Source organism: Plectropomus leopardus, chromosome 4 (genome assembly GCF_008729295.1).
Source record: "Plectropomus leopardus isolate mb chromosome 4, YSFRI_Pleo_2.0, whole genome shotgun sequence".
Lineage (NCBI taxonomy): Eukaryota > Metazoa > Chordata > Actinopteri > Perciformes > Serranidae > Plectropomus > Plectropomus leopardus.
Genome location: NC_056466.1, coordinates 26,979,964 through 27,256,631, shown reverse-complemented (window position 1 = coordinate 27,256,631; position 276,668 = coordinate 26,979,964). Strand labels below are relative to the sequence as shown.

Here is a 276,668-nt window from a genome sequence, read left to right as displayed (position 1 = left end):
TTAACCTTTTGGGATAAAATTGTACTTACAGTCAAGTCAGAATTATAAATTAAAAAAGTCATAACTTTGACTTGTCAGTTTTGTCACATGTAACTCATCGGCTCTGTGTTTCATGTGTGTCTGGAGCATTTGAAGCAAAGATGTTCTTGGTTTGCAGATCACTGGTGTAATATGGGAGTAATCATGACAACAAAGAAAACACAGTGATAATGTGAATCCTGATGGTAATTTCAGTGTCTTTTTGTGAAAGCTAAAATGAAGACACAGGTTTAGAAACTGATGTTACTTAAGTGTTGCCTAAAATAACATTAGTTGTGTGTTTGATGTTGTTAGCATTAGCCTGCTAGTCTAAAGCAATAGCCTATAAAAAGTTTAATTAACTTTCCTTCGCTCATCTAATCAATTAATGGACCAATCATTTTATCTCTAAAGACGAACACACTGTATAACGTGTTGAATGTCTTGATTGCACCTGTTATTCATTGATCTGACTTCTTTGTAGTAGAAAGTGAGATTTGCACGGGAAAATAGACATCGCTAAAATGTCTATTCATTAACAGTTGGTTAGTCTTCTATTGCAGTTGTTTTTTGCAGTGTTTCAGGCTGACACCAGCAGTTTCCAAACAGCTGATGGAAAATCATCCATTTCCCCATGTTACCACATAAGTCAGATAAACCTCTGACTGCATCTGCATTGACAGGCCTGTTGGAGTAATATCTGTGGCCCTCTCAGACTGTCTATAGTTGTTTGCATTGTGGGATCACCACAACATAGTCCAACGAGGATGTATTACACATTAAGCCTGCAATGAAAGCATTATGTCAGTGCAATAAAATGTTTATACCTGTGTTTTGCTGTGATAAAATGTAAATAAGTGCATGAAGGGATTATCTTTTGTAGAAATGTATTTTTCCTGAACTTTAGAAGTAACAGTATTTATGTTTTTAGAAGTCAGGTGTTTTACAATACAGGATGCTGCAACTGGAAACTTTACCATTGGGAAAGAAACCAAGGGAAGATGACTCAATTGTCCAAGAAAAAAGAAGGAGATCTCACTCTGTTCCTGTTTCTGAGTACCATTAACGTGATATGGTAAGTACTAAAGAGTAATGATAAAGTTGAAGTCAGTTGCTGGAGACTCCCATTTTTTCATTTTCTCTTAAAACACCTGACATGACATTTGGCAGCCTCGTAGTTTGACTTTGACTGAAAATTGTTGTAAAGATTAAATTTATTGTGCATCTCTGTTGAGCGGAAGCCTTTTCAACGGCTGATCAGTCCTGTCTTGATCCATGTCTCTCTTATGCCGCCTGCTGATCAAACCAGAAGCGCATTTCTCTGCATTTCTCCACGCTGGTCAGCAGCGGTTCTCTTTCTCTGCTCCTTTCTTTTCACACTGAGAGCTCTGTCTCTGCTTGCCTCTGTGTCTCTGAGTGTTTATCTGTGTCCCTGAGTGCATGAGTGTGTACATCTCTATAAGAGTGTCTGTCAGTGTGTCTGCTTGTCTCGCTACCTCTTTAAAGACACAATTAACAATCATTGTGGAAGCACTGGATGCATATAAAGTATCTGATGTTTACTATGTTTAAGTATCAATAGTAATTTTATGAATTAAATGTACTTAAGTAGGCCTATTGGAAGAAAAAGCACAAGCCAATGCTGTTAATTAAAAAAGCAAGCAGTTTGAGAATTATTACATCTATTTCTTTGTAAAATACAACACCTTATTAATGGAGCGTAAATGACACTTTTACAAAAACAAGGTCTTTTTTTACAGCCTAAAGGTTTTAAATAACAAAATCCAGTTTTTCCTTCTCTCCCATTTCCTTCAGTCCCTTTGTAGTAAGTAACTAAAATACTTAGTGGAAATGTAGTGGTGTAAAAGTATATATTTTATTTAGGAACCAGCTGCATCACCGTGTGGTACGGCAGTGCTACTGCTGTGGACCGCAAACGCCTGCAGAGAGTGGTGAAGACTGCTGAGAAGATCATCAGGACTCCACTGCCCTCTCTGCAGAGCATCTACCACCGCAGAGTCCACAGCAGAGCGGCCTCCATCCTAAAGGACCCCACCCACCCCCAGCACGGTCTGTTCACACTTCTACCCTCAGGCCGGAGGTACACAAGTGTGAAATGCAGGACCACTAGACTAAAGAACTCTTTCTTTCCCGCTGCAATCAGACTCCTAAACTGCTGACAGGAGTTCACACAGCAACTACCTCACACACACAACCTCATAACTGTACCAGACAGTTTACTATTCCGTTTGCACATGCACAATTGCACTGTTTGAATTTGCACTGTACTGTTTTATTTGCACTGTTCTTTCTATTGGAAATTTCTAAATTTCTGTTTCATATTTCTTTTATATTTGCTACACATTAGGCATTCTGTGGACAGCAAAGTAAGAATTTCATTGTACAGGGAAACATGTTTCCATACTGTGCATATGACAATAAACACTTTGAATCTTGAATCTAGGAAATGTACTTGAAACTTGACTGAAATATTAAAACTCAAGTCATGTATAGATACTTCCAAAAAATACTTGTAACAAAGCATTATTACTTCGTTAACATACACCACTGCTGGATAATCAGGCCCAATTTCCGACCCCCTACCCCCTGCTCGCACGAGGATCAGCCAAAAACTGCAGCAGATCACCATCCCGTGCCTCTTGGTCCTCGAGCAAATGAGCTCGAGCAGAGCTGAGAGTCACGTGGTGTCCGTCACATGACCTGAGCGAGAGGAAAAGAGCTGGAGACAACAGCGGCAGAGCAGCTCGGCCCGGCTGCTGTTTCAGTACAGCTGTGTGCTGTGAGACCTCTTATCAGATAATACAGTAAATTTAGCTACTGAATAACCCGACTCTTAGCTGTATGCTTGACCTATTTATTGTTTTTTTAAACGGATAACCACATGGCTGCGACGGGACACGAGGACTGCTCAGGTGACGTGCCGACATTTAACTTTTTAATTTAACTCAGCCGTTGGTCAGTTTACTCATTTGTCTTCTCACAAGCAAGTTGTTATTTTGTTTGCTAATACACGGGTTTGTTTCTGTCCGGAAATTAGGCTTGTTTTAGAGCTGCGTTGTGGTGTCTCAAATATTGTTGTTGTTGTCAAGACGTTTCCCAACAATGAGAGCACTTCAGCCGTAATTGTATTTCTGCTCTGTCATCTTCTGGGCAGCTGAGGTACAGTTGTCATTTTCACCAAGTGTGTTTTTTCCAAACCGTCAACATCAGGTTTGCTGGGATGTTTCCATGACTGTAATCCTTGTTGACAAGTGGGATTTTCCCTCTCTGCTTCTCCGCAAGTCGTTTCTCAACACACAGAGCAACATTTAGGCAGAGATGTAACACAACAATACAACAACAGACATGTTGTCAGACATGGCCTACTTTTAGATTATCACACAGCAGTGAAACCAGGAGTGAAATCAAGTATTTAGTAGTTCATTTCTCTTAAAATCCTTGTGCTTAAAAAACAATAAAAACGAGTAATGATAATAATAGTAAACGAGTTTTGTATTTTTCTGGTTAGGGATTTGTTGATTAATGTATAAGTTGGTTGACAGAAAATTCTTATTTTGACAATCAGTGACTCGTTTTTTGCCAAATGTTCACTATAACATTTTTCAATGAATGTGTTTGCAATTAATAAAACTCCCTGTGCACAGCCAGTGAGACTGCCCACCGCTTCACCCTGACTTTATTCAGAGCAAGCAACACGCTTCACCTGTAGCTTCTTTAGGCTGGCTTTATAAAATTGCATGAGTATTCACAGGTGTATGAGTCACATGACTAATTACTAACATCTTTTTTTCAGTTTTTAATAGCGTATCAATATCTTATTTTCTAAAGTGAGCATAATTTTAAAAAACACAATATTTACAAAACACAAACAAACAGCAATCATTTCATGACTTGACTGGTACGCATTGCTCCCTTTGAATAAAGTCAAAGTAAAGTTCTTCAATGTGCGGTGCTCAATATTGTTTTTCACTTAATATGCTTATATTTTAAATTGTCTGGTCAAACGAAACAAGACATTCAACCACAAGACCCTAGGTTCTTCTAGGTTCTCACTATTTTGTGACATTTTTAGACTAAGTAATTGTTGTTTATTCTGAGAATAATTGACACAAAACTGTTTTGTGACATTTTTAGACTAAATAATTACAGTTTATTCTGAGAATAATTGACACATAACTATTTTGTAATTTTTTTTAAACAAATGGATGGCTGTTTCATCTAAAAATAATTTACAGATTACTATTTTATGTAATTTTTGTAGACTAAATAATGGCAGTTTAATCTTAAAATAACTGGCAGATTAGTATTTTGTGACATTTTTAGACTAAATAATAGCCAATTATTCCGAGAATAATTGACAGATATCTATTTTGTGACAACTCTTAGACGACATGATGGCTGTTAAATCTTAAAATAGCTGACAGATTACTACTTTATGTAATTTTTGTAGACTAAACAATGGCATTACAATCTTAAAATAACTGACAGATTACTATTTTGTGGCATTTTTAGACAAACTGATGGCTGTTTCCTCTTAAAATAATTGACATATTAATCAAACCGTCCCCCACATGTATTGTAAACGACAGGTCCAGAGTGCACCTTTAAATTGAATAATCCGCTTTAATATCAGCAGTGGTTTTAGGGCTGCGTTGTTATATGTCTTGCCCCAGTTTGAGAGGTTGCAGTGACTGTTGGGTGTGGTAAGACACAGATGCTGTGCCACTACCCTCAGCCCACCTTTCAGCAAATCTACTCCATTTTAACAGCCTGACTCCTTCATGCATAAAAATAGCTCCAGCCCTGTTTCATAAGCTCCCCTCACGCTTGGTTGAGTCTGCAGTGTTTTTTCAAAGACTGTTGATGTCGGTTGGGTGACGTTTGGCTCCACAGATTATAGTGTTTCTTTGTCCTATGAAGGGTTTTTGAACTGAGTGTTAAGGTTCATTCTTGACCTTGAAATCAGTAGTTTGACGAGAGAGAGCTTACCTCGTGAAGCATTCTCCAGATTTTTTAACAATATAAGATGCTATTGAAAGCTCTTAAATAAAAGCTAGTACGTAGACCATGACTTTTTAAGTTTGTATTCTCCAGGTCTGCTTTAAGGTGCCATGAGACCCAAATAAAGGCCTTTTTTCTTTAGTATCACACACTGTATGTGTTCAGAAAGCTTCAAGTTAAAGAGTCAGTTCACCCAAATCGTAAATTGTTTTCTGACAACTCCTGGTAGTATCTAGCCATGCTTATGCAGAGTTCTTGAGATGTCTGTTTTTACGATTCTTTCTGAACAACTTTTTAACAAGAATTACAAACTTCACGCCACAAAACACTTACGTTTGTGCTGCCCTTTTCTGGAGTTATTGGGACTATTTGTAGCTGAGTTTTTTTTAATTTTTTTTAAATGTGCTTTTTGTCCTTGCTTACTTCCATGGTACTGTGGTGGCAACAAACTTGTTCAGAGGTGCATATCTCAAAATCTCAGCAGTGCTGGCACTTAAAAGCAAAATTATCTCCACTGAGTACTGTCATTAGGGGTAATTTGGGTAAACAGTCCATTTAAAGCCACATTATCAGGCCTTTTCTTCTTCCTCTGATAACAAATCTCAGACACTGCTGAAAGAGGGATGCATTTGAGCTCCCTAAAAGTATCATGTCCTGCCTACAAATAACCCAGAACATGGTTATCAGTGTGCCACCTTTTTAATTTAAGGTGTTTCCTTTATCTCAGGTGTTAGTGGAAGTTTGGGACTCTCACCCTGTGGGTGGCCTGTCACTGCGGACTGCCAGACTCGATCTCAGTGCAGATACCAAGTTGTTGACAGATTCTCAGTGACAGTAAGGATTTAGATTGACAGACTTGTAGCTACTTCAGTGTCTCTGCCAACACTCCACAGGCGACCGTGAACCGGAAGAGTCAGATATTTTCTCAGATTTAGTCATCTTAAGTCAAATCTGGTGGCACGGTCAATGACCTGCACCCACTTTTGTTTGTCCGATTGCTATCTGCCGTGACGATCGACACACTCCTCCAATCAAAGATATGTGTGAACTTGTGCCTATTGTCTGCCTGAAATGTGAGGTGGTTGGATTCCTTCACTGAGGCACGCAACCCCTGTCAGAGCCAGGGCAGGTTGTAGCAGAACTTATTAAAATGCCGTCACGCCGACTTAATTTTTGTTGAAGCCCAGTGCTCATCTGGATGCTGTCGATATCATGTTAACAGCTAGCAGTTCTCACAGGTTAATGACAGGTGTTGGATGATATAGGAAATGATCCCTTTAAATGTGGGTCTGGTTTACAGCAGGAAACCACGTGTGGTTTCAAAAAGTCTCACTTTACAACTAAGGTCAGTCATGCACTGTAAACATTTCAGTCAGACTTAGCTTTAGAGCTGCAATGATTCATTGTTGAATAGTTATCAACTATTAAATTAATCGGTTTGAATGTTTTTTTTAGTAAAAACTGTGCAAAAAAAATCTCATATTACAGCTTCATAGAAGTGAATATTATCTGGTTTCTTTACTCCTCCACAAAAGTAAACTGAATGTCTTTGGATAGTGGACAAATCAAGACATTTTGAGGACGCCACCTTGAGCTTTGGGAAACACCGATCGACATTTTTCACCAATTTCTGACCAAACATGATAAACCAAACAACTAATTCATTTGAAAAATGATCGATAGATTAATCGACATTGAAAATAATCATTAGTTGTAGCCCTACCTAGCTTACAGCCACTGAGCAATAATTAAGGTCAAGACTTAAAGCCTATAAAGGTGTGACCAGCTAAAAAAATCAGTTGCCTCCTAATTCTTTAAAGACCTTAAAAACGTTGAGATGGACAGTTACTGTTATGCCTTATTAAAGGCCCATACTGTAGTTTTGCCACACAAATAAACTAAGGTGGACTCCACCAGTTTCACACATAAAATCAGTTTACAGGTGTAGGGGGGCACGAGATATGTTAAAAAAAATAAATAAATAAAAAAGTTGTGTATAACCTTTTGTGGCTCCAGAGGGAGCTGCACAAAACCCATTAAATGGCCTTACGTATTTCGTGATGCAGAAATACTAAGTTAGCTTGATAAATGCTTTGAGCAAAATCCAGCCCATTTTTCCAACAACAAAATGCAGATTGCACCTATAAGTATCAGAAAACATAAATCACTTAGATGGACTTTGTTTTTTTTTTGTTTTTTTGATTGCGGTGCCACAGAATAATGCGTGACAAGTTTTTGGAATTACGCCAGTCCTGAACGTTGTCTTGTTTTGCTGAACTTTCATCTTGTTTCCAAACTAATGCTGACTAATATTGAGCACCAGCAGTTTATGTGTCCTGTTTCACTTCTCGCTCCCATTAGGAGAGCTCTGCTAAGCTGGTGCTTCACTCTGCTGACTTATTGTGTCTGCTGCGTCTGAATTTATCTGAACTCAGCAGTTTATCTGACCGTGCACACGTTGACTATGACGACCCAGCAAGTCACTTCCTGGATGCAGACTGACTGAACAAACTTGAGTGTCCCCATTCTTCTGTCTTTTTTTTTTTTCTTTAAAGCAGCCAGGTCCAGAAAGCTAACAGCATGTGATAAGTATTAAGCACGATTAGCCCCTTTCAGATCTGTTGCTTGCTTGTGATGTGGTCGGTTCCTACAAAGACATGACACGTCAACCAGCTTAGTGTCCGGCCATAAATGTTCTCCTCTGTTCAGTGATATACGATATTTTTTTTTACACTGTTTAGGTTTTGTTTTATTTAATCAGCTAGTGACTCATTGGCTCTTTTTCAAGAGACCTAAGACCAAGAAACTTTATTGTCACACAAACACACAACTAATATAAAAAAAAACACAGCAATGAGGCCAGATGGCCAATAAAGAAGAAGATAAAGAAGATTTTAAAAATCAGTCAGTTTTCAGGTCATTCTGTTTTAAAGCTACATGGCTGCAACCAGATCTGCCAAAGTTACTGCGTACATTAAAAGCGTAAGCATGCAGGAGGCCATGATTTCTGGAAAGAGACATTGCTGTTCAAAGTTATTGTTATTATTTATTTAATTATTTATTTTATTTTATTTTATTTGGTGTTTTGAGCACCACAAACCAAATGCTGTCTGGTTCCATTATGTTTGAGAAAAGGCAGACATCTCCACTGCTGATATCTCCAACACTCAGCAACTCACACCAAAACAGTCTAGACTGATAAATATCACTAACGGTAAGAGGGAAAAAAATATTTGGCCTACTTTTAATTTGAGGTTAAATCAGTTGTTAGTTATGCACAATGGTTGTGCATATGAGAAAATAAATAAAATAGTTGCACCTTTGCAGCACTGCAGAAATTTTCTGACCACCCACCTAGTTTTCCTGATGTTGTTTATTTGTCTCTTTTTGCTGGTTGGTGCAGATGGTTGAGATAAAAAAAAATGTTTCATGTTGTGAATGTATTACCTGACTAAAGTTTATAGAAATATGATATTTCCAATAAGTTTAGGGATGAAATTCAACACTTTCTTAATCACAATGTTAAATTTACACCATCAGATTATACTGAAGCATTTCTGGTACGAAGCAAATGAGCCGATATTTTGATAGAAAATGGAGCGGATAGCAGTTTCACCACCAATGCCACCAGATACTGTTATTCACTGGATTAAGGATACTTTGACAATAGAATATTTTATTTGCCTTTATTTTGCTTCTCAGGAAGAAGAAAGTAGTGTGTCAAAGGTTGTTAATATTACGTCAAAGCCCTTGTCATTGCACGCACAGAACATTATTGGTGAAATCACAAAAATGCAGTAGAGTTATTACATGCAACTTCATACATACACTCCTAAATTTCTGTATACGAGTCAAACCCAGTTAGGCCAGACCTCTTGATATGTGTCTTAGCTCTCGTTGTACATAAACATGCCAGGAATCCGTTGACTTCTCTAGTAGTCGTCTAGCACACAGACGTCTGCAGTAACTAGCAGACGCACTACAGACTCTTTGGAAAAATAGATTTCTACACTTATGGTAAGACTTGTAGTTGCACCTTCACATCAGTTTCTTTTCTGTTTTTAATGGGCATGAAAGGAAGAAGAAATTATGCTTCCGCTCCAGTTTTAATAAGAGAAGAAGTGCAGCAGTTTTTACAGAAGTCATTAAGACTGTAAATACAAGTGTGTAAAAATCTAATATGTTCTATTTGTGTGCGCTGTACTTATTACAGACAACTTTAGGCAACCTTTGTTTCCATTATTCCTTTAGAGTTACGTCACATGTGTAGCCTCATTAAGCACATGTTGAAAATGCCAGAGGGGAGAGATAGAGAGAGAGAGAGGAGTAAATCCATACACACAAAGAGAAGGTGTCAGACTGAGGAGAAAGTCTGTTCAAGCTTTAGGCATGTGTGGTGCTGACAGTTGGTTTTTCATGAAATGACGAGACTTTGGCTCAAGTACTTGGAATACGAGATCAATACGTATGATTGGTGCTTTCCCTCTTAACCAGTATATGTACAAATAGGGACTTTTGTTCTGGTGCACGCCTCCTAGTTTTGTGTAAACGTTTTATTGCCATGGATATTTAGTCTGTCTTTGGCTTGACGTTCTTTGCGTGTCAGTGTTATTCAAGCCTCATACACTGAGGCACACTTTAGGCAGCTTCACGAACATGAAATAAACAAGACTAAAGCCACGCTAGCAACTCTGTGAGATTTTATTTAAGCACAGCAGTGGTTTGCATTAAATGCTCGCAGCAGCATGCTAATATACTCACAGTTTAGTGTAAGGATGCACCAATCTGCCTATTTCAGTCTGGATACTGATACCTGGGCTTTGGGTATCTGCCAATACCGAGTACTGATGCGATGCCAGTGTTATATTAATAAGCTGTATGCTTCAGTGTGTGGAAGTGACTGGGATCATTCCTTAATGTGTAAGGCTACGTCAGACTTGACTTAAACATTGCTTTTCTAACTTGAAAAAATAAAAACATAGATATAAATAAACATAGGCTTAAATGTACTGAATTCTGTTTTCTTATCGCAGTGATAAATCGTGCGCAAACAAGTTGGCAATAACAAAAAATCATCAGAATAAACAGGAATTATGATTTGAGGACAAACCTAGTTATTGCGGCAACAAAGGGTCAGAAATGAAACAGGAATTAATAATGTGAGTATAAAACACTACAACTGTGTGAAATGAGGACACAGTTGAAACATTTAATCATGATTTAAGTTAAAAACTAGTGCAAACAGATGTGATCAATACTAAATATTCAACATGAATGGGAATCCAGATTCCATGTAAAAGTTTGGGGCAAGCGGGAATTTAAAATACCAATTAAAATGAAATAATATAGCAGCTGAAAATGAATGTAAAGTAATAATAAACATAGAATTTAATTAAATAGATCGGCTCAGTGATGCCCCATCAAGCTATTTGAGTCACTATCAGCTCGATTAGTATCAGGTTGGGACATCCGTCAGTTAGCGTGTGAGCGTGCTAACATTTCGTTTTGAGTTTTGGTTGTTGAGGCCATCATCCACTAACTAAACTGATTATGTGATGCATCACTATCAGGGTGGCTAACCACCTCGGCTAAACAATTCCTTCTGGAAAAAAAAACTAAGAGGTGTAGCTTTAGTCACACAAATCTGACACACCTAATAAATACCAGCTCTGATGAAGTGAAACAATTGAGGCAATGTCAGTCAGGATGATGAGTGAAGACAATAAAGCTCATTCAGAAGAATCGTCCGGTTGATCATTTTTATAAAATAATGCACGTTGTGGTTTTAGAGAATCAGACTGAGACATGTAGTAGCATGAAGTTTCTAAATTATCTCAAACTTACATTTGGCATTTCTGTACTGGTTGCTTATCAACATACACTAAACACCAATACCAGTAAATATGTGTCAAACTAGTGTTTTCACTGATCTGTCAGCTTGTGCTTCAGTTGTGTTTCAGTCCTGATCAAAGATCAAAGTGTTTTTTGTTATGTTGGTTGAGATTAAGTTCTGAGAAAACTAAATGTTACTTTTATCTTTTAGAGCAAGAAGGCCTGCCCAGCTCAGTGACTCGCTACGGATCCACAGACAGCAGCGGGGAGCATGATCATCAGAGTAACTGTCATGGCAACAACCATAGCAACCATCGGTTTCCCACGGCAACGGCAGGTCACTGGAGCGGGGCTGATCTAGAAGAAGAGGCCATTCGCAGGAAGTTGAAATACTTCTTCATGAGCCCTTGTGATAAATATCATGCCAAAGGCCGCAAGCCGTACAAGCTGATCCTGCAGCTGCTGAAGATCATTATTGTCACTGCTCAGGTTCGTCAGATGAAATCCCGCATTGCTCTTTTTTTCCTAAGTACGTCTTTGTGTGTATACTGTTTATCAATCTGCTCTCAGTCTTTTCTCACCTACATTGGTTTTATCTTTTGGTTTTAAGTGAACATATAAGGTTGATGTTCTGACTCAGATAGTGTGAACTTGAACTAACGGTCCGATATTATTTGATATTTCTAGGTTTTAACTCTTTCACAGAGACTCAGACATGTGAGTGCTGTTTCCTGAGAAATATTTGTTGTCCCTCCGTCTAGGTTCAGTTTGATCATTTTTTTCCCAATTTTCAGTGCATCCATTTATTGTCAAATTGTCCCACATGCATAGAGCCTTTTTCTCCAGCACGAACTCCGACATTTTCATCATCATCTTGCCAGTTAAACAAAATATAAAGCTGCCAGTATCTGCAGATATTGACCTTAAAACAAAATATCAACCAATATGCTAATTTCTGCTGATATCACAAATCAGCATGAACATGTACAAAAGGTCAACCCTTAGTTAAAGTATTTTTCTAAAACTTGCGCAATGGATGGATATTACATATGTTGAAATGTGTTGTATTTTATGTCTCCATCTGCTTGAGGGCAATCATGACAAGAATATGCATAAAAGGATGTTATTTCCACTACAGAGGAGACTAGATAATTATTATAAAGTGGGGGGAAAAAAAGTGGATATATTGAAATGGGTTACAGGAAAAAATGACACCGGCATCGATAAAAATGTACGAATCTTTAGTGATCACTTAAAATATTTTGAAAAAATTTAAGGTAGTAAAAAAGAGGTATTTCACCATTTACCTAGGTCAAAGGTAAAGGTCACTGTGACCTTTTCTGTCTCACTCTTGTGAACACAATATCTTAAGAGCATCTTGAGGGAAATTCTTCAAACTTTGTACACAAACATTCACTTGGAGATGAACTGATTAGATTTTGGTGGTTAAAGGTCAAGTTCACTGTGGCTTTGTGTTTGTCTCATTCTCATGATCTCAAGAGAGGAATTTTCTCTCAAGGGAATTTGCTCAAATTTGGCAGAAACATTCACTTGGACTCAAGAATGAAACGATTGGAATTTGGTTGTTGGAGTTCAAAGGTCAAGGTTACTGACCTCACAAAACATGTGTTTGGCTACAACTCAAGAATTTGTGCACTAATGCACAATAATGACAGAATTTTACAGGCATGTCTTAGAGGATGAAGTGATGACAATTTATATTCAAAAGGTCAAAGGTCATTTTTTTACAGCAACATCAAGAAGAGACATTTGGTCAGATACTCGTCTTGAGTGTCCATCTTGAAACTGTGCTGGTTGTATAGGTCTTCCATGTTTTCACAGACATAGATGTCAACTCTGTTTATCTCTGTTTCCTGGGTGGAGGCTTTCAGTGATTTATGATGTGCAAAAACACGCAGAGAGAGTATTCTGATTATGCAATAGAAGAGCCAGCCTGAAGTCTTAGATGTGCACCTGGAAACGTACAGCCTCTGGGTTTTTCTTTGTCCCCACTCCTCCTCCTCCTCCTCCTCATGACATGTCTCACTCTCCTGTCTCTCTTTGCTGCAGTTGGTGCTGTTTGGCCTCAGTAACCAGGTGGTGGTGACCTTCAAGGAGGAGAACACTATGACCTTCAAGCACCTCTTCCTCAAAGACTATGATGAGTCCACAGACGACTCCTTTGCCGTTTACACGCAGAGTGATGTCTACGAGCACATCTTCTACGCTGTGGAGCAGGTGAGCCCCGAGGAACACAGAAAAGCTACTTAAAAATATTTTTAAAAACAATTGTTAAAATTGTGCTCCATTTTCTAACTCATTTTTAAAATATTGTTAGGTTATTTGGTTATTATTATAATGTAACTGTAGTGCAAAGTCAATTTTCTGTCAGAGCAGAACAACTTATATTGATCCAGTGAATAAAAAAACGTAAACTTTTATAAACAATACTTTATTGTTTTATTACTATGTCTCATTTTATAATTATCTTGCATGCAGAACTTAAGACCTCTCACTGAAGAAAGTAATACAACAGATACAGTTGTAAACATAAGCTGTTTGCAGTGGCCAAACAGAAGTACATAAAACTTTGTAAAGTACAATGTTTCTACCTCCCTCATTAAGAAACCAGTGTCACGACAACAGAGAAAATATATTTTTGTGAATTTTCATTTAAAAATTAGGGTTTTGAATTCTCTTTTGTGCTTGATAAAGATTTTATGAAAAAGTAAATCATGTGCAACATTTCTTTAAACAACTGCTGTGAAACCTTGCACCACGGAGAGTTTTATAATCTAAAAATGTGTGCTAGCATCTTCAAACTCAAAGGCCCAAATCTGACTTTTAGCCGTTGTTTCAGTATTAAAACATGGAATAACTGAAGTCGGCCTCATCAAGTGTGGGAAAATGCAAATTGTCCTATCTAAAGTCATTGATTGGTTTGTTTGTTTTTGGGCTACTTCAGAGCAAATTTGTGGACTCTGGGGATGAGGATCTGCTTTTTTATGTAGATATAACCTGCTTGTCCTTAACAAAATTAATAAACTAATGAAAACAGAGTTATGAATATCATATACCATTGCTGCCAATAGATGCCCCTAAATCCTACACAATGAACCTTTGATGAAAAATTTCTCAAAAAGCCACAATAAAAGCCTCCTTTCAGGCATAGTAATTTACGTCTGAATGAACTTTGTAGTTGCGGTTGAGTGGAATGCTAACATGTAGATGTTTAGCAGGTGTTATGTTTACAATGTTCACCGTCTTAGAGCGCATGCTACAAATTGCTCGTTGGTGCTAACACAAAACACAGCTGAAGCTGATGGGAAAGTCATCGTCATGTTTTGCCGGTATTTGGTCAAAAACAGCATAGTAGTGTTGAGTATTGAAATATATCAAAAAAATATGAAAATCTTTACCTGATGGTGGCATGAAGTAAAATGTCTACAGAGTTGTTACAGTTGGTGCTGTGGTGGACATGGATATATTTGCTTATCTTTTTTTTTTACAGATATTTGAACCACAAAAAAGTCAAATGCTACTTTGACTTTTTATGGTACCTGGAGAGAAGTCCACAGTTCACCCAAGATACATTAGGATACATAAACTGGGGATAATGAATGCCTAAATTTTGTGCCAGTTTATCCAATACTTGTTTAGATTTTTTTTGTTTTGTTTTTAATTTACTCTTTGACAAAACTGTTAAATTTTTCTTTTGAAATGTTAGTTCCTTCTGCTTGATTTTTACTTCCTTTATTTTGTGTCTGGTTGTGTTCTCTGTATGTAACTGTGTTTTATTTATGCTGCTGCTTGTCTTGCCCATCTCTCCCTTGAAAAAAAAAAAAAAGGTAAAATATTATACACATAAGTAAAATAAATAAATACATAAAAATCTTTCAGTATGGGCCAAAGTGGTAGACCAAGCCACACTGCCATTCCTAGATGAAGCTGTGGATCCTTTCATAAAGCTGTAATAAAAACACAATAGAATCCAAATTCAAAATCAAAATGTGAGTTGGCTGCTTGGTTGTGTTACAGAGCTCGTCATGGCCCCTCAAACATTTTTGGATACCATTACTCCTTTAGTGATTGACCTCCTGCTCAACTGAATCTTTTCCTCTCCACAGTATCTGGCTTTACCAGAGACCACAGTGGGACGCTATGCGTATGTCTACGGTGTTGGCGTGAACGACAGTGCGCTTTCCCTCTGCCAACAGTACTACAAGAAGGGAAGAATCGACCCAGCCAATGACACCTTCAGCATTGACCCTCACATCATCACCGGTACGTGAACACTACTGACAGGGGTCGCACTCTCTGTGACTTGGCCTTTGAAACAACAGTTAACATTTAATGGTGTAATTAAAGCAGCCGATAACAGCCGATAACTGAAAAATGCAGGCTTCCCTTTTACACTTAAACAAACATGAAAAAGTGGAAATTGTGCTACAGAAGCAGTCCACAAAAGATTACTCCATGCATAGTTTGCACACGATTCGGTTTTAAATAGTCAAAGGTCAAGCTGAATATTATCTGCAGATCTTTCCAGGGAGACAGTTGTTGCCTGAGGTAGCAACGCAAGCAACTTCTTTTAACGCTTCAAAGAGAAATCTAGGACAAATATTTGATGATGCACTCTGGCTCTAAGCTCCCAGTGTGTGTACTCAAACAAATGCCACAAAGGCTTTTTATGAATGATTAAAAATGAATGTAACTCCAGGAAATACACGATCTCAGAGTCTTATATTGGCTTTATGTTGCATTCTGCTGCTGTTGTTATTATGAGGTAAAAACATAATGTAATGTACATTTTAGGTTATAACAGAGCTGCCCCAATCTTATTTTGACTTCCCGTAAGCCCTAATTTTCTGCAAAACAAAATGTATCTATCATAGACAATGATCTGTATGGAAGCTCATTGCATTCACCAAAGAATATATATTTTCTCAACCTTATCTCATTATTGTGACTCACTATCTCATGATGATGAGGTTCAGATCTTGTAAGGTTATTGATTTTTTCCTATTTTAGAAGATGCTGATCGGGCTACATGATTGAATATTTTGTTTATTTCTTACAGAAAGGCATGTGGGGTCAGTGATAATAAAGCATGCAATGCAGTGCAATTAAAACGTTTTACAGTGGCAGTACAGCACTTTGCCACTGAGTCATCTCTCAGAATCAGATGTGTTGTAACACCTGATCTCATGATAATGCGATCATGAGTCACAATTAGGAGATATGGAGATCATAATAAATATGTCATAAAAGCAACTTTTTTTTCTTTGGTGAGTGCAATGCGCTTCCATAGACTGTACATTTGCAGAGGTCCATGTAATTGTTACGTATTGATTTTGGAAATTGAATCAAGCGATAATGTACAGCAAATGGGTCATTATTGCAAAATCAAGGGGTTTATTAGGCAATAATTACCCACTCGCTGTTCAGTTACCTGCTTATTGCACAGCTGCTTACTAAAGAAATCAATAAATGGACACAAAATGCAATCTGAACAGGTTTTTCTTAATTCCACTTAAAGTCTATGATCATGTATGTGTCCATTGCATTCTGCCTTTCAGAAATAACAGACCATAGAGCGATCTAATTGACTAATCAGAATCAAGTACTCAGCAAAGCCATGTAATAATGGCTGATATTTTGGCTTAGAGTAGTTTTCACTATCAAAGGAGTCATATGCTGTCAATTTACCTTCAGAGCGCATAGAAGTTGTTGCATCTTAATTTCTTACTTCCTCATATTAGTGTGTGTGTGTGTGTGTGTGTGTGTGTGTGTGTGTGCGCGCGCGCGCGTGCGCGTGTGTGTGTTTGTGTGTCTTTTTAGTTTGATTGACCAAATTATGAGGAAGTAAGAGCAATGGAAACAACCTCATGTTCAAATCTTTCTTTTCCTCATATCACATGTTTGTCAAACACTTCTTTGTGATCTCCTGCTTCAAGAAATTTGCCAAGATTTCATAATTGTCTTTGCGAGGTTGTTCCGCTCTACAGAAAGGAACAGCAAAATGACAGAATTTGATATGTATTACTCTCCCTCTCTCTCTTCAGCATGTGACTCTGTCCATTCTCTGTCTGATCTCCACTCATTTCAGACTGCGTAGGTGTGAACCCTCTGTCAGTCCCACCAGCTCCGCTGACGAGCACCTACAAGAACTTCACACTCAAGTTCCACAAGTAAGGCTTCATTTTTCACATGGCTCCGGCGTTCTCCTTGATTGGCCTCCATTGGAGAGATTTATCTCTGTAGTATCTGATGATGACGTTCAACAGGCCGGTTATCTCTTCTGCACACGCACACTCAAAAAATGTATACAAGACACGCACACATACAGATTTTGGTACAAAAACACAAACACACAGAGGTATGCAAGGTATCTCGTCCTGTTTCATGCATTTCTGGTCAAATGTAGCCATTCTGCAAACATGAAACTGTTTTCCTCGCAATTGTACAGAAGCCCTGAGAGGCAAGTGAGAATTCTGATCGAAGTCTGATCTAAATAGTTTTCTCCCCTGTGTTAAGACTTAAAAACCGGTGAAAAAGGGTTTTGACAGGTTACTCTTTCAGAATTTTTCGTTCTTTTTTCATTGTGAAATAGGTGATGAAAAATGTTTTACTAGATGAAAACAATGGGTTTTTTTGGCACCACCATTTTTCAAAGTGTTTTTTTTTCACTTTCTTTACTGTGTACAAGTTCATTTACAGAAATACTAAATACCAATATAAAGTTTTTGTTGTTTTAATACTCATCCACCCGTTCTTAAAATACACAACAATGTAGATGTAGAAAAGAGTGTTTTTGTTTTTTTCTCACTTGCATCTCGGGGCCTCCATAGATTTACCATCTGTGATTTCTTTCTTCAAGGCTCATTAACGTCACAATAGAGTTCCAGCTGAAGGCGATCAATATACAGACCATCATCAACAATGAGATCCCAGACTGCTACACTTTTTACATAACGGTGAGTAAAAATCTTGAAGACAGAGACATACATTTGAGGGTTCACTTCACAGCAATGCTGAAGACCTCATACTTGTTTTGCGTCACCAGGTTTTCTTTAGGCAATGTTTCATGACAGTTTCCTTTCCCCAGACTTTATTGCTTTATTTACTTAAGATGCAACAGATACATCAAGTCTATCTCTTTGAAACTGACCCCACTTCCATTATGTTGAATCCCCCAGCAGACGTTAAACTGCTCAGTTATATTTTCTGTCCATATTATCTCCCTTCATAATGATCTAAATGGTTTTTCTCTGCACTGCCAGGTACAAACTGTAATTCTGATGGAAAATACTAAATCAGTTTAATTTAAATTTGTCATGCCTTCGCACCAGCAACAGACATGGCTGGAGACATGATGTTTTCATCTGTCAGTCCCAGTCTCATGAAAGCGATATCTCAAGAACGCCTTGAGGGGAATTCCTCAAATTTGGCACTAACGCCCACTTGAACTGCAGATTAAATCGATTAGATTGTGGTGGTCGAAGGACAAGGTCACTCTGAGTGCGTCTGTCCCATTCCCTTGAACGTGATTTCTCAAGAATGCATTAAAGGATTTCTTAAAATAATTTGGCACAATTGTCATCTTTGACTCAAGAATGAACAGATTAGATTTTGGTGGTCAAAGTCACCATGACCTCACGAAACAAGTTTTGGCCATAACTCAGAAATTCATACGCTAACTGTGACAACACAAATGTCAAATAAGGCGCAATGATGAAAAGATCAAAAGTTAACTTAAGTGTGACATCCTAATTTTCTAGCAGTTATTTAATGTCATAACTAAGGAACAGAAGGGGACACAATTGGTCAGATATTGAGTAAGTGACACTAATTTTTGGTGTCCACCTTAACACTCTGCTGACTGTATAGATCTTCTGTGCTGTCGAGCGTAAGATGTATGTGAAGCATCCACGTTTAGAGCTTATAGCTTCTTTGCAGCAACATCCATAGTTGAAGCGTTATGTGCTGTCACGGCAACATATGATACAGGATAATGTGTACGTATACTGTAACTGTAACTTGACTGGTTAGTGGAGGCATACAGCCTCAAGGTGGTAATTGTAATTATTAAATAAAAACAGTCAGGCTTGAAAATATCTTTAAAAAAAATGTAAAAGCTTCTGCGTTTAGTAAAGCTCCTCTTCATGTCATTAAACCCCTCAGATTTCATTAAATATCACAGAGGACACAACTGCTGTGTTCTCAGTGTTGGCTGCGTCCCTGTTTGATAGAAACAATGAACCTCTGTGTCTAAATTTCATTACACAAACGTCATTGTTTATTGTCTGCTGGTTGCCTCTCTCTTTCAGATAGTCCTGGACAACAAGGCTCATAGTGGCAAGGTGAAGATCCGGTTAGAGAACCAGGCATCAATAAAGGAGTGTAAAGACCCGAGTGTGTCTGGACAGGGTAAGACGATGGATGAGACTCAGTGGGGAGCAAGTAACATAAAACTCACAGTATTTCTGATCACAGTGCTGCAGCAGTATACGAGTGAGAGATGAAAATGTGCCAGAAGCAAGCCAGCAAAAGTGCCAAATAATATGAGGAAATCTATATTAGATGTTGCTTTCAGTAACCATACGGAAGTTTCATTTCTTGAAGTTATTTATACAGCACCAGCAGTACTTAACAGTAGTGTTGCACCACTACTACATCTATCTGAAACAGCTCTGCTTCTGTCCTTTTGAACCCCCAGCTGAGAACTACACACGTGTCGCGTTTGATGTCGCCGTGGCTCTGGTGTGCGTGCTGTCACTGCTGCTGTGTGGACGCTCCATACTGCGAGGCATCATGCTGCAGCAGGTACGAAAAGTCTGTCACAACTAAAAGAAAACAGAATCATCTTTGAATAAAAGCATTTTTTTGTTAAAGTGTGTTTATTTAACCAGTTTTGAATTAGAAAATCAAGGGAAAACATGAGCACAACTTTTACTTTGTAAAACCTCAGGGAGATATTTTTATGTATTCATTTGTTATTTAAACTTTCACTTGACTATATGAAAAAATGGTTGCTGGAACTTGCTGCAGATGATGTTGGAATTTTTTAGTTTTGATTGAACATTTGCTAAAGGCATTTAAACAAAGCTTTGTGTTGGAGTTTATCAGAGTCCAAATTCCAAATATTGACAGAAATATTTTCATTTTTCTTGTAAATGCATATCGGCTCCGTTAACTACTATTAATTGGTATCGGTATTAGGGGTGTCAACGTTTACAATCTTTTCTACACGTGCAAACGGGACTTCTAACCGACGTGTACCCGGTTACACGATTTATGATCTTTTTCTATCGCAGTTGCGCTATATAACCACTAGATGGTTCTGTGTCCATTCAAATACCTCCTAATCTCATTAAATCAAAGCCATTCCAGTAGTTAGTTATCGCACAAAAACGTTTATTCAGCGAACAGAACTTAAAAAGTAGGCAATCCATCTCACCATTTAAGGCTTAGACCTACTTATGACAGAAAGTAAAATGAGTTGAAAATAAAATCATCAATTTTGACGGACAAGAAAACGTACAAGCGAAAGCTGGAAAAGGTTTAACCTTTTTTTTTTAATCATTGTTTTAACTATTGCTCACTTTTGTACAATATATTTTTTTAAGCTCCGCTTGTTCATCGCTTGTTGCTTGTTGTCCATGCGGCCCCGAGTCAACTTGAAGTGACACGACACTGGCTGTGGCTGCGTTTTTTTTTTCTTCATATCAATGTAACATTGCCACCTGTGCATCTATTATGTATGTGGATAACTGCATTAGTGGGAACATTTAAGTGTATAGTTAGTTAATGTTATTATCTTAAGCTTTCAGGCAACATTATCACCCCTAAAAATACTATTGGTGAGAAATGAACGAGGAGGAGAGGAAAAAATGACGTGTAAACGGTTATTGATTTTTCTGAACGGTTAGGATTTGTTATCCGTGTACCTGTTTACACGTGTAGATGACATCCCTAATCGGTATTGGCTCTAAAAAACCCAATATCGGTTGATCCCTCATGAATATGCACTTGAGCCTCATTCTTTAAGCTAATTCCTCTCTTACTTTCTCTTTGTGTTTTCCAGGAGTTTGTGCGGTTCTTTAAGGACACTCTGGATCGTAAAGTTTGCTGGGGTGACCGGCTGGAGTTTATTAATGGATGGTATATCCTGCTCATCATCAGTGACGTCCTCACCATTACTGGCACCATTATCAAAATTGGCATAGAGTCTAAGGTGTGTCCTGATTACTGCCACTCCCTTAAGTGACAACATCTGCAATAATGTAGTTTTTTTCTTGTGGTTAATTTGCACAGAATTCAGAAAGCATTAAGAACATGTCAGTGTGTTCAGTATGTTTCCGTATCTCCTCACAGAATATGTCTTCATATGACTTGTGCGGCATCCTGTTGGGAACCTCCACACTCTTGGTGTGGGTCGGAGTAATTCGCTACCTCACGTTCTTCCAGAAGTACAATGTAAGTCACTGACACACTGATGTGCATCAGCTGATAATGTTATCAAGTTGAGAAAATGCTCCTCTTTGATGTAATGTGATAAATCCTGTTAATCGAGTCTCACACATGGTAATTCGATCTGTCTCTCGTAGATCCTGATTGTGACACTGCGAGCAGCGTTCCCCAATGTGATTCGGTTCTGCTGCTGCGTGGCCGTCATCTATCTCGGCTACTGCTTCTGTGGATGGATCGTCCTGGGACCATACCACGTCAAGGTGAACACAACTGAAACTCTTGTTGACAGGGATGTGATCATTTACTGTAGTAAAGGTACACATGCATGTTTAGTATAATGACATGTATATTAAGTTCCATTAATCTAAACAAAACAATACAGTAAAAAAAACAACAAAACAACATTGCATGAGGATTTTCAGTACAGACTGATGCTACAGCTGATCATTTTTACAAAACTCAGCCTCTCTAACATGGAAAAGCCAGCATGCCATTATGATGATACAATGTTTTATTTTTATAATTTTATACATTTTTTAAACTTAAATCCATTTTTTCTCTTTACAACTGCTACCTAAATTCTTCCCTTTAAAGGGACAGTTCATCCCTAAATCAAAAATACACATTTTCCCTCTTACTTCTAGTGATATTGGTCAGTCTGGATTGTTTGGGTGTGTTTTTTGGTTAAGTAGAGGGATCTGTCCCTTTAATTGAAATACAATAAAATTATACAATACGATATTCTTCATCAGTATCCACTTTATACTGGGCATTTTGCGTGTTTTACTTTTTTTATTTCATACATGATCCTACCATTTTAAAATCTACATCCTCTTAATTAAAGAGCCTTTAAAAAACAAAGTTCTTTATAGCACGGTTTGGTGACGGTTTCACAGTTCTTACTGTTCTGAAATATATTAAAGCGCAACGGTCCTGTTGGCCTAAATCACAAAGCCAGATTTCATTAGAAAAGACTGTCCCCATTCTCAATAACTGAGGTGAAGCACTGTTCTCATATGAAACTGTTTGTGTGGACACGTCTCCACCCACAGAAAGTGACTCAGCGAAACTTTAGAGGTGAACCAAAGAGAAATGGACCTACTCATCGTGGTTTTTCCTTTCTTTCCGCAATAGAAGTCCTGAGTTGGTGTATTATGCACAGTATTGCTGAAGTAATTCAAGTTTAACTGCGTTCAGAACGTCACCTGTGGAGCTTAAGTTACTGTAACTGAGGACTTTGCTCACCATCTAAAGAACAGAAGTTTGACTGAGCTCTCTGTTTTCTTTCCCTCAGTTTCGTTCCCTGTCAATGGTGTCAGAGTGCCTGTTCTCCCTCATTAACGGGGACGACATGTTTGTGACGTTCTCTGAGATGCAGGAGAGCAGCACTCTGGTGTGGCTGTTCAGCCAAGTTTATCTGTACACCTTCATCTCCCTCTTCATCTACATGGTGCTGTCGCTGTTTATCGCCCTCATCACAGGAGCCTACGAGACCATCAAGGTAGGAAGTGACTTAAACTGAGGTATCATTTCTGATTTTTAACAACTGCACAGATATTAGAATAAAAAATAACAATACTGTCTACATTTCACAGCACCAAACTCAAGAACCCATCCACATCACAGACCTGCACGCTTTCATAGCAGAGTGTACGGACACACCGAACTCTGGCAAGTTCAGGGGTCTGGAGACCTCGCCCTGCTCCTTCTTCTGCTGCTGTGACAGGTGAGGAGGAGAGGACAACTAAACAACATCATAGTTAATTAATAACAGACAGCAGCAAAGTAACTAAAGCAAAAGACATGATGTGAGCTATATTTTATATATTAGGTAACAAAACGCATTCATGCATTTCCAAGTTTGGGGGACTTCTGAAAGTGTTTCACCAGACCAAGCCTTTCTCAAACTATAGACAATCAGGTAAACATTAACCTTAAAATAACAGTACGTTGTCAGCGGGCCTAGTGGTTAAGATGCAAATTATATAAGTGCAATCTCCATGGCCTGGTTTTACACAGGGACCAGTGTAGCATGTCAGTCTCTTGATCAAAGCGAGGATCAGATTTTAAAAATGATAGCATTTATCCAACACATTTTCAATCCTTTTCTAAATTCAGATAAGTTAAATTGTCATTACATGACTCTAAAATGAGAAAAAATTACTATTATGTGACGTCATCAATGTAAAAGATTGTTACATCTGTCTTTGATTTTCTCCAGAACGACGACATATGAGGATGTCCTGCTAGTGAACTGAAGTTGACCTTAGTGACCTCAGAAGCCTCACTATCCCCCTGCTGGCCACAGGGACACACTGCACACTCCTGACACCCGGGTTCCCGGTATCTGGGACTGTGGTCGAATAGTCATTTTTAGGCCTAGTACGATTCCTAAATGAGTGAAATGACCCGCAAATATCTAAGCAGCAGCCATAATAAGAGTTTGTCAATTCTCTGAATGCTAAGGAAAGGTGCTTCGATGCTTCCCTTCTTATCTGCTTTAGCGTGGTCTACAATGGACCATCTGATGATGTTTCAAAATTCCTTGTGGCAGCAACATATAAACACATGCAACATCCAGCGGTTCACAAAAACAGTAATTATGCCTACCATGCATACATATATGTATATATATATATATATATATAATTTTTATATAATCATGATAATTGGGATTCATGTCGATAAAGATGAGTGAACAGGTTTTAGCAACTACTCTCAATAGGACAAACATTTTTATTTCAGTTCCATCCTTGGTATTGAAGTACTGTTTTTCACTGGGTTGTCCACGTTTATATAACGTGCATGAAGACCTGGTATGAGCGCACAGGGGTAAAATATTCAAGATTCTAATAATAATAATCATCATCATCATCAACTTTGTTTATAGAGCACTTTTTTAAAACCCGAAGTGCTTTGCAAAGGCAGTAAAATAAAACAGAAGAATCATAAAAGCATTTGATGTCTAAAACCAATACAATGAAGATGCACATTTAGCAGTACATTTTCAACATATCGTAGTATCACCGCGGCAGACTCACGTTGTCACATAATGAAAGAGCCAAAGTGGAAGTGCAATGGGATTCTCTCAGGGCCACAGTTGTCTTTTCCTAAGTCCTCTTTCACATCTTTCCTTGACCTCATAATGTTTTCCATTGAGGCAAGGAAAAGTGTTTAGTAAAGAACTTTTTTTTGACTATTCGACCACAGCCTTGGTCAAATCTCATTTGAAGGAGTCGACGTCAGCTGGACCAGGACTCTGTACAGGAAACACGTAACAAAGGTTTTCTCATAAGAGCTCTTACTTGAAGAAGAAACACAGCTGAGGCAGGACCGGACCTTTCCTCTGTATGAACAAGACTCACGGATCACTAATGCGCAGCCATTTCTCTGTTCCGTGTTGGTTTTAAAAGAATTCAGTATTTTTTTTTTTTTTGCATGTATTTAATGTTGAACCAGGATCAAGGTCGATTGTCTGGATACTAAGTGAGTACAGGTGCCATGATGAGGACTACAGAAGTGCAAACATGGTGCTGGCTGTTTTTTATTTTCTATGTTTGTAGTATTTTAAGAATATGTTACCTCTTGAGGACATGGCACTCACACAACTCTCAAAACATATCCAACTTTTTCTTATCGCCAAACACTCAAATACCGTAATGTCCCTTAGACTCAGCACATTCTTGTTCCAAAAACTACCAGAAACATATAAATCCACAATGAGGCATTGAAATTCATACACCATGAAGGAAATCCACCTTATAGTAATCTGTGTTTTTTGAGACAATCAGATTGTTTCTGAAACACATCAGAAAACAGGAACATAAACAGTAATAAACACACATAAAGAGTGTGAGGTTTCAGGTGTGGTATTGATTTGTTTTCTCTTCCGTGAGCTGCACCTCCAGTATAAAGTTTCAAACAGCTTCTTTAGCTGCACAAGTATCACATTGCCTTTAAACGTTGGTACCAGTTAGTAGAGTGTGTGATGTTTTGCATTTATATGAGTAATGATCAATATGATAAAGCACTCAGCACTGACTGTGGTTGGCTTTAACTAGGGGAGCCGTCCTCCAGAGCCATGCACATGTTTCTTTAATGATGCTAAAGTATGTCAAGGAGCAAAGAGTTCATCCATCCTGATGGCGGTCTACAAACTCTGTCTGACTTGTTTTAAGAGAAAGTGACTTGAATTGCCCGACAAAGTGGAGCAGGGCTCAGGGCAGATAACAAGAAGCCAACTTAATGATAGCAGAAACATATTTGTAGCTCTGTAGTAATGTCCTGTCATACTGAATCATGCTTTGTAGTCAGTTTGCTGTCTTCGTAATGATGTCTGAAACTGCAGCCCAGTGACTGGATCTTTATATGTTTTTCTTTATACCGCATAAAACGCACAATAGCTAAAGGAGTCCCACAGTCTGGACTCCTGGAGGTGTTTTTAGGGAAATAATTTATTTTATGAAGAGAGAGAAAGGCCCAATCCCAATGTCCACATTCACAGATTTTGACTGCAGAGTGCTCGAGGCCTCACTGTCATATTGTCAAGTGCACAAGGCTCTCCCGCAGACATTTTGAACCTTTTATGCTTGGGCTGTGCAGTTAATCAAAATATTATGAGAATTGCAGTATGGTCAAGCGCAATATCCAAATTGTAGGAGCTGCAATTTTGGTTAAAGGTGAAATGAGTCATACCATAGCTTTGTTGTTGCTGCAGACCCCAGCAAAAATCATCATCATCCTTTTTATATATTTCTTTAAGCCAAAATTAAAGTTACTACTAAAAGCTTTTCACAATTATCTGGCAAATTAATAACCAGTATTATTTTTTGCACATTGTGCGGCCCTAGAATTGTGACATGGGGTCAACTAGGGGAAGATTAAAAGTTTCGTTTTTGCTTTTAAAGAAAAAATGATAAACGGGGGGAAGTGGCACATGGATTTTCAGCCCAGCATATTAATTTGAGTTTAAGGATTTAAGATGGTCCTTTAAAAAGCACATGAAATCAAAGGGATGCAATCAGGGGCTATATTTCACACCTAGCTTATTCATCATTTTGCTTAATGATGCTGTTTTTACAAAACTGACTGAACTGACTATTTGACAATTACCTCTCATTCACTCTTAAGGCTGGAAGACGTTCAAATGAGGGACTGATGCCTGAAGCACCTTGGATGTTAACAAGGTTAAAAAAAAAGAAAGAAAAAAGTCCCAAAGCTACAACTGTATCATATGTAACATGTTTTGGCATTGTCAAAGTAGTTTGATATGTTGCAGAAAAATGCTGTCCCTTTCCTGTTTATACTATTTCAAACCCATATGGACGCTCTGTAGAGGTTGGGGGGGCGGTATTGGGATTGAGCCATTATCTCTGGTCCAAGTAGCAACAGGTGGACATTGGACATTGGATGACCGTATTTTTTCAGTCATCACATATTCTGTCTGCGAAACCAGCACATTTAAAGCTGAATATACTCATGGACTTTTGATCTAGATGGCAAATGTGTCTATGGCCTTAACTTGGAATTTTATGTCATGCATGTATATATTTTCAAGCATTACATTTATGTACCTTTCCTACAGTTTATTGTTGTTTTGTTTGTTTTATACAAAAGATCTTCACTTTAAAAACGCAAACGTTAGAAACGTGAGTCATCTACGTGGTGTCATATATACTGCCAATCTACTGATTAAAGTTTCTTTGATATTGAAATATAGATTTAATTTATTTTGTATCATTGTCTAATATGAGTTACAGAAACTTCAGCTGCAGTGCCTCTGCATTATCAGAAGAGGGAGTTCATGTGTCACAATGGACTACAAGTTTGTTTTTCTTCTTTGTTGGCAAATGAAAAAAAAGGCACATGGAGGTTTTAAAACCCAAAAAATAAAGATTTTTAAATAAATCCTTAAATCTAGCACACAGCTGTTGTGAATACTGTGCATGTTTTGGTGGACATGCTGCAGCACAGAGCTGTCAGAGAGGGGAAATTACAACTTTTTTTTTTTTTGGTACAGTCCGATATGATGAGCTCATTTCCTGGTTATTAAGCTTCCCAAGTGAGGCTTGGCAGCTGATGTAGCACATCGTTGCCTTCCACCCACTTAACTCTAATATCATACATTATGTACTGCTCTAGCGATGCCTTTAGAGTTCATGTCAGACTGAGAGAGGGAAGGAAATATAAGAAGCAGAGTTCAATGCACCACATAGAAATGTTTCATTCATTTAGCCTAGAATAGAGAATTGTCTTTTTCTCCTCATGATGTGTGTGTATGCAGGACTACTTTTACTCCTTTGATTCAGACTGAAAGTTACTGTATTGCTCCAGAAGCTGCTAATAGTTAATCAGTTGGAGTTTCAGTGTGCTGATGTCGGGTGTGGCGCTTTGTTGATGCCAGGTTGATCTCAGCTTGAATTGAAATCCAGTCACTCGTAGCTCGCTATTTGAAGTTCAGGTCCTTTTTATATTAACAAAGCACCTCAGATCAAAACCGCAGGCCTGCAACAGCAGTTTCCTTTTCCTGTCTTCTATCTTCTGCTCAGTTTGTATTCGGTGTGTCAGCCTGCGTGTGGGCTTGCAGAGTGTGTTTAGTGCCACAGGCAGTGTGTGCAGCTGTCCATGCTGCGAGGTGTTTGGGCAGATGAGTGACCACCAGACCACAGTAAAGAAACAGATGTAAAAGAAGCTAAGTCTGTGTATAAAAGCTCTGTAGATTATCAGTCTATCCTAATTCTGTTAAGGATTTCTAGCCGAGACCTGCAGTGCTGAGCCACACCCTTGTGTAACAACATTATGAAGCAATCTGAAATGGATGGGGAGGACGCGAGGGGATTTGGTAGCTTTTTCAGCCCTGTGATATTATGATGGATGCTATTAGTGTTGAATTTGGTTGAATAAAAGATGGAGAGTGAAATGGTTTACTGACATACTTCTTGTGGTTCCATGCCCAAGAAGCAGTTGACTGTGGCAAGAATTTAGTGTTTGGGTTCAGACTTGCGTTAACATTGAAATACTGTAATGTTTTAAAGGTCACATATTAGGCTTACTTTCTAGTTCATACTTGTATTTCGGGTTTCTCCAAGAATATATTTACATGCGTTATTTTTCAAAAACACTTCATTTTTAGTTGTACTGTTTGCCCGAATATACCTGTATTCATCCTCTGCCTGAAATGTCCCATTTTAGTGCCTGTCCTGTTAAGCCCGCCTCCTGAAAAAGCCCGGTCTGCTCTGATTGGTCGGCGTTTCCAGATTTCCAGCATCTGCACTCTTGGAGTCTGTGCAGTATCAATGCAGCCAGGGATTACTGTAATGGCACTGAACCGGCACTTACTAACTTCACAGGCCATTTCATTGCTATAGTGTTGGTTTCTAGACGGCTGTACGGTACCTGCCGTGGCAGCCTGATGCACAGACGGGAGGCTTTCATAACACGACCGGACAAAACCTGTCATGTCCACATGATACACCACAGAGTGGTGTCAGGATGAAATACTGCAGATAGCAATGCAAAATAAAGAGCGCAAGGGTGCTTATAGCGTGGCAGCGGGGGTCGTGGATGTTTCCAGCAAATCCAGGGCTTTCGTGCAGGAATCTGATGTTCTTGTCGGCATGTGTGTTTGTTGATGTCTAAACATAACCATGTGAAGCATTATCCCACCATGTGCTTGTGTTGACATTACGGTAGCAGCATCCTGGAACGTAGATGCAGATGCAGAAGATAACCTAGAGAGTGTAATATGTAAACTCGGAAGTCCAATGCAAAGCAACAATATGTGAAATGTTTTTCAGTCCAGAAACCATACAACGATGCAAAGGGTTTTGAAATTGGACGTGGCCCAATTTCTTTGTTGGCTACAAAATTAAGAAACATTCCAACAGGAATTACAAAGAGACCCATTAAGAATGTTTTATGTTATATATTATAATTTTTTTAATTGTTTATTTAGTATATTTGCGACATCACAACTTCCAGGAAGTCCTGATGGCTCATTGAAAGGCACTGTTTCTGAATACGTGTGCATTTCCCTGTGGATTGAGCATTTGATACTTTTCCAGTATTTATGTAACACTTATACCTGCTTTATGATTTAAAAAAGACATTGAAATTGAATTTTTTACAAGGGACCTTTACATTTTTTCAAATGATGCAGCAGCAAATTTATTTTAATACACCAACCTCTTACTAATAATGATTTTAAGTTGAAGAGTTAATAAAACCTGAGAAGAGTTTTGGGTTTCCCTCCTCGCTCTGGCTCAGTGACAGGCTGCTGATGAAACATCTGCCAGAGTCCTGTACAGAGCAGGGATGGAGACGCAGAGCTGAGACGTGACTCACGCACTCTCGCTCTCCGTTGAGGCACATTGAGAATGTGTTCTCTGACGAGTCCGTGGTCGATGATTTCTGGTAAGCCTTCATTTCTCCTTTCCCTCACAGAGTTTTAGATTTCTCTTTTCCCCAAGCTTTGTCCTCTAAATGTCTCCATTCTTTCCCTCGTTTCTTAGCTTTATTGGAAAAAAAACAGTTTATGTCAGATGTCTTCACCCATTCATTCACTCTTTCCGCTCTATGAGAGTTGCAACAGTCTTTGTATGTCTTCTGCCTTTTCATTGATTTCTATTGTGGAGCCTGCAGCTGCAGCTTAAAAAAAAAGTAGAAAAAAAACTTGTAGCTATTGTGGGCTTGTACCATAGGAGAGAGGAGACACTGCTGAACTACAAGCACAGAAAATGAAACATTCTTCATTTTGAAAGAATCTGTTTTATTCAGGCATATTCCCAGTGACCCAAATCTCAGGAATATGCCTGAAAACCCTGTGTGTCTGTGAGAAGAGAGAGGAATATTAAGCATGCAACTTAGTGTCTCAAACGTCTTTATTAGAGCAGAGAATAAACATGTGGGTGGAGGACAAGGCAAGGAGTGCATGTCAAGTGTCACGGCTTTATGTCTTATTCATTTCATGCCTAGAACCCCCAAACAGATTTTTGCACAATGTCACTCAAATTAACTAACCAGGAAGAGACTCAAGATGACCAAGAAAGGGTGCAAAGGAACTACAAAGAGACACAAAATAAGTACAAAAATGGGCAAAACAACCACAAAAAGACTACAAAGAGACACGGCATTACAGCGAAAAGACAAAAATGACTACAAACAAACATAAAACAACAAGACCTCAAAGGAACATGAAACCACAAAAAGATGCATAACAATTACACGATTCACAAACCACCACAAAGTCTGTCTTGCTCCTATGTAGAGGCTTGTAGAGTCATTTTGCATGTCTGTCTCCAGGAGCCCATTGTCTCATGATCCACTCATGGGTGTCCCATATCATGTTATACCCGTCAAGTATAAATAACAAACTTTAATGTAGTGACAAATTTCTTTACAAAATGAAGTGTGGTGGTCATCAAGTTTTTTTCATACACAGTATAAATTGCGAAGCAGGCAAAAATGAGGTGAAATTACAAAACATAGGACAATAGAATAATATTAAAACTCAATGAAAATCTAACATCCAACATTGTGTATAATGCCACTGCCTCCTATTTAATAAGACACCGCTGACCAGAGCCTAATTTACTAAAACTACATAATCTAGGGATACTTTCTATAAAACAATACCAGGATGTCACCAAGCACCCTAGTTTACTGCCTTTTATTGTCTTTTTTTCTGTTTTGTGTATATTCTTGTAACAACAAAGCTTTGTTAGCCTACATAGGCACGGCAGGGCAGCTTTATTTGTACATTTCATACAAAAGGGCAATTCAAAGTGCTTTACAGAACAATAAAATATAAAAACTAAAGCATGCAGATTTACAGTAAGAGTAAACAGATTTAGAAATATTAGAATTAGAAAACAAATTTAAAATAAAAATCACCATCAAAAACAGCAAATATGCAGACCAGAGATGCAAAGCCCATACACTCTATAATAAACGCTGCTTGTCCTCAGTTTCTTAACAATTAAATTAAGTTACTCCTAAATCCCCAGGACACTCTTATAGACACCCCTAGGTGGCCTCGGACCCCAGAGCTCGAGCTCGGTTTTGAATTTGACGTCACTGCTGCTTTGCATAACCACCAGTCTCGCGCTGTTGATTGGACCGCTCGCGGGATTTAATATGCATCCTCCTTTATGAGCACCACGCTTCGTCTTCAATCTGCTCCGGACTCCGCGGTCACTCCCCCCTCCCCCCGCCCGGGTCCATCCTACATGAAGGGGAGCAGCCTGCCGCCGCCTGCCGCTGCTCAAACGTGGAGAGAAGGACACGGGGAGCGACGCTTGCCGCTGACTGAGCGGGGTCATTGTTAGTCGGTGAAATTTACAGCTCTGTCGACATATTTAGTGCATCTCACCCCAGCGCTGGAGCAGAGGGAGGGACTGTGTGTTTCTCCGGGAGTCTTCAGGAGCAGAGTCGGCGGTTGGAAGGTACATGGAATTTATTGCATTGTAACGTCTCTTGCGCGAGCGAAATTATTTAAGTTACGCTATGTCTCTTCCTCGCGTCTTTGTGTTATTTCACCTGCAAAGTGACTCTAAAATGACTGTTTCGCTTTCGAAAGCTCACCGTGTCTTTTGTGTAAATTTTAAATGAACCAAACATTATTTGTTTTGGAGCCAGACGCCCTCTTTGCTGTGTGGAGTTACCAGCTTGTGGCTGGATGTGGTGATGGATGTGTAACGTTAGCACGGCACGGAGCGGTTGGGTGGTGGTTTCAACGTGTTTTACTCGCTAAACGCCATTTATCTGTGCGTGCAATGGTACAAGACTCAGCTGGCACGGCCGTAGTTGTACCGGGCTCATTTTATTGACTGGCTTCATGTGTTTCCCTCTGCGAGCTGCTTCAGCGCACACCGCTATTGTTCTGTGCGGCTATCTGGGCCTTTTGCTAAACCTGGAGAATTCAGCGTGTTTGTTCGAAGAGACAAATGGTGTTATCAAAGCTCCACTTTAGGCTTGAAAAAACAGCCAGATACTGTCAAAAAACAATGCCCCCAAAAGTGGGGTCCCGGAACCACCTAGGGGTCTTTGACAGGGACCCAAACAACACCAGTTTGATAGTATTGGAAATATTAGACACTGGTGGTGGGAGAATATAAACAAATCTATGTACTCCATGTGTTGAAATATTGTGAGAGCTCCTCTTAAATGCCTCATCTAGTCTTTCAGTTTGAGGCCATGTCTTTGATCATCATTTGTTTATCAAAAACTTTGCCAAAATGCATGAGCAGCATGTCATACATCACTGATATAAAAAGTCATTTTGAAGTAGCTTGCATCCTGGATTTCTGCCTGCACGCTTAGGTCCTTGTGTAGCATCTCACTCATTTCTTGCCAAGATTATCATCATCTCTGTTTTCGTATTTGCATCATTGCACATGATGTGATCTCATACTCGATTTGGCAGAGCCAAAAGAGAAAAGGGAGGAATACAGAGGGCTCAGACTATCAGACGGCATCGTCTGCAGATCTCAGTGATAGAGGGATGCTGTTTATCATTCAGATTTTGGCTCAGAGTCTGCATTACATAATCGCTGTGTTTTGGGCTGTGTGGGTGTGGTGGGCAGGGTTTGGGTGTGGGAACAGTGACTCTCTGTAGCCTTATAAAGATTTTTGACACGCAGACACTCAGTGGGGAGTGTGTAGCTTCCTGAAACCCCTGTGTTGCAGCTGCAAGGGGGTATGTATGTGATTTTGCTGTGTCACCCAAGTGTGAAACCCAGTGTGAATGACACATGGTTTTCTCTCCCTCTGTCCCACGTTTCTGACTTTATGGCTAAGATCCAGTTGTTAATTGCAGGGTCATTGTTGCTAAGTCCCATCCTATATCAAGGGCACAGAGATGCAAACATTTTGCCTGAATTTTAAGGACTCAACTGGTGTATTGTTTGTGGCCCAATATTCCAAAATCCAGTGTGCAGGGGTGCTTTAAGGTGAGCCTTGTTAATATGGCAACAATATGTGGCAACGTTATATTTTTATTAGGTGTTTGAATTTAGTTGGTCATCAATTTTGTTTTACTCAGTACATTTTTTGTTTCTAAATAGTTTTCTGCTTCTGATATAAAAATAAAATGAAATTAAAATTACAACTCAAGAACTTTTGAATTGATAAGCTTTCCTTTTACCACAAACTGGGCTTTTTTCATGTTTCTGATGTTTGGTAGAATATGAATGAACAAATATGTATTCCTTTTGTTTGCCATAATGTTATTTACAGACAAAAACATAAAGTATGTTTTCTGACATTGTGACACTACTGATACAACTAACTTCCTGTTAGACCTTCGGGGATTTTGGAGAGGAAATGCTGAGTAAGAACTACTGTCAACGCCATTCCCTGATATAGAACATCTGAAAATCTATTGTGTAATCCACATTTTACAGCTGGTGTCTCTGAGATCACAAACAGAAGTAATGGCATTGATTGTTGCAGACTCATGAAACTAACATCAGTTCTAGATCATTGTTTATTAGCAATTCTCATCAAAACAGGAAAAGTAATTATGATCAAGGGGATAAAACAATGTCAATTGTGAGCGTTTAGCCATTTGGGGCTCGGTATCTCCAAGATTTTTGGAAGAATCTTGATCCATCCCTCCAAATGAACCATCAGTTTTGTCTTTTTGAGGCTAGACAGGTAACAGGTTCTGCAGGTCCTTCAGTTTCAGTGAAAGACCCCTACATTTAGCCAGATCCAGCCTTTGAATTGGGACACAGCGTGGTGTTTTCATTCTGCGCACCCACTTCCGCTATCAACACCTCTGTTTCCCTTTCCTCTTGCTAAAGGCCAGAGCAAGCCAGAAGACACGCTCGAAATAGTTCTCTCATTTCACTGCATCCTTTAACATTGAGAGAAGTCTCAAGGGATTAGCTGAGGTTGTTTAAAAAGAGGAAACTGCAAGCATTCAGCAAAGGAAGTACTTTATAAAATCCCTACTCCTCTGAACCGGATCTGTCACATTTATAAAACGACCAGTATTTCAGAAACTAAATAATCTACAACATTAAGAAGAAAGTGCGACATGGAGTTTGTTTCAAGTTCATAGTATGTTTACTTTCTCAGTCTTGTCAACTTCAGATCCCCTGCTTGTATGATTAAGGTCGGCCTGTGGCGCCTAGCGGGGTGTTTATTTCAGTCTGAGAGAAATGCAGGTGGTTGACATTGCAACACAGTGTGTCTGTTTAAAATGCCACACATTGGGAAAGAAATCAAGGCTGATGCTCTGTAACTGAGAGTAAAATACCTGCCCTGTCTTCACTCAAATACCTTGAACACTTTGAATACTTCTATTGAGCTACTTCAGAGCTTTTATCAAGCTTGTAAGGCGATGTCAGATTTCAGCAACCTCAGCCAGCCTGTCAGAAAGTTGATTTTATCTGAGATGACAGACCTGTGAACAAAGACCAGTTGCTTCTGTCTTTAGTGTCAGCTTAACCCTTTTAAATGGTGTGATTTGCTGTTGGATTATTACATCTAGGGGATGATGGTCTGTGCTGTTTATTCAGCTTAGCGTGGGTTCATGTGCATCAGTGCAACAGCTGTGAGAGGTTATGGTGGTTATGGATGTTGAGGTCGAGGGTTCAGATTTTTTCTCTACCGTGATACCACACAGTGAGAACAGAATGTACTCACCAATATATTTCTGCCTTACAAGCATCAGTGTTTTGGTATTTTTAGTCATCATGGAGAAGGTTTTATAGCTAAAATCATTAATGTTCAAGAGGTAATAAAACTACTTTTATTAAATTAAAGGGGTTAAAGAAGGTCCTCCAAATATCATCTGAAAAATCTCAAAATACTTGCTAGTTTAATTTAATATGAATAAACATTACAGATCTATTTAATCTAATCTGGTGATTAGTGTTTGGTTCAGGGCCACGAATATTGAATGTTTTTATTTTTAATTAAAGACGTATTTCACTGCTGAAAGATGGTCTTTTCATAAAACTGGGCCTTCTGCAGTTGGCATTAACTTTCGCTCAAGATGTAGAAATTTACCAGAATATGCTTTGGCACAACAGACCAATAAATGCTCCCACGGGTAGGAAACGTAATGCAAACTTGTCTGTTTGGCACAACGGCGAACAGCTAGTACCAAACAAGCTCATATTACAGTTAAACGGTAAGCTAAATATATGCATTTCAGTTACAGAATCTGGGTTTGTATTTCATCAGCGCTGCTGAGTATTACCTTTTGATCTCATTTTTTGCCTCCATTTTCAATATGTAGGACATAGCATTGTGCCCGCTTCCTGTTCACAAATCCTTGCTTTTATAGGTATACGTGGTACTAAAATGGGTTTGTGAAAAATTTTAGGCGAAAAATATGCAGTGCAGTAACATAATCCTGATGTATGTTTAATCAGTGCTGCCTAGTTTTGCTGTTCGATGGGAGTTTGGTCTGAGTTTGAGAGAAACTGAGAGAGGGGGACAGAGGGCGGGTCTATGTTTTGATGCACTTCTATACTTTTTAGGTCCGTGGTGATGCCATGGGTGGCGAGCAGTGCGAAAATATGAAATTACAGCCCTGTGATCATAAATCCAAACAAAACTCTAAAATGAGAGCACTGTTGTTCGAAGTAATGGAGCGTTCTTTTTCTCCATGAATTAATGAACAGTTGAGTCCACCACACATTCAACCCGTTCATTGCTCTGCTGCTCCTTCTGCCCAGACGTAGTGCCCAGAGTGCACTCTGACACTCAGAGAGCACGGTGCTCTGGATAACCAAACGGTACATTCCAGCAGCGCGCTGAATTTATGAGCGGTTCAGTTTGTGCCAGAGTGCGCTTTGGCACTCAAAATGAGCCGGTGAAATTAAGATTTTTCTCTGTACAATTTATGGAGTTTGTTATATTTCAAATTCTAAATATAGACAGAAATATTTTCATTTCTGTTGTAAATGCATATGGGAGACTAAAAAATTTGAAAATATGCACATTTGGGAAGCTGGAACCAGTAAGTGCTTGGCAGTTAAAAACTTAATTGGTTATCAGAATTGTTGCAGATTTTCTGACTAATCATTTAGCTCTTGCATGGTTTAGCAAATTGATAAGCTATCGTCTGTACCACAAGGACATTGGCACTTTTCAGCTTGTACCTTTTTCAGAGAGCTCAATCGAAAATCCGGGCAGCTGAAAGGAAAGCACTGCTCTTGTTCAGGGCAGCAGAGAATTTGCATCTGCTTGGAAGTCAGCTGCTTTTACAGCCTGCACCCAGTGTCAGGCTCAGGCCCACACCCATGGAAATTCAACTCCTGCCTGCTTTACTGCATCTGTTTAGGATGACATCCAGCTATATGTCATTATTCTTAAGGTTTCTTGTGCATCTCCCGTGCTGCTCTTGGCCCTGCAGCTTTGGGATGGTGAGACGGTGCTGTAACTCTCGTCACTGTGGTTTGGAGGCTGGCACTCTCCTGCCCATTAGGATAAAGTGGTGGACGCTGGCGCTGCATTTTTAGGCACTGAGTCTGTCTGGGACTGTGAAGCTGGGCTCAGTGCACTGTAATTATTGAAAGAGTAATTCAGCACTTTCGTAGTCTGTTTGTTAGCTCACTTTGGAAGCCTTGAATGCAACCATATAGACATTCAGTAGTGTCTTGCCAAAAGATACCTTTATTAAATACAGTAAATGACTTGCAGGGCTAATTTGCGATAGTATTATGCAATGTAGAATTGATCTATTATGCTTGCAGAGAATTAGAGAGAAAGAAAAGTAAGGATGGGAGAACCTGTGAACACAGTAACTGTATCAAAAGAGAGCCGAGTATATTGTACAACAAGGATGTTTTCTCAACTTGGCCCCATTTTCGCTAGCAGCAACTGTCTCTGTTGATGCAAAGCTGTATATTTGATCTATTTAGTTATTGATCCAAGTCTGTCTGAGAGGAAACAAAGTGCACAGCAGCTATAAGGGTGTGTGTTTGTTTGTGTTGAGCAGGCTGAACATATCTCATCCCTTGTTTTACCTCTTGATATGCAAGAGAAAGTCAATCCTGTGTGTGCTCAGTAATGGGTTTGTGTGTGGTTTGCACAGTTCAGGGGTGTGGCTGCCAGAGAGGCGGGCGAGGTGTGGGATCACTGTCCATCTGGCCTCAGCTCACCCCTTCCCAGTCAGAGGCATGGTAACTGATCTGGCCCTCGGGCTCTCCAGCATTATATTGACTATCTGCCTGCCTGTCTATAGCCAGTTGACTGGTGCAGAGGAGAGGAGCCGCTGGCTGGCTCTAATAGGACAAAACTGATGTCAGGTTTGGCTTCTCTACAGCCTGTGGTACTTGACAGTATCGCTTAATTTGTCTCTCTTGTTAGTCTTTTTATTCTTCATTCAGCTTACTGAAATGTAAAAAACTATGAATTAATGTGAACATGAGTTTTTGTTTTTTATTTTTCAGCCTTTTCTTTCTGCTTTTATTCGTTAGTTGACATTGGACAGCAACAGGAAATGGAAGAAGAGAAGGAGATAACAAGACAAAGGTCCTTGTCAGATAGCTGGTATGAGTTTTATACTGCAGTATGACTGGTCTAAATTTATTTAATAGCCATGGCTTCATTGTATAGCTCCCTCCCTACCTTTATCTCTGTCTTCTCTCATTTATAGCAGTTCCTCTGCGGTCTCATAACTAATGTCTTCTGCACATCCTCTTTTGCAGTCTGAGCAGTTTCAGTCACAAGGTTGTAGTAAAAGTAAACTTTCAGGACCAGTGCAATGAATCATTTCACTTTCACTGGTGTTTGCTGCTCCATCTGTGCCCAGAGTACGTTCTTTACTCAGAGTTGATGTGCAATCATAAACTGAACGGTATATATTCCAGTGTTGCTCCTAATAAACAGTCCAGCTGATGGGCTGCCACAAACAAATGAATGTGTGGGAAATCTTTGAGCACTGTATGAAATTTGTAGCTTTCTGATGTGCTCGCATTTAGCAGCGAGGACTAGAGCTGCAGATGACTGTCTTTGAATGCAAAGTAAAGATTAACCTGTGAAAGACGATCTGTCCTTAAGGTTGAACACAGGTTGCATGAGCTTTCAGTCCATCCATGTGATATACATCTCACTATCCATCATCACCATGTCATCCACCCTTCCTTCTTTCACCCTGCAGCCTATTCGATATCCCTGGGTTCTTTTGGGTGAAGTTACCCACGCCAGCTGCTGCCCCGTCTCGTTACACCAGTTAATCCACTCAAAGCCCACCCCCACTCCCCTCGGCACCATGCCTGAGGGGGGTTACGTGGTGCAAAGTGCAGACAATGGGGCTTGTCCGCCCACCCCCCCACCCCCCCATAGTACCCTACTGTTGTACTCAGTTATGCACGCAAACACTTGAGATAATCATGGCGAGTGTTGTTGTTGTTGTTTTTCCACCTGATCTGATTACAAGCGCTCAATTCCCTCCCTAGTTGATGATGCCACCCCATCGACTTCACTCTCGGATGTCAGCATGTCCCGGTGGTAGCGGGGCCTGGCCTGGTGCTTTTTGAAAACCCTGCCAGGTTTGTAACAGATTGCAACCCATTTTCTTGCAGCTATTTAGACCAGTTTGCTGCCAGTAGCCGCTAGTGCATCTCGTTTTTTCTGCCACTCCCTTAAAGGCTAACTGGCTTAGTCCATTTAACTTGTAGCCACATTTAACCACCTGCTCCTAATGGCCTTATTGAGTAGCTTAGAGTCACTTAGCACATGTTAGTGTCCCGTATGGAATTGATTAGAATAAGCTGCCTGCTTAATGTCAAGCCCAACCCCCTCTATGAAAGTGTTGGAGTTTTTTTCTGCAAAGGGCACTGGCTTTTTTCCCCCAATGCTAACCATCTTGTTCCTTTTTAAATACGTTTTATTATTTTTATCTGTGTGGACAGAGAGAGCAGAATATAATGATAAAGTGCAGTTCCTATGAAACTCTGATTTCCTCCACTAGTCTAAAAGTATTGTTATAGAAAGGGTCTGAAATTGACGTCTGCCAAGCACTGAAGTGGGTACATTTTCTGTTTGGCGAGTAAATGTCAAAAGGCTCTCTGCCATACTGGGGGGTAAATGTTTGTACCATAGACTATATATAAAAAGGACAACACACCCACACTTACCCCCACTATGCTGAAGTGAGGTTAATATCAAAGATACAGGAGTTTGGCCCATGTGCATTCACTAACATGGAGGGGCCCTCACCTTTATCTGTATATCATGCTTGAAGTGCAGTTACACATTGCTGAAGTACAATTGGGACCATCTTGCCGAATCATTGAAGCTTTATAACAATGTAGATTTTGATCCTAAAGTATTACCATGTCATATTGAACCGGTGGAAGTCTTTAATTGGATGTCTTCCAGGTGAATGTCCTTCCAGCACAAGTATAAAGGGTTTTTCATTAGCATGTGGTGTGTTGTTTTAGTATGAATTAAGTCAATGTGGTACTCATAAACAAATGTTGTTTATGAAAACATGTTTAAATGCATGAACATGTGTGGGCTGTTTGTCTAACTGCAGATTATGAATGTGCCATAATATTGTTGTTAACAATTAGCATTTTATGTCTGGTTGGTAGCAGTTTTTGGGCAAGAGACTTAAATATCATTTGGTTTGAGTTTGGGGATTGGGCTTTACTCCAAATTTTAAAGCTGTTGTTAATTCTCAGTGTCAGGGTAGTAGCACGGTCAGATCACAGTTGTCCTAGGCCTTGGCCCCATGCTTTGGATAAATTACTGCTCAATAAGACAGGGGCTCATGACAAAAAGATACTTTGGAGAATGCAATTTGTAGATAATTTCACAACACGCATTATTCAGTGCAAATGTGGTCTTGGGATGAAATACTGTGATGTAGGGCTCGGGCTTGTCAGCGCTTGCACGCAGTCTTGTTATTTGGACCAATGAGGAGAAGACAGTCGGTAAAATCATTGGGGGTTAATGTGTTTCTTTGTCTTCAGATAATGAGATGCATAGAGTGTCATTCATCTTCTTGATAGTTTTCCACAAGGGGTCTGTACAGTCCTGCCCACCACACACACACACACACACACACACACACACACACACACACACACACACACACTGAGGTTAAATAAAAGCAAACAAAAAAAACTGTAGAAACTCGTTTGATGGTGCATCTTTGTTGAGGGTTCATCTGTTTTCTTGGGGTTTATACTTTACTGATGTCAATAGTTTTTGTGGTTACATAATCCACAGCTGCTCAAATTGTAAAATGTGTTTTCCAGCAAAGTACTGAAAACAGTCCTACGCAGCAATAACCCTTCCTCTCTATGAGGGAGTTCATTCGAAAGGGTTGGGAGTGTTGAGCAGTGTTGTGGCATTGGGTGATGTTTTTATGCTCGTATATTGCACAAATACATCATCCACTATACAGGATGTTGACAGCAGAAGTCGGAAACAGATAATTAACGTTGGAGTGCTTCCTTTTCTTTGGTGTAATGGCCCAAAATGCATCTTTTCTGTTGTATTAGAGCAAAACTTAATGATCCACCAGGCATGGATGGAAATCAGGTTGTTTTTCAGAGCTGCAATCATTTTCCAGTTTATTTTGTCACTTTGATTTGTCTTTGTTTCTTTAGTCTTTAGTTCTTTAGACATTAGTTGCTCTTATGGTTTCATGTACTGTATAACATTGTGCATGGAAAGTGTTAGTTTCTGACGGCGATAACTAAGTACACGGGTTCACTGTTTGTACATACAGTAAATAAGAGAGCTGGGTCAAACCATGTAGACTACTAAAACAGAGCCACTTGTAATGCAGATATAAAGTGGTTTCATGGTTTGAGTTTTTATGAAGTTATTTAAAAAACTTTCCACGTACAATATGCTCAACAAAGATGCTGTGAGGAATCAGGGATGGCAGTAGGTCTGCGATCTTTGCTAAATAGATGGGATGTACAGACAGTATGTGTGTGCCTCTGTGGTTTTGTTTTAATGAGATTGTTGAGAGATAGGGACAGAAAATACCTGCGTCTCCTTACTCAATCATCCATCAGTACCCCACAAGTAATGGGGTTGTTTTGCTGTGTGTGTTTGTGTGTGTGTTTGTGTGTGTGTGTGTGTGTGTGTGTGTGTGTGTGTCTGTGTGTGTGTATGTTTTCTTGCCTGTCAGGAGCCCTGCTGAGGAATGCATATAGTGATTAATGGGTGTTGTAATGTTGACAGTCATATCCAGTCTACTTACCTCGGCCATGTGTCGTCTCTCTGATAGAACAGGTGAGCTAATGTCAGATCAAATGTTCTGGACAGCTGAAACGCGTGTGGATTATCTTCAAGGACAATCTCTTTCTTTGTCAACAGTTTATAACAATGCACTTGTCTGTGATTACCACAAGGTTTGCTAGACCACAACAGAGGCAGAACAAAACCAAAACATGAAAAACATTCTCAGCTGATGAGTTCTCTCTGATGAGTAATAAAATGTCCTCTATATCAAACGGCAGCAACAGGTGCCTTTGCCATGTTACTAATGCAAAACGTGATCAGGATGACACACTGTTTTCTCATTTTCAAGGACTTTACATTTCAACGTGTCAGTCCTCCTCACTGCCTGTGCAATGCTGTGCCAAAAGTCAATAATCCAATGGCAATGTTTGGGCGTACGCTGATAATAGCTGACAAGCTACATCATCCTCCACTGACTTGATGTTTATTGGTTGTTTCTAACCTGGCGCAGGCTGTCACCATCATTTTAAGATCACATTATTTTAGATCCCTTCGTCGGGTTCATTTTACACACAGTAAGCTTGAACACACGAAGATCAACTTTTAATGACAATTTGGTTGCCTTTTTTGGTTGTGATAGCTTCGTAAAACTACATTACCATCTAGTTTGCTGCATGCTTGTAGAGGTCATTGTGCTTGTAATGATGCATTCCCACCCGTAGCTTGCTTTAACTGACTTTGTTAATCCTAACAGGGGAATTCACAAGTTAGTTTTGTGATTCTGATCTAAGCGGGAGCACAGATTCACTCTAATTCAAGAGGGGAATAAGATATAAACTTTTAGAATTGATAAATATTCTTTGTCTTGGCCTTGTTTGTGGAATAGCCTCCAAGGACTCATGATGTTTCATATTTGTGTTTGTGTGCCAGAGCGAGAGAGAGCTGCAAAGACTCGTGGTGTGCAGAGATGGAGGCAGCTATTCAGCAGTGTGCTCTGTAGAGCTGTATATTCACAAATGCTTGGCTCATATGCTCTCTGCCTCTCCTGTCAGCATGCTCTCAGACGTATGTGTGCAAGTTCCAAGAGCAGATTGAATTTCTCTTCTTTCTCTCTGCCTCTCTTGTCACTCTGAATGTGTGTGAACTAAACAGCAGAAACGGCATTACTGCCTTCTATGGTCAGACAGAGCAATGGGAGGCTGCGTGTGTGTGTAAGTCTGCGGCTCCCAGTCAATTTACTGCCCCACTTTTAACATGACTTTGCTTTTAGATTCTTCATTGGTCATTGAAGACTGCTTTTGTAAATTCTGATGTTTTTTGGAGAGGTGGTGGTAGTAGGAGACAGGGTTTGGCCTGAAAGTCAGCAGTTTTCCTGCATCTGATATGTTGCTTTGAGAATAAAGCTTGAGCCCAGAGTGAGGAAACCCCCTTTCTTTCCCAAACACGATTAAACTTCTTGTTGTGCTTCTCATTCCACTGCATAAACCAGCCTTCCTCTTAGCCTTTTCATTGACATGTGTGTCCACACTCGGGCTGAATACTGCTTATGTTTCTTCCTGTGTACACGCCTTGAACACACAGCCAGAGGAGAGTTAACGCACCAACAAGACAGATAGGCCTCAATCTCATTTGTTAACACTGTCATACTCTACATTCACATTCACTGTCTGCTTAACACTCCCAGACCTATAACCACAGTCTAGTTCAGCAGGCCACCTTTTGTCTGTTTTATATGCCTGATGGTGCTGTTCTAGTAAGATTGTAAAGATGGAGAAGTGTGCCAGTGGAATTGAAAGAATGCATGAAGTGGTAGATAGCTATAAATTCCACTTTTCCTCTTTTTTTTGCCTGCATATAAAATTTTGCAAATGACATTTTCACATCATGCACACTTTGATCCTACACTTTCTTTGCTCATTTGCTCCCTCCTCACACGCTGCTCTCTCTGATGCACACATAGGACATACACATTCACTAGACTTCCTACGACCCTTCCCCTACCTACACACACACACACACACACACACACACACACACACACACACACACACACACACACACACACACACACGTTCATGGCCAGCTGTCACTTTGTAGCCCTGAGGAGTCTTGAGGAAGTCAGCAGTGCTGGAATGTGGATGGGTCAGATGTGCTCATGATACCGCTGCTGCTTTTGGCATTCACTTTCTACCATGAATCATCTTGGAGCAGATGCATCGTTGACATGGATCTTAAAGTAGAAACTCAACATCAGGCGACTGACATGGCTAGTTTAATATTCAAACTAGGGATGCAACTAAAGATATTCTCATTAACAATTTATCTGTCAATATATATATATTTTTATCACATGGTCTATAAAATGACAGAAAATTGTGAAAAATGCAACGCAATTATTACTCAGAACCTTAAGTGATGTCTTCAGATATATTTTGTGAGACAGTCTACTTCTCCATGGATTCACTTTACTATATACTGAAAGGCATACTGTGCAGATTCACTCTCATATAGCGTTTCATCTTGCTATATTTGTGCTTTTTTGGCACCATGTCTCTTGCATGCCTGCCGCTGATGGTCTGGCATTTGATCACTACCTTTTTATAAAGCTCACACCTCACCTGAGTGCTGTGGGGCTTCACACCCATAAACGTCCCAAACACAGTAAATAAGAACGTGCGGTGAGGCGGCAGACTCTCTGCAGAAAAAAAATGCAGCCACACACTGAGCAGGGACATTATCAAGTGGATATATCAATATTGGTAGTGGTTATCAGCCAGAATAGTTGTTATATATCGACATATCGGACATCAGCAAAAAATCCAATATCATGCATCCCTAGTGATAACTGCAAGGAATTACTTTAGTATAAGTCTACACATTGTTTGTTCGGAGGTTTCTTCATAGACAGAGAAAATATGTAAATCATCAAATTGTAGAAGCTGGAAGTACAGAGTACTTCCTATTTTTGCTTCAAGTATGACTTTAAATATGTAGTAAATGTTGAAATAGTTGGAGATTATTTAGCCGTTGATCAACTACTTGATTCTGCTGGAACAAAAAAAGACACCTAAGGGTAAAATATTCCTTAAAATATTGGAATATTTTTCACCAGCTTGTGTTTGGACCCACTATCAGTCTGTTACACCCTTACTGTGTAATGCCTCTTTGGTGTTCTGTAATTACAGCATTGTGACAGCAGTCTGGGGCAAATCTAAAGATGACATTAAGCCCCAGCATCAGCAGCAGCCCCCCCTCGTTTGCCACTTCCTCCAGCAGTCTGCACAATGCAATCCAAACCCCTGCCATGCTCTCAACACAGCTAAATCCCCCTCTGCTTGTATTAGACACAGCATTAAAAATGACCCATTTTGTCAGGCACCACTTCTGATGTCTGGACGAGCAGAGTGAGAGACTGAGAGCTGGGGTACAGCAGATGTAATTAAACTGCCTCAAGACAGAGGTCAGGGGTAAGATTTAATGACACACAGGGCCATATTTCTTTATTAGAAGAAGTGGAATGTAAATACCACCGAGGCCACTGAGTCTTTTCTCTGTCTAGACAGACTCCCTCTAACAACCCTACAAAGTGATGGCTGCATTTATAAACACACTCTTCTCCTGCTTGGGATAAATGCATATTGCTGCAGTTTTTTTCAGCGTTTGGGCCCTTGTCTTTGTCATCACAATACTTGCAACACATTGTAACTGTCACTGGGGATATTGAGCTAATTGTGATATTAGCCATGTGAATCTGGCTAAAAAGAAGGCATGCTGTGTCCTGAATATGGTTAAAAATCTTCAGTGAACTAGGTTTTATTATGCAAATGTGTACTGAGAGAATGGCAGACAATAGAGGTTTTCTTGCATGTCATCAAAATGCATGAGGCTTTTCATCTCAACCAGACAGACAATTTAAAAAATGCTGCTGGTGTTGCTGTGCAGTCATTTTTCTGAACATAAAATCAGGAGCTCTGACTCAACATGTTCTCAGCTAGGTGTCAACAGTGTGAAGAATCCCAAAACTGTGTATAGTATTGGTGTCAAGTGGTGGTCTGATGGATGTGAAAACAGGCATCAGCTCTGCTGAGCAGTCTAGCTGTAATTTACTAAAACATCTCTTATCCATGCGTGCGTGCGCGGATGGGATTTTAATGATCCATTCACCTCCCCTCTGCGCTGCGTCACATAGTGTCAGCTGGTTAGACATGATGCCTTTACTTGCCCAGAAGGGGGTCATCACATGAGGAATGTGATTCATTCTGCGATCTGTTAAGCCGCTGGCATTAGTAGCTGCACTGGCCAAACGATGGCATTCACATCACGGTGCCAGTCAAATTCCCTGTATCACTGTTCTTCACATTTGGAGTGGCTCCTTCCTGTCTGAATAAACTGGGCTGCTTTTATTGACGAGGAGACCAACCAGCTGTTCTCAAAGAGCAAGTCTGACTTGGCGTAAGTACTTCTTTTATGCAAATATGGAAACCGATCAAAATTAAAATCTCAGTCAGAAGCCAACCCCTAACCACCTCTCCAGGTTACCAATTTGCTAATGGCTTTCAAACCTTCCTATTAATAAATGGAGTCATGGCAATGGGTTTTTATCTCCATGCAACACTGTCCCAAAGGTTCTGCACAGTAATTGATCATTCAGGGCTTAATATTTTCCAAAAGAAGGGACAATCCTAATCTTTGCATTGGTGAAGAGGCTACTCTCCATTGTTCAGCTTCCTTTCTGTGTCAGGGTTGTAACCACAGAGACCATTTTGGAACAAGGACAACAGACGGCAGCAGGAGGAAAACTGTTTTACGGAGAATCCAGGTTGTAACTTTTCTATGGCTGAACCAAAGGTTATGACATAGTCTAATTATTTTATCCAAGACATTTGGGTGTTTAAGTTGCTGAGTGTACAAGTGTGGGTGTTTGTTTGGGGTAGGCGGGGGAGGTCTGTTCATCAGCTCCTGGCACTGAACTGGTCAAACTGGTCATTCCAAATGGGCAACAAGTGGTCCATTAATGTACTTGTCTTTTGATCAATGAAGCATTTGTTACATTGATAACAAAGAGGTCAGACTTTCACCATAAACAGGAGTGTAAAAGTATCAACACTTTTTGGATCTGGGAGAAAGGGGCCACCCACAGTATTGTGTTGCCTTAGATGTTAATGTGTAACTGGCGAGGAAACAAATGTTTCCTGACCTTTGGACAGCAGTAGGTGCCACTTCTCCAAAATTCTGAAATGTCTTTTGGCAAGTTGTGAGTTTGTGAATACAGATCCTTTATCCATCTTAAAGGCAAATGTTTGTAGACTTGCTTATTATTCTACACTGTGAGGCTGCATAAATGCACTCAGTATCTCATGTTTGTGGAGGATGTTTGCTCATTGGAACTTTTCCTTTTTCCAAGATGTATTAAGTTATCTGGTTTAATGGCGTGCGTATCATAAAACGTCTCCAGCCATGACCTTCTTATTAGTTTGCACTGAGAGGGCAGTCTGCTCTCTTTCTAAATTGCTATTGTGGTTTAGTCATTCTTATCACTCCTGCTTTTCGTGCCTTGTAAGGAAGAATCTATTCTCATTTATGCTCTGTTTTTAAAGCTTTTGTTCCAGTAGTTTATTGCATACATGTATGTCTCTGGGCTCTTTTTTTGTGCTCTCTCAATTTGTTTTTATATCCTCTTGAGTCTATCTCTTGCACAGCTTGTTTCCTGGGCCTTACAGAGCTTCTACTGGCTGGACCATATGTGTAGCAATTTACTGGAAGCAGATCTGGTAGTAGTGGGAGGAGGGGAGGAACAAGTGGCTATAGGAAAAAAAAAAAAAGAGGAGTAATCGGGAGGGGGTGGGGAGAAACTTTTGTGGTCAGAGGAGCAAAGGAGTGGGAAGCGTGGGTGGAGGGGATGATGAAGGGGGAAAATAAACCAATAATGGATCTGGGAAGAGCTCTGTTCTGCCAGAGCAAGAGAAAACTTGACTGATATTAATGAGTTCAAGACCTGTATATGACTCTACTCACACACATCCTCCACATCTCTTCCCTTTTTTTTCTCCAGACTCGCCACAGCTTCTTCCACTCTACATAAATTTCAAGTTTTCCACTAATGCTGTCGATTAAGGCATCTCCCAGCACACAGATCTGTTAAGCGATCACACGATGATGTAATGATTACCATCTGCATCTGCTCAACAAAGACAATGGCTGACAAGTGGGCCATTTGGTGCTTGCTTTCCACCTCCTCCTTCTCCTCGTCGTCTGTGGGCTGTGTGTCATGTCAGGAGATTGCAAACCTCTTGGCTTTCAGCACTCCAAACCGCAGCTTTTTCCCTTTCAATTTCAAGATGCTGGAATCCATTTGGAGCACAGTCGCAAGTCATCAGTTTTTTTGTTTTTTTTACATTTCTGCCCCATAAAATGTGCAGTTAAACCAATCCACAGCTCCTTTTATTGTGGTATTTTAATAGTGATTATTTTGGTACCGCATCCATTATGATGCATTATTACCATGGTAATTGGGTTAGATGGTTGGACTAGTCATTCTGGTTTAGAAAACACATTTGTTGGCATCTCTCACTGCTGACTTCCTGTTTTTCAGACTTCTTCAAATTCCTTGGAGGCCCCTTTCCATAAATGGCATTTCCTTTGGCTGACAGTGACATGTTCATCATATGATTTCATGAGTGGTGCTACATGGTTCAGTCCTACATTTAAGAGGAGGTATGCAGTAAAAGAAAATCATTAATACATCGTGATTATGTGTTTTGTTCTACAGGACATTTAAGTGTGAGAGGGAGCAGCCAATCAAGACAAGCGTGAGCCCCTGGACCTTGTAAGCAAGCAGCAACATCGGTGTCCACTGCTTTTAGAAGGAGGTAATGAAACCGGATGGGGATACCATGGAAACCACGGAGGCCACTGAAGCAGCAGCAGTAGCAGAACCCTCGTCATCGGAAGACAACACAACAGAGCAAGCCCCATCACAGCTAGAGGAAGCCGCAAATGATGCAGCACCCGCCGCTTCTCCGAAGGCCAGTGGCAAGCCAGTGGCAGCAGCAGACCCCAAAGTCAAACCCAAAGCTGTTGCAACTAAAACACAGTACACAGCCAAATCTGCAGGGGCGTCCGGATCACGGCCAGGTACTGCCACGCACCGCACGGTGAATGACATCAAAGCCTCCAACAATGTCCGAGCAGCTGCAGTCAAGAAAACAGCAGCGACAGCAACAACGACAGCAAAAGCGTCAGCCGCGGGGGCTGTGCCGAAAAGACCGGTGGGTGTAGCAGCATTTTCCTCCTCGGTCAAGAACCAAACTAGAGTGCCTGACAAGAAGCCTGTTGGACCGGTTAGGACTACCTCTGCTGCTGCTGTCACAGCAACAAATGGTACCAAACCAACAACAGTGAACGGCATCACTAAGAAGAGACCAGCAGCTGAGACTGTTAACGCAGCTAGACCCAAAACCACAGGTAAGTCTGAATGAGATAAGTAAAACTGAACTTTTTGCTTTTGCTTTTTCTGATTGCTGTGCAGTCTCATTTTGATCTCCCATTTTCTTGTAGCTACTGCCAGCAGAGCAGCGGCGTCCACTATCCCGAAATCCGGCACTTCAACCAAAACAACAACTGCTGGTGCTGCCGTTTCAAAGACCACCAGGTATGCATGTTTATCAAAATCAAGCAGCAAGGAGAGGAGATTAAATTAATCTAAGCAGCCAGTGTTGTAGTGTCCATTCAGACATTTGAATGAAGTTATGTGTTTGGTAAACCTCTTTTTGTTTTACTTACAATACTACTCCTCCCTCGCTTTCTTTTTTTTCCTGATTGTGTTTCTGTCTGTCATTCACACACATCCTCCCCCTCTCTGAGATCTCAACTATATAATCCCCCCTACAAACTGGATGAGAGGTTGACTGTTTATCTTGATGCCCTAAAAGAGAGCAGTGGAGAACGAGGTCCATTGTGGTCTTTTGGCCGTTATTGAGTCAGATTTCGCTTCAAGAGCGTGAGTCATGTTAGCAGAAATAACCTGAGACAGAGGGCCTTAACAGAGGCAGCGATACTGAAGAACCACCGCTTTGTCCCAAACAGACCCCCTGGCAGAAACCAGCCCCATCTCCCCAGGGCAGAGAGCTATTGATTCGGATCATAATCCCTCTCATACTGAGCTGGTGGTTTGGACAGAGAATGCTCTAGTTGGACTCAAAGTGCTGCTCTCAAATGATCGGTTTGGCTGTTGTAGTATTCCGTTGTTGACTGTCATTTACTGCCATTTTGACTAGAAAGCTTTTGTTGATAAAGACTTTTCACTCGAAAGCAATTCAAAATATCGAGGACAAATACAAGCTTTTATATTAAGTTGCCAAACACAAGTAGCAGCTGGTAGTTATTCCATGTATTTATAAGATTGTCATTACAAGTTTAGAACTACTGACATACAGATTGTAATGCTGTACCAAATGTCATTTTTTTGCTTTTTTGAATTCTATAGAGGTTTTCAGTTTTATTTATAAAGTCCAATATCACAAATCATGACCATTTAACAGAGGAAAATATGGTAGAAACCTGAGGAAGAGCAACTAAGGAGGGATCCCTCTCTAAGGCGTGTAATACATGTTGTGTGTTCCCAAATGAAGCTTTAAATTTCTGTTGTAATATTTTATGACACCATAACCCTAAAAGAAAACTTAAAACCCTTGGAGCAAAATCCACAATTTGAATAAAGTGATTCTTTGGGCTAAATGAGTTAGCCTTTTTATTATTATTATTATTGTTTATTATTATTATTATTATTATTATTATTATTATTATTATTATTATTATTATTTCAACTTTTTTTAATGAATGAATGTAATTTAAGGTGCTGTTCAACTGCTGCTACACTGCCTCATTAATAGAGAAGCATGCCTAATAGCAAGCACTTTAAAAAAAAAAAAAAAAAAAAGACTAAATGCCATCAAAGATGGATTGAACTCGACTATTTTGTTAGATACAAATGTGAATTTTACAAACTATTGCATCTTTCTTTGATCACACAAGTTTAAAGCCATCACACACAGACTCCACTGGAATCTAATTCTACAAATAATATTATACACAAATAATACTAATAAAATTAGCATAGCCTAATCTTTATCTGCAACTGTGCCAGGAAAAAGATGTACAGCATTCAAATAATGATTTAGAATTCAAATGTTAACTTCATGAATGAATCTTCAAACACTTCAGCACAGCCCTAACAGATGGCAAAGCCCTTGAGGCAAATTTGTGATGTGTGATGTTGGACTATTTAAATAAAATTGACTTGACGTGATTAATGCAATCGGCCTTTGTGAATGTGAAGTGGTCTGTCTCTGAAGTTTATAGAGCGTCAGATCCAAAATGCACCACTCTGACATCTTTCTACAGGATGTGGTGTTCTTTACTGAGAGGCCTGATTAGATTCTCTCTGCACTTGTCTTCCCTCTTAATGATCTGTTATTAAATAAAGGGACAATGTGCTGCCCCCGTGCTGCGTCATTCTGTTTTGTCAAGCACCACAGGGTCAGTGCATTTTGTCTTTGCTATTGGAGAGAAAAAAACAATACGTGTGTATCGACCTGATTTCTGTACCTCCACTCTCTTTATTGTAGGTATAGAAATTTTTCACAGAGAACAATGCTCTGGCTGAAACCAACCATTATTTTTGTTACCCTTTTGTTTTTCTCTTATTGCTCAGTCTACAAAAATGCCCAGCCCAAGTTCTCTAAATTGAGTTGACATTTATATAAAATGGAGAAAATCAACAACTTTGCATATTGGAGAAGCTGGAAACAGAGAATCGTGTTTTAGTTTTCACTTGATGAATTACTGAATTGCCAGAAGGACTAATTGTTTTCCATCTTGGCTTTTTCAAAAGCCAACATATTTGATGTTTACTTGATACCATACATTTTGGCTGATGATCGGTCCAGCAAGGAGTGGTTGCTCTTGATGTATACTGGGTGTTTGTGTGAGTATGTTCGTCTGTGTCTGTGTGTGCCGAAGGGTGTGTACACGGAGACGCTCATCCTCTGAATTAATCAGATGAGGCATTTCAAGTGTTTGGAGTCTGATTACAGCAGCACATCATCCCTATGTGAACATTTCCTGGCTCGATCCCCGGGACGTGACGTCAGGCGCTCGCCTCTCTGCTTGAGACACGGAGAGGACAACAGCAGAACAGCGGCAGGTGTCTGCCCATGTGACAGATGATGCGTGTTGCGTTTCATGCCACCTGCATGTGATGTCAAAGTCAGTGGCGTGTCGAATCCTTTGTGTGGCAACAGTAGTCGTGTGCTTTTCAGTCAGGATTGTTGTTCGTGCCAGCTCCCTGGCAGAGTCGGGCAATAACACCAACAGACCTTCTCTCAGTTCATGCACTGACTTGCATTGACACTGAAAATGATGGCGTTACCAATCCATAGCGACACATGGAACAGAATTTAATGGTGTTAAATGATTTGACATTACATAATAGGATAATTTAGTTGTGACACAATGCCTGTGCAGCCTCGTCTTTGTAATTCCAGCCCTGCTATATTGTTTCTCACATTGCTGAGGCAACAGCATTCACTGTTGATCTACCAATCACAGAAGTAATCATTTTTTAAAGTCAAGTATCTGCAAGTAATTCTTACATTTAGATCTTTTGAAGCTTATTGTAAGGCCAACATAAAACACATGTCACTGAAAGTCCAGTAGCACACACTGCCTGTGACCAGTTTAAAGACCTGTCTCCTGCATGAAGTATTCATGTTAATTGTACCAAGGGAGGAATGGAAACATATTGGGTTTTTTAAAAATGACTTTACTTTTCCCAGAGCCTCGGACGGGAAGGGCAAATGAGATTAGGTGATCATGTTCAGCTATGAGCTCCTGGAAATAGGATTTGTGCTTAGGTATGGTGGCAATAAGATTTCAAAGAATATGATGGATAAGGCAGTACATTCTGCTTCTGTGCTGAACACCCTTTGTGTGTGCAGTAATGTTGTAGGGCTGCTCCAGCTGTGTGTTGATATTTGAGGGTTTTTTTTTTACATACTGTATGCAACTAAAGCCTTTTTCTCATGGACTCTGGACAATGTCTGTAGAATCAGGAGTTTGCCTTTCACACATGTAGGGCTGCCCTGTGAAAGTCGGAGACCCTTCAGTCGAATGAGATTGCTTCAAGTTGAGCAGTCGCCTTTTTTTGTGCTGTGTACTTCAGGGGACATTTTGGTCCCCAGATTTGGCGGAGTGAGTGCTCTTGACTTTCATGCTAATTTTGCAGCTGCGGACATGCAGGCAGCGGCAAAGAGGGAGAGAAAGACCGCACCAGGTGATGAAGTGGTAAATTTACATCTCACAGCAAGTTAATAAGATACAGTCTCTGACTTTTGTTATTTAGTAATGGCAAAAAAACGATGCGTATTTGCGATGCGTTGTTTGCATCGTTAGCTTGTTTACTGTATTACGTGAATGCCACTGCCACACTGAATGTCCAGCAGAGCCTGTTCAGACTCTAAAACAAAACGAATCATCAAATATTGGCATTGAACAGCCAAATGAGTCCGGTACAGCCCTGTGTAGCACACAATGGGAGATTGTCTGTGTCTGAAGCATTTTTACCCACTGGAAATACTCCCTTTTTATTTGGCAAGGGATTGTGCTTACAGGAGGAGTTTGTGATTTAGTCATAAACAACAGAGTTTCTTGCCCTTCCTTGAAATTGTCTAAAGATCTGCTTACAGAAGAAGCTCCCGTAACTCATATTCTGTCTAGTTAGACGTCAGATGGTTTTTTTTCTTCTGGTTTTGTGCAAACCGCAGAATGGAAATGTCATTGACACGTCACACATGGGCTGAATTGGACATTACACAGACTTTGTACTTTGGTCACTGGCAGCATTAAGTCAGTTTAAAATCAGATCCAAATGATTTGGACATTTGCAGTCTCACACAGCTCCTCTGGGTAACGTCTAGATCATTCCAGGTTTGCAGTGCGTTTGTGAAAGGGTCTTGAAAAACGCATGTGTAGATGCACTATTTATCTGAATTGACGGGAAGATGTCTCAGTGGTCGATGAAAGCCCATGATAACTGGAGTAGAAGCCAAATGTTGTCAAATCTGGCACCTTCTTTGCTCTCCTCTCCTCTAACGACGGGTTATGGTGTCCTTGCACTGACTGGGCAATCAGTCTATGTCCACCCCACCCCCCCCTTTCAATCTCCCCTCTCTTTCCCCTCATTCCTTTTTTTCTGCCGTCTGTGCAGGCACAGGGCTGGGCATTTGGCCAGGATCCTCAAGCCCTCCTTACAGCCCAACTCCCATCAGGCTGTCCCCATATTTCTAACTCATCCATCATTTAGCTGCATACAGAGACTAAAATTTAGAGAGTGGTTGTGTAACATGAGAAGGACAGTTTTTATGTTGCTTAACAACCTGTAACATGATTTATGTCCGTATCGTCCCCATTAGGAATGGTTAGAATAGCTGTGGATAGTAGTGTTTGGTCTTTCAGATACTGAATGTTCCCTCATTATTCAAAAAAATGAAAGGGTTGTAATGACGAATTTATCAAAATTACACCAAAACATTGCACTGGCCTTGGCTATGTACAACACTCTTTCTTCCTTTTATCCTGCCATTTTGTCCATTTCTCTCCCCTTCTATTCCCCCGATTACGTTTGCCTGGTCCCATTGGAGATAAAACTGTCATTTCTCCTCAGCTTGGTGTGGAGCAGGATTACTGTCCTAACAGAAAAGGCCCATGGTATCTTTCACAGTGACAGCGGGTGCCCAGGGCCTCATAAGAGCCAACACTGTCTGCCATGCAAGTGTTGCTCGGCTGCAACACTTCATCTCAACTTTCCACTGAGCTGATTCAAGCCCCTCCGCTCCATATTGTCAGGGAGATAACTGTAGGCCCACACAAACCTTAGGAATGTCTGCTCCTCTCAGGAAAGAGTAAAACAGCTGGTTTTGGACAGCCTACAAGCCAAACAAGGTATTGTTAGGGTGCTCCAGATCCATTTGTTGTCTCGGAAGGGGGCCCTTGAAGAGATGGGGGGGGGGAGAAGGGGCGAGGACAGAAAAATGTGCACTTGAACCACATTTTATTTGTGGGACGAGCTTACTGCAGCGGGGATAAAGTGTACCCCCTGGCCAAGCCCTCTCCGTTCTGTTTGGCGTGATTAAAACAGAATAATTTAATCTACAGTAGCGGGATGCCAAGGAAGTTTAGCCTCCCAGCTGTGTTTTCAGAAGGAAAAAGAGTGCAGAGGGAGCCATGGATGAACGGATGGAAGTAGGTGTGGCTTTAAAGCCCCCCTGGCTCCTGTTTACACTTTGGTTTTTAGCCAAACAGATGTTGCAGCTGCTCAGTATGTTAATATACCATGGGCATGTTGTTTGCATCTGTTGGAAACACTTGTGAATATTGAATGTAAAAAGAAGAAAGCACATTAGTGACTTGTCCCTTTGCTGACCTTCGCCCTCAAGAGGACCTTGTGATTGGTCATTAACCTCCTGAAGATGGCTGCGTAGTGCCTCTCATCCTCCCTATTGATTTCAAGCCTCTGTTGGCAGGAAATGTAATCCATACTAATACACCGACAACAGAACCACCAGCCACCACCCACAGGCAGTGTGTGGAGTACACACATTAATGAGTCTGTGTGTTCCTCTCTGTGCCACCCCTCTAGATGAAACCTTTTATGACTCATCATAAAACAATGAAGGGAGGGTTTGGGGGGGCATATTGTGTCTGTGACCTCCCCTTACCCTCTTAAATCCCATCCCTTAACTCTAATCTTTATTTATGTCTTGTAGTCTAATTTCATCTTTCAGTTCCACTCACTCACTTTTCTGCGCTCAGTTATGTCTGCCTTGATTCCTGCAGTAATTGAGTGATACTGTCAATTCATATTTGCTTGCATGCAGTACTGGATATGAAAAACGGACTCCGCTCATGCACCTTTTCCAACCTTTCCCCCCCTTTCTGTTATTATTTGTCTGCTCAGAAGTTCCCTTTTCCTCTGTCTTAAGTATCTCCTCGATTACTTTCTCCTGTTGTGCATTATTACCCAGCATTCACTCAGGGCAAATGTCTTCTCTGACACACTTCCTAGTGTTCAGGCTGCTCTTCACATTACAACCCAAATCGTCTGTCTGATAGCAGCCAATTACAATACCCCTATGAGTCCATGTCTGCACAGTGGTTGTATCTCAGGAAAACAAATGGTCATTGTAATGGTTATTGTGATGTGGGAGAGGCATCTGTGTGCAGGCATGCTATTTCCCGCTGGAAGCCATCAAAGTCAGTGTGTCTCCGTCAGTTCACGTCTACATTATCTAACATGTCGGCAGACCACATCCACAAGAAGACGTAATGGAGATTGTTGTAATTGGCGGTGGGGTCACACTGTTCCTTTAGGCAGTTACATTCGATTATGCTGCTCATACCTGTAAAAAATGAATTGTGAAAATGAATTGTTTTTTTATTAAAAACAGATGTCAACTTTTGTGTATTATGTACAGCGCTGAGGTTTTGCATTGTTTTTCTACACAAGGGTTCAAGTCTAGAAATTATGGTTTGAGCTGCCTGCGGGTGACGACTTGCTCATTTTACTGATCGACTTTGTTTGTAGTTTAGCCAATGCAGCAGTGCGTTGCAGCACAGATTACGTCAAATTCTTGGAGCCTGACGAGACAAATACATTGTGTGGAGATTTCACAGAGCCAGATTTTTATGTAGGTTACTGCTGCTCGTGTTACTGCGCCTTTTAGTCGCATGCACAAATGCCACAGACAAATCAACACCACTGATCAACTGACATATAACAGTGTGCTAGCACATGGAAATATTTCATAATTGCATGCTTTGGTTCATCTGCTCAGAGCAGGAGAGTTTGTAGAAAATGATTTGCCAGTGGGGCCATCTTGTGGCCCTCAATAAGGCTCTGAAAATAAAAAGAAAAAACTGAATGATATCACAGAGTTTTGCTTCTGTAACATAAGATCTCTACAACTTTATTACATGTGCTAAACTGCCTAACACCATAAAGAAAGGCTGACAACTGCCACCTGATTTTAGTATCAAGTTTCAGGTTCAGGCCATTTTTTTAAATAATGTTGACAAAGAGCTTGGATGGTGTTTGAGATTGGATGATTTCAAATGTCATTTTTCTTCTCTCTGACTGTGCTGGTCAACTGAGCCCATGCCTATCACATGTAAAAATTCAATATCCCCATTATACAGACAAAATTATCACTGTCATCATCGATATTATCACGCTGTTGTTGTTTAGAAATGTAACAAATACTGAATTCATTTCATCAAGTTGTTTTATTGAAAACCATAAATAAAATTAGCAGCACTTCTTTCCACACAAAACTAAAAGTAATAACGTAAGTAATACCTTATGTAAACAAATGAAAACCATGTCAAATGTGCATTTACATCAATGATAGCCTGTCTTTTAAGTGCTTGCTCGAGTGTCTGTGTCATTGTAGATGAGGAAAAGGCACCAGCACCGTCACTGGTTTCGCCTGCTGCATGCCCACTCTAAGCAACACTCTCCCTTTGTTCTGCTATTCCCCTGATTACATTTTGTTTAATGCTGGACAGTATTTAATGTGAGTTATCAAACCAAACCAACCAAGTAATCAAACATGGCTTCAAACATAATTAAAATCTGAAAAGGTAATTCCATTTTATCATAGTTCATTGTCAAATATTCAACCTTTTCATCCCTACATATGCAACAAGAAGATTTAAATTGGCAGTGAAATCAAACATAAGTGCAGAGTTGGATTTGGGCCTGAAATTTGACAATAATGCCAGATTTAGTCAGATGTGATTTTAAAGACACAGGGATTAGCTGGATTCAAGTCTCAGCAAAACTCTAATCTGCTGATTCAAGAACTCTTTTATAAACCTTAGGTTAAGTTCATGCCACACAACTTTCATATTTGCCATATCGCTGTACCGTTCACAAGACACAACAGCAAGTATGTAATCAGGAATCTTGAAGTTGTGGTTTATCACACTACATGACCTATCAGCGACACAGGATCACACACTACAAGATCTTTCACAACTCGAAAATATCATTGTCAAAAAATGACAAAGCAGCATGCCGAGTTAAGTAATTAGGCAAATAACCTGAAGAAACATTGCATGTAATAGCCCACCTTCCACCTTCCCTTCTCCTCTTGCTGTCACTCTCTCCACCATGGTCGCCCTTGTGTCTCTGGTGCAGTTATCGGCTGTAACCTGCTTAACTAGGTACTACTAACTACAACTTAGTAGCATGCTAGATTTCTGGGGAGGTTCTGTCATGCATTGGTGACCCTTTTGGCTCACATTTTTTTAACAGTTCACACATAGCACCCAAGTGCAGAGCCAGTGCTGATTTGCCTCTGATTTGGGGCTTTTGTCACGGAGCTCTAAATACTAATGGCAAGTGGAAAATCAGGGCTGTGGTTGTTTAGTGTGAACTAGGACTTAACAGATTGAGACTCCAAAAAGAAGGACGGTGGCTTCAGAGCCCCTTTTTTGTGACAGTTTTGACATTAAGAATATGCTAAGTGAACCGATGCGATGTCAAGTTTATTGTAGTCAGCAGTGTGTCTGTTATAAAGGCCGAGCACACGGTAAATCTGTCTGCTTGTCAAGGAGAAGAGCCTAATGGAAGAGGAGAGGAAGTGGGGAAAGGAGTTGTGGCTCGCAGCTGCAGTTGTTGTGATTGAGTGGATTTGTGCAGTGTCACATAAGAACTCCTCCAGACTGAGTAGTAGACCAGGAGCTTAAAACAGGATTGATTTTAAGACTGTCTTCTTCCCTCCTCCCCAACCTGCTGTATGTGCTCTTAGCTTTAATGCCAACCTCTCCCTTTCCTCCTCGTTTTAGCCGTATTTTTCCACTGTCGTTTATCTTCCTCTTCTGTTGGCAGCTTTCACTCTTTCCTTTTTGTTACTCTGTTGTCTTTTCTTTCTGCTCACCATACATTTCCTAATTCAGTACCTTCTGCTCCTGTCACTGCCTCAGTTTTCATCTCCTCTTCCTCTGCATAACCTATTTTCTTTGTCAGTCTTCCCCTATTCAAGCTTTCCATTCCCCTTCCATCTATTTCTCTCCCGTCAGCCTCCTTCTCATTACACCGTGTCCTCGCCCGTTGGAAGTGATTCCAGAATGAAGGCGGCATTACAGTGTGGCACTAGATGGATGGTGCTGTGTTAATGGGTTCCTGTTGAAATTGCTTTTGTGGTTTACATTAAGACAGATCATTTATTTATGCTTGTAAATGCATGTCGAGGCAGGGCATCAGATTTCATATTTGGATCTTTGCCAACAAAGTGGATGGACTACAATCACTGAACTGCTACAGCTTGTTTTTTGTTTGTGTGCAACTTGAAAATGTCTGTTTCTCTTCCTCCAGGCCTGCTACAGGTCCTTCAACATCTCGACCTGCATCCGCCACAGCCAGGCCCGCCTCAGCTACAGTCAAGCCCTCCACCACTACGACTGCCAAAACTGCTGCTTCTAGAGTGAACACCATACCCTCTACTGGCAGGACCACAGCAGCACAGCCTCCCAAAACTGCTGCTGCTAAGAAAGGTAAGACGTTACATTATGTTAGAACAAGGAGGAGATTCTTCTGAAGCCATGTCCCGTATACATTTGGATTACATAAACACCTCTGATGGCCTTGCTTGGACATTTTCAAGTTGTCAGTCTAATATTTTTGTAATAAATAAGTTTCCCACTGTTATGGAAAACCTGAAGAAGTTATAGAATGAATAAAATCATAGAATGTTTTGAAGAAAGTCATTGAATTTTTTTGTGTTTAATTAAAATGTTATATTATTTTGGGGCTGGGAACCCACTATACAATATTATTACGATAATTAGGTCACATCACAATAATAATGCAAATTCAGGTTGCAATATGTTAGATATTGTGATAACACATATTTTGCAATACATTGCAAATAAGTCTAATAATCTAATAAGATATAGTATTAAAGATAAAGTTTTTCATTTTAATCGTTTTATTGAAGTTAAATGTATCTAGTGTGCTGAAAAGCAATTGATTTTAATATTCTATAAAGCTATCAAAAGTTACATTTTTATATGTAATATTAATAACTTAAATTTAAAAAAAAACCCTGATACTTAGCATTTTTGTATATTGCCAAGCAAAAATATCGTGATATTATGCTGTGTCAACTTTTTCCCCCATTCGTAATAAAACCTTCCACATTATTTAACACAGTGGCTTTTTTTATGTGGCTGTTGATGTAATGTTGTCAATGTGTGACATTTTGTTGACCATCACGTACTTTTCCCTAATTTTCGCCCCGTGTTCTGACTCTTCCTTCATGCATGACTGCTAGATCATGTGTGAGTGTGTGAGACATTTATTTTTTATTATTATGAATCTTTGAAAAGTCATAGAAAAGGTTTTTAATTTTTCTCCATAAAAATGTGTGGGAACCCTGAATAAAGCAGCATGGTTGACTTCATTCACCCAATGTGACTGTTGATAATGAAAACTGATAAAAACTGTGTTGACTGACATTTGTTGTTTTTCTCTTTGCACCAGATGTCAGTCGACCACCTTCTGCTGCAGCGGCAAAGAAACCTACAACAGCTACAACAACTGCTGCTACCAAAAAACCTGAACCCTCTCGACCCACAGCCACCCTAAAGCTCAACTCTGCTGCCTCCAAATCTTCAACAACAGCAAAGACAGCAGACCCCAAGGTGTCACAGTCCAAAACTCAACCACCTGTAAAATCTACTCCCACAAAGAAACCTGTAGCTGCTGTTTTGTCAGTTACCCGCAACAACAAACAGCCTCTTGGTCGGACCCCACCGGCCTCTCCAGCCAACAAACCTGCAAACAGCAGCACCCCTCAGGCAAAACGTGGAGCCAAACCCACTCAGGCTGTCCCGCCTTTCACAGCCGGCAAGAAGACAGGGGTTTCAAATACTAGCACACCTGCTGTGGAAACACAGACAGCTGCAGATGCAGCAGTAGCAGCTGCCGCAGCAGCGACTGTGCTGCTGGCAGTAACAGGCGCTACAGAGTCCTCCCTTCAAGAATCATCCCTTGCTGCCTCTGCACCAGAGGAGGCCCCTCCTTCAGTCGTGGCCCAGGACACCACACCGGAGTTGGTACCTCAAGAGACAGCTCAGATACATGCAGCTGCTTCCTCTCCTCCACAAAGCCCGGTCAGGACAGCCGTACCACAAACATCTCCACCCCTGGAACAGGTAGAAATCAGTGCTCCCTCACTTACAATGCAGGAGCAGACCCCTGCCCCAGCTGAGCCTACGTTATCACCAGTAGCGTGTCCTCCACATCTACCCGAGGAGCCTGATTATCTGTTAACAGACCACACTCCCTCCACATCTACAGCCCTCCCAGAAGCCGCCATTGCCTCCCCACTGGTAGTTTCTCCCGTCAATCTAAATGAGGAGGAGGATGAAGAAGAGAGGGAGGGAAGCCAGTTGGTTTCTGTGTCTGAAATGAGCGGAACCACACAGCCCACAGAGGAGTCTCGTCCCGGGTCGGCTGGACCGGTAGGAGGGTCTGCTTGGAGGGCCGGTGGTGCCTTGCTTTCTGAGCTGGACTCTGAGGAGGTGAGCGGCAGCCAGCAGGGTGCGTCTGAGCTGAGCGCCCCCGGTGTTCTGGAGGGCACAGAGAGCATGGATGATCTGGGAGACGGCAGTCTCAAAGGAGCCATTGACATGGAAGGAGCCTCAGCAGGTTCGCCCGATTTTGAGAAAGTTCCTGACATTCCAGTGAATGACTTTGATGAGGATGAAGATGAGGACGATGACTACGATCGGGTATGTGACATGGATGTAGGCTCAGAGCGGGCTGATGAGCCACAGAGACCCAGGCATGACAACGATTTGGATGATGATGAGGAAGACGAAGATGTGGAGATGGCTAGTGAGGGGGTGACGGAGAGTGGGCTGGAAAGCTACGGGAATGCAGACGAGGATGACTTTGCTGAGGATGAAAGGTTGGACAACTTGAACAGAATGATGCAGCCCCCACCTCCCCCTCCTGTGCTGCCCTCTGCGCCCGCCGCTCAGTGGGACCAGCCGAACCCATTTGCTGATCCCTGGGGAGAACCTCTGCAGCCACAGCAGGTCTCCCAGCATGCACAGGTCGCAGGAGCGGGTGCAGCAAGCCCCATGGCAGACCCCTGGCAAGCAGACCCCGAGACTCCAACTCAGACCCCGGCCCATGCTTGGCTGGAACTAGGCTCTGCTCCTTTTGTTCCTGAAAACCAAGAAGTCCCTCATCATTCCTCCATTAAAGATGAGCCACAAAATCTTGAGGCCCAGATGTACATGGACCGGTCCAGCCCAGCCCCAATGCAGACCCTGGCCCCAGCTCTCCTCTCTGCCCCGGGCATGTCTCTGTCAAGCACCCTGAGCAGCGAGACCAGCACGCCTGAGGAACTGTGTGACTACAATCAGAAGCTCCAACCTCAAGATTTGCAAGCCTCCAGTCTGTCCCCACAGCCCGACCTGAACTACCAGGACCTGGGCATGCACTTGGAGAGAGGCGATGGAGAAGGAGAGGAGGAAGCTGAGACCCTGCCCGCTGATGAAGTCCTGGGAGGCCCGGCAACTGCCCCCACTTCCAACCCCTCCTCATCCTCGGTAACAGAGGACGAGGCCAGTGACACAGAGGGAGAAGCTCAGTTGGAGGACTCCTTGGAGAGTCCAGCGATCTGCCAAGCCACCTTTGACAGCCAGCCTCCAGCCCAGCGCTGCCTGTCCACAGTGGAAGAGGGAGAGGAGGCCGACATGGAGGGAGTGATGGGCGTCGCAGGCGAAGACACCACCCCACCTTCAGCTACATCGCTGGCATCTTACGGTTTTGACACCATGACCACAGCGTCAAACTCCAACGCCCAGTCCACAGGGGAGAGCTGCATCAAGAGCCCTGGGATCTTCTCCCTTGAGGAGCTGCCCGAGGAGGCCAAGGAGCCCTGTCTGATCCCGCAACCATGCACTGCTGAGCAGCAGTACGTCGAATGTTGGGGACAGGAAGCGGAGTCCGCGGAGCATATCAGGGAGGAAGCACAGGGACCCAAGGAAGCCCTGGACCCTTCATCAACTCTGAGCACTTTGCAGCAACCAGAGGAAAACCCAGATGACATCCAGCCTCCCTACTATTCTGCTATCTGTGAAAAGACTGAGAACTCTTTTGCAGGTAATGTATAGTTCAACCTCTCCCTAAAAATCCAAGTAATGTCCCCTAACGCCTAACGCCCCGTGGCCCCGCTGCAACCTCCCCCACAATATCTCACTGTTGTATCTCTTGTCGTCAGTGTTTGTCCTGAAATCTCTGGGGGTGGACGAAATCAAAGATAAACAAACATTTAAAAAAACAGAGAGCAAAAAAAAAGGGAAGAAATAAAAAGAGGACAGCAGTGGCACTTCCCTCTGATATAATATTTCCATGATGAGTATATGGCTTAAATTCCTGTATGTGCAATAGCTACTACTATTTACTCCTAACGTGTGAGCGTGTCTGGGTTTTGGTTTCTGTTTTATTTAACACAGAATTATGTGGTTGCCCTGAACTGGCATGGATCTGACTTGTCTGTTTACAGCTCTTAAAGAGGGAAAACAAGAAAATTAACAAAAGAAATGTGGAATGAAGTGTTTAACATGTTTTTCATGTGAATTTATCCTAATACTTTTTACTGAACAAGCCTGATAGCTGACAATGAGTTTTGATTGTGTATTCCTGTTATTCCTGTTTGATTTCACTCGCCTACCGTACGATACAGTCTTCCACATCCCGGATCACTCCTCATCTCTCTCTCTTCTTCTCGCACTTTAAATTGTACCCCAGCTTTTTTTGTGTTAATCCTTCTTTTGGAGTAATGAACCTTTAAACTTTAAATAAAGATTAGATTTTTACCATGATGTACTCTCTCACCGGACAGTTTTATTGACGGGGGCGTTTGGGAGTGGCGTAATTATGGTCTTAGGATCTGTGTGCGAGACGTCATCTAACACCATTAGCATTCAGTTCAAGGTCTTACAAACTTCTAGTTACTTACCAGTGGCTTTATATATCTCATGACATTGTGGACATGTCCACTCACTGCTTTACTCTTGCCATACACTCACACATTGTGGCCTTTTCTTTGAAAAATGGACACGATGAATGGTGGAACCCACACCCTGCCTCAAAGACTTCACTGGTCTGAAAAGCACATAACTGGGATGAATCTGCAATGAGTCGATCGTCCGCACCACCAGACCTTCTCACCCCTGGATTGGCTTTCTCAAGAAGTTTGACGTCCCATCGTCCGACCTCAAGAACGCAGCCCCGCTCATTCTGCCTTAATTTCCCTCCAGTCCACTGTGGGTGTGTTGCTGTTTTAGCTCTTTTCTACTACTTTTGTTTTGAAAGCATTCTTGCTGCACTGTTCTACAGCACTGTATTAATGTTATCTTATGCTTATGCATGTCACTGTTGCACAATGACTTTCATTACATTACTTTGGATTGGTTTGTTCAGGGTCAGCCTAATAGCTTGGCTCTAGGACTGAATGTAGTCGGGTTGGATAATGTCTAACCTTAAAGGGGAACTACACCCATTTCAAAATTCATACATGTTATTGCTGTGGTCTGAGATAGTCAAAAATATGAGTAAAAATGCACAGCGCTCTCCCAAATCTGAAAAATAGAGTGCTAAAACTCAAATTTGGGATGTTGTAGGGTAGAAAGTCTGGAGCTGCTCCATGAAAATATACAGTGGACAAAGTTCTTAATGGCACTGAGAGCAGCCAGGAGATAAATAATGGATAGTTAAAGCTCATTTGTGTGTATGTATATGTGTGTGTGTATATATATACACACACACACACACACATTTTTGGGGTCCACAAAATCCATCTCCCATTTATTGTTTATGGAGGAGCTTCAGACTCAAGTTGATGACATCGTCTGGTTTCTGGCTTTGAAAGAGAAGCTCCTGTTCACAAATATTGATCTTACTCTCCTTGGCCATGGAAATAACATATGAGAATTCATAATTTAGGTGGTGTTCCCCTTAAACTTGATCCCTTCTTAAAGCCAAGCTATTGTTTTGGTTTTTCTTGTGATGCTGGATGTCTATAAATGCATGGAGAGCTTTTGCATGCATCACCGGTTGACTAACTTTAAACTCCATTCACGGGTGACGATGGTTCAAGCTGAGCTTTTTTCTGTGGTTGTTTATGTCTCACCATAGTTGATAGTGATTGCATATACAGGAAGTTGGCTGCTTTATTTTGCACACAAAAATCTTTCTTTTCTGGGTGTCATTTTTGTTTAATGATTCCTGTTTTAAAAAAAAAAAGAAAAAAAAAAAAAAAGAAAAGATTGCTCTCTGCACAAATTTCTCTCCCTCTGAGCCCCAGCCACCACCCCCAGTCACCTCACCTTGGGCCACTATCTTCAAGTATGTACACCAAATACTGTGACTCCACCCCTCTGAATACTTAACAGGCTGTATCTGTCACTGCTGCACAGCTTTCAGACAATGTCCCACTGTCACTTGTTCAAAGTACAACATCACCAATAATTGCTGGTCAGTTTGGTGCTGCAGGCTACTGGCAGACCTTTGGCCTTGGCTTCACAATGCTTCCACTATTCCTTCAGCAAGTATGAGTCTCTGAAGGCCCCCGCCCACCCTTTCCCTTTCTACACCCTTCTGCTTGTACTCACATTGCACTGCTGTCACTGTCCTGCTGCCTGTGACCTGTTTTATAACATCACGCTACTGTAATCTTCCTTCCCGCTTCCTCTCACACACAGGCTTCACTGCACTACCGCACCCTCACCGCCGCGATCACTCAGCATACCCCAGAACCTACTGCGACATCGTCAAACCTCTCGTCGCCGCCGCCGCCCCGCCGAAGCTCACCTGTGCCGACCTCCCACCCAGGAACCTCGGCCAGCAGGCGCTGAGCCCCCAGCTCCGCCGGCTGGAGCAGCACCAGAGACAGCTGCTGGAGATGCAGCAACGCAGGGAGCAGCAGAGCCGACCGCTGGAGGAGGCAGAGCAGGAGAGGAGAACGAGGGAGGAGGAGGAGCAGAGGAGGAAGAAGGAGGAGGCTGAAGAGGAAATAAAGAGGAATAAGGAGGAGGTGGAGAGGAAGATGCGAGAGCAGGCAGAGGTGAAGAAAAAGGAAGAGGAGGAGGAAGAGAAGCAGAGGAGAGACCTGGAACTGCAGCTGCAGCAGCAACAGCAGGAGCTGAAGGAACGGCAGCAGATCATGCAGTGGCAGCAAGAGCTGCAGCAGTCTAATAAAAGTCAGACTGTGCTGCTGTCTCCCTCCTCTGGCCTCTGCACCATCTATGAAGCCCTGGAGAACAGTGATGATGAGGATGCTGAAGGTGAGGAAGAAGAAGGAATAAAGGAGCTCACTACAGAGAAGAAAGAGCCCAGACATGAGACAAATGAAGAGCTGGACGACTGTGAAAATGTGACATCAGACAAACATCAAGACTCTTCACCGTCCAGCGAGAGCCCTCCTCCCCTGCGAGACTCCCCTCAGTCATCCAGCAACCCCTCCCAGGATGGGGACAGCTCCTCCCCTCTTCCTCCTGAGTCTCCAGAGCGACCCCCGCCCCTGGACCTGGACTGGGGGAAGAAAGTGGACATAGTCCAGCAGCTGATCAATCAGACCCTGCTGCTGAACAGAGACGGCTGCTCCTCGCTGCTGCTGCTGCCGGGGGGCGCCGGAGGCACACTGAGCCCCCTGGAGAGCAGCCTGTGGCCCAGCCTTCTGCCTCCGCTCACGCCTCCCTCTGCCACCGTCACCTCAGTCAGCAGTTTCTCCCCAGAGGCCACTGGGAGCTCCCCGCAGGGAGAGTGGACAGTGGTAGAGCTGGAGACGCATCACTGATGCTCTGTGTACAACAGCACAGTACTGTAAAACCATCACACGCATACAGAGGCGATGACACACGTGCTGGCTGTTAATGCACACATACACATGGGAATTCAAAACAACAAACAAGATAGTACACACATCTGCAGAGCAGCCCACATGTACACACAATTAAGAAATTCATATTTACTCCCAGGAAAACAGCCTCTTGATGTAAATATTTGGGCTGGGCAATGTGGGGAAAAATGCAATAACTAGAAGATATTCTTCAAAATCGATATACATGACATTAATGAAGATAAACTACATCACTTTTTTGATGTCCACCACATCATTCCTAAGTATTTCAGAAGGATGACCTGAGAGAAATTGAGTAAGTCCATGATAGAGTAGAAAGGATGGGCAGTAAATAATATTTAAATACTGCCGAGCCCTGGAAGTAGACCCATAAAGTTGTGGTGCTGTAGATCAGTGGTTCCCAACAAACAAAGGATCACAAGATAGAAGTAGCTGTGTTTTTTCCATACTTTCTCTAATCTTCGCCTTTTGAAACTACTGAAACTACCTATAAGGACTAAGTATTGAAATGCGGCAAATTGTGAAGGGACATTGACTCTTTAATGATGTGGTCACAACCTGTAGACCAACAGAGTTTGGGGGTCGTATTGTAAAAAGGCCGGGAACCACTGTTAGAGATTTACTTGAGAGAGGCAGGGATTTCTAAGTGTACTATAAAAACAAAGCACATATAGCACAGATAGCAATGCTTGGTGGTGCTGCCTCCAAGCGTGTATGCTGTCTATTCATGCAAAAAAACAACTTTATTGCCCTGAGTCAAGACTCTCGTGTAGTGCTTCCCTCCACTCTAGATACTACTCCCAACAAACTAAATGATTTAGATTAAGGACACAGAAAGTTGAAGTTTGAATTAAGGTCATGGTTGCAGTCAAGTTAAGTCAAACCAGCAAAGCAGGTCCAATTTGTATGTAGTCATATTAGCCATATTAGTATTTCTCTTTATTCAGTTAAAACTCTGCATGCAACCTCAACATAATACCAGCTGAAAAAGCACAGTGAGCTTAAGTAGTTCAAATATTCAAATATATCAAATATTTCCTAGAGTGTAAACAAACTGAAACTTGAGACTGTGTAGACAACTTTTTATTGAATGAATTAGTTAAATAAATCTCGGTAAATAAAATGAACATTCACATTCCCCAAATTAACGCATTGTAGAAGCGATCACATGGAGACCAGGCCCTGGGTTTTTAATTTATTTATTTTTAGTTGGCCTTATTTGTGTGTACAGTAATTGCAGACCTATTTAAATCTACCCTTGTCTTTAAAATGTAAGTTTCAATCTTAAAATGAAAACCACTTCCAGGTTGCAAAAACTTCCAAATTTACAAAAAAAACATAATTACCAAGGACACGTCCTCCACGTTTTCAGTAGCATCTGAAAAAAAAAAAAAAAAAGAGTCTGCACTCAGGGCAAGTAAGTGTCCGATGCTGCCAGTGAAGAACCTGCGTCTCATCTCAAGTAGACAAACAAACATGACACCACACCGAAACTCAGCACCTCTCTCAGCCCACACTCGACATCCTACACCACTGCAAACACACACACCTTACACCGACCACAATATCACATTACAGTCCTTTAAAATCACACACCCGAAACCAGGTGATTACTGACTGATCCCATGATGCATCACTGCTACTGACTAACAGGGTTGAAACGGGACACTTTTCATTATGCCAAATCTCTGTGCCATGGGTGGACACATACACACACACAAACAAACAAACAAACAAACAAACAAACAAACACAAACATACACACACACACCGACGGTGCCAAATAGCCTCTATCAATCGAAGGTAACTTGACTGATAGATGTGGTTGTTTAACTTTGTGTTCCTCACCTGCAGACCTTTTCATTGAAGCCATACCTGTTTACACACACACACACACACACACACACACACACACACACACACACACACACACACACACACACACACACACACACATTGTGATCACTTTTCTTTCATATGAGAATACACTGGAGATGTTTTCTACTGAATGGTGATGAAAAACAAAACACTGATTCCCAGATTTGTGAGATTGCACTTCAGTCTTGTATCATTTCAGAATGTTGATGATAGAGGCTCAGACACTGGATGGTTGAATGAAGTCCAACGTACTTTGGTATAATTTATTTGCAAAATGAGGCCTAAAAAATGTATTAACTAACGATGATTGGGATCATCGTATTTTACTTACATGATCTCAGTTCTTCACCAAAGGCCTGTTTGACGTGTAAGCATTTTCCCTTTGAAACACTGGAGTCAGGCACGAATGAGGTTTTAGTCGCTTGCATGCATTTGTGTCAAAATATGATTTATTGGTTAACTTAAATACTGCTGAAGGCTTGTTTTTGCAGAAAATGCCTTTTATGGTCACTTGCTCTGTAGCCACATACTAACATCTTCCATATGTTTAATCTTCCTTAGGTTTTCATGCACATTTTAGATGGTTATTTCAGTCACAGACTACACGGTTATTACACACGGCCTTCTACGCTGACGTAGCACACAGATTTTTACATTAAATGACAGACTGACTCTGGGGTTTTAACCGATACCGCTGTGAAAGTTAGGGGTCGCTTTTTTTTTTGACATGAGGACGAAGGGCTCGATATCAGGTTATTCTGGGTATTAACTGTATATTGTTGTTGATACTGTGATGGGGCATGGTACGAAAGTGTGACATAAATGTTCGTATCTGTGCTGTACGTTGATGTCAGTCTGGATAATGTGGGTTTGTCAGTCAGTGTTAAATGTCAGATTTAAATGTGGGATCATTTTTTTTAGGACAAATTCAGTTTCTTTGAGTGCAAATCTGAATAGAGAGAACTCGGGGTGGAAATCACCAAAGGGTCCACAATACCATATTATCACGATACGTCAGGTACGATACAATATTGTGGGAATTTTAAGCGTTTTTGAGTATTGCGATAAAATGCGATTTATTACCTTTTTTCCAATAGTAGATTATGTCCCCAAGGCAAAAGTTCAATATCTGTTTTACCTAAGAATATAAAGTTTTCAGTCTGTTTTTTTTTTTTCACACTGACCAACACTCATATAAACCGACCGATCCTGCTGACTGTATTTAAGAGAAAAAAAACTGGACTGGAAAGCAGTTGATTTTTTTTTTTTTTAAGTTTAATTCATTTTGCAATATTAATAATTTATATGACAAAATATTGATTCTTGGAGTTTGTGTATCGATAAAATATTGCTAAGCAAAATATTGGGATACGTTGCTATATCGATTTTTTTTTCCCCTACCCCTGAAGAGCACAGAAATACTCAGAGAATATCTGACAGTTTCTCCACTCATTTCCATTTGAGTCAGTTTTTTGTGTTCACTCAGTCCTTGGCTCGCTGCTCTGCTCTCCAGTGTCACTCAGCATAAAAGACTGATTTTAATAACCGAATTGAAAGCAGTGAGCCAATTCTCAATCCGCGTCTAGTGCTTTAAAAGTGACTCGAGACAGATTCTTCCCCACTGTTGATTCCTGCAAAGAAAACTCATCATCATCATCACCTGCTGATTTGTCCGCTCTCTCATCAGAGCCTGCACGTAGCAGCTGAGTAGCAAACGTGTTATCACGCTAATGTTATTCGCTTTCCCGTCCTCCAAGCAGGACGCGTTTCGCTCACTGCGTTTTTGACCAAGCTGGACTTTTTAAATGTGCTTTCTAAACATGTCTGTGTAGTGTTTTTGTAAGCATTTATGTGCATATTGTTGAAAGACTGCTCACTGTAATGAAGGGAAACTCCACTTTACTTTTGTACTTTAGAGATTTAGAAGTATAGTCGCCCTTTAAGAGTCATATATAGATTTTTATTGAATAGAGAATGAAGGATGTTGGTTGTAAATGGTAGATTTTATTCTTTGGTGTAAGTAAATCCCTCTTTTTCATGTCCGGTCGACAGAACTGATGAGCTGAATGATCACAAGGTCAAACTGAACACAGTAGGCTGAACTATGAGTCAACAAATTCCTTTTGCTATGTAGGCTCAAAGTGTTGAAATCTCACACTAAGATATTAATTTATTGAAAATGAAGTGAGGTCTTTGAGAACTACTTTAAATGTCTTGATAAACTTATTGAATGAAGTCAATGGGCGCTCCCGTTTGTGGAGCCCAAACAATGGCAGCTTGTTTTAAAATGTTAAGTTTTTCTTTGTTTATTTGGACTTTCTGAAAGACATAAATCTGTGATTTTGTGTAATCATTTCAATGCAATGTTTCATGTAAATAAAATGTTTTAGTTTTTTTTAGAAAATGATTTTGGACATCTTTACAACACAAAGGCTCTTAAAAATTGTTGTAAAAAGATATAAAACTTAAAATATTTACAATATCTACTAAAATCTTTTTCTAACATTAACACACTGAACAAAATAAAGTGACAATAACTGAGTGCAGCAAATGTCAGAGTTAAACAGACTTGCCAAAGTAAACAGCACGAAACTTATAACTTCACTAAAAACCTTTAGAAACTGTCTTGATTAAAGAGTATTATGAGAACAGAAGCCTCTTCAGCTTTAAAAGTGGAAAAACAAACAGGTCCTGAATGCATCACTCTGGCTGCAATACTACCAAGGCTCGCAGCTTACGGGGATCGCGGGATCGTATTAGGTACTTATCCATAGACAGTGTATTACAATACAGTCAGTCTGCATGCCTCCAATTTGGAGAAGCAGGCTGGAGTCGGACACAGAAGCTCAGCAAAGACTGGCTGAGCAGGAGTCGGCAACAAAATGTATTTTAGCCAAATGAAAAGAAGTCCCACCTTAAAAAAGCAGTTTCAGAGAGCACTATATTGAGTATTTTCACTGCTTTACCTTACTGTTAGACAGCGACTTTTGATGAGGAAAGCAGTTACATCGCCCTCTTTAAAGCCAGACTCCACTGTAAAAAAGCATCACAGAACACAGGCGCTGCTGGTCTACCACTGCCAGGTGTTTTTTGTGTCACTCTGCTGTTTCAAAGGGTCAGTTTAAACTCACAAAAGTCACACAATAACACAAACTCTGTGATCGAAGCAGTGTTCGACCAGCAGCTATGTTCGGCGAGGTAAAATTACTGTTTTTCTCACTGGAGTCTGGTGTCTTTGACGAGAGCATAGACGGGGAACTTAAGCCGTTAACGATTTCCCTGCTCTTTGACGGAAAGGTAAAACTGTGAAAATACTTTGAATATAACATATACTTAAACTTATAGATTTATCAAGGTGGCTATAATAAGTTTTGCTGCTGCCCCCCTCCACAGCAGGACATTGCTTCACTTCTGTGTCCAGTCTGCTTCTCCAAACTGAGGGTGTGCCTACTACCATCTACTGTATGTACTACACTGACTTTGCATAAGTACCCCATACAACCCGACTTGAAAAAAACAACAAAAAAACGAACTATCACTCTAAGAACTAGCATGAGGCTTTATCTTCACCGTCTTGTTTACTCTAAACTGGTCCAGCATCTTTTCGTGTGCTGTTAATTCTTCTCTCCCAGCGATGGATGTCATGCGTACTCGTACATCACGCTGTTGTGTGGTGTGACAGCAGCAGCTGTTGCAGGTAGTCTGAAGCGTTGCAGCTAGACGGCTCATCGCTGCCAAGATACAGCAGCCTGTGATAGTCGGCCCGAGGAACCTCACACAAGATCCTGAAACAAACAGAAACACACCAATATATATGAAATGAATCAGACGACCTCGGGAATGTTTTACAAAAATGATCTGACATTTAATGTGAGTGAATGTCTTGCTTTTGCTAAAATCTACTGGTTGTCTTTTCCAGACATTTAACTCTCCATGAGACGACAGAGCACTGAAAAATCTCTTCCAGTAAAAGCAGCTGCAGAGCAGTGAGTGAAGAAATGTAAATGGCTTCACCAGTCACAGATGTCGTCTGTGTCGGGGTTCACCTGAACCCACTGACCGATGGACCACATCCTCACCACGCTGCCATGAGTGGCGCCCTGGCTATCCCCGACAGCATCTGCGTGTGGGTTAGGAATGTCCTCGTAGCACAGGAAGTAACTGTATGAGACGTGGGTAATGTGATGTGTATTAGCGGTAACATGAGTGTGGCATGTACAGTATGTTGGTATCAGAGGAAAAACTACTAAGAATGTAGAAAGACAAAGTAAATATTTACCACACTCACTGGTCTGTGCTGCCGACTGTTTCTGCCTCACTCTCTTCATCTGTCTGCCTCTCGTGTCCGAGTCTCTCCACGTTCCAGCGCATTCGCTTGTACAGGCCGGTGTCGACCCGCGCCAGGTATGGCGTGGCCTTACAGAAGCGGAACGTGGTCACCCTCAGCTGACCGAGCTGACTCTGACCGATGCAGAAGTGAGACATGCTGGGAATGCAAAGTTAGACATTTAGAGAATATGGACACGAATTGCTCCTCGCAGGGAAATTACGTTGTTTGTTTCCTCTTCTACAACCTTCACTCAGGTTTTACTTGTTAGGGTTTAAAATGAGTAAATGCAAAAAAACTGAAACAGAAACAGATGCCTGGCAAAAAGCTAAAACAACAAGTTGAGTACTGAGTAGAATTCTTGACCTTTGTTCTGAGATTTAAACGGAGGAGTTTTGATGAGTGTTGTTCTGTATATGTGTGTATGTGTGTGTTTACCTGTTGGGATTGGTCTCGTCCAAAGAGAAGACACTGCAGCTGGCGCAGGTCAACACCAGCTGCTCCAACCTGTCGCACAGCTGCTGAGAGAAGTCCAACAGCTGCATGCGCTACACACACACACACACACACACACACACGCAGGAAGTTTAGACTCAACCTGTAGCTATCAAGTTTTTTGACAGCTACAGTGAACACAAATGTCTCATTCTGCGACAGAGGAGTGTTCATATGATTAGGATCGATATTAAAGTGATAAACCAAAGCCTAATTTACCAGTTCCCAGGATGCTACTTTTGAGAGAAAGTGAGTCTTTTGTGCGTGATCAAAGTTAGACATACAAGTTGGCTACAAATATGCACATTTTTCTAAGTGTGTTTCTATTAAAATCTGTAGTTTGAATGTTGTAACCACCATCGTAACAAACAACAAATACCAGCAATCTTTGAGACGGCTGAACTTTTTTTCCCTATCCAATAAAAACATATACAATTAATCTATTTTTTTTAAATATGCAGAATGCTACAGGAATACTTGATTTTAAACACTTCAAATGTTTTAAAGATGGGCTTTTGAATGTGCATTGTTATTTATTTCAGCTTTTAGAAATAAAATCTTAAAGTGAGGATAATTTATTTTAAGTCGTCATTCAAAATCCTCATGACAAACGAGTGCTTACTGAGATGCTAAATAACTCACTCAGATCTGAAATAAATATGTATTTATGTAAGGCATATTGCCTGCAGGTGGCTGATGCATGTGCATATTTTATCACTTAACTTTATATGTGTCTAGTCAAGCAGTTTTACTTTTATGACACTTATATTAATCCAGCAGCAGCATCTTTTTACAGAAAAAGTCATTGTCATTGACAATCTGACTCACTGCTAACAGATTTCATAGAGATTATTTTAGCACTAGAAAAAGTTTTAAAGCTCCACTATTAGTATCAAAACCTGACCAGACAAAACTATCAGCATAGTCGGAAAATGTCTATGAATAAGTTGCGTGAACACCAAATTTTTACATTACATATACCCTTGTGTAGACGTCAAACGGCACAGAGGGGTGCTGGGACAAAGCCCTTGTGGTTTCCAGGTGGTTAAAGAAAGGCTGACAGGTGTACAGGAAACTTTGCACTGCGGCAGCAAGAGCATCGCCCTCTCCGTGACGCTGCCTGCAAAAACAGACAAAGAATCATGAAATAGCAGAAATACCCGAGTATATCAGTGCATTATGGGTAGCCATTGACTTGTACCCTTTGACTACACAGTCGTGTAAGTCATCCGCTTTGCTCAAGAGGAACTGGAGCTGCAGATCCATGGACTGGAGGCTCCTCTCCATCGATTTGACCTCCAGACAGCTGCAGGCCTCACAGTCACACCTGCAGGCCGCAGGATGATCACGAGGGGGCGCCAGAGCGACGGCAGCCAGCAACGACAGCGGCTCCACCGCCTCTGCAGCAATTAATGTATGCAACAGCAACATTAACAGAAGAAGATAATACCTCTTTACTCCCTTATTCCCATTTTAAAACGCGAATAACTAACACGTGGATTTACAGCGGCGGTGCACGAGAGGATCATGTTTATTGGGTTGTTTTAACAGATGAATAAAGGCTGGATATGGTGGTAAAAGGACATACATTTAAAATGCATATCCATGTTTTTATAGTGTGCGGGGGACAGTGTCTGACCTCCTTGTCCGGTGTTTTGAAGACTCTCCGTGATGTCTGTCTCCCTCTCATCGCTCGTGTCCTCCTGTTGTCCTGAGGGTGAGTTTGAGTTGAGCTGGCCCTCAACCTGAACTTTCATATCTGTCATGATTTCTGTTGTTGATAAGTTTCGATTTTTTTAAGAAACCTATTGAAAACAAAACGCCCCGTTAACTTCTTATTATAGAGCTGTCAAACGCTGAATGACCAGCCTGATGTCTCACAACTGTTAGCTAATTATGCCATTATTGCTAGCAAGCTTGCTAACCGTCGCGATACTAGCAATTAGCAAAACATTCAAGTTTTATCAAATAAATGACCTGAGATGCGGAGTGCATACCAGCTAGTTGGGTTTTTCACCGAATTAATTCGCAAGAAAGTTAAATATCTGAGGTCACGCTGCAGTCCGTCTATTATGACGTTTTACGTACAGGTGAGCTAAATTTCACGTTAGCTGCCTGGCTAGAGGTTAAGCTAACTGTTACTTGTTTACGTTATCGACGCTCTCTGTGGTTAAAGCGTGCAGGTGTGAAAGGTCAAAGGTCAATGCGTCTCTGTCATAATAAAAAAAATATATAATAATAATAATAGTGTTAAAATGAAACACTGTTTTAAACGTTTATTCTAATTTGCAGTGTTTCTTTTGAGAGGTGTGTGCAGTACGCTACAAAAAATAATTATACAAATATATATTTTAAGTATAAGACTTTTGACATGAAAGAAATACTAAAACTTAACAAAAATTATAACAATTGACATAAAACCCTTGTTACATTATCATTTTACACTTTTAAATCATATATGTATTGAGAGATAGGATAGTGTTTGTCACTGATTGTACCCACAGCAGCTGAGCAACACTCTAATACTGGAATCAGTACTGATAATAATGGCATTTTGTTCAGTCTGTTTTATTTATGAATATGATTATCTTTGCAAAGGATTTTTTTGGACTCCAGTAAGTGGTTGTCTTTAGTAGCATCCACACATTGAATCAGTTCATGTGGGTAAATCAATATCCTCAAGTGCCATCTTCTTTTCTACTCATTCACAACACAACAAATCCTACTTAGTGTTGACTGTATGTGACTCAGCGCTTTCTATCTTATTGTCAGTTGTAAAAGTACAGATTTCATTCAGATTCTCATTCATTTCCTGTCTATATGGGATATGTAGTGTGTATCCTGGAGCCCTGGGGTTACTCCCTGTCCCTGCATCCCTCCTGTCTTTCTGCTAATTTTCATTATACAAATCAGTTATGAAAATGTGTTCAGCTCAGCTTCTCTATCAAATCTACAAAAGACACTCAGTGTCACCTGTGAGCTTATCTCTCCATCTCTCTTTTCTCTCACGCACCAACACACACAGGCTCTGTGACACATTTCAGACTTGAAACTTGTACTCAAGTCAGACCCAACATCCAGTTTCACTTGTTTTTTTGTTTTTTTTTTAACATATATTTATTGTTTTTGCAATACAGCAACACTCAACAACATCCACAACCATAACACCCAATCAAATGGCAGTAAAAAAAAAATAAATAAAATAAAATAAATAAAAATATATTTGCACACATTGTACACACAAACAACAATCAATTAGTTCAGAAGAGGCAAAAATGAAGAAAAACAAACAAACAAACAAACAAACAACAACAACAAAAAAAAAAACTAAGCAGACCACATAAATATTAATCAGGGTACTGTCTGATGTAGATGCACCAAGGAAATATTAAAGATACATTTATGTAGACAGGCATAATGTTCCACATTTAATAATAATAAAGGAAAGGAAAAAACAAAAACAAAACAAAACACCTTTTCAAATGTCTGTGACATCATGCACTCCTGAGAACCAATGAGGTATTATTCCATTGTCCTATTCTTCCACTGTCTCCTCCATGTCTCCAGCTCTCAAAAGTTCCAAAAACATTTTCCAAATTTCATAAAATTCAGAGGCCTTCTTTCTGATAATATAGGTCAGTTTCTCAAGAGCAAGGGCTGAAGTTAAGTTGTTTAGTCAGTGAGTAAAAGAGGGGCAACCAACATTTTTCCAGTATAGTGCAATACAACGTTTGGCCTGTAGCAAACATAGGTCAACCATTTTTCTTTCTTTACAAGATAGAACACAGTTATCTGGATAGATGCCTAAAATGCATAGCTTAGGACATAGAGGTACAAGGGATGTCGTAATTTGAGAGATATACTTTAAAACGGAGTTCCAGAATTTTTGAATCTCTTCACAATTCCACAAACAGTGATATAGAGTACCTTTATGTTTGTTACAATTATAACATAAATCAGGTATGTTAGGGTCAAATTTATTTAACTGTACAGGAGAGATGTATGTACGCATTATCCAGTTAAATTGTATCATTCTTAATCGAGTGTTGATAGTTTGAGTGTGTATTTTTAAACATATTTTAGTCCATTCACTGCTTGTTATATCTTTTTGTAAGTCTCGTATCCACTCCTGTCTCTTACTGTCAGAGTTTTCTTTATGATTTTCCACTATCATATTATAGAACCAGTTTCACTTGTTTACTCTGTGCTTTGTGCTTGTGCTCCAAGAAAACCTTGTAAAAGTACCACTGTAGGACCAGACTGTCTTAGCATCTGGTTCAGTTTAAAACAAGGAAGAACATAACATAATAACAATAATATAATAAGAATAATGGCAGAATATAAACTTTTAACTTTTGCTATAGCAGCTAAAATATCCATTTGCCAAATATTTGGACTTAAGACCTCCAAAATTAATGATAGTCCCATCAACCTCAGCTGTACTTGAGCATGGCAACATGATAAAGTAAGATGATGATGATGATGATGATGATGTAAACATCATCAAGGGAGAAGAAAGGAGTCTACAGTCCATGAGGTTAGCCTGTGGTGCAAACAGACATAACACCACTGTGCTTTAATCAGATTCTTTATCCATCTATCTATGCTACTTTAAACTTTCACTCCATAACATTTTGGAGGCAGATATTTCTAATTCCTCTACATTGTATTTGATAGTTTTAGCATCTCTTTACTTTGCAGATTTAGATTATTAATACAAAACACAAATCAACTTATAAATTACAATACATTACTACCAGGCGGACTATGAGTAATATTAAAGTTAGCCGCAACATTAAAGTAACATATGCATCAATGAGTCATTAATTATAATCCAATAACACATTTATGGTTAGCAGTAATTATACCATGTGGACAAAACGTAGGGTAAAGAGCATACAAGGCAATTTGAGATGGCCCAAATTGTGTTTAGGAATATATCAATTTATGTTACAGGGCAGTCCGATAATACATTCATTAATTTATCACTGTTATGTTGGTGCTTTTGAGTGTCTGACAGACAACAATAGTTTTAAATATCAGCTCTCATGTCATGTCAGTCCGACGATGCATCACCAATATTTTTGTATAATAACGTCATTTTTCAATTTTTTTTATGAATGGGACATTCTGCACAATGAGTACTTTATCATCCGACACTTTGAGGGACTGTACTTTACTTATCAGAGTCGGGAGCTAACTGGTGTGCTATAAATATTTTTCCTTGAGCCTCCCAGACTGACTTGGGAAAAATACACGTGCCTCCCTCCACTATAAATAAACACATTTCTCTATGAAAAATGGTGTAGGAGATTTAATCAAAAAATAAATTCATTATTTTTTTTCAAGCCCTCTTGGGGAAAGATGGAGATGGACAGAGCACAGGTTTTGGGGTTCTGACGTTATTTAAAAACAATAAAAGAAAAGAAAAAAAGAAACAGAAGATGGGTTAACGTTAAAGAAAGGAAATTACTTGGAAAAAAGTGCTAAAAATATAAACAATTTTGAAACAAAATTTCAAATATATAATTATACTAATTATTTTTTGTTTTGCATATATTTCTCTATTTTTTAAAGATAATAATTTTCTTAATGTACTAATTTCTCGCAATTTAGAAAACACTTCTTGCCAAGTTGCTCATTGTGTTTTCCCGGGTTTTTGAAAGACGGGTATGCTCAGGGTTTAAAAGACTAAATACTCGTAAGAGCTGTTTGAACGCAGCAGAAAAAAAAAGTGACATCGAGCCCGGTTTCAAAGAGTTAACCTAAGTAAAAGGTGTGAACACATCTTCCCCTGAGCAGCTGTCATTACTCCACATGTTCAACAGTTGGCTCATTACAAGTTTCAGTTGACGAGGATCTCCAGCGCGGGTCACGTGACACATCCGGGCGCGCCCCCGCCGCCCAGCCCTGGACCAATGAACGCCCGGGCGGCATTGCCCGAGCGTCGGGAGCGCGCGGCAGGGTCTAACAGTGTACAAGTGGTTTGAGCCGCTCTGCCGTCAGTCAGCCGCTGTTTGACTGTGACGAGATGTTGTCTTCACCCATCCCGTGTACCGTAACGTAACGTCTCTTTTCAGAAATATATTTGTGCGTTTTTGACTCCAGCCAGAGGGGTATTTAACGGACAGAGCAAGCTTTCTATTGTCCCTCTTTTTGGCTGTGTGAGGGGCTCGTGGAGGACTGACAGCGGGCTTTTTGTGTGTGGCATGTGATAGAGACAAGAGACCGAGGCGTGTTCACGTTTCACGGATGTTACCGGGAAAAGAAGAGAGGGAAGAAGAGGATTTATTTCATTTTTTTTTTGTTGCCTGTGGATGCGACTGTATCTCCGCTCGGGTTCAGCAGGACATGACGGAGTAGCGGCGGATTTCATGGGGCTTTTGCTAGCTGTTGAATGGCAACATGAACAATGACTGTTGAGCTTAATAGTTGTGTTTGAATGCTAATGTCGTTTATTTTTAAATTCAGTGCAGACATTGAACGCATTTTTATTTTCGTAAAGTGAGAGCTAACGTTGGTCAAACAGCACGGGGAGGATCAATTCAGGCGCGGCCAGGCAAGCCAACAATGCGGATTACCTCTTGACTGTTTGCCTTTGTGTCAGTACACACTGTTGGTATCAAGTTTGAGATAACAGGAGGACGAATATCCGGCCCCCTTTTTCAGCAGTCGTTCAGTTTATTGTCGAGGAAAGGAGACATTACGCTGTCCTGAGGCACCACATGTGCACAGGTTGTCTGTGAAACTGCAAACTGGCTGACAACAGAGCAACAGGGACAACGATGGCGAACGACTCAGTCCAAGTAAGTTGAAGTAGGAGTTGCTGTAAGTTGCTTGCATTGTCTATTTTAACTTGTCTTTTTTGACCTGCAGCGTTGTTTTCGTGAACGGGATTTTGGGTGGTCCTCTAATTCTTCCTCCAGTCCCTGGTGAATACTTTACACCACTGGTTCCCAACCTTTTTTGGGCTTGTGTCGCCTTAAAATGCAGCTATATCTGTTTGTGATCCCTCATCACATGGCTTTATTTGTGCAGCAGTCCAACCAGCCAGAGAGACTTTTATTGGCTGAAGTGGTGAACGGATTCAGTATTTTAAAGGAAAAGCAAAAGAAAGACAACTATCAGAAATAATACGCAATTATATGTGACTTTCTCCATAAATTGCCTTGTGATCCCTCATGTTTGGGGTCACAGTTCCTACATAAGGGAGCCACTGGTTCAAACCACAAAATGCATAAAGCACTAATCCATTAGGGGACAGTATTTATTAAAATATAAATGCTATATTCTTATAGAAAAAAATACTTAATCATTGACCGATCACTGTTGTTATTGACATGTTACATACACACAGGCCAGACACACACATGCACAAACAGGTTACACATGCATGAAAATGTATGCAAGGCAGTGTGAAAGTGTATGATGTATGGTAGCATAAATGTATAGGTGTACAGTTTTGATGTATTGTTTGATGATTTTATTTTTTCTTTTTATTATGTAAACCTAATATATACAGTTTTATATAGTTATGGTTATATAGTTTATAGTTTTATAGTTTTACATGGAGTCTTTAACTGTAAATTCTGCATTTGATCAGTTGTTAACTGTGAACACGAATATAAACTCATTAAATGTGAGTGTCAGAGCACTTGGCCTACCTACGGACAGGTGCTTGGAGCCGTTGGGGTTCGGGGCCTTGCTCAAGGGCACCTCAACAGTGCCCAGAAGGTGGCACCTCTCCTGCTCCCTGTCCATACTTGGTCCACACTGGGACTTTAAACTGCCACCCACCAGTTCCCTATGGACTGAGCATCGCCCCAAAATTCTACAAAATTACATTACTGTATGGTGGTCAAATAACCTCAATGTGGAGGTTCAAAGAGATGCATTAACAGAACTGCATGTTTATGCAGCTCAAGTTGGTGGAGGAAATGTTCCTGATTTGTGAGGGGGCTGCGATGAGACTTCTCCAGGACCTTTTTGGTCGCTGGGACCCCTTTGTGAAGAACCACTCAGTTGAATTGGAAATGGATAGTTTGTCTCTTGTTAATTATGTATAATGGGGCACTTTCAGGTTTTGGAGAGGCAGGGAGCTCCAGCAGAGTTTAGGCACCTTGGTGTTATACTGCTGTGTGTGCCATGATGTGTGGAGCTTTTTGACCTCAAAGTGTTGTGTGTGTGTGTGTGTGTGGAGAGTAAAGGCAGGTGCACACAGGCAAAATAGTGGTGTTTGTTAAAAAAACAGCCCACGTCACGTGCACCATTTCCAGCTCCCATTAGGCGGTCCTGGTTTCTAAAAGCATCAGTGAGCACGAAGGCTGCTTGCTTTGCTTTTTTACTGGGAATGGTTTTGTGCCGAAGTAAAACAACCACTGTTTCCTGATGTAGCATGCAGCCGATAGGTTAATCTTTGCTTTGCACTTAAGAATGACTCATTTTTCTTAGGAACGCTATCAAGAAAAACATCGAGATTTATTTTGAAATTCTTATGCTAGAAAGGATGAGGAATCTGATGATGGAATTCATACCACTGAACGTAATGAGCTCTTGTTCCAGTGGAGCTTCACTGTGACATTTAAGTCTTAGCGAGTGTCGTGTATCAGTTGCCCTGCAGAAGTATAAAGTTTAGAAATACAGGTGCGAGTGCTGCCATGCGGGTGTGGGTGTAAATGCGCTACCTGTTTATTCTGCAGGTCTTTTTTTGCAGTTTAGGAAGTCTGATGTCAGTCGATTGAGAATGAACTACAGGCAGTGAGACATGAGACATAAGTTAGCATTTATATACGCACCATAATTCAAAGTAGCCAAGTGAGAGACAGACAGGTGCACGTGAAAATGCAGAAGTGGTAAAGTAGTGGGAATCAATCTGATTATGAACACATGAGTTAAAAAAGGGCTGTGTTTTTAATGTCCCTTAAAAGTTTACATTTACAACCAGTGATCCTCTTATTGTGTATTTGTGCATGTGGGTGTGAGAGACAGAGTCCCTGACGTCATAAAATGCTGACTAGACACTAGCAGTCCTTGTTTGTCCACCTCTCTTTCATCAACCATATTTGGCCTTTTCCTCATTTCATCATCAGTGAGCGAGGTGTGCCGTTTATCAGTTATTATTCGGTTTTAATTCATTATGTTTTATATAGGTTTACATCACTATTCAATTTCTCACAGGATTAAGAGATGATTGGTGACATATTTTTAGTCAACCCGCCGCTCAGTCCACTGTTTATTCATTTTTTAATAGGTGTTTGGGATTCTCGAGACTTATATCGTCAGTGGAAATCGGTCAATAAGCAACAACATTGGTTGTAAATGTGAACTTTTCAGCCGACTATCATTAAAAACAAGACCTTTTTAACCAGCACGTTCAGTCAGCTTGTGGGTATTTGTCTGTACACAGCTTTAGTCTCGTACTAAATCCAGTATCTCATAGTTTACCAAAAGAAAATAGCCAGTTATTTTGGTAAGGGCTGAATCGCTTTTCAAGCAAAAATGTCAAACAATTGATGGTTTACACAGACGGTTTAGACTAATCTGCAGACAAATCTGTAATTTAAAAATATCTTCAGTTGCAGCCTGATAACATTTATCTTTGACATGTCTGTGTACACATGGACAATGTCTCCATTGACTGTTCCTTATCATTTTTTTCTGTCTTTAATTAGCTTCAGGAAGTCATGAACTCCAGCACGTGTCGGTAGTAAAATGAGCCACAGTCTGTGTATAATTGCGTTGCTTAAGTGCAGCGTGTTATCTGAGTCCTTTTAAAAAGCTTTGTGCAGGGTTAGTTTGCCACTTCAACCAGGTTTAATTCCTGCTTCGGTGCCTTAATGTCCCTCGGCTAGACAGCTTAGTTACTGAACAGATGTGAATGTGCCTTTATATTCACCCAGTCAGAAATCCTCATGGAGAACAAGCAGGGTAGAGCAAGAGATGGACGGAGCTTAAAATCTCCCTCTGATCTTTGACGTACTGCAGGAAATGAGACGGTGCTCTGGGTGTCAGTGGCTACTGTGTTGACAACACTGGAAACCATTATTCCCCCTTTGTCCACAGAAGCTTTCTTGCTATTTGAGAGTCAAGAGCAAAGAATTGGTGATCGCACCACTACAAGAGGTCCCCTTTTAATCTGTTTTAAGGACTATAGATGTAGATTCATTCTTTGAAAGGAGCGCAGCCTGTAGTTTTTAAATTGTTTGACTGGAATCAGACTTATTGTTTATATTTTTTCTATTTCACACATGCCTCTTTCTTGTCAAAACCTGGTGCCTTTGTTACCCACAATGCAACGGATGGCCGACAGTTGGGTGAGAGATTCAGTTGTGTCATGCTAGCAGCTAATGTAGCCTTGAGCTGTTAGCCTTAAGCAGAGATCAGGAGCAGCTGCAGAGGTCTGATATACTCACTGTTTCTTTAACTTTTATCTTTAACCAATTTGTTTTTTATTTTCAAAAACTTAGTCTTCTAATCTCTATAAACAGATATCTACATATGTATGCAGGATCTCTAGTCCAGACAAGATTTTGGTATCAGAAGTGTTCAGGTTTCTATTTGTAGGCCGAGTAGTTTTGACCTATCAGGTTTGAGTTGCGGGTAGACAGTCCACGAGATGGAAGGCATTGACCAAAATGCAATCTCGGACCCCACTGGCTATCGTCTGACAATAAGTTAGCTTTTTATTACCTTTTCTGAATTTATCTATCTATATATTTGTTTATAGAGATTTGCCTTGGTGCATGGAGGAGGAAGTTCTGCCCCAGATATCCGCGGCTACACTGGATTAGCTCGAAATTTTGGCCATCGCCTCCAGAAGCTTGTGACGTCACAATTTATCAGACTTAGCAATGCTCCCTTTGGAGCAACAAATGGCTTTATACAACCTTTTTTCACATGAACAGTAGTACTCCCCAAGACCCATAAAGAGACTTAATGTGCAAAAATCAGCAGTTTCCCTTTGAGTTTCCATTATTGTAGATATAAGGCAGACAGTGGAGCTTTACACCCTTCCCATGGTATGCCACTTCTTTGCCCCCCACAGGAAGACAATATTAAACAGCCCCAATAGAAATCCGAACCCAACTGCGTCACACTTCCTGATAAAGGTTAGAGGGGAGACAAGAATGGAATGGGGGGGGGGGGGTTGTGCTGTGTATAGTATACTGCGGGATCTGTGGCGGTTTCTGCTTATTTGACATGTTTTGCACAATCTATGTTTTCTGCTACGACAACTGAGACACACTCCACTGGTTTCATGAAATGTACAAGAGGACAAGTGTTCATGTTCGCAAATGCAGACACTCCCAAACACACAGATATAACAGCTGACACACACACAGGGTCAGACACTCCAGGGAATGCATAGAAGTACTTCCCATAAGCCTTACCATGACGTAAGGAGACAGTTATGTGCATAAAGTAGACTTTTCTCAGCACTGCCCTGTGGCCATGTAGGCAGATAGACTCCACAATAATGCACTAAGGATCAGTTGAGCAACTGGAGAATGCAAAGGAGAGCTAATATTCTCATTCATTTTGATGTCAGACGACACGGTTTAAAACAAACAATGTAGTCTAACAGAACTCCCTATCATATGACACAATCTCTCACATGGATAATGCTACTTTTAGACTTGTAACACATGATTATAAACTCATATTGGCTCTACTGACTGTGTGCTTTATGTTGTCCGACCCTTAAGGGAATTATAGCATTTATAAAACAGTTACCAACACTGTGTGTAATGAATTATTAATCAAAACACATGTGAATGTTTGAATTCTCATGTGATTATGAGCAAAAAGGCTGTTATAGGCTGTACATAGCCCTCGCTGTAGGGAAATCTATGTTCCATCTGAGTGTTGGACACAGTTAGACCACTGTCCTCTGATGGGCTTTATTCAGTGTTACCATATGTTGTTCACATCACAGACGCTCATCTGTGTCCCAGCCAGCAAGCCAGCCAGCCAGTCAGTTTTTCTGCACGGGCTGGTAAGGGACAACATACTGTGGGGCTACCCCGAACACCATTTATGGGGCTTCATAATTACCTGGGAATATTCATAGCTTCCTGACTCGACCCGACTCTCGTGGGACTAAGTGCTGCGGCATGTGTGTGAGAGAGATAGTGATAGAGAGGGCGAAGAGAAGGTGGAAGGTGGACTATTGCATGCAATCTTTCCGTATGTTGGTAATAACTCAAACACCATGGTTCAGCCTGCTCACTAGATGCAAAACTAGCACTTTACCACTGTTGCCAGCGGCGAATAATCATCTGCAATATGTCTCACCTGTTCCTTTTTCTCATCAGACAGCCACTTTAATAGCTTGAAGTGGGGGTCAAAGACTGCACGGAGAACACTGGCCTCATCTGTGTCTGACAGCGGCCACCTCCTTTCAGTTTCCTTCACCGGTTTACTGGTTAAAAAAAACAACAACAAAGCATTGTAACACTGACTTTAGTCAGTTGCAATGGCAACACGTGAAGCCCCAGTAAAATGGATGTGTTCACGATTAAAACAGTTCCTGAATGAACCTTATGGTGTCATTGTCCTGGCCTTAGGCAGTTCTTTTTTTAAGATGGAGTTTCTTGACGCAGTCTGTGCATAAGTTGGTTAGTTAGCTTTGTTACAATCATCTTTCCCTGATTCTTTCATTCTCTCAAGTGAAAAGCAGTTGTGCAGTCCATTGTTAGGTAAGGGGTAATGTACAGCGAGCAGGGTCAGGGTCCTCCATAACTGTGGGGTAGGTTTGCAAAGTATAAGCACTTCCCTTAATTGATTATTGGACAAATTAATGATCGATGAATCGATCCATGTCAATAGCGTGTGCCTTTTTTCCTAAATCAAAGCTCACAGCAACATATTGCATGTACTTTGACAGAAATACATAGTCTGTCAATTAATCAATAACATTTCACATGTTTGAATAAATTCTTAATGACCGATTAATTGTTTTCATTCCTACTATTGGGGCCACCTACTGTACATTATCCTGCTTATTACATTGCTATTTACTATAAAATCAATGGCATTTGTAGCAGTGTAAAAATGTGACGCTCCCCTGAAAAAAGGCAAACATAGCAGTTGTGGCGTTTCTTGTCGTTCCCTATGGTTGGCTCGTCAGTACCACAGTATTGCAATATTGCCGTTATTGCAACAGCTCGAGATCTGTTGTTCAGAAATAACAGACTACGCCATAATATACAGTGAGATTCTACTATTCAACAAAGCCATGTCATAACTGATTAGGGATCGGCTGATATTGTTTGCTCAGGGCTGATACCGATATCATTAGTAGTAATGAGACCGATAACCAATATTTGGAGCTGATATGCATTTACGATAAAACTGAAAATCTTTCTGTCAATATTTACAGTTTGGAATATAACAAACTCAAACTCTAAATTTAGTTTAACCTTTAGCTAATGTTTAATCAGAACTGAAAGTTTCAACATCAAACACAGCAAGTTCACATCATTCTCTTGTCATAAAGTCAAGTGAAAATTTACATTGAAAAAATATAGATAAAAATAGCTCCCTGATGTTTTACAAAGTAAAAGCTCCTCCCATGCCAACACTGATTTCATCTGCGATCATTAAAAAATAAAATGCTAATACAGACAAAATGCCAAATGTTGGCCCAAATAATAGGTCAGGTCAATAATCTGTTGACCCCTATAACTGATTGTAATGTCTTTCTCTAATCATATATATTTGCATTATGCCTAACTTTTTGCACAGTGACTTGGCCATTTTTCAAAAGCACTGCTCTATCTGGATCGTTGCTGCTCTGATTGGAACAGTTCAGAGGGGTAAGGCTTTGCTCGGGCCCGGGGGTGAGGGTTGAGGGTTGAGGGCTGAGGGTTGAGGGAAGGGGAGGTCTAAAGGGCATTATGCTGATGATGAGGCTCTGCAGCCGAAGCAGTACAATAGGTTGTATTGTCTGACACCAGCAGCCCTGATCACATTCAGTTCACTGTGAGTTCATTTTCCTCATCCTGGCTGGAGCATGACCACACAGTTGGTGACCACACCCTTAACCAGCCAGCCAGCCGACCGACCGACCCAGCTGCCCACCCTCAGGCTGAGCCGCCCCGTGTATCAAGTGTGCTTGATGGTGTTTGGGTTGCTTTTGTAAATAGAGGGCTGAGGGTGTTTTTAAGCTGTGTTCATCATAGTGGGCCCCAGCTGCTGACGTTTCTTTACATGGATTTTGCCTTTTTTATCTCTTATTCACATCTCCCTCTGTGCAAACATCCCATAATTCCCATGACCTCATAGCGATGTACCCCTGCATTCCTGCTTCACATGGACCCCTCCTTTTCCCTAGATAGACACACACACACACACACACACACACACACACACACACACACACACACACACACACACAGGCCAGCAAGACTGAGCTCACACACTGTCATGACATCGCCAATCACCCTTGACCAGTGAACCCCACCAGCTCTGTGAGAGCACTGGGAGGACTGGAAAGAGCGGGAGTGGTCAGGAGGATGTGCAGGAGCAAGTAGGTCAGGGTGGGTCACTCAGCCAAAACAGAAATGTAGCAGACGGTTCAGTGCTCCGTTTTTCCACCCTGGCTGTGAGGGAGAATAGTTAACAGATGCTAAAGTTCTGTCCCCTTTTTATGTTGTAGTCTTGTTTCATTATATAACAGCAGTAATTCCTCACTTTCACTCTCACATGGCTTGTCAACACCAGCAGCCTTGCACTGCGACATACCTTGACCCCTGACCCCTCCTCATTATGGCAGTGCCCAAGGCCCCTGGGCCACACGTATCGATCTCAGCCCCGTTGCTCGGCCCTGTCGTGCTGTTTAAACAGCCACTCAGCACAGTGAACTAAAGCTGCTGCAGGATTTTTGCATAAATCGACACCTTAAATTGAGCAAAGTGAAAAGAGTGATTTTTTTCCTTTCTTTAACTAGAAAATTAGACAAACAGGATGAAGAGTTAATGAAATAGTTGTCGTGGTCAATCCCCCAGCAAATAAACAAAATAGTTTAGTCTTCCTGGAAAGACTGTGCACGTAAAAGCCCACATTAGGCTGTCACATTTTTTCAGTTATTGCACCAAAAGTTGAAAGATTATTCTTTTTTTCAGCATTATGTTGTAATCTCTGGGAGGTTCTTACTTTAGGGAAATGAACTCTTCACTTAAAAGGGCAAGTTATTTAAGGATACATAAGCTGATGCAATATTAGGGCGATGGTGACGTTTACTCTAGTAATAATCAGGAACCAGCATGTTATTTACATCTTCTTTTCTTTGCTCTGATTTGATGTGTATGAAACATATGTGCAGGCCCAATAAACTATTTCCCCCCTCATAGCTTAATTTACATTTTTGTCTCCCTCCCACCCTGCCTCCTCTTAAGTGTAACATGTTCTCATCCTTTTGCACACATAATGGTGATTCAGGCATGGTGATTTCCCTCACAGCAGGGGGTCGGCTGGTAAACAGTTCCTGAACAAAAGCAATATCGGCCAACTTAATGGGATAAACTAGGCATGGTTCCCTAGAGCTCAGACTGCAACTAGAAAGCACAATTGCGTACATTTGATCCTCATCAGACAGTCAGAGGGATCCCTCTATATTAAACTTACTAAATGTAGCTCATCAAAATGATTTTAAAAAATTTTTTTTTTGCTTTTTCCCTTTAAATGTGACACCAGTGAACTGCTGGTTTATTCTGCACTTGTTGGTTAAGCTTCATCACTTTACCAACAGATCAACCGTTAATAAACCATCATTTTAGGATTCATTTTCTGCTTTAAAAAAAAAGCTTCATAGCCTTTAAACCGTGTCAGTTAGTGTGTACTGTGGTGGTAAAAGTTCATCTTGCTTGCCATGTTGCCATGGATTCAAAGAGAATTTTAATACATTTTTTCCTTGCTGGTTATACTTGCTTGCTGCATGGTTGCCAAAAGTAGTCTCTAAGTAATATGCCGGCCCTCTGTTCCCAGGTCAAACCAACCTCACCATCAGTTTTACCACAGAAAGCCCCTGGTGGACTTGGCAGACCTAGCATGATTTGACATAAACATGTGGTCTTGGACAAAAAGAACTTGTCTGGGGAAAGTCTGTAGTGTTAAATGAACTGCTACAGTCCTCAATGACTCCTATAAAAATAAAAATAAAATGACAGACTGATGGCGGAGTTTCCCCGATACCTTTTTTGGTCAGTTCTAGAAATTCTGGGGCCTAACCATGTTAAGATGATGGTGGTGTAAGGACGCTGTGTCATCTCTGACTGTGACCACACAACAGGCTGAAACTGCAACATGGCAGAATGTAAGACATAGCGACAGCTAATCAAAGTCACACAATCTGCGGCTGTCAGGCCTGTTGAGACAGTGAGTATAGAGCTCGTCACCAGGCTGAAGACTGGCCTTCAGCTTTCAGCTTTGGTTGCCAAGCTTGGCTGAATGGTTGCCTGTTGTCTTTTTTATGTTTTGAAGTAGAGGTAATAATGCTTCTGTGCAACTATACCTATATTTTTAATGACAGCATGAATATGTTAAGGCGTGGAAATATACCAAAAATTGATAAAGACCTGCATGGATGTTCTCTTTAACCTGTTTTTACATGTTTGTCAGTGCGAGCAGTTCACACGTACAGTCACGGTTGCATGTTTTTGGACTCTCGCTGACGTTTTACGTCACACTGACCCTGGTAGTCTTGCTTCAGAGATTAGAGTTGAATTAACACCAGTGTTTGCATATTAAATTTATTTTGTGGTTTAAAGTCATTTTTAGTAATATGGATGTATTAATGTGGTCAGGTCAGATTAAAGCCCGTTAAGCCAGTAATGGAGAAAATGTGAACCATAGTGATTTTTATTTATTTTTTTGATAAAGATTGTAAATAATTAGTAAATGATTTTCTGTAAAATTAGATTTGCTCTGCGGTTCAGCAGTGTGATGTTCACTGTGGACTATGGCCAATGGATACTGGATTTTTGAGGGTTTTATTAATATTTGAGTTGATATTTTTTAATTTAAAGGAGTATTATGCCACCCAAATGTACATTTGTGTATCAGTTACTCACCCTGTGTTACACTGAATATATGAAGAAAAATGTTTGTCTCACATGCCTCAGTGGTTAAAGAAGATCCCAAAACTGAGAAAACAATTATAGAATAGAATAGAAATACTTAGTTAATCCAGTGAGGGAAATTGTTTCGTTACATCAGCAAATAAAAGAGCAGCAACTGAATAAAAGATTTGTTAAAAAGGCAAAATAATGCAAAAATATATACAAAGGAAGGCACTTGACATAGAGTAAAATAGAATAGAATAAAATAACAATAATAATAAGAAGAAGAAGAAAGAAATGTACAGTATGTACAAAGAACAACAACAAAAATGATTTTTTTTAAAAAATCAAAAAGAGCAATAAAAAAAAGGTGAGAATTTCAGGTTACAGGGGATCATGTTTAACATCAGCAAATCTCTCGCACAACTTTTGCAATATAAGCCAAGTCTATCCAGTTTTACACTCAGTACTCAGTACCCAAACAGACAACATTCTTTAACAGGGAACTGAGCTGAAAGTGAAACCTATCTTTGCTCCCTTCAAATGGAAAATAAAACCATCATTTTACCTCACTCAACAAAAACAAGTAGTTCTCACATTCTGCGAGGTAAAATGACTGTTTTTGTCAATGGAGTCTGGCTTTGAAAAGAGCATTGATAAGTAAGAATTTTCTCAGTTTTTGGATTCTACATTCACCGTGAAGGCATGTGAGAAATATGAAGTTTTCTCAACAAATTTAGCTTAACACAGGTTGAGTAGCTGATGTGCAAATTATCATTTTGAGGGTGAAATATTCCTTTAATCTTGATACAGATTCCTTAGATTTGATAGCCTACATAGCAAGCAGGACAAAATTCAGTTGGTGGACAAGCTATGTAATGGTGACACTGTTTGGAAATGACCTCAAATCTAGTTTGGAAGTTGCTTCGGTCGGATTTAACTCTCTCCGTATGAGCTCTGCTGTCTTGTGGGCTGCTTTATGTGATGCTGCTGGCACTGAGACTCTGAAGATTTTCACTGACGGAGAGGCAGAAAATGTTTCAAACATGAAAAGTGGTTGCCAGCTGGGGCAACCACCAAGGGAAGTGGTTGCATGGTCCGAGTCTAGTTACCAGGGGCAACGGGGCAGTTTCTCCTGTCAAGCCCTGTAGTAATAAAACCCAACAATTGAAGAGATGCTCAGCAGTTCTCACCTGTGACTGTCACTGAATGATCTGTTCTTTGTTGGCGGATTTTTGCAGTACCAGAGGCCTCACAGTGATGATGTGTCAGGGACAGTTTTCCACCAACTCGTCAGACGTTGTGTCACTGTGGTGCATCAGTGTTAAAGATGCTGCCACTACATTTCATTAGTCATGGACACATTTTCTGGCCCCTGACCAAACTCCCTCTGATGAATGATTTGTGGAGCAGCAATAGTCGTGAGTGTAAAGTGATCTACCATGTTGCCCTTCTGTTATCTTACTCCTCCCTCTCCTCCTCCTCCTCCTCCTCCCCCTCTCTCTCCTCTACACTCTCCTGCTATCTCTCCCTCCCTCCTGTCCAGGCTACACACCAGCTGCTCTCCTCCTCCTCTCCTCTCCTCCTCTCCCTCTATAGCTCTCTTGGTTTCCCATTAAGGTATGACCCGACCTCAAGAGCTGTCCCCCACTGGGGATACTTAGAAGGAATAGACATGTGCTTTTATACGGTGTTGTTGCTGTTAACTGACCTACAGCCAGATATAATACTGCAAGATAAACGTGGTTACATTAGCGCATACGTTTCTACTGTTTGCATGATGCCAGGTATATTTCCACAGCCAGACAAAACAGGCTACAGGTTGGAGATCACTCAATAACTATAACTATATAACTATACTATAATAAATAGTAGTGAAACCATCTCTTATGTAATCAGTACATAAAGAATACATGGTCATATTTGTTTTGACTGAGTCAACTAGGCAAATATTTGCCAGCATGATTTTGATAAGATCTGAAGTTGCAGCACAAATAGTCTTTGTCAAAAGTTGATGTCTGGGGGGTTTGTGTGTGTTTTTGTGCGTCATACACAGAGGGTGTGACTTATACGATATAAATAGGCTATGGGAGTTATTAAAGTCTCCACACAAACAATCCGTCTCATTAGAATGGGCTGGAGATCCAGTTACACTGATAACATTCGGCCCACTGGGAGGTTCACTGGCTCAGGCTGAAAACACAGGCCTGGGTGAAAGGATAGGGTGCAGTCTAATGTCTGTGAATTAAATCAGTTCAAAATGTAACATAAACTTAATTATTTATTGACTGTTAGTATTGCATTATTGTTACTGTACTGGATACAGTATGTCGTGATTCTCTTCCTAGAAAGAGCAAGAATCGAGATAGAATCAAAAATTGTCACAATAGAGATGTATGTTTTGTAATTTCCCAGAGCCAGGGGGACATCTTTAAATGGTTATAGCTGAGCTGGCAGTAAACACGCGCTACAGTGTCCGTATACCCCGTAAAAACCACGTTCTGCTGTGCCTCCATCACGTCTTTGCTCTCTGTATTTCGGCTGTAATTGCACACCAACAGAGCCAGAGCCACAAATGGCTTTTTTTTCCACATGTGCAGTAGTACTCACCAACACCTGTAAACAGATATGTTATGTCAAGTTATAATAAAAAAAATCCTCGGTAGCTGATGTTCTAACTCTGTTGTTTGAGGAAGAAACTTCCAATGGTAACTTCTTGTTACATCCAAATCTTGTTTCTCGTTTCCAGGTCGAATTGGTGCTACAAAAACAAGTTTTTTGTCAGGCTTCTTTGAACAGAACCTGTCTGCAGATGCAACAAAGAGCCGTCTTTATGGTTTCGCCATACGTGCTACCAACAGCTTGCAGTGTTTATAACCGCACAATAAAACGACATGGCAGAACACACTAAATTAGGACTTTTCCTCTGTGTTTGCATTTTGTATTTGTCTTGAGTTCACCACCACATCCTTCAGTTCATGTCTGGACTCACGTGTGTTTTCCTCTTTACAGCCAGAGCTCCTGTAGCACGGGTCATTTGAGTTATTTAACACTCAGTCAGTATGACATCCGGCTTTGCCTTCAGTCAGCTCCTGCTCTTTTGAATGCCGGCAAGCCTGAACGCAGAGGCATCGTTAACAAATAGATAGCTGAGGAAAAGGAGGGGACAGGTGTTTCCTGGTGTGTTACCTAGAGGCTGTGCTGTCATAGAAACAGCTGGCAACAGGATGAGGTCATAGTTTTGTACCTAATGATTTACACACACACACACACACACACACACACACACACACACACACACACTTGTCTATTTCAAGAACGATGGATGTCTTATGTAAGTACTCCCTATTTAGTGTCAATAGGGGGAATTAATGTACAAAATGTTGATGAGACGAGCGTCCTCCTCCTAACACCATTTACATATCACCACTTTTTTTAGAAGCCATGATGAGAGTGGTCTCTCAGAGGACAATTAACTAAGCGTAGGCTCTAAAAAAAATTATATTTGGCTATGTAATTAGAGATTGGATGGAAATGCGTTTTCCCTTCCCACTCGATTAAACTGTTGCGTACATTAAGCTGTGGTTACTCAATCAGGTCCATTATCCCCAAATACTTTACATAACCTGATTCAAAACCAAGCAAACCTCTGCTTTCCATTAGTTTGGCTTTTACTTCACTTAACAGCTAACACACCATTTATTTTTGTTTCATCTGCAGCCTAAATGTGTCGCTATCATTCACGTTTGTAGTTTTACACTTGCCCCCTAAAAATGTGCTTTTATTATATATTTATAAGCCAAACCTTTAACTTATTGTCTATTTTGCTTAGGCCTCTGCAAATCTGAGTCCTTTCAACAAAATTAAACATGGGGATGTTCACAGATTAAATGGATAAAATTAACATTATGTAACCGGTTATACTAATATAAAAACAGCTGTTTGTTTATTGTACTTAAAAACTGTTATTACGTAACCTAAATTGCAGATGTCAAATCGAGTTATTTGGTAAATTTGACAGATGAAATAAAAAGGCAATTCATTCACTAATACTGTCTTTCTTCTGCTGTTCAGATTTTTACAATGAAAACCTGAAGTGTGGACTCAAGTCACATGACTTGTCATGAGTTTGATAACTTTAGACTTGCAACTCGACTTGTTCTCTAACATCACCAACTCGTGATTTTAATGTAGACCTGAGCCTTTGACATGGAAATACTTGAAACCTTCCCCCAAGCCCAAAGATGAAAAAGTATGTAGCGGTTGACATTGTGGTATACAACATCAAAGTACTCTGTTTACCACTAAACAGGACAGATACATTTAATGTGTGAATTTGAGTGCAATGACTTGAACCCACATGTTTCTTTGATTTATGACTCAGTGCAGCACAGAGTGTACAGTATGTATGCACAAAAAAAACGAACTTGTAATCCCAGTAATGTCCCTCCAACTGCGACCACATAATCACTGACTGTTGGAGAACTGAACTTGTTTCTACAGGTCCTATAAACATACACACACACACACACACACACACACCGTCACAGACCTGCTGCACTGGTCTCTGCTGCTGCTGTTGTTGCTGCTGCCACACCTGAACCCAACTGTCATAACCATTAATGCTGTGACACACACACGTACATTAAAGGGCAGTGAATCCCCAGGGTGCTCTTGAGGCACATTAATGTGCACTTCCACGCTCCATCTTTCTTTGTTAGATTCACTGTGTACAGCCACACAGTCTCCCCTGGGTGCTCTCAAGACAAATCTGATGTACTCGAAGCCAGTTTCTTTCTCTCTACCCACATGCTAACACACTCGGTTATACACACTTTTTCACACACATACAATGTGGTAAACACACACTCGCTCGCAGTCAGCTGTTAGTCATGGCTCAGCTGAACCAACTTATACGCAGACAACAATTTTTCTGATTAATTATAACTTGATCTTTCTCACAGCCGAAATCTTTGTTTTTCTAATCATACTTGGAACGAGAAAAACAAAGACTTTTTTTTGGGAGATTTTTTGTGTTCTAGGGATAATCCTTTTGCCTTTTGTGTAAAATTTATGAAATAGCCACAAGATTTGGCATTTGAACAATGTTAGAGGGTTTATTAGTTGAATAGTGTGAAGTAGGGGCAGATCAAGTCATACAGGAATATTTACTTGAATTAATTAAAGTACATTGTGTCATGTGATATCTAAAATTATCTCAGTTTTCATAGGATCTACTTTCAAACGAGAATATGCTTCTTATGTAGGTCTAGTTTCTTTATAGTGTTATATTTGACATTTATATGTATATATATATACATATATATATATATATATATATATATATATAGTTCCTACTGGGATGTTCTGGTGGTCTAGAGACACTGGCTGTGAAATAGCAGTTGGGTGTTAAAAGTTTCAAACCGGTTTGATATTAAGCCAAACACAGGACCGACAGGTTTAGCAAATTTTACCAGATAGTCCACATGATTTAACTGTCAATCCTACATGAAACATAATGATAACGTGTTCCAACAGAAGGCGAGTGTCTAACTATTACTATTGCATAACACCAGTGCTCTCTTTTCACAATGAATCCTTTAAATATGCTCCTCTGTCACTTAATGTAAACAAACCATGTAATGTTAGCTATCAGCTGTGCACTTGAGATCAGGCTGGAGACAAAACCATTTAAACCAATGGTGAGTAACCAGCTTGTTACCTTTGAACATTTATGACATTACTTTTTATAACAGAAAACACAGGTTTTACACTGTGATATTTACTGAAAATTACATAAAATGTAACCAGCAGCATGGTGATAGTAATCTACCTCAGCAGAAGCTTTCAGAGCTCTCCGGTGATCTCCCTCTAGCCAGCTGACACCGTGTTTTGTTTTTTTCTAGTGAAAAAAATAGGTTTCATCTAAATACCTCATTTCAACTTCATTAATGAGCCGGCCCTCGTCCACTGCGCTTTCAAAGCAAGAACCAGGATTAAATAGTAACACAGTGTCCCACGAAAGTTCTCACAACAGCTCATGCAGCCAGTAAGCGCAACTTTTTTGTTGGCTTCAAATCCAAAATGTTGTCATATTGGTGCAGTTTCAATCTTTCTGATAGACTTACTCTGCCATGTCTTCTATTTTCAACCCAAAAAGTAAACAAACACAGAGAGACATGGCGTGTGTCATGTTCCCTCAGGATAACTTTCATGATCGTTAGGTCCAAATTCCACTTTGTTTATTAATTTGGTAAATGAGGAAATACCTGCAAACTAGCATTTAATTCAAAGCCAAAGTTCGGCCTCACAGAGCAGTTCACACTAAGGGTGGGAATCACCAGAGGCCCCGTGATATGATGTCATCACGATACTTAACTCATGATACAATACTATTGTGATTTTTAAGGTTTTGTGATATGCTGAGTATTACGATAACATACTTTGCAATAACTTACTTACCATTACCTTGTTTCAACTGCCAATTCTGGCCTTTAAAGAAAAACTTTGTCAACACCTGGCTTAATGAATAAGATTAAGTTTTCAGTCTGTTGAAAATGACTTCAGTCATTGCAGTAAATTTATCTACTGGCCTGAAAGGAACTGCTATAGGCTAAAGATGAAGCACAGAATCTTGGAGATATACATCAGACGATGTATATCTGGACAGCTTGTCACATGATTTGCACTCAGTGTTTGTTAGGAAGTGGTGTTAGACCCTGTGTGTCTGGCCATCAGACAGCTTAGACTGTTAATCTCCTCAGCTAAACCCACCACCTTTACGCCGGCACTCTAACTTCTTACACAAACACACACACGGTCATGAACTCTCCCGTGCCATTTAAACATAGTGTGAACTGCTTAATTTGAGAAAGACAAAAGTCACCCACATTACAGAATCATTAAAATGCATGCCAGTATTTTAGCCGGATGTGTGAGTTTCAGTTGTAATTTGCAGTCATTTATTAGTTCAAAGTGATTTACCTCCTTTAAGCTGCCATTTTCAGTTTTTATTTGTATTTTCCAAATTTCCATTTATAGCAGCAACCCTTTAACATGTGTAGCTATACGTACTGTAAAGAGTTCAAAGATAGCATTGACTTAAAGCTCCACATTCAGTTAAATATCCAACACAAATGCTTCTTGCTTTTTAATGAAACTGTGAGTTCCTAGCCCCCCTCTTTTCCTCCGTCTTCCTCCTCTCAGTGCTCTCCCCTTCCTCCCTCTCCTGTGTTCCCTCCCTGGCCATCACACTCACCCCTGCTTTCCAACACATACACACTGTGACTTGCTTTTGCCTCAGAAGTGCAGGATGTCTGGAAGCATAAGTCATAAGTGTATTTTTAAAAGGACTACATTGTGTTACACGTCAAAAAAGGTGATTCAGGTCTTCAAGAATGCTCCAAAACAGATCGAGGGCCGCAAGAAAAGAAATCTCCAGCACTTTTTGAATCGGACATTGATTTTGGAGAAATTGAGTTACTGTGCAGCCCTGTATTGTGTGCGTGTTAACAGCAGTAGCACTCTGCCAAATGTGCGCTCAATGAACTCTTCTCCACCCATGAACACAAGCTCCCTCTCTCATCCTCCTCCTCCTTCCCCTCATGTGTCTCAAGTCTGTGTGCTTGGCAGTGAGTCTGGCCTCCCTGCAGGCTCTCACATGCTCTTTTATCCATCACTCGCCTCTGGCGCTGTGGGTCGACCACCCTCCCTTTCTTCTCCACCTGCTTCTTTACCATTTTTTTGGCCGACAATCTCTATTTCCCCCCTTTCTCTCTCTCTCTGTCTCCCCTCCTTCATTTCCTCCCTCCTGTGTCTCCTTTTCTCTTGCTGTCTTGGCTTTTGTCTGTCTCGTGGGGAAGGGTGGTGTCTGTCTCTCCTCTCCTCTCCTCTTCCCTGCACTCTCATTCCTCCCTCTGCTTGCAGTGAAAGAGATGAAAAGGAGGAGTTTCAGAGAGGGAACCGAGGTGCCGTGAAACTAAACGGGCAACATTTCCCTCCTAAAGGCTGCTTTAGTATCGTCAGTGGGAGGGCAGACACAGTGTCATGTAAAGGAGCTGAGTTTTGTATGTAGCTCACTTTAAATGTAATCAGTTCACAGTGCGGTCATCTTGACTTAAATGATCATGACATGCAATGTTGTGTTCAGCAGTTCAATACTAAAACTGAGTTAAAAATGTACAATTACAATAAAGTAACTCAGTAACTTTTAACATTAACTTATACTTTATTTATATAAGTTGTGTATATTTGCTTAAGTTGATATAATGGTTAAATCTTTTTTTAAAAAAAACAATTATTTTAAATAAAAATATTTTAAAAAACGCATACATAAGTTGACACAATAGGTTGATTATTTTGATTGAAAGAAAAACAATCTACAACTATTTTGATAACCACTTATTTGTTTAAATAAACCGCTGGCTGGTTCCAAGCTTTCCAAATGAGAGCATTTGCTGCTTTCTCTCTTACATCACAAACTAGTTGATATTTTTGGGGTCATGAAGACATCACCATGGTGCTTTGGGATTTTCGCACCCTTTTCTGACATGACGTCAAAGACAAAATCATTTTTTAAAACTGAGAAAATAACTTGGCGCAGGAAGTAAATATGAACAAAAACTGCAACACCTGTGAAAATATGATTTAAGCATTTTTATAAATAACCTAGTTATATCAGCCATTACCGTGTGTCTTCCATCAGTGAGTCCGGGGGAGATACTATCATTCTCTTCTGTCATCATCCATCAGTTATGTGGCCCTCAGGATTATTTGTAATGACTTTGCTAAGCCACTGATTTTTCACTATCAGGTTAAAGTTTAACTTTGTTCAGTATTTGGATTTATGATGAAATACCTTTCACCAAATGTTACCATGCTAACGTGCTAAACAAAGATGGTGAAAATGGGATAACCACCAAAAGTCAGCGTGCATCATTGGGAGCATGTTAGTATCTGCTAGCATAAGCATTTCTCTAAAAGCATTACCGTACCCACATAAAACCCAGAACAGCTAACATGATTATAGACTCTTCGATCCGAATCAGAAAAAAGTAGGCAGTGTAGGGCTGTGGATCCGGCCAGAGCTGACCAGATTGTTGGATGAGAGCAGCAGCAAACTTCTAGACTTAGTGCAATGAATGGTTAATTTTTCATTTTCACTGCACCTGATATTCTGCTGCTCCATCTGTGCCCAGAGTACTCTCTGCACTCCCAGTGCAATGCATGACCGAGCTGATACATATTCCAACAGGTCTGCTCATGAATGGTCTAGCTTTAAAAATCTAAAATGAATACATGTTTTAATTGTGGCGGGCTGCCACAAATAAGTGAATGTGTGGGAAACCCTGCCGTAGAAAGAGCAGAAATCAGAGGCAGTACACCAGCTAAATCAGGAGCTTCGTCTGAATGGGTTTTGATTTGAGGCTTATTTAAGGGTAAATCTGAGACAGTTTGGCAATCTGCTGTCAATCTTCGGGTCTAATTTACAGTTGTCAAAATGTTAGAAAGTAGTTAAAGCGACAATTTGTTCAGATATGTGTGGCAGCTAGGGCAATATTGAAAGCCAGCTAACGTTAGCTTCACACAAACCATGAACGCTGCCACTTGTTGTCATTGTCGCCAACAAAGGTCTGCCTCTTGATTTATCTCAGGATAATTGGGGGGAAAAAAGCAATGAAGTTTGGGGCTTTTTCTACTGTGAGTTTAGGTTCTTTCAAACCGTAGTGTTGATGGTGTTCCTGCAAAAAAAACTTAAGGAGCAAAAGCAGCACGAAAAACACATCACTCTCATCGAAAACTGTAATAAAAAACAGCTCTGCGCTGCTGAAACTGTGTGATTTGGGCCATTATTCCTACTGATAACACATACGTCTCTGAAGATATGGGCTTTCCCCTGACGGCGCTCCTGCTTTAAATAGGATCAGTCTCATCCATGTGGTATTTAAGATAACACAAATCAGTGGAGATAGATTAGGTGGAGACAGTGTAACAAGTTTTATCCCAGTGACTTAATGTTCTAGTGCCTCTCCATGTCTCTCCCTCCATCTCTCCCTCTGTCTCTCCTTGCTCTTGGTTTACCTTTCCCTCCATCCCTCCCTCTCTCCTCCTTGTCGCTCCTGCCAGGTTGGCTGTTGTCACCACTCAGGCGTCTCAGGAATGCCTCCAGATGTTTTCTTTATATGACTCAGCCACACATGCGCACGCAAACACCAACAGTCTCTTAGACACATTTCCTTTCTTGTGCACATAGACAGCGTGAAACGGACATTGTTTTGACTTCAGGTGGAAGTCTGTATCTAACCTTTGCACTCTGATCCCTCCGCAGCGAACAGATCCAGGAACAGCTCGCGTCCCGTTCTATTTCATGCTTTTCACGAGGAGCGGCAAACACGAACTGACATCAGATCTGTGCTTCACAGGGAATCAGCCATGCAGACCCATTTCTATCTCTTTACTTTAGAGTTAACACACACACACACACACACACACGCAGGAGTAAAATACATTGATATTAGTGTCATTTGTGCAGCTCTGCAGGGCTGTCCTCCCTTGAAGTTCATCTACGCAGATACCCCAGACCTGTCAGAGCAATTATACAGACATCTCTACTTGCACATGCACTCATGTAGTCTGATAACACGCATACTTAAACCTTTCACAGAAACCAGTACAGCACCAAAGAGCTTGATTATTCTCCGTTGCTTACTGCATCTCTAACATGTGACGTATATTTTTCATCCTCTTTGTTTTGTCACTGACCTAACCTCTGTTATTCAACCATAAACCATAAAACTCTGCAAGACTGCTGATTATCACACTCTGTATCTGCATGCTGTCAGCCTGTGCACCAGCAAAGCACACAGGCTGACATGGTGCTGCAAAGACTTTTTTAATTTCACTTCCTGATTTTAAGATATAAATACTGATCTTTATACATGTTTAAAAGTGACATCTTAGGTTATGGAGGCTACTGGAACTCAGAAAACTCAAAAAATCCTGACAACTCAAGTCAAACCCATTCTAAAGACATGCACAACGAACTATGACTCCTTGCCGTCCTCCTTGCTGCTTCCGTTTGTTCATCTGTCAGTGAACAACATGGTGTAGAAGCTTGTGTTACTAATCAGATGTCATTTGCTTTGATAACACACACACATACACAAGCACACACCAAACTGGATTACTACAGTTAACAGCTTGCCTGCAGCAAGACAGGGATGAGATGCTGTAATTTAAATATTGTTGAGGTGTGATCTATCTTTGATCTCTGATTAGAGCTGCTACGGTTTAGGCTGTTTGTCAGAAAATAAATGCTCCAACTCCTTAAGGCTCAAACCATGTTCCCATGTTGCCACTTTCAGATTTAAAAGTGTTAGCCCCGAATTAAGTGGTGCAAAGTTAGCCCCCCTTCAGGTGGACCTGCTATTCTGACTGTAGTGACAATGTCAGCTCCTCAACAGATCGTAGAGAAATGTCTGTCTGCTGAGTCCCTCCTGAGTTGGGGAGACAATTATTGATCCTAACTCAAAATGTATTTTGCTGTTATTACTATTGTAACAATTATTTAGCGTTGCATTATTGTAGATGTGTTAGGTTTTATTTATTCCATGAATTTGTTAATCGTGTTTTCTTTCCATATTTATATCCTACATACTTTTACGCATACAGAGCTCCCACGATGCATTTGGATGATTGTAGTTGATTCCACCTCCTCAAGACTGTGTGTGTCTGCAGCACCTCTGATAGTCCATATAAACTATTGCAGATTTCTTTAGGGTGCTCTCCCTATAGTCTTCACCAGCATCAACAGTTAATATGATCAGAATGACTTGACCACACTATATCAGTAACTGACTGAAACTAGCGTCTGCTTTTCTTGACATTGTGCTGTTCTTGGCCCTCTTGAGGTGAAGGCTAAGAACTGCTTTTATGAGAAACAAGGAGTTTATGTGAAACTTCAAGTTTACTTTATCTTCCCTGATTTTGTAGATCTTCAAAAATGCAGCCATTTCATAAATCCAAATATTCCACTTGAGGCCAGAGTGTGTTTACATTCCCGCCCGGATTCATTTTAAACTAACTGAAAAGGTTGTATCTGTGTCGTCTCAGCGGAGCAGAATCGAACAGGTTCTCTGTAAGTTCGCCCTGCAACATGTTGTGTGCACCAGCCGGAGGATGATGGGCAGCTGTAGGAGCCCGCTCACTGACTCAGCAGGGCAGGGATTGGACAAAGACTGATAGGTGTCTGGACCGCTCACTAAGCATGTCTGGAGCGCACGGTGATTGACAGATGGCCTGTCGAGCTGAGGGTCCTCCCCCTGCTGATGAGGAAGATGAATGCATCTGTGTGATTGTTCTCTGGAGAATAGAGCCCTAGCTGTTTGTTCCTTTCCTTTGCTTCCTTTTTTGTCTCTCTATTCCAGTAAAGGTTCACTGGTTATGGATATGTAGCAGCTCCGCCCTGCACACACACTGTGTTTACATTCCCACGTGAGGATGTTTGTCATTGAAACATCTACCTCTGTCCGCTGAGGTCACTTTAGTTTTGATTCATGCTTTGCTCCTCCTCTCTAAACATGTTTGGGCTCCCAGGGTTTCACACTGTCCCCAAGCGTATGGTAATGTCTTCAGGTCTTTTTTTGTCCAACCATGAGACCTAAATCCAAAATACTACCTTTACTATCATATGGCACAAAGAAAGCAAATGTGTTGTAGTTTGTCTTTAAAAACAAGTCAGCCAGTCTACTACGGGATTATCAGAATAGTTGTTTCAATTAATCAACTCCATCTAGTTGTGTGTCTGTTGCACAGTTTGCATTGTGTGTATGTTACGGATATTATACAGAGTCGAGGTGTGTAAATCAAAAGTTTCATCTTAATACCATGATATAACAATGACAATGATAAGACAATATTTGCTGATATAAAGTCAAAGTCTGCCACAATATGATTTCAATTCAGCACATTTCAGAGGCCTGGGACCAGTATGTGATGATATCAGTAAATATCCGCATTGTCTTTTTCTTGGAGTCTTAACATTATCTGCTCGGCACTGAGCTGCCAGCACTTCTTGAATATTTAGGAAGGAGGTGTTCTTGGATGGAGATGGTGACACAGGTGTGTGAATTTAACAGCATTTTAAGTGTGGCGATATAGGTCGATGTTTTTGCTTTCTATCTGCAATATTGGATTGTGGATCCTTGAATCAATATATTGATCCCGACTAATGTATCATTAAAGCTCACTCTTGATTTTGGGAACAAATGCAAAACTTGAACTTTAAGAAAAAGGTACCGTGTGTGTGTGTGTGTGTGTGTGTGTGTGTGTGTGTGTGTGTGTGTGTGTGTGTGTGTGTGTGTGTGTGTGTGTGTAGGATGGCAAATCATTGAGGTAGTCCTAATTTAGTTAGGGTGTATCATAGGTTTCTCACAAAGAGCACTGAAACATTATTGCATTTCCCGCTCTATATTTTTGCCATAACTTAAATTTACAGGATTCTGAACAAAAACAAAAAAATAGTGTTCATAATTAGAAATTGATATTTGCCTTGGTTATATCACAAAGACACTTGTACGGAGGCATGGACAGAGGCACATCTGGTTACAAATTCAAACACGTGGAGGGATTACAAATGTTGGATGGATGAATGGATGTCTACGTTGTTTTCTTTTTCTAGTCAATAACCTTGGATGGTGACTTAGGGGTTATTATGAAGCATTTTATGTGCTGAGAAAATCAGATAAATATTTTCCTTTGGAATGTTTTGCACCTGATGCTGTACACTCCTCCTAATGAATTTCTGTCGTGGCTTTGTTTGTGTGTGTTGCAGCATGTGAGCAATAATCCAGGTGAGCATCAAGCATCCGCCCAACGTTTGCATAACAAAACGGCAGCTTCCTGACATGCAGCTCAACACGTCAGGAGAGGGAGGGAAAGAAAAGAGCAAAAGAGAGTTGGAAAGAAAGCCTCCCGTTTTCTCCCCTTAGGCCAGAGGGAATGACGCTCATGAAGACAGCACCTTTATGAGCCTTACTGATGGTTCACGCTGCTTTCCTGTTTCCCCTCCTTCAACTCGAGTCAAATCCTCAGAAGAGCAGCATTCTCAGCACGTCTCGGCTGCTGACTCCTGACACAATGTGCCGCACTAATCGATTAAAGCGCATCAAATGAAATGACATGACTGGTCACGATCGGTGTGTGTTGCACTTGTGTGAGATGAATGAGTTTGGCAATCTTGTTTGCCCTGTCACTAAAGAGTTGGATGCTGTTCAAAGAGTTTGGTTTCCTCCTCTTGTGCCAAGCTGTCAGGCTCATACGGACCCGAATCACAGACGTGAAGTGGCCAATAGGAGGTGAAAACAATGGCTGTCGGTTTGAGCCAAGTTTATGAATAGCGTGCTATTAAAATGACAGATTCGGCTACTGTAAAAGAGACAAGGGACAATGTTGAGTTCAGTGCTGTCTGCCAAAAGTGCCACCACCAGCACTTAGGCTGGGGGTGGAGACATTAGAGGTTGAAGTTGGTGGTTGTTTTGGAAGCAAGTAGGGAGGGGAGACTGAGGGGACAGAAGGCTGTACTCTTGTCTCTATTTTTGTGCGTCTTCTCTCCTCCGTCCTCCTGCCTGACTCGATCTCAGCGCACCATCCTGAGCTACGTCTCAATTCCTACATCTTGAAGAGCAGAGGCTTGTTGGAGGAGCTATGAGCGAAGATGTCTTTTCAGCGCCTGTGATGTATAAAAGAGATGTGATCAGTGTGACACACAGCTAATGATGCAGCTTTCTTATATCATTACCTTATATTTAATTGACATTGCTAGAAAATGCTGATTCCGAAGCACGAATATCTCATTTTGTTTAATGAGTCTGTTGCCTGGACTTTTCTCTCCTTGTGCCTCTCGCCTCTTCCGCTTGTATCTCAGGTGGGATCCACGTAAGCCGGGTATGTGATTTTGGGCTGCCCCAGATGAAACATAACCATTGTGAAAGAAACGTGGCAATATCTTTGGTCGTGGTTCTAAAATGGTGATCCTGTGTTGCCCAGTGAGAGAGATTCAATCATTCAGTGACCGCCGTTGTCACACTCGTGCGATCAAAGACAGCCTGTGAAAACAGTCAGAAATTTGGGATGAGAATCTCACTGTGTGACTGCTGACCCATGGCTACTATCCAACCAATAGAAATGTGACATGAAATGATGCTGATGAGCGCGACTCTGCTAGTGCGTGCTAAATGCTAGTAGATGCTAATACTTACTTGGAGTTCTTGTTGCAAAATTGGCGTGCCAAGTCGGCCTCTTTTCCCAGCCACGACCGCATCCAGATTTTCTTCCTTCTCCTCTTCTTCAGGCCTCTTTTGACACAAATGTCACCATAAAGGGCCGGATCCGTGTTTGGTTACATTTTTCTCTTACCGCTACAGCAGCATAAATGTGTGACGACGTATTGATGTTGATGATTCAGTGTGATTCCTGTGATTCAGTGGGCATCGGTTGAATTGAAAAAATACTGTGTAGATTGGAAGTAATCATTAGTTGCAGCCCAAATATCGGACACTTCCGTTGTTTTTTTTTTTTTTTTTTTTTTAGAAAACTACATTCCCGTGAGTTTCCAGCTGGCCTTTTGTTTATGGTGCTTAGGTCAAAGGTTAACAGTTCACATGTAATAATATATACACCTGAAGACTGGAGAAACATTGAAAATGTTTATTACTGTAAATATAAAAATGATTCAGCCAGTGATCACTTGTCTTTCGTTGATGAGCTGTTCTGATGAACTGGCACAGTTGTTGCTCATTGTAGTTGCAGTGCGGTTGCTGTTCTTTGGCCCATTTTTATCTCCGTCTTTCTCTCTCTGCTTATTTGTCTGCTAAAACCCTGTGACCCTCTCAGCTGTGCCTCATCCGTCTCTCTCCTCCCTCTCTTCCTGTCCCCACGCTGCTCCCTCTTTGTTTGTCTCGGCCGTCTTTCCCTCTCTTTCAGACCCTCACTAACCGCTTCTCTCTCAGTCCTTTTCATGAGCATGACTGGACAAACTGGCTTCTGCTCTTGCTGCCTGAGTATTTCTGTTCCCAGTCTTCATTACAGAAGCTCCAGTTGTTGATTTGTGAACGAGAATTTTTGCACCACTAACAACAGACCTGTACAGTGGCCTCAAAAATAATATGCTCTTGAATTCAGCATTGTATTTACATGTCATCTAAGGTCATAGTGTTTTCACTGGTTTAACACAGGCACATAAAGGCCCATGTTAAATGTTTAGTTTTATTTTTATTTTCCTCTTCCTCCTTTTCCACTCAGTTCTTGTCTCATTTCTCCTTGCTCGCTCTCCTTTCCTCCCTGCCATGCAGTCCGTCAGTTTGACAAGAATAAGAAATGGTATTTCCCTCCAGGTTCGTCTTTTCAGCAGAATAATACAAAGTGGCCCATGTGACAGTGACAGACAGGATGTGATGTGTAAGTTACTGTAAATCCATTAGAGAAACCCTTTGTACACTCATGCTTCTGTCATACTGTACGTGTGTGTGTTTGTGTGTGTGTAAGAGAAACCTCATAGCTTCAGCATTTTCAGTCATTTTAGGGCTATTATTGGATTGTTTTGTTGTTCTTTGATTGTTTTTTAAACACTAGAGTGATCAGGACAGTATTATGACCATAATGTGTCAGGGACACTTCAGTCAAATCAACTATTTAAAGTATTCTTTTTTTAGTGTGTGTGTGTGTGTGTGTGTGTTATAGTCATAAATTGTATAAATACTAGCCACCGTGACATTACCCATTTTGAAGCTTCGAGTTTGGCATTTTGGCTGTTTGCCATCTTGGCTTTTTGGAGCCAGAAGTGGCCATATTTAGACGAGAGGGTGAAGCAAACCTAAGTGCTAGCTTCTATCTTGGTTAGCACTGTGCATTTACAGTTATGGTTACCTGGGATAATACAAAAAAAGGTTAAAAAGGTTAAAACCATTAAAAACAAAATTTATGTACGGGGTGTACTGAATATTTGACTTTGAGTATCTTTTAGTACAACCAAATATCACGCCCTCTATTATGCATAACTTTAAGCCTAAATAACATTTAAGCTGCTGATTCATATAGAAAGTTGGGTATTTAAACATGGGCGGGTCTCCGGAGATTGACTTGCTTTTGGAGCCAGTCTCAAGTGGCCATCAGAGGAACTGCAGTTTGTGGCACTTAACTGTTAGCCTCATAGAGGGGTGAAATAATGAGTCCTAAAACGCAGAAGTCCGTTAGCCTTTTAGCACTCCCGATCCCCTCGTCCAAAACTTTATGGGTTTTTTGAATGGGCTTTCGGTAAAATGCCCTAAATCAGGTCTGTGGTTAACACAGGCTAAAGATATTTAGAAGTTTTATTCCGCAACATAAAATGCATACGCTTAAACCCAATTTTTGAACTTTTGAGGTTTTACTCATCTTTAAAAGGGTGGTTGCAAAAAAGTGGCTAAATATGACTACAGTGTTTGTCGGGGACGTTAAACGTCATCACAGCGGACACAGAAACTCATTAAACCCACTTGTCCGCCTTCACAGCTTTACAGAGTTGCACTCGAACTTGCACATTTATCCTTTATAATATTTTTCAATCGCGTTTTAACGTGTTTTCATAGTGTAGTGGTGACGTTTAATACATGCGACCACGAAGTAGTTCGTGTATAGCCTAACAATAGCTTCCTGTGATTTAATTTACACTTCAAAACGCACAAAAGTGGTGTTCATCTGTGAAGGTTATCACGCTGAACGAAATGTGTAGGTCACCAGAGAGCTTATTTTTGGCGATAACCAAAAATCCCATTCAAAAATCCCGTAAGGTTTTTGACGAGGGAACCAGTGTCATCCCTTCACCACTCTGATTTTCAGAAGGTTGTGTTTGATTTAAGTCTTGTCCTTTTGTTTGAGGTTTTGTTTTATGATGCAGGTTGTAAAGGTTGCATTGTCGTTTTGTAAAGTCTGTTTTGTGGACCCCAGGAAGAATAGCTGAAGCATTGCTATAGCGAATGGAGATCCTAATAAACTAAACTGCAGTTCATGCGATTTTATTTCATGACGCAAGTGTGCACGCATGTGTTTTCCTAATCCCCAAATGGCCTTTGTAGCCACAGCCTGTTCAACGAGGCAAGAAGAACATATCCAAATTTTGTGTGACATTTTCACACCATATAATCAGTCAACTTGCTGTGTCTTCTGTTTCTGACTTGCATGTCTTAATGATAGGTTGAAGTTAAAGGGGAACTCCTCAGATTTTACACATCGAAGTCTGTATATAGGTCATGGGTAGTTCTGCTGTCTATGTGGAAAAAAGTTCTAAGAGGCTTTTTCTGTGAGGTCAGATAAATTGCGTCAGTTGATGTCACTTGCAGTTTTGAAAATTAAAAAAAAAAAAGAAGAAGAAATCTGGGGATGTATTTAGAAAGAAGCAAGCGTATCAGACCTCTGTAGCCTGCTAGAGACTAGCAGCCCCATCACAGCCTTTACTAGCACCAGAGTTACTGACTGACCTTTGGGCTGTTAAGTTGTATTGTGGGTAATGTAGGCACCTGGTTTTTACAAGGAAGAATATTCCAAATCACAGTATTATTCATCTGTATGGTCCAGCATAGCAGATATTCAAATATAGTGTACATTTTCACAGATTTTTTTTTTTCATTTAGATGGTAAAATATGTTTTACTGTGACCCCATCCTCAGCCATACAACGCTGAGCTTCCATTCTGGTAGATTTTGTGTATCACAGACATTAGCAAAGTAACAGAGAACATAAACACAGCAGAAAACATCGATTTAAAAATGACTGTTACGACTAAAAATGAAAACAGAAATCAACAACTTTGCCAATTTCACATATCTGTAACTGTGTTCAGCCGCCAGTTGTCTACGTGGAAGTGATTGTTGTTGTTAGCATCGCGTCACAATGATTCGGTCTTCTGTTGCAGCCAATGCTGAATCAAAGAACCATGCTTTCTAAATGCACCAAAATATTATATCTGTTAGTTTCTCAGGCATGTATGCATGCAAATATGAAAGCAATGACAGTGAGAACTTGATGATGGGAGAATACTTTTAATAAATTTGGTCATTTTGGAAGATGATCAAACTCAGCAGGAATTTATTTGCCCCTCATCAATACTCATCTGTTAATGGAAAACAGTCATCTATCCGTCCTTCCTCCTTTATGCCAGTTACCAAAACCATCCCTCATTCTATGATTACTTGTTGCTGTAAAAAATATTTTCTTTCCTTCTTCCTTTTCTGTGAATATGAGCACAGCCAAAACTCATCTTTCTTTCCCTCTGGTTGCGGAGCAAATGTTCAGTCACAGTTACGTTGGCATTTTCACCTCGTGTCATATTCAGGAGATTTTGAGTGAGTGCACCAGAGCCGTGAGAGTACACAGATCACACCCTCTGTAATAACACGGGCTTCAGTCAGAAATGGGCTGAGCTCTGTGGCCTTATTCCCCGAGAGACACGTCCTAGTGTTTCACTGGAAAGTGAGACGGGTTTATGTGTGTGTGTCAGTGTGTGTGTCTACAGTCATTAAAAGTGAATATCTTTCCTCCTATTTTTGCCCATGTCATGTACGCTCGCACGACCACGCCTTTCCATGACCTTCGCGTGGACACAGTTTCTGCGATGAGTGGTCATTATCGCTCAGTAGGAAAAATCCAGGCATTGTCCTCACATGCTAACACACACTCACACACAGAATTGCACTGTACCCATGCTCTGTCTTGTCCCTCACCGTCCAGCCCGAGGCTCCTCTACGCTGCTCACACAGTCTGATTGAATTAGCCTCGCTTGGCGCTGTTATCTACCGAATTAGCCCGTCATTACTTCCCGGGACGCCACTGCAGAATGTTCCTCCGCTGGCCAGTTCACTAACAAGCTGCATGGGATGATGAGTCATTCATGCCCGTTAGCTGTCGCCATCTTCTGTAGTGTTACACCAGGTCAACGACTGAAAGATGAATGTTGTGTTTGTATCAGCTTCCTTCTCTTTAACTGCTGAGCTCAGTTCATTGAAAAGGTGTCAGTCCGAGAGACGTGTGTCTTTGTGTGACTGGTCTGTGATGACTCATCTGCTGTTGCTTTTCCACGCTACATATATATGTGTGTCAGTGCACATCCCATCAACATCTGCTGCTGTTAACACGTCTTTAACACGTGTAAGGTTGGAAGCAACAGGAGACGTGCTCGCACCAACTGAACAAACGACACATCCAGAGGGATTGGAGTGACAGGATGATTGACTGCTTGTTCTTTTCTGGGTTTTTGTAGTGGTTTTGAAGAGCAGTTCCTGAGAAAATGTTTATTTGCATCACAGAAGAGATGCATAGACTGATAGACTAAACCGATGTTGCAGGCATAGTCTTAAAGTCGGAGTCAGGGCTGATCGTCGCTTCTGATAGATTTCTCTGTAAAAGCATGATTTATCTTAAAAGGGAGGTTAAAGGTTTCTTGCACAGATGTAATTAAAGTGCATACAGGCTCCTTTTTTAGCACAAGGAACACCAATATTGTTGCCAAATGGCCCGATCAGAGCCGTGAAACTGTCTAATCATTATAAGAGTTGTCTACAATTAAGTAAAAAAGTACTGTAGTGGGGCTTTTTGCTCGTCCAGTATAATTGTTTGTGAAGTAATGTATTTGTCTGTAAGCTTTTACAACTCCTTTGTATCAGGGATATGGCTTAGGAAGTGAAAAAAAAAATCATATCTTCTGATAAGAGGAGAGGAAGGCTCAGTTCATGGGAATGTAGTGTATTGCTTTTTGTCGTGGACATAATACTACATCAAGACTCAGTCAGCCGCATGGATGGATTCCTAAACAGGCATAGTAGACACTGGCTCAGGGGCCCAAAGTGTCAGGGGCTCCCCTTGAAATGTCACTTAAATTAACATGAACCGACCAGCAAGGGACACAAAAAGTCCACAAAGAGACACGAAAGAACTGTAAAGGGACCCAAAATATCTACAGACGAGGCAAAAAACCCACAAAAAGCAACAAAATTACCTCAAATAGCTGATAACAACTACAGTAGAGTGGAAAACAACCAAAGAGATACACAAAATAGCTACAAAGAGACACAAAATAAGACCGTCATTTTCACGGAAGTAGCGGACCAACATTGCCGTCCCTTCAGACATGCCACTAACACAGGAAAAGTAAAACAAATCAGAAAATGAAAACCTCCCAATCTGGTGACAGTTAAAACTTAAGATGAGTAAAGAATGGTAAAGAAAGTACCCTTATCAGTAGATTCATTAAATCTGACGTAGACCTCGAAAGTAGTTCATCTAATTTTTACTTTGTGAGGAGTTAACTTGCATTAATTAAGCCTTTGAAACCTGCATTGACCTCACTTTTGTGATGCATTCAGACGCCTTTCACAGGTATTTGAACTTTTAAACCCTGAGCAAAACGGTGTGATTTCTTTTGAAAACGTGAGAAAAAAAGGAGAATGAGCAGCTTGGCAAGAGATGGTGTGCAAATTGCAAAAAAATAGAACATTTAGAACATTTTTTTTAAGGTAGGGGAAAAATGTCCTGAAAACTATATCTATAATCATCATAATTATGTAATTGCACATTTTTAGGTAATTTCTTCCTTAAATTGCCCAATTCCCATGTTTTTGGGGGAAAAAAAAGAAAAAGGCTTAAAGCCACAATGACGATAAAAGGCACAGACATGACAACAGACATGCTAAATTATGGGTCATTTTTGCAGATTTCACAACAGGTAGTAAACAATGATTTTCCAAAATGAGTTGTAAAGCTCTAATGCAGAGTGACGTCGTTGGCTAACAGTAAATTAGAAACCGCTCACTGTGACGGGCTCAGTCTGTCTCTACAGATCACAGGAAGTGAAACTCCCCGTGCTCAGTCGGTTTCACCTTCCTTTTCTTATCAAGGCTCACGCAGATCAGCTGAGGAGTCGAGAGAGACGTGAGTCAGTGTTGTGTAGAAAGACCGACAAACCGCAGAATGACCACAAAATTATAGACCTAATCAGTCCACTCTTTGTGCACTCAAATTCCTCATCTATGAGAAAAAAATACATTTAATCATTTTCAACAGACCGGGCTATTATTCCAAGGCTCCAAACCTGTCCGTGGTCATAGTGTAACAGCAAAAATGCCCCTTATTGACATGGTGTGGAAATTAACCAAGGGTCTGTCATTGACAGCTTCCTGTTTTTTGGTCAGCTCTGGTGATGTCACTGACTCTGAAGACGGCTGGATGTGGCACGGGTGACCACTGGTTAGACCACCATTATAAAAGAGGCATCTGTAGAGCTGTTGGCAAACAATAATTGGTCTTTACGTTATGAATTTCCAATCCATAGAGGTTTACATTTATAAAACTTTCCTAAAGCCAAGAAAAGCTCATTTTATGTGCATTATGTCATTTATTAGTATAATGCAGAAGTAAACCAGGAAGTGGGAACATTTGTTTTGGCTGATGAGCTTTCATTAGAGGAGTCTGGTATGTAGCTCCTATAATGCATCCATTTATGGGCAGCCATCAGGCAATCTGCCAGCACACCTTATCAGCCTGTATTAATTTATAGCTGTAGTACAGTGCGAGCTGTTAACCTCTTCCTGCCTGCAATTCTTCTTCTTCTCTCTCTCTCTCTCTCTCGGTTGTGTAACACTCAGAATGATATATATACTGTGTGAAGAAAAATTATAATTTTGCATGAGATGGATAAAATAAAGGCCGCTTCTTACACCGTGTGATCTTGGTTACTCACAATCTTGAGAAAAAAAACATGTTGACATCTTTGGTCATCAATTCGAAACTGTTTTTGATTATACAGTGACAGCCAAAAAGATGGTGTGTGTCAAAATTCTGACAGTTTCCTGATTATTTTAAACAACATACCACATATGGACTAATCATCATAATACAGGATAAAATGAGGCAGAATATAGTGGCCCACTGTAAGATCAGTAAGCTCAGCAGCCAGTTTAAAAAACATAAGAGAGTCACGGTTCATGATCAAAATTCTGCTGCATCTCTGTTTGCACATTTTGTTCTCTGTTTACATCTGCAAATCATTCTCGAACCATCAATCAAAGCAACGTAATGTGACGTAGCGCTGAGCGATTGACAAAGCTGAGATGGTGAAGCATCAATAAGCCCGTGAACGAGCAAAATAGTACTTCAGCAAAAGTCTCACATCAGCTTCAACCTCTTTGGTTGTTTTCAAAAAAGACCTCAATAAAGCACCTCTTTACGAAGCTAGGTTTGTACACGCTGCAGTGTTCCCTACACAAAGGTGCCTGAGCAAAAAATGACATCATCACATATTTTGAGTAAAGTGTGAAGGCCTTCACAAGTTGATCTTATCGAATCTACCATGAGACATAGATGATTGTGATTGGCCCAAAGCAGGGTAGATTTTTCTGCTTCCCAGGCTGCAGCTCTACAACTCACCTGTAAGATCACTGTTATTATGCTGTTCGTAAACTGTAAGCTCATTTTCCAGTTTTTTTGGACGATTATTGGACGCTAGCTTTAGGTCGCTAAAACCCCCCACCCCTATTTTCAGATGAGACTACGTCCCATAGTCTCTCTGTAGGAGAAGGGGAATCACCAGTGTGGTTTGTAGATGTGGAGCCCAGAGGAAACAAGAAGTTAAGCAGATAGTCAAAATGCATCCCGATCTTTCTCTTTGGCTTTGATCCAGTACTTAGAAAACGCATCCTTCCCTTGTTTCCGCCCTCCAGATCATATCACCGATCCAAGTGGGAGAAAAAAAAAAGTTTCACTTGAAGCCAGATCGGATTAATCGGTGTGTCTGAAAACAGCTGAGGAACGTCGTGCTGCCACAGATCCAGGACTAATTTACAAAACCTCTGAGAGTTGAGGATGTGCGCTTGATGTATAAAGTTTTTGTCCCTCTTTTCTCTGCGTCTCGCGCTCCACTGACAGCAGCAAAATCGCAGAGAGGAAACAGGAAAGGCCTGAGCAGCTTGGTGTTGGGACGGATATCCTCTTTGGGAGGCGTTCCCCCCTCCCTCACTTAACTCTCCCTCTCTTTATGTCTTTTTAGCGTTTTTCTCCTTCCACCTCATTTCGATGTGGCATTTGCAGAGCTCAGGAGTGTACCACAGACTTCTGTCCATCTGTAATTTTTCTTTTGGGGTCATCGTAGCGGAGTGAACTATGTGTTGGCATGGTGACGAGGAGGATGAGGACAGCTCAGAGGTGAAGTGTTGCTGGCTTGTTTGTTTGATTCGTGTGTTCCTGTAATAGTTGCGGGGATTTCTAGTAATTGTCGCTCTGTCTCTCCTGCTCGGTTCCTGATTGTGTGTCTGGCTGGATGAGTCTCAGCTAGAGGTGATTTTTGACAGGAAGTGAGTAGAAACTTCTGGAGCCCAATTATTTACTGGAACTTAAGTGTGTTTGCAATTAAAGTTTAAATGCTGGTGGCATTTGTCACCCAGTGGAGAGGGATCGGTTTATGAGAAAAGGCTGAAAAAGGACAATGGATGGCTCATGTCATGGGATGGTTTTGTAATTCACTTTTAAGTTTGAGTATAGCCTCGAGTTTTAGCCCATTTGGCAGACAGACTGTCTTGAAAATGGCATTTCTAATGGTATCCCTGAACTTAAGTAACCCTAAAGCGTTTCTTCTTCTTTGTTTTAAAATATTGTAAACACTGTCTGAACTAGATTTTTGTCATTCCTCACTGCTCCTCCTGCTTCCTTTTGTAGTATTTTTATTTTTAACCAATTTGCCTTTTTTCCAACATCCCTATCATCTCTCCCTCTCTATCTCTTTCCTCCCATTACGGCCTTATCCTGCTCACCATCTCTTCCTCTTCTGTCTCCCTCACTCTCAACACCTCCTCGTATACCGCTTATTGTCCTGGCAAAGATTTTATTCACCACAACTTCTTTATCCTTTTTTCCTCTCCAGAGTGACCCGGGTGGGCTGTCTGTTCTGGAGCAGCTTGGCCTGGACCAGAACTCGGACTTCTCCGACTCCAGCGTGCAGCAGCTTTTGGATGAGCAGCGAGAAAGAATCCGCAGAGAGATTCGAAAGGAGCTGAAAATCAAGGAGGGAGCTGAGAACCTACGCAGGGCGACGACTGACAAGAGGAACGCACAGCAGGTCAGCCACAGCCGCCCTCTGATCAACCTAAAAGTCCTTTTTACACAGAGATTGCTGAAGGGCTGCAACAAAGTCCCTTCTCTGCATCATGCTGCTTCAGTGTGTGATTTTAGACAGCATGCTGGCATCGCAGAAGCAGAAGAGGTGAATCAGGTGTTACAAGTAACACAATAACAGTGGCATAACATGGCAATAACAATCATTTGCCTTGACCGTTATATGGTGGTTAGTCTCGTTCTCTAGTCAGAGGGTACGGAGCTCCCAGAACTCATTGTTTTCCCAATTTTTGCTCATTTATGGCTGTTGTTTCTCTTTAAGTTAGCTGCTAATTGCTACTAGCTGCTTTTTATATCTCTCGTAGAGGGTTGCATGCATAACGCTTTGTCAAACTACCTCTACTTTTGGCGTAAAGGTAAGACCATAATGTCCCCCCGTACCACAATTATAGCTTTAATACACATATTCCAGCCTTGAACAGGCAGTGTAAAAGGGTCTTAAGCCTTCAGCCACCAGGACTTGTTAGAATCCAATAGTCTCCAGATTTGTTTTTGCTCATCATACCAAATAAATGTCTAATTGTTTGTGGAAGAGTCTTTAAACAGGTTTCCAACTGACGGTGGATTATTTGAAAGGGCAAAGAGGATATCAAGGATCTGTAAAAGGACACTTTACAAGACACTCAATATGAGAGTGTGTCTTACCAAAACATCACTAACAAGGCAGGAGTAAAATGATATGTTCATGGAAGTTCTCTGATTTTTAAGTTGTGAAGTCATTGAATTTTACTTTAGTGCAACCGTGGGAAACCAGTTTAATGACTGGACCTCTGGTGAATCATACCAGTTCACAGGAACGGGGTGGACATGCTGGTATGTTACATTGTTATCCTGTTTGTCCTTACAGAAAGTTGAGACTCTCTGAAGGATCTGGCACTTTTCAAACGCTTCATGTGACCAGTGTTATGATCTTTATTTACTCAGCAGAAGGCTCACTGAGCACACATTTCCACAGTGTGAGGCAGGGCAGGAATGCCACACTGGCTCATACATTTACTTCCCTGAGCTGCCCAGCACAGCTGCACCGGCTCTGTCTGTTGCAGTTGGAGAGTTACAAGCTTTGCTCTAAAGCAACTGGAAGAACTGCGTCAAGGAATTGGTCTGTTTGATAGTGTGCACAACCAACCTCTGATGGGTCCAGGAGTAGGACAACAAGCAAACAAAACAAAGGGTCACAACTGTGGCATCCATACCAAATTCTACGCCCTGTATTCTGTTGAAGGTTTTCATTTTTTAAATTTGATTTTCAACCTAAAGACAATGTGTATACAAAGATGCATTTCGATTTTTGGTGGAATGAAATTTGAGTGACACAAAGACTGAAGTCATTCACTTTGCTATCCACATTTTTCCCTCAGTTTCGGACAGTGATCAAACTGGAAAAAAATTAGGTCACAGTTCAGGACACAGCTGCACCTCTATAAAATATATACAAGTCACTGTCATGTTGTCAGAAAGAATACCCAGATCGTTATACCAGCATTTTAGTATAGATACAAAGCTGAAGTCACTTTCAGGATATGCCAACACAAAGCTATGTTATAATTGTGGATTGCACAGTGTAATGGCTATAGAGCAATGACACCATCTGTGTTTTTATTTTTTCGCTAAAACCTCGCCTTCACTTTGAAGTTCTGTCTGCATCTGAGTCCGATCTCCTGGGAAAAAGAAGGCTCGATTTACGGCACAAAGGAAGTGCATCAACTCTTGCAGGATCAAAACAGGAAGAGGGTAGCACTTTTGTTTTCCCTGGTAACTATCAGTAGCTACTCCCAGTCACCAGAGAGTGCTGTTTAAGTTCTTGCAGTTACTATCCAAAATAATGGAAATGGTGGGAGGTGCAATAACCAAAGCAACTGTGGAAAGTGTGTGCCAGGCTGTGAGGAAAACAGAAAACGATGGAGTTGTGTTTGCAACAGCAGTGCTAAAATAATACCACTGGGAAAATGTTAGAAGATGGGGTTAAAAAGTTGTCTGTTTCCACTTGAAGAGGGTTTTTCAAAGCTAAGGAAAAATTGATCACCCAGGAGCCAATACACCTGTCTGATTAGACTGAGTGGACACCTTTAACAGTTTTCCCTTTCTACTCAACAGGCTACAAGGGTTCAATTTGTTTTGCTTAGCTTGACAGGAATGCTGAGCTCTCTTCAGCTTGCAGAATGTCTGCATCAAATTCATTAAACAAGATTATGACAGAATTTCTATGTAACCTTTATTTAGCCAGATAAACCCAACTGAGATAAAATCTCTTTCAGTAGCGATATGGCTAAAGTTATATGTTGAGTACGCATCAATTACAAACTTACAATAAAATATAAAACAATACATCACGAACGGTACAGAGTAAAAACTACTGTCCATGCATCAAAAGATAATGTACCACACAAACAGACAAAAAAGTATCAAGACATGGCAAGATTGTTATACATTGTGGCTTAAAAAATTTCTTCGTGAACTTCCGTTAACTTTTGTGCGAAGTTGGTTAGAGAATTGAGGAAGTCTAGACTGAGTCTAGCCTGCGGGTAATTAAAAGACTGACGGATGTTAAAATCTTCTTTTTCTAGTGTCAGTGCGCATAGGTGGCACCTTTTTAAAGGGACAGTTAACACAGAAATGTAAATAAATTCATTATTCACTCACCCTCATGATGATGAAAACTGTGGTGAAGTTTTATAGCCCACAATACACTTTTGGGGGTTCACAGGGAAAATCCCCATATCCCTAATGAAGCGAATGGTGACCCAGATTCAAAAGTGAAAAAATAAATAAATAAATAAATAAATAATAAAACCATAAAATGTTTCCATACTGCTCATCAAAAGTAAACCAAGTGTTGTTGTTCGGGAGATGAGTGCAACGTCTTTTCCCGATGAACCTCTGGCAGTGTTTTGTTGACTGTATAACTTGGCCTGACTTTTCCTCGGCATGAGGGTGAGTAGATAATGACTGAATTTTCATTTTGGGGTGAACTATCCCTGTAAGCATAGCCAATTGTTGGATCTAAAGATTGTAGGTATTCTGAGAAATACAGACTTACAGTAGTCCTAGTAGGTAAACCGACTAGAATGGCCTTCTATTGAAATATACTAGTACTGCATCCTGTACAAACCAAGTGAAGACCATCCGACCAGACTGTACGACGTGTGGTGATGAGTCCTGCAGCCTGAGATTGAAAAATATCTCAAAGCAGCATGATGAAATGGGTCCAGTCTGACTAAAGCAGTGTAAATCTGTAAATGGTATCACCATAGTCTAGCTGAGACAGGAGCAGGCCTGTAACCAGACATCTACAAAAAGTCAACAAGCCTTCTTTCGAGCTCCTTGTGACATTCTTGCGTGTGTTGTTTTTGTTTTTGTCCACGCACTGTCCACAGTTTCACAACATAAATAATCTTTTCCTGTATTTGCTCTTGCCTGCAGGTGGACAGCCAGTTGCGTTCCTCTAACCGTAAGCTGGACAACCTACACGCTCAGCTGCAAGAACTGGATGCTCACATCGTGGTGAAGGGAGGAGAGGAGAATAAAGGTATGTATGTGGAAAACTATTTCTGATATTAAAGAGGACGTGTTAGATTAGTCAGCAAGACTGCTTTGTGGCAGGATTTTGGCCTCATTCTATAAAACACCTTCATTTGTGAGGTATTAAATCCACTTGACATTTTTATCTTATGAATATTTAGTGTAGCGAATACAGTTCCATTCAGATTTATGTGTGTTCGTAAAGGCAGCCGGACTATACCAAAAATCACGACACACAATATTTGAAAGTGCATGAAATTCCCACAGGAGTGTTTTCACTTTAGAGCGCACCATGTGAACCCTCATCATGTTCCTTTTTATAACATTTCCAACCTTTTTCCCTTCCCTCTGCAGATGAGTGTCCTCAGTCTCCCGGGGCGGAGAGTCGTACGTCAGCCCACAAGGAGCGCATCGCTGCCCTGGAGAGACAGCTCAACATCGAGCTCAAAGTCAAACAGGGAGTTGAAAACATGATCCCCATCTACGCCAATGGATCCACCAAGGTACAAGACATTGACTTAATCCGTACACACACATTCACCAAGGGGAACGGTGTATATTAGACAAAGATGCACATAATGAAGACAGGGCAATGTAAAGAGCATTTTGTAGGTTATAGTACGCAGTAAACCCCTCCCCCAGCTGGCTGACAATGCACAGGTCGTGTCCACAACCTTGCAATCTGCTGACTCAGATGATAATCTCTAAATGTGTAGGACCTGTGACACACAAAACCCCCTCCCCAATGCACACATCTCATCATTTGATTACTTAAAAAATCCCTTCCCCCCTCTTCTGTGTCACCTTTACATTCCACCTTGCTCTTGTACCTCCACTTCCCTTTCTGTTTTACTGAAAATTAAATGCCCATAATAACAATAAATGAAGAAAAAGGGATAAAGGACTCCTCTATGCTGCTCAGAGTTTTCTCGTATTCTACTCTTCACCTTCCCATCATGTACTTTGCCTTTTGTCCCGAATCCACTCAGGATAAGAAGATGCTGCAGACGGCCCAGCAGATGCTGCAGGACAGTAAGACCAAAATTGACATCATCCGCATGCAAATCCGCAAGGCTGTTCAGGCCACAGAGCACAATGACGACACACAGGGTGAGTTTGATTGGCTGGATAAATGAGTTTATGTAAAGTATAGCTGACACTTACTGTGTAGGTAATAATGGAGCACCAGTGACGCCAAACACACTCATGGCCATGGTTTTGGACAAACACCTTCCAACTTCCCCAAGTTCCAGTAGAATTGTTTTTGTTTTATTAGTCAATAATGGTTACTCGCCTTGTGTGTAAATGTTTACAGTATTTGTTTGCACTGTAAGTTTCCACATAGCATTTTTTCTGAGCACCGGCATCTTTTTTCAGTTGTTTGCTGTGAGCAGAGAGCGTGTGCTGCTACCGAGAGAAAAGGCTCTGCGCCCAGGGTATTGTTTTCAGATCACTCCGGCTTTTTCTGCAGCCACTCTGAGCGCCTCTCGGTGCTGGTGAAGTCACCGCAGCACCTTTAGCTCCTGTACGATATGCCAGCCAAAAAATATCACAACAAAGACAGAAAAGTCCATTTGTGGGAGCAGATAGGGCGATGTACACTGATCGTTGTTAGTGAGAGTTGTGCTTTTATCACTGTACGGGTTCTAAGTTTGTTGTTAACGGTGCAGTTGATCCTCTGTTAGTGCTTTTTTATGAAGTGCTGGGAGGAATCACTCCCAGACCTCGTGCCATCACTTTTCTGCTGAAGACATACACTATGTGGACAAACGCCCTGAAAGGCCAGCACTTTTGGATACAAGTCTTCTATGTAGTCCTTTAACACAGAACAGTGTTAAAATACTGACATGAAACCACATGAAGTAATACAAAAATAGTATAATTTTGACATACAAGCTGTAATTATGCTGCATTAATGTGCTCCCCTGATAGTCCTATTTCCCAGTTGGAAAGTTGTTTTTCCTTTTCGGTGTGCTAATGAGCTTTTAAGTCGTAATGTGGAAACAACCTGGATGATTCAAAGATCCAAAGAGGTGTTTTTTTTTAATTGCGAAAAGCGTTTAAACCAGAAACAGTTTGAAGGTTAATAATACTAAATGAATGTGTCCTAGTCTTTTTGCTGCACCAGTATATTCCCTAAAACTGGTAAAATATTGCTTTACCTGACTTGTTATCAGGGTTAACGCTAATAAATAACTTTTCTAACTAATCAAGGGCACTCTATGCAGACAGTGACTAAAGGTTCCTACCTAAAACCATAGTATAAATTACATGAGCGTAAAATTGATACATAATACATGCATTAATCAAAAGTTTCTTCTTATAAACCAGACAAATGTTTTCTTCCACCATGTTTCTGCATTGATAACATTAATGTCGGCAAGTTCACGTGTCATTTTTTTAATTACTCCAACACCACAAGAATGCGCTAATATTCCTGAACAGCCGAAATAGCCTGAACATTGTTTGTTCATGTGTCAGAGGAAGGTGAGCTAAACTGTTAATTTCACTGTGTGTTATACTCTCAGTACAACACTGTCCTTTATGACGGTGGTCAGCTGCCACTGACGGGATGCTTTTTATCTGTCTTTCTTCATGTTCTCATTTTCTCTGCATGTCATACAGTCCGTCCTGAGCAGCAGCTCCAGACAGCAGACACACATAAACAGATCAATAAAGAGCAGCTTGTGTTGTGGGGAAAAAGATGAAGAGGATGGTTAGGACTGAAACACAGTGGACTGTGTGTGTGTTTGCGTGTGTGTTTGCGTGTGTGTGTGTGTGTGTGTGTGTGTGTGTGTGTGTGTGTGTGTGCGCGCGCGCGTGCGTGCGCGCGTGTGGTGAACAAATGTGTGAGTGAGTTACACAAAGCCTGTGAAATGGCCCACCTGGTGCATTACCACAATCAATCAAATTCACACAGAGATGCACTCAAAAAGAAAAAAACATCCAACAAAAGGACTGGCAAATAAAAAGTTCTGCGCACACACACACACACACACACACACACACACACACACACACACACACACATATGCTCACTCACACTGGCAGAACAGCAATATCCTGGTGTGCACTGAGGCAGAGCACAAACATTGTCTAGACAGGTGATCACATATAATAAATGTACGGCAGCGTGTTTGTACACATTAAGTTTCAGTCAAACATGTGATGTCCTGTTCTCTTCCTGTTCTTTCTGACACATTATATGTCGGGCAGAGTGGTCAATGCCACCGCAGGGCAGGTGGGAGAGTTTGTGTAGGGCAGTGAGTGCTGTGAACCATTATGGGTCCTTTCCTGGTAAACAGGGCCGATTGATTATGGCCACAAGAAGTGGGTGGTTTAGTAAAATGCAGCAGGGGAGCAGGGAGAGAGTGATGGGAGAGGGGGAGGACTCAAAAGATTTTAAAGATATTGTACTCCCTTTGGGGCTATATATTTGTTTTTGCTCATGCCAGGCAATGGTTATGAAAAAAATGGGTTTTTAAGGTAAAGAAGGTAATGGTCATACTTTATCCCCTTGTGTCCTTTATGTGAAAAATCCTGGGTTTTATGGTTCGGTGTCCCTTCTACTGCTGTAACGTGACAGTATTATAGATGTTACAAGGTAGTTATGATTTTTTTGAAGTGGAGATGTGTGAGATACTTATCTATAGTCAGTGTATTACATACAGTAGATGTTGGAGAGCCACCACAGAAGCTCCAGAATGTACTGCTGAGGACGGAGGCAGCAGCAAAACCTATTTCAGCCACTTAAAGGCCTACCCATAAAATCAATATCAGTTTAAGAGTACGCTATATTAAGAATGTTCTCACTGCTGTACCTCGCCATCAGACAGCCCTTTACTTTGGCACTACATTTTCCCAGCTGTAGAACTTCCTCTCTCTCCTTCTGTCGATTCAGTCTCTCTCCGCAAAAGTTCCTCTGTATATTCTTGTTCGTAAAGGTATTTTATTTTTTTGTCTCTACAGTGAACAGCATTTTGTCATTGTTCTCACGGTCACTCTTTTTTTCTTGTTGTTCCACCATAAACTGCTGAAAATTGGACTCAAACAGCTTATTATAGAGTGCAAGGCACGGCTGCGCTTGTTCGTATGCTTACAGAAGTTCTACCGTCAAGAAAATGTAGTCTTAAAGCGGTAAAAATGTGCTTAATATAGCGCACACATAACTGATATTATTTTTTGTAGGGGGTCCCTTTTTTAAGGTGGCTAAAATATGTTTTCCTCATCCAGACTCCATAAGTCACTGAGCTTCTGTGTCAGTACTGTGTCGTGCATAGGGTCGGGTACCAGTCACATTTAACTGGTTCTGGTACCTGGAATGCGGTACCTTTTTCTGTACTTTTTTTCCTCTGTCATAGGAAAAATGTGATTTTTGAACAAGCTGCAGCAGAATAGAGCACAGTTCTACTTCTATGCTCTTTTCTGATCACACATCGAGCTAATCCTCTGAATGTGTCCATCTGTTTGTGTGTGTTTGTTTGCGTGTATAGCAGTGATATGAGTATGTAGAAAAGAAAATAGATCACATACCAAAGCTGTCACAGCAGATCTGTGCTGCAACAATACATATAGTTTGTTGGCAAGTGGCTGCAGTGCTCGGTGGTTGGCTTCCTGGCTTCAGGGCCCTTTTGCTTTCTGTCTGAAGTTGAGTGTAATGGCTCTGCCAGCCTCTGAGCTCTGCAGCCGGCTTGCAGGCTTTGAAGGTAGAAGGTCGATTTTTTAAAAATACAAAGTTTAAACAAAATTTAAGTTTAACAAAGTTTAAAAAATGAAATCTCATCTGTCCTTGATCCTGTTACATCTTAGGACGTGTAGGATGAGTTGGTTAAAATCCGCAGCTTCCAAGGAAAATCCATGCGGTTCTTTGGGCATTTTGCTGCTGATGGCATCATTCAATTCCTTCAGTGCACACTTTGAATTTGCAACAGTCTTGTGTCCTTATGGCTCCCAACAAGGTCCATCTATCTAGTGCAACAGCTTGATCTGGGATGTTCGGGGTTAACCATGTCTCTGATTTCCCGATTCCTGATTTCCCTGATTTGTGGCGCTTTTGCAGCACTTCCGCCTCTTGTCTCAACCCAGCGTTCTGAGCCAGATGCACTCCAGGTACTGACACTTGTAAATAGGTACTTTGTTGTACTGAGTTAATTTGGATAGGACTCTTTTTAAGTACAAAGTTCGGTACTCGATCCTGTCCTGCCTGCTTCTCCAAACCAGGGGCGACCGCCATGTAAGTAAACATTTTGGTACTTTAAGGAGAACGCCACCAATTTTACGCATTAGTCTTTGGTGGTATGTAATACTTCACACCTCCCTGAAATTTCACCGGGGTTTACTGTATATGACGATTTCAGTTTGAGCTGCTACTCATCTCTGCTTCAGGCTGGCAACTTCAGGCTACATTAGCTGTTAGCGGCGTAACATATCTACATTCCTTACCGAACCGTGGCCACGTTGCATCGTGGGTGAAGTAGATAGCAAGTTTTTAGAAAGACAGAAGAATGCATCTCTGGTTCTGCTGCATTGATTTTGACCCTAAATTCAAGCAGTCCATCGTGAGTCCGACAGTATTATAGGAGTGCAGTACTAAGGCTGTGGTGTACTCTAATAAAAGTTTAGTTCCCCCAAATCCGATCTTCAATTATGTACAATGCATGTAGAGTAAGCCTTTCTACACTTTCTCTGTAAGTATTTTATTGCTTGTATATACAGTTATACATATGACTCTTATAACTTTAGCACTTGGATTATCTGCTTTTGAGCTGGTGCCCACATAGTCTTTGGATCTTTCCAGGTTATTCTCTCTCCTTAAAACCTCACACACACACCAGGGTTGTGTGTATAGTGTACACAGACAGACAGTCTCCAGGCACCACACCCGCTGGAGAGGTCATCTAGCAGGGTCTGGGCTTCAGGCAGAACACCTTATTAGGAGATAAAAGCATCCACATCCATCTCCACCCCTGCCTCCCCCTTTTCCTTTCTTTTTCCTCCTGTCTCATGCAGCACTTTGAACAGCCCATAAGTCATAAAAAATATTTTTAATCACTCCTTTGTGTCCTTCCTCTTCACTAGCTTGGCATTTGAAGGACAAATGCACTTTTTTTCCAAATGCTATTTATCCTGTTGTCCTTTTTCCTTATCTCCTGCCTCCTCTGCTCTCTGCGTGTCTGTGCACTCCATTGTGTTTGTTGCTCCCTGTGAGAGGCTGCTTGTGCCATTAAGCTAACCACTTAGCTGTAATTGTGCTCCACGGGTGTTACTCTGAGGCTGACCCATGACTGTTTTTCTGAGTGAGGGAGCTTGAGTATGTTTTTTCCTTTTGACTGATAGCACAGAGCCTAATTTTCTCTTTAATCTCACTTACATTGCCAGACCTTTCCATTTAAGGGGTGAAATAAATGATTGTTAGTGTTTTCACTGCTGCATTTTGGAGTGGCTTTTAGTCTGCAGTACAGAGTGACTGGAAATATGACTTTTGTCTTTTAGCACTTTTTGTTGTTAGTATATGATGTGATTTAAAGTTTTTCACTTGACCTTTCATATTTAATGCCTCTCCTGCTGAAGCTTGCAAGCAGGTCTTGATTTATTAAAGAGTTTGTTATGATGGCAGGTTTTTCTCATGAACTCTTTTCTTGATCTTGAATTAGGTGGTTTTTAACACCTAATCTCACTTAATTAGCAGCAATATGCCCAAACAAGCGCTGAATTTTCATAGTAGCTGCTGATTTTAATCAACTCCTCCTTCAACTCCAAAGATGTAGCAGGATCAAGGACAAATTGTAATTTAATTTTTTAAACGAAACAAATAAATCTACCTTGTACCCTGGTAGAACAGCAACCCTTGTGTTCAATGAGGTAAAATTACTGTTTCTGTAAAAAGCGTCTGGCTGTTAAGAGATCATAGATTAAATGTCACTTTCTGTTCATTTCCTGGGATAATTGAGGCTTAGATTATACTGCACGACTTGTGTAAGAGTTTGTAAACTAATGTTTTGGTGTGGGTTTGCTGTCGTTAAACGTGGACCCCTGGGACTTCAATTCATCAATTCATGATTTTTCTCTGTTTTTGCATTCTTTGATCACCGGATGGATGCAAAAAAAAACAAAGAACAAAGTTTTGTTAATGAATTCAATGTGACACGGCATGTGTTATTGATATACAAATGGTCATTTGTGGGGTGAGGTATTCTTTTAAAGATAGCATGAATGAGAAGGGCTCTGATTGCTGTGTCTGCTTTTAAAAATGCGAATCCAAAAGCTATTTGGAAGTTGGGACTAAAGTTAATGTTGTTTACTGGGAAACACTCAGAGGCTGCTCACCTCCCTCCGGGCGCTGCTAATGTTTTCTTTGTCTGACTCTTGTGTAATGCATGACATGCATTAAGGCATTAACCTGACTTAGTTAGCCCAGGGGAGTTCCCTATAACATATTATTGTCAAAACTAAAGTCTACAGTCTTAATGTGCACCTGCCAAGTTTGAACTATAGCGTATAGTTGAGTAAAAGTTGCATGTGGGATTAAAGCAGCATCCTATGTTATCACAGCCTCAGCTGCACTGTGTAAAATCCTCTTTTCTGGTGCACAGTAATGTAATGCGTCCATCCCAACACTGCAGGTAACCAGGACCTCTGCGGGATGGAGCTGCGTATCGAAGAGCTGAGGCATCACTACAGGGTAGAGCATGCTGTCGCTGAGGGGGCCAAAAATGTGCTCAGGCTCCTAGGGGCCAGCAAGGTCCAAGACAAGAAAGCCCTCTCTGAGGTTAGACTGCTCTCACACACACACACACAAATGCACACACGTACCCTGCAAAACCCGCAAAGCCTTTTCATATCTCACATTTTCTTAGTGCGAAACTTAAGACTTCTTTCATTGGATCTCAACCTGGAGACAAAAACATTCTAACTTTTTTTCTGATGTTGTCTCCAGCCTGTACACCATCATTTATTTATTTATTTTTTCTTAACAGTTTTTACAGCAATCATCATTTTATAAGGCGTCTGATAAACTTGAAGCTTTATGGGTCCAACATAGACAGAAAAAAATGATAAAAGATACTACAAAGTAATTTAGTCTCAAGTCTGAGTCTCATCTCACAGCAGCTTTAATTACTGTTTGCTCTTTATGAAAAAAAACAAATGTTTAAGAAACATCTTCATGACAGCTGCTCCAAAATTACACATGACCTCACAACTCAAAATAACATATGCTATATATCTGTGCTGGTGTTGGTTGCTGGTTCCTTCATCATGCGTTGATGAGCCCATAAAGTAACTTTCAAAGCAGTACTCTTTTTTTATTTTTTTATTTAATTATTACTCTTATTGTTAGTCATTTGCTCAATATGGGCTGCGCAAATAATAAATTAATTAATTAATAAAGGAAAATGTTATACAACATGCCATCATAAATTAAGCATTGTTGTTGCTGCTTTATTTTTTGGCACAGACCGCAGCAAAAATCACATAATCATCTTCTTTTGCATACTGTGCAGCCCCAGTGAAATGTAACAAACTTATGACAGGAGGAATGGATTGTGTGTGCTTTAAATTCAAATGCAGAGCTAATAATGCATGCGTGTTAAAGGTGCTCTGTGTCGATGCTCTGTAGGCGCAGTCTCGTCTGAGCGAGGCGTCTCAGCGGTTAGACCTGCTGAGGGACTCTCTGGACCAGCGTCTTGCAGAGCTGCCGGAGGACCATCCCAAGGCCAGCATCATCAAAGAGGAGCTTGTCCTGGCCTCCTCCCCTGTCTTCAGCTCTCGCCATGGCGCCCCCTACCTCCACAACCAGTACAGCACCCTCAACAAGCCCTCTCCTCTCACTGGTACGTAAATACAGAACAAAGCTTTGCAGGTCAAAGTCAAGAAAGCTCACTCTAAAAGAAATCATCACAGATAAACACTGACAATTGCAACTTGTATAGCACTGTATACCCCAGATTAGATAAGCACAAGCTTTTACAATGAAGCATTTGACATACTAACGCACTGTCACTATGGAAACCACAGAGAAGTTAGTGTCTTTGTGGTGCCAGCTTATTGATTAAAGTAGTATAATGACATTTTCTCTCCTGCCGTGTGAAATGAAAAGACCATTTAAATAACCACTTCAACTTTTCTACAACAAAATACAAAAGAATCGCTTCAGTTTTGCCTTCAAATCATGTCGTACTGTGTTTATATACACTGCTAGTCTGACTGACTTTTGTACTAAAGACTTGCACTTGCTGCTAGAAAATTGTAGTGATAAAACACTGCTGTCATAACCACACGTCATTCTTACCTCAAAGAAATGCAAAAACAGCATTTTGGGTCTTTTTGTGGCAATGTGGTTATCCTGTGTTGAAAAACCTACCCATTTGATTAGTTTTATACATTGTTTCACACACAACTAGATACACAAGTAGATATAGAGTCAACGTGTGCATCAACACACCTTTAAAACCTAAACTGAGGGCTTTACAATTATGTGACAAAAATAAGATGCAAGACCAAGGAATTTGGAAGATGTTATAATTTAAGTGTGAGTGGATAGGATTCATATGATTACAATTAAGTATATAGACAGTAAGGATTAGAATTAAGTGTGTTTTATTATCCCATATGATCATATGTGATGGGTTTGTAATGGCTTTTCATTGATTTTAAGGCCAGTTGTTCGTATGTTGAACGGGTCCTGACTATTTTTTGGAAGAGGGTATTTGGCTTTTGCAAGTGCTTGTTATCTTTGATTTGATTTCACTTTATTATCACAAAAAAAAATCTTCGTCATCTAGCCAACAACAAAATCATGCAACAGTCACCACAAATCACATCAGACGTCAAAAAAAGTGGATGCAGTGCAACAAATGAATCAGTCCTTTTGCATTCAGTTTTCAACCCCGGTACACTGAGGCTGCTTCAAAGCCATACTCTAATTTAGTAGTGTGACAGACTGGGGGAAAAAAAGAGTTCCTCACCTTGTTTCAGGCTTTGTAAATTGAAAACAGCATATCTAGAGATTTGTAGCCTTGAATTTACAATTTTTGTTTTTATGATGCTTTTGGCCTCTAATTGGTCATACCTGAGTTGTTCCCCTCTGTCTTCAGGTACCTTACAGGTGCAGCTGCTGGGCTGCGTGGGCCTGTTGGAGGTGGTCCCAGGTCGCAGTAAAGGGACAGCCGTCATGCTGCCCTGCTACAGCCCCGGAGACACCAGGTCCTTCATGAGAGGCAGCAAGGGACTGTACGGACGGAGCGGCTCAGTCAGCGGGAAGACGCCCAGCAAGACAGACGAGCTCTCCTGTAAGTGGACGTATGAGTGTGTGACTGTGTTTGTGAGTAATAAGAATAATAACACATTTTAATTACAGAGCTCACCTTACAGTGATCATAGAAAGCACAGTAAAACATGTAACACCCAACATTAATCACACATGAAAAGTAGCTCTCGAAAGGTGAGTTTTGATTAATGATTTGAACCGATAAGATAAGTCTTTAATAATCCCACACCAGAGAAATTTACATGTTACAGCAAGCTCAAGAGTCAGAAACGGAGAAAAAGCAAACCAAAAAGAGATTTGAGTGCAAAAAGGCATAAATTATTACAAAATACAAATTCGATCATATAAAAATAAAGAAATACGAAATCTGTATTCACTATATAAACCTTTTACATTTGCAGATAATGTATGTCCATGATTGATAGTTGCACAGGATAACTGAAACACACACGGTGTGTGGTATTTTTACTGTAGAAATATATATTATTGCACAGTAAGTGGTAAGACATTGCACATTAGCACATGTAGCAAATCTATCTTAAGTGCATTAATTTACCGTGCGTCCCTTTAGGTTGCTGAGGTTAGATTCTGTGGGTCGGTGCTCACACATTACGGCACAGCAGCGTCAGCACGTTTAGCTGAAGTGTCTCAATACTCTGAGCAGACTTTTCACAGCCGGCCGTTCTTTGGTCTTGCACTTTCTGCAGTGTCTCCAAGGAAATTAATCACAATCATTTATCAATACTTCGATTGTATATTTGTACTGTGAGCATACAGTAGCTTTTATTTTTATAGTGGTCAGGGCTAAAGTGCCAGGTTCTGTGTAGGAATTCGACCTACGGAGGGAATAAAATGCGCTGATCTTTTTGTGTGTGTGCAGCTGAGGTGAGTGCCGTGCTGAAGCTGGATAATACCGTGGTGGGTCAGACACCGTGGAAGACTGTGGGAGAGCAGGCCTGGGACCAGACCTTCACTGTGGAGCTGGAAAGGGTCAGTACATTCCCCCCTTTATTCATAAACCCTTTATCGCTAACAATCAATTTCATAAGTACTACACCCGAAAACCACTCCAGCTTTGCCCCCCCAATCAGGAACCACTTCTTCCCAATTTAGTATCACATACAGAAGTTCAAAGATATGGAATCAATTTCCTCCTCACCTGTTTAAACCTTCTCCTTTAATTTAAAAAAATCAGTGAAAAACTTCCTATTTTAACGATAGTCCATCATGATGTGTGTTTTTGTTCATGTTTACCTTTTCTACTCTTCTTCTTTTTCTTTACATAATTATTTCTGTCCTCATCTGCCTGTCCCACCTCTTATTTATATTTTCATTATAGCCTATATTCAAAAAAGTGTATATATGTATATATTTATAATTGTTTTTGTTTAATCTTAAGAGGTTGTGTGTACTGATTGATAGTTTTGTAAGGATTCCCACTTGTCAAGCCCCGTGAGGCTTTTCTGGGTTTCCCCTGCATGTTTCCTTTTTTAAAAATGTATAACATTGTCATTTTTAATATGTGCAAAATAAATCAAATCAAATCAAATATTAACCATCGCTGGGTGCCTGCGTGTGTGTGTGTTTTAGTCCAGGGAGATGGAGATTGCAGTCTACTGGAAGGACTACCGCTCGCTGTGCGCTCTGAAGTACCTGAAGCTGGAGGAGTTCCTGGACAACCAGAAACACAGAGTTCAGCTGGAGCTGGAGCCTCAGGGCCTGCTGCTGGCCGAGGTACACACACATGCACACACCTGGACAGTGACACACAAACCCCCAAAAACTAAAGAAAAACAGGACAGCCAGACACAAAGCTAACTTGGCACCTGCCTGTGGAAGTGCTATAAATACACACAAAGATATTCAAAGGTGCTCATGTAAACCTGCCCACACACACACACACACATGCACACACGCACAAGCTGTCACATGCACCTGTGCTGAAAAATACCGCTTTGATACATCATACTTGAAAGGTTCAATTGTCTAAGTGTGACATCGGAAAATGCGTGTGTGTAATTTTCCTGTTTTCATGTTTCGTGTGTGTTTGTGTGTGTGTGTGTGTGTGTGTGTGTGTGTGCGTGCGTGTGCGTGTGTGCGCGCGCACGTGTGTGCATGTGTTTTTTCCAGGTGACCTTCTTTAACCCGGTCATTGAGAGAGTTCCTCGCCTCCAGAGACAGAAGAAGGTCTTTTCTAAGCAGCAAGGTGAGGAAGAATCAGAGCAGAGAGCAAAGACAGAAAAAACCCCTAAAAATGATTACAGGTTCAGCAGAGTTTATATCGACAACCTTTTGAAATGAACAAACAGCAGCTGTGCTGAAACTAGTTTTATCTTAATGAGAAAATGAACATAACCTGAAGGAAAAAGACTTCTGTTACTCAGGTCACTGTTTTCATTTAGAGCACAGCACCATCTAGTGGTGAGAAAATCTCAGTCCTTCATGATGATGATGATCGTATTAGTGTAAGAGTGACTGAAACAAAGAGGACAAAGAGATTCATCCTCACTTTGACAAGATGTAAAAATGAAATATTAACATCAGGAAAAAAAATTACAGAGAGAAATTTTGCAGCAAAAACGAGTCAGCCAAAGCCTGAAAAGGTCTTAAATAACTGAAGACAAGGACAACTATTTGTCTTTCCGATGATAGTGGAGGTTTTTTTTTTTATTATCACGTAATTTCAAGAGTGTATACCAGACTATTAGGAATTCTCTTTGGATGTCTGTGAATATCAGGATTACTTCAACTGTAACTGACATTGCCATAATCTACTTTTTTTACTTTAAGATTTCGTATATTTGAAATCAATGAACACATCATGAAAGAGCAAAAATCTGAATTATTAAATAATATTGCCAAGTATTTCTCCTCATACACGGAATTTCCCTTGGTGTTTTGTGCATAAGTATAAGCATAGTAGGAGAAAGTAATGACGCAGGGGTGCAAAAGTCAGAATATTCTAACATGTTCGATAAAAATACAAAAAAAACCATGAAAAAACATGGGTAAAATATATCTGATTTTTGCAGAAATGTACAAAAATATTGACCAGTAAATGTGCAAAAGTTCACAGTATTAAGAACAGGAATTTGTTCTATTTACAGAGACAATAGTCCAAGATGTGCATGCTAGTGTAACGCCTAAAGGCAGATGTTACCGTAAAAGAAAGAGTTTGAGGATTTTTTAAATCATAGGCGATACAGAACAGTCAGACGGTGAGACGGACATCACTTACTTAAGATGTGTGTGTGCGTACGTGTGTTTGCAGGCAAGGCTTTCCTTCGGGCTCGTCAGATGAACGTGGATATCGGGACGTGGGTGAGGCTGCTTCGAAACGCCATCCCCACCGTCAACAACTCAGGAACCTACAGTCCCAACGCACACAGCCTCACACTCAACTCCGGGTGAGACACACACACAAACACACAGTTCATTAGTGTCACGGAAGCACACACTCCACTTCATTGTACTGGAGAAAAACACCCAGCATCGACATGTGACGTTTGATAGCCGTCAGTCAGACTTTGCTATCAAACGCAGCAGCAGCATTCCTTGAACCTTTTTCCTTGTGTTTCCTGGCAAAGTAAAAAGCATTTGATGCTTTCTCTGCCCCTCGTCTAACAGCCCTCCTGTGTTTGTCTCTGTTCATCTGTGCGTCTGCATCGCTCTGTCGGTGTGTTTGTTTGTGTCTGTGTGAATCTTTCAGGGAGGTCTCCATAGAGAAGTTGAGTCTGGACAGCGACTCTCCAATAAGAGGCGATTACAAGAGAGACACGGACGTACACACCCCGGTGAGACAGACAGAGAGAGAGGAAGCGCGGGAAATGGGGGAGGTGTGTGTGTGTGTGTGTGTGTGTGTGTGTGTGCGTGTGTGTTAGCTGTGGAAATCTCTTATTTTATCTTGGGGAAAAAAAATCCCCAAGCCGTGATTCACAAATAAAGACCAGCTGCATTCAACTAAGTTATGAGATGAATCAAAACATGGAAAACTGGTAATGAATAATGCGATGATTCATGATCCAAGCCATTATCATTACAATTTAGGTCAAGTTTTTACTTTATTTTTAAACTTGACAAACAAGACAGAACAAAAAAAACATTTCATTTTGAGGTAAATAAAATTGTAAAAATGTGTTTGAAGAAATCTTTACATGTGCTCCAAAAACAGCTGCATCTTAATGCTGCGTTCACGTTCTATCGGTTATCGTAGTGGTTTTGAAAATATATCTAATAAGTTGGTGCTTACTAAGATAAAAGTGCCTAAAAACGAAAGCAATATGGACGCCTCATGTCATCCAGTCAGTTTTTATACTATGTCATTAAATCTAAATTTCAAAGACGTAGTTTTATGATGTCAGGAGGTTATCTTTAACCCTCAAACAACCGATTTGTAGTGATTCAGCTCTCTTTCCAGTCGTCTGATGATGTGAACAAGTCATAGATGTGAGTCGTAATCTCGACAGTCCACGTGACACGAATGCAAAATAACTCTGTTGTCACAAAATGGATAAATATCACACACAAAATTATATTAAATAGCAGGGCAACAGCTTTATTTTATCTTCTCATCTAAATTGTTTTTTATTGTCAGCTCTGGAGGCTCATAGTGAACCCAGACAGCTCATACTGAAAAGGATGCTTTGATTATTTTTAGTGGTTATTGTTAATATGAAAAAAGAGGAAAACAAGTTGATTTATGTGATTTGACTGGCCGACAGTGGAGAGATTATGTTTAACTTATGTCAAAGATGACACTGCAACCATAGTGATTGTTTTTGAGGTTTCTCAGTGTCTCCAAAAAACTGAGCAACGCTGCACATGGTTTCGGGGCATTAGGTTTGAAACTGATAGCAGAGATAAATATGAAATCCTGTCTGTGCGTCACGTCCAAACTGCTGTCATGAACTCATGTCTGTTGTCCTCCATTATCTCTCCATCTCTGCACATCTCTCTTTGTGTCTTCTCCTTTGTGGCCCTTTCCTCGCATGTCCCCTGTCAGGACCGACTGCCCGTCATCGAGCCCTTCTCCCCCCCAGACCTCACCCCTGAGTGCCCTGTCCGAACCCCGTCCGTGGGCAGGTACACACACAAATGCACACAAACACCACACCTTCATGCTTTTATTTAAGACATTTATTTTATTATTTTTTACATAATTACAACAACACTGTCATTTTAGTCTGCTGTTTTGTATATACTTTATGTATATTCTTCTGTATATTCTATTCTTGTCTGTGTATGTTTTATAATGGGGCTTTTTGACGTGAAAGCACAGGTGTAAATGATGAAAATGAATGACAGCTATCACTCTACCCACGCTCACAGCTCCCATGTCTGCCGTGACAAATTCTGCTGTCATTTATTCTGAGCAGCTCATATGATTTTATTTTTTGTTTTTTTTTCTGCATTTGTTATCCAATACAAATGTTCCTGCTGACTGTGTGTCCATCTCTCCAGTAAACAGAGGAAAGGTCCTCTGTCTCTCCAGGACTTCAGGCTGATCGCTGTGTTGGGCAGGGGACACTTTGGGAAGGTACGGTTTGATGAATGGCTTTTAAACAACGTCTCCCAAACAGTTCAGTAATAACACAAAGAATAGAATGGTATTTCTTGAATTTCATAATAAGTGTTTTACTGGCTTCTCTGGATAACAGCGTTTTCTACAGGCAGCCACCAAGACGTTTATGCTGAGTATAATTGGTCTTTTTGTATGATTTTGTCAGTTTACAGGTTTCCTCTCCACCTCCCAACACTTTAAATATAATTAATTTGCCAAAAAAATGACTCATACTGTGCAATTAACAAATTTTCAAAGATTCATTTGATTGATACGTTTTTTCCTCAGTAGATATAGCAATAATATTATCATTATCAACACTTTTGGCCATGATAATTGTGTAGTGAAATATATTGTGCCAGCCTTTATACAGTCTATGTTAACAGCCAGAAAAACAAATATACAAGACAATTAGTAAAAAGCTTTTTTGTGTTCTTTATGCCACTGAGTGCTTGTGTTTGTGTATGTAATAAGCATATAAAGTTCTCACTTGCATTAAATGGCAGCCTTCAATAAATGTCCATCACATGCAAAAGAGGAACTCCTTGTTAAATACATTCTGATCATGCTCATACAAAAAGCAGTTGCTGAAAAGTTTCAAACAGTGGGAAAAGTGTACAGGTTTAAATCCTGTAATTCAGATCTTATCGTTTTCATTTCTCGTCCAAAAAACATGCACATCTAGAGGCCTTCAGACAACTTTGTTGTTGTTTAATAATTTTTAAGAGAGAAACAAACTGACTTATCGCTGCATGTTTTTGTCTCCAGGTGTTGTTGTCAGAATACAAGAAGACGGGCACGATGTACGCCATTAAAGCTCTGAAGAAAGGCGATATCGTAGCTCGGGATGAGGTGGAAAGGTGTGTGTTGTGTGGGTTAAGCACTCTGCGTGTTTATGTGTTTGGTTGCCTTTTTTTTTTTTTTTTTTTTTTCCTGGTTCTTTGATTATACATTTCAGTGTGTTTAATCTGTGCCACTGTGCTTTAAATCACCATGATTACAGTTCATCTGTGGGATGAGTGTGGGTGTCTCATGGACCAAAATAAACACTATCTAATTATGTGAAAATGTCCTCTCCTCCCCTCAATCCTTCGTTTTTCCCTTCCTGCCTCTGCATCCTCTTCCTCCCTTCCTCCTGCAGTCTGATGTGCGAAAAGCGCATCTTTGAGATCGTCAACCTGTCGCACCATCCGTTCCTGGTCAACCTGTTTGCGTGTTTCCAGACTCCAGAGCACGTGTGTTTTGTGATGGAGTACACCGCTGGAGGCGACCTGATGATGCACATCCACACAGACGTCTTCACAGAGCCACGAGCTGTGTACGTAACTGCTGAATATGTGTGTTGGAGACAGAGAAACCCTAAATAGAGACTTCAAAAAAAAACAACAGTTATTTGTTTGTATGATAAGTGAGACTGTAAACACACTTTGAATTTTCCCACAAGTCTGTAAACCCCTTGAAAGTAAATGATTTTTAAACGTTTTCAGGGCTTTTCAAATTTTCTAATAACTTGAAATCTCAATGTAGAGCTACAACTTTTACTTCTACCTCCAATGAATTCAGTTTCTATTTGTAGCCCCAATGAGCCCTGCTAATTATGGTCAATTTGGAGGCACTAGATAAAGGAGTCACATTCATTTTATGTCTGTCTTAAAGCGACACTTAAATGCTCATATATATACTGAACGCACTGTTGGCCGCAGTATTTGTTCCACCTGTACTGGCTGTAAAGAGGTAGTTTTATTTTTATAGCAACAAACCTGTTTCACAGCAGGAAAAGCACAGGTGCAACTACTAACATTAACATGGCTCAATTCCATTAAGTGTGCGATTTAAGCTGTTTAAGCCCGCACACACAATACCCAAGACCTTCCCTGAGTGGAATTCAGCCATTGTTAAAGATAAATGTTATTAAATCTGCATGTTTGTTTTCTGCTATGACATGTCAAAATTTCTGTTGTGAAAATGTATATTTAGTATAAGTGATGGTGGGACAAAAGAAAACCATTCAACGTTCATCCAAAGTGAATATGAGAAGTTAGAAGTGTGACTTTAATAGATAAAGCTGCTTTTATTTTTTTATTATGATTTATTTATTTTTTTATTCAAATAAAGTTTTTTTGTTTTTTTGTTTTTTGTTTTTTTTATTAAAAGTTCCTCATCCCACCACTGCAACTTAGCAAGCACATACTGTCTAGGGAAACCAAAGAGTACATCCCATCTCTTACTTTGAAATAGCATTTATGTTGTTTTTGTGGCCCGTTTGGACGAGAGAAACAATTACAGAAACCAAAAACTCTTTGTGCTTTTATGGGCATGTGAGTGTTGTGAAATTGTGCTTAAACAGTGGTGTTGTTATGAACTATATCATACTAAAAGGTGTTTCTCGTATTTTATTTTTGTCTTGTCTACAGAATATTATAAAAAAATATTTCACATATAATCTTATAAAAAACACTCAAAGTAAATAAAAGTTGGAAAAACCCTGGCTTTTACACCATTTTAAAATAAAAATTTCCATGGTGTCCAGTTTATCCAGCAAATTGAATTGAAATGAATATACTTTATTTCGAATATTTTATTAAAAAATAATATGCATATGAAAAATACAATAGTGTAACTATATAGCAGATTTTAAATAAGCAACATTAACTAACATTTCATAATCAAAAAGGAGCCAGAAGAAGCAAAATGTTTGTCTAGTCCTTCCTCTGAATTATTAGTTAAGTCATTTATTTTCAGTAATCAAAAAGTAAACCAAAAGCCTGCAGCTTTGGCACTGAAGATATGTGTTTAGTATAATTCTAGTAGTCATCAGTATGAGCTTTACATTTTTTTTGTTGCAGGTTTGTAATAATGTTTCTCTGGTTTGACTTCAGGTTTTATGCGGCCTGCGTAGTTCTTGGACTTCAGTTCCTTCATGACCATAAGATTGTGTACAGGTGAGTGCAGCCTCACACAATCCTGTTTCCACACATGATAGTTGGGGTGTAAAAAAGTCATCTATGCCTAGTGAAGAAGCAACAGACTACAAAAACATGTATCCATGCAAATATGTGCATGAGATGTGTGTGCGTTAAGCCCGATGGAGAAGCTGTCTTGGTAAACATAATGGTGAGCATGTTAAAGCTGACACGCACCAAGCCGACATCCTTCAGAGCCCTCAGCATGCTGAAGTTAGCGTTAAGTGCAGTCACAGTGGAGTCTCACAGAGCAGCTAGTGTAGCCGGGGAACTGTTGCTCTGTTTGTATCTCTGTTAAACTCCTCGTGTGCTCTCAGCTGTGTTTGATGAAACACTGTGCGGATTCTCTGATACGTTTTTTTACCTTCCCTCTCTCCCAGAGACCTCAAACTTGACAACCTGCTGCTAGACACAGATGGCTACGTGAAGATCGCTGACTTTGGACTGTGCAAAGAAGGTGGGTATCGACGTTAATAACAGATGGGCTCATTTTTATTTTTCATGTTGCGTCCGAGTCCTGACTGCCTGCTTCACCAATTCCCCTGAAAGCGTTTAGCCACAATCAGTTTCTTCTGTCTGCCTCCGTCTGCAGGAATGGGCTTTGGGGACCGTACCAGCACATTTTGTGGGACTCCAGAGTTTTTGGCCCCGGAGGTCCTAACAGATACATCCTACACTAGAGCAGTTGACTGGTGGGGACTGGGGGTCCTCATCTATGAAATGTTGGTGGGAGAGGTGAGAACAAATACACAAAGCTCTTAAAGTGTTTGTGCAGAGAAAGCTGAACACAAATTACAAACTTGTTATTTTTAAGGGGTCTAAAACTCATAGTATGATGCAACTTCAGTGCTCCTTGTCCGAATCTTACCAGCAAACCTTAGCTGCTGTAATCCCACTGTCTCTATCACTCTGTACTGTAAACGATCAAATAACAGATCAAACATCAAGAATCATATCCAACACTAGCCAAGAGCGAAAGTATATTGATTTCGTATTTATGAATAGATATGAAAATGTGACCATAAGGTCAGGTCGAAGTAAATGTGGAGATGATCAATATGCTCCCCTGTGATGGCGGAGCAGATAAGAAGCCTTGTATACCGTCCTTTTATGTTGACTATATGTCGAGATGAAGTTTAACATTGGTCGTTACTAGCTGCAGGAGAAACTTTTATTTTATTTTATTTTATTTTATATATTTTAAATTTTTTTAATTTATTTATTTATTTGAAATTTAAATGTGTTTTTTATTTGTCCTTTGCATGTAGCAGTTCCACAGTCTTAGAAGCCTTGTTTACATTCCTGCTCACCTTTTACAGAAAGAAGTGGATGTGCACCGTCACTTAAAACATGACTGTGGTTGACACACTGATTTTGGAAAAGTCAAATCTGTAAAAAGTGTTGCATCGCATTAAGTGAGTGTTCTCCTTTTTTTTTTTTTTTTTTTGTGTGTGTGTGTGTGTGTGTGTAGTCTCCATTCCCAGGTGATGATGAAGAGGAGGTGTTTGACAGCATTGTGAATGATGAAGTCCGCTATCCACGCTTCCTGTCCACTGAAGCCATCGGCATCATGAGACGGGTATGAATACACACAGACACTCTTTCGCCTTCTCTTGCTGAATTTATCACCCACGATGAACAATACGTGACAAATGGGAGGAAAAAGAGATGACTGTTAGCTCTGTATTCAGATGTAGATCCAAAAAGTGTGTTGGGTGCTCTTGGAACAGGGGTAAATAAATAAATAAATAAAGCAAAAAAAAAAAAAAAAAAAAACGGACTATCAGGAAGGCAATCCAGGCACTCAATAATCAAACAATAATCAAATAAGAAATATATTAAGAAATATTTAAAAGCTTTTATTATAGAGGCTAAATTATTCAGAGAGACACCATGTTTCAACCACTGTAAGTCTTTATCAGGGCTTTAAAAAAAAATTACAAATGCTACATATACACATAAAACACCTTTCTTTTACCAACACACTTATTAATTCTTATTCTTGTGTGTTTTTTTTAATGAGTAGCTGTTGAGGAGGAATCCAGAGAGAAGACTGGGCTCTGGTGAAAAGGATGCAGAGGAGGTGAAAAAGCAGCCATTTTTCAGGGTAAGTATACCGTTTATTATTATTATGGGTGGGAGCGAGCAATCTGACCACTGGAGTGTTTTTCCACAAGAGCATGATGAGGTTAAAGAAACTATGACGGTGCGTCGGAGCTGTCTAACCTGAATAAAGCAGACTATCTTTGGCCGGTGGAAACTTTTTGACACTTTGAAGGAAATGTATGCAAAACAAAAAAATCATCGGATTCTGAATTCACCTGTAAAATTGTCTCTTGTGTTTTTCTCTCTCTCTCCAGAATGTGGACTGGGAGGCTTTGCTTCAGAGGAAGGTGCCCCCTCCCTTCGTCCCACCATTGTCGGCAAAGAAGACGTCAGCAATTTTGACGAGGAGTTCACCACTGAAGCTCCGACACTCACGCCTCCACGTGAGCCTCGCGTGCTCACTCGCAAAGACCAGGACAGCTTCCGGGACTTTGACTACGTCTCTGACCTCTGCTAGTGGAGCTGACGTAGAGGAATGTTTGATTTTTTTTTTTTTTAAGTCTTCACGACGGTTTCAACTAAGTGTCTGCTGACTGTTTGTCTGCCGTCAATTACACTGTGAATGAACGCGGAGAGACCGAAGGCAGTCGGTTTGTGTTTTGTGTTTTAAAGATGGAGGACTGAGTCAATAAAAGCCTGGACATCTAGCTGGTGGGGTAAAATGTTAGACAAACACAGACTCCCCCTCTCCAATCATTGTTCAAACACACCAGTGACTTGTGTATGTTTTTAGCCTTTAAAATGCCGCCTCCCATCCTGTCATCCCGCGGTCACCTGTGCAGCTGTGAGAGGAGGAGCTGGTGACTGTTTGGGGGTAGTTTCATGGCCTCTCATACCAATGCCTTACATTTGTACTTGTATTTGATCCACAGATTTGTTTTTTTTAAATTTGTGGTTGTTTGTGTACAGCAGCAGGAAGAGGAGGAGTGATTCGACGTGCTGTAGAAAGACTTTGTTTTTTAGAAAGAGGATTTTCTCGTCAGAGTGGAAACATTAAGAATGAGTTGCTTTCGCAGCAGTCGTATGATGACCCTCGGTGATGCAGACTGTTGCTGGGCAAAGTATGAGTTCAATATGGGGTAAAGAACCACTTTTATTAATTTACTTTGGACTTCTATCAGCTACTTTTTAAAAAACGTGTGCTGCTTGGATTTTAATGTCTGCCTCAAATGTTACAGCAATTTGCAAATCATATTTTATGACAGTTGAATGCATCATTCAATACCCAACACATACTCTTTAATTGGATATTTGGGTATTACACATAGTTTGATTGAAGAAACAGGTGTAGCAGACACAGAATCACAACCATTAGCAGAAAAGATACGTGTCGGGCAGGTTGTTTCATTTTTGTTTCAATTGAAAGAAAAAAAACTAACGAACACTAAGAGTAAGGAGTCTGTCCGTGGTGACTTTGAGACATGTTCATCCAGTCGTCTACATGCTGCCAGAGTTTTGTGAACATGTAGTAAATAATTTCCCTCCAAGACAATTACATGTGACTGTAAACTCAACAAACACCGGCTCTAAAAGTTGTTTTAGTGTGTTTGAAAAACTCGTTTTCAGATTTATCCGCCGTGGTCATTGCAGGGTTTCCATCCTAGTGACAAAATTATCTCCGTTTCAGCCGAAAACCGATTGCTATCTTTGTGATTTTGGAAAATCTGGGTGGTGCCACAAGCAAAACAAACCTCATTAGCCACTTTTCCACTGTGGAGCTCGCTGCAGTGAGCGCTGCCTTAGATCTCGCCGTAATAATACATTTCTAAATGAAGAATATCATTTGAAACATGATAGATGTCAGAAAATATGAGCCAGTGGTATGAACTTCTGTCACACTTTACATTTCAGAGTAAAGGAGGAGGTTTGTTGTGTATGTATGGTGATGTGGATTTTACTCATCTTGTTTATGACAATACGAAACCATGTGAGAGTATGAGATGACTTATTTTATAAAGAAACGCTGGAGTGGATACTCTGTGTATTGTTGTTAAGAGTGTGGGGGGTGTTAATTCAAGCCAAGGAAGGGTGGAGTACTGACACCCGAAAGCCAAGAACATAAATATGGCAGCAACATGTCCAATGCTTGAGAAAGAGACAATAACTGGGTAACTGGAGAATAACTTGAAATATTTACCTACATTTTTACGATGTCTGTTCAGGTAAGGCCTTCATTTCCTGCTTTCACAATGTTCATGTATAGTGCCCAGAACTGAAAAAAGTATTTCCGCTTGCTCTTAGAAATGTAAGCTAGTCTTTCCAGACTTATACACTCTGAAAGCGCTTTTATCCACATCCTCAATGTTTGGGCGTCCATACTCTTCCAACATAATGCAATAGCTCTCCTGGCTTGGAGAAGTCCAAAGTCTAGACGTTTTGATGTGTGTATGAAGTCCTTCAGGCTGTTTCCAAGCAAATACAATTTGGCATTTAAATGGTCCTTAGTATTTAACATATCTGAACATCAGTTTAGAACATCTTTCCAGAATGTTAGCAGACTTATGGCAAAGTTTGACAGAGTTACGTACATTACCATTAACTATTTACAGCATAACAACATCCTTAATACTTTTATATACCAAGGAAAAGAATAAACTTTTAAGAATATATGTGTATATATATATATATATATATATATATATATATATATATATATATATATATATATAGTTGAAACAATTTAATGCTGCGTTCCATTGTACTCAGAACTTGGGCAAAAAACAACCTGCAGTGGAAAGGCCGAGGTCAAGTCGGGATTTCAAATCAAAAACTTGGGCAAGATCCATGTAGACTGAGTTGGTCGAAATGACGTCACAGCAATATGGAAGTCACACATGGTGAATGGTTGCAGAATTACCTGTTTGTCAGCTTTTACTTTTATGTAGTGTTTGTTTGTGCTGTGAAACATGCTATAACTTTCTAGTGGCATTTCCATTCATTTGGTTTGTGTTTGATAGAAGCCTGTTAGAGGTGCTGAGGTAGCTCGTGTACGTCCTCAGTACATGCTTCTGATGTTCAGCAAGTTTCCTGCGGGCATCTATGTTTTTCCTGGCAGATGCACTGGAAAGCATTCAGATCGGAAGTCGGAAAAACCGACAGAATTATCAACTTCCGACTTGCAATGGAACGCTGCATAATATCCATGGAAACAACTCATTCTAGTTAAATAAAACAGTATAATTAATTTAATTTATGAGACATCAATTTGTCCTTTTGCAGGCATAGGGGAGTAATCACAGACTGTGTATATAATGTTTCATGGTACTGTCTCATTTGTGATCGGTGCAATTTGAGATGTTACACTTGCCCCCAGTCTCCCCTACATATTAATCATGATTAAATGTAAAGGTATGACTCTGTTGTATGAGTGTGATATGGTTACTGTGTGTGTGTGTGTGGGGGGGGGGGGGGGGTGCGTGCGTGCGTGCGTGCGTGCGTGCTCGCGTCTGTGTGCAGCCAGTCGGTGTGCAGCTGGCCCAGCCTGCCTGCCTGCCTGCCAGAGAGGGGAGTCGAGAGCTCTGCTGGGAACTACATGGTGCTCAATTTTTCAAGATGTCGTCGCTGGAACAGAGGCTGTCGCGAATCGAGGAGAAACTAAAGCAGGAAAATGAAGAAGCTCGCCGGAGAATCGACCTTAACATCGACATGAGTCCACAGCGATCGCGTCCGAGGCCGAGTGAGTGTCCACCGAGAGGTACCGGGGAGTCGGTAACGGGCAGAATAGCAGGGGGAAAGATCTGAGAGGTGGAGGGAGGGAGGGAAGGAGAGGGGCTGTTATGCTGCTCCTAGCTACCACATGCTAACAGGCTAGCTACATAAACAAACACCGACTCAGCCTGCTCGGTTGGTTTCACTGTCAAATCAATTAATTTAACAAGTGAGACGATTTCATCAGTGAGTAAAGCTGAAAAACAAAAAACTGGAGCGCTGTCATGAAATGTCTCGCTGGCAGTCACGTCCCGAAATCTGCTCTGAATCTGTCCTGTCAAACAAGCTAAGCTAACGGGCTAGCAGTCTGAGTGATAGTCGGTGGCAGGCCCAGCGTCAATCTCAAAATCTGATATAGTGTTCAGTCTGTTTGTGAAATATTGCAGAGTTGCCATTTAGCCACATATTATCTTCAGTTTCACACAGTTATTTAGCAGTGTTTTTGCTTGTGACTGTCGCGGCAAAGTCAGTTTTCCGTGCCAGTTTTGACCCTTTGACGAAACGGACGCTAATTTCTGAGAGCTATCAGATCTAGCTAACGTTCAACATACGTTACCGACCGTTGGCTGTGTTGTTATGCGATATAAACGACTATTTTAACACATAGTGGATAAACTCCAGTCTGCTGCAGACTTATTGACATAAAGTCCTTCACAGTTTTTAGTGAAAGGGAAGTGAGTGTTTTAAGAGGTGGTGAAACAGTAACACTGGGCCCTTGAACCGTCTGGAGGAGAAAACTCTCCAGCAGTTGAGCAGCAGAGTCTGCTACATGCCTGCACTGACTGACATGTAACACCGAAATAAACACTGCGGGGGACACCGAAAGCTCTTCATTTGCTTACTAGTATAACTTGGTGGGTTTTAAAAACTGCCGGCCAATAATATGAGTTCACTGTGTGTTCAAAGATCATTCTTCTCCACAGATCATCACTTCTTGTCCATTCAAAAGAACTGAGAGACTTTGGCCACAAACCTGCTTCTTTTACTTTTCTGTTCTTTAAAAAAATGTTTTGCAAGGTTACATCAGCTGTCTATAAGAGTGTGAATGTGTTAAAGAAAAGGCTAATTCTGTACTTTTCTTGTTGTCAACAAATCTCATGAAAAGTCCAATATCAAGTATTGACTGTGTACCTAAAACCTGAGAATTATGCTGTTGTTATAGTTTATGAGGCTTATCCTGGTTGTGATCATAACTGGGATATTACACAAGCAGAGAGAAACAGGGTTATTTATAGTTCTCGTATACATCCTAGCTTCTTTCAGAGTATTCCAGCTGGCATATTCAAGTTTCTCATAATTGGAATATAGTGTTTGCATGCTCAAACACATAAAAGTGAAACTCCCAAAAACTGATTGTAAACATCTTATTTATGTCCATGTAAGTGCACTCTGTAGACCAAAAACTGATAATGTTTCAGTAGGACACTGACCTTATTTAAGTTGATTGGGTACTTGGCCATGATATAAAGAATCCACATTAGATACAGTCTCTGCCGCAGTGTTATTAAACTCTGTGTTTTCCATTGTCATTAAGGCCACTGGCTCAGTGTCTTTTTCCCTTGCAATCCTTCACTTTTTGTGACCTCACATAAAACATCCCTATAGGTTTTATGCAATTGGGAATATCATTTTTAAATTATGTGCACTAGAGACCTCTGGTATTGGTTGGTACTCTGTATCGGCAGATGTTCTGAGTTGAGGTACCAGTATTGGAAGAGAAAATGTTGCCTGAGTGGATCTCTGTTAAATATACTGGACTACATGTTTCATTTCAGTAGACATGGGCCTGCAGTTTATTTTGAGCTTATTTTCACCATCCTGCTGCTGTAAATACGCATTAGAGCATCAAATGGGACTGAATCTGAGGGTGAAAATAGTACCTAAGAAATATTTTGGCCCGCTTTTGAAAGATTTATGACTTCAGTATGAACCAGTGGGCTTTGGGGTTCACAGACAGGTTTATGGAGTCATAAAGTATTGAAAGATGTACAAGCACATTGTTGATTTTGGTCCTTTCTGAGGATTCATTGACAATAAGAATAAGATACAATAACGGCAGCCTTATCCTCTGAAATACACCTCTCAGATTTGTGCGTTTTGTTTATATTAAGAGAACAAAGGACTTATAGAACTCAAAAAGTCTATTTTTTTCCCAATTTGTTGTATGATTCAGTGTGTATGTGTGTGTGTTTGCAGGGTGCACATGTGATTGTCTCAGTAGAACAGTGCAGTAATGTGTGTGTGTGTGTATATTTTCTTTCCTCTGTCTAGTCATCGTGATCCAGCTCAGTCCTGCTCCAGCCCCTTCCCAGCGTGCAGGTATCATTCAATCCATCGCTCTCTCTGCCACAGCACCTCTCTTCTCCCCCCTCCCTGACACCTGTGTCCCCTGTTTCACCTCCCATCCCACCCCCCCCCCCCTCAATCTCTGTCTTTCTTATTTTTAATCCTAAAAAAATGACACAGGCAGCTCCCTACATTTTCACCAGTTAGGCCTTCAGTACTGCTATTTCACCTACTTTAATTACCAGTGTTTGTCTTTCTAATACTTCAAGTACTGTTTCTTACATCAAGTATAATTTATAGTCTCAAAAGGAGAGAATTTGTTACTTCTTTAACAAGTGGATGTAATAGTCAGTTTAATCTCCACAGCAAATCAAAAATCTACAGCAAATTTTGTTTCAACAAGATCGACTGGCTGCAGCACATAAGAAGCATGTTAGCATCAGTTGACATAGTTTGGTTTCAAAGACATAGATTAACCAAAGCATGTCAGCATGTTTACTTTTTATTTTATTTCAAACCTCCTCCCTGCACACACACACACACACTTTCTCTCACACGCATAATTTAATTTTATGGCTACACAAGAATCTCTGCTGAGTGGTAGAAGTGAAATCCACGACCAGTTGACCAGTTCTGATATTTTAGCCCTGCAGTTATTTACACCTCCCCTCAAATCACATCCTCTCTCCATCTTTCCATTCTGACTCCTCTCTCTGTCCGTGTGTGTCTGTGCCAGTGGCAGGGCAGTGTTGGTGTGTGTTGATGTTCACAGTGTTTGCGTGTGAAAGTGCGACAGATGATTAACCTTCGTTTTGCTGGAGGCAGAGAATCACGGTGCATGTGGCTTTTCTGCACGACACGATGTTTCGGGTTGTGTTTTGTCCGACACAGTCTCTAATCCAGCATCCCCACTGGTCCGTCCGCAGGAGTGCTGTGAACACTCTGGCTGCTCTTTCTCTCTCTGTTTTCTTTGTGCGGCGACTGAAGACTTCCTGTCCGAGTCTGACTTGACTGACTGTCTGACTTCCAGCTTAGTCTGTGCTATGCAGTTTTGGCCGAATTTCTCCTCTCTCTCTCTCTCTCTGTTTGATGTTGTTTGTCTGTTATTCATCTCCTGGCATCCCCCAACCGCTCCTCCTTCCTTTTTGCAGCAGCACTGTGTGAGCTGGAGGCGGTGCAGCAGTGCCTGCGAGTATCTCTGTGTTTGTGTGTCTCTTCATCTCCTCGCTCTGTCTGCCCGTCTATCTTCACATCCGTCCATCTGGAGCCGGCCAAACTATGGAGATGCAATCTGTGCCAAAGACTGCCTGAGTCCTTCTTCCTCTCCATACTAACCCCCTCCTCCCCTTCACTAACTGATTCTCCCCTTACAGGCTGATCCATCCACAGGTGACTCATGGATACAAACACCTGCTGGCACTCTCAAGAGTGCTGCTACAAAAAAAATATAATGATGTTAATGACAATAATTACAGCTGCATGGTCCTCTAAACATTTTGCAAACTGGTTTTGAATATTTGAAAAAGTTGCTGGTGTGAAATTTGAAATGAGCAGGGTTTTTAAATTCTTCTGAAGCTACACTTGTAGTTCCTAGTCTGACAATTTGGTTGCATGACAGGTCTGTGCTAATAATACTGCGTTAGATAGATCTCTTGAAACTTCTCCATTAGAAAATAAGCCAGTGCTTGCCTGCACGCACAACTGATATTAGAAGGTCAGCTGAGTTGAAACATGGCTTGAATGCATGATTCGGACGTACAGGACTAAAAGCATGTTGCAACAGCCGGTCAGTTGTAAATTGGACCTACAACTGTCAATTTGGCATCCTGGATTATAAAGTTATTTAGTGGTAACAGTCAGACTGGGTGGCTTTGTGTGGATAATATTGGCTTTAACAGCAAGTTTAGTAGTTTATTACAGTTTGGGTTTTATTTTCATTGCTATGAACATCTGTCGGTTATTATAACATTGTACTCCCAAAAATAAATCTCCGGTAACACTTACATAGCCAGATCGATGTCCAATGGGGTAACAAATACAAGCAGTTAAATGATCATACAAGTTGTAAAAAAAAGTGTTAGCCAAACTTATCTGGAAGAGAAAACAAAGGTTAATTGTAAAATTATTGTAAAAGTTTTTGTTAATATCGATAACATTTCACAGATTCAGAATTCGACTCTGACCTGCAGTTTGCTATAGTTGTGCACACACCCAGTTTTCCTTTACAATGAGGGATTATTAAAGGGAAATTCTGGTAATTTTCATCCCGATTTACCCATTTTTGTGTCTCAGTGACAAGTGGGAACAGCAGTTTCTGAAATTGGTCCAGTTTAGGAAAAGATGCTGCAGCCAGCAGCAGCAAAACAGGCTAGAATGTAACCATGTGGGGCAGGTACGCCCCTTTAATTTAGGGCTACCAAAAATGCATGTTTTTGCTACTGGCAGGCTGAGATTGTGAATATAAGTCTCTTACAACATAACAGAAAGGACCCTACAGAGAAACACATTATTTTTCGTGCCTTTCACTCATTGCACTCTCTATTGTGTCCGAGTCTTCCTGACGAGAAATCTCGTTTTAAGCTCTCACGAGAGTTGAGCTTGTGCGGGAAGGAAATGGTGGAATTGTTTGTCAGAGTTGGAGAGGGGAGTCCTGTTATCACGAGATTTTCAATGTTTTGAGTGAATATTTAGATGATTCTAACAATGTAGAAAAGTCTGCCAGATTTCAGAATGAGACTCCACCTTTAGCGAGACTTCGACACAAGACAGACCAGAAAAAGCGATTGGTACGAAAAAACGTTGAACTTCTCTGTAGGGTCCTTTCTGTAATGTTGTCAGACACTGAAAATAACAGTTGGAGCCTGTCAGTGGCAAAGACAAGCACTTGGATGCAAACTGAAAGGGTGCACCTGCCCTAAGTTTTTACATTGCAGTCTTTTCAACCAATTTCAAAACTTGTTTACCACACAAGAACATGGGAAAACAGAGTCAAGTTAAAATATACCAGAGTTCCTCTTTCACAACATTATCGATGCGATCACTTAAATCCAAATAAACACGTTGGATTTTTAGCAACTTGAATGATCGACTGGCTGCTTTACTTGTTTCCCTGTTGTTCGTATTTTTTTGCAGCATTCCCAGATCTCAGCAGTCATACAGTGCTATTATTACTAATAACACCAATGGCTTCTGGTAACCCAAGTTTTAATAGACCATATTTATCATTCAAAAATTAACTTCAGTCATCAGCATCCCTAAACTGAACCTCCCAAGCTGTGGGCTAACCCCGTGCTGTTCCTCCCCGCCTGACAATGGTGTTGCTTTTGCTCTGAGATAACTGTCCTGTTTGTTTTAACATTAGGTTAGGACGTCAACGAAACAAAAACAAAGCTTTGGGGGAAATAAAAACAATAAGTTCATATGTTGGTTAAATGCTACGCAGGATCGAGATAGCAGGGCTGTAGTGAAAGAACTCTTTGACCTCGCCAAGGCCGCTTTCTCTTGGTGTCTCACGGGAACCCAGTACTGCACAGGATATGAAAGATCACATTCTTTTCTCATCAGACACATTGATTGTGTAAAAAACAATCTGAAGCCCGTATTTTAGTGAGGAAACGCAAAGTCAAAGACAAAGTCAAGTTTTTAAAACTAAGCTATTAGGGCGATAGTAAAAGACATAAAGACATTATCATCTCTATTGGTGTGCCATAGCTTTACACCAGTCAGATAATGGAGTCAGTGAATGCATGAGTAAACTTTACCATCTCACACCTTCTGGCATGCTGGCCTCGGGTGAAAAACGTACTGTACCACTCGTTCTGTTCTCCTGTCTGTTTCTAATGTGTCATGTATCCATCCTCAACCCAGCGCTCCAGCTGCCACTGGCCAACGATGGAGGCAGCCGTTCATCATCCTCAGAGAGCTCGCCTCAGCACCATCCTTACCCCAGCCGCCCGCGACACATGCTCACCCTGCCCACGCCTCCGTACGGCCTGCAGAAGAGCTTAGAGAAGTATGTGGACACATGCTAATGTTGGTCTGAGAAATGAGATTACTGAGAAACTGTGTTGTGCATTTATGTATTTCCTCTGAGCAACTGCCACCAGAATTATGAACGTAAACAACAGAAACACAGTGATCTTACATATATGCACACACAAGATCGACACGGCAGAGTGAGCAGAACCAAACGCCATTTAAGGAAGAGCAGGTTATGTTACACATAATGGATCTACATGCAGTGTGTGTGTGTGGGTGAAAGAGATGTACAGAAACACACACACACACACACACACACACAGCATCCATTTGTGAGTCAGACGGCTCTCTCTCTTCTCTTTCACACTGAAACACACTTCATAAAGCATTTGCACTCCCTCACATTGTGTGTCATTGTGTGCCTTTTGTCTCCACAGTGCAGAGATTGACCAGAAATTACAGGAGATCATGAAACAGACGGGTTATCTGAAGATCGATGGCCAGGTGAGATTTGCCACGCGATGGTACATGTTGAATTTCTCTCGTCTGGACACGAGTAAGATGATATTTAATACTTTTCTTATGGTAAAAAAAAAATTACACCAAAACCAACTAAGAGGTCGTACTAACACAGTCGTACTAATCTTATTCCTCTTTGTCATCGACCTGTAGTGTTTTCCAAAAACGATGAACAAAAACATATAAATGTGTCCCTCTGTTGCACTGGGTGACATGTTCCTTCACTGCGATAAACATGGGCACTGCAGTTTAGTCTGCTGCTGTAAATAAATGTGTATTAATCCACAGATGAAAATAGTACCCAACAATTTATTCCTGTTTGAGTAACATTTGCTACAAACTGTGGTGCCCAGTTGCTTTAGGAATTATTTAGGCTTTTAAAAACTTGATGTTTGTGACCTGTTTTTAAATATTTACGTCTTCATTAGGGACTGATGGTGTGGACCCTGAGTGCTACAGACAGGGTAGAAAAATAAGACAGTAAAACATTGTTGGTTTTGGTCTTTTATTAGACTTAAAATATAAAATAACCCAGATATATCTGATCACACTCCTTGCCCCTACCACTATGCCCATACCCCTCCGTTTGCGCGATCAGGTTGGGTAGGATGTCCTGCTTCTTTTTGGGATAGAGGGGGAGGGTGATTGTATGGACTACACACACCTTAAAACCGAGGTTTTTCAGAGGCACGATACAGCCAAGTGCTGTGAGAAATCATCAGAAACGTGTCTGAATAAACAAAAAAAAGAAAGTCACAAATGCATTTTAATGAGAATTTCAAAATTATAATAACCATTGTTTAATCTAATTTTTTCTTTATTCAGTACGGTCCTTTTCTTGATTAAAGAAAAAAAAAACAAATAGTGTGTTAACTGCTCAGCTAACGATATATTGTTATTGCTGACAATTAACACAAACTCAAAAACCATCAAATACATACCATAGCTCTATATAATGATTTATCTCTTCAATAGTTGAGAAAATAAAGTATGTGGAAACCTATTTATTAAATCACAAGAAAAACTAGATAGATAGCTCAAAATCCATTTCACATCTTCAAGACCATCAAAAGTGTATATGATATATAGTGTTCTACACTCTTCCTTGTTTAGATAAATACAGTCTTAAATTTTTGATGGTATATGACCCCCGAAATTTAACTTCAGCACAGTAGGGAAGTTGCTGCACTTGTTAGCACCTCTCAAATATCATAACTGGCAGTGTCGGAGCATGGGTTAGTGTTCGCTTACAGAGCTAGTAGCCTGGTAATGAAGCGCTTTTTTTTTTCCTTTTAATGACTTTTTCGATCGATTGATATAATCACGAGAGTCTGTGATTTTTTTAGCCCCTTCAGTCAAATAGCAAATGCCACTGTGATATGAAATTATTGCTGTGGTAGCGTCTGTTAATGTAAATGCCATTGATGACGATGGCGACTACTAATGACATATCGGGGTCTTGAAGGGTTGACCCATTTCTTAGGGGGGAAGATTTCAACTTTTGTAACTCTGCTCCAAGGGGCAAAGGGGTATTTGAAAATGACAACGGTAAAAATAAGAAATGGGATTTGGCCATAGTCCTAAATGAGCTCTTAACACACAAAGAATCTATTTTAATGGAGCAAAAAAGTAGTTATAGTGAGAACAGAGACCATCGTTAAACCAGGTCCAGGTCAAAACCCAGTGAAAGCAAACATCCACACCACTGAATTGTCCTTCAGTAGAGTAAAGAATCTCCATCAAAGGGGAAAAAAACAGCCCTCCCTGGAATTTTTCTCCTCTTTGACAATAAACAGATTATAAAAACTCACACAGTGAGATGTTGTTTTTTTATCTGCCAAGATAAAATCGAGGCTGACTATGTGTTGGCCTCATTTTGTTTTTGTTTTTCCTTCCCCCTCCAGCCTTCAGGCTTGGTATCACAGTCAGTGCCAGTCAGGGCTTGAAGATGCTGGAGAAAATGATTTGACTCATCTCTGCACTCCAGATTGTTTTTTTACTTCCCCTCATTTGCCCCGAGGGGTTGCTACATCAAGTGCTCAATGAGACGTCACTCACAGCGTCTCAGTCACCGATGATTTCATTTTAACGAAGCACAGAAACGATGCGTCTTCCCACTGCGTGCTGGTATTCTCAGACATGGCCATCGGGGGAGCAGCTTAATTACACATCAAAACATTTGCTACTAAATAACCCAGAGGGGGTTTTGCTGTTGCCTTACGAAGCAGAAAATCAGAACTGGCTTTGCTCATCTATTTTCAGCTCGGAGAGCGTGCATTTCACTCAGTAAAAATATCTTGAGCATGATCTTAAGTCTTGTTTTTGTGCGTTTGTGTCTCCACAGAGGTATCCAGCAGAGGTCACGGACCTGATCAGTGAAGGAGAGATTGGCAGCGGGACCTGTGGACAGGTCTTCAAAGTGCGATTCAAGAAGACCGGCCATGTCATCGCTGTCAAAGTAAGACCCTCCTTCACTCACCTGTTCACTGTTCACACAACACCATTATCAGTACTTCCTTTTCTCTGGAAAACAGCCCGCTAACATGTGGATCCCACATCTGTAACAGTGTTTTGCAGGTTATTTATTAAATTCACCCCTAACCTTTTCAGTTCATCTTGGTTTGATTAGTTTAACACATGGGGGAATCTGATGTGAGTCAATCCCTCGTCTGTAAAATCAAATCTCCCAGGTTCAGATTTAATGAGACCAAAATGTTTTATTGTTTATAAGCTTCCCTGTTAGCTTCATCTGTCATTTAGGGAACCACAAACATATTTGGGACAAAACCTAGCCAATGACAATCACAACAGAAAAAAACTAACATGAGGAATGTGTTATGAATCAAAAATAAAAATAACACAGTTTTAAACAGAACTGAAACATTTGACTTAGCACCATATTACCTGAGTCATGTGTTGCTTTGAGTTTGAACGTCTTTCTTGTATGGTCTTCACACACTGGAGGCATGTATGCAATTAATTTTATAAGTCAAAATATATTTTCAAACTTGTTTTTGTCATGAGTAGTTTCACATAATGTGAATGCTATGCTGCGGAAAAATGACAATTTTATATATATTATTGACTTTTCTAAGCTTTCGCCATTCACATATGAGGTTTTGTGAAACTAATGTCCCATTGCGACCATGGCAGACCTTTACATCTCTGCTGGTATGAATGGCTTTGGTGCAAAATATTCTCATTTTGCATTTTCATGTTGTTTATTCGTCATAACCCCGCATTGTGTTAAGGTCTTAAGCATTGTCTTTGATGTGAATTGATAACTGTGTGACATTTCAGGTCAGTTGTTTTAGGTTTGTGAAGACAAAGTTCACATTTATTACTAAATTAATTGACGTACCTGATAAATTCTTTTTATGCTGCTGATGTGTGTAGTTAGTATATTAAGCTGCGCTAGAAAGAACTGAGAAGATGGATGATGATGATAAACAACAGCAGCCGCTGGTGTTGACAGGTAGCCAGATCACTTTGAGTGTCATAAGTCTCCTTAATATGAACACTGTAATTATGGGAGTTAGTTATGCTTTACTTATCCTGTAAAACTGATGATTTGAGGGAACAAATTTGTTACATGTGGACATAATGTCTTAGCTTGAGGCTCATTTAGTTAATTCATTTCCCTACAGGGGCCATAAAAACATGAACTCTCAGACATCAGTCAGCATGAATAAAATGCAGTAGGAACTTGATGCTGACTCCATGTAAGCTCTCTTATTTTCTGCTGTGCTTTAATTGTGACTAGTTTACCAACACAGAGGCAGTAACAGCCGCACATAACAACCCTCCTATTTAGGAGATGACTTAATTGTAACCGTCTGAGCTGTTTAACAACCAGGCGGTCCATCAGCTCACCAGGGGAGTCTCTGTGTTGTGATTTCCTAATGGCTCGTTTCTAACTTGCAACAACTTGCAATACATTCGAATGCAGGCAGGAATATTACATGTCTTTTTGTTTGTGTGTGTCACCAGCAAATGCGTCGCACAGGCAACAAGGACGAGAACAAGAGGATCCTGATGGACCTGGATGTGGTGCTGAAGAGTCATGACTGTCCTTACATCATTCAGTGCTACGGCGCCATAGTTACCAACGTGGGTGTCCCCAAAATACATGACCATCTGTTGTCTTGATAACAAAATAGACAGTAGTATTCAGAGTACTTCCACAGTACTTAATTTAGTCACCCTGAACAATTTGCATCTTCTTTATTTTTATATTTGCAACCTCCTTTTACTCTCACATGTCAGTAATCTCCCCTGTGGCGCCTCCTGAACTGACGTGCTAAAAGCTCTGTGTGTCTGTGTGTGTTTGTGTGTTTGTGTGTTTGTGTGTGTGTGTGTGTGTGTGTGTGTGTGTGTGTGTGTGTGTGTGTGTGTGTGTGTGTGTGTTTGTGTGTGTTGTGTATGTGTACAGACGGATGTATTCATTGCCATGGAGCTGATGGGAACGTGTGCTGAGAAGCTGAAGAAGAGAATCCAGGGCCCCATCCCAGAGCGAATTCTTGGAAAGATGACAGTGGCAGTAAGTGGAAGAAACACACACACACACACACACACAGACACACACACAGAGAGGGAAAATGTAACTGCCCTCTTGATTGTTTTTGTTCTGACACCTTCATTGTTGTATGTTTCCACTCCAGATAGTGAAGGCGCTGCTGTACCTAAAAGAGAAACACGGTGTCATTCACCGGGACGTCAAACCCTCCAACATCCTCCTGGACGCTAAAGGTCAGATCAAACTGTGCGATTTTGGCATCAGCGGACGCCTCGTCGACTCCAAGGCCAAAACCCGCAGCGCCGGCTGTGCCGCCTACATGGCGGTGAGTTAAAACCCACACACTCTACATTCAAAACTTTGTGTATCTTGCACACAAAGATAACACCTCCTGTCACACAAAAAATACAAAACAGACACGTGATACACAAACTCATTACCTAAACAAAGTGTTTATTCTTTTATTCTTGCAGCCTGAGAGAATAGACCCTCCAGATCCCACCAAACCTGACTACGACATCCGAGCAGACGTGTGGAGCCTTGGCATCTCTCTGGTAAAGCCGCTTTCATGAAAAGAGGTGCAGTTGCACTTGTTCTTCCAGTGGGTGCTGAATCATCTTAGGGTGTCAGAAGGACTGGTAAAGGGTGCCACAAGATTTGTGCTTTATTTCATTTTTCCCAACATTTCTTTGCATTTAAAAATATACATAAAATATGTATATATGAGTTTTTGAAACATTTCAAAATTTAAGAAATATGCAACACATCTCACAGTCATGCATATTGAGTCAGTTATTGTAATGCGTAGTGAGATCAGCTGCTTCTTTTAAAGACGAAAACTAATGAACATGGACAGATGAAATCACTTAAATGTCAACAATAATTTACGAATTAGTAATTTCTCCAACTTTATAAGTAAGAAACACACTCCCAAGAGATACACTATATGCCCCATGCATGATAAGCATATGGGAGTGTTGCTGCCCATGGTAGACAACGGTGGATGTTAATGCTTCCTTGTGTCCTCTAGGTGGAGCTGGCCACGGGACAGTTTCCCTACAAGAACTGCAAGACAGACTTTGAGGTTCTGACCAAAGTGCTGCAGGAAGATCCTCCTCTGCTGCCTCTCGGCATGGGCTTCTCCCTCGACTTCCAGTCCTTCGTCAAAGACTGGTAAGTCGTCTAAAACGGATGCTCACTGACTATGATCCATTCAGAGCTCTCAGGTGATCAGGTGCACATAAAATAAGAATAAGGATCTGCTATTGGTGCTTTTAGCTTCTTTGGTCCTGTTCTCTGGATCAAACTGCCTGGTTACCTGAGATCTGTCACTGCTGTGTTAACTGAACAATTTTTGGTTTCCTCAGACTGAACAAGATTTATCTGAGGGCTAGAACAGAGAGAGAGAATTAGTCTGTTTGAAATGAGACTGTATATACATCTGTCTTGTGATTTTCGATAACAGTTGATGCGATTGACCTGACACCTGCCAGGTGTGTTGCTAGGGAGCCAAGAAAGAGCAGCATCAAATGCGAGCTCCTGAGGTTGTGTTGTTGTGGCAGTTTTGCAGTCTTTGCAGTATTGTTACACTTTTAATGCTTAGACAACACAAAGGTTAGTGCGTTTTACGCACACCGTTGGGAGGCAGTTCTCTCTGTTTACACCCTGGCTCCGAGTTCCCCTCCAGGCCTTTATTCTCAAGACAAAACGCTCATCAGGATCTTTTGATGACATTCGGGTGGGCAACAATGCTTTGGTTTTCGGCAATCATCAGGCCAGGGTGGATTCAGTCAAAGGTTGAACAGGATTCAGCATGAACATGCAGGAGGGTGACAGCATGATTGCTTCAGTCAGTGGTTGCACGTGTGCATGGTCAGACAGGACATATTTATCAGCGGAGCTTTAAGTACACTCTGGGTCGAGGGAACCCCTTTTAACGGTTACACCTCCAAACAGCGAGCTGGGTACAGCTCACTCTCTGCTGCTTGCTACAGTACATTCAAGAAGAGATGAAGAGAGAGAGACTGGAGATGTTCGATTCAGCATACTTAAACATTTCAAGTATTGGTGAAATGAACACCTTTGTTCATGGAAATAGCCTAGTCCCAAATAACACATATACTTGATGAATGTGTCTAAGGAGAATTGAGAACGGGGTTGGAGGCGGCCCCCATTCTTTACTTTGGAAGTTGCATGAAGCCAAACTCGGCTAATTCTAGTTAAGTCCTCCACTAACTTGAATGGAGATAAAAATGATTTAATCGTGTCACTCTTCTAAACCTTTCAAATGTTATTGGACTGTATTGATCAAATTTCATTTCACAAGGATTGTGATGCTCAAAAAAAGCCTGGTACACTCACATTGCTCGAGGAAGTAGTTTTGTCAAAAGCAGGTGTGTTGTTGCAGGACCCGAGCAAAGCACAGTAATGAGTGTGAGCTTGTTGGGATGAACAGTTTGCAAAACCTGCAAGCAACAGTATGGAGTTCCAAGTAATCAGCCTGTGTGGAACAGGCATGTTTTGAACGGGCACTGCACTAGCTGTGGATACATTTGCACCATTTGCCTTAAAATGTACCTTTCTATAATTCACAGCCTCACAAAGGATCACAGAAAAAGGCCAAAATACCACCAGCTGCTGGTAAGACACCAGTCATAATGAACATTAGATTTAGACTTAACCAGAATTCAGCAGTCAAATGTCCCTAAACAATGTCTCTTCCTCTGTCCGTCTCCCTCATCCAGGAGCATAGTTTCATCCGCCGTTACGAGGTGCTGGAGGTGGACGTGGCCGGTTGGTTCCAGACGGTGATGGATCGCACCGAGTCGCCTCGCAGCAGCCAGTGTTACAGCCATCAGCACCAGCTCCACTCGCTCTTCAGTAGGTAGCCTAGCCCAGCCCGGCGTTAGCTTAGCCAGACGCTAGTCTTGCCTAGCTTTAGCTTTGCCAAGCCCAGACTCAGTCTGTCCTAGTCTAGCCCAGCGTTAGCAGCTAAGCCTAGTGTTAAACCCAGCCCGCCTGTCCATCTGTCCACCGGAGAGCCCACAGAGGAGAGGGAGAGACGGAGACTCGATGGAGTGATGGACGGAGACATGGACTGATGGATGGATGGATGACACAGGTGGTTGTGTTTATCAGAGTGTTGAATCTGGACAGGCAGACACGGGAAGGAGGGAAGAGAAAAAGGGGCACACTGTAGTTAGCTTCATCATTTTCACACCGTCGCGTCTCGTCACATTATCATATCATGTCACATCAAGGCGTGTGTAACTGCCACACACACTTGCATACAAACTGTGTGTGTATCTTGTATGTGTTTCTACATTTTGTCCACACTTTGCATTAGTTCTTCACCTACATGTCTGTCTCCAGCATTGATCCAAGCGGTTGGATTAGTCAACAGAGTAGTCACTACACACTGGAACAAAGCATCTGCTACATTAGCAAACCTGAATCTCTCTTGTACATAAACGTTGTGGAGGACACAGCAGTGTCCGGTGCAATTATGATTCTTCAGGTGTTTCTACTATCACACATTCTCAGGCTGAATCTGTGTGAGTGTATGCGTGTGTGTATGCGTGTGTGTAAGACTGTCTGTATGTATGGATAAATATCAAGACACAGTCACTTGTTGTTTTTGAAAGCGAGATTGTATTTCTTAGCCATTTGTTCACGCTCACACTACAGCTGTTAACACACAAACCAGAATGGATTAATCTGTTGCTTCATTTCTAACATGTTAGGATCCTAACTCTCATTAACTTTGACATGAATTATATTTAGGAAACCCGGCATTGTATTTAGCAGCTGCACAATTGGAAAAAACACAAAAAGACTTACAAAAAAAATTAGTGTTGCATTGTACCTTTGTAGAAAACGAGTTGTGTATGGTTTTGTTTTTGCGTGTTCAGAATGATTTGGAGGGATACTAAGAAGAGAAAAGATGAGTTAGGCAGGAGGAGGAGTGTCTGACTCTTTCTACAAGTGTGAGAGAAAAGCAGAGAAAGTAGAAGAAGAAGGGAGTTGTGCACTCGTTGGTGACTATAAGGACGCTTGAAAAGCTGTTACTCGTGTGAGAAGCGAGACGTTGGAGGAGCAGAGTGTTTTTTCATTGAGAAGGCAAAGAACAGGAGCTTATCTTGTACAAAGCATATAAATGGAATAGATGTTATTACCTGTGGAGTATTTCTTTCCCTCACTCTCGGTTTGTCTACCTCTTCCTCTTTGTCCGCCTCTCTGTCTGCCTCTGCTGTTTAGTGTGATGTAGTGCTCCACAGTGTTACCAGACCAAAGGCTGCGTGTTGGTTGTTGTTGGTGGAGGCAAAGTGATTTAGACATTAAGGAACCACACAGACACGTCTTAATAAAGCACGTTTTGGTGTTTTTTAGAAGCTAGAGCAGGAGTCTCAAACTACCAGCTATGGGGTTAGATCCAGCCCATGAGGTCATAAAGCTGCCCTCATGTTTCAAATTTAATGTTAAATTTTTCCATAAATTGGTCTATTTTGGCTTATCTCTAATGTTTTCAGTGTTTATATTCTTTTAGGCATATTTTAAAGTAATCATTTACTTTACTTGCAACTTGTGATTTCAGCATCTCCCAATCGTTCATCATCTCCTAATAATTGAATCATTCACTCAGAAAAATATCAAGTTTCAAGTGTCCAAGAGTTAGGGTCCTGGTTGCTTTCCAAAACCTAATGTTTTTCAGTGAGTTGTCTTTTAAGACAGCTCACTGAAAGCAGCAAAGCTTCACTTGTGAAAAAGCTAAAATTAGTGAATTTATGCCAGTTTTGATTGAAAAATTATGTAAACAATTTTCCAATAATTAAAATTGTTGCTGATTAATTTTCTCATCGATCAATTGATAGATTAATACTAAAGCAGTGGTATACCTGCTATATGTAACACCGACTATAAGCATAGACCAACAGCCCGCAGGTTTAGCGTGGTGCAACTGACACCTAATTGTCAAACCCCAAAGAGAAAGGTTGGCTCCGGAGCATAGACAGTTTCAAGAGACCTGAACAATTTTTTTTTTCATGCCTGTACACTGGCATTCAATTTTTGGGTTTTCAGGCCCGTTCTTGTAAAATGAATATCTTTAGAACACTTTGAGGGAATTTCTTCAAATTTGGCACAAACAGCCACTGTGACCTCAGTAAACATGTTTTTGGCGATAACTCAAGAATTAATTTGCTAACTATGAAAAAATTTCATACAAATGTCTAATAGGATAAAATGATGAAGTGGTGACATTTTATAACCACAAGGTCAAAGGTCAGCTTCACTTTGACATCATAATGTCAAGCAAAAACACTTTTCTGGCTGTTAGTCATTACTCAGGAACAAAAGGGAAGACATTTAGTCAGATACTCAATTAGTGACACTAATTTTGGGTGTCCAGCATGAAATGTGTGACAGCATGGTTACAGATGTCAGTAAAGCATCCACTTTTTGTATTTGTAGTTCCTTTGCAGCAGTATCCATATCTGAAGCATTGTCTACTGCCATGTCTACATATGAGTGCGGACAGGCATGAGTCATACAACCATGTTGCAGTAATTCTAGTTTGAATTAGAGTTCACTGTGACTGTTTTCTCTTATCTGTAAAAAAAGAAAAAAAAAAAGGCTATCATTCTCTGGTAATCCAATCAAAAGCAGCGTTAGCGTTTGTGCAGAGAAGCAGGAGAAAGCGACCTGGCCAGTGGACCCCAGGTGATTTGAGTTTGAGACCCCTGAACTAGAGGATTGTTAAGATAAAACTGAGTGCGTCACGCATGATAAACCAGGCACACCTGACCTGATTAATGTGTTTGAATGCACGATGTGTAGATATAGGTAATGAGCGCAGGTTTTCAGAGACCGACTGTCTGACTAGAGTCCTACTGCCTCCCCTCTTGACGGGCCACAGCCAAAGCCTGCTAGATGTGCAGACTCAAACCTCCCACGCCCCGTCATGCACCAAACCAAATCACTGCTAGACACGGAGAACTGAGAACGATAGAGGAAACTGTTAAGTGTCAGAGAGCGAGAGATCCAAGAATGTTGTTTGATTGGAGAAAAGATGAGTGAATATTAAATATCAAGAAAAAGAGAGAAGAGGACAGAGTGAGGCGAGAAGGATGACAGAGATTGCTCAGGAAGTGAGAACGGAAGTTAAAGAAAAGTCAAACTCGAGTTGGTTGACAGGAAGTGAGTAAATAAGGAGAGAGGGAACAGGGAAGGGAACCGTCAGCCCAAGTTTCATGGGACTGCCGAGCTCTGAGGCTAGCTGGTTATTGTAAAAAGCTTTCATGGTGTTACACCAACCTACCAATTCTGATTTTAGCGAGTGAGTTAGCGCATGTTGTGTTGATGATGTTTACTGTTCTGTTCAAACAATGTTATTTATTTACATTGCTACTGCTGCTACTTTTTTATTGCTTTAGACGCTGCTGTCACTTCTTTTCCCCAAAGGACATTTATTCTTTTTCTTTTGTATTCTTTAAGCCAAATAAGTGAAATAATGCAACACGTGTTACCAAATACAGAGTAAGTCTGAAGAGGGCAAAAGCAAGTGAGAGACAGTGAGATGGTTCAGAAGAGAAAGTGCAGGGAGGTCGGCTTCAGAAAAAGTACTAACTCACGCAAAATGTAAACACACGTCACCTCAAACGTAGCTCCATGTCGTAACGGAAGTAGTTAATCATTTATATCCTGACGTCACACTAAAATGTACGGCATAGATACAGTTAGACAGGATGTCTGTCTGTCCAGATGCTTTTTGTCCATCCTTTACTCTGTCCGTCCATCCATCCCTCCATCTGTCCACAGGTCGCCTGCAAGCTTGACAACCCTGACAGTTCACACCAAAGGTGTCCACAACTCAACGAAAATACGAAAGAGCGTTGTTGTTATTGTTATGACTATTGTTATTGACCTTATAATTGATTACTCTCAGCTATGATATATATGAAATCTCTCTATAGCTAGTGGGAGAGGGTGAAGGGGGGGTGGGGGGCGCTGTGTGTGTATGTGTGTGTGTGTCATATACTGTACAGAGGGAGACTGGTGCGCTAACACAAGGGCCAAGCAATAAAAGCAGCTGGCTCATCCTCGTACTCAGCGAATATACTCTCTGCGGGCCCGTGTCAGGAAGTGAACTCAGTCTGAACATGTCTGACTGAACATGAGCAATTCTGGATCACTGGTGTCACACAGCTGCTCATCAACTGGCTCTGTTAACTCGGGGTTTTCCAGTCCTGCCATGAGTGTGTTCATGTGAAAGAGCTCTTAATCACAAGACAAATGTGACATCATCAAACCCACGAGCAGAGAGCTTAGAGTGACACAAGATGATGTAGGTTATTACATTAGTGCAGCAGCATACAGCGATAACCAGCAATGCGAATTACAAAATCATCACACAGCTAGGATAGAATAAGTAAAACTTCAAGGTCCAGTGTGTAGGAATTAGTGGCATCTCACGGCAAGGTTGCAAAACTTCTCCTGTGTGCCGAGCGTCTGGAGAAACTACGTCACGAAAAACACAAACAGCAGTTTTAGAAACCAGTGTTTGGTGTGTCCGTTTTTTGCTACTGTAAAAAACAACATGGCAAACTTAGTGAAAGAGGACCTGCTCCACAGCTCATTCTCCGATTACAAAAACACAACGATTCTTATTTTCAGGTGATTATCTACTAAAGAAAATTTAGTTATAAATATTATATGAAATTTCTGCCAAAATATTCACCTAAATCTTTCACACTGGACCTTTTATATAAGTGTGGTAATAATTATATAGGTCTTTGTATCTAAATTACCTCCTACTTTCTGTACTGCAGTGTCTTGTTCTTAATCAGCAAACGTATACAACAATATAACCGCAATAAGCTAATATTGGACTAATATTTTGGCCTTAATAATCTTAATGTTCATGAGAGGTTTTGGGTTTTTTTTTTTTAAATATAGTAAAGCTTCATCCAGTACCACAGAACATAGAAAGCAACTGATAAGTAGTGTTGTCAAAAGTATTGATTTGTCATAACATAGTTTCTCAATATTTGAAACAGTTCCTAAGCTACTAAGCAAGACAAAAAAAATGCTGTGTCGTGTCATAGCCTTGTTATATTTATCTTTTAGAAAATAAAAATTGTATGCCCTCAATTGTATCACAAATTGTATCAAATATTGATATTTTTCAAGGTATTTCATCAAATTTAGAAATTCCAATATCAGGACATCACTACTGATGAGTAAACTAAACTTTTTGTGTATAAACATGAGATGGCTGCTTTATTAAGATGTAGCTATAATAGTGACTCTTTAGGGTGTTGGAGTGGTAATCTGTAATCTTTTCTGTTTTAAACCCACAGTGGATACACTGTTGTGTAAAAAAAAAAGTGATGTAATTATCATTGAAGTCAAAGTAACTCTGCTGATAAAGTAGGACACTCTGTATGTGTCTCCTTATCGCTTCTAATGTAAACGCTGTACTTGTGGGCAGCTTTAGTTCAGATTCTCTAACATTGTGCGGAGCCCAGGAGGAGTAAAAAAAAAAAAAAACTTAACCTGCAGCACAGGTTACCATGGTGATGTATCCCGGTTTTAAGTGAGCCACTTTGTGACACCTCAAAACCTGAATTTAGCCCAAATATATCTCATGTTGCTTCATGATACAGGCCCCTGAGCAGATGTGACGGTGAGCTGGCACAGCTGTGTTAGCTCAGCTTCTGTCGGTTTTTCATTTTGGAGCACAGGCTACGACCTGGGGCTGATTTTGCTTCCAACAGTCGACAGAGACTTTTGTCATCCTGCTCTGGTAAACTCTTCAGACGACAGGATTCAGGGCCGATCACGCTAGATCTGCTCAGCCTCCTTGTTCAAACTCTTGTATATAATCTGGATCTGGTGCTCAGCATCCATCAGCTGTACTGCGCTGCCAGCACAGCCTGACGGATGTACTCATTGGTGCAGTTTCTAAAAGAGACGGGGGGAGGAAAAACCCCCACTCTCACTACAACGTTCACCGTTCAAACTCCGTTCGTGTGTCTCGGCTCACTTGTGTCTGAACACAAAGCTGGACCCAGTCTCCCGCTGTCGACGTCCTCTGTCATTAAGCCGATGTGTTATATTACAAACACACGCACACACTCGCTTCTTGGTCGTGTGCATTTCCATCCTGATTGGGCGACGGTGCCACATTTGACCTCCGTGACACCAGTCAGTGTGCTAAATATGTGTGTGAGGACGCAAAACATCCGATTACTAATCTACACACACACACCAAATGTATAGAGTTATCCCGTTGTACACAGCAATGCTGGCGACTGCCAATAGTGGCTTTATGTGTATATTAGCTTGCCAGGGGGTGTATAAAAACAGCTAGCTGCGCTGTGCCTTGGCACCGAGGGGGGAGCGCGTGTGTGAGTGTGTGTGTCCTAAACCCATCTGTAAGTAAACCAAATATCATTTTCACTATGCAGTCATTCAAACCATGTCAGCTTGCTTGGATGGGGAGGAAAAAACCCTCCTGTACATACACAGATTTACGAACTGGAGTTAGCGACAGTGTGTTTTTCTTTTGGAGCCCCTCCCCTCCCTCCCAGTGTGGTTACACTTCACCGCCTTCAGCTAGTTCACAGAGAAAAGCGAGAGATATGTTTTGAATGAGCTGACAAATATTTAAGGATTGTATTGGGGTCGGGGAGGGACGCGGGGGTTAGAGCGGGGTTTGTAGTTTTGGGGGAGATACAGATCAATGCTGTAAAGTATATCAATTGCATGTTATTGTCACCGTTGTAACTGCCATTGTTTTGTTTTTGTTTGTTTGTTTTTTCTTCCAAGACAACGGTCGGTCGGGGCGGGGATGCACAAAACTTTATCCTTATTTATAATTTTTACACATATAGTCTGTACGTTTGTTTTTGAAAATGTTGAATTATTGTGTACTTAGGAAAAGACACACTTTTTTGCCTTTTTTTTTTTTTAAATGTTTTGTCAACTTTGCAATATATTTTTTTTTCACGTTGGACCCGTCACTAGTCGTCGAGGAGGAGCTGTATCATTGTTAGCAGACAGTGTTTGTTAGAAAACGTCCTGTTTCCCCTCAGTCATGTGTCTTTCTTTCAGTTAGCTGTGTGTGTGAGCGGAGAGTGAGTGTGAATATTCGTCTACCAAAAGTCTTTATCGATGGTGATTATTATTATTAGCTTTTATTTTTATTCATTGTTTTTTATTATTATGATTACTTATGATTACTGTTTTATTATTATTATTATTATTATTATTATTATTGTTTATTATTACTATTATTATTCAGGGCAAAGATGACACCAAATTGAACAAACAAATAATGGGTGATCCCAGACAGTGCTGAGAGCTGGACAGCTGTTGTCCGTCTTTCTGAAGGTTTCTTTCACTGGCGAGGTGGCGCAATCGTTTTTTCTCACCGTTACGCTGTAGTGTCTGTCCACCTTATTTTAACCGCCACGTAAAGATAACCTCCAAACTGAAAGTCTAATAGTATTTTTTTATTATTATCATTATTATATATTGTTTTCCTTTGATCAGATATCATGATCGGTTTATTTCTTGTTACCCCAGTTTGGGTCATAAATTGTGTGCTGTTATTTAATTTTTCCCCTCCTCATCCCTGCCTCACTGCTTTTTGATTATTTTTTTTTTTAAATTCTATTTCATGATTATTTATTTTTTATTCTTTCTGGTTTGTCTGATGCTGTAGTGAGACTGGTCAAACACCAGAGCTTTTTTTTTTTCTTCCTAATGCTGAGACTGTCGTGACTGATGTTGCACTTGTGATGGGTTTTATTTTGTTTTTTGTTTTGTGTTGCAGATTTGGGATTGTTGTGCAGAGAGGAGTAAAATAATCGGGTCTTTTTCCTTATTTTTCTTTTAAGTCACAGCAGTTATTTTATCAATCAATAGATCTGTGACACGGAGCAAGAAAATGATTCAACAGTGTATTTTTTTCACTGGTATTTATTTATTGGTCATTTGTATGTTCTTTGGTTTGATTTTGTTTTTATGTGTATTGCTTTTTTGTGAGGGCAAACAGACTCAAGGTAGACGAGTAGTCTGACGTTGGCGTTTTACATTGTGTACAGAAAGCTAAATATTGTATTCAACCATCACACTAACATACAGTCTATAAAGCAACAGGTTAAAATAGAAACCTGCAGCACAGTAAGGCACACTGTTTCTGGCTTTACTGTGGCTGCCAGACTTATTTTGTTTACTGTTTCCCTCTCAGAAGGCCCCAAATAAACAAACTACCCATGGTTTAATGCAGCCATGGTGTATTTAAACTCTAGTGCTTTGCTAATAACTCCCAGTTTAAAGCTTGTATTGTTTGAAACTCGGGTGGTTTTAAAATCTGAATGCCAGCGACAAAGCAGACTAGATTTGTGTTTTTAAGTTTAAGGTATTCCAGCTGATAACTACTATGATAGTGGACTGATTGGCTTGTTTATTAACTTGCACTCCCTGTTAGCCAGGTGGAGCACGCCTGCTTTGAAATATCATTGAGGTTTGTTGCTTGGTTTTTATCTAAATGCAGTCTAGATTGCATGATTTTGCGAGTTTGAGGGGTGGGGGAGAGGATTGACTTCAGTCTGCGCTGTTGCAGTTTAAAGGCTTCTTGTATGTACGACACCACGGATTTATTATCTCGACAGTTGTTTCAGTTGACACAGCTTTACTGCCTGTTTGTTTTTTTTTGTTGTTGTTTTTTTCCGTTTTTCTTTTGTTTTTTGGCTGTATTTTATCCCCCCTCCCCCCCAATCTCATTTCAAACAGAATAAATGCCATTATATTGTGAATACCTCAGGATTTTTTTTTTTGGAGAAAAAAAAAAAACAATAAAACACTTAAAAATCAAATAAATAAATAAATAAAAACTCATAAAAAGTTCATGTGTCATGGTGGCATTTTCTTCTTCTGCAGTAGGGTTGTTTCATCAGCAGCAGTAGACATTAGTAGAGCGACATTAGCGACAGGTATTCTCTTTCCCCGGTTGTCTGTCCCGTACATGTGAAAGCAGAATCTGAAGAACTCCTTGAGGGAATTTTTTTTTTTTTTTTTAGATTTGGCACAAACGCCAACTTGAAATCAGCAATAAACTAATAAGATTTTTTTGGTCAAAGGTCACTTTGACCTTGCACCTGTCTCAATCTTGTGAACACAAGATCTCAAGAACCTTGAGGGAATTTCTCTAATTTTGGCACAAACGTCCACTTTTAATCAAGGATGAACTAATTCGAATTTGATGGTCAAAGGTCACTGTGACCTCCTAAAACATGTTTGTTTGCCATGACTCAAGAATCCACAAGGTAATTATGCCAAAATTGAACACAAATGTCTAACAGGATAAATGCTTTCCTGGCCACTATTTTCTGTCTTAACTCACAAGACTTTTAATATTCTCACTTTCATTTCACGTTTGTTTTCCACAGATATACAAATGGTTGACTAAAACACTAAACATGCAGCTCAGCTTGTAATTGACAGTTTTGTCCACAGCAGGGTGCAGTTTTTATTTTAAAGATGTCATTCCATGCAGACGGGGAGGAAAAGCATGTATAAAAAATGATACATTTCTCCATTAGCCATCTGTTTTAAATCTTTCCAAACTTCTCTAACTGTGTTTTAAAAGAGCTTTAAAATATTTCAGTGGGGCAGTAGGTGTGATTAATAGAGTAGATTTGGACGGGCAGAGTAGTGTTCTGTCATTCATCTAAATAACTTAAAACTCAATGTAGGTAAAAAATCTGCCACCTGGTCGCCAAACACAGGGAGGACGATGTGCTCCAACACGTCAGGCTGAACCTCCACACACACACAGACCTCCTCTTCCTGCTACGGCTCCTGCACTTTCCCCCTCAGTGAAATTTACCATCATTACCTGCATAACGTGACATGACTCGACATGACTGCTGTTGCTCCTCGTCAAAAAGCTTACACAACAGATGATACATGCTGTAACTGTGCTAACTAATGCAAAACACTTTTGGTTTAGGGAGCGTTATGGTGTCTTTACTGTTTGCGTGTGTATTAGGCAAGAAGACATATGATCATGTAACACTGAGGCTGTTTGAGCTGTGTGTGAGACAGTTTCCCTGTCCTGGAGCGCGCTGCAGGAAGCTGCCTTATATGTTGAGTGGCGTAACAACAGACTGTGCCCTGTGGCTGCAGAAATGAACCAACAGGATGACAACTGAGTGAAAGAACACAACCAGCTCTGGGGAGGCACTTTGTTTTCACAGCGTGCTCATGAAAACACTATAATACAGTACACTAACTGTTAAAGATACACAGTGAATCTGCAAAACAGTAGCAAAACTATGAAGTTGGGGAGGGCTTGTAAAATCCTTTTTTTATCAGAGGAAAAGAAGTCACTATCATTATTATTGCAGTAGAATGTTGATCCAGAAACAACACATGTAGGGGAGACCGGTATGGTTTCGTTTGTAACAATAGGATGGTTTTAACTGCACCACTTTCACCTTTTTTAAAATAATTTATTGTATGACCACTTAATTCCTGACTTTGCATGTAAAATATGTGAAGAATTGTGCAGATTCTACAGCCAAAATGCTGATTTTCAGGTCCGAAAGTTATTTTTTGGACCAAATGTATATTTTGATCCGTACTGATACTGTAGAAGTTAGAATGATCTAACTTGCATTAGATTATAGGGTTCGTTAATATTTGCTGTTGACAAATAAGCGTACTTTGTTCCAAAATTTGAAAGCACACACACATTCAGTGGGCTGCTGGGACACAAAATGTACAGGCTGTTCTCATGCACTGCTTTGCACCAAAATTCCCCCCGCATAATGATGAGCCAGTAATTCTTGCACAAAGAGGTCTACTTTGGAGGCAGGTTGGGGAGGTGGCTTGGTCACAAAACACAGGACTTTCCCCAGGAGACCGGCATGTGGAACTTTACGTGAATTCTGAGTTACTTGCTTCAACCTTTCCTCCAGAACTTTACGTTAATTGCGTAACTTTATGTGAAGGGCTTATCGTCATTTATAGGGCACTTATTCTGACGGGCCGATCACACCGAGATGCATCGCTACAGAAGCGTCACCAGCAAAACCATATTTTCCCTATGGCACGGCACACCTGTCAGGCGCTCCTCTGTTGCTGCTGCCTGACAGCACATTTTTTCTATTGGTTTTTGCATAAAAGTTCAAATAGTTTCAATTTTCCACTCAAGGCACTAAAGTTGCACCAATCGTCGATGTCACTTTTGGTCTCGCACATGCAGTCCCTGTCTACAGCCACTCCCAGATGTGCTTCCAAGGCGTTTTTGGAGCAGTTGTGCCTGCGCAATGCGTCTTGGTGTGTTTGGAGGATGTGAGGATATGTTGAAATGCTACAACCATACCCGGTCTCCCCTAATCGCAAACACTGACAAGGATCATTTATTGCACATTTAATACCTTTACGAAAATATCATATACTTTTACATTGACAAAGTTTTGAATGTGGGACTTTACTATTTGTATTTTTACAGTGTGCTACTTCATCGATGGCAGTGTCAGCAGCCGAATTTGGGACAGTTTATTTGGCCTGATTCTGGGGTGTCATTCATCCTGACCAGTGGGCAACTGAAATTCACCTAATGTAATTCTTTTGGTGTGCTGAGTTTGGGCCGATGCTGGGACAGTTAATTTGGCTACCTGGGATTAGTACTTTTACTTCCTCCACCTTTGTTCTCTCCATACAATATTCAGTATCGTAGAGTGTTTGTGTGGGTCATGTTCTCGGTCATGAGTATTGGTTTAAGACCATCTTGATTTTATGTGAACCTCCTCTTTAAGGGTTAATGTTTGTTTTTATATCTCTCTGAAACAAGCCACAGCATTTGAACTGAGTCAACATTCATCTAAAGTTCATGTGTATCACTGTTTTATTTTATTACCTACAGCCATAAAGCATGTATGTAGTGTACACACCATGTAACACTATCAGTGTGTGTTTCATTCATGCTGCGACATGCATCTGCCCCCGAGTTTCTATCAGCCCATCTTTGATGTGTGTCAAATATGGAGCAGCAGGAGGAGCGGGGCTCGGGCTAATCACGGGGTTTGAAAAGAAACTTTACACACCACACAGCTAAAACACAACAATAGACCACGCCTCCCTCCACCTCTCTGCTCTTTCTGGAGATCTTTCTCTTTCTCTGAGTGCTCTCTCTGACCATATATGGTAGGAAATTAAACCAAAAAGCCCATTGGTGGATTGGAGACAAAGTGCAGGTAGACATTTCCCTTTGTTTGTATGTCTTTTTTTGTGCCTCATTTATGTTAAGTTGACAAGTAAATATAAATTACTTTTTTGATCTATTTTTACATATAGAATACTATGGCAGAAGTTCAAAGACATGCTGTGAAAGACTATACTACAAAGTTTTTGCTCACTTGCACTGACATCACACCCAATGATTTGGCTCTAAAAACATTAAAGCATAAAATGTATTCTTACATGATAGTTTGCCCTCTTTACAGTTGTTTCCTCTCCACAGACAGTTATGTGTTTTGTATCATATTTCCACCCCAGACACATCAGCAGTGCCACACCCCTGCTCCTGTTGCAGGTACAGACAAGGCTGTGCATTCCTACACACACACACACACACACACACCACCACCACTATCTGACTAGATGCTCAAAGATAATCACTGACTCTAAATATCTCAACATATAAATCCTTTACTTGAGTGGCCTGTTTTTATTTTCATTATTAGGTTTTATTTGGTTTATCATGGTGCACATTTTATTTGCAAAATAAAATATATCTGAAGATATTTCTGAAAGTAAAAATTAGCAATAAAAATGTGGATTCATTTTCTATTTCTTCAGTAATTTTAATTTTCTTTTTCTTTTTAAACATTGTTTCAGAAATTAATTAATTCAAATTAATTAATTCAAATTAATTTTCTGTCAATCAACTAATCCATTACTTGAACATTTGTTTTCAGTTGTAATTATAGATGTATTTTACTTTTTCTATTTATTATTATTATTATTATTATTATTTAGCTATTATTATTATTATTATTATTATATTATTATTATTATTATTATTATTATTATTATTATTATTATTATTATTAGTACTATTAGTAGTAGGAGTAGTAGTAGTAATAGTATTAGGAGTAGTATTTACATTATTAATCCCGCTGCCTTCAGAAGATACAACATAACACATCATAGCTGCAAAAATGTAAAAATCCAAATAAACACATGCTCAATTTGCCTCATCTCCTCTTTATTTTGCCATTAGATTTTTAGCATGTGAGCAAAGAAAACAAGGCATTAACCATTTGTCTACATTATTTTTCTGAGTTACTTTACTGTCACAGCTCATACTTCCAGGTTTACGTGAAGCTCTTGAACGCAGCAAGGGAGGGAGGGGGAGGGGGCGGGGCGTTTAATTTACCTGCGAAAAATAAAACAGGGCGGATTAAAGGTGCAGACTGTCCATCCTCACAGAGCCACGCCTGAGCAGCTGGACCGCAGGACAGAGCAGCTGAAGACAAGAGACACAAGCGGCTTTTTTTTACGGAACAAAGAGTGGAGCGGAAACTGTGCTGCAGACACGGACACACACAGACCATCCGAGCTCACCTACAGTGCCTGCAGCTGAACGACAGGTGAATTATCGTTATTATGTCGTTGTATTTTAGAGCTGGCTGGTGTTAACTGTGTCCTCAACAGTTGGCAGCTCTTGTGAGCTCGTGCGCACTGAACTTTTTGAAGTTTAGTGATTTAAAAAAGTCCGTTTTATTTGAGAAAGACGTGTAATTGTTTGGCTGGAAATGCCCAGGTGTTTTCATCAGGCGACATACAGGAGCCGTTTAAACCCGAGCGTGCTCAGTTATCGCCAATAATTAGGCTAAATAATTTGTATTATATGTTGTTCTTTATTTCAATCTTTTTAGGAGGACTTTTGCTGAGTCGAGACTGTTCTGACATTCAGTTAAAAGCTAAGGGACTGTTCTTTATTTATGAAAGAGGACGGGTGGTCCCAAATGGGAGAGGCACTTGAATACATTTTTAAGGACTGTGGGGGGATATCAACTTTAAATGGTCGTGTTTCATATGTATTTAAATATTTTAAGAACTCCAAAACCTACAAGTGGGTTTAAGTGGGCATGTTTTTTCATAAATCACATGTTTTGTTATAGCCAGGAACTGTAAATGTGGTTGTCTCTGGTGAAATGAGGGTCATGCATGTTCCCCTAGTTTCTCAGGTGGCTCAAGTGAAAATATTTGTAGCTCCAGGGAGGGCCATGATATAAAGGACAACAAAGTGGCAGCCCAGCCACTCCCCTTCTCTGTTAAATTAAGTACATTTCCTAACTGCTCCTAAAGTTACTTCTCTTTTTGACACTCGCAAAACATCGACCACCAGTGTAACCATCAACATCAACCATCTTTATTTTCATAAGGAGCATAAAATATCTGTAACTGCTTTGAAATCAGACACGTTTTTAACTGTGATTTAAAAGGTGAATAAATGCTGATATGTTTTGTTTATGGGCACACAATTGAAATCTTGGATGGATTTTAAGACCGGATATATTATTTTTCTTTACTAGATAACTATAATAGTAATGTGCACTGTGACACAAATAGCAAAACAGGACAGGAAAAACAGGCCCATCCATGTAAAAAAAATGTTTTCGTCTCAGGTTGTCATTGTTTAAACTTAAGCTTATGTCTGTCATATTTACCTAGTTTGGCTCCTGCAGTGTACTTTTGTCTTGTTGTCAGGTGCTTTGCCTGAAAAGATCTTGTCTCCTTTTATGTCATAAAACAAATTGCACACACCCTGCTGCTGTGTGTCTACCCTTAGGGTACAAAATTGGCATGTAGTCTCAAACGAGGACTTGGCCTTGTGGTGATGATGGAGAGCCAATCAGTTTCAGTTGGGGCATGTTTCTACTGAGGACTTGTAGAAAGAGTTTACTGAGTCTTCCTCTTTTTAGCCCGGAAATTAAACGGCTCGGACACATCTGGAGACCCGCCCAGCCCTCTTAATTCTGCTCTCAGCACTTCGTATACATAAAGTCAAATACAGACTTCTTGTCGATAAAAATGCTGACCTTTCTCCACTTCTTTCCCCCATCAGTTTTAGATCTTTATTTTGCACACCGAGCAGCTACAGTATATACTCCCATAACTGCACACTGTACTCATGCTTTGACTGCTCCCTGATGAGTCCACAGCATTTTCAATCTCCTATCAGTCCCGCCAGCCGGGGTACAGATGGCCGGGCTCGTGCTCGCTCTGTTAGGTAAGGCCATGGAAGCCCGGATAAAGCCGGGGATTGACAGGAAGCCAAGAGCAGGAGAGAGCAGGAGACTGGAGATGCTGCTGAAAACATGCGCGATAAGAACACAGGAGAGGCAGATTAAACAAGTCCGTGCAGACAATAGGAGTTTATCTGCAGCGAAAACTAAATCCAAAAGCTCGTAAGGTTAACAAGGTGATTCTGTTTCCAGACGTGGTTAAATAGTCTTTACGTGAAATCCTTGTGGGAAAACCCTTCCAGTCAGAGCCTTAAGACTTAATTCTTCATCCTGAAGTCAACAATGTGTTGACTCTCAATTTAAGTAAAGATTGAAGTTCATCTCATCATTTTGAACCAAAGAGTGTCAAAATGTGCGGAGGCAGAGTTTGTGCAACTTCCTGAGGAAGTTAGCCCATGGATCGCTTCAGCAGTAAAGCCACATTCATGTGAATGTCACAAGTTTTCTGTGTGCTGAGAGTTGATGATGCGTTCAAAGCCGCGTTGACCTTATGAAAATTTGTGATCAGTTTTCTCTGACCGCTGCTGCAGTTTTAATTTTAGTGCTACATGATGAAATGTTCCTCGTCTTCCTCCCCCACTGATGTTCTAGTCTGAGCACATAATGAACTTACGAGAGACACAGATGACACCTTGTGCACTGATCCCTTTATCCCTTGCTCTATAAACGCATGCACACACACACACACACACAAACGCACACACAGTGTTTTTATCCCCCTCCACACACAAACACAACAATCAGCGGTTCTTTCATCATCTGTCCTCTACCTGAAAAGAGGCAGCGCTCTAAACTGCTGCTGCTGTACAAACAGTCATATATAAGCATTTATGCATTTATGGATGTTTGCATAGGTAGTGCCACATTTGATTGTGAAGAGAAAAACGTGTCTTGTGTTTAATATTCAGTAATTTACTGGGGAATAGCTTCCTAGTCCTTTAATTTTTATTTTACAAAGTTTTTTGGGGAGTTTTCCTTATGCTTGAGGGAATAGTTTAAATCTCTGACAGTAGATTACAGCTGGCCTGCACCCAGTTTGGAGAAGCAGACAGGAGTACTAACACTGAAGCTAAGCAATGTACTGCTGTGACTGGGGGAAGCAACAAAATGTATTTCAACCACCTAAACTTTAAAAAAAGGCCCCCATAAGAAACACAAAAGTTTAATTTTTAATGCTAAATTTGGAATATTTTCAACACTTTACCTTGCCTTCAGACATCAGTAAACCAGCAACGCCCGTGTTCTGTGATGTCCAATTACAGTTTTTGTCAAAGGAGTCTGGTGGCTTTGAAGAGTACAGGTTAACACTTCAGTTCCCTGTTTGACAGGGATGTTTTACGGCAAGGTAAATAAGTGAAAATATTCTAAAGATAGTGCACACTTAAATGATGCTTACTTTTTTAAGTGGCAACTGACAACTTCTGTAAATTTACACTGACTAAGTAAAAGTACCTCATACAACCACACTTCAAAAGATCTGAACTATCCTTTTAAGGACAGAGGGAGTCAAATGATGTGAAGATTATAAAACCCTTGGAGGCAAACCGACCTGACTTCGGCTGACGTGAAAAGTGATCATGCTCCTGTTGTAAAGTAAACAAGTTGTGGACATTATTTAGAGGCCCAATAGTGTTTTTCTTAAAATTTGCAGGAAAAAGAAATTTGTAAACCCACCTGTGGCTATATTTTGGATTATGTTTTTATCATTTATCGCAAATCCCCTCATATTTCTGTGAAACGATGTTACAACTGTTAATGCCGATTTGTAACTTCGAGGCTCATAATTGCTTTGTCTTTAAATGCAATCAGAACATTTCATTTGTTCAGAATAATTTCATATTATTTTGATTTTACTAGTTAATTAGAAGCAGTTTATACAGCTAATGTTTTTATTGATGCAAGATTAATCTAAGGGGTTCATTGATAAGACTGTAATGAAGGAAAAAAAATCAAATAATGGCTTTGTTAAACACTCAACAGTGAAATGATCGAAGGGGAACGTTACCCTTTGGTTGATCTACTCACAACTCATCTCAGTTTATCTTATCAGTGAGTAAGGAGTCATGTGAAGACATTATTTTATTAAAGGGTAAACATTTAAAGGGAAGTAGAAGCCACTGTGTTACACTCAACAGGAACAGAAAATCTTTCTGTAAGGCTCCTGTTTATTTGAAAAATGTACCTTCACATGTTAAATCCTCAGACATAATTTAAAATTTGAAGCTGCTCATGCTTGTCATATTTACTTTTATATTGATGAATTAATGCCTTAAAATGAATTTTGTTTGTCATCATGTATTCCTTTTTTTTTTTTGCATGTTTCCGTGCATATATTCAAGAAAACATAATTACTTGTAGGCCCTGGATAATCCCCGTAATCAATTTCAACAAATTATCGAAACAGAGTAAATGTGATGGACTTTATCTTTTTGAGGGTATCTTCATTCTTTGGTGAGTCTTCCAGGGTGTGGTTGGGGAATAATGACATTTCTGTCTCTGCCCGGACTTGCTCCGGACATTCCTCCCTGCCTCTCTGACTGCACCGCATCCCTCTTCCGACCTTTACCAGGACTTTTACATAACTTAACACCGCTAGAGGCTTTAAATACTCAGAGCCAACCTCGCTGTCATGAAGCTGAATATGTAATAGCTGCACATTTATTACCCGGGGCGGAAACTGCAGATCTGAAGAGAGGGTTTTGGGTAATTAGGAGTGGGCGAAGGAGTCAGGAATTTGTGGAATTCTTTGTAATGAGCTGGTGAGCAAGAAATGTGGGTCAGACAGAGAATAAAGGACAGACAGGTAGAGATGTGGAGAGTGAGAGTCGTACTGTAGAGCTCAGGTGAAGAGGAATGAATTGCTGACTGTGTTGAGCATAGGGTCATGAAAACACTGGCAAGCACTGGAACTGAACATGTTTGACTTTGTAGGATTTTTCCAATGAACAGAAAATGATATTTGGATTTCTGATTTCTACAGTGAGTTTTTTTTTTGGGGGGGGGTTGCATGCTCCTCATCATAAAAAAACACTGGAAAAAGAAGAAAAAACAACGGTTGGGGTAAATGTGCTTCAATCTATGATTTATCCCCTGTAACCCCCTGAAGCTGTTGTTGTCGGCTCACACACCTCGGTTAAATACTCGTGAAAAGTTTGAGTTGCATGTCAGAGCTAAAAGTCAATATACAAACACAACTGAGACCTGATATCACACACGGTGTGTGACAGTGAGTGTGAGTCGCATGAGAAGCAGCGATTAATAGATGTTGTCGTTTGAGCACACGCACAGTTGCTCATTGCAGTATACACTGTTGCATGTTACACTGAAAAGTGGTTATACTTTTCTGTTTTCTTTCTGTATGTAATCAAAGGGTGTACAAAATCTTCTTAATATAATGCGGCCCAGTGCAACAGCAGCACTTCAGAGAACTCCACCAAAGCTGACAGAGGCCTTGTTAAGAAATAAGAGGCGAGAGAAGGGTTAAAGTGCAACAAAGCCGGACTTGATCTCTTGCGATTATGAGCATCTTAACTCCTCTGGTCTCCAGAACACACTCATGTTTACATGTTGGATCTATATCAAAATACACATACTAATTGACAGTAATGATGACTGGCAGTTGGTGTCCCTAAATCCTGATTTTTGCCCAAGAATAAGAGTTTTGCACAATTCTGTAATATCACACGTTCCTACAAAGTTTGATGGTACGAAACCCACAAATGGTGCAAAATCTCTGCAATTAATTCAGAGGGGTTTACAGCGTGGAGCTCATGATTCAAGACTTGAGGCATTTTTTGTCGAGGCTTGTTGGCCACGCCTACAAGAACACCGGGAACCAATTACTGCAAAATATTACAGAATATTAATAACTTGTGAATATCTTCTTTCTGGTCCCAACTGGTAAACAGCAACTTGAATCCAATTTGGTCATGGCCTTTTCTGTTTCTTAATCTACAGTTTTATTATTTTCGTGGTTAGAGTTGATTGATTGTGATGGGAGCGCTGTCATTTCCATGTTTTTTTTACATAAGTTGAAATGTTTACCCATCTTTACACAAATAGTTAGTACACAGTAAAACTATCTGTGCTGAACCGTTAATGTCCACAGTTACATATTAATTATTTGAATTTTTTATGCTAGCACTCTGTCAAAGGTTTGATGACTCAAAATGGCTTCATGTTTATTTAAAATGTTTGCTTGCTCTGTACCAAAGCTACCATGACGGATGCAGACAAGTACCTGTATGGGGACCGCAGTGGTGCGAACAACCCTCTGGTCCAGGCCGACTGGGCCACCAAGAAGCTGGTGTGGGTCCCCTCCGAGAAGCTGGGCTTCGAGTCCGGCTCTATCAAGGAGGAGCAGGGAGATGATTATCTTGTGGAGCTGACGGACTCTGGCAAGAAGGTGAAAATGCAGATTTCTTTTGAATCTGAATATGTTTTAAGTTGTTTGACATGGTTCTTAACAGGCAACCAGCATTTTTATTTGATCATTGATGATGAAATTAAAATCAGCAAATGCTTTTTTTTTGCAATCTAAAGTCTTATTCAGGACGCTCCGATGACAAGCGTCTTGTCTCTGTAAATCTCAGGTGAAAGTAAACAAGGATGACATTCAGAAGATGAACCCACCCAAGTTCAGCAAGGTGGAGGACATGGCGGAGCTCACCTGTCTGAACGAGGCCTCCGTGCTGCACAACCTCAAGGAGAGATACTACTCTGGACTCATCTATGTGAGTCTGGGCGGATGCATGTGTTGAAATATAACCTCATGTTACACATCGTGACAGATTTATTGTGTGCTCCCATGCGACTGGTCACATCAACAACCCTCTCCGACAATAACGTACTCCTCTCTTACCCAGACGTACTCTGGTCTCTTCTGTGTGGTGGTCAACCCCTACAAGCACCTGCCCATCTACTCTGAGGAAATCATCAACATGTACAAGGGCAAGAAGAGACACGAGATGCCCCCTCACATCTACGCCATCACAGACACGGCCTACAGGAGCATGATGCAGGGTAACAGTTATATGTCAATGTAGACCTTGTGTTTGCTACACAATGCTTACCACACATATATTGGCGTGTGTATGTGCTAATGTGTACATGCACATATGACTTCAGGCTGTTTGACCTCTGTTCCAGAAGCCAGAGTAACTCAATACACAACGACAAACAAAGAAACAAATCTTTAGGCAGCAGGATTCAGATATTGCTGAATTAAAGGGACAGTTCACTCCAAAATCAAATGTACATATTTTACCTGTAGAGCTATTTATCAGTCTAGATAGTTTCGGTGTGAGTTGCTGAGTGTCGGAGATATCAGCCGTAAGGATGTCTGCCTTCTCTCCAATATAATGACACTAAATGGCACTCAGCCTTTGTTGTTCAAAGCACCAAAAAATGCTTTTGAAAAACTCAACAACAATGTCAAGATAATCCAGAGACCTTGTTTATGAGCAGTTTAATGTCAGAGCGATTTTCTTTCTTCCAAACTACACATGCAAACCATAACATGGTGCAGAGGGGAGGAGCGTGCATCTAATGCTAGCTCACCTAGCACCACTAAGCTAGCTAATGTTACAGCTCAGCTCAGGAGGACACCATCCTTTTTTCCATCTTGTGCTGTCACTAGCAAGAGCCTCTCTTTTATGAGTAGATGCATGCTACCTCCTGTGCAATGATACGGTTGAAGGGTGTACTTTAGTAGAAAGGAAATAGTTGCGACATGAAACTGCTCACAAGGTCTGTAGATTGTCTTGAGTAACTGGGTCATGATTTCTGGAAAGAGACATTGTTATTGAGTTTTTAAATGTATTTTTTGATGCTTTGAGCACCACAAGCCGATTGCCATCTTGTTCCATTATACCGAAGAGGAGGCACACCTCTCCACAACCGATATCTCGGCAACTCACACCAAAAATAATCTAGATTGATAAAGAGCATTACATGAAAGAGGAAGAATATGTTTGTTTTGATTATTTTGGAAGTGATCTGTCTCTTTGAACAATCACATGTCATATTGTTACTGAGCTTCAGGCAACTGCCTTTGTTTTTGTATTATGTTGAGTCTGACTTTGTTTTCATTGGCTTTCTTTTTCTTTCCTTCAGATCGTGAGGACCAGTCCATCCTTTGCACGTAGGTTACTGTGCTCTTTTGGTATCCTTCCAATCATTTTAGAACCGTGTGCCGTTTTTTCTTCAATGATCCCTCCGTTTTGCACAGATACAGTGTTTGCTGGTTGGAGGATCCAGCTTGAATGTTGTCTTTCCCTCAAGGTTTTAATTTAATTGTGACATTGAGCTACATTTTTCTTAACACTAATCTTTAATTAGTTTCAGTCTTGGAGCATTTGATCATATCACAGTGTCCTCATCAGCAGATTAAATTTGGCAGAATTTGTCAATGTTAAAGTTATTAGTGTTTTCTGAAAACTATTCTCATCCATATCTGGTCAAACATTTCTGTTCAAAGTTTGTTTCTGACCGTGGCAACATTTTTTTTGTTTTATACTTCTGTAGGCTGTGATGAAAGAGGTCAAACTCTATTTATCCTAAACCTTGTCCTAATTGTTGTGTAATTTGTTCCTTTTAATGCATAAAGTGAGGATCATAATGTTCAGTATACTGACCCCTCTGATTGACACATATCATGTGCCTAAATCTTTCCATGTATTGTGTCTTTCCCGCAGTGGGGAATCAGGAGCAGGGAAAACGGAAAATACCAAGAAAGTCATTCAGTATCTTGCACACGTTGCTTCATCTTTCAAGTCCAAGAAAGATCAGGTCAGTAAAAATGTATTATTTTTCTTTTTCATTTCCCCTTTTCTTTCTGTTTCTCTCCTGATGGTAACGTCAGAAGAGTTGGAAAGACCACGTTTAAAACCTCTATTATATTTTTCCACTCCTGATGTTCCCTGATCATTCCTGCCTCCCTGTTCTTTCCCTGATTTCATCCATGTCTGCAATGTTGTCTACCTGAACAAGCTGTGTGGCGAGTACTGCACATTCCTCTTTCAGGCCTCGACGTGCCAGCCTCACCTCTGTTAAACCCACTTATAGTGAAGCAGTGTGCAGATGTTTTTACATGCACTGTCTAATTAAATCCTTCTTCATGATTCACCAGGTGACACTACAGTTATGCAATCATTGTGCTGAATATGGTATCAAATGTGTTAAACTCTCTCCTTTTTCACCTCCTCTCCAGGGCAGTGCAGTTTTGTCACATGTGAGTTCATCTCTTTGAATCCAAACGCATGGTGTCTGACTGTTCACGCACTAATTTACTAACAAATGTTTGATTGTCTTTGTCTGGGGTTTTTAATGAAATGCATTAAAATATGACTTAAATATAGTCTGTGGCCTGTGGAATTGTTTGATATTTTGAGGAATATGCTAAATCATTTCCTTGCCCAGAGTTAGAAATTTAGATCAATATTGCTCTCGTGTTTGTCATCATCAAATATGAAGCTGAGGATGGTTAGTTTAGCTTAGCATAAATACTGAAAAACAGCTAGCCTGGCTCTGTCCAAGGCAACAACGTCTGTCCTACTATCACCTCTAAAGATCCCTAACTAACATGTCTTGTTCTTCTACTCTTTATAAAAATGGGACACCTGTGCGCCTGTAGTTTTATGGCCATATTAGGTGACAGTATCCCACTCCACCCAGCGGCTATTTTTTTCTCAAATCTGGTCAGTCTTGATTTTTATTGTTGTGTAGTAGTATAAAGCTTGTTTGGGGTGTTACAGTGCACTCCTGCATTTCCTTTGGGGCATCTTGGCTAACAGGACTGTGAGCTTCCTTGTGTGCTCTTGTTTGTTCCTGCATGGACAGGGATGGTCTTACAGGGATTTTGTGCATGAGTGGGCTTGCAGGTATGTGTGTTGGAATATGCTGGATTGTGTGTGTGTCTGTGTCTGTGTGTCTGTGTCTGTGTGTCTGCGTGGTTGATTGAGCAATGATAACGTCCCAAGGTAGTGTTTTTGCAGCCTGAATTGTTTTTTAAATAAGATGAACAAATCATTGCACAGATCTTATGTTTGTATACGCCAATGAAAGATCTGCAGCACTGCAGGAAAATGCATCATTTAAAGTTGAGCTTGCTTGACTGACGTGCAGCTTAGAGCTATGTTGGCGTTATTGGGGTGTTTAGTTTCTGACACTGTGTCCTCTCCATCAGGGGGAACTGGAAAAGCAACTGCTGCAGGCGAACCCCATCCTGGAGGCCTTTGGCAATGCTAAGACCGTCAAGAATGACAACTCCTCCAGATTTGTAAGAATGACTTGAAATCTTTTTTCCAAAAAAAGAAAATGCATGTCTGATAAGCACCAATCAAAATAAAGGCTGAAAAAAAAATTGGTTTTGAGTGTCATACCCCGCACTACCCATTTTAAACCAAAGTGTAAAGCAGTGTTTTCAATTTTTTTTTCTAAATTATACTTTTTGGGGGGATAGATAATTGTTAATCCCATTAGATCAATGAATGAGTCTGCTGCTGCAGATGCTAGTGAAAGCAAACTTGCAGACCCAGCTCAATCAATGATTAAGTTTCACTTTCACTGCATCTGGCATTCTGCTGCTCCATCCATGTCTAGAGTACTCTCTGCACTCTAAGAGTGTGGTGCAACTAATAACAAAGTATATTCTAACGGCACTCCAATAATATTAAATCAATATGTGGTTTCAGATGTTTTAATTGTGGCTGGCTGCCACAAATGAATAGATGTGAGAAGAGCACAAAAAAAAACATAAATACAGAAATATTTTTTAAGTTTCCCAAACTGGTTTTCACAGCCTTAAAAACATGATTACAAGTTTTGGTGCTGTATCTAAAAATTATTTTGTCTTCTCTTGCAGGGAAAATTCATCAGGATCAACTTTGATGTCAATGGATACATTGTTGGAGCCAACATTGAAACTTGCATCCTTTTAAAAAACATACTATTTACTAACTCATTAGTTCTGCCAAGTTCTGGATTACGTTGCTATACAGCAGGCTGCCCCAGGGAAAAACTCTTCTTCCAACCCCAGTTTGCCAAGGTTGACAGACACTTGTCAGAATTTCCATGCTGTAATTAGTGTGTGTTAATTTGACTCAACAAATATGTTTAAGAATAGTATCCTGTATGTAATGTAAATGGAAACAAGTGTCAAAAGTATGTCTTTGACACAGGGCCACAAGGTTAGGTAAAAATGCATGTGCAAGACCAACTTTAGGTCTCTAACTTTTCAGTGTTTCATTTTCTTTTCATGCATGTTACCAAACAAATTTATAAATGAATCACCTTACAACAAAGTATCAAAAACAACCTGTGCATTTTGGGGCCCGTGAGTGTTTGTGTGTTAATCCAGCTTTGCATCATCAAATGCTGCAGGGTTTGCGCTTTGTTTTTCCTTGACCGAAATCTCACCAGATCTGCTGGAGAAATCTCGGGCCATCCGACAAGCTAAAGAAGAGCGGAGCTTCCACATCTTCTACTACTTGCTGACAGGAGCAGGGGACAAGCTGCGCTGTGAGACATTTTATTACAACCTGATGCATCAAACTGGGCTGCGTGAACGAAAGTTGCAGAAAGCAGCAAATGTGGTTCACTGAGAGCTGAACGTGACTTGCAGTTTAAGAGTCAAGACGTTTATTAAGCAGCTTATTGGATATGCACAGGAAGTCCATCGATATTGAAAACTGAGCTTCCCATTTCTCAGTTCAGTTCAGTTGTTAGTCTGTTCAGCACAATAGTGCTGACGTGGAATGTACTGAAGCCAAAGAGTTTAGCAGACCCATGAAAATATATCTCCAGCTTAACAAGTCTGTTAAAATGATCAACTCTCAATAAATAATTCTTTTTTCTTTCTCACCATCTAGCTGAGTTGTGTCTGGAGGATTACAGCAAGTACCGTTTCCTGTCCAATGGAAACGTGACCATTCCTGGGCAGCAGGACACGGACATGTTCACTGAGACCATAGAGGCCTTTAAGATCATGAGCATCCCAGAAGAGGAGAGAATTGGTAACTATCATCTTGGTTTTTGTATATAGGGCTGTGACTAAAGATTTCTTTTCATTATCAATTAAGGGTTCCCGGTAGAGGTTTAGACCTCTGGTAACACTATAGAGCAGTTTTCCAAGAGTGGGTCCCTGTTTTGTTTGTCTCATACACAAAGACGCACTTGCACACATGCATGACATGATACATATCTGCCAAATGTTCCACATAATCTGCTGATGGAAAGATGGCCTTAATGCTCCAGTAAATGCAGCAAAGTGCCAGCAAAGCCAATGGAGAAGACTGCAAGCTAGTAAACATTGTGACAATAGTGCAGCATTTAAAATACTTGCTTTGCAAATGTTTACAAGGAGAAAATGCATTCAGCACATTTGTTAGCGGTAAAGGAAAAATATTGTCCTCATATTTGAGAAGTTGAAATATGGATGAAATAAGAGACCTAGGTATTTGGCTTTTAACAGCCACTGAATGCTTAACATTAAGATTTAAAAGCCTCTAAATTCATAGCATTGGAATATTTTGAATTCACATCTTTATATGTTATATGTGGTACATTTGTATTAGAATTTCAATAGATATTTTCATGTTGCTCAGATATGATTGGTTGAATTCAGATATAAAAAATCAAGTTGAAATAATTTATAAAGAACATCAGTCAAATTCGACTGGCCAAAACATTCAGGCTCGATTGCCTATCCTTTTCTTGGGTAACTGGGATGTTACCATTTGATTATTATTATTCTGAATCTCTGAATATTATGAATTTTTGGATCTGAATTTGTGAACTTTGGGGAAAATTTCAGACTTTAAAAATTGCAAATCAAGAATTTTCATGTATCAATTTCAAAGGCGTAAATTCAAAACAAGTTAATTCAGATACATGTACATATAAATATTCAATGGCTGTTAAAATTTAAATACTCATGTCTCTTTTGCACTGAAACCAGGGAACATTTGCATTTCTGCTGGTCAAAAAAGCTGCAGGTCCATTTTCTTTTGATGATTGATTAAACAACTAGTTGTTTCATCTTATTTATACATGCTTATGTGTTGAATTCTAATTAAATGTTGCTTATTTTGAACAGCTTGAGACATTCCTGAATGTACAGTAAAACGGCATGAAAGGTTTAAAATTTTGCTTAAATTGTCAACTTTTAAAGAGTTTGATCATCTCTCCCTACTCTTTGAATACTCGCTCTATATAATATATTTAAAAACAAAAAAACTGTATGGTGGCACATATTTTTCATCGTGTTATTCTCTTCTCTGTGGCACACAGTAAACCTCTTCTGTCTGTCTGTCTGTCAGGTCTGTTTAAGGTGGTGTCGGCCGTGCTGCAGTTGGGGAACATGAGCTTCAAGAAGGAGCGTCACTCTGACCAGGCCTCCATGCCTGACGACACTGGTACAAACATTAACACAGACATGGCATCATCGTTTCCTCTGTGCATGCTGTCTGTCTCACTCCATTTGCTCAAATTCACCCAACATCCTCCAATGTGACCCTCATGTTTCACCCCCAGCTGCCCAGAAAGTGTGTCACCTGCTGGGCATCAATGTGACCGATTTCACACGCGCCATCCTGTCCCCCAAAATCAAGGTCTGCAATCCATACATGATCTTTTCATTGACATTCAATAATATCAAGTGTGGACCACATTCTATGTCTGTTGATGACCCAGTAGATATTATTTTTCATTTCTCTTAAGCTGGTGAATAAGATCTTTTCAAATAGCTAGTTTGCGTAATTATAATATGAGCATCACAGAATCACAGTGGTGTATTTCTTCCTGCAGGTCGGCAGGGACTATGTCCAGAAGGCACAGACCCAGGAGCAAGCTGAGTTTGCCGTGGAGGCTCTGGCCAAAGCCTCTTACGAGAGGATGTTCCGCTGGCTGGTCATGAGGATCAATAAGGCCCTGGACAAGACCAAGAGACAGGGAGCCTCCTTCATCGGCATCCTTGATATCGCTGGATTTGAGATCTTTGAGGTGAGGTATTTAAGGCTTGTCAGATCGATTGATTGCGTCGTAACTCTCGCTCTGTGATCAGACGGAGCACACTGATGGAGCTCTGTTGGCTCAGCCATGTAGTGTCTTTGTCAGCAGTACAGGAGTCTGTTTAATGCTGCATGCTTTTCAAGGGATAATGAACAGTGTGAGTGGGTCATTTCGTCAGGGTCCTGCATCACCTTGTGTTTGACCTGCTCGCTGTGCATTATTCTGCTTATCACACATCTGCTTAGTGAGGAAATCCATCATTCAACACAAAATATTGATTTAATAATGATTGTACCTTTGCACGCTGGGTTTTTTCGTATGCATTTTGATAAATCCGTCATCTTAAAAACACAAAAACGAAACAAAAAAAGCCATTATGCTCAGAAAACCTGCACAGAGTCTGATACCTTTTATCCTATTCATTGCCAAAATAAAAAAGGATACTGTTTGACCCTTCCCTCTGTCTTGTTAAAGTCTTGCAGTTCATGGCATATTTTCTTCACTGCTTCTTGGTCAAACAACTTTCTTAAAATGTTTGACAGATCACCACCCTATCTGCATTCTGAGCGGTTTTGAGATATGGAGCTTCAACATTCTTAATAGCATAAATAATATGAAGGTTTTTGTTGTCAAAATCAAAAGTAAAAAAAAAAAAAATGCAAAAAACTTCTCTTACAATGGTAATACGTCACAGAGTAAGAATATATGAATATCTCAATTTTGACAAAAATGTCAGATCCTTACAATTCTAAGGTGAAGAGATGTGGGGAAAAAAAGCTGAAAATTGAACCTTTTCTGAAAAGTTGAATGACAGACAAAAGAGGATGTCCAATTAGGCTAAATAAGTAAAAGAACAGCAGGGGTGCACTGTGTCAGTAGGATCTTTGAGTACAGAAACACTGTTAACGACTCTGGGCATGTCTCACACATCTCCATCACTTATGAAAGGTTTGGCTGAACCCATCATAATTCCACACTAAGGGTTCAATCACAGTTGCCTTGCGCAGTGATTAGCTCAGGAAGCAGCAATGTTTTTTTTGCAAAATAGTTTGTGGGGGGGCTTGTTTTGGTGGAACACTGGCATGTAGGGAGGCATTTGCACTAACATGCCTGCAAAAGAAAATTCCATGTAAAACAAAATTTTAGCATGAAGGTTGCTATATCAGAAGTTGTTATTGTTTCACACACAGCACTCAAAGTGTGGAAATAGGTCTGGCTATGGGAGACTGGTTTCATGTAACTATGTGGATTTTATATGGTAATAAAGGTAAAGGAAGCAGAAAGGGAGAATTGTGTACTTGCAATGGGGCTTATAACCACAGTCGACATCCTGTGAGCCAGACCACTCTCCAGCTGTGGAGGGTTTCTAAACACTTGCAGATTTAAAGTTTTTCTGTTAATCGAATAATGGTTTCTGTCATTCTCTCCTCCAGTTGAACTCATTTGAGCAGCTGTGTATCAACTACACCAACGAGAAGCTGCAGCAGCTCTTCAACCACACCATGTTCATCCTGGAGCAGGAGGAGTACCAGAGGGAGGGCATCGAGTGGAGTTTCATCGACTTCGGCCTCGACCTGCAGCCCTGCATCGACCTCATTGAAAAACCTGTAAGGCGTCTCCTAGTTTTTATTTCTTCTGAAGATTCTTAAGCCAAATAACAAGCTCTCTTCTACAGAATTCAGTGACTGTCTTCTCTGCAGAAAACAGTTGTGTAACACAAGCTGAAGCATGTTTCCTGCACGTAGACTAACAAATGAGTTCCTTCTTTTAAACTGCAGACTGACGCTGTTTGTTGTGTTTGTTTTTTCCACTGTTCATCACAGGCTGGTCCTCCAGGCATCCTGTCTCTGCTGGATGAAGAGTGCTGGTTCCCCAAAGCCACTGACAAGACCTTTGTGGAGAAGGTGGTTCAGGAGCAGGGAATGAACCCCAAATTCCAGAAGCCCAAGAAACTCAAGGACGATGCCGATTTCTGCGTTATTCACTATGCCGGAAAGGTCATTGATGATTACTTTGTTTATGTTGTTGAGTTTGACTTTTTTAAAGGTGAAAAAAAACAAGGTATAGACTCATAAAAAAGTAAGCCCTCTAAGTCATCACTTATGACTCACTAGAAGTGTGAAGCAGTGTATTTATCTGCAGAGACTCTGCCCTCTGCCTGTTTTATTTTCTCTTTTTTCTCATTATGCTGTGTTCAGGACGTTCCTGGGCACAGCACGCAGGCAAAGTTGGGACTTTATAAAGTGGTAGCGACCAGATGCCAGAATGTCATCAGCATGCATTCAACAGAAAGCTACAAAAATCAAGGAAACAGCTCTAAAAAAAACCCCACTAAAATAGCAAGGTTCCAAAATGCATAGTATACCTTTAATATAATACACAGATATTAACAGCAGAGCGTAGTTAAAATATCTAAAGCAGCAGCACTCACACAGAATGATCTCTTTAATGAAGTGGATAGTTATCATTTATTGATGCGTAACGACCAAGTAATGTGTTGATGTTGTAGATGTTGAAGCAGGGACTAATTTTAACTACTTTACTATTGGGTAGTTTTATTTATGAGAATTATTTTTTGTTAAATGATCATGAACTCTTGCTTAGACCATCTTAATAAATAATTGCAACCAGCATATATAAAGATTCCTGCAAAGTTATACCATAGTCTACTGGCTCAATTCTCAAAGAGGAACTTCTTTACCATATACAAGGAGTATACAGTAAATTTGTAACTGAAATCACTGTCATAAATACTTGCACTTTTCTTCAGAATACAGCAGGGTGCCCTGCTTCATTACCTTGAAGTAACAAAGGTTTGGTGGTGACCTCAGTGTTGCAGTTTCTGGTTATGAGTGCAGCTCTCCTCTGCTGCAGGTGGACTACAAAGCAGACGAGTGGCTGATGAAGAACATGGATCCTCTGAACGAGTGCGTGGCCACTTTGTTCAGCGAATCGACAAACAAGTTTACTGCAGACCTGTGGAGAGACAGTAAGTGGTGCCGCTGAATTTACCCCAAATCTCAAAATGCTTACTGCTTTATTTTTAGCATAATGTCATTTTTCTATACACCAGTCTATCAAGTGCGCATTGGACAACACTTTGTGTTGATTTGTCACCTCAAAATAAGCTGTAATCAACTGCTAGCAAAATATAAATACTGAATTCAACCAATAGTGGAGGAATCACACAATGGCACGTGTAGTTTTGAACTATTAGCTCCCTCTGGTGTTATGTTGAAGATCTGATAGTTATTTGTTACCTACATCTAAAAGATGTGACTTACAAACGTGTTTCATCATGAGAAATTATGATAGATTGAATTTCAGCGTCGTGAAACACAGTGACAGAATTGTTTTTCCACCCTCCCGTATCCTTGCAGTGGACCGTATCGTCGGCCTGGATAAGGTGGCGGGAATGTCAGACTCCATGCACGGTGCATTTAAAGCCCGTAAGGGCATGTTCCGTACGGTGGGCCAGCTGTACAAGGAGCAGCTGGGTAACCTCATGGCCACGCTCAGGAACACCAACCCTAACTTCGTCCGCTGCATCATCCCCAACCACGAGAAGAAGGTACAGAACTAAGAACAATGCTCGTGGTACAAGTGAAAGAAATATTAAATGTAATGGCTACTGATGTGCCTCTACAAGACACAACTTTAACTTAAAAAAATAAAGAAAAGAACAAGGGATTATTAAACCCATGTTTTGCTTCATTTGACATGTGGAGATCTATAGAAGATAGAACGATAGAGGAACCATTGCTCATTAAAGTACTGGCACATGATGCATTACACAAAACATTTTTATCGATATAGCCCAGTATGACATATTAGCATTATGTAGCACACAAACTATCTTTAGACACTTGATCAGGTTAGAAAAAAAATCATTAATGCACAAAGGCTAGATTTTAAGGAAGGGTAATACCCAACACCATTACAAATAATTAGACAATAGGTTATAGTTAAAGAAACACAATGCACAATAATGCTTTATGTATTTGTTTCATCTCCAGTCTGGTAAACTGGAGCCTCACCTGGTCTTGGATCAGCTGAGGTGTAATGGAGTCCTGGAGGGGATTCGCATCTGTAGACAGGGCTTCCCCAACCGCATCGTCTTCCAGGAGTTCAGACAAAGGTAACAAACAAAAGCACACTTGTTCACTTCTATCATTTCCTGTTTTAAAAGAATGAATTAATTTTTGAGGGGAATTTACATTTCAGTTTCAGCATCCCATACGGGCACATTTGCATTTTTTCCTACAGTTTTCTTTCTGTTTTCTTATCTATATCTGTTTTGTTTATCAATAACAAAAGGAACATTAATAAAATGAACTTTACTTCAGGACAAAGTATTGATTGTAATGCTTAGAGTAATACAGAGGTACAAAACATCAAAAAAGGATAATTAATACAAAATAGGAAGGGGTGTCACGGATGATAGTGTATGCATACGCTCTCGCACACAACCAGACACATTCACAAAAACATAAGATGAGTATCTTACCCACCCAATAAAAATTCCTATCCAGGTCTAAACTTCCAAGTTCTCAGTGATTTAGCAGGACAAACATGAAAAAGAAAAATGGATATGACCAAAATAAAAACTAATTTTACAGACATAAGTTACATCCACAGCTATAAACAATAATTACAAATTGTAAAGTAGAAAAAAAGGACCAAATTCATTTTAAAACCAACTGCCGTCCTTAATTAAACACTAAGAGGAGAGTCAAGCTACTTCATTGAATTACTTCTGCTGGTCTGTCTCTCAGGTATGAAATCCTCACTCCAAATGCGATTCCAAAGGGGTTCATGGACGGCAAGCAAGCCTGCGAGCTCATGGTAAGAACAGAAAATCAGTTTTTGGAAAGAAGCATTTAATCAAGACGATTACAATATGGCTAATGTTTCTGCATTTCTAGCTGTAGGACGTATGATTATTGAGTCTCTTCATGTCTTCCTCATGTCAGATCAAAGCTCTGGAGCTGGACCCAAATCTGTACCGCATCGGTCAGAGTAAAGTGTTCTTCAGAGCTGGAGTCCTGGCCCACCTGGAGGAGGAGAGAGACATGAAGGTCACTGATGTGATCATCAGCTTCCAGGCCTGGTGCAGAGGATATCTGGCCCGCAAGTACGCGAGATTAACTCTGAAAATATTTTATCAAGCAAATGAACTGCGTACTTCAGTTTTTGTCTTTATTGCAAATAGATAAATGTTCGAGACAAAATGGCACTGATGTTCTTTACGTTGTTTTGGTTTGTCCTTCAGGGCATTTGCCAAGAGACAGCAGCAGCTGACTGCCATGAAAGTGCTTCAGAGGAACTGTGCCGCCTACCTCAAACTGAGGAACTGGCAGTGGTGGAGGCTTTTCACTAAGGTAAGAGGTCAATGATGTTTTATTATTATGACACTGAAGGTTCAGAAAACACAAACAGGGGCAGCAGTAAACACTTTGCTGGTTTTCAACCTCTGTGTCAATGCGGTGTGGAGAATGTGTGCAGATGAACGGTTTCAAGGTTTTGCTTATTTTGATATTTTAACAAAAATAAGCTGACAGTCTGTTCTGAATTTTCTCTAATTAAGTCTATTAACGTGGGAAATTAGAATTGCCATATATAAATCTGAGACAAAGCTGAGCAGCGATGTCTGTGTTGTTCATCACACTCCAGATTAATTGGGCAGCACCTCAATGGTGGTGCATGCACACACATCTACCAATCTTCAGGATTTGGCAAAAACAAAAGAAGGGTTCTTAATAACCAAAAGGACATAAATAAGGAAACGATTAAGACACTCATTCAAGTCTCATCAAGTTTCAAGTTTAATAGAGCCTTCTGGCAGATTGATCTATCTACTCACTTTCTTTATTTTTTGTGTCATGCACACAAGGTGCCCAACCCTCATTGGGTTTACAAGACACAAAAATACAGTTGCAGTGGTCAAACACATCATTATGTTTCATAACAAAATTGCAGTCTATTTTATTGCTTGGTGTTAAACAAAATAATTCTGGCTTTACTCCCAAGCTTGGCCAAAAAAAAAAACTACATTTCATCCACCCTAAGAAAGTCCAAACATCAGGATCTGTTTTGATAATGTGGATTAATTTTTATTTTTCTTCTTCAGGTGAAGCCTCTGCTGCAAGTGACTCGTCAGGAGGAGGAGATGCTGGCCAAAGAAGAGGAGCTGCTCAAGACGAAGGAGAGACAGCTGCAGGCCGAGGAGCAGATTAAAGAATATGAGTCCAAGCAGCAACAGGTAGGATTCTCCAAAAAGAACACTAAAGTGTGCTTAATCTATGTTCGGTCTATGTGACAGCAGGTTAATCCTCATACCCCTGAATGATGCAGCTCTGATATCTAATCTTCCAGTCTCGCTTTTATGTTGACTCTCCGCTCCTAGCTCAACGCTGAGAAGTTAGCTCTCCAAGAGCAGCTCCAGGCAGAGACGGAGCTGTGCGCAGAGGCGGAGGAGATGAGAGCCCGTCTGGCCACCAGGAAGCAGGAGCTGGAGGAAATCCTGCACGACCTGGAGTCTCGCCTGGAGGAGGAGGAAGAGAGGGTCGGCCAGCTGAACACAGAGAGAAAAAAGATGCAGCAGAACATCACGGTTGGTAAAGTCCCGCGGGATACAGAACAAGAGATGTAAGGAAATGTCATTAACATGCAAATTGTCTGTGTTGTTAATCCAGGACCTGGAGCAGCAGCTGGACGAGGAGGAAGCTGCCAGACAGAAGCTCCAGATGGAGAAAGTCACCACTGATGCCAAGTTAAAGAAGTTGGAGGAGGATGTTATGGTGCTGGACGACCAGAACAGCAAGCTCAACAAGGTCTCACACACACACACACACACACGTCTTTAGCATTGATTAATTTAATTAATTTCAGTGACATTTAAAGAGAGAAGTATGGAAATTTAAATAAAGCAATCAGAGTTTTTTTGTGTTCTTTTTTTCAACTTCAGGAGAAGAAACAGATGGAGGAGAGGCTCTCTGAGTTCACCACCAACTTGACCGAGGAGGAAGAGAAGTCCAAGAGCCTGCAGAAACTCAAGAACAAACATGAAGCCATGATCACAGATTTGGAGGGCAAGTATTTGTTGTTTCATAATAGCTTTTTCAATTTCTTTAATGTTGTACTTAAATTAAATAATGAATTAATTTGACTTTTTTATCATTCATAATCTAAGTTTTAGTAGTGTTTTTTTTATTTTACGGAGCCTGGAGGCGAGGAGATACCCACTTCCACGTCATCCAAACAAATCTCAGATTTCGAAAAGTAACACATTGCAGTGTGTTTTTTGAAGAGGTGTGTGCCAATTAAAGCCACACAAATTGTGGCTTTTATGCTCTCTGTAATGTTTTGGGCCAATCTTTGAGCTTTCATGTAGAAAAAAATACTTACGGATACTGAATTTTTTTTATGCCCAAGCACGGGCGATGGCTCTGGCCTGAAGGCATTATGTTTTTTGGGTTGTCCATATATCCGTGTGCCTGTCCCATTCTCGTGAATGCAGTATTTCAAGGCCTTTAGGGAATTTTCACAAATCTCCCCTTGGACTATAAAAATGAACTGGTAAGAATGTTGCTGGCCAAAGGTCAAGGTCACTGTGACTTCACAATACATGTTTTTGGCCATAACTCAATAATTCACACGGTAATTATGTCAAAATTTAACACAAATGTCTAATACTATAAAATGCTGAAGTGATGACATTTTATATCCAAATGGTCGAAGGTCATTTTCACTCCTCTGCAAAAACAATTTTTTATGTACATGCAACTTGACCAGTTTATGTAGGCGTACAACTGTGAGGCGGTAATTTTATTTATTTATTTATTTTGTTTTATTTATTTTATCAAAGTGTGACTTTGTTGCTTTTCATTTGTTTGGGTGGCACACAGAGCCTGAATTTGGATGTGTTACGGCATTAATGATATTGAATCAAGAACGCAAATCGAGTAGTTGTTGCCCACAATATTTTTTCTCTTTACATTTCCGCATCCATGCATAATATCCTTTTATAATGTAATTTTTTTGTGTTCCTTTACCTTGACAGATGTTAACAATGTAATTTTCAAAATTTGGGCATCTCTGTCATTTCACACACAGATCGTCTAAGAAAGGAGGAGAAAATGCGCCAGGAGTTGGAGAAGAACCGTCGTAAACTTGAGGGAGACTCCACCGAGCTCAGTGATCAGATCGCAGAGCTGCAGGCTCAGATCGCTGAACTGCGAGCTCAACTGGCTAAGAAGGAGGAAGAACTTCTCGCTGCACTGGCCAGGTTTAAGAAAAACAAATACATTTTTAAAAGAAAAAAAGGCTAAAAAAGCGATTGTGATGTATGACCTATTGGATTAGTTTTCCTTTTATCCCCAGCTGAACCTTAAGATGCGCGCTCTATGAATGTTCTTGTACGGTGATCTTATCCCTTTGTTTTTGTCTCAACCTCAGGATCGAGGAGGAGGCTGCTGCCAAGCTTACAGTCGATAAGGAGCTCAGGGAGAAGCTAGCTGAGATAGCTGAACTGCAGGAGGATCTGGAGCTAGAGAGAGCGGCGCGCAACAAGGCTGAGAAACAGCGCAGGGACCTGGGAGAGGAGCTGGAGGCCCTCAAGACCGAGCTGGAGGACACTTTGGACTCCACAGCAGCACAGCAGGAGCTCAGGTAACAGGCACACTTCTGTTGTCATGCTGCCAGAGGGGTTTTTGGGGGGGATTGAGCAAAGATAGTAAACATTTTATGTTTCTCTTCTTCCTGTTAGGTCTTGTTGTTTATCCATTTATTTCCACATTCTATTTCTTTAGGTCCAAGCGTGAGACGGAGGTCGCCCAACTGAAGAAGACTCTGGAAGAAGAGGCCAAGGTCCATGAGCAGCAGATGGCCGACATGAGACAAAAACACAATCAGGCATTCGATGAGCTCAACGAGCAACTGGAACAGGCTAAAAGGGTAACAAATGAGTTTGGACAGAAGAAAAATACACTTAACAAATCATCTGAATGACACCAGTTGACACGCATCATGTGTGCTGCTCCTGCAGAACAAGGTGTCGGTGGAGAAAGCCAAGCAGGCCCTGGAGAGCGAATGGAACGAGCTGCAGATCGAGATTAAGTCTCTGACACAAGGCAAGTCAGACTCTGAACACCGTCGCAAGAAGGCCGAAAGCCAAGTTCAAGAACTGCACGTCAAACACGCAGAAAGTGAACGACAGAGGCAGGAACTGACCGACAAGAACACCAAGATGCAGGTACAGCACAGACAGAGTGGTGGTGTTCCACTGGGTGGAGGGACTGAGTAACAGTTTGTGACAACATTTCTGCAAAGATATTAAGTCCATGATTGATTTTCTATTTCTATGCGATGTCTAGTTGGAGCTCGACAATGTGAACAGCCTACTGAGTGAAGCAGAGGGGAAGAACATCAAAGCCAGCAAAGACCTCTCTTCTACAGAGTCTCAGCTGCAGGATGCACAGGTACAAACACAAATGCATACATATGCCAAACGCACTTGTCTTTCCTCTATCTTGTCTTTTTTTAAGCTAAAATGACAAAAATTCACCAATCCAACTTGTCCAATATATCTATGACTTTCTCTATTTTTTAAGTTTGTAAGTCAAATATCTTTGTGGGTTGATACTTATCCAGTTATGAAAATTATTTATTTTTGCAGCCCTAAGTCCTATTTAATCAATTCATTGTACATGGTCTAAAGGTCATGTTGCAAGTGCATTTAGGGTAAGTCCAACTCCTCTTTTGCTAGTAAAACAGTGCTTAATCTGCTTGTAAAGTAAGCTGCAGGGGGCAAAATATTTAGATTTAGTGTCTTAATAAATCATAGGTGTTTTTTGGGCATAACATGAAATCAACCAGCGTGTCATTGCCATTTCCTCTAAAAAGCCAGGTCAAGTATTTACAAACTTGACAGAGGCAACATAACAATAAGAGCCAAACGATAATGCTGATCCAAGGTCAGACAAGATTTAAAGTAAACTTAAACAAGAGAGACGATTACAAAACAAAAATAACAATAACAACCCATTCTTATAAGAGTAAATCCAATTAAAAAAATAACGGCAGTAAACATGGAAATAATAGTACCTATAATAGAATTAAAAATGATCAAGGCAGAATAAAAGCAGATCAATTGAAAGCCAAACAAATAGATGAATTGAAATACACTCCTCCTTGTGCTTGAATATGCGTCTCTCTTTGTGGGGATTCAAAGAGCTCTGCTCCCTGTCTGAATAATGCGACCTTAAAATAGCAGAAAATATTGTGCCATTGACTTTGGACCAGGTTTTAATTGGTCAATGGTCCTATCTCTTTCTGCTGCCTCAAAAAAGCAGTACACACACCATGCTGAGGCCTTCACACAGATGGGGTGCACAGATGGGCACAAGTACATTTACTACCAGCACAATGTGGGTGCTGGCTGTGAAAATGTCAACTGTGTCAGTCTATAATAACACTTGTGCTGCACTTGTCCCAGGTGTAAGATCTCTAATTTCCTACAGTATCGATTTACTCCACGATAAAAAAAAAAATTGAAGGACATATGCATACAGGCAACAAAGTCTCTGCCACAGAGCTTTGTAACATGTTAATATCCACAAACCCTTGGCACCTGATTTTCCATTGAAAATCACATTCCTTTTCAGTCATGACTGAGTCAAATCTGAACACACAATGATCCACATGTCTTTAGAGGCAATGTGACTCACTCTTTTCAAGAATGAGAAAATCTCTGATATCTGTAAGTCTCTGTAATGACAATAAACATTTCCTTAATGTCAGTCATACAGTGTTGTTTCTGTAAATTCATAGTGACTCTGCAAACAGGAACTATAAAGAGCTAATTCAGCAGCATGATGTTTTATCGTACACATTTCAGTATAGGCCAAAAAAATACGCAGAGCAGAAAAAACTGAGTTCAAAGAATATCTTTTTCTGATGTTTTTTTTTTTTCATCCTCTTACCTTCAGGAGTTGCTCGAAGAGGAGAATCGTCAGAAGCTGAACCTCTCCTCCCGCCTGAGGCAGATGGAGGACGACAAGAACAGCCTGCAGGAGTTGCTGGAGGAAGAGGAGGAGAACAAGAGGAATGTGGAGAAGCAGATCTCCATTCTGCAGACCCAGGTTGGTGCACAGTGCCACACTCTTTTTTTTTTTTTTTTTTTTTTTTTCCACTTCAGTTCAGTTTGCTTTAATATCATGAATGTTTATAAAACAATATTGCCAAAGCCTCAGATACAATTAAATGATGATAGAAATAAATACAAGAACATTTAAAACAAAAAATCAATGATGATATTCAAATCAACAGCAATCCATTGGTTAAAAACTGATGCATAAATAAAAGGAGCAAGAACATTTTGTTGTCATGTCAGGTTGTTGTTCAGGTTGTCCCGTAGGCTGTGACATGCACAAACATACCTCGCTGCTTCTATGACTCTCTATCTGTGCATTTAGACAAAACCTTTATCTTTTATTTCACACCGCACACATCAACAGTTATTGGAATATTTCTGTGCTCTCTGTGACTTCCTCCCCACTATAGCAGTGATACACAAAGTCCCCCTACTTGCAGTTATTTCATTCTTGTCCTCTTTTCTGTTGTGTCTTCAGATGACAGACATGAAAAAGAAGCTGGATCAGGAGGCCTTGTCCCTGGAGGGGGCAGAGGACAGCCGCAAGAGAACCCAGAGGGATTTGGAATGCGTAATGCAGCAGCTGGAAGAGAAGACCGCAGCCTACGACAAACTAAACAAGACAAAAACGCGTTTACAGCAGGAGCTGGACGACCTCATGGTGGACCAGGACCACCTGAGGCAGAACGTCTCCAACCTGGAGAAGAAGCAGAGGAAATTTGACCAGGTATCATAACAAAAGTGTTTCTGTGCGCAGTGCACAGACAAATAGTTAGAAAACGTCTCATTTGTCTTTTGACAGCTTCATGCGACTGTATTTTATTTAACCAGGTTTGTAACCTCATTTTGAAAGGAGGACTTTTTCAAGATGGCTGCATTAAAAAGTAGAAATAATCTAAGAACAGTGACAACTAAAAACGGAATCATTCACCATAGAGAATTACGGATAGGAGTTATTTTTAAAGATAGGCCATGTACACAAAATGTTTCATCAAGTTATAAATGCAGAATAAATTTATAGGTGAGATGTTGGGAGAATTAATCAGCTCATACTGCCTTTGTTAAATAGACAACTGTTCTTTCCTTATAATGGGACACAAAGTTAACAAAGTAATAAAAGAGAGGGGGGGAAAAAAATCCCACTTATAAAATTTGGCAGCTATAGCAATATACAGAGATTAATTTCTCAAATAGTCTTGGATGCACTGTTCATTTCACCACAAAATGTCACCTTCATTCAGCAGTATTTAGCTTAATTATATATGTATATTTTTTTTTTTATCTCTAACTGCCTTTCCTGGTGTCCTTTCCCTAGATGCTGGCTGAGGAGAAAACCATTTCTACTCAGTATGCAGAGGAGCGCGACAAGGCCGAAGCTGATGCCAGGGAGAAGGAGACACGAGCGCTGACGCTGGCCCGCGAACTGGAGACCATGACGGAGTTGAAAGACGAGTTGGACCGGGCCAGTAAGCTGCTCAAAGCTGAGATGGAAGACTTGGTTTCCTCCAAGGATGATGTCGGCAAGAGTGTAAGATCAAACATCGGTGTCTTTTGGTGCTGTTTGATTAGATCAGGTTTCCTATTGCTAGACTTGTCAATGCTTAAAACATTTCTGTGATTTTTTTATGAAAGTAGTAAAGAGTACTTCATTGTTCTCAGCAGTTAAAATTAGAAGAGATTATTGCTCATAATCGTTGGCAGTACTTCCCCTCTTCACCGCCTTGAAGTCGCTTCATGTGTAATGAGGCAACCTGCCTGTCTGCAGGTTCATGAGCTGGAGAGGTCAAAGCGTGCCATGGATCAACAGCTGGAGGAGATGAGAGTTCAGCTGGAGGAGCTGGAGGATGAGCTGCAGGCCACAGAAGATGCCAAATTGCGTTTGGAGGTCAACATGCAAGCCATGAAGGCTCAGTTTGACCGAGACTTGCAGGCCAGAGATGAGCAAGGAGAGGAGAGGAGGAAGCAGCTTGTCAAACAGGTACAGAAGAACATCCTAAACAGATGTGTGTGTGTGTGTGTGTGTGTGTGTAAATTTAAGTTTACAGTTGCGTGCTTGAAAATGCCTAATCATAGTCTGACTAAATTAAAAATTAAAATTGGTGTTATTTTCCTATTGTACAGGTGCGTGAGATGGAGGTCGAGCTGGAAGATGAACGCAGGCAGCGCTCTCAGGCCCTCTCGACCAAGAAGAAACTGGAGTTGGATCTGGCAGATCTTGAAACCCAGATTGATTGTGCCAACAAGGGCCGCGATGAGGCCCTCAAACAGCTGAAAAGGCTCCAGGTAAAATAGAAAAATTAACATGAATACAAATAAAGACATCTTAATAATACACAGACTAACAATAGAAAACAACTTAACTGCAAGTTCTGAATGTATTCTGATGTTTCTTACACATTTGTCAATTCCTTATACCTCAGAATATAAGCTGCCTGTTGTTTTTGCAAACACATAAAATATCAAATGATGAGAAAATTACAATAGGTCCTTTAAGTACCGGCCCCTTCAGAAGAAGGCAGTTCTTTTTTTGTTTTCTTTTTACATTGACAATCGTGATCACACAATGATTGGCGCTGCTGTCTGCATATCTCCTCTATAGGCTTTAATGAAAGAGCAGATGAGAGAGCTGGATGAGATGCGTTTGTCCAGAGATGAGGCCGTCAATGGGGCCAAGGAAACCGAGAAGAAGCTCAAGGCCATGGAGGCAGACGCCCTGCACTTTCAGGAGGTATGAAAGTAATGGAAAGCTACACATCATAGAAAACACCTGACTGGACATGGAGATGTGCCTGGTTTTGGTTATAGACACAACTAATGTTAAAAATAAAACTAAAATCTAATAAATCACCTGTATAACCGCAGTAATTTATGAAACTGAAATGCCATCCAGCATTCTACATCATTTGAATCTTGCGCAGCAGAAAGGAATGAGATATTTGAGCCACAGCTTGGAGATAAAAGTATTATAAATCTTTAGAAAAACACTTTTCTCTCATCTTTGAGCCTCACAAATTAAAAGTTAGCATTTTGACTTCAATCAGCAAATATCAACTCCTATGAGAACTTTGTTAGTCAACCGCCATCAGGATTCAGGGTTGGTTTTATTTTCTCCTGACGAATCTGCTGCATGAAAACAGACATTTCTAAAAAGACACTTTAAGTAAATATAAATATTGGCACATCATACATGTTGATATTGGTGTATAGAAGGCCATGGCACTCTTCAGTACAAGGGATATCACTGAAACACCATCGTTTTAACTTGTTTGATTTATTAAGACAGTGTCTGTCATAGAAAATGATTGCATATGAAAGTGTGTAAACGTAAGCATGAATAATTGTATTGAAATGTATGATTCACACATTCTTAGTTTAGATATTGTTGAGCACCGTGGAGTCCTTCAGTGACTCCAGGATGTCTAAAGGTCAAGATACTGCAAGATCAAGACTCTGTGACTGTCCTAACAGTCTCTGTGGTGACAGACTTCAGAGTGTCTTCTGCTTCCTCCAGGATCTGGCCACTGCAGAGAGACTCAAGAGACAGATACAGAACGAGAGAGATGAGCTGCAGGACGAGATTAACAGCAGCAACACCAAGAAGTATGAGCCAAAAGATACATAATAGTATTTCATTAAATTAACTTCAGATGAAGCAAGATTTCACATTTCACAGCACCAAAAGGAAATCTACAATGTTTGTCCCTGTATTTTAACTGGCGCTCGTCCTCTTCAAATGTTGTTTCCAGCTCTTCGCTGACAGATGAGAAGAGGAGGCTGGAGGCTCGGATCACACAGCTTGAGGAGGAACTGGAGGAAGAGCAGGTCAACTCCGAGATGGTCAACGATCGTCTGAGGAGATCCACACTGCAGGTACGGACACACAACATTTCACATAATGTTTATCATAGCAGCTGAGCATTTTACCTTCTTGTTTGCAAAAAGAAATATTTAGTGTTTAATTTAAAGGGAGAAATGTGTTGTTTACAAGTTTGGCATCTGTAATAACACCACGGCTAAACGGATATAACATTTTTAATGGAGACAAAGTCTAACAGCTCCTCTCCACTGCTTGTGTCTGACATTAGACAGAGCAGCTCACCTCAGAGTTGGCTGGAGAGCGCAGCTCCTCCCAGCGGCTGGAGGGAGCTCGTTCCCAGCTAGATCGCCAGAACAAGGAGCTGAAACTGAAGCTGCAGGAGCTTGAAGGAACCATCAAGTCCAAGTATAAATCCACCATCGCCACCCTGGAGGCCAAGATCGGTCAGCTGGAAGAACAGCTCGACATCGAGTCAAAGTAAGTGCAAATGCAACAGACAATTTTAAGCACATTTTGTTTTTTTGACTATTTTACTGACTGACTGCAATAGTTATCAAAGAAAAGCACAGCTTTTTTGTGTCATGGTGGCTTCATTTCTGCTTTGCTCTCTTTTATAGTAGCAATAATTGTTTTGAAAAGTGTTTCCTTTATTATTTTTATTATTTTGGTGTTACAGATCTCTAGATCCTAAAGTTTCATTAATTTTGTCGCTGTATTCTTGAATCATAAAGCCCTGAGACTGTGTACTGATTTCTCGTTGCATTTGCTTTTCCTTGTCATGTCAGGGAGCGCCAGCAGGCCTCCAGGCTGGCCAGGCGAACAGAGAAGAAGCTGAAAGAGGTGATGCTCCAGGTTGACGACGAGAGGCGCAACACCGAGCAATACAAAGACCAGGTAAAATCACTTATCATCTTTTTACTTATAATTTCCTAGGCCCAGCTGTTAAGAAGTAATCTGATCAGATTTCAACTTTTGGATTGGATCAAATCTTGAAAATTGGCTGTTTTAAAGGAAAAAGAAAATAGTCTGAAATTGGATTAGATCATGTAGTTAAAAACTTTATGATTGGGACCCCTTTAATTCCCAAAAAATCTCCACACTAAACAACCCCTCTTCTTTTTAGGCGGAGAAGACAAACAGCCGAATGCGTCAGTTGAAGCGCCAGCTCGAGGAGGCCGAGGAGGAGGTTACACGAGCCAACGCCTACCGCAGAAAGCTGCAGAGGGAGCTGGAGGATGCCACAGAGTCAGCAGACTGTATGAACCGTGAAGTCAGCTCACTGAAGAGCAGGCTCAGGTAAAGCCTTCTGACATTTAGGTACCGTCACTCTTCTGAGCTTACAGTAGTTTTTATATCACAGTGGGAAGGTGAATAAATGAATGAAAACTAAATTCAGACATGTGAAAACAAAACAAACAAACGAAAAGTGTGTGTGTGTGTATATAATATATATGTGTGTATATATATATATATATATATATATATATATATATATATACACTCACCGGGCCACTTTATTAGGTACACCTTGCTAGTACCGGGTTGGACCCCCTTTTGCCTTCAGAACTTCCTTAATCCTTCGTGCGGCATAGATTCAACAAGGTACTGGAAACAGTCCTCAGAGAGTTTGGTCCATATTGACATGATAGCATCACACAGTTGCTGCAGATTTGTCGCTGCACATCCCATCCCAAAGGTGCTCTATTGGATTGAGATCTGGCGAACTCATTGTCATGTTCAAGAAACCAGTCTGAGATGATTCGAGCTTTATGACATGGCGTGTTATCCTGCGGGAAGTAGCCATCAGAAGATGGGGTACACTGTGGTCATAAAGGGATGGACATGGTCAGCAACAATACTCAGGTAGGCTGCGGTGTTGCAACGATACTCAATTGGTACTAAGGGGCCCAAAGTGTGCCAAGAAAATATCCCCCACACCATTACACCACCACCACCAGCCTGAAACCGCTGATACAAGGCAGGATGGATCCATGCTTTCATGTTGTTGACGCCAAATTCTGGCCCTACCATCCGAATGTCGCAGCAGAAATCGAGACTCATCAGACCAGGCAAACGTTTTTTTCCAATCTTCTATTGTCCAATTTTGGTGAGCCTGTGCGAATTGTAGCCTCAGTCTCCTGTTCTTCGCTGACAGGAGTGGCACCCGGTGTGGTCTTCTGCTGCTGTAGCCCATCAAGGTTCGACGTGTTGTGCGTTCAGAGATGCTCTTCTGCATACCTCGGTTGTAACGAGTGGTTATTTGAGTTACTGTTGCCTTTCTATCAGCTCGAACGAGTCCCTGGCCGTTCTCCCTCTGACCTCTGGCATCAACAAGGCATTTTCGCCCACAGAGCTGCCGCTCACTGGACATTTTCTCTTTTTCGGAACATTCTCTGTAAACCCTAGAGATGGTTGTGCGTGAAAATCCCAGTAGATCAGCAGTTTCTGAAATACTCAGACCAGCCCGTCTGGCACCAACAACCATGCCACGTTCAAAGTCACTTAAATCACCTTTCTTCCCCATTCTGACGCTCGGTTTGAACTGCAGCAGATCGTCCTGACCATGTCTACATGCCTAAATGCATTGAGTTGCTGCCATGTGATTGGCTGATTAGAAATTTGCGTTCACGAGCAGTTGGACAGGTGTATCTAATAAAGTGGCCGGTGAGTGTGTGTGTATATATATATATATAGGTATATATATATATATATAGTCAATATATACTATATATAGTATATATATAATATATATATATAAACTCAAACTGGAGGAATTTGCTAAGTCTGACGTTGACGTTTTGGGTTTTTTTGTCAGCAATAACAGTAATATAGGGTAATGAAATCCCCTTTTATTTAAATCAGTATTTCCTGTCAGTTTTTTAATCATCTTACTGTTTATATGGCTACTTTGTTTTAAATCAGGTGGGTCTCACTCACCCTGTCAAATTTATTTTGCTCGCACCAGCTGGTGGTTGCTTAGTGACTTTAACCCTAACATAGTCTACTGTAGTCTATAGATGTTAACTTAACTCATAATACACAAACTCTGTGAAAAAGTTGTTTTTCATAGCTCCGTGCTGTTTTGCCTGTGACTCACACAACCCTACGCTGCAGGGTGTAGCCAGTAAAAAGAGAGCCTACAGTCTATGCCGTGTCCGCCAACATTTCATATCTGTCATATCTTAAATGTAGCCAAAGTGTGAGAAAATAACCTGAGTGATGCAGGCAGGGTTCTCGGCTTTGGCATGGAGACTGGAAATGTTTAATGGAGAGCCTGCATTACATGCTGCAGATGAAAATTTTTAAAACAAAGACAGGCAGGGAAGTCATTGGAAGTAGTATTACTGTGAAACTGAAAAAAGTATTTGAAAGCTTTGTGTGGGAGCTATGTGACAAATGGCCTCAACAGGTGCCACTAGACTTGCCTTCCATTTTGATTATACACTCAATATTAGTCTATAAAATATTCAGTAATACAGCATGTCTCATCTTTTTTTTACTTGTGTGCAGTATGTATACAACACATGACTGTGTTTGAACCATTATTTGTCTTTTTTAAAGACGTGCGGACATATCTGTCAATATAAACCGCGTCAACCGCCACGGCCTGGACAGCGATGAGGACATGGACGTGAAGACTGAAGCACCCGAGCCAGCAGCTGAGTGAACGGAGGAGAGCCGAGAGGGAAATAATAAAATAACCACATGCAGATATAGTTAAACATTAGCCATGCAAGCTATCAAGTAAGACTTGTCTCTGGGGGGATTTAGCCTTGTATTCTCCTTGAATTCGTCTTATAGCCTTATTGTTCCCTTCCATACAATACATTTTTTATTTGGCCAAAAAATCACATTCATCTCCATGAATGCGAGTTTTTCTAGTTGCACACATACTTTTCCTTGGTCTATTTTTCTACGTAATGGGTATATATAACAACATGAAATATTGCGCTTGTAACGAACCATTGCAATTTCTCAAATTTTATATGTGCTCGAGGTTTATGTACCATTTTTTGGGAAATACACTGGACATTTTTATGCTTGTTTTGCACACAAATATGGATCTTCTGGGAGTTTTTTTGATGCAGTTACAAACTGTGGTTCACATTTGTTAGTGTCACTGTAAATCTTTTTCTGTACTGTAATGTTTTTCCTCTCACTGTGTCATCCTTTCATGTTATTACCTCAACCAATTTCGCACAATGCCAACACAGACAAAACGGGCACGAGAATGCAATTGTTCAGCTCATCAGAGGTGGTGTAATCGAAATGCAGCAATGTTGGTGAAAAAGTGCAAATTTTGCACCGTCATCTTTGGTAGCCTGGTTGATGTATCATGTTTCACTAGTTTTACGCTTAGATTGTTGGTGGTGGGTCATTCATGTCGTAGCTCTCACTGTTCTATGTTTTGCGCTATGCTTTGCACAGCAGAGGGGGTTTCTATTAGCACATTAGCCTCCGAATGTTTTCATGCATATTTTTAGATTAAATATGGGATACCCTAAAACTGTATTATCAAACAAATTACACGTCACACTGATGCCAATATTTTAAGGCTAATCTATATTTTATCAAATGCCTTAAATGCAATAAATTGACAAAATAAATGCATCTGACTTTCTCATCTCTTGTGTGATTTAACACAATGTAAAACATTTTGGGCTCAAAGGTTACTTTTTTTTAAATGCTTCAATAATACATACATTTTTGACTGAATCTGTGCAGAAACACATCCACTGATGTTAATCTAAATTGCATTAATCCTCCGATTGTTTGCATGAGTCATGCCTGAACTCTAAGATTTCTCTCCTCAGTCTAAAACCCTCATGTAGGCAAATTGAGATGTGTGGTCCCCTGCGCTGGATTGGCTCCTTTTACAAAGTTGTCAGCCTCCCTCAGGGTGGAGGTCCTGATTGGAGCAGCGTTCTGTTTGATTCCTCCAAACTGATGGTTGCAGCTCGCACCTGTGATGCCAACAAAGTTTTTCAACTATCTCTGGACTGTACTTACAGCATGGCCAGCTTGTTTGTTTGGCCTGGATGGCTGGAAACTTTCCACCCTCCAACTTTCCCCCCTTTTATTGTTCAGAGTGATACTGTTAAGAAATAGATTTGTATTTGGTCAAAATTGTTATGAGGCACTAGTTTAGTTTTTAAGGGGACTGGGCTCGGTTTTAAATTCTAAAAATTGACGAAGCACTCACTGAGCAGAATTTTCTGTTGTTACAAACACAAGGTGCAGGGGGGGTGCTGTTAAATTTTGTCTTTTTTCATTTTTTCACGAAGTACTTTAACATAGTTAGGTTTTTCATTCTCCGATTTATATTTTGTGTAGATAAGATTAGGAACTCTAGTTTTCAAGAGTCCACTTCACGAATTTCATTTCATGGTCATCCTTTTTCTTTATTTAATCCTACTATTACTAATTTAATAATGTCTTATTTATTTATTTATTTATCTAACACTGAACAACAAAAGACTCAATAACAGTGTATTGACTGTTTTTTGTGTGTTTTTTTTATATTGTCTTTTTTCGAGAGGTTAAATTTTTTTTCTTTTTTTTTATTTTCAAGTTGGATTATTATTCAAATAATTGCAGTTTTCCAATCATTAAATTAAGTCAAGTCAGTTTTATTTATAGAGCCCATTATCACAAAACATGGTTTGCCTCAGAGGGCTTTACAGTGTACGACATCCCTCTGCCCTTAGACCCTCACATCACCCAAGGAAAAACTCCCCAAAAAGAACCCCTGTAACGGGGAAAAAAAAAAAAAAGGAAGAAACCTCAGGAAGAGCGGTAGAGGATAATGAGGGATCCCTCTTCCAGGACGGACGGACGAGCAATAGATGTCGTAAATAGCAAATGAAATACAATCATGGCAAAAAAGGAAAGAGAAAGAGGGGGGGGGAGAGGGGGAGAGAGGCACAGCAATAATAGAAACAGATGCATGTCATATTGCAATAATGGTAGGTGTGAAATTAGTAATTGCACTCTATGATGATGTTGAGAGAGATGATAACAGTCTCATGCATATGTTGAAAGGGAGTTGTCCAAAGGCAAGATCACAGCATCGGCGCAACCAGGACCAGACCACAAAAATTAATAGTATTAAGTTTTGCTGTCAGACTAAGATGTTTTGGATCATGCTGATGAAACTGTTTTAAGTGTTGCCAGATAATGCACTATATGATACACTGTACATCCATAGGCAGCTTATGAGACAATGGGCCCTGGACACATATGTGCTAAAGGCTCCACCACGTCTTCTCTTTACTCCTACATAGGAGCCAGACACAGACTTTCTGGTGGTGTTGCCTCTCTCTGAGGTTTGAGATTTGTTTGGGGTCATTTTATCTGTTTGTGGTTGTTTTGCCACTTTTTATGTTATTTTGTGTCTGTTTGCAGCTCATTTACAACTGTTTGTGGTCATTTTGCGCCTTTTCTTTGTCAGTAAGTGTTAATTCAAGTGATATTTTGCAGGTGAAGGCAATGGGGCCCCTGACACTTCCAGCCCCTGGACCAGTTGGCCTGTTCAGTGATCCATCCATGGATCTATAAAGTATTGTTAAGTATATAGTGGTTTTTTTCTAAAAAAAAAAAACCCAAATCACATCATTTATCACACATCCAAAAATTTTGAGTATGGTTATTAATGGTGGAAGGGGGGTTATTCATTTTCCTGAAGTCTCTCTGGGAAGCTCACTGAAAAGATTTTGTCACCTAAGATGCCACACCCCCCTACTCTGATAAATAAAGCACTGTCCCTAACTGGATGAAAAATATCTTTTATACTTTCTACTCATAGACTGTTTCTACTACTTTTCATATCAGAACTGAGACATTTGACAACAGCGACATCCTGAGGCCATTGCAGTAAATTACATTGTTCTCATATCAGCTTTTCTTCTAACTAAAGCACCAGAATATTGAATATCCAGAATAAACTTAGAATTGTCTACATATATTTGTACCTTGAGATGCAGATACCGCACACTGATCCCATTCCCATCCATGACCAATGTAGCGGTACACTTTCTGTCGCGTGTGCGTGAGTGTGCGTGAGCGTGCGTGAGTGTGCCTGTGTGTGTGTGCGTGAGCGTGCGTGAGTGTGTCAAAGCTGCACTGAGGTGAACTTTGCTAGCCAGATGCTACCAGTCGCAGCAGCGCAGCACGTCGGTCACTGTTGTATGACATTTATAGCCGCAGTTCAAAATCTATAAAGACAAGCTTTTGGGACACAGACCACGTCAATTCATTATCAGCGGGACATATTAGTGTGGGAGAGAGTCAGAGTAAAGTTAAATAACTTACATTGAGCTAACACAACATTAGCTAACGTTAGCTAACGAGCGTTGCCGGAAAGTTCTGTATTTAGCCTGGCAATATCAGTGTTTACAGACATTAGACTCGTAGGAAACCTTCACAGGTGGCCAAAGGAAATACTAAACATGGTGTCCTGAAGCTGGCAGGTTGGACCATCACCTCCATCACTCCGTGACACACTTCAAAGTCAGGTAAGAGGAGCTAGCATGCTAAGTTAGCTAGGTAGTCAAGTAGTGTATCTAGCTGAGTGAGGCTTCTTATATCTTTTCAGAACAAACTGCCATTGTTGACATGTTTACAGCCTCTGCCTTTAAAGTATCACATTTTGTTGTAGCCAGCCGCTTGTCTTTGTTTCTGACTGGGAAGTGACTGGTTCATTTTAGCAAGTCCTTCACCTATTAGCTTACTCTGACAGCTAATTAGCTCAACTAGCTAGCTGCCACAGGCTTCAAAGAGGTTTTAAAAATGACCTTTTTGATTTGAAATGTGACTTATGGCCGTCATTTCGTTGTCCCACTTTTAGTAGCGTTGGCTGAAATTGACCATCTTCAAAACGGCAGCACCAGGGGAGAAACTGGACCCGGCATCCAGGTCAAATATGGAGTTAGCATCGGTGAGTGCAACTGCAGGCTGCCGCCACTGTTTGTTATGGTCATCATACCGTCAGTGTACTCAATCCGTCAGTCAGAGGGTGAAGCGAAATACAACCAGTTGTTCGTGTGTGTGTGTGTGTGTCACCTTGTGATAATGTTTTGCAGTTACACATTGTTACTGGACAGTCCAACCAAGCTACTGGTGGTCGATTAAAACGAAGCGCCTAGTCAAACTTGATGGCACAGCAGAAGAAAAAAACCAAAACATAACTATATGTTAGCATTTCTGAGGAAATCCTTTATTACAGTGCGTGTGTGTTATTGTATATCATTATATCGATATGTATCTGGATACAGTAAATATTGGGAAAATCAATTAATTAGTTTGTCAATAACCAGAAAATAAGGATCTTTAACACATTGTCAAATTCATACCAAAATCCAATACAACCATAAAGCAGCCCTGCTTATTAATTTGCAACATTGCCCAAAATGGCCTAATATATCTAGATTGACTAATATCAAACAGAATTGTAAACTCACACTCACTTTCACAGCTATGGGCAATTTAGAGTCTCCAATTAACCTATCCTGCAAGTCTTTGGACGATGGGAGGAAGCCGAAGAAAACCACGCTGACACATGGAGAACATGCAAACTCCATACAGTAGATTAAACGGTGTGGCAAAAACCTATTTTCTCACAGCACTGCCCACCCTTATTTAAACTCTAAGGACAAAATCAGCAGTATTTTAGCTGGTTGCTAATGACATTTGAAACTTGTAGATCCTACGCAGTATTGAATGCCATAAATGCCTAACTATTGATCATTAAGGACTGATCGTCTTCCTATGGAAATGAAAAAGCCAGCCCTTTATTTTTAAATTTCAAAAGTTGGCAGCTGCCAATTTTTGCCAAAGTATCTGAAACCATTTGATAAACAAAATCAAAGGCACAATGTAACAGAATTTTCTTTGTTCATGATGATGTGACTTTAGGACAACGCTGATATGGAGGAAATTATGGGAATATGGGGTGTGTGTTTTTTTTCGTGATTTAGCTGAATTGTTGACCCTGGCATTAAAATCCAGTGTCTGAAGCCCCCCCCCCCCCCCCCCCCCCCCAACCCCCCCACACACACACACACACACACACACACACACACACAGCCACTTCATGAGTCATACTGTTTGACAAAGATGCACTTTAGCAGTGAGCTTTGCAGAGGGGGGAAATACAGATGTGTTGGTGTGTGCCTGAAAGATAAAGATAGAAGCCCATAGAAAAACGCAGGCTGGATTAAGCTTCTGCTCTGACTGTGAAACGGGGGGGAGGGAGGACGAGAGACAGGAGAAAGCCATTGTGGGTCGGCAGAGGAGAGATACAGCGAAGGTTTGTGAGAGAGATGGATGTTTATTTTATAATATGCTGTTTGTAATAGCAGCATCACAGGTAAAGAGGGGGAAAGAGGGCAAAATGCAGGAAAAACAGGATTCTCAGAGCCGAGCCTCCAGCAGGAAGGTAGGAGTGTGTGTGTTTGTGCATAATGTGTGCATTTCAGTAGCACATGTGTTTATGTGTGAGACATATAGTGTGTACATGGTGTGGAATGCAGACAGCTCATGTGTGGTGTTGAAATGTTATTTTGTGGTTGTTGTTGTAACTGTAGTTATTGTTATTGCCTTATTATAAGCATTTTTCCCCTCACATTTTCTGAGGAACTGTTTTCCTTCACATGCAGCTAAATTTAGTGGCTGTCTGTCCATGTTTGTGTCTCATGTTTCTCTTTTAAGCATGTAACCCCTGATAATGTTGAGTCTGTTTTATTCTAACCAACAGCCAACTGTGTGTGTGTGTGTGTGCGCGCACACACGCACGCATGTGTGTGTGTTTGTGGACTGTCTCTGCACATCTCCATCATCTCCACTGTGTGGGAACCTGGCCTCTGCTCTGTGCTACAGGCTTTTTTTTCTTTTTTTTGTAACGGAAATGTCATACAAGCACATTCATATTTAGATAAAAGTTTATTATATGTGTACGAGATTACGTCAATTATTTTGGGTTCTGTTTCGTTTGTGTCAAGATTTTTTATGCAAACGTGGATAATATTTCTCTGCTCCTTCATGAGAGTCTGAAGCATTCAACAATATGTCAAAAATATGTTGATTGCCGCATTATTAAATAAAGCCTTTTTACTGTGTGACTAATCCTTTATGTTTCTCTTTTCCTCATCCTCCAACACCCCTCTCTCTGTCCCCGATATTGATTTTTTTTCTACGTTACCCCACTCTTCTCCCTCTGTGCACTCTCTGTCTGATTTTTTTTCTATGTATGTCCATTTGTCTTTGCCATTCCCCTTGTCCTCTTTTTCTTTCCCCCCTCTCTGTCTCTCTCCTTCTATTGTCCTTCTCTCCGTCTGTCATTGTCCTCAGGCTCACCCAGCTCTCAAAGCCTTTATGTGTGGCTCTCTCAGTGGCACCTGCTCTACGCTGCTCTTCCAGCCTTTGGATCTGGTCAAGACACGGCTGCAGACCCTGCAGAACAATGCCAAGCCTGGGTGTGTGTGTGCACGTAACACACAGACACATCTCATATTTAAACATGAATACACGCGACACGTTTTGCCTGCATGCCATCGACATGTACATCAGCATGCCTCTGGTGTTATCTTTTGGTCTCCCTTTTTTCCTCTCACTGACTTACTTACGCACACACAGCATGCTCTCCAGACACAAAATAACACACACACACACACACACACACACACACACACACAGCATGGCAAGGCGCAATTTGCAGGCAGTGCTGGCCTGAATCTGTTGTTATGACCCATATAGAGCAATTAGTCACACCAGCACCATGTAATCATAATGTCAGGCTGCTAACTTGCAATTAGCCCCACGGAAACAGGAACAGGAAATGTTAACGGCTAAAAGTGGATTTTTATTTTAAACAAAGTTAAGCAGGTGGAGGCCTAAGTACTAATTTTCAGCAGATAATTTATGCAGTTAATTATGTTCAATGCTTTATGACTCACACCATCCCAACTGGTGGCCTTTTGTCTTTTAGTATGTGTATATGTGTATTTGTTTTTATTTTTTAAAACGTTTTTGCACCTTTGAATGTGTCTGTAACCATTGCTAAATTTCATCCTGCAGTGCACCAAAGGTGGGGATGTTCACCGTTCTCATCAACGTTATTAGGACAGAGAATTTCTTCAGTCTGTGGAAGGGGGTTTCACCAGTGAGTAACTGATCTTGTTTGTTATTTTCAAGAATTCCTGCAGCTATAAATCCTGTTGTTGCATGTGTTTGTGCAGTCAGTAGTCAGTGAGGGTGTTTGTTCTCCAGCATCAATCCACATACAGTGTTTCTGTCTTTCACCTTACATAAGCAGCGCCTCTTAATCTTGCTCTGAGAACCAGACAGACACTCAGGCAAATCGAGTCTGTGTTTTCTTTACAAATAAATTCTTAATTTTCAGATTACTACTGTCAAATATGATATATATTATGTTCTTGATTGGCTTTTTGATAAAAAGCTAAAGCTACCTTAAGATCATCAGAGCAAACATGACAGAAGTTTAACATTTCCTTATTCTCTCTGGCAGTCATTTATGCGCTGCATCCCTGGTGTGGGTATCTACTTCAGCACCTTCTACTCCCTGAAGCAGCACTACTTCCAGGAGCGGGCACCCAACGCTGGCGAGGCTGTTCTGCTCGGAGCGGGTGCAAGAGCTGTGGCTGGTGTCTGCATGCTGCCTTTCACGGTCATCAAGACGCGCTTTGAGGTGAGCTGCACACACCCGAGATGTGCTGTATAATCGATGGACTTTATTACTTCTCCGATCATCTTCTTACATTCAAGTGTCAGTTGATGTTGAACTTTTATCTGCACAGTTAACCGTTAACAGTTCACGGCAATTGTCGATGTATAATTGCATTTAGGCAGTAATTAATGATTTGTCTTCTTTCACCCTGAAATAAAATGTTTTTATCAGACACACGTTTTAAAATAAGTGACAGTCAATCTAAAATTATTGATCCAAAAAAGGATTTATAAACTCTCATTTAACAAGAAGGGAAGCTACTTTTTGTATGGAGTCTTCCTTTAGTGAAAAGTAAAGACCTAGAATGACTGAGTATTTTTTTAAAAAAGCAGTTTGATGTCCCCGTTTTTATCTGGTTCTGACACAGAAAGATAACTTCCTCATTCTTTATCTTGCTTTCAAAGCTCCGATTGTTCGGTTTTTAGTTTGACATCAGTGAGCACAACACCAGACATATTTGAATTGTAGAAAAAAAGGTCTACTAGAACAGGGCAAATACAGGGCTTAGAGGGCTATTGATTTAAAAAAAACAAACGGTAATTTAGCTTAAATCTCTCTATATGCATGACACACATTCAACAAAAAGTGAGAATGTCTTTTTGTGACACTTCCACCCTCATCTTATTCATTAATCAGAGTTTTGCTTCGTGATAGCACTCATTGGCTGACATGATACTGCGGAGCTTCTGGTGACCAGTGTATGAACCATGAAGTATCTGGGAGATATTCAGTGCAACATCCCATTGCCCTGAAAAAAAAGAGGAAAAATATTTTATCCAGTGTAAAAACACAAACATGTTCCATATTCATTTTCTATATTTGCACATTGTTTCAGAGTGGCTGTTACAACTATGTGAGTGTGTCAGGGGCTCTGAGGAGTGTCTATGAGACGGAGGGAATCAGGGCTCTGTTCTCTGGGCTGACTGCAACACTGCTCCGAGACGCTCCATTCTCCGGCATCTACGTCATGTTCTACAGCCAGGCCAAGAAGGCGCTGCCTCAAGGTGAGAGCCACACGACATCAGCAAATCGGAGCAGAGTCATTAAAATGTGAAGTGGTATTTTCCATAGATCTGAAAGGCAACAGGCTGTGTAAGTATTAACACTGAATACAGGAAATCAATCAGCTGTATAGTGAATGGAGTAGTGCTTTTGAATATTTGGCCTCCAAAGGTGGCTCTTAAGTACTTTTACTATTTATAAATGTCTTAAACCTAAACATTTTTTCATGCGCCTAGATGACCAGCAACACCTTTTCATCTTTTCATGCACATTTCAATTAATTAGTATAAACAGAGTGGAAACACCAGAATTTTTTTTTTTTTTTTTAATAGCAAAAAGACTTGGCTGAGGTGCAAACGTTAATGTGACCAAGTGCAATGGAGATGGACTTGGCAAATATATCACAATGTGCATAAACTGAAATGTCACTCGTCACCTGAGAGACGAAAAAATTGCTGCAGCTCTTTGAGGACTGATGAGGAAACTAACGTTTCTTAAATAAGCGACAATACAATATTTCCATCATTTTTTCTACACAGTTCTTCTTGGTTTAAAGTTTGACCAACGTCATCTTGTCACGCCTTCTTCTTCTGCAATTGTTTAATGGCACCCGGAGAATCAGCGTCACCAGCTGTTGATCTGAGTGTGCCCAACTTTTTACGTCTGCTAAACAAAAGTGGATGGAAACACACATTAACATGCATTTTCATTTGCCCATTTCCCTTTGAATTCGGGGAAAATTTGGATTTAATCTAAATAAAAAACTTGATTGTTGTTTGTATTAATTTCACTGAGTACATCAACACGTCCAGAGCTCCTTGTCCAAACTTATGCTGCATTTCAAACCAAAATTTACAGCCTCTTGCTAAAAAAGTACAATGGAAAGTCACTCACAGCAGGAGTTTCTACTTGTAAACTGGATCGTCTGGCGTCGTGCACATGGAACACTTGGAGGTCAGCGCTTGGTAATTCAACGGGGGAATTCTGACCTGTCACTTTTGACCGGAGCGCAGCAATACCTTTTCTCCTGACACCCGGTTTGCTTCTCTCAGAGGTGACTTCATCAGCCTACGCCCCGCTGGTGAACTTCAGCTGTGGGGTGGTGGCAGGCATCATGGCGTCACTGGCCACACAGCCAGCAGACGTGGTGAAGACCCACATCCAAATCAGCCCGTCCCACTGGAGCACGACAGACGCTGTCCGCTACATCTACATGGTGTGTGTTCATTGTGTGTCTGACTGCATGTGCACATCATTTCAACAGAGAAGCAACACTCATTCTTGTTGGCATGAAGGGTGTGTCTCCGCGACTCCACCAGTAACATATACCACATCTGTCCTCTCCCTCAGGAGCACGGCATGAGCGGGTTCTTTCGTGGGGCTGTCCCCAGGTCTCTGCGACGCACTCTGATGGCTGCTATGGCTTGGACTGTCTACGAACAGCTGATGGCTCGAATGGGCCTCAAATCTTGAAGAGCATCAGTGTGGAGCCACATTAAATCACGATGAAACATGAGGGCGTAATGATGTACAGCATTTCTCACTGAAAGTCCCATGAAGACGGAGAAGCAGCTGAGGAGCATGTAGAGACAGTGAACCAGCAAGACTTCGAGAAGAGGAAGCAGGTGGATAAATGTGAGAGTAAGAATGCTGTGTGTGTGTGTGTGAGAGTGTGTGTCTGTTTTTGTTATTTAAATGTTTGTCAAAATGTGCCTGTTTGTGTCTGTAAATTCGAGATTGTGATGTTACACCTGACACACTCTAAATGTCAGTCTTGGATTGAAGTGACACTCCCTGCTGTGAAGTGAACTAATTTCTCTGGTCATTTATGTTTGGACTCCCTGAGGTCTGGCTATCAGTAAAAAAAAAAAAAAAGCCCTTGATAGAGGGTCTGTGACTGTGCTGGGCAGCAGAGTTGTCTTTGATGAAGTATTTTTAAAATGCTGTCAAGACAAACTGGACTCTGGTGCACCGTACATCTGCTGAGGTAACCAAAGCAAAGTGCTTCAGAGAGAGGAGCTCTGGCTTCTGCCATATTTATGAAACTTGCACAAGATTGAGCAATGTTTCTTTGTTGCCAATTAACAAGAAGACTTAGATATTTAATTTGTTTAAGGCTCAGACAATCACAAATACTCACACAGCTGCATTATGAAAAGAAAATCACAGTAAAGCCCTTGTTGCCATACTGCTCAAAACTATGCTAATTTAAAGCTTATAGAAAACTACGATGCATTTTGTTACGCAGCTTAGGGAAACCAGGTGTGCTTTTTAAAGGAATAATGATACTCTGTCACATCTGGGCTTAAACAATTTAACAGATGCATATTCAGACCTGTGATGGCATTTCGGTCAGATCAGGACTTTGCGAATTTTTATGAGTTTTGTATTGAAAAGCTTAATTGAAAAGCTTATTTTTTTTTTTTTTTTTTTTTTTTTTTTTGGTGATAGAAACTGCTGTTTGTATTGTTTCCTGTGTCTAAAGGGACAGTTAACTATAAAATCAAAAATAATTTTCCTCTTACCTGTAGTGTTATTAATCAATCCTATGTTGTTTTAGCAGCAGTAGCACCCACCGGAAGTACATGGCCCTGTGGCACAAATGCTGCCTGCCCCCCGCCCTGTGTTTCTCGGGGCTCCATTATTGGTGTCATTTGCAGTTGAGTGTTGGAGATATCTTCCACGACTCAGTTACTCAAGATAATCCACAGACCTTGTTGTGAGCAGCTTCATGTAGGAACTATTGTCTTTCAACTGAACAACAACTCACAACCACATCAATGTGCAGGAGGAAATGTGCATCTGCTGCTAACTCAACTAGCACTGCTAAGCTAGCTAATGATACAGCTCAGCTCAGCAGGATGACATAAATGTTAAGATCTCACACTGTCAGGAGCATGTTGTCCATGAGATGATGCATGCTTCCCCCTGCGCAGTGAAACGGTTAGCGGGTGTAGTTTAGTTGTAAGAAAGTCGTTCCTACATGTAACTGTTCACAAAAGGGCCTGCGGATTATCTTCAGTAACCGGTCAGGATCTCTGAAAAGAGACATGGCTGTTTAAATTTTCTTAAATGTTTTTTTTTTTTTTTTTTTTGCTATGAGCACCACATGCAGATTGCCATCTCGTCCCATTATATTGGAGAGAAGGCAGACATCTCCAACACTCAGTAACTCACATCAAAACAAACTGGTTCCATAAACAGCTCTGCATGTAAGAGGAAAAATAGGTATTTCAGATTTAGGGGTGGACTGTAGTAAGCACTTTTATAGTTTTACTTTTTTTCTACACATAACTATTTTAATGACAGGGTGAAATCGCAATGTTTACTTCAGATTTTATTGGAGTCAGTCTCCTCCAGTGAGCATATTTTCAGAACATTGAGCTTGCAAGTGAAGCATTGCTTGATGATTGTGCTACTGTGTTTATGAAAGTGTTACAGAAATCTTATCAGTTCTGGCGAGATGTGAATCTTGACATATTCCAGCGTCTTCCTGGCTTTGTAAATATTCGACTAATTTCATTGTACAGTCTGCCCTTCACTATAAATATTATTTATTGTTGTTCATATAAAAAAGAGATGATATATTGAAGATGATTATTCTGTGTTAATAGAAAAAAATGCCAAATGGACAATCTCTTTAGAGGAGGAGATTGCAGACTTAAACAAAAAGGATCATTACACCCAACGTAACAACACACTTACCATATTTAGGAGTCTTGGTAACATAAAGAAAGGTCACTAATGTCTGCTGTGATGTAACAGCCAAAGTTGCGTAGCGGAAACAAATTTAAAGACAGGAGTTGATTTCATTGTTACGTGTGTTTCTAATGTGCCCTTCATATGCCGTAATTCACACACAAGTTTTACCTCGCCGTTTATCTTCACCATCACACCACTCCGGTAGTCTTCGTTGATCCTCTGTTGTTACTATATTGTTTATGGTCATTATTATTGTAGATATTTGGTCTGTGCATATGTTTGCTCAGACGGATGCCGTGCCTGCCTGGTTTTCAATGTCAATAAATTTCTTCTTTTTAAAAAAATATTTTTTACCTTTTTTTATTGTTAGAAATTGAGGAGTTGACTAAAACAGCAAAGCATTAGTGATGATTTTGCTTTATTATTTATATTTTGAGATAGCAATTGGTACGTCAACCATGCCAACTACTGTATTTTTGAAATGTGTATGAAACCAGAGCATGAATGCTGCTACTAAACATTGTCAGAGAACCATAATATACGACTGTTGCCAAGCAAAACTAGCCATGTAATGAATGTAATGTATGAATATATCAGATTTTCAACAATTATTAATGGTCTTCTGCACTGTCGGAAATTAGACTTAAGAAATAGATTTAAGCAAAATTCTAACAACATTCTCACAACTTTTCAACATTTGATTAATTATTTAAATATAATATAAACTATAGTTGTAGAAATGTTAGACTAACAGTTTTGAGCCCTTTATTTTTTAAAATTGACTTAAAAGACACAGGATAACTTAAAGCTAAAATCAAAACGCTAACTTTAATTTGGCATAATAGTATAATTGATCCAAAAACAAAATAATAAGGAAAATTTCAAGTATCTAGTAAAAAGATAATTAGATATCTCTTGGACTGAGCATTTTTAAAACAAAATCTAACATTTTACCTCCAACAAAAGTGAGCTGTTGCAAACATAGAATAAGATGAATGAGAGTTAATAGCAGATGAAGTGGAGTTTGTCCTGGCAGTCCCAGTTCTCCCACACTCCCCGTTTGGTTAAAGCTCCACAGCGTTTATGTTTTGGACACTGGTGGTCGTTATCTCCCGGGGACCAGGCCTTGTTCACCAGAGGATCCTGGTTTACCCACATCCAGTGGTCCTCCAGATAACGCAGGCCGATCCACACTCGCTCTGTGATGTGGGCTTGGTTGATTTTGCTTAGAGCCAGAAGGAGCTCGGTCTCAGAGGACAGGCTTGTCAGATGAGTGTGCGTCTGTTTGCAGTACGACATTGCCTGCTCCCAGGTCTTGTCTAACTCAACCACAATCAGATTGAAGCAGAAAAATGGTATTTTTATATCCTTGTTGACATTGTACCAACCATTATAAAAACATCCGTGCCAACAAACAAAAGCATAAATCTCATCTGCAACATTATCTGGTTGCCCTGCAGCCCATGGTATATCTGTTGCGTCTCCTCCTCCTGACCACTTCCATTGTGTTCCATCTATGTAGAGTCCGATCCAGAACAAACCATTAACTTTCCCACTCGTTGCACTTTTCAGTCTCTGTTCAACCCCTCTTGTAGTGATAGGGGAAAGATCAACAAAATGATCTTGGCAGTATTTTTTGAGCTTCAGGCCATGTTTTGGCATGTTGCACATATACATGCTTTCCAAACTCCTCTGCCACACTCACAATGAAGAGCATCTTCAAAATCACAGTCTCCATGCTGGTGAAGTTTACAGATAGTTGAAGAGATGAGTACAAAGCCTGTTCTGTTCGAGGTGAAGCCTTCGATTCAGTGTTGCCTCTTCATATAAGTCAGAGAATGACTCCTGCTGTGACTAAATGTCAGTGTTTGCATACATATGAAATTATGCAAAATTAGATCTTGGTATCCGGGGTGTCCTGGTTGCCGAGGTCTTAATGGACAGGCAATGTTATTGGTTTAATTTTAGCCAGGGGCCTTGATTGTAATATCCCAAACAATGCAATATTTAAAACTTGATTTCTGACGTTTAAGAAAGTGACACGATGGCCCTCCTTGATGTGAATGGAAAATGTTTTCCAACTAAAGAATCATCAGTGGAGGTGAATGGGTTAATGTAGCCATGCTTGACTGCCAGAAGTAAAATAAACCATGACACTGGTTTGCACTTCATGCACTGAAGTAAATGAAGCTTCCTCACATTTACATAAAAGTTTTGTTTAGAAAGTTTATTTCCATTTGACCTTGAGAGAGAACAGGTGAAGGATGCTGTGAGTAGATTTTTGGACAAACAGTAAATTCTTGTGATGAATCGAAATCTGACACATCAGATTAGATGATGTTAGAGGATCAACTACTGATAAAAAGCCTGATGAGTTGGAATAATATTTACAGGTGAGGTGTAATGGCCCTGCAGACCTATGAATGGCAACCAGTGTCTGCTGCCACAGATAAAGCATGTCACAATTTGTGATAACAGCGGTTAAAATATCTACTTGCATTAAAATGGTTTGCAAATTATATATTTGTGGTTATTGCTATACAACCTCAATTCAAGTATTGACAAAGACGCTTTATAAAACGTAAATGAAAATAGAATTAAATAATGTAATAATCCTTTTTGACCTAAATTCAGCTGAATACAATACAAAGGTATTTAATGTTCACACTTACAATCTTTCAATCTCTCTTTATTGTTTTTTTGTTAACATACACTCATTCTCAAACTAATGCTGGCAGCATGTTTTTTAAAAGTTGGGGCAGGGGCATGTTTACCACTGTGTTACATCACCCTTTATTTGAACAACTCTCAGTATGTGTTTGGGAACTGAGGACACTAATTGTTGAAGTTTTGAAAGTGAAATCATTGGCCTATTACATTTTTGCTTGATTTACGACTTCAGTTGCCAAACAGTCTGGGGTCTCCGTTGTGGTATTTTGCACTTCATAATACACCACACTTTTACAGTGGGAGACAGGTCTGGACTGCAGGCAGGCCAGTCTGGTAACAGCACTGTTTTACTATGAAACCACGCTGTTGTAATACGTGCAGAACGTAGCTTGGCATTGTCTTACAGGAATAAGTAGGGACGTCCCTGAAAAGGTGTCATCTGGATGGCAACATATGTTGCTCCAAAACCTGTGTATACACAGGTATACATACCTTTCAGCATTCACTCTGCCCTCATAGATGTGAAGTTACCCATGATGCCAGATGCTGTTTTTAGAGCTTGCTGCTGGTAACAATGGGATGGTCCTTTTTCCTCTTTAGCCTGGAAATCATGACTTTAGTGACATCTAGAAAAACTATTTGAAATGCGGACTCGTCAGACCACAGCACCCCTTTCAACTTGGTGCCAGGAAATTTCAGATGAACCTGGGTCCTGGGAAAATGTCAATGTTTCCTGTTGTTTTTGATATATGGCTTTTGCTTTTTATGGTAGAGTATTAACTTGCATTTATAGATGCAGCAAAGAACTGTGTTTATCGGCAATGGTTTTCCAAAGTGTTCCAGAGCCCATGTATTAATATCCTTTATATAATTATGTCAGTTTTAAAGCAGTGCTGCCGAAGGAGTCGGAGGTCATGGGCAAAATGTTGGTTTTCAGCTTTGCCCCTTACATGCAGAGATTTCTCTATATTTCTCTTTATCTTTTGATGACATTATGGATTGAGACAGCAAAATCCTAAAGTCTTCACAATTTTGTGCCGAAAAATGTTGTTCTTACACTTTTGGACTGTTTTCCCGCACAGTTTCTCACAAGTAGTGAACCTCTGTCCTTGCCTGTAAACAACTGAGTGTTCGAGGATGTCCCTTTCACACCGAGTCATGATATTATCACCTGTTGCAATTTAACCTGTTTCCCTGTGAAATATTCCAAACTGGTGGTTTTTGAGCATTCCACAACTTTCCCAGTATTTTGCTGCTCCTGTCCCAACTTTTTTGGGAACATGTTGCAGGCGTCGAATTCAGAATGAGTGTATATTTACAAAATACAATAAAGTTTATCAGTTTAACATGGAATATCTTGCCTTTGTACTGTATACGATTAAGAATAGGTCAAAGGGGATTTGCAAATCTTTACATTCTATATGGAGGTACATTTTCGCACTGTAAACTGTGAAGGCATTTATGGATGCAGCATCTGAGTCAAGTTTCCCTACGGAGGCAATACGTAAAGTATATGGTATGGCATGGTATCATATCGTAAAAACTGAGTGCTATCTAGTTTCAGTGTGTTGGAAAGAAGGCAGATATCTCTATGGCCAACATCGCCATCACTCTGAAACTCACACCAGCACAATTAAATTGATAAATAGCACTTTAGGTAAGATTAAAAATGTGTATTTTTGATTTTGGGGTGAGCTGTCCCTTTAAGTAAAAAGATTCAGGGCAAAATGTATTAAACATAAACAAAATTTCAACGATTTACTAATTTTAAAAATAGTATGTTACAAAATAAGGTTGGAGAATTGTTAGACATTGACAGGTTGGTGCCCCTTAGTTTCTTAAATTGAATGAAAAGACACAAACAAGATAACTTAAAGCATAACACTAAATTATGCAGAAAATTTTGATTATCCAGTGAAAAGATATGATTGTCAGTTGGACTGAGCATTTTAAAACAAAATCTAACATTTTACCTCCAACAAAAGTGAGCTGTTGCAAACATGGAATAAGATGAATGAGAGTTAATAGCAGATGAAGTGGAGTTTGTCCTGGCAGTCCCAGTTCTCCCACACTCCCCGTTTGGTTAAAGCTCCACAGCGTTTATGTTTTGGACACTGGTGGTCGTTATCTCCGGGGACCAGGCCTTGCTCACCAGAGGATCCTGGTTTACCCACATCCAGTGGTCCTCCAGATAACGCAGGCCAATCCACACTCGTTCTGTGATGTGGGCTTGGTTGATTTTGCTTAGAGCCAGAAGGAGCTCGGTCTCAGAGGACAGGCTTGTCAGATGAGTGTGCGTCTGTTTGCAGTACGACATTGCCTGCTCCAGGTCTTGTCTAACTCGACCACGATCAAATTGAAGCAGAAAAATGACAGTTTATCACCGTTGATGATATTGTACCATCCATGCCATTTACAGTTGTGCCAACAAACAGCAGCATAATTCTGAATCTCAACATAATCTGGTTGCCCTGCAGCCCATGGTATATCTGTTGCATCTCCTCCTCCTGACCACTTCCATTGTGTTCCATCTATGTAGAGTCCGATCCAGAACAAACCATTGACTTTCCCCCTCGTTGCACTTTTCAGTCTCTTTTCAACCCCTCTTGTAGTGATAGGGGAAAGATCAACAAAATGATCTTGGCAGTATTTTTGAGCTTCAGGCCATGTTTTGGCATGTTGCACATATACATGCTTTCCAAACTCCTCTGCCACACTCACAATGAAGAGCATCTTCAAAATCACAGTCTCCATGCTGGTGAAGTTTACAGATAGTTGAAGAGATGAGTACAAAGCCTGTTCTGTTCGAGGTGAAGCCTTCGATTCAGTGTTGCCTCTTCATATAAGTCAGAGAATGACTCCTGCTGTGACTAAATGTCAGTGTTTGCATACATATGAAATTATGCAAAAATTAGATCTTGATATCCGGGGTGTCCTGGTTGCCAAGTTTTAAATACACAGGCAATTTGATTGGTTTAATTCTAGTCAGGATCCTTGAATGTAATACCCCAAAAATATAATAGTTGAAACTGTATTTTTGATGCACTGTGTGTCAAAGGTTTTACAAAGTGGCACGATGGCCCTCCTTAATGTGATTGAAAAATGTAGTTTTCCTACTGAAGAGGGCTCTCCATGCAATCATCAGTGGAGGCCAATGGGTTAATCTAGCCGTGCTTGACTGCCTGAGGTAAAGTAAACCATGGCACTGGTTTGCAATTCATCCACAGAAGTCAATGAAGCTTCCTCACATTTACCTAGAAAGTTTTGCTTAGGAGGTTTATTTTCATTTGACCTTGAGAAAGAACAGATAAAATGATTTTTTCTTAAAACTCACAATTTCCTGCCTGCTTTTTGACTTTCAACAGCTCAATAGCATAAATGAAATGCTGTTAGTAGATGAAATTCTTGTGATGAATCGAAATCTGACACATCAGATTAGATGATGTTAGAGGATCAACTACTGATAAAAAGCCTGATGGGTTGGAATAATATTTACAGGTGAGGTGTAATGGCCCTGCAGACCTATGAATGGCAACCAGTGTCTGCTGCCACAGATAAAGCATGTCACAATTTGTGATAACAGCAGTTAAAATATCTACTTGCTTTAAAATGATTTGCAAATTATATATTTATGGTTAATGCTATACAACCTCAATTAAATGATTGACAAAGATGCTTTATAAAACGCAAATGAAAATAGAATTAAATAATGTGATAATCCTTTTTGACCTATATTCAGTTGAATACAATACAAAGGTATTTAATGTTCGCACTTACAAACTTTATTGTTTTTTTGTTAACATACACTCATTCTCAAAACTAATGCTGGCAGCATGTTTTTAAAAAGTTGGGGCAGGGGCATGTTTACCACTGTGTTACATCACCCTTTATTTGAACAACTCTCAGTATGTGTTTGGGAACTGAGGACACTAATTGTTGAAGTTTTGAAAGTGAAATCATTGGCCTATTACATTTTTGCTTGATTTACGACTTCAGTTGCCAAACAGTCTGGGGTCTCCGTTGTGGTATTTTGCACTTCATAATACACCACACTTTTACAGTGGGAGACAGGTCTGGACTGCAGGCAGGCCAGTCTGGTAACAGCACTGTTTTACTATGAAACCACGCTGTTGTAATACGTGCAGAACGTAGCTTGGCATTGTCTTACAGGAATAAGTAGGGACGTCCCTGAAAAGGTGTCATCTGGATGGCAACATATGTTGCTCCAAAACCTGTGTATACACAGGTATACATACCTTTCAGCATTCACTCTGCCCTCATAGATGTGAAGTTACCCATGATTGCCTTTGGCACTAACACCCCCATACCATCCCAGATGCTGTTTTTAGAGCTTGCTGCTGGTAACAATGGGATAGATAGATAGATAGACAGATATACTTTATTGATCTCAAAACTGAGAAATTGGGGTTTGTAGCAGTACAGTATGAACAAAGAGAATAAAGAGCAAAACAAAGGTCCTTTTTCCTCTTTAGCCTGGAAAAACATGACTTTAGAGACATCTAGACAAACTGGTGGTTTTTGAGCATTCTGCAATTTGAGTACATTTACCAAATACAATTAAGTTTATCAGTTTAAACATGAAATATCTTGTCTTTGTACTGTATTGAATTGATAAAAGGTCCGAAAGGATTCGCACATCATTGCATTCTATATGGAGTTTCATTTTACAACTGTAAAATGTGAAGGCATTTACGGAGGCACAATCTGCGTCCAAATTTCCCTATGAGGGCAATAAAGTATATTGTATTGCATAGCATTGCATCGTTTCATATAGTTTCATATCATTTCATATAGTTTCGTATCGTTCCAGTGATTTTGAAATTGAGGTTGTGGTTGTCATTTGGTATGAACAGCCCTTAAAAGTTCCCAGAGGTGTGCTACGCCATCAGGTCACCAGCAACACAAGGCCTCATTCATCAGTTGCAATGTCGCAACACCACCAGTAGTGATATAGATCGATTACCCTGACAGCAGTTGAGCAGCGAGAAAGGCAGTATTGCTGACTGGTGCTAAAACCAGATTAGCAAATACTAGAAAGGCATGTTGTAATTAGAGTTGACAACAAGTGACGCAGCTTGAGATGCAGTGGGAATGTAGGAACCAATTCACAGATGGTTGTTTAAAAAATGTACAATGTATATTGGAGAGAACGCAGATATCTCTTTGGCCGATATCTCCCATCACTCCGCAACTCACACCAAAACAATCTAGACTAATAAATAGCACTTTAGGTAAAAGGACAAAATATGCATTTTTGATTATGGGTTGAGCTGTCTCTTCAAATGACAAGATTCAGAGCACTTTTTATTACATATTTGCAAAATTTCAACAGTTTATTAAATATTCAAATAATATGTCACAAAATGAGGTTTTGTGACATTAGAATTGTTAGACATTGACAGGTTGGTGCCCCTTAGTTTCTTAAATTGAATGAAAAGACACAAACAAGACAAGAACTTAAAGCAAAACACTAAATTATGCAGAAAATTTTAATTATCCAGTGAAAAGATATGATTGTCAGTTGGACTGAGCATTTTTAGTCAAAATCTAACATTTTACCTCTGACAAGAGTGAGCTGTTGCAAACATAGAATAAGATGAATGAGAGTTAATAGCAGATGAAGTTGAGTTTGTCCTGGCAGTCCAGTTCTCCCACACTCCCCGTTTGGTTAAAGCTCCACAGCGTTTATGTTTTGGACACTGTTGGTCCTGATCTCCCGGGGACCAGCCCTGGTACTGTAGAGGGTCCTTGTTCACCCACACCCAGCGGTCCCCCAGATAACGCAGGCCGATCCACACCTGCTCTGTAATGTGGGCTTGGTTGATTTTGCTTAGAGCCAGAAGGAGCTCAGTCTCAGAGGACAGGCTTGTCAGATGAGTGTGCGTCTGTTTGCAGTACAACATTGCCTGCTCCCAGGTCTTTTCGAACTTGATCACGATTAGGTCGAGACAGAAAAAGGGCAGTTTTCTAAAGTTCCTACATTGTGCCATCCATTCCACGTACAGTTCTCCCAACAAAATAGCAGCAACATCCTGATTCACATGGTCCTGGTTCATCTGCATCCCACGGTATGTCTGTTGCGTCTCCTCCTCCTGACCACTTCCAGTCTTTTCCATTTCTGTAGAGTCCGATCCAGAACTTATTTTTAACCTTTGTAATTGCTGCATTTTTTAGTCTCTTTTCATCCCGTCCTGAAGTGATGGGGGAGAGATCAGTGTAATTATCTCGGCAGTACTGTTGAGCTTCATGCCATTCGATGGCATTTGCACATATACATGCTTTCCAAACCGCTCCGCTGCACTCACAATGAAGAACATCGTCAAAATCACAGTCTCCATGCTGGTGAAGTTTACAGATAGTTGAAGAGATGAGTACAAAAGCCTGCTCTATTCGAGGTGAAGCCTTCAATTCAGTGTGATCCCTCCTCTGTTTCCTCTTCATGTAAGTCAGTGAATGACTCCTGGTGTGATTAGACGTCAGTCAGGGACGGTTTTTGCTATGGGCAATGTGGGCGACCGCCAGGGCGCAATCTATTTGGGGGCGCACGAGCACCCGCAAAATAAATAAATAGGGCGCAAAACTAACCAGGACCGCCTCTGACGTCGTTTTTTTGCAAATTAATTATGCAAAATTAAATCTTGATATTCAAAGTGTCCTAGACGGTAATCCAGAAGGTTATGTAAAAACTCTGAGTATGTTAACCCTGAGATGAGGGAAACTCTGTGTTATCCGTTCCAGAAGGAGAGTTTAGTCAAACTGAGTCAATCACCACAATAACTAACTCTGTGACATAACTTGCTCGCTGGTAGGTTTTCTGTAAGAAAGTTTGAGTCTGAAAGTCTGAGTTTCTACCTCTCTCCTCCCACCTGAAGCAAGCTGTCTAACATAGATTGTCTGTATTTTTTGCAATCTGATCGATATCGATGTAGAATTATTACGCAGTGCCTTACGTTGGGAGAGGGTTTTCAGACCTCTCATGGATGTGCTCTCATTCCCCGATGAATATTTGATATAATGGCACAGTTTTTCATTACACTCAATCATTCATCTTCATAACATTCTCCGGCCGTACATATGCTTTCTGTTGGCTGAGTAGACACAACAATCATGGCGGAGCAAAATATACCTTACCTTTCTGAATGATGTTTTTATTTCATTTTCAGTTGTTTCCAAGTGCATTTCCCCCCTGTGGGATTGAACCTAAATTAAAATCTAAATGTATTCAATCCACCACTTTTTCAGCTGTATGCTACAATTTTAATAAAATCCGGTTAATGTTAAGTCAATGGACACACATGACACAAATGACACGGGCAGCAATTTTCTCCCATGCCACTTTTCTCTCCTTATCTGCTGCAACTGTGTTACTTTTCTCTCTAAATATGGACTCTTATTTTCCGTAGGCATAAATGAGGACCTCTAGTTCCAATGGGGTAAAGTAACTTGGTTTCTGTTTTTCAGCAGTTGCCGCGGTGAATCGACGTATCGGGGCTCCATTGATGATGGCCTTTTATTGAGGTTGTGCACGCGCTGAACTCAGGGTGAACATACTCAGAGTTGATTGAACAAATTCAGATTAGCTGTTCTGGGACCGAATACTCAGTTTCCCATCTCAAAGTAAATCAACTCAGAGTTCAAAGTTAGACTCTGAGAGTTTATTGAAGCTCCTTTGTGGAATACCCCCAGGTAGCCAAGGTGTTGATACACAGACAGTCCGATCAGTTTTAATTCAAGCTTGTTGCCTTTGATGCATATGAACCCTCCTCTCTCCTCATGTTTACTGTCTGTCTCAGCTGTTGTTATCTATAAGGACCACCAGCCAAAAACATGCTATGATTAAAACTGGATTTTTGACCCGATAGATGCACTGTGTGTTAAAGGTTTTACAAAGTGACACAATAGCCCACCTTTATATAAATGAAAAAATGTAGTTTTCTGACTGAAGAGGGCCCTCCATACAATCACCAGAGGAGGCGAATGGGTTAATGTGGCCATGCTTGACTGCCAGAAGTAAAATAAACCATGACACTGGTTTGCAATTCATCCACAGAAGTCAATGAAGCTTCCTCACATTTACTTAGAAAGATTTGCTTGGGAAGTTTATTTCCATTTGACCTTGAGAAAGAACAGGTGAAAGAAAGATTTTTTTGAACTCACAATATCCTGCCTGCCTTTTGACTTTCAGCAGCTTAATAGCTTGAAATGCTTTGTGTAGACTTTTGGGCAAACAACAAATTCTTGTGTTGCATTGAAATCTGTGACACATCAGATTCTATGATGTAAGAGGCTACATAGGCAACCTCCTTCTTCCAAACCTCCCCCGCCCCCATCATCATAATAATAATAATAATGATAATAAAGATGCATGACAGAGACATAGATCAAGCGAGGAAGGGTGGGGGGCCCATGTAGACAACTTATGCAAAGGGCCCAAACATTTGTGCTACGCCCTGTTCCACTGTAATCCTGCTATCAGTCATCAAATGCTTAGATGCAGAGGTGGATGAAGTACCTGAAAGCCATACTTGAGTAAAAGTACTGATATCTCACCAGAAAATTACACTGGTAGAAGTTTAGGTCACCAGTAAGAATATTACTGGAGTAAAAGTTGTAAATGATGTGATATTTAGTATCAAAAAGTAATTTTATGATATGAAGTGTACTTAAGTATTAGAAGTAAAAGTGCAAGTAAATGCTGTTAATAAAAAAGAGAGCAAAAAAAGAGCAAACATAACTTTGAGGATTATTATTTCATTTCTTCATAACATACACCAGCCTACATTACACATTACATAAAAGCAAGGTTTTTTTTTTTTTTTTTTTTTTTTTTTTTACAACTTAAAGGATTTAAATAACAAAATCAATTTTTTCCTTCCCTCCCATTCACTCATTTGTCTGTGCATCTCCTCCCTACTTCTTCATTGTTGTATATTAAGTTACTAAAATGCTTAGGGGAAATGTAGAGTAAAAGTCTACATTTTATTTAAGATATAGTGGAGTAAAAGTAAAAGCTGACAGAAATATAAAAACTGTTATAGTTCATACTTTCATGTAATTCTTAATTATTGTAACAAAGAATAATGACTCTGTTGTTTTACACCATTGCATAGATCGTTATATTCTTCTATTTGGGCTTTTCTTCTTTCCTTGATACTGTGAGATATGAAATTGTTTGCTGAATATGTGTGGACTCCAGGAAGCCTATACAGTGACCACTTAGTGGAGGTTAATGGGTTCTGCTGGTGAAATAAATACCTGTTTTAAAAACAATCAAGGCAGACCACTACACCTTTATGCAGCCAAGTGTAATTGCCATGTTACAGACTTTCTGTCATTTACAAATAGAAAAAAACTATGCATTTCTTATTACTGTACAACTTATCACTACTTCCACTCTTACACTCAAATGCAGATGAAGTTGAGTTTGTCCTGGCAGTCCCAGTTCTTCCACTGTCCTTCTTTGGTCAAAGCTCCACAGCTGTCATGTACTGGACACTGGTGGTCCTGATCTCCTTTGGCCCAGGCCTCACACATCACAGGGTCCTCGTTAACCCACAGCCAGCGGTCCTCCAGGTAACGCAGGACGATCCACACCCGCTCAGTGAGGTGGACTCCCTCGATTCCTCTTTGGGCCAGAAGGTGCTCAGTCTTAGAGAGCAGGCTGGTGAGGTTGGTGTACTTCTCTCTGCAGTGATCCAGAGCCTCCTCCAACTTCATCTCCACCTCCACCACGATCAAGTTCAAACAGAAGAAATTGTAGAAATTGTAGCCATCTGCAGGATACCACAAATTTTTGGTCCAAAAGACACGTTTATGATATTTTTTTATGTTATAAAGCCAGTCTGCATAAACAGCGTCTTCTCCTCCTGACCACCTCCATCCACTGGGGCTGCTGTCATCTCTGTAGAGACCAATCAAGCCTGAACTGTTTTGAGCCGCTGACCTTTGAAAACTTGATTCTCCACCTCATCGGTGATGGGTGACAGGTCGGTGAAGATGCTCTTGCAGTGCTCCTGAGCCCCCAGCCAGGGTTTTGGGTCCCTGATGTAGACATGTTTTGCAGACAAACAGCACACACCTATAATGGTGAGCACTCTGAGGACCATCGTCTCCATCCTGGTTCGACGTTTTTCAGGGAGGAATGGGATTGTGATTTTGTTTTCTTCCTCTTGGACTGAGCTGGTTACAGAATGAACATTTGCTTATATCATCAAGACTAAAGGCTACTTCTCTGACAATTTAAATAATGCGTCTACAAAACAAATCTTCAAGATGGACAGCCAAAGCTCTTTTAAAGGTTGTGCTCTTACCTGGAAAGAAGGACTAATATTGTTCACATTACAAAGATAACCATATCATTGCTTTATTTGTATGGTACTTTATTTTATGTCTGCGAACACAGTGTTGGCTTAAAATAAAGAGGATTCCTCTCAGTTTAAGACAAAACTCAGATAGTTTGACATTAACTTTTAGGAAGATAAATCATTTGTTATCATAAACAGAGGAGAGGATTCGATTGGCTTGATTTATTCAAAAACATAGGAAGAGGGCAACGGGCAACTTAACAAAAAATGGACCAAAAATTAGTTAGAAATTGATAAAAAGGTACAAAGTACAAAAACAAACAGACAAGAAACAAGAAAATGGCCTCAAGAAAGTGCTCCTTTTTTCTCTCTACTTAACATATACTTTAACATATAATTATGAAAATTATAAATAGAGTTATCTGGTCATGCTTTCCTTGTTTTTTTCAATATATCTAATAATTCATTAATAATCATCTTAAACTAATTTTTGGCAGTTTGCGAGACACTTCTTGCCAAGTTGCTCATTATGGTTTTTCTCATGTTTTTAAAAGATATCCCATCAGGTTTAAAGATTTAAATGCTATTAAAAGGCATTTGAATGCAGCACAAGAAAACTGATGTTGATCCAGGTGTTAAAAGGTTAAGAGAATCTACCTCTATACCACCGACTGTTTGATTGTTTTGTTTTTTTCTTTCTCTTCTTCTTATAACCTCTGCAGTATTTCTTGCCTTGTTTCTTCAGCCAAATGGCAGCACATTTCCCACATTACCCACAAAGCCCTGCCTGAGGTTACTTCAGTTGTTCTGGCTTCAGTGAATCAGCAGATTCTTCAGTGACAGGATTAGATCCATGTGCAGGCACATTGTTGAGCTGTTTGCTGTGAGCTTTACTTGTGTCTTTCCCTGGAAAAAGGATGACTGATGCAGACACTACAGTTGAAGACAATGTCATCCTTTGCCCCAGGGGCTGTCTGAAACCAAGACCAGCTCATTTAAATCCTCATGTGACATAATGCTCTCTGTACTTAGGGACTAGACAAGACTTTTTTCAATGTTTCAGTGGGCTTTGAACTCTGGGTTGATCCTACTTAACATTATGCTGCAATGAGGCCATTGTGTTAAGGCATATGGTTAAATATTGGGAATTAGCTAGAGCTTTTAGACTATGTGTTATAGACTCTGGTGACACCAGGTGCCATATAGAGTATTACAGGTTTGAGTATTACATGTGTCAGCCCCTGTTTGCTTTTTTACTGCCACATGACTCTATTTGATATTGTGACAGAAATTAGAGATAATGTGCAAGAGAAAAAACAGCAGTACATCACTACACCATAGGTCCCTCTTTGAAAATCTCTACGTAAGTATTAAATGCCCCCTTTCATGACTGAATGTACTCATTGAAGTTGAAAGGCAGCTAGCAACAACAGCTCTCAGAACTACAGTCTTTTATTTGTGTATGTCTGCAAGACATACAACGTATATGATGTGTTTTAAGAGAGTTTGAGAAAGCTCAATTACCTGTTGTTGAAGTTTATGCATACCTACCTTTTAAAACGTACCACCCCAGATGGGACTCGAACCCACAATCCCTGGCTTAGGAGGCCAGTGCCTTATCCATTAGGCCACTGGGGCAATTATAGCATATATGGGTTGAATAAAAAAATTATAATAAAACCTTGTACGTGTAGTATCGGCTCCGGTTATGTATATCTGTGTTGAAATACACTGTGAAATATATTTTGATTAAATTCAAAATCCTTCGTGACGTACCGCAGCCAGAGCAGACCTGGCAGCGGCCATTACTCTAGCTGTTCTGTTGCTAGGCAACAAAGAACAAACCACTGAACCAAGTTCAACACAGAAGAGTCGAGCTGTTTCCTGTTGATCCCAAAACACAGTTTGACTACAAAATAAATGTCATTGAAGGCAATTTCCAAGTTTGTTTATTCAATTGTTATCTCCAGCCTGTCGTTCAGCCCGCACAGAGATTTACAGAGGAGGGTCATGGTATGTATTGCTTCAACTTTTCACCCTTAAGAGGTGATAAACTGCCTCACTACATTGTCAGGGCCTTTACTCGTGCTTTTACTTTGAAAATAAGGCAGCGGAAAGAGAATTAATATTTGCTGCCGTTCAACCACCAGCTAACGTTAGCTAGCGTTAACCGAAATAGTCTCTTCATGAGACAGTGCTAAAACGTGTCGACTTTACCTTTATTACTGCCATGGCATAAGACAGTACAGTTTGCGTTGATAGCTTTACTGTTATGTGGCTGGTTTCGATGTAAGATGAAACTAGATCATTAAAAACCTAACATTCGGTTGGCAGCGTCCGCTAACAAGCTAATTTGTGTTTTAGTTGACAGGAACAGCTAGCGTTACGTTACCAAGGTTAGTGATAAACAAGTCTCAGCTAGCGTTTGGTGTCTCTTCAAGAAAGACGTCGACATGGTGAGTTAACATTTATGGTGTCTCATTAATTAAACCTATTGATGAAACTGTCGTATATTTTGGCCCTAAACAACTCCAAGTTCTGTTTTAACTTGAGAAATTCAATTTTGTTCCCTGGCAGATCCTCTCCCGCGTGAAGCCAGCAGTGGGAGGAGAGGCACCGGTGAGCATCAGTGAGAAAAAGAGGAAAAACAAAACAAAGGTTCCGCCCTTGGAGGAATACCTGCAACAGAGAGACTACCTTGGGGCTTTGACATTGTTAGAGGTACTTACACGAAGGAAAAGATCCTTTTATCTTTTTTTTTTTTTTTTAAAATTGAGAGTAATACAGAGTAACGTAATCATAAATGTGTCAATGTACTTTTTATTTTTACTTCTATACAGAGAAAAGATGAATGCTAATAATAAAATCTAAGTTGTACAAGTTGAGGAAATTTAAAAGGGTGAGAAAAAAGAGGAAGACAAAATAAAACAAAGAGAGCAGGAAGAAAGATTTGTCAAGTCTAATGATATAAGTCAAAGTAAATCGAGTAAAGTTGCTCAGGTCAAGCAAGTCACAGGTTAGGTCATAAAAACAATATAACATAAGCTGCGCCCAGTGGTGGAATGTAAAGGTGCTCAATGTCTACATCTACTCTACTACATACTAAAATAAAAATTATTAGTAGTTAGTAGTCAGTTCAAAATGAGCTCCTTGTCAAACAACTGCAACAGTAAAATCCTGGTTTTACATTCATACAGGAGTCAGAATCATTTAATGAGATCATAAACATTTTGAATGCAGGACTTAGATTTGCATTGTCATGTTTCAAAAACAAAACTTAACTTCTTAATATCTACAAAAAACAAATACAAATAAATAAAGAAAAAAGTAAAGTCTTTTTAAGTCATCTGATGCAATTCTGAGTTCAAGTCATGAATATCAAGGCAAAGTCGAGTAGAGTCTTTCATTAGTTTTAGTCAAGCAAGTCTCAAGTCCTCAAATTTGTGACTCCAGTTAAAGTCCCCTACCTCTGCTACACAGACTAGACAACATTAGCTGTTTGCACATATGGTGTATGGTGTATATATAGAGAGAGGTAACAAGAAATGCCGGTGCCGTTACATAGTTTGTCCACCAGAGAGCACTGACAAGTTTATTTTTCAACTGTGAAATGTTCCAGTCAGTGTGTATGTTGGCCACACAGAAAAACATCCAAATAAATCTGAGGGTCCATATCAAGACTGTTTGTCATATCCTTATTGAGGTTTTAAATAAGTGGTCCGTTAGTTACCATCTTTTGCCTATTAGATCATACTTGTTCATACTTTAAGACTGAAGTATTAATTTTATGTGATTAAAAAAATATGTAAATGTGATGATTCAGTTGAGAGTTTCAGTGAGATGGAACTATCTGGCCAACTTGCTTCTGCAGCTGATTAAATAATTGCTGTTCTTTTACAGAGGGGTTAGATAAAATTTTTTTTTGCCATGCCTCCTGAAGATTATCCTGTGTCATGCTCTGGAATTACATTTTCAGAAATAGAATCACTCCCGCATCTATGCTACAGACACCTCCGTATTATTGAATGCTGCTGCCACAGATGTGTTGCTGTGTCATCTCTAGTTTCAGAGAAGTATTGGCGAGAAAGAGGAGCATGCGGATCTCTGGATTGGCTACTGCGCCTTCCACTTGGGTGATTACAAGAGAGCTATGGAGGTATACTTTGCTGTCTGAATGTGTGTGTGTATTTTGCATAAAGTACCCTGGATACATTATTTGAATAATTCTGACTCCCTGTTGGATAAATGGATAAGGATGTGACAAATAATTTTTTGTAGAATCTGATGCCATTTGAAATTTTTCCATATCATGCTTTGACAGGAGTACAAGTGTCTGACCATGAAGCCTGAATGTCCAGCTGAGGTGTGGGTCTATCTGGCCTGTGCACTGTTTTTCCTGGGGCTTTATAAAGAGGCTGAGGAGGCAGCATCTAAAGGTAGGCTTTCCAGCTGTTACATTTTTAAAATCCTCCTTTGTTCTGTATGCTAACCACTGCATGCTGTTGGATCAAAATAGTATGCGATAAGTTCTAAATATCTGAAAATCACATGAATTTAACTTACACATGTTACAATGGAATTCTTTTTTTGTACCTCATCAAAACATAATTGAAACGTCACCAATTTTAAAAGCCCACCACTTTTGTGCAAAGAGTTGTCCACATACCTTTGGCCATGTCATGTTTTGGACAAGCTTCTATTAAAATAGTAATTGCCTAGCAGATTTTATCCAAGAAGTCTTTTAATTACTTGCAGGCTTTTATTGTGAAACTATGGAAGCCCTGAGAGGCAAGTGAGACAAAAAAATCTTGTGATCCATTTTCTTAATCTGATCTAAATGGTTTTTACATTTTGGATTGGCTTGATTTAAGAACATGAAGGGGGAAAAAAGGTTTTACAATCTTTCTGCTTATTTTTTTTCCCATCTATAAAACAAGTGCAAAAAAAGTTTTTCTAGTTGAAAAAAAGTTTTGCGAGGATCATTTAAATGATCCTTTTTGTCATATGTAAAAAAAAAAAGGTGAAAAAGCTTTTGGCCACAAGAGACTGAGGCTCTGCAGACTGACTACACAGACTAGCACAGACTAAAATACATTTCTAGCAAAAGAAATACATGACATTAAATCAAAACTTTATAAAGGCATAAATGCTTTTAGTCATATTTATAACATTTGAAAAGTGAGGTGTACAACACAAATATCATGTCAAATTTTTCTTCCACCTGTTTAAAAAAAGTTACTCAAAAAATGATTCAGGTGAAACTTTTTTCCCAACTGTTTCACAATGAAAAAAAAGGAATTTAGAAAGATAATCCTCCTGGCAAAACCTTTTCCTTTAAACCTGTTGTTAAGTTCCCATTATTTCGCTCCTCAGTTATTGTTTACATTCTTTGCTAGATCACACACAAAGTTGTTCAGTCAGCTATGTAACTGCTGAGGGCAAGGTTATGTTAATGTTATTCTCATGTGGTTTGCTGTCTAATTAAATGTTGCGTCTCTTCCTATCTGCAGCACCCATGTCCCCCCTCCAAAACAGACTACTCTTCCACTTGGCTCACAAGGTTGTAAAACCACTATATTATTTTATTATTATGTTAACTGTTAACTTTTCCTCCCTGCCTTCACATAATCACTTACAATTCACAGCTGAGTCATCCTATACTGTAGATCCAGCTTTGTCTAAAACACGACAGAAACATACAGGTTTGTATTTATGACAAACAGCTGATGTCATAGTTTATTGTATCATTTTTCACCTGAGCTCAACAGTGAGGGAAACTTGAAATCGTTGTGGCTTTTCCAGTGTTTGTGTTTTTCATGGGGTTACCTGTTTCTGCTGTTGTGTCTTTAGATGTTTAGGTATTTCCACTCTTTATGAACTGTTTGTTCCTGGGCCGGATTTATATCTTCTTGCCTTCCCCCCTCATCTTTTTATTTTTTGCGTCACTGTCATCACATCTCTGAGCTATTCCTTCATTGCCTGTTGTCTTCATGTTGTGTCTCAGTTCAACGATGAGAAGAGGCTGATGGGTTTCCACCAGAATCTTGAGGATGTGACAGAGGACCAGCTGAGCCTGGCATCCATCCACTACATGCGCTCCCACTACCAGGAGGCTATAGACATCTATAAACGCCTGCTACTGCAGAACAGGTCTGTGCTTTCCGCCGCCTTTTACGCTCTTAAATTAGTTCACAGTCTTGCTGCACTTGGGTGCATGTGCCGTCCTAGCAGCACCTTGACAGGTGTGAGTTGTTAATGGAGCTTCACGCCCTGTGGAACCATAAAGATAATTCAAGTGTCAGAGCAGCACACCTGCTGATCCAGCTTCCTTTAACACTGATATACTGTATCTGAAGTAGCAAGCGTGAGAAAGTGACAGACTTCGATTTCGCCGTGCCACTTCTCAGATATCTATTCATTGCTTTGTTGCAGCTGTAAACCAAGGTGCATCTGGAGTTTTTACAAGGTTGACAGCAGTTTTAGTTTCAGGCTTGTGCAGCAGCTCTGAGCACACCTTTTGTTGGACAGAACAATACAGAAATAATATAATAGTGCTGTGCCAAAATTTGTGTATTCTCCTCTGAGAAGTTTGCAGTGAATTTAGCAACCCATTTTTGCAAAGCCTAGGTGTTTTTGTGTTTGCTGGCCTGCAACTATACATTTCTTTCAACTAAACAAAACCAAAACAATTCTGAAATGAAGGTGTTTTCTTGTTTATTTGTTAATAACTTCTTGTTTTTGGCTTTTTGCACTATGTGTGATGCCTGTTATGGAAATATGTCCATTTGTAAATATATTTGTTAGGGATCGAACAATTAACGGCTTGGCCCATTATAGGGGCTGATATTTGGCATTTTAATTTTTATCTCTATCAGCGTTTTATTTTAGTGTTCGTCGATAAAATTAATTAGTTAAAAAGTGCAGTGAAAGTGTCAGCATTGGAGGAATTTTTACTTGTAAAACCTCTGGAAGCTATTTTGATTCATTCATTTTTTATTTAAATTTTCACCTGAAAAAAGGAGCTGGGAACTTGCTGTATATGATGCTGAAAGTGTCAGTTTTGAGTCAACACTCGCCAAAGGCATTTAAACAAAGTTCTGTGTTGGATTTTGTTATATTCCAAATTCTAAATATTGACAAGATTTTCATTTTTATTGCAAATACATATGGGTTCTAAATATTGATAATCGGTCTCATTAACTACTAATAATCGGTATAGGTATTAGTATAGGCCCTGAAAAAACATCTGTTGACCCCTAATATTTGTTGTAATATCTAATAATAATAAGATCTGTCATTTGCTGAAATGCTATGTTAACTGTGAGAGAAAACACATGTTGCTATAGATTCCACAAACTACAGGAAAGTCTCCCTGAACTCTGAACTCTCTCTGTGTTCCACAATCGGCAACAGGTTAACACTCTTAAGTGAAAACAGTTATTATAAACTACCTTGGACCCTTGCCTCAGATACAATCATCAGCACAGAGAAGACGCACTTATGGAGAGTGTTCGAGACTGTCCCGTAGATTCCCATCAGATACAAACCTTAACTTAAAACAGATTACATTTGAGTCCATGCTGTCAAATTGCCAGCTAATTTTACTTGGTCATTGATTGGAGTGAATTTTTCAGTTAGTTATCTGATTTAAAGGAATACTTCACCCACAAAATGACCATTTATATCAATTAGTCATGTAGTGATACCTTAAAGTTGTTAAGGAAAGGCTGCTTCTCTTGCATGCATAATCTAAGTGTCATTCATCCAGCCGTAAACTCAGTACTTCCCAAACACATGCATTTTTGATGACATCTTGCTATTTGAAACTAAACTGAAAGTGAAACGTATCAGTGCTCTACACAAACCCAGACTCCAATGCCAAGATTGTTTTTTTTCAGGAAAAAGTGCATGTGTTTTGACAGTATTGTGCATAAGACTGGATAAATGAGACCTGGATTATACTGCACAAGGTGGTGAGAGTTTGCAAATGGATGTTGATATAATTTTGCTGTTGTTAAATGCAGTCCCCAATCAATACATCATTGTGTTCACCTTTTTTTGTGAAAGCAAGATTTATAGGGAACCAGTCTTGATGCTGATGGTGTCATTATTCTATAACCATTACATTTTGCAATCAACATGTACTTTATAGTGATAAGTTAAAGCAATCTATTTGCACTTTAAGTTGTTATTTAATTAAATCCTCATACACAGTGTTAGGTCAAACAATTTAAAGTTTTAAAGATAACATGAAGTGATTAAATTCATGACATGGCTAAAAACTGAGATCCCAGCGTCTGCAAGTAGTAAGTCTAAAACCTTGTTTCACATCCTAATTTCATTGTGTCTTTCAGAGAATTTCTCGCCCTGAAAGTTTACGTGGCTCTTTGTTACTACAAGCTGGACTACTACGATGTGTCCCAGGAGGTGCTGGCCGTGTACCTGCAGAGCATGCCCGACTCTACTATTGCCCTCAACCTCAAAGCCTGCAACCACTTCAGACTCTACAACGGCAAGGCAGCAGAGGTACTCTGTGTTTGTGCATTTCCTAGCTGATGTTGTGGTTGTTCTTTGTATGATGTGTTTTTATATTTTCATATACAAGTTTTGTGTGAAGTATGTTACAATCTCTAAAAGGATACATTGCCCAAAAAACAAAGTATTTATTTCACTGCCTTTTTGTTTTCAAATCTCCATCCATGTATGTGGTTCTATCACCTGTGCCAGAAGGTTAACATAAAAAATCCAACAAATAATATGAGGGCAGATATTTATTTTAAAATGAAAGCAACACTTTACAGTACTGTAACTTTTAGTTAGCAGAAATTAATTTAAAATTGTTTGAGAGCTGTCAGTTCACAGTTTTGATGCTTTCCCTTGATATCTATGTTTTTCTGAATGTAATACATTTACTAGCAATGCACCAGCACAGATGAGCCAGTAACTGCTTGCCCTTTTCATTTCTTTGGGCAGAGTAAATGGCAGAAGGTGTGACTTGTGTACTGTATGCTCTCATTCCCTCTTAGGCTGAGTTGAAGAACCTAATCGACATCTCCTCCTGCTCCTTTGAGTTTGCTAAGGAGCTTATCCGACACAACCTGGTAAGCTCTTCAAAAGCTCTAACAGTGAGTGTGTGGGTGTGTGCCGGTGTGTGTGTTCATACTTACATGCCACTTTTCCACACTGAATATTTTCCCCGTGTTTGCAGGTGGTGTTTCGTGGTGGGGAGGGGGCGTTGCAGGTGCTGCCTCCTCTGATCGATGTGATCCCTGAGGCCAGACTCAACCTGGTCATCTACTATCTCAGACAAGGTGTGTAGCCATGGCATTGCAGTTTTTTATCTGGAACGAGCAAAACAAAGGAAAGATTTCAATTGAAATACATCAATTGTGTTACTGTAAAATGATGCAGGTGAGGAATCAAAGATACAGATACACTTTTACCTTTACTCATCAATGATAAGTTATGAATACACAAATACAATACAAGAACAAATCTCCATTAAATTTATCAATCAGTTTGTTGGCCACATGAAATCATTCAAGTTCCATGTTTCTAGACTGGCTACAGTGTGTGTTTATGGCATCCCAGATGGTTCAGTTATCCATGGTTTCTGGTGATAGTATAATTAAACTGCAATTTTGGGTGCAGTTGCTTCTGTTGTTTTACAAATTAAATCCACAACATACTTAATAAATTCATTGATGTCATCTGTGACGTTAATGGCGGTTTCCTGGAACGTGCTCCAGACTGTGTCATGTAGTGCAGACTGCAGGGCGGCGTCTAAACGGCCTGACCATTCCCTGACCTCTCGCATTACTTGTGTCATGCGTTGTAGTTTGTTTACATATCTTGACCTCTCTAATCAGATAATGATACACTGACATACAGCACAATGATATGGAGGGGCATCTCCAACGAAGAATTCACATACTCCTGTAGTTTGCTCATTAATCCATATCATATATTCTATAATCAAGACAGACAACATGACAGTTCCATGGATATATTAAGAAAACCTGGAGACAGCATGGAGGTGGGGCCCCGTTTATACTTCGGAGCGCTGCTCAGTGGAGCAGGAAGCAAAAACACAAAAAACTTTTTCAGCAGTCAGTGGAGTGGCTGACCTCTGGTTTAGCGCTCTGCTAGCTTGAACGGCGATAAAGTTATTATTATTATATTATTATTTGTGGCTCTTTTTCAAATGTTATCGAACTTAATGGATTAAGATTGTGAATGAGTTGTTTTGCAGAGGTTTTGACACTTGTGTACACTGATGACTGCAAGTCTCTTTCCCAATGTAAGTCAAAAAGAAAATATCTTTCTTGGCCCCATGGCATCATGGGATGGATCTGACGTCATGACTGACTGCTCTGTGTGCCAAGTGGTGGGCTCATGATTGGTCGGACTGGCGTAATGGGCCAGAACTTGATACTATGGAGATCGCTACTGTGCAGACTTTAGCTCCAGATGACATCACCAGACCAAAATGGCAGCAGCTGTATCCAGGATATTTTGGGTTCATTTTTTTGCAGGGGGAGGAAGTGGAGATGTGCTGTCCATCTTTATATACAGTCATTGATCCATATTTTCATCTTTTGACACCTGGCACAGTGAGGTGTCCGAACAGGATACATATGACCATTACTTTGTTACTGTGGGCTGTTAGTTATATTTAGGGGATGCATGGATGTAGACAGAATATGTCATTTAGTTTGGTTTCTTTGGCTTTTTGTGGTTGCTAATAGAGCTTTCAGACCTAATTTCATTTTGTCACCGTCATGACAATCCACAGACAGGAGACAGAGAGAAAGAGAGAGATGCAAGCTGCAAACAGCTGATTCTATGTGCCTCCCCCTGCTGATTTTGAACCTAAACCAAGTTATTCTATTTAAAATCAGACATTTAGCCCCACATATAGCCCGAATGGAGCAATCGTTTGTTTCATTACCACATTTTCCTGTCTGCAACAATTCAACTTTGAGTCTAGCAGTTGAATCACGCTCTTTAGATCGAATCGTTGAATAGTCAACTGTTTGAGGTCGCCCTACATGAGATCAAATTCTTTTATGTAATACTCTGCTTTATTATATATTGTCTGAAATCATTGGGATGTTAAAATAAGTTCCAAAACAGTAAAGTAAATGTAATGATGCTGTGAATTAAATGAATAGTTATTTAAAGTGTCAGATTTCAGAGAAAACTTAGCTCATGGATTTACATGCCTCATTTTATACTTCCAGATGATGTACAGGAAGCCTATAACCTCATCCAAGATTTGGTGCCCACAACACCTCAGGTAATATTTCAAAGGGACACCAGGTGTTAATGTATCTCCTTCTTCAAAGTGCGACATAACTTTTTGTTCTCAATGTGAGACTGTCTACTCGATTTCCCTCTACCATGACAAATAATACAGTAGCTGTGTTTACTTATAACCAGAGCTAATTCGAACTACCAAGAATTTATAGGTTACACTTTTTTTACACGAAAGAAAGTGCACAGTGAAAATCAGAATCATGCAGTGTTAAATGAAGCCTGTTATTAAAGCTCTTCTCCTTGCTCCACTTCCTGAAGAGCCTTCTTCTTTTATGTGACCAGTTTCTCTTTAAAAGCACCTCAATATCACCAGGATGTGAAAGCCTGTGAAATTAATGGCGTGCTTGGCTTTTGTATCTCTTTTTCACTCTTTTTACTTGTGGAAGTGGATTTTGATGGAATTTGAGACAGCAATAAAAGAAAAAGATAAAAAAAGATTGATAGTCTTAATTTTTTTTAGCTCATTGATATTTTACCCAGAGGTTAACTGTTGCATCTGTGTTTTTTTTCTTTTTTAATTTTTACAAAATCAGGTATTGCTTTTCTTTCCCTTTAAAAAAATATGAAATTAAAATTTATATAATTATCATTTATTTTCTCAGGAGTATATTTTGAAAGGCGTGGTAAATGCGGCCTTGGGACAAGAAATTGGATCAGTGAGTATTTCTGTTAAATACACAAAAAAATGTGATAAGAGGGAGTCGTAAAGACAAATGTCTGTTACTGCACTTTTTATCTTTCAGAGGGATCACCTCAAAATTGCTCAGCAGTTCTTTCAGTTGGTCGGCGGCTCGGCTAGCGAGTGTGGTAAATTGAACAGAAATCTGATTTCTTAAAACAACTTGTACTTAAAACAACTGTGTGGGTATGTGCAGTTAACATATTTAATTTCTCACTTTCAGACACTATTCCTGGCAGACAGTGCATGGCCTCCTGCTTCTTCCTCTTGAGACATTTTGAAGATGTTCTCATATATCTAAACTCAGTCAAGGTTAGTGTTGCTCAATACAAAGTGCACATTATATGCTATTTTTCTGTGAAGAATCGCAGTAAGATTACTGCACTGTTGTATCAATACGTACGATGGAGTTTAAAAAAACACTCCCACATACTGGAAGTCAAGTGGTGCTTTACAGATGCGGAACATGTATTCAGGTGTGTGTTTTCCTGTCTTTGTGATCTGCACCACCAACAAAAACACTCTTTACATGCGCTTTTTTTGACGCTCACCTTTTTCTGTTTTTCTGTTTTGTTTTTTTGTAGGGTTACTTCTATAATGATGATACATTCAACTTCAACTACGCTCAGGCTAAAGCAGCCCTCGGAAACTACAAAGAAGCAGAGGAGGTACTTTACTTCATCATTCATCTACACAACTGCTGCTTTTCAGACTTTGATCAGTTCTGATATGTTGCTGTCTGTTGTTTTTGGACTGACTTATAATATTTCTTTCAGGTTTTTCTGCTGATTCAGAGTGAAAAGATCAAGAATGACTATGTTTACCTCAGCTGGCTGGCACGATGCTGTATGTATAGTAGTCGTACCGATGATGGCATATTTAATTACAAAAATCTTTCCTGCTGGGCAAATTCATTCATGTAGCACAATTGAGTGAGGTGGATGACTGTCAATGGTTCCCTAGAGGGGCAAAGAGCTTAAATCAAGTAACTCAGAACAATTCTTAGTCTAATGATTGTATATAAAGATGGACAACACATTTTCACTTGACTTCATTCCCATGGTACATAAATGAAGCCAAAGTATCCTGGATATGGAACATTGCCAGATTGTGGTGTTTACATCTATTGCAGCCAGAGTCTGCGTAGTACCGAGTTTCTGATATCTAACCAATTGTTAGCAGTGCCATTGTGAGCAGTGTTGTGCAATTGGCCCACACTGCTGTCAATCATGATGTCAAGCCCCATTTTTAGCATAAAATTATTGATTAAAATCCCCCAAAAAACCCCACTTGAACAAACAACAGTGTGATAAGAACTACTTAAAATGACATAGACCACCCTTGGGAAAAAATGTATTTGAAATGCACTTTGATCTTTCAATTTGTCCTACGTCCCATGGGCCAACATGGAGGGGGCGGGGATTATGATCTATAGAGATGGAGAGCATTTAAGTCCCGCCCCCACCAGGGGGAAAACAATCCATCGCTCTCCGTTGACTTTATAATAGTGAAGGTGCCTCCTTGTCATTTTTGTCTGTTAGCGAACAACACAAAAATACCTAAAAGCTACTTTGTGGTGGGATGCACTAACAACATAGTAAATAATTTCTAACTGAAATAATCCATATCTTTTAGTTATAAGTTTTTACAAGCTGCTGAACTGAAAATCAGAACTTTTAAGCAGAAAGTTAAAAGGCATGTGCAGGAAAATATGGGAAAACTGTCAGATCTTGACACTCATTATGCTGACATGCAGCAGGCATTTTGCTAATTTGGCCTACAAACTGCAGAAGCTAACTAAGCAATGCCGTGTTTTGATCTTTGTTAGCTTAAATGATGATCTCACTTGATGATTTGATAAAATAGAGGTAAATATAAAAGTATGTCACTACTGACCGTTCAGTGGGATCATTTATCTAAGATTAGCCAGGAATGGAGGCGGCACACTGAGACAGACTGGCAATATTGAGTTTGCCATTGTCACTTTTACCCTCTGGTACACAAAATACCAAAATAATCCTTTGTCATGCTGATGTCTGTTTTTTTTAGCTAGCTACACGCATTTTGCTAGCCTTTCCTACATTAGTTATGTATTGTTCTGCCAACAGTATCCTTCCTGCTGGGCAAGGTTTTTCAGGATATGCGCTCTGTGTCATGTCATTCATCTTTATTATGCAGTCTATGTATCTGTCACAACAAGCGCTCGAACAAAGCAAACATGGAATGTTAAAATATAAATAAAACACATAAATGTAAAAGAAAATCTTTGAAATCAGAATATAGGTCCGGTTTTTCAACTCAACAGATCTCAGGCTAAGGTTTGGCACAGATACTTTTATAGGTTATAAAACAGACAAATTATATAATAATAACAATAGTAATAATTAAATGAAATGAATAAGCGAAATCTTAAAATGAATCCTCAGTGCAACAGGCCTACAGTATGATAATACCACGTCAAAATGCCAGACTGCTGGTGAGGTGTTTGTCCAGCAAGAAGGCTGAGAGTTGACATTTTGCATAAGCAGTGTGAAATTGCTAAAACCGGAGCAGTGTCATCCAGTCGCTTAGTTTTCGCTGACAGAATTGTGGCTGCATTTATTTGGCACCAACTGCACAAAGGAGAAAAAGCATGGAGAATGCTCTCTCAGGTCTTAAGTTGGAGAAAGGAAGACTGTGGAAGCCTTGATGTTTTGTTCACTTAGACTGAGATCTGAGTCAAACATCACTGCCAGATTTCTAGCCTCAGGTTTGAAAAGAATTTTGGTTCACTCTTGCACTCAGAGGGTGTTACGCTCAACAGCTCTAAGAAATGGATATCTCCATTAAACGATTTTCTCTCCACTTCTTTATTTAATCCACATCAATGAAACCTGCCCGCAGGCATTAAATATTTTCAAATCTGAATCTATAAAAATTGCCGAAACTGCCTGTGAATGATGTATCGTTGTGCACTTGTCTTGTTCCTGTCAGACATAATGAACCAGAGGGGCCGGCTTGCCTGGGAGCTCTATCTGAAGATGGGCACTTCCTCTGATTCCTTCAGTCTGCTGCAGCTCATTGCCAACGACTGCTACAAGGTGACATCATCCTCTGTTTTCTGCCTCACCTTTCATCTGTGATTACCACTTCAATGGAAATACATGTGTTTAAATGAGAATTATTGCTGAAGCAACTAATTAATTGTATGATGGATCAACACAAAACGAATGTCTTAACAATTTTGATTATCAACAGTTATTTAAATGTCCATATGACGCTCATTTTTAGGTTCATACTTATAACTGGAGTTTCTACTAGAACATGCTTTTATGATTTAATGTTCACAAAAGACATTATGTTTCTCATATTGTCAGCCTGAATATATCTGTATTTACCCTCTGTCTGAAATGCTCCATTTTAGTGCCTGTCTCTTTAAGCCCCCCTTAAGAAGCTATTTCTGCTCTGATTGGTCAGTCAGTGTGTTTACATGAACAGTTTAATTGAGCTACGGTCATTTAGGCCATTTTATTGGAATACTGTCCCTGTCCCAGTAGACATGCACCAGGCGAGAATCGATTTATTGCCGGAAGTATGTCTGACTCTGCCAAAGCAAATGGGGATATGAAACTCTTTTGGCTAGTTGCAAATCAGTATCAGTTTAAGTTTAGCCTACGCTATAGTAGAATACTTTTACTGCTTTATCATGCCGTAAGACAGCCCTTACCGACAGGGAGTTGAAGATGTTTTATCAAAAACACCAGACTCCATTAAGAAAACAGAATGGTGGAATTGCTGATCTACCGCTGCCTCCATCAACTGTTGTGGAAGGATAAGAGGAGCAAATACTCAAATATAGAGTAAACTTAAACTGATATTTATTTTTTAAGGTGGCTAAAATATGTTTTGCTGTGGCCCCATCCACAGCAGTACATCGCTTACCCTGTGTGTCGTGTTGTGGGATTGTTTTTTATTTTTCAGAGGAGGGGAGGAGGCTGGGGTGTCACTTTTCTATTTAAAACAAATATAAAATACTACCTTTTTTTGGCAGGGCGACAAGGAGCACGTGCAGAACACCTAGTCCAGTAACAGTCCAACTAAGGTGTTTACATGACGGAATAGCTCGACTTCCAGCGTGATTATCTGGATGTGTTTGTCTGGATGCGAGATATTTGATTTAGTCTGATTTTAGTCAGACTGACATGTTTACAAGTATTTTAAAAGTCCAGTTTTAGTCGGACTAACACAATAGTTGATCTTTTCCTAACATCATGTAAACGTACTTAATGTTTCTGGGTCCTCCGATTCAGCACTCTTCAGTCATTACAGCCAGGAAATGACTGAAACGACACTGTAACGGCACTTTCTACCTTTATAAAGTGTAATTGTAACATTACAGCTTCACAGAAGCCATGACAGCTCGTTTAAGGGCACAGTTTCTGAATACGGACTGAGTGCATTTCTCTGTGGCTTTAGCATTTTGATACATTCATAGTATTAACATAGTACCTATAGCTGCTTTATAGTAAAAAAATGGAAATCAGACTTTTTACAATATGCAGATTACAGATAAATAAATATTAAATGCCTTTTAGTTGCAGCCCTAGTGTGAATGTTTATTTGCCTTCTCATGTGAATTTAAATATGGGGCTGCAACTAACTATCATGTCCATTATAGGTTGATCTGCAGTTTATTCCTTTGGTTGATTGATTATTGTTTGCTTTATAAAAATCTCAATCACAGTTCCCCAAAAGCCCAAGGTGACATCTTCAGATATCTTGTTTTGAAACCTAAAGGTAATGAGTTTATATCAAACAAAGAAAAGCAGAATATTCTCAGAATTAAAAGGGCTGGCACAATCCTTTTTTGCTGTAGAAGTGACTGAAACATTAAATCAGATATTAAAATAGTTGCAGATGACTTTTCTGTCAATCAACTAATTGCTTCAGTTCTATTAAGCACCATTGCACCAATCTCTTTATCTGGTTGGTTTCTTCGTTAAAATACTTTAAAATAATGCTGTCCTTCAGTCCTGTGGTACAAAACGCCAAGCATTCCTGTTTCATGATTTGAAATATGTCACGTGTAAATGTAAGCCTGATTCCCAAACATCATCTTAAATAGACAAATTGCACATGTCATTCTCTCCCTGCTTGTTTTGTGATATTTGTCTCGTGCCAATTTTAGCTGTTATTATTTACACATCTTGAATAAGCACTTTTTTTTCTCCTCTCACCGTACTTTTTGAAATGTCACCAGAGGTGTGGGAAGGTGACACGTGTATTGCACTGGATAAACTCTTTCTGCTGAAACAAAATGCTCATTTGGTAAGGAGGTGCTTGAATCTGTGCCTGGGAGGTCAATATGTTGCATACTGGTGCTCATAATCACAGCCTGTTGTTTCAGATGGGTCAATTCTACTACGCAGCGAAAGCGTTTGATGCACTGGAGAAACTGGACCCGGGATCAAACTACTGGGAGGGCAAGAGAGGGGCGTGTGTCGGCATCTTTCAGCTCATATTGGCAAACAAAGAGTCCAAGTATGTTTGTCTCTGTTTGTTGTTCCTTAATGTTATTTGATCATTTTGCATTTAACAATGTTTTCTAGTTTTTTTTTAGTTGCAAAAAGTCATTTGTCAAAGAGATTCATGTGCTTACCCAGTAAAACTGAATATCATCTGGACTGACATCAAACTTCCGTGTCTGTTTGAGTCTAAATAAAAAAAAAGACAAGAGATGGTGCATTCTTGATCTAATCTTGCTTCCTCACATATCCTGTTTGTGTTCTAGGGAGACACTCAAAGAGGTGTTGTCTCTGCTGCGAAATTCAGGAAACCCCCAGGTTGAATACATCATCCGAGCTCTGAGGAAGTGGGCCAAAGACAACAGAGTCCTCCTCTCATGACAGCTTTGGGCTCTGAGCTTCAGCTCACTACATCAAAAGTAGCTACATTATGCAGACATCAGCAGACATTATAGTGCATCTGCTCATTTTACTTGATTAAATTTTATGAATGATATCTCTGCCCCATAAAGAAATATGGAACAACCATCTCTGCCACACTGTTATAATATGTAAGTTTTGAAATGCAATTCTCTATGTACTCATTTATTTGTATTAAAATAGAATGTGTATTTTTTAAACGATCTTTGCATGTCTGTTAGTGATTCTTTTGAATTTCTGTGCTGTAACTCATGTCAGGCAGTTTTCACCCATATTTTTTTAAGCAGTGTGCTGTTGGAGGGGGGTCACTAAGGGGCCCAAAACCAAACTTTTTCCCTAACAGGTTAATCCAGCCATGGATTCTACCACAGAAATATAAAAAAAAATGCAATCAGAAGTTTCAAACATTTAAATGAATTTATTCACTGTTTTATTGTAAAAAAAAAAAAGTAGCATGTCTACTACGCTTAAACTGAATATCAACAGGTGGCCAGTGGTGACTGTGACTAACTCTGCTGTCTGGGGCTGGTTAACTGAGACAGCCAACCATCTGGCTTGCTTACTTCCGTTTTGGATTTGATGATTGAGTGTGTGCTGCTGCCACTGTGGAAAAATGCACAATTCAGCATTTTCCTGAATGGACACAAAGAAAGGCTTTGGCTGAAAGCTGTCGATTGTAACACCGAGATGAAGCTGCTAATCGATATCTGGATACACACATGTGGTGTATGAATGCTCGAGCCTGTCCTTCACTCAGGCACTTTATAAAGGTCATCATAGTACCGACAGTGTTGTTATTATCGCCTGTTGTGACAGAGGCGGGTTTAGGATCGGGGCACACGGTGATTGGATGTGACGACCCCCCGTGTCACGATGCTTCCGTTTTGTGCGTACGCGCAGGCGCAGCGACCCCTCTCTTCTGATATTTTATTTACTCCCGAAACCCAAGATGGCTCCTGTGAATGTGTCGGTCCCATAGCAAATTGAGGATGCAAGTAGCTGCCGAAAAAACAACTTTTCCCCGACCGTCGCATCCCCTGGAGTTCAATTCGTATGGTGCGGAGGAGGCCCTGACATCCGTCTAGGCACCGAGCAGCCGTCGGAGCTCCGCGAAACCCTCTTCAATCCACCAATTTGGAGTAGTTTCGCGAAGTAGCTCTTCTCCTCGCTGTCGCTGTCTGTCCGGAGCGAGGTTCAGGCAGGCAGCTCATCCAAATGGCCGAACCGAGAAAAGTGCAATTTGTCACCCTCTCGGCCTTCGCAGCTGGAGCAGCCGCGGAGTCCAGGAAACGCCGGCTGGAGGAGGAGGCCGACTTCAACTTCGGTAGAGCCGGGGAGGTCGAGGCAGCGACCGGGGCAGGGGGTGCTGCCAGCAACGGTCGTCTCGGCAAAACCGGCGACAGGGACACGGCTGGAGCCGAGAAGAGGGTGACGGTGCGGCTCAACCTGTCCCTGCCGGAGCCTGACGACCGCTCCTCCGCCGAGTTCAATTACGGAGAACTCGTCCAAAACCTCCAGGTAGCGTCCCGCAGTTTGACTAACATTACCAGGCCGAGTGAGACTGCAGCTGGAGTTAATTTTATTCGCTCTTGGAAGTGTTTGTGTGGACTTGTCATTGCTAAGTGAGAGGGGGGAAGTGCACCTTGTCCTTCTAGCGTGGTCGAAACTGACCATTAGTGCGACTCAACACAAAAGACAGCAGCAGTTTTTTTTTTTTTGCAGCTCAGTCAGTCCACTCTGCGTGCTTTCCAACTTCAGCTGCGCTCCGGCCGATTGTAGCGTTTATTTATCGGGCGACCTCCTCTTTTTGAACATGTAGAGATATAGCTTATCTCGTGCTGCTACCTGTGTCCTGTTCACTCAGACTTGCCCAGCAACAGCCCAGTCACACAGCCATTACAGCACTTGGAAATGCCACATGCAGTTTGGCCCTCTGGCTGCGGGTGATAGATAGATGATAGAGCATTGCTGATGGAAGTACCAGGATGTAGCATGGGAGCAAGGCAAATGTCAGAGCTGAGAGATCACAGAGAGGCGAGCCTCGTTTTGATACTCTGCAGTTTGGGATAATCCATTCTTTTTCTGATATGGTTTATATGACTGTGAAATGGGATGGAAAAAGTTTGCAAATCGCAAAATAATTAAATATTTCTTATTTGAATCCAAAATGTGGTCATGGCAGCGCTACGTTTTGCATATTTTTATGCTTTTTGATTCCGTTATTTTAAGTTTGCTGGTAATTTTTGTGATAATGTTTTGATATTTTACAAATGTGACTTTTTTTTTTTTTAAACATAGGGTCAGGTTATCTTTCAATATGAGAGGCATTGAAACTGTTAACTCTTTGCTCTGATTTGCTGTTATTGCTTTTCATCATCTGTAATGTTAAAAATATTCATCATTTTCACAATTTCTTCCAGGCAAAGAATCCTACAGGTCTGATTACAGTCCGCAATCCCAATGACCCCTTCAACGATGACGAGAGAGAGCGGCTCCAGGTTGAGGCCCTGGCAAAAAAGTTTGAAAACAAATATGTGAGTTTTTATTTATTTATTTTTGCTTTAAAAGTATTTCTAATCTGATGATGTTTGAACTGAAGCCTGACTGATACTGGATTTTTGAGGCCGATACAATGTCGATATTTGACAGTTTCGAAAATCTGATTATGATAAATCGGCTTGATGAAGATATCAATCAGTATATGGGTTGATGAACACAAAACGTAAACAAACACGGGGAACATTGTACAGTAAAAAAATCACCTTGTCAATGCTCTCTGAAGAGGGATAAAAAATGCAATGGTGAAACTATTTCTTTATTACCTTATATATATATTTCATACTGCAATTTCTTGGTACCTACTGACCAACACGTAAATCAGTTCTACTATCTGCGATAAGATAATATGGGCTTATACATTGTGCAAAACTACTGTTTGTTTGTTTATTACCTCATTATAGTCAAGTATATCTCATTTATAAAGCCCAAAATCCCAGCTTTACAACAGGTGACCTGTGGTAAAAAAGGATCGAGGGAAAACCCTTTGGAGCAACAGAGGTGGCTAAAGTAATATTACATACTAGTTGGTTACATTTTCAGTCATTTTTTGTTGCTATAGCTTGACTGAAATCGGATCTTTTAGGTTGGTATTTGAGAATGTAATGTATCCAATGTCATGCAGTGTTGGATGTTCCTGTCTCTCTCTTTTGCGTACCTTTTTTGTTTGTTTTTAAATAATCTTGACAGATGCATACTGAGTTGGGTAATTTTCTAGTTAAAAAATCAACTGGTCAGTGCTCTCTGGTGGACGGACTATGTAATGGAGAAAACGAATGACCTCAAACATATTTTTAGCATTTCTGTAGTGTTGTGTCTTTCTACTTAATGGATGATATATATTCCAATAAGAACATATCTGTAAGAAGCCAATATTGGCCCGATATATTGACACGGTTCATTTATCAGTCACGCTGTGGTTGTCGGACGTGTGTTTGTGTTCGTAAGAAGACTAACTGCCCTCAAAACAACAGCCACAGGGAAATAGTGAGGGCATGTTGTAAATCGTAACTTTTAAAATGTACTTTTTTAAGATTAAAGGGGCAGCTCACCTCAAAATCAAAATGAATATTTTTCCCTCTCACCTGTGGTGCTTTTATCAATCAAGTGTGCATCTACTGTTAACTCACCTAGCACCACTGAGCTAGCTAATGTTACAGCTCAGTTACTGAAAAACATTGCTGCTGAGTTTTTAAAATGTACTTTTTTTGGTGCTTTGAGCACCAATAGCTGAGTGCTGTCTAGTTTCATAGTATTGGAGAGATGTCAGACATTGTTATGGACAATATCTCCAACGAGAGGCTACTGACACCAAAATAATCTAGATTGATAAATAGAACTATACGTGAAAAGAAAAATATATATTTCTGTTTTGGGGTTGAACTTTCCCTTTAAGCTTATAATAAATGTAAAGAATTGTCACGTGACTCAAAATCAAAACTTCCCATTTTATAATATTTATAAAATTATTTTTCAGGGTAACACAGAGAAAAAGAAGAAGAAGGACAGGATGCAAGATTTGATTGATATCGGATTTGGCTACGACGAGACAGACCCCTTCATAGACAACTCAGAAGCTGTGAGTGCCTCACACTTTATTAATAATGAGGTGATTTTTCACCTGTGGTTGTGTTTGTCTGAGGATTCCACTTTTATTTAGTCAGATGTCTCCTGCATCCACGAGACATCTGTCTCCTGTTAGTCCTTTATAATATCGTTACACGCGGTTCTCTTTTCTGCCTTATTATCTGCTGTTTAACTTACTGTCCTTGTCACATCCCTGTTCTCCCGTCTTGTTGTGTCGAGATTATTCCTCTGTGGTTAAATATTTATTCCCTGGCTTGATGTTTCAATACAGTGCATTCAGTGGCACTTCTAAAGATAGACGCTTGTCCCTTCTTACAGCCAACCTGAGACTACGGTCTAAAATCATCCTCATGACTCATGAATACGTTCCTGCTGCTTGTGTCCACACAGGGATATGTCATTGTTTTTGTTGGACAGTGTTTGTTGCTCAGTATTCAGAGTATATCACTCTCTGTCTGACTGTAATAGTTAGAATTATGCTCTTTGTATGGACTCTCCGCCATTATATGATTTTTGTTTTGTTGTTTTGATAGCTGTCCTCTCTGCACCCACAAATTGGTGGTGCCTGTTTGACCCTTTTTTCCCTTTTGTTTTGATATGCTCCGTTATGGAAAAGTGTTTCATCTGTGGCCCGGAGGGACTGCTGCTTTTTTGGTGATTTATTTGTTTTAGTGCACAACAAGTCATCCGATTTCACTGACCAGCAGAAGAGAACAGGCTTATTTGTAAAATGTTAACAAAAAACATGATCACGAGATCTGCTTTTGTTGTGTAAGAGGATTTCTTTCCTAGATTCCGGTGATCTTAAACCGTCTTCTGTTGTTATTTTTCTTAGTACGATGAGCTGGTGCCGGCATCTTTGACCACAAAGCTGGGGGGATTTTACATCAACACTGGCACACTGCAGTTCAGAGCGGCCTCCGACTCCGAGGGAGAGGAGGATAAGGTAAGACTACTTTAATGCGTTCATAACGGCACAAAAAGAAGTTATTGTTGCTCAGTGTTTGAAGCTCTCCTTCAGACCTTGAAAAGATATGAAAGTGTATTTAAAAAATATATTTTGAAAATATAATGTATGTAATTTTTTTATTTTGTTGGGAAAAATGCTGGAAAAACAGGGCAAAGAAACCCTCCTGTTTTTAATGGCCCCCCACAACATAACAAAACAAAAAAACAAAACGAAAAAGCTGATCAACCCATGCCAAGTGAGGCAAAACAACACACTGATAACATTGTGGACAACCGGTGGTAGAAGTTTGAACATATATGTTTAAATCAGACATTCATTTTGATAAACAACTGAGGACTAAAATGCTGTTTGTCACGTTGCTATTGTAACATATGACACAGCAGGATCTCAACAGCCCGAAAGACGCACATGAATGTCCTCCCAACAGGAGCTTGATTTTCATTGGTTGTAGTGGGACGTGATGTCGACGTTATCTTTCACCACATCATGAGAAATCTTCGAAGGACACACGGGTGCACACTCACTCACAATCACACACAAAGAGCACAGCGTGTGTTCCTCATACGGAATTGATTGTTTTTCACTGTGCACTGTCGCCTCCCGCTTAGTTGAGTTAAGGAGTGAATGTGCTCTCATTTCAGAAGCCGACTGACAACAAGGAGCAGGTGATTAAGAAGAGGAAAAAGAAGGAAGTGAACAATGTGGAGGAGAAGAACATGAAGAAGAACAAAGTACCTAAACAAGGGTGAGAATCACTGCTGTATGATACTCCTTTTTTTTTTTTGGGTTGTCTCGTGGCAGTTGGTGAAGTTAAACCTCTGCATGTGAAGGATTTTTGGCTTTATGGTAATCAAGAAGCTGGGTGAATGGCTCTCGAGTAGCTGATCAGGCTGCCTCGTCTATCGTCAGGAGGCCATTACTTTCCATGCATCTGTAAAAAAGATCTTTAAAAAAGATCTACCACTTAATCGGGTGATTCATTACCATTAAGCCTAGCTATTTAAAAATGTCACACGGACACTGTTATGTAAATGGACATGTTTTTCTCCCGTACTTGATGAGATGACCTTTTGGACACCCATGGATCTGTGGGCCACTGTGAATATGTGATGACGCATTTGTCCACTCTTTACTGCGCTAATAATCCACCACCCTGTGAGACATTATACTCCTGGGCTTTTGTGCGGATCCTCTCACACATCTATCATGAGGCAGAGATGCTGACTATGACTTAGTTGCTGTGACGAGTGAACCACCCTCCACAACACACTTCATGATCCACGCTCAGATAGGTTGAATGCTCCAACGTACCGCCACTCTGAAAATAACTTCCAGAAATAGTAGCAGCGATCGCCAATGTGCCATTATGAAACGGATGATGTTTTGTGTGTGTGTGTGTGTGTGTGTGTGTGTCAGATCTTTAGACTGCAGGTTAATCCCACAGAATCCCCACAGTTCCTCTTCCCACGTTTCTGAGTCGTCTTTGTCAGCGTTTGTCGATGCCTCAGCTTGCCAGGCAAAATGTCTCTCAATCCTAGCGTGGGTTCATTTACTCTCCATCTTGAACTTTTTACCTCCACCTACCCACTTTTCTAGCTCTTTTAAATGTGACTGAAATTGTCTTTGCTGCCTTTTTACCTGAAATTTGTGTAGTGATTCAAAAAGGTCCCCTATAGAGCCCATCTGTGGTCAGTTGAGGTGACCTCTATCAAGGGAAAATCACAAAAGAAAAATGGAAACAAGCCACCCCCCCTTTCTGTGTTTGAAAATCAAACATCACAATATTTTTTAACAAAATACCTCTCTGTGGATATTGTGATGACATTGTAGGGTTGACTAATAATACTTTGACAAAATGTTCACACAGTGAGTTTTGACAAATAATCACACATAATGTAGATATAATGACTAAATGGGTAAAGGCAAATAAGAGAACAGCTTGATCAATCTGATAAGTTCAGATATTATATAAATTTAAGATGATATTTAGTCCCATATCATAATATTGATACCACATGTAGATACTAAACCATCAATGTGTGAGTGTGTGTGAGTATGTAGACTGAGTAGCAGGTGATACCTTGTATGGTAGCCTTGGCCACCAGTGTGTGAGTATGTGTGTGTGTGTGTGTGTGTGTGTGTGTGTGAATGTGTTGAAGGGCTGCTAGTGATTGGGTTGGAAGGCTAGACTAAAAAAAGTCACTATAAAGGGCTAGTCCATTTACCTAGTTCACATTGGACTCTCAAGGTGCGGTCCATCTGTACTGGGAAGTCAGAATGTATGAGTTCCCAGTGGGAAATTTCAAGCGGAACGCCCCCTGCAGTCAGATTTCCAGCTCAAAATGTCAGAGGAACTTCACCAACCCCAACCTCAATATGGCTGCTCCGTGCATCAGCAGTACTGAAATCAGGAGTAGTATAAAGTTTATTAGCACGTCTGTCTTATTTGTATCTCAGTGAAACAGTCATACACACAATCCTGTCCAACCTCTATCTGTGGACATGTTGCGATAGTGTTTGTATGTGCAAAATTAATAACAATGCATTGTTATCAACTGGCATTGCTACCAGTAGCTAACCTGGCTTGAACTGGTATTGCTAAAGACATTTTGGATTTTGTACTTGTTGCACTAGACAGTGATCAACTTGGCTGTGACATCATTCCTAGCTCCAACCTCCAATTTCTTTGGTCTACTATTTGCTTTAATAATATCATACTGTGAAACTCGGCCCTTTCCCCCGCACTTTCCTACAGCTGTTTCATTTAAAACAGTTGTAAATATTTTAAAATAGGATTTTAATGTATTTTTATGTATTCTTGTTATGCTCTATATTTATATTTCTTGTCTATACACCAAAATGCCAAAGCAAATTCCTTATATGCATAAACCTACTTGGCAATAAACTGTATTCTGATTCTGATATCCTCTTTTCAAAAGCCTGCATAAAGACTTATGGCGGCGTTTTGAAACCTGAATGCTACCTGTAGTTCTCTGACAGAAAACAGGACAAACAAGGAATGAAGACAGAACTGCCCACAGATTATCAGAAAGTGGATACTGTGCGGAGCATTTAAACAGGGAGATAGATAACTGCGTTTCTCCTGTTCAATGTAAATGTCAAATCCTGAATAAGATCAAAGCCTAGATTATAATATACATGTAAGTGTACTTGGTGTCAGGCTGAACAAATGAAGTGAAACTAAATGCCCATTCAGTCTAAGGCGCTGTATCGTTCAAAACTTAAGCTCAGCATTTTTCTAAAAACATGGCACTGCTTTGTTTCCTCCAACAGAGTGACAGCCCTCAACCTCCACCGGCCGGAGAAGAAGAAGAGGAAGAAGCTTATGAAGGACTCTCTGTACCTGGCAGCCATGCTCCGTCGCTTCACTCGGGAGAAGGAGGAGATGAGGAAAAGAAACCCGACCATGGCTCAGTCCGGCCTGGCTGGAGGCATGGCTAACAAGCCGCACTCCACTAACTCAACAAACCACCTGTTAGCCTCTAACTCCGCCCACCCGCAGGGCAACGCAGCCAGCAACGACCTCTCACTGGCAGACCTCACCTCTGACCCCGCCGTGATGTCACTGCTGGGCTCGGCCAATGAGAAAGAGCTGCAGGATCTCCTAGGTGATCTGGACTTCACCTTGTTGGACACTGACCAGCAGCACGCCATGGCGACGGCCAGGGAGAACGGCATTCTGGGAGTCGGTGTTCCGGCTCATAAAGCAGCAGCAGCAGGAGGAGGTGGCCAAGGGCGAGGCCTGGGGTCTTCCAGCGGGCTGTTTTCTCCACCTCCGCTGCCTGATGGACTGCCTGCTCCTCTTATTAAACGCATCGAGGACCTGCGGGCGGTGAGTCAACTGCAGCCCGTCTGTGGGCGGCTGCAATTACCTGTGAAGCCTCTTTACTGAAGTTAAACACAAATGCCCATCAGCTCAGGAAGTGGCACAAAATGTTTATTGTTATTGTTTAGCCCGAGGAGAATAGTCTCTTCTAAAGCAGCGGAGAAACATGGCTCCAAGCTGAACCCTGAAGGTTTTTATGTAACCAAAACAGCAGGGTCGGCATCACCGCCTTTGAAGAAGTTCTTACTTCCTTGTTGCTTTTATATCGCGCAGCCACTGAGTCCATCCGTAACAGAGGATTGTTTTCTAGCTGCTGGTAAGAATGTAAAAAGAGGCAGAGAAAGGCAATTGAAAAGGATGATTCAGGTGAAGTATACAGAGGTGAAGAAGAGTGAGGAGGAGGAGGGAAGCAGAGAAATAAATAAAGAAATGGATTTCTTTGGTTGCGTTCAAAGATAACATATGGGGTGAAAGCTTGGAAAAATCAAGATTCAAGTGAGAGTGTTTTGAGTTGGGGGTGTTGAGAAAAAGTAAATCTATAAATCATTTTAATGGCCAAAATGTATATATCTTATAGTAATCACTGTTTTACACTTATTTTAGTGCATTTTACACGACTACAGAAAGCAAACTTGAACACCATCTTGCATCGACGCAGCCACAGTGACTACACATTGAACAGCACAGAACTAATGCATGACAACTGTAAGGAGAGGAAGAGGCAGGGGAGCAGTGTAGAGAGATGCGACCCATAACCAGGTTGTTTAAGTTCAGAATAATGCAGGACATTAAGGACTAGGGGTCGACCGATACCGATTACTATTAGCTAATGAGACCGATAACTGATATTTGGAACTGATATACATTTACAATGAAAATGAACATTTTTCTGTCAAAATTTAAAATTTGGAATATAACAAACTCCAAAACAAAACTTTATTCAAATGCCTTAAGCCATGCCTTAAGTTAACAGAAACGTTCAACTTCATGTACAGCAAGTTCCCAGCAACTTTTTATTACAACGTCAAATAAAAATTTAAATAAAACAATGAATAAATACAAATAGCTCACTGAAGAATTACAAAGTAAAAGTTCCTTCCATGCTGACACTTTCTTTGCATGTGTTGCAGACTACCTTCACCAGTGTGGCCTGAGTCTAACACTCCCATGCTGCAGTTCTGGATCTTTTCTTTAGCATCGTGGGTGTAAATGAAGGCTGGTGGTCGATCTTTATATACATTTTATGGTGAAAACAGACCAGAGGGAGAGAGACTGCTGTAGTGGGGCTAAAGTAGTGCACTTTTTAATTGATTCATTTTATCTGCCATAGTTAAAATAAAACACCAAAACAGAAAATCTGCAAATTGCCAAATATCGGTCCCAATAATCGTCCAGGCCGGTAATCTGTCGACCCCTAGTGAGGACAAAGTTGTTTCATAGAGGAGACACATCAGAGCTTTGTTACGTCGGCAGCTGCAGAAAAAAAAAATTGTTGTCATGTTAGATTACATGGAAAGTTATCCACAGAAGATTTCTGCAACTGCAACAATTTCTTTACACTTAAAAAATTCCATGACTTTCCCAAAACCTTTAATGATTTTTTTTCTAATCACATGGCTTTTCCAGGCCTGGAAACCTAATTATGATATTCCGTGACTTTTCCAGGTCTTCCATAATCGTGAGAACCAGTTTGCAGTGTAATTAAGTCGGCCCGCAGGAAAAGCATAGGTTGCTCCTTGGCGTCCTCACTTCACGAGTCAAACTACAGGTCAAGCGAGCTAACTGATGTGTTCACTTTGGCCTTTTTGTCTTGCTTCTGTGTTGTTCAGATTGACTTTTTAACAGGGACAAACAATATTGGATTATTTGCCGATATCCAGTATGCCGATATATCACAACTTATTTGGCTCATAACCGACGACGTCATAGCCACTTTTTCCCCACCTAATTTTAGCGATCGTAAAACCTCTCCTGTAGTGAAATGAACATCGTATTATGTATACCCTTACCGTGGTGGAGACATGAAATACAATTCTTTTTAATGTATGTACTACTCATTCAGAGTGCAAAATAAGAAAAATACTTGTATGTTTGTGACAGTTCAATTTGCCAAAAAATATTTATTTATTTGATTTTAAAGCCAATATCTACTGATAGCAATGATGTTCCGATATCAGCGTGCTTCCTTACTTTTTAGAAACAAATTGAGAGCTGTAAACATCATGTCACACAGAGTTTTGGTGACTTTCATTGTGCTCATCAGTTCCATGTGGACATACGTCAGCGAACCAAATTCCAGCTCTCAAAGGATTAGTTGATAACAAGCATCGAGTCTGCAACTTCACTTCACTTTTTATTGAGGAACTGTCAAAATATGGAGCAGGACACAAGCACAGAACATGCTGCTGTAATGAGTTCACACTTTCTGAATGATCAGGAAATTTTGTGCGCTCACTTGCTGATGGTGTCACCACCATATTTCCTACATGATGTTGCATAGACCTTATGTCACACAGAGAGGAGAACGTTTGTGCGATCTACAGGAGAATTTTAACTGTAGTTTATCTTTTTAATTCATGCTAAAATTACCGCATGGACGAGCTGGTTATTTAGTCTGCACCACAGTTCAAATTGGGTCAAGCGTGAAAAGCATCCATGGAAGTTTATGGTTAAAATTAGAGTCAGGTGAAGGTCAGCGTCAAGTAGAGGAGGAAATGTATTTCTGTCCGTACAAACCTTTCGATGGCACAGCATCTCAGATATATGTATATGTATTTGTACTGTATGGAACAGTGCTGGTATGCTGACTCAACCTTTTCTCCCACAGGCCTCGCGGCAGTTTGATCAAGAGGGCAGGAAGAAATTTTTCACCTTGGACATGAATAACATTCTCCTGGAGTGAGTAGGACAGCTTTTAAATCACCGTCAGCCAAATCCCAGCTCGCTCTCCTCCTCCTCCCTTTCAGAGTTTCTCACTCATTTTCAGCAGATTTCCCTCGCCACCTCTCCTGCTGTCTTTAAGTGTTTTGTTTTCTCTTCATCTCTCATTGTCTGTGTTAATGACATGCTTCTCATTTCCATTCCTCTCTTTTGTGCCATCAACTTTATGCTCACCCTCCTCTCATTCTGTGCAACTACCCTTAATTCTTCCCCATCCACGACTTCAGTCTCCCACCTATCTTTTATTCTGTCTCTCTGTATCACACCATCTTTCTCTCCCTTTCTACCTCCACTGGCATAATTGTCCATTTAAATGTTTCGACCCCTTCTGTGTCTCACAGCTTTTTCTCTCTCCACTTCCTTCTCTCAGCATTGAGCTGCAGGTGCAGGAGCAGCCTCCTGAGGTGCGCTCAGGCATCTACTCGCACATGGAGGCATTTGTGCCATGCAACAAAGAAGCCCTCCTCAAACGCCTGAAAAAGCTCAGTCTCAACATCCAGGTGAGTGAGGCTCATCTGTAGAGGAAGTGATAAATCCCCACGATTGAAACTGATCTAGAATCCGACTTGGCAACGTCTTTCCCACCGCAGCCTTTTCGATTGCTCTGTGGTCATTACAATTTTCTGTGAATCCTATTCTCCGTTATAGCACACATAGAGCATCTAAAATTGCAATCACAACTAGATTTGAACTTAATGATTTAGGATATTTAAAGACATAGTTTGTGTCAGTCACATCTAAAGGCAAAAGCTGCTGTGGTAGAGACGGATGAGACATGATGTTTGTGCAAAATCGGATGATGGCATTCACTTTTGGACAGTCTGTTTTCCAAAGCATTGCCAGTGTTTCATTCGTTTGCACTCATGAAAAGTGACAAAAATAGTTCTGTGAAGACTGAAAAATGAGAGGGAAGTTCAAAACCTGCATACTTGCACACCTCTGCACATCTGGCCGGCCGCTGCATGCTAGTGGGTGTGCTGCTGGATTGTTGTGTTCAAAAAGTTTAAGCCCCAAAGAATGCTGGACGCAGGCCTGATTCCCACCTCTACAGAAGAGTATTAGGGCCAGGTATAAGGAAAAACAAACTGAGAGGAGGAAGATATTTATTTTATTTTGCTTTACGAAAATAAAGCTGAAATGTTGAGAATGAAGTCGAGCTTTAAGGTGTAAAAAAATTAAATCAGAAGAGAGATTTTTTTGCATTTCAAGAATAAAGTTAAATATTAAGAACAAACATTTCAAAATTAAAGTTGAATTTTTGAGAAATACTCAGCAAGTGTTTGCCGCTTCTACCAAATACCTTGTGTAGATAAATCAGTGAAGTATGTAGTTCAGAATTGGTTTTAGTAACAAGGGAATTATTTCTGCTTTAGTGCATAAACACAGTGTGGTAATGAGTAACATGAGTTTGAAGAGATTGTGTTGGAGATTGCCCCACCTGATCAGAGGAAAAAGTACACAGAATTGGAAGAGGTGGCTGCATCCGTGCAAACTGAAGCTGGTATGACAGATGATATTTTGAATGAGAGGACACAATATGATGGACTAGAGAAACTGACATTAATTTCAACGATTCAAAATTATTCTGGAAATGTATGAAGAATTTTACACCTGATTTATTTTGTCTTATGCCTGGCAATAATACAGAAATTTAGACTTTATTCTTGTAATGCAATTTAATAAAATGATCTTCCTCCTTTTCCCTTTTTCCCTTTTAACATCTTATATAAAGTAACCTGTTGAAAGTCCAGACAATAACCTTTTAACTGATACCCAGCTGAACTCTGTTTAGCACATACAAGCACACAGCTATCATTCTTTGCGTGACACTCTTGTGTCACGCAAAGAAAAGCAGCTCTTAAAAAAATTATTTGACATTAAAAAGAGAAGTTAATAAGCCAATAGAAGTCTCAATCTCCGGTTAAGTTACTCTATGTAGCATATTTAGGGCAAAACTAAAAAAAAAGATCTGCTAACTACTTCCTCTTTTTGTTTTTTATTTTCTGTTGCATCGCACTAGTGATTTTTTTTTATTTTTTATGATCTCCTGTGGCTAATTTGGCCACACACTCATGATCGTTTGTGACCATAACATTTCTTGTGAATCTTTTGTAATGAACAAATCACAGAAGCAGCAAAATGATTCCAAATGTTTCCTTCAATTTTTCTGACTTACAGTGATGTTTCTGAGCATTTCTGAGCATTACTAGGTTATTAGGTTTCTCTCAATTATTAGTGCCTTTTCTTATAGTTTCTAATCCTCAGCCAGCTTCACTGCTTCAGTTGTTAATGTGCAGGAATCTCAGTGTAGGCTGACAAGTGCAATGAGGACAGCCACTGAAAACAGGCGTCTAAATGTGTTTGGTTACGGACCATTACAGTAGCATTGTTGACAAAATACATCAGCATACTCCCCCGCTGTCTCTCTGTTTGACTCTTTCTCTTGACGCCCCTGCTTCTTCTCTTTTTTTCTCTCCCTTCTCTGCCATATCTGACTTCAATATTCTCCCTCCAACTTTTTTGTTTTCCCCACTTTTCATTCCTGTTGTTCTCCCTCCTTCTCAGTCTCCCTCTGTCCTTAACACAACCACCCTCTCTCTCTCTCTCTCTCAGGACGATCGCCTACGGACGCCGCTGCTAAAGCTGAAGCTGGCGGTGTGTAGTGTGATGCCAGAGCAAATAGCGAGATACAACATGGACTGCATGGCCAAGGTTGCAAAGTAAGTTTGTTTATTTTGTTTCAGAAGACAGGCAGCTGAGCAGGTGAACTCAAAATGTGACTCGGTCACGTCTGACTTTTATGACTGTTTTTACAACAAAAACTGACAACTGATCATGTTTAGTTACAGAATAGTTATGCTTTTGAGGACAGTATCAGATTTTTTTTTCAGGTGTCCCATGCACAAAGGCTATGTCTTTTCTGCAGCATTTACAGGTTTGATCACAACCTGTGATCCTTTGCTGCATGTCATATCCTCTCTCTCTCTCTCTCTCTCTCTCTCTCTCTCTCCCTTTCAAGCTGAAGCTGTGCTATATAATAAAGTCAATAATATTAAAAAAAAACTTGAGTTGACATGTTTAGACATTCAGGTTTTTACGTCATTTTCTCCTGTAACTCAGACCATAAACCTAAAAGAATTTAGTTACTATGATGAAATTTATACATATGTTTACATATTACCGACCTTTTGCTTTTGTGTCCTGCAGGCAGCAGTCAGAAGAGGGCGATAAGAACGGCTCAGAGGAGGAAGATGAGGAAAAGCCTGGGAAAAGGGTGATGGGCCCACGGAAAAAGTTTGTCTGGGATGACAAGCTCAGGTAATGACCCAGGACTGTATGGCATGCCTATTTGTGAGTCTGCAGGTTTGACTTTGTACCCTGTCCCTCCTTGTGTGTGTGCATTTAAAGGCTGACAAATGATTGAGGGGGGAAAATGGCCACTGAGTCAGGAACTTTTAGGATCATGATTGGTTCACTATGCTACATCAAAAAGACCTCCACAGAGTTTGTATTGCACTTCTATAACATTGTTGGACTCGAAATGTAAGATCAAAAAATTATCCAAATCGATGCAGCAGAGCCAGTGGTACCATCTCGTTATTCCACTCCTTCCTTGCCAAAAACCTGGTACCTACATTACCCATAATGCATTGCTCTTAAATTACCAAGAACAACCCTGAAATTTATGTTTTTGCAAATGTTAAAACCCTGAGTAAAGAATTGGTGTCCTAATGTAATTACAAAAACACTCGCAGCTGCTTTTCAATCATCATTCATTTTCATAACAGCCTCCATGTTTTGGAGAATGTGTTTTTACGAGGTCATAATCACCTCTGACTCCCTGCAGAATAACAGTCTCCTCAGTCATTATGTGCTCAGCACCTGCGGCCTAATTTAGATTTTAATAGTGAATGATTTGTGTTGAATTGAACATTTGTGTTTGTGCAGGAACCTGCTGTGCAGCTTGGTGCGAGTGAAGCTGAGCTGCTACGAGATGGAGAAACAGTGCTCTCTGTCTGTGGAGGACTACCTCAAGGCCTTCTTAGAGAATGAGGTCAAACCACTATGGCCCAAAGGCTGGATGCAGGCCAGGTCTGTGTGTGTGTGTCTTTGTTTTTCTGTGTGTGTTTCTGTGTATGTGTATGTGTATGTGTGTGTTCTTGTGCTTACACGGCCTTTTTATATAACATCTGGTGACAAATTCCTTCATGGTGACAAGACAATAATTGAAAAAATTCTGAGGTGAGAACAACGGAGTTAATCTTAAAATTAGAAGTAAGAATTGATAAATATATATAGATATATGTTTCTTTTCAGAGTGGCATTAGTGTGTTAGTAAATGCATGCACAACTCCCATAAAAAACAACCTAACAACTGAAAAACAGCCAACCATTTTTCGTATTAATTTCTTTATTTTTAAGGACAATGCACATGAAGCAAAATCAATGTAAATGTGTTAGTGTTAGCCAGCTTGCTAATTTTCAACTGCAAAATATTCTAAAAACAATGAAGTGAGGGGTTAAGAAATATACATATAAGGTAGTCAGATGCCAAAATGACAATGAAAGCAACACAGTTTAGCATACACAAGGTGCCGACCATGCAAAAACATTATGCAAAGGTTTAGTACATGCAGCCATGCAAAGCAGTACTTTGCAACAGAACATAAGTAATATTGTTGATAATTAAATTTTGCACACATTAGCCATTCAATGAAATGAGTAACAGAGTGAAATGGTAAACAATAGTATTGGTCGAGATATAGACAGAATTAATGGCTAACATCACACACTAAATGCACAGTTTCTGCAAAGTCAAAGCCATATTTGTGTCAGTCTTAACTATCTCAGCGTCTCTTTAGAGCCATTCGAGCTGGTTATTGTTGTTGTGTTAATGATAATTTATATTGTAGAAACTGTTGGTTCCTAGCTGGGGAAAAAATGGCCCAGCGTTTGAAGTTTGGACGTTGTGCACATTTTTAAAATCAATCCAACAGACTTTCTTTGTACAGCACTTTTCATACAGATGAACTGTAACACAAAGTACAAAGTATACAATAAAACCAAAATCAACCCTCACCCCCGAAAACACACGCGCACACACACATGCACAAACATGCACAAGCATGTAAATAAAAACACAAAAAATTGTACTCATTAAAACCAGGAACTCAGGAAAAGCTACCATAAGTGCGGAAACACTAGAGACAAGATAAAACCAAAAGATAAAAGATGAGAAAGTAAATAAATAAGGAAGCAGAAAGGATTAATAAATAACACAAAAACCTGTTCTCAATGTCATGTCTAAATGGACAAAGTTGCTTCTCTGGCAGAAGTAACAAATATTACTTTTACAGTATTTAAAACACTTCCAACTTGAATTCTCATTCTGTACTCTTTTGTGTGGGTCAACAGGCATCTCAGCATATGTTTCTGCTGGTCACATGCAGCCAATATGCTTGTTTCCCCCATAGGTGTCTATGTTTGTTCCAGTTGTAATATTTCAACTCAATAACGATAATTAAGTCATAACAGAAACATATTTGCTTCTATGACATCCATGACAGTGACTTTAACTTGTGCAGATAAATTCTCCTGAGAAATGTAACCCATTATTAATCCAGCCCTTCTCGTCCTCTGGCATAAATGCTGTGCGTTTCTTATCGCCGTGTGTTTCCTCTGCTCAGGATTCTGTTCAAGGAGAGTCTGGCTGTTCACAGTCACCTCACTGGAAACCTGTAAGTATTTACTTTATCTCACACAGCTCATGTTTCCTCAATAACATTAACAACTCAGGGGTTTCTCAGAGACTGGGCTTGAATGCAAAATGTAAATAGAAAAGGTTGAATATTTGCCCGCATTTCTCCTTACAGAGTAAAGAGGAGAATGGTGCCTGGGCCCAAGGCCAAAGCCAAGGTGAGTGTCACCTCAGATAAAGAACTGCACCATATCTAACAATGTCCAAATGATTTTTTTTTTCAGAAGACTGTCTTTCAAACCCATAATGATAACAATTTAATCTGAATTAATTTGCCAAACAGCACTTAGTCCGAAAGCAATAATATAATATACGATAATATAATATAATATGATGCTGCTAGTTATCATATGTACTCAGTATTTGATGTCTCAAGAGTCATATTATTTTATTTCCATGCTGGAGGGTTGTTCTTATCTTTGCAATGCTTGTATAAATGCTGGTATTCAAACAATAGCCAGGGGCTAAGCCAGCATTACGAATAAAGGCTACCACTGCTCTCATGGTAAATCAGGTATTGCATGCATCTCCACAGCACACAGTCCTGTTATCTTAGCCACTCTGCAGCTTTTAGATTTGACCAACTGTAGCTTTAAATGAGGAAGAGTGTAAAATAAGAAATAAGGCCTGCTTTTCTTTGCCTCTGAGGTACTGACACCGATCGTGTGTCTTCTGTTCTTTAGGAGGGTCTTTGGATCCACAAACAACCTCTCACCATGACCTCCACCGGGTCTCTGCACACCTCCACGTCTGCTCTGACCTCCACCCGCCTGCCCCTCTCCTCGTCCTCACCCCCCATCTGTCTGTCGGACTCACTGGATGAGGATTTGACTGCTCCCTCTCTGGACTCCATCTCTTAATTATTTCACTGTTCATTCAGAACAGCTACATGTATTTATGTAAATTACATAATATAATATAATTATAATATACTATAATATAATATAATATAATATAATATGACGCTGCTAGTTATCATATGTACTTAGTATTTGATGTCTCAAGAGTCATATTATTTTATTTCCATGCTGGAGGGTTGTTCTTATCTTTGCAATGCTTGTATAAACGCTGGTATTCAAACAATAGCCAAGGGCCAAGCCAGCATTACGAATAGAGGCTACCACTGCTCTCATGGTAAATCAGGTATTGCATGCATCTCCACAGCACACAGTCCTGTTATCTTAGCCACTCTGCAGCTTTTAGATTTGACCAACTGTAGCTTTAAATGAGGAAGAGTGTAAAATAAAGAAATAAGGCCTGCTTTTCTTTGCCTCTGAGGTACTGACACCGATTGCGTGTCTTCTGTTCTTTAGGAGGGTCTTTGGATCCACAAACCACCTCTCACCATGACCTCCACCGGGTCTCTGCACACCTCCACGTCTGCTCTGACCTCCACCCGCCTGCCCCTCTCCTCGTCCTCACCCCCCATCTGTCTGTCGGACTCACTGGATGAGGATTTGACTGCTCCCTCTCTGGACTCCATCTCCCACGCTTTGGCCCTCCTCAGCAATGCGTCTAAGGGCCTGGGCCCCTCAGACAGTCCCTTGTCGCCCCCACCCCTGCAGATGCCCACCTCCTCTCCTCCCCCCGTCACCCCTCACTACCCCTCAGCCCCGCAGCTCTCTGCCTCGGTTGCATCCACGACGCAGCAACATTCCCTGTCCAAGGTGGAGTCTGCTCCGCTGGCAGCTGCGTCTGCTGGAAACTTGCCAACAACAACAACAACGCTACTAACCTCCTCTTCTACCTCCTCTTCCTCGTCTCCTGCTGTTTCCTCCTTGGCTCGTGTGCAGGCAGCGGGCCTGTCGATGGCCTCCAGGACTGCAGATGGTCCCTACGGCCTGATCAAAGCATCTGGCACCATGGGCCAAACACAGACTCAGAGACTTGTTACCATGGCGTCACCCAATCACAGGCCAAGCTTAGTGATGGGCGGGAGTGGCAAGATGCATCCACACCCGTCCCCATCGCCTCCGAAGCAGCGGCCTCCTCCCACGGCGTCCCCTCTGCTGCCCCCGCATCAGAAGGGCTTTGTAAGTCCGGCAGGGATGCTGGGAGCTTTGGGGGCCACTCAAGGACTGGCCAAAGGTAGTACCAAAGCCAGCGGCGTCAACAGCAATGGCAGCGTGAGCAGCAACACTACACCTTCCTCCTCGCCCTCCTCACACTCCCGCTCCAACTCCACCACCCACCCTGGCCTGCAGTCCTTCTGCCCTCCCTCCCCGGTGGCCTCCTCGCCATCCCCCACCTCCCATACCTCACACTCCTCTCAAGGTAAATCCCACACACACCACCACCAGCCCAACTTCATCACGCCCATGCAGGCCACCCTCACCAAGTCCTCTCACAGCAGCAATTCCTCCCCCATCATCAAGCTCACCCCTCGACCTCCGGCGCCAACCCCGCCTCCTTCCTCCTCGCCCTCCCCGTCATCCTCTCCCTCACACCCGCTCTCCCATCAGATGATCCCCAGCCAACAGCAACAACACCAGTACTCCCCCAAATCCCCCAAAACTTTTCGGCCACCGTTCAGTGTATCGGGCAGCGGGCAGGTGAAGCAGACGCAGGGCAGCTTCAGTTTCGCCGGAGGCCAGAAAGCTCAGTCCACCACGAGCAACAGTAGCATCAACAACTCCATCATCAACAAGGTATCAGCTGTCTGCAGCCGCCCAGACAAAACATCCCCGTCTCCTGCACCTTCAGTCTCAGCCAATCACGGCCAGAGGCAACGGGTGGTGGGCGGGGCTAACCAGAGCTCAAAGGCAGGAAACGGTTGGGCGGCTTCAGGAACTTTGGCCACGTCCTCCACAACGTCACACCTCTCACAGGTTAGTCTCTTTGTTTTATTCACTGTATGAAAAAGTGGAGTTACAATTCTCACTAAATGGAAACAAACACATTTTGATCTCCCTCTTCATCGTGTCTTTTTCTCTGCAGGTATCAACAGCGGGCACTTCCCTCCTTGGCGGCCCCTCTGGTCTGCCCCTGGGCTTTGGGATGTTGGGAGGCCTGGTGCCTGTCTCGTTGCCCTTCCAGTTTCCCCCGTTGCTCAATTTCAGCCCTCCTGGAGCCCCAGGGGTCGCTGGCATGGGCTCAGCCCCCAGCTCCAACTCAGGATACCCTCTAGCACAGAGCGACCTAATGGGTGAGTGAGCCCGCAACCTGTAAAGGCATAGTTTGTGATTTAATATTGACTGAGAGGGGAAACATTTAGTCTCAAGGCAAAATAATTCAGACCGGAGCTTTTGTGTTTATTCCTTTCAAAAAATACATTCGACAACATTAAGGAGCACAAAACAGGAACATTTAGAAGCTTTATTATTTTTGGGGTTTTTTTTTGGTCAACAAATTGTATAAAATCCCAAAAACAACAATGAGTCAGTCAGTTTGCCTGTACCTCGTCATTTCCCTACATCGTCTGTAACACTCAGATCATTAATTTCTTTTGAACACATGAACATTTTGAAAAAATGGGTAATAAATCTAAAGATTTTGTTTTACAAAAGCATTTAGCAAACGTCACTTTAACAGGAGTAGTACATTTGTTGGGGACTATTTTCAATTTCAGATAAAGATATATTGAAAATATTTTCTCCAAGATATTTAGGTCAAGTTTTTGAACTGATTCCATTTTTGTACTGCTTTGTCTTCATAATAAGCCTCATAAATGTACTTGCAACACTGATTATACAAATTAAAATCCACCTGAAAAGCCGGGGTTTAATAATTAAAGATTTTTGTATCAAAATTGCATTATGAAAGAATGCAACTTTCATAGTAATTTACATCACATATGTCTTTTCAAGCTGTAAAAAAATTATAGTCTCTGGGCTGCTGCCTATTAAATTTCAGTAACGCCGCCATAGTTCACCAACCATAGTCGACTGTAGCTGAGCAGTTTTACTTAAAAGGGACAGTTCATTCGGCTGTATTTGCCGTAGATTATCTTGAGTAACGGGGTCATGATTCCTGTAAAGAGACATTGTTGTTTTTCAACAAGTAGTTTTTCAAAAGTATTTTTTTTTTTTGTTCTTTGAGCACCACAAGCCTTTAAATAATCTGTGTTTTTTTATTCAAAGACTTTTTTTTAAGTATCACATAAGCAATTTATCATTGTTTATCATCTTTTCGTGACTTCTACATGTTTGGTACAAACTACTTTATTTCATACAACGTTGGTGACCATTACAGGGCTGGAGTTTAAAATTGCAATTTAAATCACAACTGCAATATTTGTCAGGAAAGTGTAAATTAGTTAGCATCAAGTGAAGCACATTTTCTCCCGGAAAAGGTGTATATAAAGCAGGGTAGATGTTAGCTGTTAGGACATGTTAGCAGGAATTATCTGAGAAAGTGACACATGTTTATAGTGTCTTTATTTACACCTGAGTATTATTATTATTCATGTGTGCGCTCATATTGAAGTATAGCAGCAGTATCTTCACTGCACCTGCTGTGCTCCACATCTCTCGCCTTGTCTCCATTTTGTTTTATAAACCAGCGTCTCCCTCCTTTGTTCTCTCCATCTTTTGTGTCCGTCTCTGTCATCTCGACCTTTCGTACCTCTCTGCCACCTCACTTTGATCCTCTCCTCTCTCTTTTGTTGTTGCTTTTCCATTTTAAAATACCCCCCCCTCCCTTTTGCGTCACCTTTTCCATGTTCCCTCTTATTGTTGTTGTCTTCCCTCTCATCTTCCCTCCATCTCTCCTCAGATCTGTATAAGAGTCTCCAGTCAGGGTCGCAGGCTGCCCTACCTCCTCACTTGCAGCTTGCTTTCTCAGGTAATCTGCATTCCTCCTCGTCCTCCTCCTCCTCCTCCTCCTCCTCCTCCTCTTCGTCCTCCATCTGTCTGTGTCAAGTCGACCTGTCGTCCTCCGCTCGGCTGTTGTGTTGTTTGCTTTGTTACTTTCTGCCTGCTCCAGTATATTTGGTGTTTAGCATGCGTCTGGTGTAGTTGTAGTGCAAGAGACGCATGTTGTGAAGCAACTGAAGTTATTCAGGGATATATTGTTTCAGTAGTTTTCAGGTAACACAGTGAAGAATCAGTTTCTTTCCGTGATGTGCAGATGGTTCTTTGATTTGAGAGCAGCAGTCTGACTAACGTGAAACTGCAGTGTGCGATTTCGCCGACATTTGCTCGCTCATGTCTTGGGGACATGTGGTTTGACATAATGTGGCTTCATCTGTCGCTGAAGTCAGTTGTATTTTTAGCTGTAAACAGACTTAAAGCTCTCAGTCCATTCTCACCTGGGTTATTCATGGCACTCGAGTCAAAGAACCATCTGAACACAGTCGAGTCTGAATTCATCCTGTTTGACAGCAGCCTGCTGCACCAGCTCACGTCAGGAACCTAAAGTCTACAATCTCGAGATTGATTTTCTTTACATAAACATATGCCATAAACAAGCTCTTCTGATGTATAAATTAAATATGTTTTATTATTATTGGGACCACTTATACTGTAGGATATTTAATTTATTTTATATTCATTTTATATGTCAACTGATGCAACCAATAGTCTTAACTGAGGCTGGGCAACATATTGTGTTCTGTCATGATATGAGAAAAGATATTGTCTTAGTTTTGTTTTAGATTTGAGTGTTTTTTTCTGGTTCAGCTACATTGTAGTAAAGTTATGTAATTTTCTGAATTTAATAGACTGTTTTAACTGTTGTGTTATTTGCCTTTACCCGCTTAGTCATTATACCCACATCACTCATTAGTTTTTTATCAAAAATCTCATTGTGTAAATTTGGTGAAAGCCACAATAATTAACCATGCATTATAGTCGCAATATCAACATCAAGGTATTTGGTCAAAAACACTTCTCTCATTATCTCTTTATTTATACAGCCTTTTTCAAAACAAAGTTACAAAGTGCTTTACATGCCACATAATTACATTACATCAAAAATATATGATGTCAACAATTAAAAAATCTTTAAGACACTGAGATAAAAGTGTGCTAACAATAATAAAAAGCTTAACAATAAATATAAAATTAGTTTATATTAAATTAATCATTTAAAGATGTCACTAATGTGGGGCCTTACCCAGATTATACAAAACGAAAGCTTTTTCTGTAGGAATTTAAAAAATAAATAAATAAATAACCAGATCTTGTAAAACCCTTTAGGTTGAAATTTTCAGCATATGTTCGATACAGTCAAGTATTACACAATAAAAGACATCTTTGATGTGTGTTTGGAGGTTCAGACAGTCAGCGTTTACCCGGTGCAGCAGGTTTTAGGACGAGATCCTGTCATCCAGATGGCAAATTTTCTAAAAATCTCTGTCCTCTCCACTCAGATGCGAACCAAAGCCAGAGTGGAGACATGAAAAGGAAATCCCACTGACCAATAACAGAGCAGGAGGTCGACACCAGTGGGGTGACATCACAGCCTCCTGGACACTTTTACAAATAGGAATCTTCACTTTGATTGACTGACGCAGTGGTGTGGTATGAGGGGGCGGGGCTTCACTGCCTCTTTTAAAAACGGACCTAAAGGAGAATCAGTTTATCCTCGCTACAAGTGGCAACGATGAATTAATTTAACTGTATTTTCTAATGAACCGGGTATGAGAACAAGACGGGGTGAATGACAAGAACACTTTTATTTTTGTTCGGCTTATTTTTTATTTTTTTTGTCAACATGTTTACATATGACCGACCTTGATCACTGTGGAATGAGTGTGAGCGAGGTGGTGGTACAGATGAGAGAAGTGGTACGCTACGTAATATAATTTGGATTTAAGCTTACGTTGAATAACAGGACTCTTGTTCTTGCAGTACAAAATGAAAAAAAAAACAACAAAAAAACAGACTGAATAATGAATTTTTTATTTTTCTGTCTTTTTGTCTCAGATGTGGGAATCGTTGTGTCCGTAGAAATTTTATTGTTGGTCACCTCTGCTCCCACAAATGACTGTTAAGTAGTAGCTTAAATTAATATTGATAAATTATTTGTAATTTACACAGGGACAAAACAAGTTATGGTGTGTGTGTGTGTGTGTGAGAGAGAGAGAGAGAGAGAGAGAGAACGATGATTTTGAATGTGTGTATGTACATAAAAAAACAACAATATACTGTTAATTTCTTTCCAGATTATCCAGTATGAATGGGTAAAGACGTGTATCCCCTTTTCACAATAATGAGCGAGTGTAAGTTTGATGCCCCTCTCTCGCTCAGTGTGTTTTTGGTGCTGTTTAATCACACTGGACCTTTTCTGGAAAAAAGACTTGAATTGAAAAAGTTTCGGGCTCCTCTTCTGAAGAGGGGAGCCGCCTGTGAGAGAGGGGAGAAACGTCAAGACTGTAGCCTACTTGAATTGTTTTAGTTTTTTTTTTTCTTTTTTTTGTGAGTTAAGATTTTTTTCAATTTACTTTCTCTGCTTATTGACTCAAACCAACTTAATATAACACAACGCCTTAGTTTGTATCGAAAAAGTATGAAAAAGATCTATGCAGGACTGTAAAACGCTCAATGCAAAAGTGCAAGTCGTCGCTTGGCTTTCAACCTCTACTCAACTTGTCAGTGCATTTCTGGAGTTGTGAATGTTTGTAGATGTTTTTATGTCACTCGAGACTCCTTTTTTTTCTGGTGTGTGTTCAGACAGAATGCAAAGAGAATTTTTGAAGCAGTTTGCTGACAAAAGTCACCAAAGAGGCGAAAAGATGCACAGTGATTACGCTTGCGTTCACATCGTATTAGGTGCGTCGTGTTAAAGTGTATAAAACAACCCCTGAGTTGGAACGTAAAAAAAAAAAAAACAACCTTTGAAAATATCACAAAAAGATTCTAGGATTTGGGAAGGTGGAATAGTTGGTGTATTGATAAAAGGTAAATGCAAATACATGCAATGGATGGTGTACTGTCATTGCTTAGTCCACTGTTGGCTCTCTGTCATCTCCAGAGGCTTTTATCAGGTTTATGCACCCTGGACTGTTACCACAGCTCTTCCAAGAGCACAGTTGCAGTTCAAAACTCCATTTCCATTCTTCAGTGTGCTCTGCGGTGTTATACAACTATTGTTTTTTCATTTTAGGTTTAACTGGCGCGCTCTTAATTATGTCATTTCGTTGCACCCTCTTCTTCTGTGGCACCTGACCACCACCTACGGCTTATTTTAACAAACCAATCTCCAGTGTGCGCATAGCAATAATGGATGAAAAATTGCCTAAATTTTCATTTACTTTTGTCAATTTTCTGAAAAGGTGGTTAAAATTTGGGCTACATATTGATGGAAACCAGACTATTGTTCAAGCCATCATTATGAGCTGCAGAGTGAAAAAAGTTAAATAGATGTCAGGTATTCCTGTCACTGACAATATCTCCCTCTCACTGAAAATAACTACACACACCGACCAACTGTTGGTGCACAGCTGCAAATAGTGAGGTTGAATATGTTGCGATGTAACAGCTTTCAGGCTGGATCTGACAATTAGAAGAAAATCTTAACTTGTATGTTTAAATTTTCACTGGTATAAAACATTCAAAAACGTGAGCTGAGAACTTGTTTAAAAAAAAGTGAACTTGTATGTTAGAATTTTCTCTTCCAATCCACATACTTACTTTTTTTTCAGTACGCACTACTTGTGAGTACAGCCACTTGAAGAGATAGCTGAAACTTCACAAAGGTGCTCTCTTGCATCACAGCGTGACGAATCTGTGCACAAGGGCTGCACCTGACTCAAAATTATGTCAGTCGAATAAGATTTGGTAGTTCAATCTAAGTATTAGACAATTTGTTTTTACTCCGTATGAAGTTGTAAAGCCTGGGCGGGTCCAGCGGGATGTTCAGCTTCCTTTTGCACGCAGCTGCTTTTAACAAAGTGCAGCGTGAAAATCAAGAGCACTCACTCTGCAGCAAAATATTGGGTACCAAAACATCCCCTGAAGCAAACTGCTCAGCCCAACACCAACTAGCATAAAAAATACAACTAAAAAAATGAGGCAATCTCAGTTGACTAAGGGGTCTCCAACTGTTGATTCGTAACTCCAGCGTTAAAGGGCAGCCCTGCAGTGCACTTTGACTTTTGTAACATTTCTTACAGTAAATTTGTTGCAAAACCTGCACTAGCATCTGTGGAAGTAAAGTGGTTTGAAAGTCATTTCCTGACTTCTCATCGGTTCACCCCCAGTCTCAAGTTCTCACATCTACAAGCTCTTACAATTTGCAATATTCATAGTAAACTCCCCGATGCTAGCTTTTGCTTGAAAAGAAAACAAATCATTACACCATTAATTCAGCAAATTTTAAAGGAACGATACACTTTCTTGGTAATAAATGGCTACAAATGAATACTACAAGAGAGGCTGATGAAGCCTGTGTATCTGGTGTAACGACAGGGCTAGCAGTGGGGCTATCCATCGTGGACTGATGTGTGAACAGCTCTGAATAACAGGTGTGTTTTTTCCTTCCCATTCAGGTGGCATTGCCTGAGCAGCTGAGCTGAACAGAAACACACAGCCACACATTTGGTGGGTGTGTTGCCAGTTTGCTTTACAGCCAACATTGGTAAAGTTTTGGAAAATGCTCAAATTGACACAATGCTAAAATTCACCTTTGACATCTGTCTGAACACATCTTCCCTCTGCTGAATACCTCCGTTAACAAAACCGTTCTTCCTGAGTCTCTCGCTGTCCTCCCCTGACTAGTTCCCCATCTTCCTCCATGTGTGTCTGACTGACCGGCTGCACTGAGAATGGCGCCAAAGATTGTTCTGTAGCTCACTTAGATGGGGTGCTGCTGGTCTATGCGTGTCTGTGTGTTTGAGTGAATATTTTGACACCCTCCCACCCCCACCCCCAAAAAAGTAAACCCATGAGTGTCAATGTGTGTGGTCAGGATGTCATTGTGAAGTCATGTGACTGGAGCAGTGGGTGACATCTTATAAATTGTGCTTTCGTTGGGGGCGGGGAGGATAAAAATGACATTTTGTGGTTAACTGGTTACTTAATTTGGTCTTTTGTAGATTATTTTTGTGTGTCAATTATGAAATTAAACAGAACAGGTGGTTTTCATGATGACTCTGACAGGCCTTTTTTGTTTGTTTTTTTGTCTTTAAATCAGTGAATTAACACAAACCAGCTCATGGGTCGCTCCTCACAGTTAGCTGACACGCTTTTCATTTGTTATCTGGATTGGATGGGGGCGGGTTGGGTCACACAACGGAAGTGCTTGGGCCTCTTTTCCGTTGTGTGAGTGGATATGCAGCTTTTTCTTTTTGCAGCTTTTCTGTTTTTGGCTTTGTTTTCGTATAGGCAGCGCATTTCTGTATTTGTAGCGGTTTCCTTTTGCATTTGTTTCTGTTTATGCAGTGAGTTTCTGTATATGTAACTCATTTCTGTTTATGCAGCATGTTTGCCCTTTTCTGCCGCATTAGCAGTGACCCAAAAAATCACTAAAATGTTATAGTATAGTAATGCCACAAAAATGTCATAGTATAGAATGTCGTCAAAATCGACCCAAAATGCCACAAAAAATGTCATAGTATAGTGTGGTGTCAAAAATCACACAAAATTATTTAAAAATGTCATAGTAAATTATGTAATCAAGAATGATTCCAAAAGGTCATAATATAGCATTTAGTCAAAACTGACCCCAAAACATCATAGTATAGTATGTCATCAAAAACCACCCAAAATGCCACAAAATTGTCATAGTATATTATGTTGTCAAAAATCATCCAAAATGTCAGTAAACATCATAGTGGAGTATTACATCAAAAACGACCCAAAAATATCATAGTACAATATGTCGTCAAAAATGACCCAAAATGCCACAAAAATGTCCAGTGTGTCGGCCAAGATGACGCAAAATTCTACAAATACGTTTTTGTATGGTATGTCGTCAAAATTGACCTAAAAACGTCATAGAATAGTATGTTGTCAAAAATGACACAAAATGTTACTAAAAACGTCATTGTATAGTATGTTGTCAAAAATGACTCAAAATACCCCACAAACATATGTTGTGAAAAATTACCTTAAAACGTCATAGTATAGTATGTCGTCAAAAATGCCTCACAAACGTCATGATATAGTGTGTCATCAAAAATAATATATAATTCCACAATATGTCACAGTATAATATTTCATAAAAAACAATCCAGAATGCCACAAAAATGTCACTGTATAGTGTATCAACAAAAATGACATAAAAAATTCATAGAATGGTATGTCAATAAAAAAGCCAAAAACCTCAAATTTTGACATGTCATGAAAATGACTGAAAAAGAAATCATTGTATACAAAATGTGAATAAAGGCCAGAAAAGGCCAAAAGCCTCATAATTTAGCCTGTCAAAAATGTGGCCCAAAAAGCAATAGTATAGCATGTCAAAAAAAGTCAAATGTAATAAGCATAGCATTCTGGGACACGCCATATCATAGAATGTTGCATAAACGGCCTAAAACACCATGCCATAACGTGTCAAAAAATCCACAGAAAATCC

General features: G+C 40.4%; 9 protein-coding genes and 1 non-coding gene across 14 annotated transcripts; 8 read left to right on the top strand and 2 right to left on the bottom strand.

Moving 5' to 3' along the window:
* The first annotated feature begins 2,765 nt into the window (after positions 1 to 2,765).
* Positions 2,766 to 23,979, top strand: mcoln1a (mucolipin TRP cation channel 1a). Its single transcript, XM_042485397.1, is given in 15 exon segments — positions 2,766 to 2,912; positions 2,914 to 2,951; positions 11,084 to 11,361; positions 12,943 to 13,110; positions 15,000 to 15,156; positions 16,982 to 17,063; positions 17,753 to 17,849; positions 19,203 to 19,302; positions 19,592 to 19,698; positions 20,960 to 21,109; positions 21,250 to 21,351; positions 21,483 to 21,605; positions 22,640 to 22,846; positions 22,941 to 23,071; positions 23,567 to 23,979. Coding segments are annotated over 15 exon segments (1,809 nt in total). The 5' UTR covers positions 2,766 to 2,880; the 3' UTR covers positions 23,604 to 23,979.
* Positions 23,980 to 31,507: 7,528 nt separating this feature from the next.
* si:ch211-214c7.4 (mucin-5AC) lies at positions 31,508 to 63,471 on the top strand. Its single transcript, XM_042485144.1, has 5 exons — positions 31,508 to 31,787; positions 48,281 to 48,975; positions 49,069 to 49,162; positions 58,946 to 59,124; positions 60,113 to 63,471. The coding sequence occupies exons 2-5, from the start codon at positions 48,384 to 48,386 to the stop codon at positions 62,758 to 62,760; spliced, it is 3,513 nt and encodes a 1,170-aa protein (XP_042341078.1). The 5' UTR covers positions 31,508 to 31,787; positions 48,281 to 48,383; the 3' UTR covers positions 62,761 to 63,471.
* An 8,574-nt stretch (positions 63,472 to 72,045) lies between these two features.
* Positions 72,046 to 74,975, bottom strand: c4h19orf67 (chromosome 4 C19orf67 homolog). The gene is made up of 7 exons (XM_042484519.1): positions 74,849 to 74,975; positions 74,411 to 74,609; positions 74,191 to 74,329; positions 73,153 to 73,262; positions 72,676 to 72,873; positions 72,402 to 72,548; positions 72,046 to 72,172 (listed from the first exon to the last, which is right to left on the bottom strand). The coding sequence occupies exons 1-7, from the start codon at positions 74,973 to 74,975 to the stop codon at positions 72,046 to 72,048; spliced, it is 1,047 nt and encodes a 348-aa protein (XP_042340453.1).
* A 39,406-nt stretch (positions 74,976 to 114,381) lies between these two features.
* Positions 114,382 to 141,848, top strand: pkn1a (protein kinase N1a). Its single transcript, XM_042484774.1, is given in 24 exon segments — positions 114,382 to 114,494; positions 115,210 to 115,404; positions 118,881 to 118,986; positions 119,334 to 119,482; positions 119,969 to 120,089; positions 126,602 to 126,747; positions 127,597 to 127,810; positions 129,074 to 129,268; positions 130,127 to 130,236; positions 130,837 to 130,980; positions 131,377 to 131,452; positions 132,518 to 132,653; positions 132,956 to 133,040; positions 134,249 to 134,328; positions 134,707 to 134,782; positions 135,575 to 135,666; positions 135,948 to 136,124; positions 137,686 to 137,748; positions 138,150 to 138,226; positions 138,362 to 138,504; positions 139,241 to 139,348; positions 139,796 to 139,876; positions 140,130 to 140,181; positions 140,184 to 141,848. Coding segments are annotated over 24 exon segments (2,817 nt in total). The 5' UTR covers positions 114,382 to 114,452; the 3' UTR covers positions 140,333 to 141,848.
* A 1,550-nt stretch (positions 141,849 to 143,398) lies between these two features.
* Positions 143,399 to 159,881, top strand: map2k7 (mitogen-activated protein kinase kinase 7). Of its 2 annotated transcripts, XM_042485239.1 has the most exons (12): positions 143,399 to 143,551; positions 145,855 to 145,902; positions 149,737 to 149,881; positions 150,285 to 150,351; positions 152,711 to 152,824; positions 154,357 to 154,476; positions 154,799 to 154,906; positions 155,028 to 155,207; positions 155,356 to 155,436; positions 155,913 to 156,055; positions 157,477 to 157,522; positions 157,627 to 159,881. In XM_042485239.1, exons 1-12 carry the CDS (start codon positions 143,428 to 143,430, stop codon positions 157,768 to 157,770), a joined length of 1,320 nt encoding a protein of 439 aa, XP_042341173.1. In that variant the 5' UTR covers positions 143,399 to 143,427; the 3' UTR covers positions 157,771 to 159,881. The 2 variants fall into 2 exon arrangements, with proteins under 2 accessions (XP_042341173.1, XP_042341172.1); XM_042485238.1 differs by lacking the exon at positions 145,855 to 145,902 and having other exon boundaries at positions 143,419 to 143,551.
* An 11,484-nt stretch (positions 159,882 to 171,365) lies between these two features.
* On the top strand, positions 171,366 to 204,031 carry LOC121941859 (myosin-9-like). The gene is made up of 43 exons (XM_042484773.1): positions 171,366 to 171,549; positions 177,426 to 177,616; positions 177,804 to 177,944; positions 178,077 to 178,233; positions 179,326 to 179,353; positions 179,907 to 180,000; positions 180,422 to 180,442; positions 181,397 to 181,489; positions 182,075 to 182,138; positions 182,632 to 182,730; positions 183,081 to 183,224; positions 184,530 to 184,625; positions 184,744 to 184,820; positions 185,017 to 185,211; positions 186,654 to 186,827; positions 187,044 to 187,217; positions 188,095 to 188,209; positions 188,601 to 188,791; positions 189,237 to 189,358; positions 189,996 to 190,065; positions 190,194 to 190,354; positions 190,493 to 190,601; positions 191,351 to 191,482; positions 191,627 to 191,833; positions 191,916 to 192,053; positions 192,188 to 192,311; positions 193,336 to 193,507; positions 193,678 to 193,890; positions 194,031 to 194,175; positions 194,267 to 194,473; positions 194,595 to 194,699; positions 196,209 to 196,361; positions 196,851 to 197,099; positions 197,688 to 197,900; positions 198,138 to 198,350; positions 198,494 to 198,655; positions 198,972 to 199,100; positions 199,884 to 199,972; positions 200,119 to 200,242; positions 200,458 to 200,666; positions 200,975 to 201,083; positions 201,313 to 201,485; positions 203,751 to 204,031. Exons 2-43 carry the CDS (start codon positions 177,431 to 177,433, stop codon positions 203,854 to 203,856), a joined length of 5,883 nt encoding a protein of 1,960 aa, XP_042340707.1. The 5' UTR covers positions 171,366 to 171,549; positions 177,426 to 177,430; the 3' UTR covers positions 203,857 to 204,031.
* A 3,276-nt stretch (positions 204,032 to 207,307) lies between these two features.
* slc25a38b (solute carrier family 25 member 38b) lies at positions 207,308 to 215,411 on the top strand. Of its 4 annotated transcripts, none has more exons than XM_042485638.1 (8): positions 207,308 to 207,703; positions 208,039 to 208,125; positions 210,537 to 210,661; positions 211,263 to 211,347; positions 211,714 to 211,893; positions 212,768 to 212,936; positions 213,987 to 214,150; positions 214,285 to 215,411. In XM_042485638.1, exons 2-8 carry the CDS (start codon positions 208,111 to 208,113, stop codon positions 214,405 to 214,407), a joined length of 861 nt encoding a protein of 286 aa, XP_042341572.1. In that variant the 5' UTR covers positions 207,308 to 207,703; positions 208,039 to 208,110; the 3' UTR covers positions 214,408 to 215,411. The 4 variants fall into 4 exon arrangements, with proteins under 4 accessions (XP_042341572.1, XP_042341571.1, XP_042341570.1 ...); XM_042485637.1 differs by having other exon boundaries at positions 208,036 to 208,125; XM_042485636.1 differs by lacking the exons at positions 207,308 to 207,703; positions 208,039 to 208,125 and having other exon boundaries at positions 210,023 to 210,661.
* A 15,785-nt stretch (positions 215,412 to 231,196) lies between these two features.
* On the bottom strand, positions 231,197 to 231,269 carry trnar-ccu. Its single transcript has one exon. It is a non-coding gene; the product is annotated as a tRNA-Arg (tRNA).
* Positions 231,270 to 231,809: 540 nt separating this feature from the next.
* ttc26 (tetratricopeptide repeat domain 26) lies at positions 231,810 to 247,753 on the top strand. Its single transcript, XM_042485344.1, has 18 exons — positions 231,810 to 232,087; positions 232,209 to 232,352; positions 233,695 to 233,787; positions 233,953 to 234,067; positions 235,142 to 235,191; positions 235,636 to 235,781; positions 237,986 to 238,157; positions 238,658 to 238,732; positions 238,840 to 238,942; positions 240,875 to 240,930; positions 241,553 to 241,606; positions 241,694 to 241,757; positions 241,853 to 241,941; positions 242,214 to 242,297; positions 242,406 to 242,475; positions 244,603 to 244,709; positions 247,016 to 247,149; positions 247,400 to 247,753. Exons 1-18 carry the CDS (start codon positions 232,085 to 232,087, stop codon positions 247,512 to 247,514), a joined length of 1,674 nt encoding a protein of 557 aa, XP_042341278.1. The 5' UTR covers positions 231,810 to 232,084; the 3' UTR covers positions 247,515 to 247,753.
* A 349-nt stretch (positions 247,754 to 248,102) lies between these two features.
* On the top strand, positions 248,103 to 275,185 carry ubn2a (ubinuclein 2a). The gene is made up of 17 exons (XM_042484880.1): positions 248,103 to 249,071; positions 249,974 to 250,087; positions 251,587 to 251,688; positions 252,532 to 252,642; positions 253,308 to 253,411; positions 255,961 to 256,519; positions 259,341 to 259,411; positions 259,824 to 259,953; positions 262,067 to 262,173; positions 262,661 to 262,771; positions 263,402 to 263,545; positions 265,141 to 265,191; positions 265,327 to 265,369; positions 266,525 to 268,039; positions 268,149 to 268,356; positions 269,925 to 269,993; positions 271,522 to 275,185. The coding sequence occupies exons 1-17, from the start codon at positions 248,769 to 248,771 to the stop codon at positions 271,566 to 271,568; spliced, it is 3,789 nt and encodes a 1,262-aa protein (XP_042340814.1). The 5' UTR covers positions 248,103 to 248,768; the 3' UTR covers positions 271,569 to 275,185.
* The last annotated feature ends 1,483 nt before the right edge of the window (positions 275,186 to 276,668 follow it).

Coding starts and splice junctions, on each gene's coding strand:
- c4h19orf67 (XM_042484519.1), bottom strand. CDS start 74,975: ATGACAGATATGAAAGTTCAGGTTGAGGGCCAGCTCAACTCAAACTCA. Junction 73,263..74,190: donor CGTTTGACGTCTACACAAGG/GTATATGTAATG, acceptor GTGTGTGTGTAG/CGCATGCAGCTGTTGGACTT. Junction 72,874..73,152: donor GACGAGACCAATCCCAACAG/GTAAACACACAC, acceptor TTGCATTCCCAG/CATGTCTCACTTCTGCATCG.
- ttc26 (XM_042485344.1), top strand. Junction 235,192..235,635: donor TCTTCCACTTGGCTCACAAG/GTTGTAAAACCA, acceptor GTTGTGTCTCAG/TTCAACGATGAGAAGAGGCT. Junction 240,931..241,552: donor TGGTGCCCACAACACCTCAG/GTAATATTTCAA, acceptor TTATTTTCTCAG/GAGTATATTTTGAAAGGCGT.
- map2k7 (XM_042485239.1), top strand. CDS start 143,428: ATGTCGTCGCTGGAACAGAGGCTGTCGCGAATCGAGGAGAAACTAAAG. Junction 155,437..155,912: donor GGAGCCTTGGCATCTCTCTG/GTAAAGCCGCTT, acceptor TGTGTCCTCTAG/GTGGAGCTGGCCACGGGACA. Junction 157,523..157,626: donor CAAAATACCACCAGCTGCTG/GTAAGACACCAG, acceptor TCCCTCATCCAG/GAGCATAGTTTCATCCGCCG.
- si:ch211-214c7.4 (XM_042485144.1), top strand. CDS start 48,384: ATGAAACCGGATGGGGATACCATGGAAACCACGGAGGCCACTGAAGCA. Junction 48,976..49,068: donor AGCTAGACCCAAAACCACAG/GTAAGTCTGAAT, acceptor ATTTTCTTGTAG/CTACTGCCAGCAGAGCAGCG. Junction 49,163..58,945: donor GCCGTTTCAAAGACCACCAG/GTATGCATGTTT, acceptor CTCTTCCTCCAG/GCCTGCTACAGGTCCTTCAA.
- LOC121941859 (XM_042484773.1), top strand. CDS start 177,431: ATGACGGATGCAGACAAGTACCTGTATGGGGACCGCAGTGGTGCGAAC. Junction 190,355..190,492: donor AGAGGATATCTGGCCCGCAA/GTACGCGAGATT, acceptor TTTGTCCTTCAG/GGCATTTGCCAAGAGACAGC. Junction 198,351..198,493: donor GGAAGCAGCTTGTCAAACAG/GTACAGAAGAAC, acceptor CCTATTGTACAG/GTGCGTGAGATGGAGGTCGA.
- ubn2a (XM_042484880.1), top strand. CDS start 248,769: ATGGCCGAACCGAGAAAAGTGCAATTTGTCACCCTCTCGGCCTTCGCA. Junction 251,689..252,531: donor TCATAGACAACTCAGAAGCT/GTGAGTGCCTCA, acceptor TATTTTTCTTAG/TACGATGAGCTGGTGCCGGC. Junction 253,412..255,960: donor AACAAAGTACCTAAACAAGG/GTGAGAATCACT, acceptor TTCCTCCAACAG/AGTGACAGCCCTCAACCTCC.
- slc25a38b (XM_042485636.1), top strand. CDS start 210,318: ATGTTTCTCTTTTCCTCATCCTCCAACACCCCTCTCTCTGTCCCCGAT. Junction 210,662..211,262: donor CAGAACAATGCCAAGCCTGG/GTGTGTGTGTGC, acceptor TTCATCCTGCAG/TGCACCAAAGGTGGGGATGT. Junction 211,348..211,713: donor TGTGGAAGGGGGTTTCACCA/GTGAGTAACTGA, acceptor TCTCTCTGGCAG/TCATTTATGCGCTGCATCCC.